The sequence below is a fragment of the Phalacrocorax aristotelis genome, chromosome 13 (genome assembly GCF_949628215.1).
Source record: "Phalacrocorax aristotelis chromosome 13, bGulAri2.1, whole genome shotgun sequence".
Classification (NCBI taxonomy): domain Eukaryota; kingdom Metazoa; phylum Chordata; class Aves; order Suliformes; family Phalacrocoracidae; genus Phalacrocorax; species Phalacrocorax aristotelis.
Genome location: NC_134288.1, coordinates 11,373,405 through 11,658,855, shown reverse-complemented (window position 1 = coordinate 11,658,855; position 285,451 = coordinate 11,373,405). Strand labels below are relative to the sequence as shown.

Genomic DNA, 285,451 nt, shown 5'->3' with positions numbered 1-285,451 from the left:
AAGGTTGATTTACCAACTCCTAACTCAGCATGAAAGCATCATTTGAGCCTGTAATTTATTGTTCAGCACCTTTTTGAGAAGCAACCTGTCCCAGATCAAATACTGAATAACATAACCTCATCAGTTTAAAAAGTGTTATTTTGCAGGATCTACAGCTGAGGAAACTGAGGCAAAGGGAGGTTGGGGCCATTTGTCCAGAAGTTGATAGCTGTTGAGTGCCAGAGCAAGGAGCAGAGCTGAGACACCCCAGCACATGCCTGTGCTGACTGGCCAGAGCCAGGAGCAGTAAAGAGAGACCAGCACCCTCACAGTACTGCTGGCAATGCCCAAGCACTGCTAATTGCTCCTGGGATGTGCTCAGTGCTGCCGAGCATCCCTGCACACACCAGGTTTGTTGGGGCCTCTCACTCTCCAGCAGCACTAGCTCGGTCTCCTCAGAAAACTGCTAAATTATGCAAAGGTCTAGTTTCCCAAGTACCAGGCTGCTGTGGTAGGTATTGAAGTTGAATCTTTGCAGCCCGTAAACAAATACCAACAATCAGCCTCAACACTCCAACTGAAGTAATTTTACTTCTCCAGCTGCAAACATTAATACTTTCATTCCATTTACTGCAAGATATTTGTTGCCTGATACTAATTTTGTCCAGGCAGCTTAAATTACAGGAAAAGTCCTGTATTAAAAACCATTAGGCTGAGACATATTGTGTACCTTCCTTTAGTGCTTTGACAATAAAACATTAGACTTAAATACACAGAGACAGGTAAGTACAGTATTATTTTCTGTGAATGAAGGTGTGCGCTCATTATAAGTATCCATTGTCTCTGTTTATGTGTGAATTAGTTTATGGATTGTTCTTGACAGAGCTACAGCGCCCTCCCTTAAGGGCACTGCTGATATATTACCTTTGAAAAAGAATCACAATTTATTCATTCAAACACAGAGCTAAAGATAGATGTGCACTGGAATATTTTGAAATATTGCATTATATATAAAATGAAATAGGGGGAAGCTAAATTACACAGCTATAATTACTTAGAGTTCAGGTGGCATCGTAAATAATCTATTCACAACTCACTCAGTGTTTATTATGTCACCAGAGCAATATAATTAACATGGTATAGATGGGAACTACGCAAGGCAGATACCTAATACACCCAGATCAAACACGCTACGACATAAGTTTAAAAACACACATACTATGTCATTCATGAAAATTCATATGAAAGTGGGGGGAAAAAAAAAGAGAAAAAAAAAGCAGCAGTTTGACAATTTGGCAGCCTAGAGCACAAGTCTTATGAGTGGCTGAGGGAGCTGGGGGGGTTTAGCCTGGAGAAAAGGAGGCTGAGGGGAGACCTTATCACTCTCTGCAACTGCCTGAAAGGAGGGTGTAGTGGGGTGGATGTCAGTCTCTTCTCCCAACTAACAAGAGATAGGACAAGAGGAAACAGCTTCAAGTTGTCCAGGGGAGGTTTAGATTGGATATTGGGAAAAGATTCTTCATGAAAAAGGGTTATCAAGCATTGGAACAGGCTGCCCAGGGAAGTGGTAGAGTCACCATCCCTGGGGGTATTTATAAGACACATAGATGTGGTGCTTAGGGACATGGTTTAGTGGTGGACTTGACAGTGCTGGCTTAACAGTTGGACTTGATGATCTTAAAGGTCTTTTCCAACCTAAACTATTCTATGATCCTATAATTTTGAGGCCCTAGCCCTGCTACCACCACCAGCACCTCTTTGGAATAGTCATAGTTAAATTTATGGGCATGCTTCAGTATTTGCATTGCAGGGGCATAATAGATGTTTTTGCATTGACTGTGTTCATGCTACCCATGAAATTCTTTCTGTGCTGTTCTGAAATTGCCTTCCCAGCTGTATGAAGTGAAATTGTTACAAGGGATAAGAAGTTGGCAAACAAAACCTGGAATCTGCAAGTCATCATCCAGTCCTGTACCACAAATGCATGGGTTCAGATACCCAAACTGAATTGCCTGGAAATTATAAATAATGTGTTAAGGAAAACAACAACAACAAAAAATTAAGATCAGAATATATTACAAAGGGAAAAGAGCCCCCAAACATCAAAAGTCTCAATACAGTAGTTAAATTTGTAAGAAAATATTTCCTATTTTACCTAGAAATCACCAAGTGTGTCCAGTCAAGTCCTGTTTCAAAAATCTCTACTCACACGGTAAAATGTATATATCCCTTAGCTCTGGACGAAAATTTTAGAAACAAGTGAAGGTGCCTTTCACAAGCTGAAAGTAGGAATGAGAGAAGCAGGTGGCAAACTTTCCATTAAAGAAACAGACGGGTTAGAGGAATAGGTTTTCATGAGAGTTTGTGTGGGGTATGACAGTGTGAGGGATTGGAAAATAACCTGCTTTTCTCCAAGTCCAAGGTGTCCTTAAGTTTCAGTTACTTGAATCACGACAATATTTTTAGGGTCTTTGAAAAACAATTGGATTGGTGTTACTCCATTTCTGACTCACTCCTTTCCTTCCCACAACATTTTGCTGGTTGCCATTTCCCTATATATTATTCTTTCCAATTTTGTTTCTGTAGCAGGGAAAGCAAACGGAAGAATGGTGGGAGTTTGCTCCCGACTCTTTCGCCCCAGATCGGAGGTGAGAGTCAGAAGTCAGATTTTTCCCTTTACACATTCTGCCTTTCACTGCTGTGATCCCTATCTGTGGACAGTTTATTACACATTTCTCCACTGAAAAGAGACCCCACACAATACAAGAGCAGAGGACCTCTGTACGTTTGCTCTTTTACTGCTTTCTTAGTCAAATCTGTTTACTTCAAAAGCAAGAGGACTTCTCCAAGCCACCAGGTCTCCACTACTATTAAAAACCCCTCTGCAGACCCAACAGCACCCTCCGAATAGAAAACGGAGCAAGCCCCAGAGGACGCATCCTTCGAAGCAGGGCCGCAACCCAGCCTCCCACAGCACCAACTTCATCCTGAGATTTGACTACATAATTTATCCTGAGGACTGGAAGATGCCCAAAGAGGGTGGGAAAGGGAAAAAAAAAAAAACAAAATCACCATTCCAGCCAGCTTCAATGAAATCACTTCCTTTTTGCTGCAGTCAAATTGCAGGTACAAACGATGTCCTTAAAGAGCTCTGGCCCAGCACCGAGCTAGTTCTTGTCCTGCCTCGCCGCCTCGCAGCAGAAGTGTGAGCGGGCTGGCTCTCTGCCGCCACCGGAGAGAAGATTCAGGAGGTTAGACACAGAGCAGAGGCAAGCGCTGTATCTTTTATTAAACAGCATCTGCCCTTCTTCTGGATATATTACTTTATGCCAAGTGGTGTGGATGATTTTTTTTTTTTAAGTAAAGAATATTTAACATCATATAAAAAGAAAAATGGTCCCTTAAATTATTTGTGGCATGTCCTCTGCGCTGTGGAGGAACAAAGCTCACCCTCCCAATGTGCCACACCAGAGTTCGGGAGCAGTGGTGACAGTCAGGAAAGAATTTATGGTCCCTGGGGAGAGATCTGCTAGGGTCCTGCAGAACCAGATAAAATATCTGAGGATTTTTTTCTTCTTCTTCTTCTTTTCCATGGGGATAGCAGAGATGAAAGATGCAAATCCATTTCCCAAGGACCAAACCCCCTCCAAAACACCTTCCCCGCCTGGAAGACAGATTTGGGTTTGCAAAGGGAAGTTAATAATGTGGGTTTGCTTCCATGATGCTTTGCTCTGTGTTCCCATGAAATCTTGCTGTGCAAACAGGAATTCTCGAAAGGTTAAAAACAAACTCTAGAAAAGGCAAAAGGAAGCCACAAGCTCGGTTCCCTTCCCCCTGGGCCCTCATGATTTTGGGTTTGTTTGGGTTTTTTTGAGCATGAGGACTTTGGGGGACACTTCATGATTAACGTGATTCATGAACACTTGCAGAGGGGCTCCATCCAGGTGTCTCCAGGGAAGCTGATCAGCCTCATGTATCTAAATGCCTTTCACTGGCTGCTCCCTTGGGGCCAGGCTGAGCTCAGGACTCAGCAGTCACAGCTGGACCACGATGGAGAGGGCTTGGGTTATTTCTCTAGAACCTGCTCTCAGGAACCAAACCCCAAGCTGTCATTCCCAAGCCCTGCACTGAAAATTGGTATAATTTTGTACCAAAACAGTACCTGTTAGCTTTCCAGTGCTGGGGCAGAACAACATCACACTTGCCAAACAGTTGCACCATCATTTTAGGTCTTCTATGCCCTATGAGACAACCTCTTCCAAACTGGCCCAATTTCTTCCTCCAAACAGAGAAGCATCATGGGGTAAAATCCTGCACCCTCAGACATCTATCCACAATGCACACCACTGAAGACAAAGGTCAGAGCCATTGAGGACTTGTGCTCGGCCCCATGCCAGGCTGGATGGGTGCCTGCTCTCCGCCAGCAGCTGTCTGGCCACCTTAGCATGGTGCTGGGCTGGAGCCAAAGAACCCTGCTGAGAGCTGCAGCAGAGGATGTATCAGATGAGCACATCAGCTTTAGCACCGAGCTGTACAAATGCAGCTGATGGTCCAGCACCAGCTTTGTCCAGGCATCTTAGAGCACCTGTAAAAGAAAAAATACCTAAACAGGTACTTGCTCAGGTGAGCACCTGCTTGTGCACGGGCCACCATCACTTCAACATCTTTAAACTGAAAAGCAGCATGCAATTGCAGCCACGTCATCTTAGAGACAGGAATCGGCCTGATCCAATGTCCCCCCAAAGGAACAGTAGCTTTTCCATAGGCTCGGCGATGCTTTGGATCTGGCTTGTAACTCCTGTGTCACCACAGCCTTTAGCATTGTCCTGTCATTTGCAAGTCTTTTCTCCCTTGTCAGCCAGAACTGCCCAGGGCAACTCAAACAGGCACATTTTTTAAAGTGCTGTTCTTGCCTCAAAATCTACTATGGCTTATCAGATGACTTCTGCCCAAGCACATGGGGCACTGCCTTTAGCTGTCAAAGACTCAAGAGTGACCACCCCAGGCACACAGTCTCTGGCTGATGCAAAGCACCAAAGGTTCATTTACTCCAGTAGTGCCCTAGTAATTAACACTAGATAAAAATCATCACCTTTTTAAACACATCCTATGAGCAGATGGATGCCTTCAATGTTAAGTTCATCTTGCATCACACTTAGCTTTAATACAGACCAAAGTAATAAACAGGGGGTTGACCACCATCACCAATGCTGCTCACACCTACCCACCGAGGCACTCTGCTTCTCGTAGGCTGCTGCAAATTGTATTCAGCACCACCTTGGGACCAGGGGCAAAAAACCCAAAGTCAATCCCCTGCATAGGCTGGAGGAAAAACACTTGTGTCTCCAGGTGAAAAGGTTAAAAGCTGCAGGCAGGTTTGCTGACCACCCAAAGCAAGCACAAGCAGCTACAGAGCACAGAATCATAGAATCATTAAGGTTGGAAAAGACCTCTAGGATCATCAAGTCCAATTGTCAACACCACCATGTCTCCTAAACCATGCCCTGAAGTGCTGTGTCTACACGTCTTAAATACCTTCAGGGATGGTGACTCTCTGTGCAGCCTGTTCCAGTGCCTGACCACTGTTTCAGTAAAGACATTTTTCCTAATATCCAATCTAAACCTCCCCTCATGCAGCTTGAAGCCGTTTCTTCTCGTTCTGTCGCTAGTGCCTTCAGAGAAGTGACCAACACCCCCCCTCACTACACCCTCCTTTCAGGCAATTGCAGAGAGCGAGAAGGTCTCCCCTCAGCCTCCTCTTCTCCAGGCTAAATGCCCCCAGCTCCCTGGTCTCAGCCTGATTCAACTCCAACAGCACTGGTTTTTTTTTTTTCCAAGCCCCCAAACAAAATCCCTCATCGAGGGACTGATTTCTCTGAAAATTAGCACATCAGCAAACTGCACATCCCACTTTCTGGTAAGAATATTTCAAAGGCAGCTGCAGTCCCCCCTTCCTGCTGCAGGGAAGTGGAACTAATTACACCACAGTTTTGAAGCACCACTGGGCCAGTTTTGCCCCCTGGGCTCCCACCGAGGCAGTCACAACACATCGGACAGTCTCTCTGCTACCAGAGCAGCAAGGCACTCTGGATGGAGCGACAATGGCAGTAATAGATTTGATCTTATTATATTCATTTAAAAAGATGTTTATGGCAGGCTGACATGAATTTCAATGCAAGCCTCGCTCTCTACCCATAGCATCTGCAGCTCCCAGAACCTGCAAGCGAAGGCAAACATACTGTTCTTTAAAAATTGAAGATGTAGGTCAAAATGAAAAATTTGTTAGTAGAGCCCTGCGTTATCTGAGCTCTTCACAGTTTCAGAGGCGTTCTCGTGTCTCAGATCTCTTAAAAATAAAGGCTAACAATAAAGCCTGGTATTTGTGCATGGCTCATGAAGCCTCTTACAATGCTATGGAGATAGAACAATCCATGCAAGTATCTAGGCATTTACCTCTCAAGACCAGTGAGCTCTAGTGCACGAATAGCTGCAAGATTATCTAGACTGAAACAGTGAGGAGTCTAACCAGAAACGTTCCCCATCACACAGCAAACCAAAAGCCTGATCCCCAAACACATCCCAGGGCTCCCAGGCCCCAGTCCTCCCCTACCACCCTTAGCTATAGCCACTTCCCATCGCGGCAGCAGTTCAGATCAAGGCTAACTGTATTTGAATCTACAGGGTACCAATTTTCCAGCGAAGGGGTTTTAATCTAACATGCAGATCTCTTGTCTACATTCACATCACCCCAGAGACCCATAACATAGGTCATTTGTGCATACACAATCTCGGTAATAGGATGCACAATTTTAAAATGGCTAAATCTGTAGAGAAGAAAAAAATGTTATTACAGGAGGAAAAAGAAAAGATTAGCTCACAGGCTGAGATCATGTTTGCCAAGTTTCCACCCAGAGAATTATTCCAGTACCGAATTCTATGCTACCAAAATAACGGGTTTATACAGCAGGCATTGTGCCAGCTTTTTGGCTATAATTATAGTGTTTTCCTCTCTCAAGTTCTTTATTGATATCTGGAATTTTTTTAAAAAAGGAGGAGGTGGAGAAGTGATTTTATACGTTCAACAAACTACAGCAACACTTGATGCAGTTAAAAACCAGGAAGTTTTAACAACCTGCCAGCCTCCAACTTCACAGGAAATGTCAGTGCCACTATCAGACTTTAGAGAAACCCCAGGGATCCATTACTGAGGTTTGAAGATGTCCCTGCACTTCCCTTTTAAGTAAACGCCGGAGCTGCTTGCTTCATTTGGTTGCCGCTGTGCTGCACAATATTCCTTTGAGGAGATGCTTTGCAGTGACAAAATAACTGCTGACAATGTGAATACTGACTTCATTTTAATTTTGTTTTACATTTTCTCTGGTATGTTTTGATCCTAAAAATCTTTAGAGTGCAATTTTTTTATGATAATAAAGCAACTATTTATACAGTACCACAGAGTCACTTCTTTGCTTCTCCCCCCACCCCTTTCCATTTTTCCCCCCCTCCAAAGGGAGCGGGTTGTGAAGGCATGACACATCCTCAGCGCGGTTTCAGTAAAGAAGTAGAAGGGAAGAGAAGCACCCTAGCAAGAATGTAAAGATCAGCAGTGACACAAAATAGGGCAACACTTCTCTCTTTTTGCAAGCTATAAAACCAAACATTGAAGAATGTGATGTCAACATGACTTTTAAGGAATCGAGCCCTTGCAAGTCATCTCTTGTACAAGATGCTGGTTTCCCATCCCATCTCCAACCCAAAAGGGCAGCTGACAGCAGTAAGCCCCAGTTCAGGACGCTCTCTTACGCAGGGATGTATTTGACTGAAGTCTTAATAAATTCAGTGAATCTGGGACATCATTATTCCTTTTAAAAATATTGGTTTTTCACCATCTTTTATAATTCTGAGAAATTTCTCCAGCTGTCACCACCACCACCAGAATTAAAATTCCATCAGCCCTGAACCCAGGAACAATTAGCCCAGCCGAGTGATTCCCGATAGTCTTTCACATATAATAACCAATATCCAATATACCTCAACAGTGTGAAGATCTCTGTAAATGAAGTGACATCTCTTCCTGGACAAAGCCTGGAAATGTTATCCTTCGGTGATAGGAATCCTAAGGGGACAACTATTCTCCCTCGTTCGAAAGCTTACTTAATTGTTCCAGTTGCTAGAAATTTTAAACAATTTCCCCAGTCACTATGCCAAGTTGTGTTAAGCTCTTTGTCTGGCTGATATGCCAACCAAAGGCACAGGGAGATAAGGAGAGCTGTGGGAATTACACAGACCGACTTACACAGCAAGAGTTCCCTCGCTCAAGCTCCTTCCTTCAGCTTTGCCACTACTTTTACTACTTATTATTATCATCACATAACTGAAGCTAGCAGCGCTTTCACCTCCAGTGCCTTGGCTACACTTACACTAGAAAGGACTCTTAAAACAGGACCCTGCATTTAACACCTTTTTTGTTCATCTCCCTTCTATATTTGCTTTATTTTCTAGTAAAACTATTTAAGTTTATCCTATTTATTTCAGTATTCAAACAGCAGAGTAGGCATGGCGAAGGAGACAGATTTATCTTCTGCATCTGCACTTATTTTCCCAGGTCAGATTTTCAGTGACGATAATGGTGGGAAGAACCTGATTTTCCAAGAGCAAGCCGAGCCATAACTGAAACCAGTCCTCTGGGTTTGAGCAGATGGAAATAGATTGAGCTCCTACAAATCCCAAACAGGTTCTTTGCAAGACCCTACCACTGGCTAGATAAACCAAAGGCCCCATGTCACTAACATTAAGAAAATATGTTACTTGATGGCATTTATTCCTAGAAATTGTACCTTCTTGCAAAGTACACTTTTACTGAGCAAAAAAACCCCGCCTCGCCCACCTCAACCATCTTTGCTGCCATCTGCCTAGACGAAAAGTTGATGAAACCCTTCTCTAAGGTATCCTCTCCCAGGATCACACAACAATGCAAAGGCCAGAGCATTTAGTAAAGGGTTGTATTTCTATAGCTCTCAGGTGAAAAGGTTGATCTATATTGGATTTCAGAAAGGCTAAATCTTCTCCAAGAAGCAGTCATAAGAATCGTTATATTTAGTCATCTGTTGGGGGTTTTGCACCTTTAAATGGACCTTTTCCATCAGATCAATGAGCAGGTCATTAGCAATGTAGTGCGGGGTCCTTGGAAGGGATTGATCTTGGATAAGAAATAGGGTTGCACAACTTACAAGCCTTCCTGGAGCTGGGAGAAGCCAGTGTCTCTTCTCAGATCTTTCCCTCCACTCACATACACAGTTACTTATAAGCATGGTCACACCACTTGCTTTCCACTGAAATGATAGAGAAGCTGGTCCTTGGCACATGAAGTCTCACCTCTACTTTTGACTATATGTAATTGCCAGAGTTTAACTTCAAGGACAAAACAAACCAACAACCCAGCTCTTCTCTCCTCGTTTGACCTCCTGACGGATTGCCTTTTCATACCATGTGGCTTTAGTTTCATCCCAAACCTTCACATGAACATTTATATTTGTTTCAACTTCACTAAAATAGAAGCATCCAGTGTCCTGGTACTTTTAAAACATCACTACTTTGTGTAAAGCCAGATTAATTCCACAGGAAGACAACTTCAGGACAGACCTTCAAAATGGCATGAACTTGGGCCACTTCAGCACTGACAATATTCCTAAAGGTTTGAAGAGCCAGTATAATTCAATATTATGTTCTAGCTATACACCGTGACAAGAATGTTTTCCTCTCTACATCTCTTTTCCCCCATTATAACAATACCAGGATACAGAAGCATGCAAACAGGAGGTGTCTTCTCTCTAAAGTCCCTTTTTCCTTCCTCCTCCAAGGAGAAAGCCAACAGGAGCCAGGAATGACCAGAAGAAATCACTCCGTTAATTCAAGCTTGTTACTAAGTTAAAAATCAGAATTGATGTCAAGACTGGTATCAGCCCACAGTGTTCCTCCTCCAGCAAAATTATTTCGTAGAACTTCCTGATTTCCTATAATCTTAAAATGTTTTCAAGACTGAAATTTTTTTTAAAAGTGTTTGGAGGCAACAGCTGAAACATTTCAGTTAAAAATAATTGAACTGTAGCTTGAAAAACCTCATAACAATTTCTGTAAAAGCTTTTTGTAGAAGTTTTTTTCTTTTCAAGAAAATATGAAGAACATTGTGTACAGGTACTCATTCCACTGAAGAAAAGACATTTTCATTTTAAAAATCCCTAAAATGCTGTCTTCAGGAATCAGTTTTAAAAACAAACTGGGTTTTTTTTTCCCCATTTTTTTTAGGGTGACATCAGCAGTGACTGAGCAGGGCTAGCAGGACCTACCCTGACAGCTGCCAGCTATACATGATGCAGGGCATGTATATTCTATTACAGATTCAGCAGAGACGACCACAATGTCCTTATCTCTATCCATTTCATCAAAGCTACAGTGCTCTATAGCTGCAAACTTAGAATCATAGTCCCTACTCCCAGATAGTCAAAGTTCCGATTTGTCCCCTCCTTACTAAGTGGCCTCCCAGAACGAAGAACCCCAGTGGTTTCACCGGGGCCATCCAGCCCAGAAACATCCAACGCATTAGCCTCCTCCGTGCCCTCTGCAAGGCTTTTCCTGCAAATCAGTAACGCTCATCTCTATACCTTAAACCGATTTCATGGTAGGATGGAGGCAACCCACAGTCTCTGACATTGGCCTCCAATACAGTGTCACAAGCTTTGCCACTTCAGCAAGATGGGCGCTTGCCAGCAGGAGCTGGCGGCTCAGGATGCAGTCTGTATTCTTCCTTGAAAAAAAAAATATATTAGTTTTAAATGCAAGTCGCAGCTTATAAATGCCAAGAAATTCCTCTTGCCACATGAATGTTTCCAGAATGCTGTGCTGAATGAAATGGATTCAGCTTGCTTTCAGATCCACACATACAAAGAGACAGCTTGATAGATAAATACGTTTAGGGGTGCAGACAGCTCTGGTCAGTGGGCAATTAGGGATGGGAAGACAACCACGCCTGGGTAGCTTCAGATCCAGAGCACAAATTATTCCTGCTAGAGAATTCTATTAGTAATATTTGCATCTTGCTAATAGAAATCCAATTACTCAGAATGACTCTGAGCACATTATCCATTTTTAGCAAAATTTGCCTTATTCTGCAAACAGATTTTTGCTTCATCGTCACTTTACTTTTGTTCCCGCGGTCCTCTGGGATGCAGCATCCTTCAAGGACATGTCAGAGGAGCATGCTATCCCGTCATCCTCTCGCTTTGAGGCCTAGCAGCTGAATCACCCCCAGCCCTATTTTCTTTTGCAGTGTTAGATTAGCGAGAGGGCTTATGACCTGCCATCTGTCACTGCAGTCTGCTGACTGTGAGTCTCTGCTCTCTCCACAACATTGCTGAGGAGGTGGAAGGCTTTGGGGGGGAGGAGGGCGGGGGAAAGAGCCTTTTCATCCTGCTGCTGCTCCTTGCTCCAAAGCCATCCCTTAAAGCCGTAGCGTGCAAGCCCAACGGAGGATGCACTGGTCTCACCAGGGAGGAGAGATACCCACCAAGGACTTTTTGTTTTAATGCAACGACATTTGCTGTCCAGGGGCTTTCGCAGCGTGACGACAAATCTAGCGGTACCTCAGAGGCAGCCTGCTCTGAACCTGCGGCTCCCGCATGCTGTTTGATCACACCTGCTGAAGCTTTCCCAGCCTTGCCAGGGAGAGCCAGGCAATGTGACCATGCATCTGGCTTCCTGGCAAGGAGAGGGCTGCCTCTGGCCCTGCGCCAGCCCAGTCCATCTCCTCCTGAAAATAGTGCACCATTTAAAAAAAGAAAAAAAAACCTGCACACACCCCCACTTGCACAGACCCAGGGGACAGCTTTGTCACCCACCACGGATGGGAGACCCACAGACGGTGCTACGGGACCAGGAACCAGCCTGCAGGGTTTGGGGAGAAAGTAATGCATCAACTGCTGAATTTTCCTGCTTGATTTAAAGTAATCTGGTTGCAAAGCTTCTGCCCTGAAGGAAGGAAGTAACTTTTCATTGCAGCAAGAGTCACAAGACAGTAACTCTCCTTGAAAGCTGAGGGAAGGAGTGTTCCCACCTCCTGTTGGTTTGCTTGAAAAAAAATATCTCTGCATAACTTCTCCAGTATTTTCCACTGAGTCTCAGTATAACTGTACCAGAACCTACCGGCTCCATCCCCACTAGAGCAGATGGGACTTTTTCAGATCAACTTATTTCTGTCTTAAAAATAAGACAATGTACAACAATGTGAGCAAACACTAAATCAGCTCAGTTGTGGTACCAGACTTATCCCCACAGCAGATCCTTCAACCTCCGGTTCTGGAGACGGTTTCTACTTAAACACCTGGTCTACTTCAATGCCCAGAATTGAGCTCCCAGTTCCTCTGCTGGGATGTGCTCTCAGGTCATCTCCCCCCAGCCTCTGGCAAGTGACCATTATTGCTGTAAAACCACAACACTTAAGGAAGAACCAGCAGCCTGAGCATAAAAGACCTGATCTGGGACCTTCTGTGTCATCAGCAAGACTGAACCTGCCCATGCATCAAGCCTTGGTGCCTGGGGAGGAGCAGCCCTCCAAACTGGCCTCCAGATAGATCCCCTGCCTTCAGGCACCATTCAGGTCTATCAGCATTGGGCTGCTCACACCCTCCTAAGCCATACAAGAAGTCTTTGGAGATGTGTTTCTCTGGCTGAGAAAGAAGAAAGGACTCATGAACCAAAGTAAAGGAACAAGATAAATTATTTCTCCAACCTGACATCCTCTGGGACTGTTTCAGCACAAGCTGATTCCACTTTCGAGGTCCAAGTAGTCTCAGCCAGGCCCCAAGTAACTGGCATCACGGAAATTAATGGGAAGCAAGGGTAAGCTGCCACCTCGCCAAAGCATTTCTTTATACAGGGGCCACAGGTAAGTATGAAAATAAGTTGTGCACGTCATGGTCAGATGCCATGTCCTCCCATCCCTTTCCAAGCAGTGATCCATCCAGCAGATGGTATTGTTGACAAGGAGCCTGTGGAACTGGCACTGCCAGTCCTGTGTTCCCCGCGGTGGTCCATGACCTCACCACAGAGCTGTGTTCGGATGTTGCTAGGCACATGTGGGGAGTCTGATGTTAACAAGCAGATATTTCTAGAAATAAGATTATATCACCTCCTAACTGATATCAGTAGCAAGTCCACCAAGCTATCTTACCCCTGGATGCTCCCATCCATGCCCTCTTTCAGCACATTATGTCTAGATGGAGTACGAAGAATTTGACCACGTGGGCACGCAGAAACCCCAGACAAGCGACCCCTGTGCACGCACAGGTCGTCTCGGTGCATTTGGGTTTGCTGCAAGTGGTCAAGCTATTTTTGCAGCATATGTGCAGCAGGCCTAACACAGCTTAAAAAAAATCACTGTACATGTTACACAGTGCATATGCATATATTTCTGTATAAGAAATCTCAATCAGGAGCATGACACCTTTTATCATAAGACAGCAGGACCCAAACATCCAACACCGCTCTGAAGCCACGCATACAATTTGTGTGAACAGACACAGCAACAGTGTGCACAGGCATAAAATTAACCGAGCTGCGTTATCCCCTCCAGCAGCTCTGCATTCAGGGATGCTGCAAAAATACAATAGTGAAAGAGGACAAAGGACAAGAATGCGGGCTGTGGAATTTGGCATCAAAGCAGAAGCTGTTCAGCTTCAGTTTTCTAAGGCAGTCTGGCCTCTTGCAACCCAAGGAGTGCACAAGAGGTACCATGCAGAGCTGCCACTGAACAACGCTGCTGCGAGTGATGCAGACTAGACCCTTGCACATGCTGTAGGACTCACTGAAGTACTTTGGACTTACCATTTCTGGACCCAGGCAGCTTATTTCAAACAACTCCTGGAACCACAAATGCACCCAGGTCTGTGATCAGGCAAAGCTGCAGACAGAAAACAAGTTTTCAGCAAAAGCCCAAGCTTCTTTGCTTGCCAAACACAAGGATCGTGCAACCTTTCTGCATAGAAACCAATTGGTGAGACTTGCTGGGGTGCAAGTCTGGAAGGGCAAAGACCATTCAGCCACTCTTCCTCTCCTTGAGGGCCCATTACAACCCATTAAGCCATACTGGGGCCTGTTTGCACCGAAAACATAGGAGAAAGCAGTGCCCCAGGCTTTCTTGTGGATGTTTTGCAGCATGAACTGCGCACATCAAATTCTTATGCATTAGACACGGAGAGAAGCTGAAAAGTCATTGGGAAATAAGGAAGTGTATAAGTTACTCTAGCTTGAGGACTCTAGTAATTTATGCACTGAGAATTTATACAGGTCATGTACCTATTTATTTTGCTGTGCTCTAAAAAAAATGCACAGTTACCTTAGCAACTTTAACATTGCAAGAGAGTACAGAGCTTTCTTAAAGAGACACTGTCAAGAACAGTCAGCCTGACCAGCCATTCCCCCGCTTTCCTGTGCTAGATCTGCATTCACATGCAGTTTTTTCCCCTTAGATCAAATGTATGTTTTGTTATTTTAACAATGAACAACCCATCTCAGAACTCATTGACATCATCTAGCAGTAAACAAAAATAAGCCTACCATGTGCAATGAGAAAGATAGCAAAAATAGACAGAATTTACTCATTTCACCATCATGACATGTTCTGAAAGCTTAAAATAATTCTTCAATTTGTGGAAATTGCCTAGACTCTATAAAAACATAAAACATGCTAGTTACACCTTGGGGGCTTTCAGATTTTAAAAAAACATTGTAGAAGAAATCTAATAATCTGACTAGGCAATAAACATCCAACTTCTCAAATTTGTCTTAGGTTATTCTCTTCTGTCTTCAGGACTTTTCTCTAGATTTGTTCATGGACAATTTCCCAAAGTCAAATTAAAAGATATTCTAAGAAAAGGCTCCCCAGCACCCAAAATGCAGAAGTAACTATTCAGAAGAGAAACACCTTCGCTGCCCATCACGAGAGATCTGATCTGATACCCAGCCAAGCCAGTGGGGTCCTACCGAGTCTGTTACCAACCTTCTATCAGTCCTGTGAAATACGTGAAAAATCTCACAAACTAAAGAAAAGCATCTGAAATATTCCCCAGGCTCACAGTCACAGAGAAGGATGGTGAAGTGCAGAGCCGGGACGTGGAGGAGAGCACGGCCACCCACCCGGGGAAACAGGCAGCCCTCGCCTTTTTGAGTTGAATGCCCGAAACAAGCACTGACCGATCCCAAGCACACCCGACACCGGCACAGTGTTCAGCTGGGCTACAAAACCGCACACTGTCCACTGCAGACAACTCAAGGTGCCAAAAATCCTCCCTCTTCTGCTGCAGCTGTTAAAAGCAGAGTAAAGCAATGACAGGAGGACACACTGCAAACCAGGGAGGGACCGGGCTACAGAAAACAACAATGATTTTGTTACAAAACCTTTAAAGGCCACAATCAGAAATGGCTCAGAAATGCTGCACCATGGCACCGCTGGAATTTTGGCCCTTCTCTTCCTTCCCACATCTGCAAGTCACTGCAAACTACAAAGAACACAATGAAATATCTTTTTCTTCATACCTATGTAACCACCATCCAGCTTTCAGCAAAAAAAAGATTTCTCTCCCAAACAACTCAGATTTTTCAAACCTTAGAAAGCACACAATAGATTTAAACAACAGCTTCTTTTTTTTTTTTGTAAGAGCTATAAACGATATATTTTCTGCACCATCCTGTGAATATAGGAGGTGCCTCTTTCCTGCACACAAAGGTTGTGCACATTGAGCTAGAGCAGAGAGAGTGCGGAGGAAAGCTATAAACCTCCTGTTTTCTGGGTAACCACTTTATTCCTACATTATCAAAAAAGAGTCAAATTTAGGGCTCTTTTCAATCACAGGGACAAAGAAAGACTTAGAGAAGCAAGATGTTGGCTCTCCCTGATGAATAGTACATGCCTCCAATCAAATTCTACAGCAGTAGGCCCAAGCTGTTATATTATAGATGGGTTGTGCTTGAGAATTAGGGGAAATATCTACCACAATATCAGCATTTCTGACTGTCCCTTTTCCCGATAAGCATAGCACAGCTTCAGAGCTTCATTTCAGGAAAAGATGTGGGAGTGGATCTCAGAAATCACCACTGTAAGCAGCATGAGCAGAATCCCTCCAAAGCAATAGGGCTGGGCTGGGAATTCATTACTCTTGCCTCTTGCCCTTACAGTTAAACACAACCAAACCTCAGTGATTTTCTTTTAATATTGCACCCAATTGTCCCATCCACATCCTATTGCCAAGACTGTTCTGAACAGTCTTGGGAACAGCCTCCAATGGTCTTGCAACGTGCTCTGCATCTGCAGACAGGGAGCCACGGCGGCAGCACGGCAAGGAGCAAATACCCTGTTACACATCACACTCCCATGGAAGCCAACAGAGAGGCTGCACAGAAGATGATGCAACTTTAAGCCATATCAGCTGCTGCAAAGGAAACCTCTCCTCTACATCCAACTTACAGACGTGCCGGCGGATCTGCACTGAGGATCGAGGTCCCCGGGTTTCAGAGCCTCCTACACAAACAGCACGACTACCATCTAATGCAGCATCCCGCCTGCCTTTCCTACCAAGGCACGAGCCTCATACCCTCCCTCCTCTACTGCCCTGGAGCAGGAGGAGTCTGGGAGAAGACAGGAGGATGTGGAGAGGGTGGTTTGCGCAGAGCCCCTCTGCTCCCCATCCTCCACCCCTTGTCCTTCCCTGCAAGCTTTTCTCCATAGAAGGAAGCAATCTGCCTCCTGTGCCCAGGTACCGCAGGCAGCGTGCCACTTTGCCAACGCACTGTCAGATCTGTGCCGCGTCAGAACGAGCCCTACCACATTAATTCAACTTGGTGGATAAAAAAAAAAATAAAAGAGGGAAGGCAGGACAAGGCATAGCAGATGGCTGAGGACAGATACCGCATCCCATTCTTTCTTGCTCTGCAAGAAAACAGCTTCACTCTCTGCTGTTTTTCATGCTGCTCCTAGCTTTTTTCTTTTTATGTAAAAAAAAATATGCAGAAATTGGTGTCTAAATACCTAAGGTTTCCATGCTTTTGTTACCTCCGCTTAAATTTTGCGGATTTCCATTCCTCTTGCAGTTCTTCAGGCCACATGGCACAATGAGGGTGCGATTGCTATGAGATAATCACACCCTTGGGGTGTTATTAAGCACAAGGCTATGCCTCATGCCTCTCGCTCTCCAGGGATGTGATTATATCATGATAACCAAACTCCCCAGAGACACCTTATTGCAATTATGACATTTCTTTCAGGTTTATGTATGAATACATTATTCAAGGAAATTACTTTGATCACCAGAAACTTCCACTTAGTGTTCAAATACTTAAACTGGATGGTTTACAAAGATGAAGTTCCTTCCTTACAGTGTTTGACAGGGAGAGAAACAGGGCTTTTAATCTGAGCAGAGCAGTGCTGGGCCTAATCACCAACATACAGATGCATTCTCTCTTATTTAGGGTGGCAGTTTTTCAAATAGCCAAACTAATCCAAACATTCAATCTTTATTTTGGCTACTCCAATGCCTGGAGAACTAGTCCAGCAAACCACTTCTAAAAAGAACAGTTTAAGATAAAAAGAATTAAATAAAGATGGAGCTACTACCTTCTTGCTTCATAAGCACAAGGACCTGGATGGTTCAAGGATGAGAAAGAAGTAACGCTTTTTCTTACTGAACTTATAAACTTGGCTGCATCCCTGAGCTTGAGTGGTCCCACCTGTGTAAGGCACTCAGCACCACAGCCAAGTGTTTCCAATGACCTCCCGTGCCTGTTTGCGATGACTGGCCCAAATGGTCCAGGAAAACTTGTTAGTTAAATGTGCCCACCTGCCTCCCTTGGTTATGGACACCTCTGTAGCAGCAGGAGCTACTCATACAGCTGGTTTTCTACCTCTTGTGGTGCAAGAAAAATCAGATCTACAATAGTGAAGGGTTAAATAGTTGAGGGGCCAGAACTGACTCTATAGATTAGTGGTGGGGCAAAATCAAGGTCACACAGAAGAGAGGTCACACAAAAGGCCAGCACAGTGCCGCAGATGGATAGTGTTAGCTGATAAAAGGTGTGGCCAGAAGGTCTGCAAATCCCATAAGGATTCTTCAGGGACCAACTGAATTAAAACAGAGAAGCAGAAATAACACCTGCACCCCAATAGCAATGAATATTCCCTTGAGACCTATGGACTTAGCAAGAGGGTACCGTGTATCTGTTCATGTGTTTGTTTTACTGACCTTGGCTAAGTGTTTATGAAATACATATTGGTTATTGATCACTCTCCCTGTTCCTCACCAGAGAGAACCCAACAGCTAATAGCATAGGTCTGGTGTCAGAGAAACACAGAAAATACGCACATAAAAGAGGGCACAGTCTAAGTGCTTAGGAGAAGAGCTCAGAAAATATATATCAAAAACTCAGTGACATCATCCATAGGCTCTTTTTCATAGCTTCTGTACAGCTGGGCTATGTTCCCCCTAGGGAGAGAGCACCCAGCTGGGGGAAAGCAAAGCTGCTTTTCCTAGCGCCCAGCAACACTTCTTGCTCCCTGCTCATAAGAGCCCTGCTATCATTGCTTCTCTGAAAGCCAGCAAAAGCCAAATGTCTGCGCCACCTTATACTGAAACAAACATCAGTCCAAGGGGAGCGAAGAGTACGTACGTAGAGTTTTACACTCCCTTTCAAGTTAAAAAAAAAAAATTGTGCCAGAAAAAAGAATTGCTAATTAAACAAAGTCTAGCAGTTTGGTCATATATTTTGTTTTTTAAAAATCTCTGAATGGGATGGGAAATATAACAGGAGTTCAGTAAGCACAGTACAGCTGAACAACCTACAATGAACGTTCCCTCTCTGGGTACTTACTTAGTACCTTAATAATGTTACTTCTCCACTTGTGACCAACAGTCAAAGAAGAAACCTCAGCATTACTCCATATTTGCTATGCCAAGCCCATCTTTCTTATGCAAAGTTTTAGTCCCTGATCACCTGTCTTCTAAACATAATTCCATCCAGTCATGAACTTTGACCTCTAAAACAGAGATCACCTCTAAAATTCCCAGTGCTTGGGAGCCTCTAGCTAGCTAACACCCACTGTAAGCAGAGCTTCCTTGCAGAATGGCTTAAAAAAGTAGGTGTTAGGCTGTGGAGGGCTGTCCAACATTTTATCTGGGACTTGCAATCAAGCTTTAGAAAACAGCATATCTATGAAGCTCCTGACACCCTTGTTCACATTGGTTTTGATTTCTATGCAGCTGCTTATGCTGATATCTCTTCAGACCCAGGTGGCTGCCAGAAAAAGGGTTCTGCAGGTGCCAGAGGCCACAGACCACGCACTCACGCTCTTAAGGCCATTTTGTGCTTTGGAAAGCCCTGTCCTGCTGGGGAATAATGCTGTTGTGCACCTAAAAAACAGATTTTGTGATACGGTCCCACCTGCAAATGGGGAACACAAATGATTCCAGTCTGTGTAAGACCTTCTGATAGCTACTGCGATTCTCCTGTGTCTTCCTCTGTCTTCCCACCACCTTCGGAGCCCATCGCGCTCACACCTCTTATTCTGAATTTGAGAAGCAAGTGGAAGCGTCAGAAAATCTGTTACACAGGTGATGCCTCACTTACAACAGCCATGAGAACATTTCTGCCATGGAAGCCAAATATATATATAAAGTGCTAAAGATAATGACAGAGTGAGCATTATCAGCCTCTCATCGCTGTATAGTTATTGGGGATAAATTTGAATCTGTGGTGAACTTCATGTATCTCACATCCATTGCTGACTATCAGTGAAGGTGACTCCAGGCAGGGGCAGCTTATCTCCAATAGTTTACCAAGTTAATTGAAATGAGCTTAAAACCAGCTCAAATGATCAAATTCCTATACACGCTACTTTGTTTCTATCTCTTCTGCAATGTGACAGGTGATCTGCAGAATTACAATGCGACAGAAAGCATAATTGCCAAAAGAGCTGGTCAAACACATTCGAGGAGGGAAAGAACGGTAAGCTTGGTTAAGAAGCATGCTTTACTGATAAAAAAAGCCTTCTATTTGAAAACACTGGATGATGATGGTGATTAATAAAAATACTAATGCAAAATAGAATCATTATTAACATTACTGTGAACTGGTATTCACAACACTTGCACTGTTGCTCACCCAGACTTTTTCAAACAGCGTTTTTCTCTACACTAGGGATTTGAGCAGAAACAAAAAGTTTATGTGTTACCAGGGAAATTGCCTCTTGCTTATCCTGTTATCACAGAACCTGCACGTGGGGAGTGATGCCATGAGGCTGAAGGGGCCAGTCCCATGGAAGACATGACAAATAGCAGCCACGGTGTTTCCATGCACCAGGGCTTGCTCACGGCAGCCACTGCGAATAACAAATAAACTCTTACCCGGCCCAGCCCAGCCCATTTCAGCTCTCTGTGTCTATCTTGGTACTAATTCAGTCACCAAATCTGCACCTTTATTTGGCCAAAACCTTCTCTTTTTATGCCAATATCTTTATCTGTGTCCCACACTAACCTAGATGTGGTAAGCAGGTTAAACCGAAGCTGAAGTAGGTGCAGAGAAGGGCTACCCTGACAATGTGGGGAAACAGCCCCTTCTCTTATAAAAGAGAGTGGGAGAGCCTGCCTCGTTTGGCTTTGCAAACCTGAGGCGATGGGTGATGCCATTGACTGCCTCCCCCTGTTTGGAAAGCCGTGAACACACACCACCACCCCAGAGAGCTGCTCAGACCTTTCCTCAAAGTGCCCGCTGCCCGTTAGTTAGAGACTCCTATGTTCATCACAAACGCAAATAATAAATACAATCTGTATACAACAAACGATCCTTTGGGCAATCAGCAAGAGAAACAATTATATTTTTAAAAAGCACCTTTGTGAATCAGATCCTCTGTTTGCAATGATTATATTGCTTAAGAGAAGATCTTACATCAACATCTTCCTCAAAGCTAGGCAACTCTCCTCATGGTAACAAACACACACACTTGTTATGGTGTACTTGGTTCTCATAAGGACAATTACACAAGGACAGCATCAGTGCTGCCAGAAAATGAAATCAAGAGAGAGAAGCCAGTGGTTGCCAAAGCTGAGCCTGTACCTTATGAAATCTGATTCTCCCCCAAAGACACAACTCCAGCTCGGCAATATTTGCAAAGGTGACACAACTCACAGCATGTTCCCTGTTGTAAACTTCACTGAGGGCAGGAGAAGCCAGAAAAAAAAACCAGCCACAAAACAAATCAAACATGCCAACATTTAAGGACCAGATTTTAAAATAAATGCACAATGAAAGGTTATGCTGTCATTAAAGTAATAGCCCACACTTTACAGCACGAGTTACCACAGTGCTGCAGCAGACACTTTGCATTTGCAGCTAATCTGCCAATGATTAAACGAGCTGTTATTGAGCATTTGCCCTGTTGAACTAGGTTTTTCTTATCCTTATTAATCATTCATCTTACACTACAGTAGCCTCCTGTCTTTAAGCAAAACATCTTTTTTTCTTTTTTTTTTTAGTAAGGCAAATTTAGCTTTTTAGATTTTTTTTTTCTCTGATGATGTCCTTTATGATCCCAAGAACAGATAGCTGAACAAAAGCATGCACAAAACCTGGGAGAGCTCTAAAGAGCGTGGGGAAGCAAATTCTTTTTGCACTAAAACTTAGGGAGTTAAAAGTAGAGGACATGGCTGGAGCCACTAAGCTCTGGTGTAAACACGGCCATTTAAGAGGATTTGCATACCATTTATTAACCTTCCGGAAGAACTACACAGACCCCAGTCAGGGAAAACAACTGTGTACACATGTTCATTTCATTCTTGTTATCGAAATATAGCTTCTGCCAGCCACCTCCGAGCATTTTCCGCAGGCAGATAAACACAGGGACCGGGAAGGGGGTGGATGGATCCAGCCTCTCTCCTGTCCCTTTTGGGTTTCGTGAAATCTGGAATTCATTTTTTAGCTACATTTTAGGAGGAAAGGTGTGAGCAGCCACCTGCTGGGCTGCGGGCATTTGTTAAGGTACAGAAACGAAGGTGATCCCATGAGCCAGGCAGCCCCATAGGGAAGGGCTGCGGATGCTGCGTGGAGACGTCTGTGGATGCTGGGCTCTGGCAATACCTCGACCAACTGCAGCGCCAGGGGCTGTAGCAGAGCCCGCAGCACCTCAACCCATCCTCAGGCTCCTCCACAAGGTCCCAGCCCTGCCCTCATCCTAGTTTAGGATTTCACCCTGCATCACCACAGTTTATGCCTCAGTTTCCTGAACAGCAAACAGGCACATCAATGCCTCTTCTCCTCTGTCGGGCACCCCAGGTCTCTGGTGGCCACACAAGCAATGTGTCTTGCTGACTTTTTGCTGTTAGCAGTCTGTATTTACTACATAAATTTCAAGGGGCTTAATAAAAAATTCTCAACAGTTAATTTCACAGTCATCCGGAAAGAAAATCCTCTCTATATGGGCATGGTACTGAGACTTTTTTTTTGAGAAACATGGAGTAAATGAAAGCAAAAGACTGTTCCCACAACAGTAAGTACCTTTGTGCACCTGCAGCGGGTCAGAGGAGACAGCAGGCACACACACAAGATGGGGTAGGGGGGATGTTGGATGGAGATCTTCCAAAGGAGCCAACTGCCCCACCTTCCACTGAGGTTCAGTTGCACCTTTGCAAAAACTTCCAGCCTGCTTTTTCTTGGGGTGACGATGCTTCACAGAGCGCTGCCAAATGGGATGGGATCATGCCATGGGTACAAAATACCCTGGGTCTGAGTTCATCCAAATTCCCATCCCCATCCTACCACGAATTTGCACAGCTCCAGAGTCCCTCTGATTATACCTGCACTGCTAGCGGAGGCTTGGCCAGAGCCTTGATGTTACAATCTATACATATTTGGTGACTTTCACCCTAGCAGTACCTTGAGCTCTGGGTCTCCCTGGTGTAACAAGGCTGCAGGAAGAAGGATGAAAGCCCCCTTAAGGTACCAGAAAGGCCCAGATTTCCACCCCCGAGAGCGCTCTGCACCGGCAGTGCTGTGCAGTGCAAACAGTGAAGACATCAGCTGAGCTCACACCTGGATGCGAATGGGGATGAAGACCAAACATCATTGTGGACACCGTCAGAGATGTCAGGGAGCCCTCCGGCCCTGGAGGAGTGCTCCTTCCCTGCCGTACACCACCACCCCAAGGTAGGGTGCGATCAGCTATCATCCTAGATAGGATACTATCAGCTTGAAAAACAAACAGAAAAGACACCTTGTTAGAAGAGCTTTTCCTCCCTTAATTTCCTCTTGGTTTGCTTCTTTTTTCTTCACTTTAAACACACGTTTCATTCACTTTCCATAAGGAAAATATGCTTCAGTTTAGAAGTTGGATTAACCAATATATTTTTTGCTTTCATATAACATGCTGTATGAAACGTTTACTTTGCAAGCACTGCATAGGAACAGTTCTAAAATAAAGCTCTATAATTGACTTTCCCCAGATTTTTGGTTAAACTACAGGATCTATGCCATTGCTATAGGGTTCTGTAAAACTCTATTTCTATGTTTGGTCTTTGGGTTGTCATTTATTTTAACAGAAACTTCTTTAAATTCTTAATGTAATAAAATCCTACTTCATAATAGCTACACTACCACTAAAAATCTGGCAACACCTTCCTAAAACCAAGGTGAACGTGCAACTGAGAAAGAAAACCTGACATCCAATATGTTAAAGATATATAGGAAAAGTGTAATTAATGTAAGACAGAAAGCGAAAAAGAAAGTAAGTTTTGAAATCTCTCCCAGTGATCACATACTTCACAGTGTAGTACAAATGCAGTTCCAGTGGTTATTTTTAGCCTGGCACACACGGGTATATTGTTACCCAGCCTGCTGCTAGAAGTAATTTTAAATATCTTTCTGAACAATCAAAGAAGATGCTATATTCAAGAAGAGGCACAGAAGTCGTCTTTATCTTGCATTCTCCATGAGAACATTTGACCTTCCTGATTTGGGTTCATTTGACAAGAATTTGCTGGCTGCTTAAAGATCTGCATCTCATGTAGAATGATTATAATAAAAGTTCATATCACAAACCCTACACAGAATAGCATTCTCTTTACCTACGAAAAGGTGACATTTTCCAAGCTGTTACCTAGAGAGCAAAGGACAAATGGAAAAGATCAGTCACATAAAAGCAGCATTATCATAACATCCCATGGCAATTTCAGAGTTCTTTGAAGGCCAGATGCTTCTGCTCCATATCTAAATTTCCTATAATAAGAGACTCAATGGAAGCACAAAACATACCTGTGTCGCCAAGTGAAAAATCATGGCTATCCTACAATTTCAAGTAATTTTCTATTTGGAGTTGGTCAATTTTTTCAGTGTGAAAGTGGTACGGTTTCCCTAGTGTGCCAGAGAGAGACAACAAAATACCACGAGTGAAGTTGAACAAAACACTATAGACAGATTGGAACCATTGAACTGGCTCAGCTGGACAGGAGCCATGGTTAAGGAGTTGCAGCTGAGTTTGAATTTCCTCAAAGCGCAGGAATTGTCTGGCCGGATCCCATCTCATCCCTAACAGCTACTTCACAGTAAATGCAAGAAACCCTAGGCTTGATAATCCAAACCAACCTGCCCGTAGGGAAAGCTTTTTGGTGGTCTCTTCCATGCCAAAGCAGACAACTTCCAACAGTTTTTGAAAATGCTTGGGTCTACAGCAATATATTGGGTATATCTGTCGGTGGAGTTCAGTGTCTAGACTTTTGTGAAGCCTCCAAAGTTTGAAAATCAAGGTTTAGAGTGAAAACCAAGAAAACCCAGTCCTTCGCAGGATTCTCAATCTGGTTTGGGCTCAGCGATGAGCAGCCGCTGGGTACACCCTCAGCAAGCTGACATATTCCAGACTCTGTGAGCTCGATTTCCTTGCACAGATGGCAACCTTGCATGGAAGGTCCACAGCGAACTCTAAAACTGTCATTTCAACCAAACACTCATGTCGGTCCTGCCTGTCTTAGACCAAAATCATGCCAGACTAACTGCAGGAGCTGGGAAAGAGACTGGCTTTGGAAGAGTGTAAACTGACTTCACTGAACTACTGCCAAGCCAGGCTGATGGAAGTAAGAGGAAAATCGCTGTCCTCCAGTTTTAATTCCCAAAGGAAGCAGAGCCTTTGCACAGCCCTGATTCCCACTTGCTTATCCAAAAGAAAAAACAAAAAGCAAATGAGGAAGGCAGTGGATGTCATTCACAGAGCCTAACCAATGCACATAACCACCTGGAATTGCTTTGCTAAATCATCTCAAAATACAAGCTGGTTTCCTGGTAGTCGTTATTTATTTATATATTTTGGGAAAAAAAAAAATCGATTCTTCTATGATTTACAGTGGGGTTAAGGCAAACGTGAAGCCCATGTTAAGGCTGTTCATCTAATGATAAGGCAGCAAAAAGGTCAACAAATTACTCTCTCCCTAATGGTTCATTTGAACTGATGAAAACAGGATATTTTATCCTCCCGGGCCAGGCCTGCTTAGAAATCCTACATCCCCTTCCCCCCTTCTCTTCTCAACCTCCCCCCATACCTCCTCCCTCTCTCCCACTCTCTTCCCCTTTCTTTTAAGTCTCTATCTCTGATCCTCCAAGGTGACCTTTTCTCCCACTCCTAATACCAAATTTTCTGGCTGAGTGACGCTGAGCGTTGCTGCCGCCCTGGCCGGGGGTCCCTCGGCTCCAGGGGCAGGACTCGAAGCCGCAGCCCCAGCCTGGGATGGGCTGTGCTACCCGCTGATGTGGCTGTGCTGAGCAGGAAAAGAAGCCAGAGCAAGAAAGATGGAGGGGGTAAAGCCCTACGGTTCCCATCCTGCTTGGGAGAGGTTTATTCAGCTATCCGAGCCTCATCAGTTATAAACTCGCAGGGGATGAGCTGGGGTTCTTCAGCTTCAGCCAGAGCTGGAGCGGCAAGCGCTAAATGCCGCCTATTAGGAATAGCTATCACATCTAATTGTTATCCTTGCTGCTGATTGAAGGGGGAAGTGGAGGGATGGGAAGTTCAGCCGGGTGACATGATGCAGTTTTAATGAGTCTCTCTTTTTCTTTTCCTTTTCTTCTTCCATTTCCTCCCCCAGCTCCCCTGGCCTGGCTGTTTTAATATGGAAATATAATAAATTCTAACAAAATAAGGCTGGCACTTAAAGCACAGACTGAAGGTAAACCTCCAGGAGTCTTTCAGCAGTTGCAGGGCAGCAAGAGCAACTAGTTCCTTAAGTTCTTTAATACAGGGCCTTTGGAGGGGGTGGGCACTAGATTAAGCCCTACTTCATTTGCATATTTATTCAGCTGTCAGAAAGCTGAAAGGGTTAAATGGTCTGTTGGAGAAGAAACTCCACAGAGCCAGCTCCTGGAGCGACCATCCCCAGCGAGCAGCCCTGGTGCAGGCAACGCTGGCTCCATTGCAGCACAGCCGGTCGCTGCAGTATGACCTCATGCATTAAATAGTTAAAAATGCACTTTCTTTTCCCCCAGCAGATGCAGAGTGCTGCGTGGTGGGGTGTGCAGCAGAACCTGACTCAGCAAAGGCGCCTGGTGTCAGAGCAGCCCCAGCGGTGCTGGAATTCACCCCGAGCAGAAGCGAGCAAAGCCCGGGGCAGTCTGCACAGAAAGCCAAAAACATGCTCTGCAGAATTAGCCCAAGTATAGAAAGAAAGGGTTTCGAAGCTGGGGACATATCTCAAACTGGAGAGGCTGGGAGGCAGCAATGGATTCTGTGTCTCTAAATAATAGAGAGATTAAGCTCCACATTTGGATATGGTTTGTGTTTCTTCCCTTGCTTGCTTTTCCTTCCTTGCAGCCACGCCTGCGTCCAAGTCGTGTATCTGTAAAGCACTGATGCTCCCCTATATATTCCACTTGTATTTTCAACATTTCATCAGAACAAGTTTTAAAAAGTTAACTCTCCCAGTGAAGTTGTTTTGCTTTGTGTGCCTCGACGCGCTCACTCTGCATCAATTGTCCCTGTACCAGGGAGGGTTTTAATTACAGAATCATGTTTGTGGTGCATGACCAGTTTATTCCTAATATAGGTCACTAATTTGGGTTCTCTTTTGGCTGAAGTATCCCTAGCGCTGTTTGCTGCAATGTCTGACAGCCTATATCCAACCCCAGAGCACTTGCTCTTTCTCTGCATTATTTGAGATATAAATCTGAGAGAATCTGGTTTCACAATCTAAGAAATGTCTTGTGTTTGTTTGGTTGTTGTTCCAGGATTTTTTTCTTGAAGAGTTAAAAACGTAGCGTATTCAAAGTGGATTTAGAGAAGCAGCTCACATACGATCACTCACTTAGACACAGAGAAGGAATGCCAGCGCATACAGAGTGTGATAGCTCAAAACACAGATAGCATGTAATGCAATTTTGTTACAGCATATCATTGAATTTTGTTAATATAATAACCTGAAATAAAGTATTAAGACAGATTGACATGCCTGGGTAGCACAGCTGAGGATTCAAATATTTAAATCTAACATGTTCTAGCTTGTTCCTATTGAAATCAGTGGAAGTTCTCCTTCACAGCTGATTGCAGTGGGGAAAAATGGATCCAGCTTATGCAGAATAAAGACAGGAGGGGGAATGGGCAAGTTCAGCTGATTTTTCAAATGTTGATTTCTTAGCTCTAAGTCCTGTTTGTTTTTGTGGGGGTGTTTGTTAGAGGAAAGAAAGGAAGATATTTTCTTTGACTTCCGTAAATAAAATAGAAATAATCTCAATGCAAGGAAGGAGAGATGAAGGAGAGCGAAAACCCTTTTTCTATGTGCATCCTCCTTTCAAGCCTTAACGATGTAAAACTTCCTTAGCCATTCTTTTCTATTTGCCACTTTATCTACCCAAAGGATACGACCATATCCTGCTGGAACCTGGGGATTCGCTGGCCCTGCTCACAATTGACACAAAAACTTCAAAACATTTTTGAGCTCCAAGTCTGGAAACATAAATATAGAACAAAATATTGTAGCCTGATGCTCAATTTACGTGTGGTCACATTTTCATACCACTCACCTACCTTTAGAGGATCATGAACAGGTCTTTGCTCTCTTAGCTGCCTGCTAACATAATTTCTAATATTTTTCTCCAGGACTGCACAGCTTCATGTTAGCGATTTGGGTCTGGGCATTCATCCTCCAAACTGACTTCAAAAGACTGTAACAAAAAGGCACTAGTTCATATTTCCACCGAGACAACAGCAATGCCCCAGTTAATCACAGGAGAAGGAGGCTCCAACCCAGATCTCAGAAAGCTGAAATCTTTCGAAAAAGGCTAAACCTGTTTCAAATTGTTTCTGCGGAGGGTATTTTCAATTACCCTTTCCTAAGACCATTTCCTTTGATTGACTTTAAACATCATGGAAGTTCTGGGAAATATAAAACTCCCACTATATTAAGAATCACGCAAGCACTTTTAAAGCTAATGCAAATCTCCATGCTAAAACCATGCCACTTCAAAATGCTTTCTCAGATTAAAAGCTGATTTTTCAAAACTAAAGCTGTGGCAGCTACAAAAGCAGACTAGAGAATTTTGCTAGAAATAAGCAGGAAACACCTCATTTTTCCTTCAAACAAAACTAAATCAAATGGATTAATGAAGGGCTACGAAAATCAATGGGAAGGGTCCTGACATTTCCAACAGGAGCTTTGAAGGGAAAGAAAATGGCAATCCCCTGACCTCCCAAAACAACCCAAAGAAATCCCTTCTGTGACAGGCGCCTGGGAAGAGGAAAAAGGCATAATCCAAAATATTGCAACAGCAACCAGGGATGGACAAGAGAAAACCATTCCACTATTTCCAGTCTCCTGACTGGAAATTTGACCTATCGCCCTCCCCGAATGATTTCAGTATTTTATCTGCAAGGTTCCTATGGCTTGTTTAGTTTATGTGGTTTCTTTGGTTGTTTTTTTTTTTTCCAATTGCACTTGACAAAAATCATAAACCTTTTAGCTGCTGAAAATTTCCTGCACTGTAGTGCTGCCTGCAGCCTTCTCGGGAAGGTTCATCTTTTGTGATAAACAAAGAGTTGGGGGAGGCAGATGGGAGCAGCCGCCCAGCCCTGCTCTCCCATCCCCTTCGGCATCCAGGGGAAGGGAAAAGTCTCTTGCAGGGTGTGACCCTAACGAGGGCGCTCCGTTTGCAGCTTCTCGGGAAGGCAAGGTTGCATCCCCTGCTCTGGACGGCTCCTTTGGTTTCTGCTTTTACATTCAAATCAGCTTTGCAGGGCAGTGGGGCTGGACGCTCACCACCGAGCCACGGGCGAAAGTGTAACTTTGTGTTCCTCAGCTGGAGGAAAACACTGGGAATACAAATGGGAGCCCAGTTCATTTCCTGGCATTATTTCACTGTAAATTTAAATGGTCCTGGCATTGTGAAGCTCTCTCATTTATTTTAAAAGCAGAAAAGATTTATTCTAGCCAGAAGTCATTCAGACCGGGATGGAGAACAACCAGGACTTGGTTTGCTGTTTTCCTAAAAACAACCAAAGTTGGGGCTGGTTTTTTGCTAAATTGCAGAGAGATTTAGGACACTTCTACTCCTCTTCCAAAATAATATCTGGATTTTTTTCTGTATTTCAAGAAGCTATCCTACCTATTTTCTTCAGACATAACTCCTGGTACTCTGATGGGCCATTTACCCCTTTAAAACCCACCTGGGCTTTAACTAACAGTTTTGAGAGCCATCCCTATATTTCTTGTACGTGCCTAGCATAAAGGTCCATTCATAGGAATTTGGGATATTTGGGCAAATGTGGGGTCAATCTCCTGGTCACATCAAGTGTCCCTGTTGAGGATTATTCTGAGACACAAATAAATACTTAGCATTAACCTCCCCCCTTCTAGAGAAGGAAAACCAGGCTGGGGAGGGAGAAATGACCCAAAGACAAAGAACAGACCTGCCGGGAAGCTGAGCTTATTGCTCATGTTCCTGGCTGGCAGCCTCATCTCCTTACCACTACTCAAGCTCTACATCTTTGCAGGGTATGCAACTGGCATATGGAATTTTTAAAAGCAATTTTGTAAAGATGGGCTTCTATTTCTGTTCATGCCATAGCTTTTAATCCTGAGGCAGAAACAACCAATGCCTGAGTTTTGCATGCATGCATATGCATTACCTGGAAAAGGCAGGCGAATGTCAGTTTTGGGTTTCTACCAAAATCTTTCCTTAGCTGAGTTTTTCTCAGGAACTGGAGAACAGACAGAAGCAGAACCCTTAAAATATGTTTGGGGGATTTAAAATGCAAACTGCAGCCTTCCTCCCTTCCCTGCATATACTCCGGGTGAAATTCAACGCTCTCGGTAACTCACAGATCACCCCTAGATGGAGCGCAAAGTGGCAAGATGGACATCGTACTGCAGAGGTGAATACTGATTCTGGGTACGAGCTCTTTGTAGGATAAAAAACCTGTGCAGAGGGAGGTTGAAGCAACATAAAGGACAGGACAAGAGATATTCTTGACTGGCCTGCTATCATTTGAATACATGGACTCAGCCTTATGCCGTGCAGAAAGGCTCCAGCCCCTAGGCCAGCACTGGATATTAACGACGCAGAAGAGATTTCAAGCTCTGCCTTCAGGGTTGGTGCTGGACTCTCTTTTGTCATATATTCGTGTCTCCTTTGTATGCAACCCATTAGCTTAGGCTGTGCATAGGGTGTCAGGGGTATGAATATAGCCACGCAGATATCGCATCCCCATGAGCATACGGCATCTCTGCATTTTCGTGGATGCTCAGCAATTAACCAGGGGTGCCTGTTGTTGGACTCTGTTACACATGGCTGAGAAACTCAGCCAGTACCACGACCATCTGATTCACTTGTTTGCTGCCCACTCCAACAGGAACCGGCCCTAAAATCTGCTAAAGCTGTAAACAGCTCTCATTCAATGAACTGAAAAGATGGATGTTTGTTCATATGTGTTCTTTTAGATGTTTATTGGCCTAACTGGCTTTTCATTAACTCAAGAGCTCTGCTATTTATTATAATATTCTGAGCATTTATGACCTTGTAGCTATATCACCTGATTCTCTCTCTATATATGTTCTAGGTCATCAACAGTTTGTTTTCATTTTCCTAATGCTGGCTTTTAAAACTATTTGACCAGGTCATACAAATTCCTACAGAGGAATTTTGACAAAGGCTTGATCTTTTCTGGGCACAGAGACTCCACTGAAATTAGGGTTTGCATATTCAAGTGTAGAAATTAGATGTGTTGAAATCACGCACAATAAAATAACGTTCTCCCCTTTTTTTAAACAAAGGGGTAGTTGGCAAAAAGTCACTGGCTCTGTTTGTGTTTTCAGAATTTCATGGTTCATTTCCATAGGGCTTTAGTCCAGTTTTGCTAAATTTCGGTGTGTGGACAAAGCTTGTCCTTCAGACACAGAGGGGAGAAAGAGAGTAAAGGGAAAAAAATAATCATTCACCTTTTTGTGAGTGAACTTCTCTTTTCCTTTACTTACTCCAATCAATCACTTATTTCTGAACCTTTTGGAGGTTTATATCATCAAGATAGAAAAAGGTATTGAAGGCATGGATAACCATCGCTTTTCCATTTGTGCCCTGTTTAGAAGGTTCCAGTCTTTGGATCAAACACCCCAGAGATATAGGTGTGGTCCGTGTGTCACCTTCAGTCCTTGCCTCGTGGCAGCCGGTCTAGCTCTGCAGCCGTCGCTGGGTATCTACATTCACTTATGTAAGTTTTTTAACCTTGTCCTCAGGTTTGCTATAACTACGATCTGAGCTAAGTGACAGCAAGATGAAAGGAAGAGATTAATATAATTTTCAGTGGTGACTGCACTGAGCCCCTCATTCTGAGAGTTCGTGAGCAATGGCCACGGTCAGCTTTGCACCGCTGAGGATTTTGCTCTGCCAATATACAGGTGAATTACCACACACACAGAGAACAACAGCATCTGATGGGAAGAAAAGGTCCAGGAATGAAATCAGGCCATAAAGTCATGAACTTCCTGCTAGACTAGAACTGTCATGTCATGGGAAAGGAGCAAATAGAAGAGGCTGAAAATTCAGCTCATCTCCCTCACTGGAACGGTGTTGGGGACATGCAGGGATGCAGAGCTCTGGCTATCCCAGCTAAACCTGACACGACACAGACCTTCGGGCATCATAAACACCCTTCAGACCTTTGACATTTTTGGTTTTCTTCTCATAATCTTCAGCCTCTCTCTTTTATTTGAGGGGGAGAAAAATCCACTTAGCATTTGCAGAAGGCTGTGATTCAGTGCAGAGAAGGGTCTCTACCAATGCCAGCCTCTCTGAGCCTTGGGAACTCCTTGTGCCATACTGAAACCACATCTGTTGCCAAGTGGGGAGTCAGTGAAGGATGGATGAGTGAGGAGATGCTTTCTCAGGCAGGCTGGGCTCTACTACTTCACAAGTTTAATATCCATGTGCTGCACCATCTGGGGTGCGCGTTGGTCCAGCCGTCTGCCCCAGACAGTGACTCTTGGGCAGGTGAAGGGGTGGATCGGGGCAGCATGAGGACCATTTTGCAGTGGATCAGCTGTTATGGAATAAGGGTGATCCTTCTTCAGCAGCCTCTCACAAAAACCAGTATCACAAATGGGTGCCCTGTTTCTAACGAGAGGATACGCCAGGCTTTGGAAAGCCCAGAGAAGTGGATGTAAAGGCAAACAATGAATCTCGTCACTGATTCTTGGTAACAAGAGGCTACAGAAGTAGCACTCTTAACAAATTTCTCCAAGCTCTTAGAGCATCTTAAGAGCAAATCACAGTATTGCTTGCTTTATGGGTCTATGGAGGATCCAACTGGGTAAGAAATGCACATATTTAAGTTTATGGAAAGCTAAACCTAACACTTAGTGCCCAGCTATGAATATGTTTAGTTCCTTGCATTATGAAGTATATTTCTGCCGTATGGGGCATTCTGGCTGACCAAACCGGAATGAGTTCCATTATTATTTAATTGTTATAGCAGGATGATACCTGTTATTAATGTTATGAATAATAAACAATATGTCTGAAACTATAAACCCCGAAGGGCAAGTCTGACAGATGCATGGGAAGAAAAAGAGGGATGTAAAAATGTATGTGTCTCTAGTAAAGATCGAACAGTGACACTGTATGAGTCAGGGAAGTGGAAATATTGGGGAAATAATAGAATGGTCCCTGCCTTGTGCTGAATCTACACAAACACACAACATATGAAATGGTCTCTGTCCTGAGGACTTAAAATTCATGGCTTAGGCTGAGTGAGAAAATGCCTTTACAATGCCTGTCTCTCTCTCTTGTGTCTCACTGAGGGATGATCTTTAGGGGTAGAAATAGCCAACCCAGTGGATTTTATCATCTCCAGCTGGATTTTCACCTCCATCCCCACTGAAAACAGCTTGCTGACAGAAAGGGTTTGCAGAGGGAGAGAGAGCAAGGACTCCCAGAGAGAAGTAAAGGGGGAGCAGAGACCAATGCAAGGGAAAGAGAGAGCAAGAAGAGAAAGAACCAGGACAAGGTCTCTGCTCATCTTTTTCTGAGGGAAAATGGAGAGGTGCTTTAGGGGACAGGCAGGCTATAAACGGGCAGGGTGACAGGGTGGGAGAAGGCCAGCAGCGTAAGAGGCAGAGCTGGAAGTGATAAAGAAAGGTTTCAGTGCCAGAGAGGGTGACATTCAACTAATCTTTTCCCACCGGCACTGTGCCGAGCCTGGACCCAACATCTCTGTGGGCAGATCCTACACAGGCTCCCTGCCCCGGCCACCTCCCCAGCTGCCCCTTCCTCTCACATGTGTGCAGAGCAAGAAGAGAGACATTTTCTGTGTTTTATTTTTATGTAACAAAAGAGTGACTTGGATAGAGACCACTCAAGGTCTCCTAAATCCCCCAACCCATCTCCTCTCCCAGAAAAATTATTTTGCCTTTGGTTTTTACCACCTCCACAAAACAAGGAGCAGAGGTCCTCTTGGTGCTGGAGAGCCTGGTGTGGATCCCCATCCCTCTCCCCACCACCCCCTGCCACCTCCAGCTCTGGAGGCAACAGGCCACATCTCTAGCAGCAATCCAGGGCAAGTGCTTTAAGCCTGTGGATTTTCCCTGAGTACCTTGGAAGAGGCTGGGAATTCTGGCAATGGGGAGGGGAAAAGAGGGGATAATAATACTACCGGCAATACCTCCCAAATACAGAACTCCACAAGAATGAAATGCTCTGAGGTCACCTGGTAGATGGCACAGAGACAGGTGGGACAGACTTCCTCCCTGCTCCCTGACCTCTAATGAGAGATGCAAGTTAATGTGCTGATTACATTTGCACCAAGTTCTTTTAAGTGCAAAACAAATGCAGAAACTCCAGAGATTTGCTGCACCGCTGAAAAAAATCTTTACTGAATAATTAGCATAAAGCATCCATTTCTGTAGGTAAGTTTTGCCCCATTTACAAATTCATAATAGTAACAGATCTTGTGCAGTAGGTTTGGGGCAGTGGGTTTACACCTCGGCCACAATTTCATCAAAATTGTCAAGCAAAATGCATATTTTTTTATTCTAGTGTGCCAGTGATGGCACAAGGAGAAAGAAGAAGTAAATCTCACCAGGACAGTGTGGACAGGGGTGCCTGTTTGTTCTGGAAAGAATTGGAAGAAGAAGAAAAGAAACGGATCGCTGCTGTACATTAATTGTACAAGACATGCAAAATGGCTGAAAATAGAGGAATGGTATTTATAAAGCTGTCTAGTTTTCAAAAGATCAAAGGCAGAGGTAGAGAAATAATCCGTTGGACGTGCCTAATTGCAAAGCATATATTGTTTAAAAAAAAAAATCCCTGGCTGTTTCACTCGCTTCCTGCCTTCTGCAGGGCGCTCGGTCCGCACGGGGCTGTGCAAGCAGTCGCCGGTGAGCGGCCACAGTCGATGCTGCGGCGTTCCCTGCAGCGCGCTGCCTGGTGTGCGAACGCGCGTGTCTCGGAGGACGGACAAACGTGGAGTGTCTTTGGAGGAGAGAGCTCGGAGCAGGTCACCGGGCCACTGGCTGTGACACCCAGGGCTGTCACTCTGGGGACACGCCAGCTAGTTGCCACTTGGTGCTCGCTCAGAGGAAAAAGCCTCTGGGATGCGAATGCCCAAGTGCTTTTTTATGGGTGATGGGGAGAGGCCGGATCCCCTTGAAACCCCAACATGCCAGTTCGCCTCCTCCTTCCCCCAAATGCTCGATGGCCAGGTGGGCTCTGCAGTTTATCTGTCCCAAACCGCACCCACTGTCCCTCCAAATCCACCTACTGCTGTCCCTGCAGCCCCGGGGGCCACAGCAGAGGCCACTAGCTGGAGCGGAGCTTTGCAGGCTGGTGAAGGGACAGGAACAGGCAGGCAGGGGCAGGGGAGGTGTAGGTTGGGACAGGCAGGGCAGGGACAGGCAGAGCAAGGACAGGGCAGAGGCAGGCAGGACAGGGCAGGGGCAGGCAGGACAAGGCAGGGACAGGCAGGGCAGGGCAGGGATGGGCAGTGCAGGGACAGGCAGGACAGGGCAGGAGCAGGCAGGCACGGCAGGGGCAGGCAGGCAGGGCAGGGCAGGAGCAGGCAGGAGCAGGCAGGAGCAGGCAGGCAGGGCAGGGGCAGGAAGGCAGGGCAGGAGCAGGCAGGACAGGGCAGGAGCAGGCAGGAGCAGGCAGGACAGGGCAGGGGCAGGCAGGGCAGGGCAGGGGCAGGCAGGAACGGGCAGGGACAGGCAGGAACGGGCAGGGGCAGGCGGACAGGGCAGGGGCAGGCAGGACAGGGCAGGGACAGGCAGGACAAGGCAGGGACAGGCAGGACAGGGCAGGGGCAGGCAGGAATAGGCAGGAGCAGGCAGGACAAGTATAGGCAGGGCAGAATTCTGCAACGCAAAGGCAGGGAAGGACAGGCAGTGAAGGGGCAAGCAGGGCAGGCAGGAATAGGCAGGGCAGGGACAGGCAGGATAGGGACAGGCAGGGGTGGCTCCCGGGGAGCTGGGGCTGGTGGGGGTGTGTGTCTCTGTCCCTGTATTTTGGGAGCCGGGCCGTGTCCCCGGCGGGCAGTGGGAGCGCGGCGGCGGCGGTCCCCCCTCTCCCCGGAGGCAGCCAGGAAGGCAGGCAGGGATGCCCGTAGCCCCGGGGGGGGGAGGGGAGGGAAGGGAGCCCTGGGCACGGAGGACCCCCGTTCCCCCCCCCAGCTCTGCTGTTTCCCAGCTGCAAAGGGGCGAGGAAGGGCCCTCCCCGCCCCAGGGGCCCCCCGGGCCCGGCGGGAGGCGGCGGGGGCTGCGCGGCGGGGCGCGGGCTGTGGGACCCCCGGGGGGGACCCCGGACCCCGCCTCCGAGCGGGCACCAAACTGAGGTTGGGGGCTCGGAAGAGCCATTTCACAATCGCGTATTAAAATGAGGCTGGGCGGAATTGCATTTCCCCGTCCCTTTAATCCAATAAGTCGGAACTTCTTAACTGATTAATTACAAAATTAATGAGTAAAATGGCAGGGTTTCAGTCAGGCGGGGTGGTAAGGGATTTTTTTCTTTTTTTAATGTTGTGCTCTTTAAAAAGACTGATGGAAATAAAGTTACCTCAAAGCATCAGGGTGCTTTGATGCCTATAATAGCAATTTAGTTATTACATTAATAGATTTGCTCTTTATTTTTAACTAGGCATTGTTAAATATATTCTTGTTTTGTCTGAATGAGGAATATTTGAGTTCGCATTTTTCATTATATGAATTCTCCCCGCGCAAAGAATTATTTTGCATTATTCCTCCGCCTTTAAATCTCAGCATTAAAGCGAGATTATCAGCACATTTCCCGGGGAGAGCAGGACTGACAAAACTCCATAACCGTACATCACCCGGCGTTACACCGCCCAGCCTCGCAGCGCCAGAGGTTGTGTTTACAAACACGCTCTTCCCTCTAGAAACTACTGCATCAAACTTAGCACAATCAGCCCCCGAGATTGAAACCTCTACCCAGAATCCCAGACAGACGGGACTGATGGTTTGAGATAGCACCAAAGCGTCAGTTCAATGCGCACTAAACATATGTATCTCCCCCCAAAAAAACTCTGCTGGAGAAAATACGGATCTGATGCTGCAGCAGCAAAGATACAGTAGTTTTCCCCTCTCATAATGAACTCGGAGGTGCCTTCATTTCAGCGGATTGTCATGCTTGTCACAGAGGAATCAAAGGCAGAGATGTCTGCCAGAGTGGTATTTGCAGGTATTTACACTTGATTTTTTTCCCCGCTAAAGCCGCAGCGCGGGGGCTCGCAGAGGATGCTGCAGCTCGGGGGCTGCCGCAGCGGCTCGGAGCAGTGCCTGGTATGGGCGCGGATGCTGCCGGGCAGCTTACGTGCTGCTGAAATTGTTTGGAAAGCTCTCTGTAATCAAGCAGGCTTCTGCCTCGATTAGAGACTAATATTTTTAGGGCAAATATTTAAGGAGACGTGAAACTTGAGGTGGGGGGAGACCTTCTTGAAGCACTTCTGATAAATAAAGGGAGAGGAAAAGGGGACGGCGGTGATGCCCAGTAAAACACAAATGTGTGCTTGTCCCTTCAGCAGTTGCTGGGTGAGTGGAGCACCCGGAGCAGGAAGGTGCCTTTCCCCTTCACTGGGACCTTCATTAGAGGTGGGCTGATTTTGTAAGGGAGGGTGGAAAACCCATGATGACAATATTTTTCCCCCCCCCTTTCCTTAGAGTAAAACAATCTCTCCAAAGCCCGCACGGCCAGGAGCGCGTTCCTAGGGATGGCTCGGGATAAATGTATTCCCTAAAACCAAAAAGAATTAAGATGTTCTGTGCAGTTTTTTCTAGGAAAAAGGGCTTCCCACAGCCTACCTGGTGGCACTACCTAATGTCACGCCGCTCTCCCAAACACAGAAGGGAGTATTGAAGTTACCTCCTGGCAGGGGCACGGGTTTGGAGGGGAGGGGGCGCAGGAGTGCCCCTGCCCGCGCCCAGCGAGCGCGGGGGCCACCGTGGAGCAGCATCCCGCGTGGGGCTCAGCCCTGGCTGTCCCCAGCTCAGTCAGCGCTCCAAAGTGGAGGAATGACTGTGCTAAAGCCGCTGCTCAGCTTCTGCGGGGGAAGCCAAGGGGTACAAATGCTGAAATTAGGCGTAAAACAGGGAAACGCGGACACCTCCGACGGGGCTGCTGAGGCAGAGACGCATCCTCGCCTGTACGGACAGACAGACAGCAGCGCAGACGTACCGGCTCAGTACCCACAGGAGCTATAGGAATTTAAAGACATATTCCACAAAATATCTCCATAAACTAGGTCTATATTACACACACTGAATAAGCTGTGCAAGTTGTACAAACGCAGCTAGAAAGATTTGGAGCACGCAGAGTGCTACAAGCACACACGGTATGTAAACACACACGCAGCCTGGCCGTATAAGCGTACGTGCCACCCCAATTATATATGCATTTTATATATATATATGTATAAGTGTAGATATATATAAACCCCAGTGTATTTGGTACAGCCACACAAACGGAGGTATGAAGATGTCCCCAACAAGTAGGCTATGTTGCATGCATGGGAGATGGGTGGCTGTGCCCACCAGTGCCGTGGGGGCATTTGCTCCTGTTTTATCCCCCCGCCTGAGGCAGATCTACACTTGGCCATGGGGCTGCCCCAAAGAGGCAGCGGGGAGCAGGGCCAGGGCACGGGGCTTGGGGGTTGGGGGTGGATCTGAGCACCCCCTCTCCTATACCCCCCTGGCCGGGATAAACATCTACGTCTTGGATGACTGGGGGGGCAATGTGGGGAAAGCAAAGCTGGAGGGATGGAGTGGGGGGGGCAGGGAATCATGGGGCCTCTTTGGGGGGCAGCCCCAGCTGGAGGTGTTCCCAGCGAGGGAGAGCCCTTGCACCCTCTGCCCGGTGTTCAGGGCCCGTCCGCAGGCAGACCCCGCTCCAGCGGCCCTCAGCGCAGGCAGAGCCTGCGCCCGGTTTTCCAGTGCCTTTTACCAATATTTTGCAGAAATACCATTTAAAAAGTGGTAAGCAGTATTTAAACGTAGCACTGTAATTATTAATTCCCCCCACATCTCCCCCCTCGAATGCGAGGGTTTAATTGGCTCCAAGACGAGGAAGCTACAAGCAGTGTTATAAAATGAACTGACCCCGCGAAATGATGCAACATCTGGAGGCAGGGCAGCCAGGGAGGCAAGAGCATCTCAGCAGAGCATCCCTACATGCAGCCTGCGCTGACGGGAAGGGCCCTACCGAGCCGCATCCCGGCTTCTGCCTCGGAAATCCCGGGCAGCCCTCGGAAGCCCCCGAGCGTGGTAAGAAAGAGAAGCCCCTTGGTGCTTACCTGCCCGCTGCAAGGCACGTCCCCTCACCACCTGCAGAAGAGGAGCCCTCTCCTTTCAAACAGCCCTAAAAAACTTCCCCTAAGTCCACCCGGGTGATTATTTTTTTAGAGCTAATCAAGGAAATAAAGTTAAAGAGGAGGAGAGTTCCTCTTGTTTGGGGTCTGATTTGGGGGAAGGAGGGGGTGGGGGGAGTTAAAGAGACCAGTTGCTGCCCACTGCTTTGACCAGTGAGGGATTCAACCCTTATTACCATTTTGTTTTTGTCCAGATTTGAAAGTAGGGCCCCCTGCATTCAAATCATCGCCCTCCATCGTTATTGTAAAGGACAGGCCTTAGTGGGCCCCCTTTGGATTGTCCTCCATTAACAATCCCTTCTTTTGTGGAGGTGTTTCTTTTTCTATTCACACACATCGCTGATGGTACTTCAGGCCCAGCTCTTAAAGAAACTGTTTGCAAAATTATACCTTTCCGCACGCTACTCCACAAGGAAGCGAGGAACTGTAGTTAGGAAAACATTATTGAGGCTTGTAATTTAATTAAAAATGCTAAAGCTGGCGAAGGGGAAGGGAGAAAGGGAAAAAGAGCATAGGAGTGCAAAAGCAGGAACCAGATTTATTTTATTTTTAACCTCGCAGCAGCACGTCCCAGGCGCTGCCCGGCACATCCAGGGTTTGGGTGTGCAGGGAAGCACTTGCACTCCTGCCTGTGCACGCACGGCGTGTGCGCCTGCCCGCAGCCTGCCCATGGCTGTATGTGCGCCCGCGCTCCTGAGCCAAGGCGCAGATGAGGCATCCAGATACCCTTAAGCAAATAATATTTTTAAAATGCGAATACAACCTTGGACGTGCGTGGACAGACCCCGAGGGGCACGGCCGTGCAGCGGGCGCCTGCGGCCGCCTGGTGCTCAGAGCGAAGCTCTTGCCTGGGGTAGGCGGGGGCGGGGGGTGCACATGTGTACCCCATTAGTCTCCTCCTAAAAACCCCTTGCTTTAAAGTTTTAGGCTGAAATAAAGGCGGAGGAGCTGCATCCCATTCAGCATCCTCACTATCAGAAAGGCTCAAAGCACGTCTGCAGTGAGGACGCCCTTCCCTTGGTTATTGTTGTTTTCCCCGTCGCCAACAGATCTGTAAATGTTCAAAGAGCAACTCGACTTTAAAAAAAAAAATAATAATTCAGCTGGCGAAGCAGGGCAGAGCCTGACCTCTGGCTCCATGGATGAGTGCTTCGCTGGGACCCCTGCTGAGCCAATGTGGACCTTCAACATCAACTCAGAAATTGGTGTGATTTGCCTGGGAAACCAGCAGTCATAGAGCAACTGGCCTTGACAAGATGAAGAGGAAATGTATAGAAGACGTTTAATGGGTCGCAAAAGGAGGAGGGGGGAGAAACCCAGCCCAGAGTGCTGCATTTTATGTTTGGAGGGGCCCTTCTGCAGGAAGGGAAGAAGCAGGGCTGGCGAGGGGAGACTTTCCCAAGCTGGGCTTCATTTCCCAGTCATTGGAAGTCATCTGGGAATGCTCTGCCTTGCAAAAGGTTATTTCCCTGTCCCCGGCTGGGACTCAGGCCCGGACTGGGCTTCCAATAAAAACAGTGATTTCTTTAATGTCAGTGAATAGCTGAAGGCAGGCCGGCTGGTGAGGCTTTGTACATAGACGCGCTGGGCTTGGATTATGCACGCCTAATCGCCTAATTTTCTTCGAGTGATCTGGATGCCGTACTCTTGGGCTGTGGAACATTTTATAAATAGCTGTGCTTGGAGTTAATATGATTTACTGGAGAGAGACCGGTTAAGCAATTCCCCACCTAAGTAGAGCAGTAATGAACAGGCTCTGGAGAAGATGCCTTCCCCACCGGCCTCAAGAGGGGGTGGGCAGGGAAGCAGGGATGCAGAGGGGTGATGTTTATTTGTGTGCGTGCACAGAGTGTCATTGATTTTTAATTGTATTAAAAGAATTGCAGTAGCCACAGGCTGCCTCTAGGACTGGACTTTTCCCTCAAATACGCACAGTGAAGCCGTGGCCTCCCCCTCCCTCTAATGTTGCTGCTACAAAAGCCCAGTGTGGGAGCAAGTGGGGACAGCAGAGCCCTGACCCCACTGCACACCCTTTTCCCTTCCTCTTCCCTTTTCCCTTCCTCATCCCTTTCCCCTTCCAGGAGGTACTTGCTCTGCCCTGGCCCCCATTCCTCCTGGCCGGGAGCCTCCATCTCTGGGCGCGTATCAGCAGAGCCAGGCTGACCCCGGAGGACCAGGAGCATCCCTGGGCCTGTCCCCCTCCACCAGGGAGGAGACAGTGGCTCCAGCCTTGGCCAGGAGAGTCAGCAGTGACCAGAGACCCAGGGGAGCTGCGGGTGCTGAGGGCAGGGTCCCCACACCACCACCACTGAAGCCCTTAGCTGAGCCCTTAACCAAAGACACCGTGATCTCAGCGAGAACAGCAGTGGGGTCTCATGCACAAGGACCTCTCTCCTCCCCATCTCCAGACAAAACCCACCTTGGGACAATGTCCTGGGGCCTGGGGGAGCGTTGCTGGCATCAGGGGTGCTGTCCGGGGAAGGAGGGGGTAAGCAGAGGGTTAGAGATGATGAAAGCATCCTTCTTCACTTAGAAAATGGAAAGAGGAGAAAATATATAAGCCTCAAAGCAAAAAGCAGCGGTGGTGGGAAATTTTGAAAAGCCTGTCCAAGGCTGGCCCTGGCTCTGCACAGCAGCTGGTAGAGGCTGGGGACGGGGATAAGGTGGTCTGGCCAGAGCCCCCCAATGTGGGCAGGCAGGGAAAGGGCAGCAACCCTCAGCAAGGGGCAGCGTTTTGAGGTGGGAGAGATGGTGGCTCATTGCTCACATCTCGCCTGAGAGGTAGGTGACACCTCACCCCACACAAGGATGGGGAGAGGGTCCCCCATCGCTGCTGAGATGCACCCCTCACCCCAGTTGTAGCACCTTGGCCAGGGAGGGGCTGTGTACCCCCCCTTACACCGAGGTGGGGGTGACCCCCAGGTGCAGGCAAGCCCCCCCCAGGGAAGCCCCCACTGTCCCCATGCCGGGGGCTGTCGGTCCCCACTCCCAGCCCCGCTCACACAAGCGCAGCATCCGTGCTGCGCCACAGGCACACAATAACTGGGAGCCCTCCCCCCCCAGCAGCTCCCAGTCCTCGGACGTGCCTTCGCGAGGTGACTGGGAAAAATCAGGCTGGAAACCATCCTGGTGATTGATACAACCAAATAAACATCTCTAGGGGAAGGGGGGAAGAAAAAATAAAAGCCTTTCTCCAGCACGGAGCAGAGAGGGGAAGCAGGTAATTAGCTATGTGATGGAGCAATCCTCTCCTGCAGAGGAAATTCTTGACACCAGAATTCTGCCCTGCAAAACCATGTGTGACCCAAGTGAGGATTCCCCCCCACCCCGTTTTTTAAAATTAAGATCATTATATGTTTTTTAAATGTCAAGCCTAGGAACAAGTGGAGGGGGTGGGGGTTGGGGAGCTGCGGGCATTCTTCACTTCAGAAGCTTGAATGTTTCAAAGTTGCTGCTGTGCTGTTAGCTGATGGCTATTGTGTGTGTTTAAGGCTGGGGGGGCATGAGGAGGGGGCTCGGACCCCCTGTTGGTGTGGATTTGCTGTCCAAAGACCGTTAGAAAGAAGCAAGAATGAATGAGATTGAATGGAATTGTAATGCACAAGGCCCTCCTCCTTTCTCAAGGAGCTGGGAGGCCAGGAAAGCGAGTCGTGGGGAGAGCAGGCAGCTTTCCTCCACATAGGAAGAGGCTTTGCAAATCAGCAAATTGTGTATTTCTAGGGGAAGAGGGGAGGGAGGGGGTTTATTTATTTTTTTTATTACAGATCTGAGAAAAAAAAAAAAAGCTCTGCAGCAGCCAAGAAGACCAAAAGGAGACAGAGGGAGAAAAAGAGGGAGAGGAGACTTGATAGAAAAATCTGGTTCCCAAACCTCTTGTAAGTGTAATTACTTTCTAAGAAAATGAATTGCTTTCTAAGAAAAAGAAAAATATGTAGAAGAATGCCTGAAATTATAGTCGGGACCAAACTCTGTTGATCTCTTTCCTACACAGCGAGATTTCCGGGGCAGAAACCAGAGGCCTAGAATCTGCAAAACCTTCCTCTGAAATTTGAAAGAGATCTGGGCTTCATTTTAAAGAGGTTTTGTTTTCTCCTCCAGGCTGCGGGTCAGCTCCGAGACGATGCTCAGGATGGCGACGGGGCACCGGCCATTGAGCACTGCTCCGGTACCTGGGCCGCATCCTGGTGGCAGACAAACAGACAAAGGCTGTTTTGTTATTGACTTATTCCGCAGAAATAAGGAGGGAGATGAATTTTTTGGTGTGTTTTGTGAGCGCTCCGCAGTATGTGTGTGTGTGTGCACACACGTGTGTGTGTGTGTATGTGTGTGTCACGCTGCCCGGGACAGGGCTGAGCGTAGGTTTTCTAGGGCTTGTTGTGCCGCAGTTGATTTCGGGTTCAATCTTGTGTATTTTTCTAATGTGGTCATCTGTGCATGGTGGAGTCGGGGTTAGGAAATGGAAGGAAAGTGGAGGCATGTTGCTTGTCTCTGGGATTTCTTTGTTTGGGGAACAGTAGGTGGTAGGTTTAAAAAGGCAGAGAGTGAAAGAGGGGGAGAAAAAGAAAGAAAAGAAAAAGAAAAAAAATGGCCCTTTGTAAATCATCTGACTATTTTCTTCCGGGATGTAGAAATGCTGCATTAGAGATTAAGGAAGGGCCGTGCTTAAGACAAAATGTCTCACTGGAAGTGTTAATAAAATAGGAGCCAGACCTCAGCCTACATTTAAAGCCTGCAACTCAGGAAGGGGCTGCAGGGCCGCGGGCGGGGGGGATGAGCGCGTGGGGGATTTAATGGTAAACTTTGGAGGGACCGAACTGTTGGTGGGGTTTGTTTTAAAGGAGAAATAAACCCCTGCCGCCGGCCCGCCGCACAGGAAGGCTCCCCCCGCCGCCATGCGACATCGCTAAGTCACTGGCGCGGGCCTTCACATGGACAGGAGGGCCAGAACACCCCGTCCCCGCTTCGCTCCGGGTGGGGGTGAGAAAATAAAACCCGCGGGTTCTCGGGGAGGAAAGAGGCAGGTGAAGGAGCACGCTCTGCCCACACGGCTGACAGACAGACAGACAGACCGACCTCCCCCCGCAGGGCCCTTCAAGCTGAGTTAAGACCTCTTTGGAAGAGGGGCACCAAGGAAAACACCTCCCCTGCTTTATGGGGAGAAGCAACAACATCCCCCACCCTCCCATTCACACACACCCCGCCGGGCTTGAAGCCCGCGCCCCCGCGCATCGCCGCCCCGGCCCCGCTCCTTCAATACCATGGACAGCGAAGCCGGGCCGGGCCGGGGGAGGCCGGGGCCGGGGGAGGCCGAGGGGAGGCTGGGTCTGGGGGAGGTCAGGGCCGGGGGAGGCCGGGGGGAGGCCCGGGGCCGGGGGAGGTCAGGGCCGGGGGAGGCCGGGGGAAGGCTCGGACCCGGAGCCGGGGTGAGGCCAGGGCCGGGGGGAGGTCGCCCCACCTCCCCGCACACCCTGGGCACCCCCGGAGCTTCGCCCCTGAGGAGAGTACCCCACCCCCGGTGGGCAGCATCCTCGGGGCCGGGTGCGGAGGCCGGGTCCGGGCCTCCCCCAGAGGTGGGCCCTGTGCAAACGGTAAACCCTCGGGGTAAGGAGAGCGGTTTCCTTCGTGTTAATTTGTTTAGGTTGTCTTCTTTTAAATCGATAAAAGATTGAGAGCCTTGGACTGTCGGAGTAAATAGGTCAATATGGAATAGGCTCTAAATAAGCAGATATTTTTTTTTTAAGTTTCAGAAGACAAAAAGCTAAGGGAAAATTCCCTTCACTGCGTAACATCAAATACTGATTTCCCCCGGTTCAGTGCCTATGTCCTGAACTGCAGCGTTATAAAAGAGGAAGAGAAAAATGCACGCAAATAGGGACAGAGGCTCACAGTGCTGTGGCTGCCTTTTAAATATGGGTCTTGAGCTCAGAAGGTGGTATTTCACCTTGCTGCAGGGTATTCCTGTCCGTTTGTCGGTAGCCGAACGTGGCCCACCAGCTACTCTTATTTACAAACTGCTATTTGGAGGCAGTTCCCCCCTCGGAGCCTGGTCTGGCGTGGCACGGTTCTCGGAAAGGGAGACGCCATCCTCAGAACAATTGTTTTGGTATCGTGGGGAAGGGACTAGACCCCCTCATCCAGCGGTTATCACCCAGCTGTCCTGGAAATGCTCACACTGCTGGGGCAGGGAGAGACTTCCAGAGCTGGAGCAAGATGCCTTCCATCAAAACAATCGTATCCTGCCTCCCCCCGCCTTCCTAAGAGGAAGGAAAATACCACAGTGCATGGAAATACACACAGGCAAATAAATCCTTGCCTGAAAGCTATTCTAGAGAATACGCATAGCACTGCTGGCCATAAAAGTTACTCTAGACAGGGAATAAGGATGTGTAGAAACCCACAGACCTGCACCTCCCATCACAAAAATCAGTGTGAGTGTGTGTGCATACACATGGTTTTTTGGGGGGTGGGTCTGGAGGGGGAGGATGGATAATTAGCAGTGAAGAAGTGGCTTGCTTACCGAAAAATTAAACACTCGCAAGGCTTCTAAGCAAGACCTCTCCTAGCTGGATATAGCCTGCTTGCTGTTAAACACATTTTCTCTCCCCAGAGATGAAATTTGGCGACCCTAGATAAATAAATAAATCCTAGTCCCCTTTTCCATTGTGACAGTCGCCCCGCGACGAGATCTGTAAGTCGAACCGACAAGAGCCACAGCAAACCCATGTCTGACTGCTTTCCAGCTCACAAAATGGATGTGGTGGAAGGATTTAGTGAGATACCAGCTAAACTGCAAGCACAGGATGCCCGAGAGGGACGGCGCAGTGGGGACAGCCACCTGGATGCCACGGCATAGGTTAGAGCAGGTTGAGGGCAGCAAATCTATAGGTGCTTTCAGCGGTTTCCAGGGTGGAAGTCTTAAAAAAAAAAAGTCTCTCTCAGTTTGTCAGTTGGAAGTCAAAGCCATTTCCTTTCAGGTCCTCACTCCTGTGAGTCTGTGCTCATGTAATATTAAGAAAAATGTAGCGTTAAACCCCAAAATATAAAATTCATATTGTATATTTAAAGGGAACCTCTTACTTTATATAACTCAGGACACATTGTCTCTTTTTGGAGAGAACGGGGGTGAAAGCCTACACATTTATTAAAAAAAAAAAAGAAAACACGTTTTAAAATTACATCCATGTCAGCTTTAAAGAAAATTATTGCTGATGTCTTTTTGAGCTTGGAAATATAACTGTAGGATGCAGCTTTCCCCTCCCCCTCTGCCCCTCCACCCCCTCCCTTCCCAACAAAAAAAAAAAAAAAAAAAAAAAAAAGGAAAAAAAAAAGAAAAAGCAACAGAATATATAAAGCTCCTCTGATTAACAGTTTAGGTGCAGAACCCTATTTATAGGGTATGCGATCTCCTATAACGCCTCAGTCCTCCAGCCCGTAGCGGCACATTATTGATGCAGCTGCAAGTGCTCAAAGCTTAAACAATATTTTTTCCAAAAGCCCCAGCAGCCCGCCCGGGAGGAAGGTAGGGACAGGCTGGCGATGGAGTCCTGAATGTTACTCCTCCAGTTTCAAGGACATCTTGCTGATGAGGATTTGGTTAATGGAGGAGAACTTATGTCCTAGCGGTGACGTCATTGGGTCCCAATGTAATCCTCTTGTGCTGAACCCAATCAGCAGATGTGCTGAGAGCCGGGATGCGGAGAAGAAGCTCTAATCCCTTAGACTGGATGAGATCAGCTGAAACAGCCAGGACTAGACCCCAAACCCCTCTGCTAGGAAGATCAAGAGAAAAGGGATAAATTGAGAGAGACGCCTCATAACCCCTTTAAAGAGCTTTGGAGAAGAGAAAGATGGGTGGTGCACCAAGTTCATCTTGCTTTTAAAGCCTAGCGGGAGCCTGGTTTTCACTCTGATGAGGTCCTTCTGCATTGTTCCAGGGCAGGAGGAGAGAGAGGAGAAAAAAAAAAGAGAAAAGAAAAAAAAAAAACCCAGAGAGGAAAAAAAGCCTCTGAAATTCAAAGATAATGAGAGACTAGGCGCCTTTCTTATTCATCTCCAGCTTGCCTACACAAAAACAAGCGTCCTGAGCCACGGGAGGGCGTTTGCACTGGATCTGAGCGAGGCAGCAGAGTTTGTGCCGCCGGAGCCGCCGGGCGCTGCTTCCACTGGAGTGGGTAAATCTGCTCAGAGCTCAGCCTTGCGAGCTGTAATTACGGGGTTTGGGCGACAATGGTGGGAGAGCGACCCAGCTCTATTGCTAACTTGGAAGAGCATCAGGATTTTTTTCTCCCCTTGTGCAAGCGACCTTAATGGGCTTGTGGGTTTTTTCTTTTTCTTTTTTCTGGTTTTTTTTTTTTTTTGGACAAAAAGGAAAGGGAGGAAGGGGAGGGGGTGAGGATTTTCAGACGCGGTATTTAGAGAGAGAAATCGTCCTAAATTCATAAGGCGCCTCAGTCCGACGGCGATTCAACGAAACCGGTTTAATTGCTTTATCCCTTTTCGATCCCTCGCTTTTTTTTTTTCTTTTTTGCATTATTATTTTATTTTTTTAAAAAAAGTGGAGGGATTATTGTGCCGAGCCGCGGCGGAGCGGAGCGAGACGGGCAACGCGTGTTTAACCTCCGCCGGTTTCCCTTCGAGAGGAGAGAAATCCTTTGCCTTGCGAGCAAAGAGAAACCCACCGAGGGGATTTTAATTTTGCTCCGAGGAGGGGACGGGGGGTCCCCCCCGTTGCCCGCAGCCACCCGTCGGCTGCCCGGGGCTCGGACGACGGCGGCCCGGCGGGGGGACCCGATCCCGAGCTCCGGGAGCGGGGGGGGGGGGGGCGGCAGCACCCCCCGGGGCTCCGCCGCCGCTCCTGCCCCCGCGCCGGGACGCGCCGCCCGGCACCGGCAGCCGGAGGGTTGTTGCGAGCTGCCCTCGGCGCTGTCGGCTTTTATTCTTATTATTAGAATTTATTATTGTTGTTACCAGCCGCATTTTTATCGCTCGTAGGGCCGGAGCTCGGCATGTGTCGTCTGTCCGTCCCTCTGCCCCGGGGCCGTTCGCGGTGCAGCGGGGCCCGGGGGGCGATGCTGACCCCAGCAGGGGCGAGGAGGGGCCGGGGGGGAGGGGGGTGGATGGCAGCGGCACCCGGCCGCAAGGCACCCCCCCGCCCCCGGCCCCCCGGCGCCCCCGGCCCCGCCGCCCCTCCGCGGCCGCCCCAGCGGAGGGGGGCCCCGGGCGGCGGGGGGGCGGCCGGCGGTCCCGGCGGGCGGACCCTGCACTGACAGCCTCTCTCTCTTTTTCTCTCTCCCCGCAAGCCCCGCTCGCCGCCTGCCCCGCTCCGAGCGGGGACAGCCCGAGCCCCTCTCTGCGTGTTCACAGCGGACCTTGATTTAATGTCCATACAATTAAGGCACGCGGTGAATGCCAAGAGAGGAGCCTCACAGCTTCATTTTCATGGAAATTGGGGACATAAACCCTCTAATTACACTTAACAACAGCCACGGAGCGATCTATGGAGCATCCTCGGCCTTTTGACAAATGGGAGTAACAATGCGGCCCGCGGCTGGCGGGGCAGCTGTCTGCCGGCGTTCCGGGGCGCGGGGGGCGGCGGGGAGGGAGGCCCCGCTCCGGCTCCGCCGGGGCTTGCGGGGGCTCCCGCCCTACAAAGGGCAGGAGGAGCGGCGGGACAATGCGGGCAGGGCCGGGGGGGCCGCGGGCAGGGGGCGTGGGCCGGGGGAGGGGGGCACAAGCGGCCCCTGGCTGCAGGGTGAGGGACCCCCCCAGAGCAAGGGACACCCCCCTCCGCTTTCCCAGCGCTATGAAAGGAGCGCTGCCCTCCGCAATGCCGTTCGGAAGCTCCCTGGAAAAAAAAACCACCCCATTGGAGGTTTTTTGGGAAGGGGGACGCTTTTTGCTTTATTTTTTTCACTTGCTTTTTTTTTTATTATTTTGTTTTCTTTTTGCCGTTGGCCCCCGCAGCCCTGCTCCCGCAGCCATGCACCACTCCTCCCTCGCGCTGCAAAGCGGCAACAAGGGTCCATGGTTCTGTCCTGCCTGTGTGATCGCCCTCATAGCCCCTTTGCAACTCAACTATCCGCAGAACTAAATTAGGAGCCTGCTTTTTTCCAAGAGCCGGAGAGGTCCGGCAAGGCGAGGGGCTGCAGCACCACAGCTGCCCCCAGTGCTGCCTCCAGCCCCGCCGGGCTCTGTCACCGCAGCCTGCAAGGTGGGACGCATCCCCTTTCACGGTCTCCAGCGAGACTGCAGTGGCCCACGTCGGTTCTTAGGTTAGGCTTTAGACCTCAATAAATCTCTGTTGTAAGACTCGTGTTTTCAGCTTCCTAAAGACACGCTGAGCCCCGAGTTTGAGCCTCCTGAGAGCTGTGCTTGGGCAAGGGAAGATTTAATTATTTGGCTGCAAAAAGCCATGTAGCTGGATTCAGCCGCATATACACAACTCTCTGCACCCCTCCCCTCTTCATCTCTGCTCCACTTTTATCAGCAATGCGTCTGTCCAAGGAACCGAGTCTATAGACATCTCTATCCTCCATCCCTGCAGTGTTTGACGTGGGATACACGACCTTGCCTGCAACGGAGATGTCAGTAGCAGAGCACTTTCCTTGTTTAGGAGAGAGGGAAAAGAAAAACCTTATTGTACTTTGTGGGATTGCTTGATTTCATGCTCGCCTGTGAAAAGCAGGCACTTTTAGGTAGGGCTCCTGGGGGAAGCAGGACAAGGAAGGGGAAGAAGCAGAGGACGCGGGCCTCGGAGGACAGCAGCGTGGTGTTGAGGAAGGTAGCTGCCCCCGGCTCTTGAGGCTGTTCTGCAGCAGAGGCGTCGCACAACCAAACAGTTGAGAACGGGTCATGCCTCCAACCCTGGAAAAAGGCAGGAGTGAGGAAGCATGCGATGCCCCTACGGCTACATCCAGCAGTGCAGCAACCCACTCCTCTCCTGCGGACCTGATCCTGAGCATTGCTCCAGCAAGGCCAGGTACCCTGTAACCGCAGAAGCTCACAGGGCAAGAGGCTGCAAGGTACAGACGGGCCCTGCTTCATCAGGAGGGCTCTAGAGGCACAGAGATCTTTAAGAGAAGCTGGATTTTTCCCCTCCCTCTTTCCCAGTAGATCAGCGCAAGTGCCAAGGTGTCGGAGACCTGCTTGCTCCCACGTCCATCAAGCGCTGCAAGGTCACAGGACACATTTTGACCTCGTTTGCCCCCACCATAAGTCAGGGGCTATGCGGTGACTGGATTCACTGCTGGGGGAAGGGACATCTGTACCACCCTGATCTTTTCCATCCAACCCTGCGAGGGCAGTTTTCCAGCCATGGGGCAGTTCTCCAGCCACAGGGCAGTTCTGCTCTTGAACAAGTCCTTGGTTCTTTGCAAAGCAGGTAGTGAGGGAAAAGAAGCCAAGCGCAGGGAGCCAGACCCCACTAAACCTAAAGCTGTCATTAAGAGACAGAAGGGAGCAAGACACTCCAAGGTAATCTGCAGTGCAGCAGGAAAGCTGCTGGCTCCCTCCAGGGGCCACCAAGAGGCCAAGGACAGCTCTGAAGGAACGCAGGTAACTGGGGGCTGCCTGGGGCCTGATGGGCCAGACTGGGCCTGGTCCCCAGATTGGGGCACGAAGGGAATTAAGAAACAAGACCGATCGTGCCAAGACAGTGCAAGGCAGATGCTCTTCCTGGACCAGATCCCTCTGCAGGTTTGCATAGGAAGGAGTCGCACAGGCTCCTCGGCAAACAGGACTGCCTCAATTCTCAAATGCTCTTTCCTCCCCCAGGCTTCCAATGTGCCCCCTTCTTCTTAGCCAAGAGGGGATTAGTGAGGTTAGATCACCTAGATGCAACCCCCTTCCCCCCACGCAAAGGCCCCTCCAATGCCACCACATGTATTGCTCCAGCGTGCCCAGTAATAGCAGCCCCCACCGCCAGGCTGCAGCTGGGGCTCTGCAGAACTGCCCCGAACGTGCTCCCCGCCGTGCGTGCACAAGCCAACGGCTGCAGCATGGCCCAGAGGGGCTGGTTCACACACACCCCACCGAGCACAGTCATGGGCCTCGGGGCTCTGGGGCCGCTGCACGGCAATGAGCCTTTCACGCCAGTCTGAAATCAAGGGAGAGAAGAGCACAAGCCAGCAAGAGTCAAATCAGCTACGGCTGGCAGATGGAAAAGCAAGAAAGGCTGGTGATGGAGCCGGCCATGGTTATACTCTGCATGTTTTCTGCTCATATACTGATCCCTATTTATTTAGGTAAGTCAAGGCTTATCTCCTGGGAGCAGAGGGTTATCGCACAGAGGCCTACGTATGTCCATAAAACTGCCCCCACCCTACCTTCCATCATATTTTCTGCTCAGTGGTGGGATCCCGTGTTCTCAGGGATATGGTTCCACTTCTGTGCCAAAGCCAGATCCTTGGCCTGCAGTGCCAGCAATCCTGCAGCAATTCCTAGCTGGCTCAGAGGCTCGCTCTGCTCAGGGCACAGCTTGGGGCACCTCCTTCAGGAGGTCACACATCCTGCAGGCTGGTTAGACGAAAAAAGCCCCCAGAGCAACACCATCAGTCACACAGCAAAGACAGCACCATCACCAAGCCACCTCCGGTCCCAGGCGCCACCTCCTTTTCATTCAGAAGGAGAATATATCCAAGATCAGATGTAGCCCTGTGCTGGTCACAGCTTTAGTGGAGTCAAGTCCAGTTTACTGATGGAAACACCTTGGGGAATACAACATGGTCTTTGCAACTGTGGGTCTGGATCAGGCCATTCCATGATGCAGTCACCACAGAGGACAAATTAGCATCTTATTTCCCCTGTATAGTTCCCCACACTCAGGAGAGCTGAACAGTTCCCCTGCCACAGGGAAAAGCACAGCTGGATCCAAGTTGGGGGTAAAAAGGAAGATTTACCTTCAGCCCTCTAAGCACCCTTTAGTTGTAAAGCCACATAAAGCACCAGGCTCCACTCATTTATATGACAACTGGTCAGGGAATGGCTTTAAGTATGACTGCCTCACTCTATAAAAGTCCTGACATCAGTTGTTAAGAACAGACTAAAAAATAAGTATCTTTGCTCTCAAATCACCACATGGCAGATGGAGCTGTCTTGTCATCCCACTGTGAGTGCCAGAGAGGCCTCAGGTTTGAGCTACGTCAAGAAATACAGGGACTGATTGCAAATAGGGTAAGGAGAAACAAATCTGGGCAGAGGCCTGATCTCAAGGGAAGGTTGGATGATATGGGTGGGTAAACCTAAGAAAGAAAGAGGTTAGGGGAAAGAGGATAACAGCCAAGTGCATAAAAGGCTGCTGTAAGGAAAGGGAACCACCCGATTTCCATAGCTGGGTAGGTAGTAATGGGCCCGACCTGCAGCAGGAATGATTCAGGTGTTACAAAAAGAGCTCTCTGGTGGAAAGGATAGAGAAGCACTTGAACAATCTTGGAAGGAAGAGAAATTCCTGCCTAGGGAAGATACTGGAGAAGCACCTCGCAGGAGTCCCAAGACAGCACTGGTCCCTCCAGCCTTATGCAGAAGGTGCCACAAGCAGAAGGTGGCATCACACTCTATTTCCCCCAGAAGAATGGAAAAGCTCCCAACCATCTTCATGTCTTTTCCTAAGCCAAAGGGTTCATCTGTGTCACCAGAGACCTGGAAAGGTACCACTGCTCGAGCGGCATTGACAGAGCGCAGGGCTATAAAAGCCCAGGTTTGTCATCCTCATATGAGAACAAGATTGAGGCATCCCACTAGAAGTGATCAAATTCAAGGTGTCATTTTTTCCAGAAAAATAGCAAAGGGATGTACCTTCATCAATCCTATGGAAGTAACCCTATTTGGGATTACTTCGTCGCACAGTTTGTCCCAAGCCAGCTCAAAACCAATTGACAGCATTACCAAGGTATAATACCCCCAAGTGACATCCCAGAGGAACTGCTATTTTCTTTCACCTCCTAATAGCTCCCTTTCGATGAACTGCACACCTTCCTGGGTATGTTTGCAGAAACAGAGGAAACAGCAATAATCTGATGTGTATAGGACTATATATATATTATACAGCTGTATCTGCAGCTTTCTTGGCCCCCTAAAAAGGACATGCCCAGGGGACTTGCAGAGCCAAGCAGGGGAGGATTCAAAGCACTCACCCAAGGATCCTGGACTCTGCTCTACTCTCCACGAGGGGAAGGGGAGATTTTTTTTTTTTAGGCTATCAGGACAATTCACCTCACCTGCAGCACAGATTTTTCAGCCTGGGCTGCCAGAGTTTTGAGACCAGAAGGTAAGGGACCCTCAGCAAGACAGCCTCCCTCACTGCAGAGCTTGCCTGTATTTCAGAGTAGCTTTCCCCGTGCTGTTTGCAGAGCGGCTATAGGACTCTTAGAGCACAGGGATCGTTTTCACAGGCTGCTCTTCTAACCCTCTGAGTAACCCCATTGTCCACTGCTGCCCAGCTTAAGCAGGCAATACCTGTTTTAACTTTTATCATCCTTATTACAAAGAGAGAACTAAGATAAAACCAGTTCCTGCAGAAGCAGAGAAAACAATAGCGGGACAAAGCCACTCTCCGTTGCAAGGGCCCGGGTGACCGCCGGATGGCACTCCTGCCGCTGCTCCTTGAGGGACATCAGCGCCTGTGCCAGGCACTGGAGTGAGAGGAGAGGGCTGCTGCAGGCAGCGCTCCTGCTGGTAACCCACCCAGCGTTTTGGCCTCCCAGGTGGTGTTCCTGTCGCTGGACGGCCGATGAATGATGCAGTGTCCTGCATGTACGCGGGCACTCAGCTACGATTTTGGTTTCAAGACTGTGGCTTGAATTAAATTTCATTCTGAATTGGGAAGGCAATTCTGCCTCCTTCCACTGGTCCGGTCCCGCTTTCTCCGTGGTGAGAGCCACCTCTGCTCTGGTGTTTACAGAAACAACCAAAAGGGACGTTCTACCAGATTCTTTCACCCTCAGCTTTTTCAGTCCATTCTTCCTGTCCCCCACTGGCTTCGCCACTCCGACTCAGCTCTGAAACCCTCTTGGCCTTACAGAGGCAAAGCGGCCAGGCATCCCGCAGCCAGCCTGCTACCCACCACTTCTGCCTCCTGGGGCCTTCCGTCCCCTCTGCAGAGAGCAAGAGGCTGCTGGGGAAGAGGCAGGCAGCTCTCGCACACCTTTTCTTCGGGTGGGAGGCATGGCTGCTGCTGTGCACAAGGTGGCACTAGCTGTCCGTCTTAGCGAGAGGCTGCCGGAACCTGCGGGGAAACGAGCTGCCGATGCAAGATGCAAAGCTGGCGTTGGGTTACTCCTCCGTGTCAAAAGATACGTGCTCCGGTTCCTCCCCTGCCTACCCGGGCCCCTCTCTGGATACTCAGAACACCAGCCGACCTGCTCATGCACAGGTCCTTTACCTTACACATAGCAAGACTGGGTGCCAGGGCCACCACTTCCATGGATGTGCTGGACGTTGGCCCACAGCTTGTGTCTCAAATGACAAGGTTGGAAGTGTGCAAGGAACATAGCCTTTCCTGCTGCTCTGCAAATTAATGCTGCAATAAAGCAGACCATGCAAAGCCCTTTCTCCCCGTAAGGGTGGAAGGTTAGTCTTCAGCCAGCTCACCCTTAGCTGAGTAACTAGTTCTCCCTTCTTTCACTCATTTCCACAGGCTTCCCAACTAAGAGCCTCTTGAACACATTCAATCCCTGTCCTCAGAGCTCCAGAAGCAGCCCAAGCTTCCCCTTCCCCAGCCTTGCCCCTCCTGGGATAACTGGTATCCAGCCTCCAGGGAGACTGGATGTTCTTTAACACTCCATTGCACAGTGGTAAGCTTCGATGTGCCCCACCCCACTTATTCCAGGGACGTTTGTAACCCTTTCCATATGGAAATGCCATCTGATTTCAATATGTTCACCTTTTGTGCAAAGCAGTGATCAAAGTCTTGCTTGTACCGCTGAGCTTGATTTTAGCTATTGCATGACACAGGAACCTTGCTCCTAGCTCACTTTTTTCCAAGAGCATCTTTAAACGAGTGTAATTTAAATGAGATCTACAGAAATCACCTAATGTGATATGTGAAGTCTCTTGCATCCAGATGGCAAAAAAAAAAAAAAAGGTGAAGGAGGGGAAAGGAGGGGGTATGTGCACATGAGATCATTTGTCAAAAGCTTGTACATCAGCTCACAGGAAAGAGGTCTTGCATTGCAAGGCTGTAAACGGGCAATGGGCAACATGCCTCGTAGAGGGGTTACTCCAGCTTGGTACCCTCATAGAAGTCATGCCATGGGGTCCTGCAGCAAGAGGGGTTGTGTGGTGTTGATGCCAAGGCACAAGGCTGCCAAATCTGGGGCCAACCAAGTTGCAGGCTTGGACCGTAAGGCATGAGAAGTTGACACCTAAGAGCCTGGAAATAAAATAAGGGGAGGGGAGTAACTGAGATGTAGCAAAGAAGCACTGGAAACTGGCCAGTGGAAGCAGAAGTACATGGGGGGCTCTTTTACCATGCTGCCTTGCAGCCTTCTACTGTTGACTCTGCTGGCAGCACAAGGGTTTGCACCTTACTGCATGCTTTGCTGGGGAGCTCTTGCAGCTCCTTGGCTCACAAACCCTTCACACGGAAGGCTCTCACCTTTCCTAGCGCAGCTAGTAGTTAATAGCTAGAATTCAGAAATTTACACTACCAAAATCCTGATGCACAGGATTACCTCCCAAAAGCCCGTCATTTTGCAGCTAAATTCACGTGCAGGCCCCAGAGATAGGAAAGCTTTTGGTGCCATTACAGGAAAAGATCTAGAAGTGCTGTAGGAAGTTACATTCCAATTAGCTTCACGTCAACGGTGGGGTAAGCCTTACAAAGCATTTAAAAGATCAAACGTAAAAGCACAGCTTGAGTAATAGGGACCAAGGTGGTTTCAGCTAGGAACAGTTGTGGTTAATCTGATGGAGCTCTTTGAGGCTGTAACTGCTACAGCAGTCAAAGTGGAGGAAACAGGCAGAGCACAATTAGGCTTGCAGCATGCAGTGGACAAAGCTTTGCAAAAGCAGCTAATGACTGAGATGGGGAGTCCCAGAATAAGTGGATGTGCTGTGGCTTAATGCTCTGGAAATCGCCCAGAAACAAAGACGCAAGCAGGAAGGTATTAATGGAACCCTTCTATGACAGAAGGAAATGATTCCTGGGATGGAGCAATACAGCCAGCTCATCTGGAGCAGAACAAAAGGCAGTAAGGTAAGACAGAGAGCTCCCTAGAGCAGGGAGCTGCATTTCAGTTCTGAACATCATGTTCCACGACCCTTCATGCCCCAAACAAACAATTATCTCCTTTTCTCAAGCAGAGCTGCTGGAATTCTGCTTTTTGTGTTCTCTCCTTAATTTTTTCTGCTCTAATGGTGGTGTTTGTTTTGTTTTGGGTTTTTTTGTTTTGTTGTTTGTTTTTTTTTAAAACAAAACCAGAAACTCCTTTCAGAACAAACAGTGCCAGCAGCACGCACAGGCCCCATCTACATGGGGATGGAACAGCTGCATGGCTGTGATCACATCACAGGAAGCCCGAGCATGAGCTATGCCAGACGGCGCTAACTGGGAGTTACACTCACCATACCCTTCCCTCCATACATTCTGCAAATCTGCAGGTGAATGGGAATGGTAGACGAGGGATACCTACTATCTTCTGTAAGAGTTTTGCAACTGATGCATATGGAAACAAATTCCAGGTGAATGGCAGCTAAAAAACATCTAACTTCACAGGGCTTGTAACCTCAGAGCAGGGACATAAGAGAAAACTCCAATCTTAGTCATCCTGGAGAAAACATGAGTTTTTTAGCTGCAGTCCTTGAATTCACTGCTTGGTTGTTACACTGATGAGACAGACCGATTCGCAGCTCTAGGTACATCAATTCAAAGACTTTGCCAGAGGGGTTCCCTGCCTTCTGGAAGTCATCTTACTGCGGCAGCTAAGACTCAAGCTCATAAAGCTGTAAGCTACTACTACCAAGCATGGTATAAGGACAACTTTAATAAAAATTAAAATATGCTTGACTGCTGGAGCATTCAGCACAAGGGAAAAAGAAACCTAGTCCAGCCCTAGAGCAGCAGAGGCTACTCTATTAGCCTCTGATGAATGCATATTAATAAGCATATTAATGAACTTATTTGCTAGAGAAGGATGAAAGGCACTGTGGGAGGTCACCAAAAGACTGTATGTGCTGTACTCATACAATTTACTACAAACCAGCTTATTTTCACATGAATTTTCTTCTCATTTCAACAGGTGTCAAGAACTCTTGGAACAATTTACCAGTGTCATCACGTCACCTCAGAGTGGTCCATATGTATCTATAAGTTTAAATTAATGTCACAAACATCTCTACAAAGGCATCCTAAATATGCAGTTGGACCTATGGAGAGTCAAAGCACTGACCAGCTCCCTTTGACTCATCTAACTGAGCTCTAGTGATGGCCACTGAAATGGCAGCGCTGTTACTGTATCAGCAACGACCAAATTAGCACCACTGAGACAATCAGGATCTCTGCAGCAGGATTCTTGGCATGCAGTTTGCTATCACGTTTTCTCCAGCTTTGCTAATTCTGCTCCTTTACACTGCACTAGCTGTGCTAACTGTGCAGCCTAGGGTGTAAATCCAACCACTGAAATAAAGTATTTTGGTTTTTACAGTTAGGGTTCAATTAAAAAGAAAAGTATGGGCAGGGCTGTAATGGGAACGGAAGCAGCCCTCAGTGACAGAGAGCTGAAGTGTCTTAAGCCAGCTTTACTACTAGAGAAAAGATAATACTGAATAAACCCTTCTTATCATATCAGTGCTTTTACATTGTGAAAGAATCACAGAGCTTCACAAACCCATTGCTTTTTTATTTATCTGCAGGTACTTGCTGGAAGGAAAACCCATCTTGCAGAACCCCCTTCTCACAGGTGGGCTGTAATCACCCACCATGGGATGTGCTTTTACAGCATGGGCAACTGGGCATCACACCAAACCACTTCTCTGACAAAGCTGTTTCTAAAAATGTGAAAAAGAGGTTGGTTTCTCTGCTCTGGATCTCTGGAAACAGTCTCTGATCTACACTGTGCCTTCCAGACCTCCTCCCTCCTCTGCTATTTTATTTCCTTTTCAATCATTCCACATTTCTCTTTGTTATCATCATTAATACCTTTAATGCAGTTCTCACAAGAAATAGGGTGAGATTGCCAGCTAGTGGAAATCAGCAGCATCTGGGGCCGTGCCAATTCACTCCAGCTCAGACACACAGCAACACAGTTACCACCTTTTAATTTCTATGAAGAACAAGCCAGCACTGTTTCTTACTGTACCTCTCTTCAAAGCATAAGTGTATGTGTATACATATCTGTACATAATATACACACTGATGTACATAGAAGCTACTATCTAGTGGAGAAATCCCAGTGTTTATTCCAGAGAGTGATTTCTTCGCAAAACTAAGGGCTTATTACGTGCAGAATGTTCTTATTCTACTGAGGATGAAAAGTGCCTTGTAGAAGGAAGACCGAGAAAGCTGCAAAACTAACTGCATTGGAAACAATGACATTAAATCACAAAGAAAATCCCTCTCAACCATCCAGGACTGTGGGCTCCCATTTGTAGAACATTTCCTGTGGCAGAGGCGTCAGAGAGGTACTGCCCATAAATCCCCCTTTCTCTGCAATGTGATGGCTCTTGTAGCTAATCTTTCAAACGGACTGAACACTTGCTGCAGTCACCAGGCTAGAGATGCTTTCTGCCTCCGGACAAACTTTACTAGGCTGACTAATGGCACATCTGGGTTCCTGGGAATAATTCAAACAGCTTCCTTATTGCTATATGAGCAACAACTGAGGCATGCTTTAATAGCCATGAGCCTCTCGGGGAAAGCCCATGTGGGCCTCTCGCTGCAGGTGTGTTGGTGAAGCTGACGACCCTACATACTGTGGATCACCTATTCTCCCTTGCCTCCTCCTATCTTTCCGTTTACCTCTGACATAAGCACATCCTCACACTTTAAAAACCAGCAAGAACAAAAATCACGGAATTACTTTCACATTTGCCACCTTTCCCTCCACTTTGCTCAGGTTTCGCTGCCCTGGCCCCCAGTGTGCCTTGCTGTTCACACTGCAGAACTGATGGGGAGGGTCTCGTGCTCCACCTGCAGAGCAAGCTTTTCTACCGGCTTTTGACTACTGATGACCTCAATGCCCAGAGTATTTCTGAAGGAAGATCTGCGTATGTTCAGTGACTGAAAAGCACAAAAGCACTGCTTCATAAATGCCTTGTATCTGTTTACTTACCCTCCTCACTACCTCTGTGGGCCACTTACCTTCTTGAGCATCGGTCTGTCAGGAGGAGGTGCTCAGACGGCAACGGGCTGCGGGATGTCTCAGGTCATATTCACCAGAGCAGAAGATAATTTTGTGTATGTTACTGAGGATAGTTAAGCCTCACAACCCATGCTCATTTCACCAGGAGGCTTTTGAAATTTAACAGGAGGAACCTCTGTGCAATTTGTGATCTGCAGGCTCACGTCCTTGGTTGTATTTATTATTATTACCCTAACAGATTAATAATAATAATTTCAAAAATCTGTCTAAAGATCACCCTCTCTGCCAGTCTTCTATGAATACTTTCCTTCTAGGATTTATCTTCCACTATCACATGCTTTGAAATGACTGAATTAGCAACATGCAGTGTTTTCCCATCCTCAGCAAGGTCACTAAGTTAAGGAAAAAGCTGAGATGATACCTGCCTCATAAAATCACTCTTCTTCCCCATCTAGTATTTTACTCACTGTCGGCAAATTACATTTCCCATAGGAGCTCGTTAGTGCTGCTCTTTGCTCAGCATCAGGAAATCTTTTGGAGCTGTCTTTACTCCCAGCTGGTAAAAATTGCTTTTTGTTTCTTCTCCTGACTTACTGCCCACCAGCCCCCAGTTCTGAAACGGCATTTTTAGAAAGACAGAGTTTTTGGACAAAAAACACCCACCATGCTTCTAACGCAACGGTCACGAATGAACTGTCAAGTCAGGTGAACCAAGTGTACAGCCAAGGGACAATGAAAGATACCCTTACCAGACTAACAGGTTAAAACTAGGAACTCTTGTTCCTTGTCAGAGCAAACAAGGAATTATTACAGTTTTCATGTTTAATTTCCATTTTACAGAGGTGAAATATGTAAAACTAGAGGACACAAAGCAGTCTCCCTTGCCTTCACTTTTAAAATGCTGCACACCTACTGGGGTGATGCAACATGCTGATACACCTCCTTAATGGTTTCTTTTGTTCCAAATTTCTATTGGCTGATCTAGTATTAATGAAAAAAGCATAAATCACTACAACACCCTGGCTCCAAAGACTTAACATTTTGAAACAAGCTAGCTTAGTTAAGCAGGCACTACTTATAAAACAAGGTGTAACGAAAAAGCACTGAATTTGGTGTGATCAAGCATGTGACTGTCCAGCTGCTGCACACAGTTCAGTTTAATGGACTACTACAATTTAGCATTTTGATTTAAAGGGAGATCTCAACAAAGTTATGCAGCCACTTGCATTGGGACTGAAAAGGGCAAAATACGAAAAAAACATCCCCACAACTTGCCAGTGGCTTAAACCAGAAAACCTGCTTTGGTGGCTCAGAATCTAATACTGTCCCAGAAAGGGAGTCCTTACTGGTAACTGCTTCCTTTGTAACATCCCCCCGACAGCAAGCGGCCTCCATCCTCAGCCACCGCCGACTGCCTCTTCAGGCTGTTGCCCCTAGTCACTGCTCTATCTTGGAGCACCCTGGGAAAGTACAAAATATTTCCGTTATGGACTAAATCATGCAATCTTAAAGCAGAACAGTTCAAAAGATCTGTGCAATGGCACGGTTTTGTTACCTGCCCTAACCCGCACCTGCCTTCCAGGCTTTGTCGTATCTCAAAGTGGAGCAGCAGAAACGGGAAGGATCACAGCTTTCGTGTATTCCAGAGCACTAGAAAGGATTTGCATGAGTAAAAACATCAGAACAGAGGTCTAGAAAGTTTACCAGATAGTTGCATTTAATGCATTTCTAATTTTTCATTCCAGACAGTAATAAATGCTGCTGACGCATTTATGAAAGAAGGTTATTACATGCCAAAACATCAAAATACTATGCCTTTCCACGGAACTGTTTCTGAGGGCTCCTGACAATCAGCTTTTTTAAAAGTGGCCAAAAACTTCTTCTGACAGTTTCTGAGGTTACAAAAGCACCGGTTTGTTACAGACCTCCAATGAGCTCTTTCCCCTGAAAATCAGACTATCTGCACTCACATAATTGTACTAGCAATATTTTACAGATTTATATGAAACAGATTTATATTAGCAAAGTTTTTCCATACACACCAATGGGGTAAGAAAACCAAATAGTCTCCATAAATCCCCACACCTTCCAAAATTCACACTTTTTCCTGAATGTGCTGATTATCCAGAAGTTTCACCCCAAAGAGGGTGAAAAGGAAGCCGCTCTGCCAGCAAGCCTAACTTCAGATGTGGGCCCACTACACAGCACATGCACAATCTTTAATTAGGAAGTGAATCTCTAGCCACGTGCAGACATTGATCTGCTTTGCTTCTTTGTTAGCCTAATGGCACCCACTCCCCGCACTGTTTCATCAGAAGCAGGCTAAATACTGTCTCAGTACATTCAGTTTCTCTGCCATGAGTGTTTTTGGCTAACCAAAATGCGCTGCTATAGGAGAGCCAACAGCAGCAAGAGCACTTCCTACGTAAGCGGTTTCTAACTTCTGAAGAGGGTTTACAGACCGCTAACTTTCAGGGAGATGCAGAGCGCTCTTAGAGAGCCAGATGTTATTGATAATCGACTTGCTGAAGTTACAATCTGTAGATCCACAAGAGCAGAGCAAGAAATCAAAACTGTGCGGCAGTTTACAATAATGCTGTAAATGGGAACATAGCAGTGTAGCAATGCTTTAGTGGAGGGACTACACAGAAGACACAAATGGTGAAAAAGCTCCCTAATAATATATAGATTGATGTACCATTTACTGATAACATTTATTTTCTTCCTATTCTCACCCCATGGAGTGGTGGTGGGAAATCAAGAAGGTTGCCTGCGATATGTATGGCTGCCCAGTGCGCTGCATTAATAATCTAAAAATACCTGGAGAACACCGATTTGGCAAAACAAGCATTTACACCTCTTTCACACTGTCTTCATTATTGAAACCACAGCAAAACACCAGATCCTACTGATTTAGCAGCAGTTGGACAACATTAGAAATGCATTTGGTGAAGACTTTACCAACTGTCTGTTGTCGTGGTAACATCCCAGGTAAAAATAATTTCTTGAATAACTTATAAACAGACAGATGGCATAAAACCTCCTACGCCCTCCAAATTAAAGGAGATTCAGTAAAAGACAGTGTAGATGCCAGTTCTATGAAGTCCTGCATGTTGAAGAAAGCACATCTCCAAGGTCTCCCTTGTGCTGTCAGTAACTCGCCTCGGGAACGGGAACAAAAGGGAGATCGGGGACATTACAGGAAGCAGAAAGATGGTACAGAAGTCAACTCAGCACTCTTTTTATGTAGGATTTCCCAAGGGATTACAAAGGTGCCCTGAAATTATGATCCTACATAAAATAAGGAAATTAATCCAGCATCATACTAGGGAACAAAAGCTGCCCTCGTAATTCCTAAAGCCCTGCCCTGCTTATACTCTTCCTAGGAAATGAAAAATATTAGACTGTCATCACATTGCATATGCAATGCATCACTGCGTATGCAATATGCAAGTCAATTCTAATGGATTTTTTCGTACAGATATTTTCTGAAGACAGGAAAGCTGTGAAATCAGTACCATTCATACACAAGACAATCCCACCCTAACATTAGGCCAAAGTGCCGATACATGTGAACTGGGAGTAGTACTGTGAGAACAATGTCAGCTGTGAAACAGTCCATCGGACGGAGCCACATTTCTCGTGAAATCCAGAACCTCCCTCTGCCAAGTCACACCCCAGCTAAGTCATTTCAACACTGACTCAACTCCCTTATTTCTAAAAATAGGCTGAACCAGAGCTGTCCTTTCTCAAAGGAATTGTGGGCAAGGCAGGCTATGGCTGAGGTGGTTATCGCAGAAAAAGCCACAGCTACACTCACACTATTGGGCAGTATCACAAATTCCAATTAAAAACCCGCACTTTCCCCCAAATAGCGAACAGCTTTCTCCTAAAATGAGCAGATGCTACGCACTGTTGTCAGAAAAAGCCAGAGCTTTTTCCAAGTGAAACAGATTGTTCAACATAAAGAATTCAAAGTAACCAAGAGACCAGGAAAAGCATTAGATCAAAACACACTTCCCCCCCACTTAGATATTATTTGTGCTTCATTTTTGAATTTATCTGCTACTTTAAGCTTCCTTTGTTCCCCTGAACTACTTTTCTCAACAGGTGCACAAGAAAAGGGCAGCAACATTACAACAGCTACTTTGCTTTTGATAGTTCTGTGGTATCTTTGCCTGTGAGTTCATTAATACCCACATTTAGGTGGGTATTAGGTGGAATTTCCGCCTTCCCTGCCCAAATAAAATCACTCATTATTAAAGAGGAAAAGCAAAGATGTTCTGTCACAATTTGTCCATGCTCTCTAGTGCATTGTGGTCAGTCCAATGCTAAAAAATACATACTACTCTTTTTCCCACTGAGATCTCACCGAGTACATTCTCCAAACAAAAATCAAGTATTTTGTGAAGAAACACATCTTTTAATATCAACAGTCCTTTAAAGGGTGGAAGAAAAAAACCCAGGATTTTAAGTTTTACATCCCCTCTTTCCATCTCCCAAGAAAGAGTAAGGTAAAAACCAAAGTCTGACCTTAATTTACGAGCATGCTGTTTTGGCAGAGCAGTAATCTTGAATGAGAACGTATTTTTGTCTGCCTGTTTCTGTCCTTGCATCTCAGCATAATTTAATTTGATCACTTCCTCTACAAGCTCAAGTCACTTAAAACCATCCTTCACAGCAACAAATATGATCTCCATAAAGATGAAGTATTCTGTGCTACTTTTGGTGTGACTACCTGCAAATGAATACTTTTTTTCCCTCCAATATCATAACGTCCACAGCTTCAGCGCAGTACAACGTGCCGCCGTCACCGACCGGCAACCAGACCAGAGCAATAACTTCACTTAACTCTGTAAGCAGGATTTGGTGCTACCAGCTACATTGGGCTTAGAAGTGGAAGGCAGCAGGGATACTGCCAAATACACACACAAATTCTAAAAACGTCAGTCAAAAGCAACTCATTTAAGGAGTGAATTTAAGCACAAATTCCAAAAGCACACAAGCAAGTTCTTTTAGGACTGTTACTTGGATCAAATAAAGAGTAAGGCCTACGACATGAAGTTGTTATACAACAGACACTGGCAGAATACTTCCCACACACACAGAGTGTAGTTTGAACACTGTGAAACAAAAAAGTGAGAAGTCTCTTTACATTGAAATGACAGTTGGTTGAAAATCAGAACTACCGGCAGTCTGCATTTCAGTTAACACTGAACTTGGTCATAATGAAAGTGATTATTTTACCCACTGTTAAATTTTCTCCCCACTTCAACTCAGACAACCCTGTACACCTCAGCCACAGCGCTGCAGTATCTGCAAGAAATCTCTGCATGCTGAAGCTGTTACGAATCTTTTCTGCTACCCACAAAGCCAGACAGCAGGTTGAGACACATTATAACTTTTCTAAACTATACAGCCAAACCGGTTTCAGCTGAAGGCTCTCAATTTGTCAGGGATTTTTGTTGGTTTTAGGTTGGGTTGTTTGAGTTTTTTGTTTTCTTTTTTTTTTTAAGAAAGTATTTACGTGAGGTCTATAGGTATAATCACAGCCAATGTACTTCCCTCCACCCCGATCTAAAGAAAGAAGGAGAAGTCATGCAACTAACTTGTCTCTTCAGGGTCGAGATGGAGTTGTATTTGTTTTGGCTCTGGAATAACCAGTTGTAAGTGCCCTGACATAACAACTGAATCAAACAGCAGGTGCTTTTATTAGACAGTAACATGTTTATAAAATGTGGTATTGCTTCAAAAGGTCAGTTAAAAACACGATATCAAGCCAAATTACTAAAGTTAGAGTTGGGAAATGCAGCCAACGGCTGTAAAAGAAACCATTCAGAGCTTTACTTCTATTTGGAAAGTTCTTTTCTCATGCCGGTGACCCATGCCTGCAATGCTGTCCTGAGGGCTACAGGACAACTTCCAACTCTTTCTTCAGCTTCACTACCACACAAGGAGAAAGGAAAGTACAAGTGACAGCCATGGTACATGCGTGTATTTTCGTTGAGGAACAGTAGCATTCAAAGTAGCTCAAATCTCCTCTGCAGAGTTCTGCGAAACCCTTCTGCAATTATCAAGTGTGCTGATAGCAAACATCAAAGTTATTCAATCAAAACATTTCTCAAATTAGACTTAATTCACGAGTTGGCATAAAGGGTGATTTAACATAGGAAGACAACTGAGAATAGGCAAAAAAAAAAAAGAAAGTGACATCAAACTTGCTAAATATGTATTGTTTATTAAGGCTTGTATTCTCCTAGAGGAAAAAGTTAAATCTGATGCTGTCCATTACTCCTTACAGGCAGTAACAGTCCAGAGACAAGAGTTATACGTTCTAAATACAAGTCTAAATGATACAGATTAAACTTTATTTAAATTGGAGGTCCTTTTGGAGTAAATAGTATTCAGAAGATACTTGCTTTCTAATATAATAAAAGATCCTCTACAATAAACACGTGCAGATTCAGTGTGCTAGAGCAGCGGACATGAGCACCATTTCCATGCTTAATTGGAACTCCAGTTGGTGACAGGTTCTCCGACGGTCCCCTCACTCCACAAAAACATGACAGCAAATTCAGTTTCTTAAAACAGGTTTTTTTACTCATCCAACAGAAAAAAATTAGACATACACACTGTCAATTTTAAACATCTGAGGCATAATCCATCATATTATCCGTACTATTAGTTCCTACGTTAAAGCTCAGCATTATTGGTATAAAAAACTTTAAATGGCATTAGGATTTGGGGGGTGGGAAGGAATAATGAAGGGAAGGATTAAAAATGATCTGCAATTAACTAATAACACCTGAAAGCTGAAACAGGTTTAAACACATTGTCCAAAACCCCTGCAATGTTGATAGCATCACATTATTATTTAATTAAGCTACAAAAACCGTAAAGCAGAATTATGGCTGAGAGAAAGCATCTTGCTCACTCTCGGCAGGATATGGTATAACAAATGCACACTGAAGCACTGGTTAACAGAACGTGAAAAGGAAATATTTTCCAGAAAAACAATTTCACTGACAATTTGATTTTCTACTAGACAGAAAAACCGACATGGCGCATTAGCAATTTTAGAAGTGTAATTGTACAGATAAGGAGGCATAGCAGCTGCACAAAGTAATCAGAAATTTAGGTTTTTTCGTTTCAGAATTCTGAAGTGCAGTATCTTAAAAAGTTTTTTAAATGACAAAAACCAATGCATGGTTACTTACTTCTGCCATGAAGAAAAAAAAAGGTTTGGGAGGAGGATAAAGGAAGAATTGTGATGTATTCTCCATAATCTCTATATCTGACTAGGAACGCAATTTGTGCCAAAATGAAGTCTTTGGGAAGCATTGACACTTTAGTATGCTCACGTATAGGTCCACATCAGGTTAATATAACTGTTTACCAACTTAAAAAAATAAAAAGACACGCCTTTATTAATGATTCTACAGAATTTTACATAGAAAAAAAAAGATACAAATTAATGCAGATCCACTTGGGCAAAAATAAACTACAACGTACTTAAAGATGCGACAACTTAATTTCCCCTGCACGAGAAGATATATCGGAGCTGAAAGCTTTAGTTTGTCCTGATGCCAGGATACAGCACCAGTATACTTAAATTTTATTTCTCAGTCGAATTTAGTATCAGTTCTAGTATATATATATATCAAACTGTATATGTTTATTCTTATTGTTTGTTTCGATTCTGACGTTCCTGCAAAGAGAAAAAAGTTAAAAAGTTAAGAAATATTTTAGTCAAACAAACAAGCAAACTGTTTTTCGTAACAGAACAGCACTACTGTGATCTCAATTATACACTTTGTTAAAACATTGCTGCTACATTTTAGAAATATATTGTATATACCTGACAAGCCCAAGGACTTGTTAACTTAATATTAATGCAGTTTGAAGAGGAACAGCTGCATTAATACCTGCACAGTCTATTCAAACCGACAGCAGATGAAGGTCATAATAAGACATGGAATATCAACATTCCTAAGTAGAAACAGGACCTGCAATATCCTGCTTTCTGGATTAGTTTAGCTACTGCAGTAGTAGCACAACTGATACAAGAGGAGAAAGGAGAGAGCAGGCAGTGAACTCCACAGAACTGGTATAATTTTGAAGCACTCAAATGACTTTGGAGGTTAGTCACATTCAATAAAAGTAAGATTTGAACTCTCAAAAATTCTGTTCCTAATTCTCCCTATCTGTTCAGCTATTCTGGGAGGCACTATGAAATACCTGACAAGTCAGGGCCAGGGGAGGAAACAACCCGGCCAACAACCATCATCAGGTGGAAGAAAAGTTATATGCTTTTGCATGGCCTGATAAAAACCAGCACAGCTAGGCTGAACAACCCAAGAATTTCTAAAAGCATGCTAGTACAGAAGCCAGTAGGCTCTTTGAAGTCTCTCTCAACAGTTTCTGCTAACCACAAATATTGAAAACAGATAAAGGTAGTCTAAGGGATGCCCGCAGGCATCCCTCAATTGCTCCAAGTCTTCGTCTAACCAACCTGCGCTGCCCCGGCAGTAAACAGCCATGCCTCTGCCCCGATTTAGAGCAGAGGCTCTGCACAGGGCTTACGCAGGCAAGTTGAGCAACGTGATAACAAAAAAGGGGGGACTTTTTCAATAAATGTTTCAGGTGCCCCATAAGCTACAGAACGTGCAGAAGGCAGCAAGACAAGTTGAATAAAATATGCTGCTGTATCTTGAGGCTGGTGCATTTTTGCATCTAAGACACCATGCAGACTGAATAGAAAGGGTTCACCTTACTGTTTTCCATTTCATCCTAATGGTGTTTAAAACCACCTGTGTACTGCAAATGGGCATGGAAAGACTCTACCCTGTGTACTGTACCTGAATGCATCAGTAGGGCACCAAATCCTATTTCAAGCAAGAAAATTGTGAAATAGCCTAAGCATAAACAACAGTCAACTTCTAAACTAACGCCTTCAGATTTTACTTGTTTTGTGGAGCCATTCTGTATAAAATTAATCTCAGAATTGTTTCTGTTGCAATGTAAAGCTTATTTGCAAATATACCAAGCATTATAAGTGTAACAGACTCTATTTGCTACTTTGACTGGTCACAGCATAAAATCTTTTTTTTTAAATGGAATATATCGATTTCTGCCCCCAGGCAGAATAATATTTCCATTTTGATAATAAAATTAAGTCAAAGTCTAGTATAAATTCTTAATCTATGATTTAAGACAGAAGATAGCAAAATGGTTTTACCAAATCAACAAAACAGACTGTATAAAGTGGTACGATTTTTTTAAAAAAACCTCTATATTCCCCCTATCTTTTAACTGCTGACTTATGGTGAACTGTCAATGAAAGCCATTTCTTAGTGGAAGAATATCAGAACATTTTAGGTGTTGTAAGTTCTTAATGAACTTACAGCTGTCTGACACTGCAAACAAAACATAGCTAGAAAGAATCTAAAACTGAATCATATCAACCCCATTTTAGGCTTCCAAAAAGTAATTGTTCCATCCTACTTCCATTCCTAAGGTGGCAAATCCCCATTACTCTGCTTCACTGCCCTACCACCCTCAGCAGCCCATTCTGTCCCACTGCCACCTTACATAATTTATTTTTAGTTTTCTGTGTAGTCATCCACCTACCCTCATAATCCCACTTTCTTTAAAAGTCAAAGCCTTCCATTCTCATGGACTAGTCCCACAAAAATAGAAGACAGGCTAGCACCTGAGACTTCTACCTGGTACCCAGAAAGTATGCTCATGGCATTCAGAGACTCAGCTCAGGCTTTATAATTCAGTAAAAGGTGCTATTTATTGAGCAAGTTATTAAGCAGTTCCTCCTACCTTGCTGCTTGCTTTCTCTCTCGGGGGCTAATCTGAGTCTTCCTTTTAAAAAGTGTCTGAAACCATATAAACTGATGGGGATGAAACTGATGCAACAATTCTTCGTGCTCTGGAGCATAGCTGCTTTCTAGAAGCTCTACCTCTCAAATTCTTTTCCTTACTGCTATTTAGCACTACTGCAAGCAAGAACAAGCAGTTTCATAAGCAACTAACAAGCAACTGTTCATTTTGGTTCTGAAGATCCATCCGGAGCCTTCATAGTTTCTCTTCTCCAGGGGAATTCTCTGATACCTCACAGGGGACCTCCTGTTGCATACTTCTTCATGACATTAACACGTACAGTCTTCAGACACAGCAAAAACAGGTTTTCCCCAAACCTGCAGAAGCTTCTATTTTGGAGACAAACATCCCTGTCAAACTTCTGTTCCCTTCACCTCAGTCTGAAGTAGCTGTCAACCTTCCTACTGAACTATACTTGTTAAGGTCAGCGGGATTAAGGCATCATCTTCTAACACAAATATAAATGTTTTCTTTATATCAGGAAACAGAATTAGTATTAATCTTAAAATAGAAATGTTTTTAACCATCCTTAAAAGTTCTGCATCAAAAAATGTGTTCACAGAAAGCATGCCGAAAGGAAACACAATGCTAGAAAATGAGTATTTCTAAGTGCCAACATGCACTAGCTAACACTTTGCAATACTTAATCACCCAAAAGGAGAAATTGTAAGCTTAGTGACTCAAGAGCTTTCTGAGATGAAACTACTCAGCTCTTTCACAACACCAAGGCATAGACCTTGCAATAGTCGAGTGCCTTGACACAGATCCCAGGTGACAGCACAGCAGCCCAGTACAGTAACTGTGACCATCGAGTTAAATACAGATCTATGAAGACAAGCTGCTGACAGTAGATCAACCCATCTGTCCTACCACATGAGATGCAAATAAAAATACCAAAATCTGCAACAAGTTTATTTTCTTTACAAGCTTTTTAACTTTGGAAGACAATTTTGTTATGACTATACAAGCATATTTCTATGGAATTATAATAATTAATGCTATATTATACTGTATTTTCTTTGTGAAGAAGTTCTCTCACACATACTGCCACTTTTTTACATTTTAAGAGCATGAGCTTTGCTCACAGAAGTCGCTATCTTTGTGGACTCTGTAGTGGCCCTGGAAACTGACTGAGAAAGGCAAGGAGCATCAGGAGAGGTTTCATGCCACCCTCTCACTATTTCATTCCAGACACCAATATCCTCCTATTATTCCTTTCCCAGGTTCTGGGTCACGAGACCAGGCTTAAATAGTTTATTACTGCAGCAAATCAAAAGCTGGACTTACACCCCAGCATGACCAAATCCCCCCTCAATTCTAGATGATGATACAGTCCTTGAGCAATGCTGGTAACACTGACGAATATTCTTCACTTTAGTGACTTTCATCCAGCATTATATATGGCTAATCCACATTTGCTGACCTGGTATTAACACAGAGGTTCCTAGATCAGTTAAACTCAGAGAGCACATGCTGGAGCTTCCTCTGCACACATCAGTCAAGGAACGACTGGCTAGCAACAAACTGTAACCATCTAAAGAAAAGAACTGAAATGCTAGTGGCTTGCCATTGTACAGATTACATGAAGTTTTTCTTCCCTACTACATATTTGTGTACAAATGAAATTAAAGCATTCAAGACCTCCATGGGGCGATTTTGTAAGAATTCTGACCCTTTGTAATCACAACAGTGGTGACATGGAAGCACAAAACTTCAACAAGTAATTTTACTGTTAAACAGTGTATAATGAAGGAAAAACACAGCAAGTTGAAAACCAGTTAAGATGGCACGTATACAAACAACCATCTGAAGATGTCAATTAGGTCATAAGATACCTTAACTGGCAATAAAATTCTTCAAAAATTATCATCATAGGAAGGTTAACTTTGCATAACAGGAAGGCTTCAACTTCAATACCACAAACTTCTAAATAATAAAAAATGTGTGTGCGTATCTTGCAAAGAAACTCTTCTAGTAATCTGCTGGACTCTAAATTTCATTTAGTCAATGAGTTGGAAAATACTAACTTTCCAGGCAATAGTTTTATAGAATGCAACCTGACAAGCAGTATCTTATTTTTCATTCCCTCGCTGTTGATCTGCTTTACCTCCCTAGCACTATTATCTTCCTCAGTGTACTTCAATTGTCTTCATATTGTCCTATTTTCTAAGCTATTCAGAGGAACCTAAGAAATGTTAAATTAGACTTTAGTGTTTGTTTTCTGAATGCTTCATACAAGCTAGAGCCTCAGTTTTAAATGAGGCAGAAAAAACGCGTTATTTTGATAAACTGATCCCATTATAAATCAGCAATCTTAGCAAGAACATTATAATCAGCACTTGAACTGAAAGTGGGAAACAGTTGTGTGTATTAAAACAACCCAAAGTGGGATCAGCCCAACAGCCCCCTGAGCTACTACAAAGCAAAGGAAGTTCAGTGTGCAGTACGCAGCCATCTGCATCTCCCTCAGGCCAGTAAGTTCCACTGATCAAGACAAGCTCTCCTATCCACTCGCTCCTCAAACACACACATTATTCTCCCCTCCTGACTTGGCAGCAAATCACAGGGAGACTCAGCATTAAAAAAAAAAAACAAAACAATCACCCACCCCCCACCATACACTGTAAATGCTGGATAAAGGAACCCAGGCTTTTTGACTTATTAAAGATTCTCTCCAGACAAGGGAACACCTCTCCAAGATACAGGTTGCATTAAATATCGAATTGCTAATTGTCTGCTGAAGAAATGAAGTGTTGAAGTAAAGGCTTTTAGGTTTTAGTTTGTGGAACGCCACAGGGAGTACACAAGAAAAACTTCAAACCTTCATCTCTCCTTCCCCGCTGCATTGAGCCATGCTATGCACATCATATCCGATGGCTAGGGAAAGTTGAACTAAAGATTCCTTAGGACACTGACCTCCTTTTCTCTCGTAATTTAAGGGCACATTCTATGAAGACAATTTAAAGCAATTTTATGAACACTTTTAAATGGCAATGGAACTTTTAAAATGGCAGCCTTTCAATTTTAGCTCCAGGGACATGCATTAAGTCTTTGCTTCAAAAAACATTTTGAAGCAAGCGTGAGCTGCACTAAACTAGCCTGTCAAATAAATGCTTTATTTGAGATGCTATACAAAAAAAGTCTATGAACCACTATCGGTATCAAGCAACTTGAAGTGTTACTTAGGTCGTAACTACACGTCCCAATGCTTATTATTTTGTCAGTCCATTACTTCTAGACTGCCTAATTAGAAAAAGGCATTCTTGAAACTGAGGTCCTGGGATGGACAGGGTCAGATGCCCCTTGCGGCAGACTTAGAGCCATGAAAGCATATGTAAGTTTTTAATACACTTTCCCAGTTACTGCCCAAATTTCTGTTACTACATCCTCACTCAAAACTTCAAGAAGTAGTAGACAGGTTAGACCTGGGAATTGAAAAATCTTTATTTACCCAAATAATACAGGTGACTTCAGCAGCAGAAACGCAATCTTTCTAGCACTATTCCAGGAATTTTATGAAACTCTCTCCTTTCCAGAGAGCAACTGAACAAACAAGATCAGGCTTCTTGCTCTTAAAGGTGATGTACAAATTCCAGATGCCAACATGGGTATCTCTCTTCATAGCCCAGTTCCAGTCAATCAGTGTTAAAGACCTCATATTTTTAAGGCAAAAAACTTAAGTGGCAATCATTGGCAGAATCCAATTCTGAAACAGAAACTATTTTCTAGTTCATTAATGATTTTAAGATAAAAAGTCAAATTCCAAAAAGCTGGACATAACGTCCTTTACCTGCAGTATTGCTTAGTGTTCTGCTTTGAAACATCTTAGCTATGAAATTGCCAAAGACAAATGAGCATCAGTTCCTTTTTTTTTGTTGCCAAACACATAAAACCATCGAGTTGAGATATATTAAAGACATTTTGATTTCCTACTTACATTTTTTCCACCATAGCAGCCTTCACATTTCATTTTCCCCATATCTGTGTATAAAATAAATTTTTTAATAAGTTTACCTTCCGCACCACCTCCTCCTCTTCTTGGCGCTTTTCATAATGAGAAAAGTCATCAAAGATGGAGGTCGTGTGCTTGTAAGTAGCAATAATTTTAAGCACTTGTTTTGCTTTTTCTAAGGGCACCTCCTGTGTATCACGGGAGTTTGTAACAGGTTTGTTGTCATTGTTTTCCAGCCTGATGTGTCGGAGCTGGTTGTTGGGCACATCCTTCACAAAGATCCACTTGACATCAAATTTCCCCTTCCATTTGTCCTGAGACCAGACACCTGCACTGGTGCCATAGTCCACAGGCGATTTCATCTCTGCTACTCCACAGAAGTGTCCACTGCCATTGACACTGAACAGCAAGTAGACTGGACCCTTGCTATTCATGGACCGAAAAGCACTGTCCAGGCGTTTGTTGCCATGTTCTGTACTACACCAAATAGAATACTTAATGGAACGATGAATATCATCCTCAGAATAGCTCTTTATTATGAACACACGTCCATTTTTAAGGTTCCACTCAAAATCTTTAGGGTTATAGCTGTGAGCAGCTTTCAGTTTTTCAAGAACAGGATGGGACTCACCACTTGGAACAGGGTTAGGCTGGGTGCTGCCAGCTGAGCTGCTGTCGTTACCAGTTCCTCCACTTTGGCCAAAAGCTGCATTTCTGTTGCGAGGAGCTACCCAGCGATTTTGGGGCGGCTGCTGAGGGGTCTGATACTGCGGCTGAGTCAATGGAGGAGGTTGAGTTGGAACAGGCTGAACAATTTGTTGCTGTGGCTGTGGGACAGACTGAGGAGAAGGTATCTGTTGGGGGGCAGGAACTTTTGCCACAGGACCCTTATTGTCCCAAGTACCTATGTCCATATTATGCTTTATAGGTGGAGGAGGCAATGCTCCTCCAATTACAGGTCCAGTTTTTGTTTTCATTTTAGGCTGTGGTTTTGCAGGCTTGCTAGCTATAGCAGCCCAAGAAGTTGGTTTAGATACTGGCAAGTTTACATTCGATCCACCATTACCAGAGAGGGCACCAGTCATCCCGGCACTGTTGACGACAGAACCTACTGTTTTCACTGCAGAAGTCGTAACATCTCCGCCAATCTTAAGTCCAACCATTCCCTGTTCAATACTGTTCATTCCGGGAGCTTTATTTAACGTATCATTATGAAATCCTGTTTGTCCATCCACAATGGTACCGCCCAGCGAACTAGGCGGGTAGCTGTAACTGCTCCCATATGCTGAACTTTGAGTCTGCTGTCCTTGGGATCCACTTGTTCCCCAAGCTGAGAAGGCAGGATTTTCAGGGAAAAAGTTAAACCGGTGTTGATAGATGTTATTTCCCAGACCCCCAGGCTGTCCAAAAACAGCATCATGCATAAAATGATGATCTCCATTACTGAGCTGTCCATAGGTGGTGAGATACGGGATAGGAGGATCTCCTCCTGTAGACCATGGTGCTTCACTGAGAGAATAGGGGAACCCAATAGATGGTGGATAATAACTGGACAGATAAGGATCAGTCATTGATGGATAACTATTGTTCTGTTAGAGAGGGAAAAAAAAAAGGTAACTTCAGATATAAAAGCCCCTTTCATTTATAAATAGCCACAACACTGTTCATCACCAAATAGAAAATAGCAATAGAGACGAGGTAATTTAATTTCTAATTACAGATCTTCAAACTCTGAGAAAGATTCAGGGCTAAAATGCAGTATCTGAGTATTTATAATACACCTCAGGACAACAAGATTAGTACTTGAGACTTTGAAACCATGTAAGCTTATTTACATTACTAAGGGTATTTTCTGGCTTCTTCTAGAATTATTTAATCTACCAATCTACCAATACCCCAAAATATTTCAAGGCACTTACATAACAATATATTTTGTGCCTCACAGAGCTAAGGATATTTAATATTTCTGGATCTATGCATGGGAGAAGTTTTAGGTGAAATTACTTTAATATGACAGCACATAGAACAGGAATATATTATTACAGTCCTCATTATAGAATTGTTTTGAGGGGCCAACAGTCCCTGACAATCAAAATGTACCTGAAGTGGTAAAACATACACAGGCTACTTCTGACATAGACAGGACCACAGTGAGATCACACACTAAGATGCATGCTAAGTTTGCTGCAAGCAGACCTAACAACCACAAACTGAAATTAAAGCTGGAGGAAGAAAGAGGAAGGGGGGGACATTTGGAGTGATGGCTTTTGTCTTCCCAAGTAACTGTTACGCGTGATGGAGCCCTGCTTTCCTGGAGCTGGCTGAACACCCCCCTGCCCACAGGAAGTAGTGAATGAATTCCTTGTTTTGCTTTGCTTCCTCACACAGCTTTTGCTTTACCTCAACTCATGAGTTGCCTCACTTTTACTCTTCTGATTCTCTCCCCCGTCCCACCACGGGGGGCGTGCGCGAGCAGCTGCATGATGCTTGGTTGCTGGCTGGGGCTAAATCACAACACTGGTATACTAGAAATATATGCAAACATGGCATATATTTGCCATTCAACCTGTTTCAGAAAGACCCTATCCAACTTTTTGCAAAAGTCTCTTCCTCTTCCTCAGTGGTAAAGTTACAAATGTGCAAGACTTTCTGACCATCCTTTCAAATGGGCCAGCTTTTCCACTCTACGAGATAACAGACTGACCAGTTATAAACCAGCAGACCCCCTTTGATATTCTAGCTTTTTCTCAACTGCTTCTTAGACCAAGCTGAGAAGCCTTTCCTTCCACTCTGAATCTTCTGCTGACACCTGATTTTGAAGCATTCCATGTGTTTCTCATATTTAATAATGCAAAAGAACAAATACAAAATATACTAAAATAGGTTTTATTCCTCTTTAAATAAAGTTGAAGCATATATACTGGAGACCTTCCAAACCGACACTCTAACTGTAATTACCAGTGAGGGGGAGGGAAGGTCAACATCTCCTGTTAATGAGTCAAACTAGCTAGCCTTTCCTGACTTGTGGGGAAAGATTATTTTAAGAAGAGGAACTAATATTTCTTTCAAACGGCAAGATTTCAAACTTGGGAAAAAAAAAGTAGCTGTAAAATCTACAAAACTGCACTGGAACTTCAGTCATTTTTCCAAAAATCAGATTATTTCTCAGCTCATTCAAACAATGAAGTAAAAAACCTCCTTGCTGAAGATACGCATAACCCCAACTGATACATAGAGTCATTTCTATTGCCCATTTTTCAATTACTCCCTTCCATGACACCCCAAAGCCAGAGTAACTCAATATCCTTACTTTCCATAGCCAGACTGATACTATAAAGTGCCTTCAAGATTTACATACACTACTGCAATCACTTCCGAGATTTAAATAGCCTAAATCCAGTGATATTGATTCAAAAGAAATAATCTCTGCAACTTTTCATGCTGCCTTTATTTACATGCAAATGCTGTCATTAACAAGAGGTACACAATCCACCTTCCTAGAAGATCCTCTAAAATGCATTAAAATTTTCTGAGACGCCCAAGCTAAAATAATCAATATTCAGCACATGAAAACATTTTTCTGAAAGACTTTGCTTTGAGATTGCTATGTTATATCTGAAAGTGTTAGCATTAAGAAAAACGTAAGAACAAATGCAGATGAAAGACAGGAGGCATAAATAGCTCTTCAGAGGCACTTATGTTCGTATATTCTACAGATTTAGAATTTATTAAGACCAAAAAGAATAAGGCTAGACAAAGCAGGTGTTTGTCCCAAAATATTTCTGCTAAAGGATTCTAGACAATTCCTGAGACTGTCACCTCCTGTCACACAGCCTGTAAAGTTTCCACAAGGATTCTAACAAGATTAAAGGAAAGTTTCAGCAGACATCCTTACAAAACATTCAATCTGTTTTGACTGGCTTTATGCCAGAGTGTGTAAAAGAAACCCTGACAGAAGTCCTTTACTGCAACAGCACTACATTTATTTCATCAAACTTATCTTTGACCTTTCTGTACCCTTCTGTATTTTTTTAATTAAAAAAACCCACACACCCAAACACAATCATTTCATCTTTGATGTCAATTATATTATTGTATCTGCTGGGGTTTTAATTTCTTAAAGCATTTTAAAATATCCAGTTGGTTTCAAATCCCTTTTTGTAAGTCACTTATATTTTACAGTAATTTTAAAGCACTGAATAAATCTGACTGAATAACTAGTAAGGCTTTGTTCAAAAACACGGTTATCTTCAGTACAAAATCTCACAGTCCTAATTAATGCTACTGTCACTTTTCACTTAAAATTGTAAGACGACCTACACAGTTGTTTCTTGCAGCACACCAATTTCTTAATGCAGCATAAATAAATCGGTCAATGGAGCTATACTTTCAAGTAAGAAAACTTTACTATGGAAATTCTAATAGTCATAGCAATTTTTCCATTTAAACCTAATAATTGAGCTTGTTGACAGCTAAGACAAATTTCCTAGAATTAAACTATAATAACCAGTTCTACATTTTTTCTATATGAAGCCTCATGTTCAGTACATTTCACATTAGGAAAACCTATCTTGGTTTTAAGTAATAAAAATTACATACAGATCTGATGAAGCAGAATTTAAGAAATTAGAGAAAGGTGAAAAGCTCAATTTCTTTCAAAACTAATTTTGCATTAACAAAATATTACTTTTTTTTTTTTTTGCACAAATTTCCTGCTTTTATCCCCGCTACAGTACATTAATTCCAGAGAAGAGGGAATGCTTCCAATTAGATCATTTTAACTTTGTATAAGGCTGGAGAACCTGTCTAAGCTGCAGAAGACTATGAAGCTTAGCTTGGGAGCCAGAACCTACACAGTGCTGAGCTCAGAAGACAGTTCATGCTGTGATGCATACACTAGTCCTGACTTCCACAGTGGTATGTCTCGATTGCTTCCAGGATGGAAACGAGCTCAAGCACTTCTATACTGTGCTAAAGCTTGCACCCTTCCCAAAAGCTGCTATGATCCAAATCAAACTCACACAGCTCCACCTCTGTGACTACCCTAACAAAAATGTTTAATACACCTTGAAGATAACCAGTGCACAGTACAAGAAGTGATACTGTTTGCTCTACTGTTCAAGACTAGGTCGCTGTTTCCACAAATGAAACTGAACAGCACATTATATGCTTTTTTTCAGGGTGTAGAATAATTTTCTTTCACAAGCAAGTTCAGTGATGTCACCAACACCAACAGTGGCATCTATCAGTTTCAGGCTGAATTATAAATTTCCCTTTTAAAACATAACACTTAGCCTTTCTGCCCAGAAATGATAATGTACCTCGGTAGGTCTCTCTCTGAAATGGTATTTTACATTTGTGAAAGAAAACTTTTTGCACCTCCAGTGTCTGTACACTTTGTTCACTTTAAAAATTTGAATGTGAACTCAAAAATTACTTCCATTAAATACCATTATAATTGAAAATATCTTTTAAGTCATGGATGTTGATTTAACATACATCATAACAAACTGGATTATACTGAGTTTACATTACAGTGCCTTACTCTTAAAAAAACACGTATTTAATTCTTAAGACGTTTCAGAGGACATGAAAAGACAACAGTATTTGCTGAAGTGTAAAAGTGGGACAGTCTACAAGCTATCTAGAAAGCATCAAAACCAAATTTCAACTATGCTAATTTCTAGGACTATACAAATTATACAAATCAGGAGAGCCCAAAAGCAGAACCTTCAGACTCCCACATGCAAGTCATCTATCAAAGAACTGTAAGATCAAATAGTCTGTCACAGTCCAACTGTACCAATGACCTGCAATTTGAGGAGCAATCAGCAGACACTAGTTCCAGCATTAACTTCATTTTCACTTGTGGCCATCTGGATGTGCAGCGTAATATTAGCTTTGCGAGCACAAGTGCTAGTAGTATTACCAAGTAACACAATATGCTAGTCATTTCTTTTTCCATTTCTATTTAAGGAATTTGCTTCCTCAACACAATCCTATGAATTGAATACCAACAGTATGCCTAAGAAAAAAAACTAAGTTAAAAATACACTAACCTGATTTGACTGCCCAGAAAGGTAAGGTTCAAAATCGTTGTCATGAACTGTATCCTTCTGATGTAACGAACCATTTTGTACTAGAAAAAAAAGGTTACAACGTATTATAATACCGCTTAGCAGCATTTCAGCAGAGTTCCACCCTATGTTATTTCATGAAAAGCTGTATTTCTTCTACACAGCATGAAGACTGATAAAAAGACTGAGGGATGACATTTTTCCCCAAAATGGTTTCTCTTTATATTATTGCTTATAAAACTAAATTTCAGTAAATTTAAAAGATTTTTTTAAAATCCCACAGTCAAAAGGGAATAGGCAACTTGTGAATAACCTCTGAATAAAAAATAATTATTGACATGAGTTTTGTGAAAAATATTGGGAAATAACATCTATTGTTCTGGTCCATAATTAGAACTCTCATAAACTAATTCACAGTTCTCACAGCATGTGTTATTCACTGCTTGCTTAAATTGAGATAAAATAAGATGAGGTGAGGTTACATTTAGTTATGAAATTATGACTGCTAAAGTGCCTTGATGTCCTGACATTTTCAAAAAGATTTAAGCCTCAACTTTCTCATGTGCAAGACAGAGATCTGCCATAATCAAAGGCCTACGAAGCATAAATTAATGTGTGAAAAGCATTCAAAACCCATGAGCGAACAATATACAAAACCAAAACTATTATTTGGTCACTTCCAATAATTTCACTTGTTTGCCTTAAATTTAAGAAAACAAAGTCAAACATGTGATGTGATAGCTGCTTTGTTTACCCATTTCACAGAACAGCTGAACTAAACTAAAAGTAACACTACACCAAACAGGATGTTTAGCAAACAAGTGTGGGAATTTACCAGCATATTTCTGCAAAGTTTCTCAGGGAGAGTAGAGGTAAAGGAGTATTTACAAAATAGGAAATAATGTCAAACCTTCTGTAACTAGAAGTAGCTGGATTTATAAGGCTGCTTAAGTTATATTAAAAAGCACTTATAAGCTGAATATTGTTAGTTTCTATGCCTAAACAAGGACACACTTATTAGCAATCACAGTAATAATCAAGGTATTTTCTTAGATTACTTGTTATTAAATTTAATTTCAAATGATGTATGGGAGTTATAAAAAGCTATTATCTCATCAGAAGTTAACTATTTTTTATTTAAAATTACTTAAAAAGATTTGTAGGCTTATATATGACAGCCTGAACATATATCAGTCAACAGCAAGCCAGTAACACAACCGTATTCATACAGCAGGAAGAGACTATGCAAAAGTATGTAAAATATATATTGAATAGGCATATCATTGTGACTTTATGTAGAAACCTGCCTTATTTTAAGGAAATTAAGAGCATTATCATGTTTAGTACTAACAGATAGTCCTACCCACCATAAACTCAGCAGCATTAAGTGGGGTGCCAGCAAGCTTGTACAAATAACAGTTCTTGTTATTTCTGAAACAAAGCACAACTTCCTTTGTTCCACATGTTATCCGTAGGGACCTCAGAGCAACACCTTTCTGCTCACCTACAGGTACCTGCATAATTCATCCCTTACAGTAACAATTTAAACAACCAGATCTCAGCACGATCCTCACCTTTATTATCCTGTCCTTTCGGTCTCTGGGAAGCCACGGCACACGATGGGGTAAAGGAAAAGAAAAACAAACCAAAAAGACAGGGGAAATAAAAAAGTTAATTTTAGAAAAACGTTTATATGGTCACTGCAAAACACACAGCTTTTCAAGACGGTTAAGAGGCTCCTAAAAGCGGCTAAAGACTTATCAGGGCTCGTTTAGACCGGGGCTGAGGAGTAGCTTCATGTATCATTCAGCACTAGCCTTCCTCAGAAATGGCCACGGCTCTCGACACGCAGCGGGAGCGCGCCGTGCCCACGGGGGGAGTTAACGAGAAAGATTAAGCTCCGAATAAGCCGGGAGGGAGAAGAAAAGCCTCTCCCGGGCCAGGCGCAGGCACCACCCCGCGAGGGAAACCCCCCGCCTCCGGGGGAACAGGCAGGCCCCGCGCCTTGCTCCGCCGCTTACCTGAGGGTCAACGCTTGTGGCAGACATAATTCATGTACCGGGCCGCCGTGGTTCAGCAAAGAGGCCGGGGGAGCAGGCAGGGCCGCTCGGCGCGGCGGGGCCTGGCGGGGGGCGGCGCGGCCTCTCCCCTCAGGCGGCGGCCGGGCGGGGAAGGGGCCGGGGCCGAGGGGGAGGGAAAGGCGCCGCTGGCGCGCTCGCCGCCGTTCGGCGTCTCCTCAGGGCGCCCCGGGGACGGTCGGCCGGCGCCGGTCCCGCGCCTCGGCTCACCCTGCGGTCCCCGCCCGCTCACATGCCCCGGGCCGTGCCGCGCCGCGCCGCCCGGGCCTGCCCGCCGCCGTCGGGCCGCAGCGAGGGACAGGAACGGTGCCTCCAACGCCAATGGCGGCGGGCGCCGGCCTGCGGTGACGTCAGCGGCGAGAGCGAGCGGGGCACGCCGGGAAGGCAGGGCCGAGCGCAGGCGGGGAGGGGGCGGGAGGCGCGCGGAGCGCGGTCGTACCTGCTGCGCATGCGCGGGAGGACGGTGGGCCGCCCCTCCCCTCCCTTTCCTTCCCTGCCCCGCCCCATCCCGCTCCGCTCGTCTCGCCTCCTCCCGCCGCCGGGACGAGGCCCTGGCCCGGCCCCTCGCCCCCGGGCTCGGCCTTGCGGGTCCACTGGTGGCCTGAGGCCCCGCGGGACGCCGGTCTTCCCTTACACCAGCCCGCGGGCGGCGCGGAGCCAGCCCTTGGGCCTGCGGTACTGCGGCTGGGATCCTCTGGTGGAGCGTCCCGGCCGGCCTGGCTGCTGGCGGCGGCTGCTCGCACCGCAGTTCGTTATGAGGTTAATTCGGTTTATTTTCGTCTAGCTGCTGCCTTGCAGATCCTGGGTGAAATCTTGGCCCCTTTAGCATAGCTTGTGTTGATTTCAGGAGGGCCAAGAAGTAGACGGTGGTTTTCAGGCAGGCTTGTCACTTACCTATACACCCTTCCAAGGAAAGGTGAGGAAATTAAGCAATATTGTATAAGCCACCAGAGTTGTAACTGTTCAGTGCTGCTTTATGCCAAAGTTGACTCTCATTTATAGGGAGGGTTGGCTTAAGGAGAAACCAGATTAAATGAAACCAATTGTCCTGGTTTCAGCCGGGATAGAGTTAATTTTCTTCATAGTAGCTAGTATGGGGCTATGGTTTAGATTTGTGCTGGAAACAGTGGTGATAATGCGGAGGGAGTGAGCGAGCGGCTGCATGGTGCTTGGTTGCTGACTGGGGCTGAACCATGACACTTACCCAAAGATCAACTGCGCTTCTGCTTCCTCTCTCTTCCTGCCTCTCCCTCTCCTTGGCTCTGATGATTTACTTGTATCAGGAACAGTGTGCTTGTGTCAGCACTGGTGTGGCCAGCAGGAGCCGGGCAGGGATGGGGCCCCTGTGCTCGGCCCTGGTGAGGCCCCACCTCGAATCCTGTGTTCAGTTTTGGGCCCCTCAGGACAAGAGGGACATTGAGGTGCTGGAGCGTGTCCAGAGAAGGGCAACGGAGCTGGGGCAGGGTCTGGAGAACAAGTCTGATGAGGAGCGGCTGAGGGAGCTGGCGGGGGGTTTAGTCTGGAGAAGAGGAGGCTGAGGGGAGCCCTTCTCGCTCTCTGCAACTGCCTGAAAGGAGGTTATAGTGAGGTGGCTGTTGGTCTCTTCTTTGAAGTTACTAGAGATAGAACAAGAGGAAACAGCTTCAAGCTGCATCAGGGGAGGTTTAGATTGGATATTAGGAAAAATTTCTTTAACGAAAGAGTGGTCAGGCACTGGAACAGGCTGCCCAGAGTGGTGGTAGAGTCGCCATCCCTGGAAGTATTTAAAAGATTTGTAGATGCAGGGCTCCAGGGCATGGTTTAGGAGGCCATGGGGGTGTTGGGTTGACAGTTGGCCTTGATGATCCTAGAGGTCTTTTCCAACCTTAATGATTCTATGATTCCTGGTTCCTTCTGATTCTGACATGGAGGAGCCTCACAGTTGTGCTCTATTCCCCCTACCTACTCAAAGCCTGGCAGAAGGTACACGAATAGATGATGTGTAGCCTCCCATAAACTGGGTGACATTGCTGCTCCAAATTGTTCACAACTAAAACTAACCACTCTTCAGAAGAGATTGCTAGAAGCTTGTGACTAATGTACGTTCCACTATTTAGCCATTAATTATCTTTAAAGAAGGATTTGTTAGGCATTGTTATGACTCTAATGGAGCTCATCCCACTTTTTAATTGGTGGAAAATTAGCCATCAAGGAACAGGGAACATTTGATTTTCCAATTAAATCCTTCTGCAGTTTGGAACATGTTTTTGTTGTAGAGAGATGTGCCTAGCTGTCTGAATATTGCTTGGGCAACAGGCAGAAAGAGCTATTCTTGAGCTAGTCACACTAGCACTTATCTGTTTTCCTCCATACAAATTGACTCTGAATAGGTTTATTTTGTCCCTGTATCAATAATCAATAGCAAGATAAAACAATGAGGAAGAAAGACAACAGACCAAGCTGAAGGATACTGCAAAAAGCTGAATTGAAAAATGGGGGCCATATTCTAACAAGTAAGCAAAGACAGACTGACCTTACAATTTAATGTGGAAACTACATGATAGGAGCAAGAAAGAGTTGCCAATGATGAAGATCAAGAGGGAGACATGGGAGAGTCCTTGTGATCAGCCATTGCTCACTTGAGCTCCTTGCTACAGCTTTTCAAGGAAGTCGTCTTGCAAAGTACAGCATGTGTGCTGAAGATGTCAGATCATATCTGCTCACAGGCCACACTCCTCGCATATGATTTCCCTTCTCATGCTTTCACAATGTGGCAGTGACATGAAAAACAGGAGAGAAGAACAGATACTATTTCTCTGTGAGTCTACTTTTAGTTTCACCCTAAAATGTTGGAAATTAATGTTGGATCCTTGCTTTGGTTACATTCCACAGGGGCGGAGGGTGCAGGAGGGAGATGATTCCAGCATGGCAATGTTCAATTTTATCCCCCTGCTCATAGTAGAGAGGGCTGCATAAAATCCCTGTAAAAGTCTAAATTAAAAAGAAAACAAAAAAAGTATTCTGTAATTTACACATGAACTCCTCTGAGATTTCAGAAAGTGTCCATAACTACTACTTATACTAGAAGAACATACCACCATACTTCTCTCAATAAAGCCAAAACCAAACAAAAACCTGTGTCACCCCCTACGTTATAATGTTACACTCTAAAAGCAGGCTAAATTGATGTAATTCTGAATATTACCTCATCTATACGCTTCAACTGAGACTTCTCATCTTACTGGTTTTGTTGCTAAAAGGTTGTGTACTTCTCAATGGACAGAGAAGATAATTTTTACAGTTACCAGGAAGATACAATAATACAAAAAAAAATAATATTCTGACAAACATGGGCTTAGGGATATACATGTATATTTGCATGCCTGACATGCTCTCTCCTTGGATCTAAAATAACAGGTATAGCCTACTAGCTTTAGTCCCCTGTACCTTAGGATGCTGAAGCAAATACAGTTCTAGCATTCTGCCTACATACACTCATGGCTAGGATGATTCATAGTCACATAGTTTCTATATTGAGACTAGTGAACATACACAATCACATGGACTTCAGAGCAGTGCCCATCACCCAAGTATCCAGGACAAGCCTTTCCCTTTTCCTTCTAGACAGATGTTCCACTCTCTAGCCAGGCTGCTCACTTTTTTCTCACATTTGTTTTGATGTGCTCTTTAGATAGCCTTTCCAGCTCATCCAGGGACTCCCAAGAGCACACTTACTGACCCTGTCCATAGCTATACTGCATGGTAAACAGAATTAAGGTAAAACATGCCAATTTTCACTTGCTACCTAAACCCAACACAGAACCCAAAGCACCTCCAGAACTGATCAGAAAAAGGACAAAAGAAAGTGGACTATTCATTTCAGATGTTTTAGTAGAATAATAAATACAAACACAAACTAACAATTTCCAACCATGTGAACAGAGGTAAGACACTGGTTTTAACTCTGTCTAAAGGAAAGGATGATTGCATGGTTTGGTATCTTTCCTAAGGACTAGAATTTGCCACTTTTACCCCCAAAATTAGTCATGGAGATGTTACAAGGAAGAATTTGTAACTTCTGGAACTACTGTCGGTTTCAGCAGAGCCTTAATGACTTTGCTCAGAGCTCTAGCTACTTGTGAATGTAGTAATGAGAGAGGATACAAGCATCACACCAGTTTGGACCTCAAGTTATTACCTCAGGCAATAACACAATATATTAAACCTATGTTGAAGGCGTGATTTTGATTCACCTTTCCCTCAAATACGTTCTTATATTGCTGATACCTAGAAACTGTAAATGGTACATCTTTGTGTCAGGAAACCTACACAAGAGGTATGTTCAAAGCCAAAAGTGACTTACCAAACTCAATCTCTGCAAGTATTTTGATATCTTCAAGAAAAAAATCAGGCTACTGGCCAATTTAAGGACAGACCCTTATGTAATGTGTTAAAAGATAATCTCAGTGACATATTGTTAATCAGTGAAAATTCTTTGTTACAAATCCTTTTGCTGCACCTGTGTCTGAAGAAGTCAAAAGAAATTATATTCTGTAAGCTTCATTTAGTTGATATCATCTGGTACCAGCGCTGTTTAGAAGCACTGCAATGATATTTTCTTTTGTTGTGGCATGAGAGGCTCCCAGTTCACCATGTTCTAATAGGGCACTGAGTGAGGATCATTTATCTGCTTGGAAGTCAGCAGGACAGTGAGGCCTCTGGGTGTTACCATAATATAAGTAATGACAAAGCAAAACCGTGTTGATTTCTGTTTCATCACAAAATATTTGTGATTTGGTCAGGAGAACTCAAACAGATTTGAGGCACATTGTTAGACAAGTTTCTGTATTTTAATCAGTATACATATAATAAACTGCAGGGCCTTGGGGAGGGCAGGAGCTGCCTTTTTGTTCTGTGCAGCTCCTACAAACTGCATCTTGGCCAAAGGATCCTCAGCAGGACCTAAAAACTGTTAAGTAGCAACAGTTCTGGTCATTAGGTATTCCATCCACTTAGAAAAAGCAAACAAACAAACAACACAACCCACTATGTACAAGAAGCAGAAATAGAACCATTAATGAGGTAGGACTCAAATACTAGAAATAAAAGGCACGGTGCGTTTGAGATGCAGATGGCTGAGATGCTGGTCTGTACAGGTGGGGAGTAGGGCATATCCTCTTCAAGCTGCTAAACCTTCCAGGACAGTTCTTCCACAGCTGAGGAAGAGATATTTGCTTGGTAATCCCAGAGTTTATCAATCACGTCTACCACCATTGGTGCCTCGTCATCTTTCCTGAACATCACTGCCAGTGAGCTTGCATATGAGGATGGTGCGCTCTGTACAAGCTTCTACCACAAGGGTCATGTGCACTGGGCTTCATCTGGATCTTTGGATGACTGTTGATCGTCCAGGTCACTGTCAATCCCTCAGGTACTGGATACCTTTCTCCATGGTGGGCCATTTTCCTGGGCGATATATAACATCTTCCTTGAAGGGATACGTTTCTCTCACACCACAGAGGAGTTACCTCCAGAGGCTGAGACCTTGTGTCCCTTTTCCAATCGCTCTGTCAATGCCCCCTTCCCCAGAAAGCGATCCCAGTTGTTTGGCTTCCTTACCCTCTAGTTCCAGGCTACTGGCCCCATTATACCAACATCGGAGCAGCCAGGTGATAACGTGCTCACCTGAACAACGGCCAAAATCTTTTTGCGTATCTCGCAGCTCACTCAAGGATAGGGATTGGGTAGTTTCCACCTCTTGTACAAGTTCTTCCTCTACCTCCTCCTCTCCTTGTGCTGGCCCTGTGCTTCCATCATGTCTTTCTGAGTTGACTTTCTCTTCCAAGATTTGTTCTTGTGCATAGGGGTGACTGATCCTGGCATGGGTTGATCCTCTGGTTCAGCTGCAGTGCCTGTCGTGGGGGTTTGAGTGGCCACAAAGCCTGTCACAGGGGTTGGATTAGCCATAGTACGTGCCACTGGAGTTGGAGTGGCCGCACTACGTGTCGCTGGAGTTGGAACAGTCTCAGTGTCTGTTGTTTTCCTTTTCTTTGTCTTCTTAGGTTCAGAGGCCTTCTCTTCCCCTTGGGAGCAGTGAATAATGTTGAGCAGGGCTTGGTACGCATGGGCCAGACCCCAGCACGTTGCAGTTATCCGTGTCTCTGTGGAGTTCCCAGGGTGACAACATACTTCCTCCAAATACTCTACTAGTTTTTCAGGATTCTGCATTTGTTCAGGGGTGAAGTTCCAGCACACTGGAGGTGCCCACCATGCTAGGTATTTGCCCATACTATCCCACATTCCCTGCTACTCATAACTATCGAGCCTTGGAGCAGGTCTCTGGATGATATTCTTAAATTGCTTATTAACCTTAGACAAAATCAAAACAATCTGCCAAAGAAATACCAACAGATGTATCTTAACTACCCAAGGATGTTCAAGATACTGAAAAGTTGTTGTAATGAGGGAGGAGGCACTATAGAAGATGGTAGCTAAGGTGCCGTTCTGTATTTCCTCCATAAAAAAAACTCTCAGAGGAGAAGGTATGATTGCTAATTGTCTCCATGAGGTAGTACCCAATGTACAGTAACAGCCTCAATATAAACTTCAAATACCAAAAAAACCTCAAGGCCAGTGTTTTAAAAACAACTCTTCCAGGCAAAACATGACTAATCACTGCAGAGCACAGCAGACCACAAAAACCGACACCAATCTTTAACAGGCATAGCGAATACAAGAGCATGGTGCAGATTGGATAAACTATTATAAAGAGAGTCTATGCTGTGACCAGCAACTGTTATTATCTCAAACCCTTCGTGCCCCACATTGGGCACCAAAAAGGTCTGTCGTGGTTTAGCCCCAGTCTGCAACCAAGCACCACGCAGCCGCTCGCTCACGCCCCCCTGGTGGGACGGGGGAGAGAATCGGAAGAGTAAAAGTGAGGCAATTCATGGGTTGAGATAAAGACAGTTTAATAGGTAAAGCAAAAGCTGGGCGTGGAAGCAAAGCAAAACAAGGAATTCATTCACCACTTCCCATGGGCAGGCAGGTGTTCGGCCAGCTCAAGGGAAGCAGGGCTCCATCACGCGTAATGGTTACTTGGGAAGACAAAAGCCACCACTCCCAACGTGTATCCCCTTCCTTCTTCTTCCCCCACTTTATATACTGGGCATGATGTCGTATGGTATGGAATATCCCTGGGGTCAGCTGGGGTCAGCTGTCCTGGCTGTGCCCCCTCCCAGCTTCTTGTGCACCCAGCAGAGCACGGAGAGCTGAATAAGTCCTTGACCAGTGTAGGCGCTACTTAGCAACAACTAAAACGTCTCCACATTATCACCACTGTTTCCAGCACAAATCCAAATCATAGCCCCATACTAGCTACTACAAAGAAATTTAACTCTATCCCAGCTGAAACCAGGGCAGGAAACCAGCCAGATCCTACTCAGAAGAGGACAAAGAAAGGGAATATCATTCACATTTTCTGTGCTTGCTGTGGGAATTGTACTTAGCCATCCAATTCTCTCCTGAAAGCCTAATTTGTATTCCTGATCCCTGTGCTGCGGCTCAGCCCTCCAAACACTCTGCTTGCTCTTTGCATGTCACATTGATCTGTTGAAAACTGAGAATAGTTCGTTCAATTTGGGCAGCACTGAATCTTCACAGATTTTTTTAAGTATTCAGAAAGTTGTGGGAAACAAAAAAAAAAAGGGTGGGGTTTACTTTTGTCCTTTCTTTTTTTCCCCATGATGTTTTGTGTTCACTGGTGAAGGTAAGAAGGGGTAGAAAACCAAACAAAGAGAAAAAAAGACCCTTGAAAAATAAACTCATTTTCAGCTCCGAGAGCTATTTAGAAAAATAAAAAAGAAACTGTTTTCTATAACCAGTTACCTTTCAAAAAAGCACTGAACAGTTTTTAACCCACTCTATCTTCTCTAGCAGAAATACTTTTTCTGATAGGATGGACACTGAAATCATGAAGTTATGAAACAATATAAAACATTGTAATGGCTTGTGGCAGAAACATTTTAATGTTCCTCGTTCCAAGGAACTAGCATGTAGGTTTGCTTTTCTTTCAAATCACAGTAGGATTTTAAGGTCAATTCCTGTATTGATTTTTTGAATATCTGCTATGCTTTGCAGATTTTTCTTTTGCTGTGGACTGTGTTCTCTTCCTGTGGGCTGGTATATTAATAGTACTTGATTTTAGGGACTTTCATGAATCATGTTGCAGGCTACATTTAGCTATTCCTAACTATTATGATACATAAAGTTCTGAGGCAATCAAATGCTATGGTAGTGGAGGCCAGAAGAAAGAATTAGGGGAGAAGATTCAAAGGTTTGAATCCTTAGGAAATCACAAAACATGTATCTGTTACTCACCTGTGCGTTAGTTCTGGCAGTATAAATTTACAGTATGCGTATTTACTTTATAGCAACATTTTTCAGGCTTCTTGAATTAATGATTGTTAATGTATGGAGGAATAAATCATATATTGTGTTAAATTTGTTCTTTGTTATTATTGAAAAATCCAGTGAGAAAAGTGCAGCAAGGGAAACGTTGATAGGCAGAGAAGAGCCCTTTAGGTGTATAGCACTACCCGTTATGATGAAAGAAAGAACCCTGAGCTGGATGAAAAAGCAAAGTGAGACTTCTAAACTTTGCCCGAAGGGACCACGCTTTGTGTTTGTCTCTGGTGTGACCAGTCACTTTTCAGTGTGTGTTGTCATCGTGCACTGGGTTGGATCGTGCTGCCTGTCCACAGCAGGTTTTTTTTATGGATGCCCTGGAGATTTTACTGTTGCTCCAGGAAACAGAGTGCCAGCATGTCTTAGGAGAGCAGCAAAGTGCAGGTGTTTTGATGCAGGGTGGTACCAGCTAGTCATTCAGGACAAAGGAAGATGAAGGGCAACGGACAAGGAAGAGGCAACCAGAAGAGGAAAAGCAAGGCCCTAAATGGAGAAACAGAAGCAATCACCTACTTCTATGGCTACAAATGTAATGATTTTGTCTACTCTGCTTCAGGCTGGAAAGCAGTTATATCGCCAGGTCTGATGGTTTTCTTCTGAAAAATGGATCCTTGTCTTCACAGAGCGATTAACAGTGGTTCTGAGCAAGTGGGAACAGGAATTATGCCATAAGTCTCCTGATATCCAATCCCCTTACACATCAGTTGCAGTGGCAAGCTATGGCATCTCTATACATGTTCCCAACCTCTTTGCTTCTTCAGTCATGCCAACCACACAGATCAGCTTCATCCCCTTACAGCTGTGTAGAACATCGAGGTTAGAGAAGCTGAACTCCACCGGAGTTTTTCCAGGGGCTCCACTCACTTCAGCCCTTCTGAGCTCTTTATCACGCTGTCTCCAGCTATACTCTAGCCCTAGTATTTGTTGATTGCTTTCCTTCCAAATCAGGCTGATATTAGTGAACATATTTTTTATTCATTATGTTAACATTCCATTCTTCATAGAGTGCTTCTAGTACTTCTAGTATTGGTTTCAAGTTATGCTTGGACTGAGATCAGCAATGTAGAAGTAACTACATTTCTCATACTATTGATCGTTATCGCTGATCTGTCCTGGACTCCTGGTTGGTGCTTACTGATGCACACATCTGTGTGTTGTTACCTCATCACACTCTTCATTTTAAGAAGCATTCAGAAGTTCAGTAGGACATCTCAAATCTCTGAAAAGGAGCTAAAAATGTATAGGAATTGCTAAAAAAAGATCAGTATTAGTTGCATATAACACATTTTTGAACTTGCGTTTGAAATTTTAGTGTGCTAAAATAAAACTACATCATTTATCAATGGTGGCTTATTTTTAATTGCTCTCAGCACCAGACTTGGTGTCCTTCATCTTCTCCCACCACAGTCATCTCACTAGTCCTTCTGAGCATTCCTTTGCTGGCAAAACACTCCCCCCAAAACCATGAGTGTCTCCCCACAGAAAACCAACCTTAAACCTGTTTTGAAGCTTGCACGATGAAATAGTTATGCAAACAAGGACACCCTAATAATCACTGCCAGAGTCAGTAAAATTTTGTAAATTAACTCATGAGCTGCCCTTCAGCTCCTCTGAGCTTCTGTACAGCTTTTCCCTCCCCTAGAGCAAGTGGAGTTGTACGGGCCTGGGAATTCAGTACGCCCTCACCATAGCACTGCGGTGCATCAGTGCCACCCTGTGCCACTGGCAGATTTTTTTAAGCATTTTATCCCTGAGAGCTGCCTGCAGACTGCTGGCGAGGCCAAGGCGCGGCTGCGAGGAAAGCAAATCAAGAAGCCTACCATGTTTCCAGCACCTCCTGGGATCACATTTGAGAAGCAAGATGGTTATAAGCAGTACAAGATGAGGTCAATGCTTATAAAATGCTTCACAAGATCCAAACTATTGATCACTCTTATCTATTAACAGGTGATTCACTACAAGCTGTCAGCAGAGTCCCCAAACAGCCTCTGTAAGAGGCATTTGGTTAACATTGTTTCTTATATTTTTAGGATACATTCTTCAAAAATCAATATAGACTTACAAAGAACAGGATCTGTGGAGCAGAAGATACTGGGCAATTACATATACATTCATTACAGACCAAAAAAAAAAACCACCACATTCACTTGTTACAAGATTCTGTAACTTTCCTATATAAGCACTGCCCTCTACTGCACAGGGATTTTCATTAATGCACATTTAATTAAAAACCCAAATAGTCTCAGCACTGTTCTTTTCAATTAAAATGTTTGTATAGGCTTGCCTGTAAGAAAGGGGATCTGGATCTTTTTTCTTGAAAGAAAAACCCTGGTTTATAATTTTTTACAAACATAAACCACCTGTGTTCTTACGTTAACACAGAAAAATTACGTTTTGTCCAGCACATAGTTCAGAATAAGCTGCACGCATCTTCTCAGGCAGAAAAGTGGTAGAGGAAAGCACATTTTCAAGTAACTGCACCTTTCAAAACTAGCCTTAAAATCCTTTGTTCTGAACTGTGACACAGGAAGGCAAAGGAATAGAAAGATTTCAGATTGTGATGATGCGATGGTAGCAAAAGAGTCAGTGTTTATTCCCAAAGAAAAGGCGGTGCAATCTATTCAAGCTGTCTTGAGTAAACTCTTGTTGCTATTTACCTGTTAATTACATTTTCCTGAAAGCTGTAAGGTACAAAACATGTGGGAGCAAGTTGAAAAAGGCTGAGGACTATCATCACCCTCCTTATAGAGAACTGCTGGCATGCCCCTGTATGACATACTGCGGCATATTTGACGTATGTCATAACTTACATCGGCACAGCCTTCTTTTAGAATATGATTATGTTCATTTCTGCTATTATCTCTATAGAAATTAAAGAAAAAATCATGGGTGCAGTAGCAAAGGTACTGTAGCAGAATAGGAGGATTGCAGGCGTTAAGTCATGACTGGGACTATGCTGGGTCTTAACGAGATCACAAGGCTTAGGTGTTATTTTAAACTTTTTTTTTTAGGGGCCTAAACAGTTATTTGCTGGAGGAAGTTTGAGCTTAACTTTGTATCTTTCCCAGGTGATTCCCACTTACAAAGATGAAATTTGGAATGTTGAGCTAATAGCAAATTTCAGCACAAACCCAACCAATGGGGAAAACCGAAGCATTAGAAATGGCCTGTGTGTCAGGTGGCATCACTTACACCTTGGATGGGTTTCTGCTTCTTAAAAGAAAGGCCTCTGCATTGCTGAGACTAGGGCAGTTTGAAGACTGTGGTGCTGGGAGAGTCTTAGTTACTGAGAGTTGTTTAGGCTTTAATTTTTTTTTAAGCATTTTGCAGGTAATTTTTAAAAAAGTTTTTATTGTGCTAATCATAAGGACTTGTTGATATTAGCTGTAATGTTGCTTTGGGATTGTATTTCTATTTGGTGTAAGTAGTGGATTGTGGGAGAATACTGGTTTCTAGTGGTGTTGTAGTTACTTAAAATATTCATTTGGTTTGGATAGCCTTCTAAGTCAGGTTAATGGATCTGCTGCAGAACATACAAATGTGTTTAATGTAGGTAAACCATAATGGGCTTCTTAGTAAACAAAAGATAAATATACTTGTTTTCCTTTGCTGTATCTCTTATTTTAAAAGAAAAGCTTGATTCAGCTGTTAAGCTTTTTTGGGGGGGAAAAAACCTCATTTTCTTTGTCTTTAGCTAGAAGCTTGCTCTGATGTGTACTTCTTCAGTGGAAGGATGCTAGGGTAACTTGGCCACCTAGGTGGAAAGCAGTGTTTGTCATAGTTTAAGAGTAACAGCATTTGCTTTGTTAGGGCCCACGGTAAGAGCAACACTGATGTTGTGGAGCTGTGCCTGATGATCAAGTCTCTCTGTTGCTTTTCTGTGTTCTGAGGGCAAAATCTGCCCTGCGGGCTAAAAAATTGCATACTCAAAAGTTTGCTTAGCTTGCAAAGTCTGCTGTGTATCAGTGACTAGCAGGGTTTTTTCCTTCTGTATGGATTTTTCTTTAACTCAGCAACATAGTTCTTGAGTAATTACTTTGCTCTATTAAATAGAGCAGTTGCTAAAACAAACTTTTAGGGCCTTTTTTTCCTAAACCTCTGGTTTCTGTGATTATTATAGAAGAAAATTGTGGTTGCTAATGGACTTCTTCCTTGCTACCTCTTTCTAAAAGGCATGCAGTTGAGCAAGCTTGCTTTTGCTTTTAATATATCACTAAATGTGTAGTATCTATAAAGGATGGATTTATTCATGCTGGCTATGGGTCTTGCAACTAAAATGCCCTGTAAATTTTTTCCCCTAAATGTACTGCAGCACTTAACTAAGAGGAATAGTGCTTAAGAGGCACTCAGGCCACTCACATCTCTGAACAGTCTCTCTGACTGTGTTTACTGCAGAGTAGCTGCTATGCAGGTGGTCTCCACCGGATTGGTTTTTTTACAGTGTGCCTATGTGAAACAGTGCACTACAGCAGTTATCTACTATTTTAATAACGTGCTGTCCCGCCTCTGAAACACCTTTTTTTGGGGGGGGGGGGGGGCGAGGGGGAAAGCGTGTGCATATATATAGTTTCTTCAGTATTTGCCTGCATGATGCTTTGGGTCTGTGTGCTTATAACGCTTAGCTCTGATAAACAGTAGATTGTTGGCACTTCCTTGGGATGAACTGGCCTGCTGAGTTAGGTGGTGAGAGGGTTTTCAGGGCATTTAATTTAAAGAATTGATTTGATTGTACCTACCACTTAGTCACACATGTAGTGACTTCACTCTAACGGAATTCCTTTAGAGTGATTGGTTAAATTGATCTGATCCTCAGTTATGTAGCTGTGTGACCTTTTGCATGTGTATTTGCCAGCTGTATAGAAAGTATTAGAAGCAGTAGCTGAGTTGCAATTTAGCTTACTTGCCTAGAAAAGGGCTATTACCTGAAGTAGGATGAGGGCTTGGATAATTGGGCACTCAATAACTTCTTCAATTTCACTCTTCCTCATGTACAGAACTACCACAGGCAGAAAATGTCTTACCTTTGATCTAAGGGCATCTTCCTATAGAAACTGGACCTAATTATTTTAGACCATGTCCTGGAGAAGTGATCTTTTTAGAGATATTTCTATATATTCTATAAGTTTAATAAGTATAACAAGGTTATGAAAAACCTGCTGATAGTCTGTGTAGTGTTTGGCTGTAAACTGAACACTGTGAGACACTGTTTGGGTGTGGCTGTTCTCTGCTTTGTTATGGCATGCCTTCTTAAATCTGTTTTGGGAGGGGGCAGCAGGGTCTTTTTAACATTAAATTAAAGGCTGAGCAAAGTGACTGCGGATTTATCACCCAGATCAGATGCCAAAAGCTGGATTGGCTCAGCAAGGGAGGCAGCACAGGTTTTGCACTCCCCCTCCACTATCTGTTCCCACAAGCATCTTTCCCCTAAATGTGCAGAGGGGCTCAGAAAGTGCTAGTCTCTTCCTTTCAGACACTAGTGAGGACTCAGCAAAAGTTCACAGCAAAGTACAGAAACACCAGGTCTCTGATTGGGCTGCAATTCTGAAACGAGCTCAGCTTTGTCAAGACCCAGAGCTTTCCAGAATATGCATGGGGATGAGGAACAAATAACGCAGGGTGAGTGCTGCCTGATGCCAGGAATCCAGCTGACTGCTCTGGGTTATCTCATCCTCTCTTTCAGAACGAGAACATGGGGGACATGACACCAGTGGAGGAGACTGAGCTCAGTGCTGCTTTCTGCCAGTTGTTTGACTCCAGCATGAGGAACGAAGAAAGAAGACTGAGGACTTTTTGGCAATGGCCAGACACCTCGTCTGTGTCTGCCCAAGATTTGGTCAAGGCTGGTTTTTTCTTTGTGGGTCCAAGCGATGAAGTACAGTGTTTCTGCTGTGGTGGTGTCCTGAAGGACTGGGAACCGGGTGACAGCCCATTAGCAGAGCACCAGAAGTTCTTCCCTTCCTGTGGATTCATTTGTGGTGAGGACGTTGGGAACGAAGAGATGCTTCCTCTTCAGGAAACATTTGATGATGTGGATGGGCAGTTCCTCAGTCTTTTGCAGGGAATAGACACTGAGGAGGCAGCCCCGCCCAATGAACCAGTATACCCAGACATGGTAACAGAGGAGATGAGACTATCTACGTTTCAGACCTGGCCGCAGTATACTGACATGCGTCCTCTGCAACTGGCTAGAGCAGGATTCTTTTACACAGGTAGGTACCCCGGGGGAATACTTTTTTACTCTTATTCAAGTTAACTTGTGGAGGTGTTTACTGTTTTATTGCTTGCACAAACACTTGAAAGTATGTGTAGAGTAGTTAGAAACCACATCCTTCCCTCAGCCTGTGCTGTTTCAGTTGCTGCTTGTGCAGAATTCACTTCTATGTAACTCCTGTTTGGGTACCGAGGGCTCCACTGGTAAGTCAATTCCCTTACCAGCAGGAGTGGAAAAAGTGACCTGTTTGAAACAATGTTGTACTGGCAGAAAAGTGTGTGCTTTAAGATCCATTGAGTTTACTTACTACTTATTCCTCAAAAGGGACATGAGGCACTTACTTGACATGTCACGTTTTGTATAAGCTCTGTCATGCACTGAAGCCTTCTCAAAAAAATAAATGTGAGTGAAACCTGTAGGTAGGCAGCATGTTTGAATGTCACTGGGGCTTGTTCCTGAAAGGACCCTGGGCTTATAATACAGAAGTTTAAAAAAAATACTTTTTGAGGAAAATAAGCAATATTTGTTGTTATAAGCTTGTGAGTATCTATATAACATCATTGTTTCCCCTTGAGAAGGCTTTGCTGGTTAGACAAGAGGTTTGAATAAGTACTCTTCCCTGGATGGACCAGACAGAGGAAATATTTACTCTAATATTAATAAAAATGTTAATGCTTGACTGTAATGAAATCTTGAGGGGATAATTCTTTTTTGAAAGCTAATAATATAGTGTTACAAATATGAATTCTTCCATATGAAGGAATGTCTTCATTTTGTATTTGTATGTCAAATGGAGACATGGAAGGAAGTGACAGGCAGGGTCCACGAACTAAAGCCCCTCAGCAGAAATGAACCTGTGCAACCTGAATGTCTCATTGTTGAAGTAAAATTGAATTGCTCCTTTTTTCCACTTAAGTACTATTTGTTGCTAAAGATGGGAATGGGAAAAAAACACCCTTAAATGTTGTGATAGCTGGAAAAATCTGAGATGTGACATGGTGAATGACATGCACATAAGAAAGCCTGTCTAAATAACTGACTTGTTCTTTTAGCTTGAGTTAGAGGAAGTAACTGGTTAGTTTACTAGAATATCTTGCTAATTCTGCAAGATTTTCACTCACACTGCATAACCTGCATCTTGCTATAAATCCAGTTAATACTAAGAATCTGTACCTGTCTACTTGGCACACAATAGCAGGGGTTAAAGAGCATGCATGCCTAAATGGAAGAGCATCATAAGCTCATATGCCTATCTGCTGCTTTTGTCTCTGTGTTAGTTTCAAGGCATGCAAGACCAGCATGGCCAGAAACACAGAATAAACTATAAAGTAGTGTCTTTAGCTAAAAAACCTGTGTTCTGTGTTGGACTTCGTTTATTACTTGCAGAGCAGCTGTTTAAGAGCCCAGCCCAGAGGCTTACTTTGGGGACTCATTAGGCAGCAGCAGTTAGACGTGTCACTCCCCTGCAGTCACTTGAGTAGGAGAACTCTGGAACTGAGCCCTTGAGTTAAGCCAAACAGTAGTTCAACATGAGAGAGTTTGGAAGATGGTGTCTGTCACCCAAACTCACTGGTGGCCTTTACTGGCATTGTCATTGCCCCTAGGGCAGCGTGTTTGTAGGCAGTTCTTCTTTACAGTGTTTGGCTTTAATTTTTTTCCCCGTGATGTCTGTGGAGAAAAGCACAGCAGCAGGATGGGTAGCCTGGGACCATGTTGTGGCAAATGCTTATACCTATGAGACAGAAGCTGTGTACATCTGACAGTGCTTGCTGCTGGTTGTGGTGTATTGTGGTGAGGAAACAAAGTGTGTTTATAGGTATAATTAATTACAGCTTTACTCTAAATGCAGACAAGATGGCATTGGATAGGTATGTGCATATACAGGAGCTACGGTGCTCGCATGCATGCGGCCTGTTAGCTTGTGACCTGGTTCTGGAATCATCTCAACCAGCCGCAGCTCTTGGAGTTCCAACTCTCATTAGATTTCCTGCCCCTGTACAACTTGCAGAGCATTGGTAAACTGTCAAGTGCTCATCTGTTCTGTCTGGTAGCCTGTGTTTTGTGCTGAATCATTCCCCAGGTTCTCATCCAGGGCTGGTAAAGCATACAATGTCTTGGAGGTCAAATAATCTCTTGATGTCTCTTTCAGGACGAGATGATATAGTGAGGTGTTTTTACTGTGATGGAGGTATGAGGAACTGGTCATTTGGAGATGATCCTTGGAGGGAGCATGCCAGATGGTATCCGGGGTAAGTCAGTCTGGTTGACAAATGTCCCTCATAGCAAGACAAATACATGCTGTGCATTCCACACTGATCTCTCTTGTAAGATAGAAGTACCCCCAGTTGAGAGGCAAATGAGTTGCTGGGGTACTGGTAATAAGGACTGCTTCCAGGCTCTGTTATTGCTTAATTCTAGATTTTTCTACCTAGCTAGAGTAGGTGAAAATGTAGTCAGATATGTGCAATCATGTTTAACTACATAAACTGTTGCAATAGTCTGTAACCTTCTGGAAATCCCTGAAATCTCAAGAGAAACGTTTTGAATCCTCAAGGCCAAAGTTGCACAGCAAGGGACTGTCTTCTGATCCTAATAGTGGGTCAAGATAGAAAATGTGTTTCTAGGTCGGCCACTTAGTCTGTACTGTCTTCTAAAAGTGCCTTTCTCCTTCTGTCCCCTCACATGTGGAAAAACCCAAGATTGGCCTGAGAACCTAATTACTGTATCTTTAACTCCTCTCGTTTCTCCTTTTCCACCCTCCCCAAAAAGTAGTTGCTATCTCTGGTGTCTCTCTGCATGTTATCCCATACAATAGTTTGCTGACTCCAGGACAGTCGGCTTCAGTTCCTTTAGGCTTTTTCTCTGGCATTGCCACATCTTGTATTCTAAAGGCTGATTTGTCCCTGGAGTGTTCTGTGTTAATGGTGAAATAGTGTGGATGATGGTTGTCTAAGCTGTAATTAGCTTTTTTAGAAAGAACTGTACGAATAGAAGTGACAAAGTCTAAGTATTTAGAACCTTTCACTTCAAAAGCAAAATCAAATGTTCAAGCTTAGATAGAATGGCACAGTTCAGACCTGAGATTTTCTAATTTGACCTAGAGTTCACCATCTAAAAGGTCAATTAAAATCACTTTCTCTGTCAAAGAACAGCTTTGGTTTCTACTACTCTGAGGTACAAAATGAAAGATATTGTAAACCTTGTTTTTCTGTAGCAGTTCTTGTGGGTTTTGGTTGTTGGTTTTTTCTGTGAACCGGTCTATTATCATATTTTCTGTAATCTGTTCTGAAGGATTGCAACTGGGCTCCTCTTGGGCCAAACATGAAGACTGAATTAAGGCAGGGGGATCATGAACCTCTTACTGTTGCTCTTCATGCAAGGAGGGGGGTAAAAAAAGACCATGATATTCCCTTTTCTTTAATGAATAGAGCAGTTTGCTCATAATCTGATAGCACCTTTTGCTTCTAAAATTCAGACGACTACTACTGCTACTTTCACTTGAGATATCCTGTACTAATGTATTTAAATCTTTCTGCTTATAGGTGTGAATTTCTGTTGCAGTCAAGGGGGAGAGAATTTGTTAGCAGTGTTCAGGATTCCTTTTCTAGCACCCTGGTATCTCCAGTAAGTCATTAATATTTTGTGTATAGTGGGTGGGGGAGTTTTGAATACATGCTTCTGCTCTGTGACTCTTCTGATATTTTCAGACAGATTCCTGGGATCAGATCGAAACAGATTCCCAGGATCAGATCGAACCAGATTCCCCTCCTTCCCAAGGTCAGTGCTATAATTAAACAGTGTCTTTTCTGTTGAAAGCGGTATAGCCTTACTTCTACCCACCTCAGCTACCGTGTGCTCTGTAGACACGGCGTTTGAGAGATGCTTTGGTATTCTAGAAGCTGTTTCACTATTCTTGGGAAATAGTCTCTAGCACAAGAAGCAAAATTTTCTTGCAAGAACAAGCCTCTTAGTCTAAGGCTGGTAACACTTAGCTAGCTGGGATAATAATGTGACTCTTGGGTGCTTGCCTAACTTTCCTTTGACTTGCCCATGTTTTTGACGTTGTTGTCTGTCTGTAGAGTCTTTCAGACTGGCATTTTAAAACTACGGCATTTTAAACATACCTGACAGGGGACCAGAGAACAGCTAGAGGGTACAGTTGTTCATGAAAGTGTTGATTCTGGGGATCTTTTCCCATTCATTGGTTGCTTCTGGAAATTTAAGTAGCTGAAATTTGGCTGCCATAACTGGAAAACTGATATTTTTCTCATTCTATTGAAAAGCCTATCCAATAGGATGAGCTTAAGAAAGACTTAAGTCTTTGAAGGGTCTGCCAGCTGAATTTCCCACTTCTGTCTTTAGTGATGAATGGTTGAGCTAGATTATGAGGTAGGAGAGACTTCAATTGGGATGTTCCACTTCATCTTCATGAAAGCAGTTTTGAGACTTCTGGGATGTGAAAATAAAGATAAGGATTCTGGGCTGGGGCCAAACATGGGAGACTTGGTTCACTGATACAGTAGAATAAACAATCCAAAATTAGTCTCTTGGCTTTTATGAAATTGCTTTTGATGACTTTCTTGTGAATTTTGATTGGAAGTAAAAACTGTAAATCTGGATGTTGGTCTAGCTGTATAGATAGCTTGAGGAATAAACAGCCTCAGGGAGTGACATACTTTTGGCCCAAAGTTCTGTCTTTTTGGTTAAGTATCTGCTTGCTGCTTTACAGATGATCCTCTGAGGAATTGGGAATTGCAGGCTTTTCCTTCTCTGGATCAGTATACCATAGTGCAGAATGTCCTGCAGATGGGCTTTGATGCCACCTGGGTGGCTAACCTGGTAGAGAATAAATACATGCTGACTGGGAGTTTCTACCTTTCTGAGTCTGAACTGATTTCTGATCTGCTTCAGCCAGACTGGGCAGAGAGCAGCAGTGCAGAGGAAACCAGAGGTATGCCTGACTTGCACACCCATGTTCTTGGTGGATGCTTAACCTCTTATTCACTTAATCTTGAGCACTGTTGTGTCTTGAGGGTCTGCCTTCTCTCTTCCTAGGCTGGAATTAAGAGTAGTAATGTATGCAAGCCTGCCTTTCTTTGAGAGGCTGAAGAAGGTTTTGCTTTAAAGAAACCTAAAAAAGCTGTGATTATTAGGATAGAGTAACTGTATCTGCCTCCAATAGCCTATGGTGCAGATATCCTCGATATTTTCTGCTGCTGTTAGGCCTGCGGTAGCAGACAGCCACAGGATGTGGAGGCTTGTGCACAAACTCACATCTGATGCAGGCAGAGGCAGTTGTCTGAAGCAAGGCTTCTAGGATGAAGAAGTACTCCAAGGCTATTTAAAATAGAACCAATGGCTTGATCAGAAATAGCCATACTGCTTGTTTGTTTGGATAATATATATTCTCAACTTATCTATATCTGTCTTGTGTTATCTGTTTTTTGTGGAGTCTGTTTACCAAGCGAGGTTTATTTGAAGATGCAGTTCCACACAGGCTTTCTCTGGTAGCAAGCCTGCTTTCCAAAGCTCCTGTCTCCATATCAGTCTGCTATCTCTTTACCTAAGGAAAAAGACTTCTACAAAATTGAAAGTGTGATTAAATAGTAGCACAGGAGCAGGAATGAGCAGCTGATGGCTCCTGCTGTCTGACTGTCTCCTCAGCAAAGCTGAGTTGTCTGTGATGTGTACATGTCTTGGTAGGGAGGTTAACACACAGAGTGACTGAAGCACCACAGAGAACACCAGCTTCACTAGGCTGTGTGTGAAGTTAACAGTGGAGTAAAGAGCTGTTTAAGGCTACTGAAATCCAGGATATTACATCTGTTTAAACAGCACTGTCTGAAGAAGGAGGAAAGGGCTAGCATTTAATGGCATCTTCTTTCCTGGTTATGCAGATGCTGCTCAGGGAGAAACTGAAACATCAAGTTCAAGAGAAGAAATGCAATCTGTGCAACAAAAGGAATCAGGTGCTCTGGGCTAACAGTGGTGAAGTTGAGCTTAGGCATAACTGGGATGATTTTTATAGTAATGGTATCAGTGGTAACCGTATTCACTCACTTTTTTAATCCTGAAGGGGAATGTGTGTTCTTTGAATAGTAACTGAACATAGTGACCCTTATTCAGGACTTAGAGTTCCACTGTGAAGCAGACTGTTAAAAAAAACCTCAATTTATTGGGATACTTTACATATTACAGTAAAAAAATGTTGATATCTGTCCCTGCTCAGTCGTCATATGAAGATATGCTGAATCTTGTGTAGATCAGCCAGAGTGTATAATAGCTGTAGTTTTTCAGTTTAAATGAAATTTGCTTGAGAGGTGCTTTTGCCATCTTCACAGTCAGTCTCTGAACAAAATGATGAGCAAGTTGCAGTGTGACTTCCTAAGATGACAGCATTATAAGAGCTCTGGAGTGCCAGCCCTAACAGTTTGGGTTTTTCTTTTCTTTTTTTGGTAAAGATGGGTCTCAGATGAATGCAGAAGAACAGCTCCGACGCCTGCAAGAGGAAAGGATGTGCAAAGTGTGCATGGACAGAGATGTATCTGTTGTGTTTGTTCCTTGTGGTCACCTGGTAGCTTGTAGACAATGTGCCCGCAACTTGAGATTGTGTCCTATCTGCAGAGCGGTCATCCGGGGAAGTGTGAGGACTTTCATGTCCTGAGCCATGATGTGCCTAAGGGGAAAGATAAGTCTATACAACTTGCTCATAACACAGCAGAGGAAGAAAATAAGTAAATAGTTTGATGCTGGAGCAATCTTACTTGCAGGGTAGCTTGGCATACGTGTAAACTTACTAAATGTGCCTCCTATGCACAGTATTTCTAGTAAGAGTTGCTGGTTTGCTGAACTCTTGCTGATCTTGTTGTAGGACTGCTCCAGAAAAACTCTGCTGGCTTCTCTTGTCCTCCAGAAAGAGGCTTTTGTTGACACAGATTCTCCTCCAAATTATTGCATTCTCAAAAGAATCCCTGCTCTATTGAAATCAAGGGATATCTTCAGTAGGTTCTCTGGTTCTCTTTCTCTCATTTAGCAGTTTAGAGATTATTCTGCTAGGGTTGATGACTTCTTTCAATAAGTCTGAGTCAAAATGGGAGTATTTTTCATACAAAATGCATTCTGTTGAGACTAAGTACTCGGCATCAATATATTGTCGGGGAGGGACAATCTAGCTTTTTCTTATGAGCTCTTTGCTGTCTTCCCCCTCTCCCCCACTGCCCTACCTTGTTGAATTGTCAGCAATTGACAGAATGTTTCAGTAATACTCAAATCCACATAACTACGTGAAAAGCCTAGCCTGTTGTAGACTCCCCAACCTCTTTTCTCTTAGCTGATCTCCCTAGACAGAAAGTGGAAGGCTCTTTGATGGTCAGGGTCACTAGATGATCTCATGGAAGCTTCTTACAGAGCCTCTTCCCTGGCTGTTGGGTACTGCCCTACTAGAAGATAACTACAGAAACTTATGTTTTAGGACTTGTTTGCAGGCTAAACTGATGATTATTCTTTTAAATGGAACATTCTATCATGTAGCCAAAAAGAGAAAGTTTTGTCAATACTATAGCTTGTTAACTGCAGGGGAAAGAAAATGTTTTTTAAATCAAATGTTGTTTTTCACTGAATAAAATGTTGTTTGCTTACTCAGACCTCTGTAAGATATCTGATTCCAGTGTAATGCCTTACTGGAGCAGGGGGTGTTGTGGTGTCCTAAGATGATAGAGCAGCGTCAGGTTGTAGATCACTTAACTTTTGTCCTTCAGTACTACATGGGCATGAGTGAGAGAAGCAACTGTTCTTACCATCCATTAGCTTCCTTTAGAATTCACAAGACAGCATGTGGCTCCTCCAGACTCCCTTAACTTCAGAAGAACATGTAAGGATGTAGGAGCATAAGGACCTGATATATGAAGCTGTGTAGGTAGGGAATAATTCTGCGTCTGAACTTGATGCAGAGTTTTAGTACGTGGCTCTTGAACACATCTGTAGAGAGTGGAGCACCAGGTCTGGAGTTGCTTCTGTTTGGTTCCAGCCCTGGATACTGAACAGGATTATAGGCTTGTCTCTGAGTAACTTTAAGGGGTCAGTTTTCCCTGGGCCATGTGGGAGGGCAGATCTCTTCATCCTTGCCTTCAAAGAAAGTAATATTACTCTCTTAGCAAAGGAGAGAAATTACTAGTTAAGCAGTTAAATTCTCCAACTCCTGGAGGAACTGGTGAGTCTTTGCCAGACAGCAGCTTTTATAGGCAACAGAATTGTACCACCATGCCAAATTAGATGTTGTGTCTGGGTTCAAGCTATCATTGGCTTTATTTTGCCTCTGTAAATAACAGCAGAAGCTTACCATTTCAGTAGATGTGCTAATCTGAGGAGGGGAAACAAAATCAGCTCAGATTTGGAATAGAGTTATTTCCTCCTAAACTTTAGCTCAGTGTCACTGAAACCTTGCCTGAGCAACAGGACTACAAGGCTGTAAATATACCAGCTATTTCTTTAGCCGCTTTTATTTAACATGTGGAAAATTGACTTTTCCACATCTGGAAGGGTGCAGCCATTTTTTCTGTGGGAAAATGTCCCTTCAGAAAAAGTACGCATCGTTTTTTGATTAGCAGTCTCTCAAGTGATGCCTATCCCCAATAGAGGGCACTCCTAATCTGGCGATAAGGGAACCCACTGGAGCAAAACCTTCCCCTGCTCCTTAGTCTTATGGCATGTTGGAGAAGCAAAAAAACCTGGGAGCCCCTACCCTAACAGAACAGGGTCATTGCATGGCCTTGCAGTATTTAAGAGCAGGTCTAGCACAAGCAGACCAGGAGGAAGGGTTGTCAGAGTACAAAGGATGAATGGCTCTGCTAATGAAATCTAGAGGTAATTAAGTGTGGAATATGATGCTTAATAGCTTATCTTTATTTTCTTCTCAGACTCATTTCCTTATTTATGGAAGTCATTGATACTAAATATTATAGGCTTACCTGAACCTTTATTTTACTTCTAGTAAAAGATAATTACTTGTGTTCATAATAACATAGGGTGGTAGTTATGAAGCTACTCGGTCATCCCACTTGTATTTATTTAATCAATATTTACCAGTGAGTATTACAGTCAGGAGGCATGCCATTAAGTGCATAGCTTGATGCTTAGTCTCTTTAGAGTATTTAGCAAGTGTTTTTGTTCAATTTTATTAGTAAATGTGGTGTTAAGGCTTGGTCAGTTTGAGAGGTATAGTGTTAAAAACATGCAGACCTCAGTAATTCAAAGAGTTTCCTTCTGACTTCATACTACTATCTCTAAGAATTCCCTTCTGAAACCACTAGTAAAATGTTGCAGCTGTTCAGAGCTGAAACTGTGCTTTTTTCCACCATCTGTGCTGAAGTTTGGTTGCACTCAAACAAGGCCAATAATAAAGCTGGTGTCTGAATAACACTTCTTTCTGAGGAAAAGAAATCATATTGAACCAAAAAGTGTAAAGTCAGTGTTTTCTGATGAGGGAAGAGAAGATTAATTTCAAAGGCCCCAAATAAATGAAGTCTCTCATGGAACAACCTCATTGACTACAGGATATGTATTCTTCCATTCCTTTTTCTGCCCCTCCAGGGAACATCAGGTGGGTGAGTAGGAATGAGTATAATACTGAAATGAATTGAATCAAAGAAGAGGTGGAGAAAGTGCGAAGAGGCTGTGCATGGACAGTGCTGTGCAGACAGTCTAAATGGTGTGGTAGCTTGTGTTCCACTGATGTATATTTTTTAACCTGGTAGTGACAAAATATTGACTAATATGGGAGGTAGTTATGTTTTGTCAGGCAGAGCTGTTTTAAAGGGTGTTGAGCTTTTTCTTCCTCAAATGATGAAACCTAGTATCAAACCAGCAACTGTCAGCTGTCTCTTCTGCTGGGTCAGCAGCTGTGGCTTCTGTCTAAAAGAAGCCTATAGAATACCTATAGAAAACAACCTTTTTACTTGCAGCTGTACCTGATCAGAACTCAGGATGTTAGGTTGCAGTGGGTGTCTGGAATGGAAGTTGCACAGAAGCAAAAAACCCAATTCTCTTAGTGCTTATAATTTGGGGTTTATAGAAGAGGATTTTGCTTCCAGGGCCCTTTGGAATGGGACAAAGAAAGGTGCATCATTCTATCTTTGACTTAGCACTTAATGTTTTTATTTCTTTTAATTCTTCCCTCACACATCCCCTCCCTAGCATGGCTTCTAGCTTGACTCTTCTGAAAAGCATTACTCCAAAATGCCAAGTAATCTCCAACAGATTAGGCAAGACAAAGAATGACAACAGCACGTGGGATGTACCAGCCAAAGAATGCCACGGATGGCTGATAAGCGCTCTTTCTCTGCTTGACATGTAACATGCTGGGAGATGTAGCTAACAAAACTGACATTGTTTCTTGTTTGCTTGTTTTAATTAACTGCTGCAGCTTGTCAATGCAGCTTAATCACACTTATATTCCTCCTTTCCTTCAGCCTGTTCCCTCCCCTCAAAATTATCCTGTCACAAAACAACCCTTCATCAGGGTGTTGCCAGGCTTGTGCCTGGAATAAGCATGGCTGCTCAGTGAGAAGGGAGGTTCAAAAGCATCTGTGATCCTTGAAGAACTAGGCATTTTCCAGTATCCTGCAGTAGGTTTTGGCTGTGTATATAGTTACACCAGTGTTAATTTAATGTAGATGGGCAAAGCCAGGGTAAGCTACAGCTGCTCTGAGAATGGCTTGGGATCTTGAAATGGGGCTAAGCTCCATGCTGAGTAAAAATTTGGTGCTTGTACTGGTTTTTAGCTGTTCAGCATTATAGGAGTTATGTCACAGAACACTGAAATCCAGGACAAATGCCTACTGCTAAGGTGCTGACCATGTCTAAAGAATAGAGAATGAGGAAGGGAGTCCTGGATGGGGGGTGAGAGAGTTCTCATCTATAACTTAATTAAAAAAAAGCCTAAACATAAATGTAAATAGCCCCCACCTAGTTCTATACAGGCAGGGAGCAGATGAAGTTGTGTTAGGGGATTTAGGCTCTCTTCAGAACAAGGGAAAGGAGAAGGGGGAAGAAGCTAACTACAAAACATGAAATGTCCCAGGGTGTTATACAGTGCTTCCTTCTTTATGGATCCATGGTGCAAGGAAACAGCTCCAACTTCAGCTGTGTCTCCTGAGAGAGTTTCTCAGTGAACTTGTTCTGCCTGAGGTCTTCAGGGCTGTGCATTTGTTGGCTGGTACCATGAGACCACTGTAGGAATGGTTCGTCAGGGCACTTGGAGTATTAAAAACCAATCACATGGCCATTCTTCAATGTACATTCATTGCGTTTGAAAAGACGATGACAAAAAATGGAATGGAATTCACCATCCTGCATTTCCTCTGCCAAAGATCCAGGCCCCAGGGGATTGTTTCCTGCAGCACCTTTGATGGTGGAGTGCAAGGTTTATCCATCCTCTGGCTTCTCTTTATTTACGCAGGCCTGTAGGGGGCAAAAAAAAAAGTGAAGGCAGGGCATCAATGTGGAGCAAGTATGAAGCTGGTAACAGAAATAGCGTGGAAATAATGAGGAAAAACATTTTTTTTTTTCTCTGATCTGGGTTTTTAAACATGATTGACTACAGATGAGGAATAGGATTGAGAGCTCAGAGGTAATGTGGTTAAGTAGTCTTCAAGTCTGGAATGAATGTTGTACATACACCAGACCCGAATACACTGCAGTTAGACTAAGGAATGGGTATGAGCCAAAGTGTTAGATCCTCAGCATTTGGAGCTGCATAAAATTTGGTTAGGAATTTTAAAAGCTAGGGGTCATCTCTAGAATAAAAGTAGCTTCTCGAAATTGCAGTGATGTGCTTTTTGTGTAGATGAGGCAGTATAAGCGCATCTACTTTTGTAGCCAGCAATAAAGATGAGTGAATGTCTTCAGCTGGAACATCACCTCTTACACATGCAGCTTCAGGTTGATCAAAACAGTTTGCAAATTCCTGTTGATATTCAGCAAATTGTTTGGGAAAAAAGTCTACCTAGAAAGAAAAGCAGAAGCATTTTGTTTTGTGTTTTGGGGGTTTTTTTGCTCTCCTCAAAACAAGCAGGAAAAAAAAATCCCACTTTAAGTAAAAGTTTCCTTTGTAAAGTCTTCTGGTCATCAAACAAAGTTTGGAGGTAGTGGGGGAGTGAAAAACAATCTTACAGTTTCTTCCCTCCTTCTCCAGTGTTTCAGTCTAGATATATTTTTTTTTTAATTAAAGAATGTTATTTGTGTACTTGAACCTGTCAGCTGAGCTACTGAAGAACCTACTTTCAACCTATAAGTGGATGAGTCTTAGCTGGGGTCTAGTCCTTTAATGCTGCATGCTCACAGCTGCTTCATGCCTATGGCTAGCAGACATGCTGCACCACAAAAGAATTGATTAGGGAGCATCGGTGTGAGCAATCACCAACTGGAGCCTTAGATCATTCAATTAACTGATACCCCCTGTTGCTGCCCTGTCAATACTAAAGTCTACATCTGATAAAAGTCACACCCTATGTTATCCTATGGTCCTTTCCACTGGCAGATCTGAGGAAAGCAGTCAGTGGAATCTGGCAACACAGCAACTATCAAAGCTTTTAAGTCATAAATGTAATGTAGTACTTGGGGTGCCAGATCACAGTGAGTGTTAGGGACAGGAGCCTCTCAAGTCTACAATTCACTGCTTAGCCTTATAAATACAGTCTAAAAAGGCAGGGAGAACTATTGCCCCTCTCTCTATCTTTTATATAAATAGAGGCTACCTCTTGTCATCTGGTAGGTTCTTGATTTAGCACTAAACCATGTACAATATCATGCTTTGAGACTATTTTGTTTTATAACTGGGATTGCACAGTGCTTTCTGAAACAAATTCAGAAAATGATGTCAAAACACTGGATGGATGCAGCAGGCAGGAAGTGCTGACAAATGATCACAATGATCTGGGCCTCCTGCTGTCTTGGCAGGTATCTAAGGGTACTTGGAGATAACAGCTTTAGTCACAAACCTCAAAGCTGTCTGGGTTAACCCTTCCACAGTTACCAGTGCAAGAATGCTTCCTTGCCTCAAATAGTGAGACTTCTGTTACTACAAGCGAAGAAGAAGAAAAGCAACCTGGAGCTCATGTCCTGCCCTGTGCAACCTAAGAGGAGACAGTGGTACAAGCAGGCATAGCCTGAATTTAAGCTTTAGCTAAGGTGGGGTAAGACCTCTGGACTGGAAATATTCCCTTTTGGCCTCAGAAGAATAACTTGGGTTTTCAGTAAGTGATTTATTATCCTTTGGCTAAGTACTTTGACACAGAACCTCATGCACTGAAGACTTTAGCATATCTTTTATCAAGATTACTAACGAATTATTATTAAATAATTAGTGCAGTGCCTTGATTAGTAAGCCGCACTGAGATTAAGGATAATTCTATTACACAGTAAAACTTCCAGAACAATTTTTTTCATGATAATTTGAGTCTCTCTTACTTAAGCTTGTCACTTGAAATAGGAACTATCACAACCAAAGCCCCCTGGAGTCAGTGAAATGTAGAACAGAAGCAGTTGTGGAATCTGAAATAGAAATAACTATATTTATAGAATTTCATTGTTGCTGTGTGAGTGCTGGAGGTGCTAATTAAGATGAAGCAGACTTAAATCATGTCTTTGTAAGCAACAGTACAAAACTGTTGGTGGTAGTGGTGGTTGTTATTGGCTTTTTTTAAAAAAAAGGAAAATAACACCTGGCAGTTGATAATTTGTGAGGTTTTCCATTAACTGGAGACTTGCAACTGAAGTCAAGGAGGTCAGTGGATTACCAGGATAAAGCTGTGAGATAACTGGATTGAGGTCTGGAAGTGCTTATTATCAGTAATAGTCTGGGGAGATGTTTTTTCCTCCTAGTAGGAGGCAAAGGTATCTAAGAACTCTTTTCAGTGCAGTGGATGGAAGCTGAAGGCCAGAAATGGGACGTACATTTTGAATACTGAATTTAGCAGCTGATGACCACTTCAGTAGGCTGCCAAGGAACACAGCAGTGTCCCTTTAATATCTCTGAACTGTGACAGCATATTTTAAAGTTACCTAACTCATAGGCTGTGTGCTTGATACAGAGGTTATAGGGTTTGGTCTTGGACTTAAGCTAGGTCAGTGTCGTTGTTCTGTGGTGCCTTCAGATCGATAAAAATTCATAAATTTGGAGAGATGAAGAAGAGAGACTAGTAAAAAATGCTAAGCCAGGACAAGGGAAAGGGCACATTGGGAGGAGAGGAAAAAGTGTGATCTCATCAGAAAAGGCTATAGATAAAGCTGGGGTCAATAAGATAATTCCATTAGGGAATGAAGGAAAGTGGTCCTGTTAGAGAGTTGTGGCAACAGGGCAAGAACACTATCGGGAGAGCAGCTGACTACTGAAAATGGGGTGATGCCATCCTAAAATGGAAGTTCATGGCTGCAGTTAGCTCCAAGTCATTAGCTGTAGAATAGATTTGGTTTCACTCAGCATTTCCTTCAACAAAAAGGAGTTAAAACCAGAAAGTCCATGTTTTGTAAATTTAAACTTGAAAGAAGTTGGATGTATTTGTTGTTTTGCATCATCTTGAACAAGATATTAAAAAATAAAATGCCTTCAGTCGTCATGAAATTATTTTCACAGCAGGAAAAAGGCATCTGGAACTCAGTGCCTCAGACTGCAAAACTCCATGGCATCATTAGCTGAGAATCAGGTATCCGTTCCTCCTCTCACTCCTATTCATACATGTGGAAGAAAGGCAATAGCTAAGCTGAAATAAGCAAACAAAAATTGCTATTTGGTGGCTGCTGTGAAATTTATAGAGAGTCACCTTATCTACTGCTCAGCAGCTGTTTTCATCTCCTGTTAGCCAGAAAGAAATATTATATTGTGCTGGCAGAAGCTATCAATAGGTAAGTGATGGTCTGAAGAATGGGCCTGAAGAACAATATTATCTGTCTATTTCATTAGTAGCTTACCATCATACTGAGACCCTTGTAAGGAAGTTTTATGTTGCTAGCTTCTGTTCATATTACAATCTCCCCACACAGAAAGCTTCATTTATAAGTACTAGCTTCTTTCACAAACAGAATTTGTCATTTTAAGAAAAAAGCAGCCCAAGCCCCATACTGTAAAAATGTGATGCTGCTTCAGCACACTGCTGTATCAAACTAGTAAATCAGGGAGCTGCTTAAAGCTCCACAGCTTCTGCAGGCTATGGAAAATTCCATCCCACTGTGACAAAATGAGAGGGAAATCAGTATTTATCCTCCTGTAGCATCCCTTCTAATAATGCTATTGCACCCCCAAAGTTACAGGGAATTTAACTGCTTTGCAAAAATTATTTGTTCTCCTGCTCCTGTGCTGTGTGCTACCCACAGAGTGGGTGGAAAGTCCAGGCTACATTAGTGGGGTACATGTACAAATCTATTTGGGGGCAGTTTTTCTTCCCTTAGCCTCACTTTTCTCCCCCATCCTTGCATCCTTCTTTTTGGCAGGATTCTCTGGTAACATTATTCCCAAAATCAACCTCCCTTAGCAGCTGCTTTAAAAAAATTTCTGCATGTTGAGCTGCCTTCTTGCAGCTCAATTTAAGAAATATCAAAAATTCAGATCTTATTGCTGATTTATACAGATAATACTGGCCTTAATGTCTGAGAATCTCATTAAGAACCAGCTTTTAAGTGGGCTGTGAGAAAGTGTGATCTTGTCCTTTCAGCAGTGGAAGGGATTATCACAGGGCAGGAGCTGGAACTGAACAATGGATCTCTATTAGTGGTATGAGAGGAGCTGCTGTGGACAGCTCTCCTTTCTGCTCCCTGCTTTCAGCTGAACACTTGGGATGCCCCACACATAGAAGCCTCTGTTCTTGCAAGCAACCGAATTTACAAAAATGAAATCTTAAGAGCAAACCTGTGCCATCCTGCATACAAACCATCTAATGCTTGGTTTAATTTAATTCACTGGTGCTTTAGCTTTGTACGCTACAGCTTCCCTGGAAGTACAAGAAGATACAGGGAGACCCTGTATCCGAGGCAGAGTCAAATTTTGTGGTGCTACCATACAAAGATTTTTGGAGGATGACAAAGACATGGCCTGTGATTAAAGTTGCATGGATATAGGTCAGAGTTCAGTTATGACTGTCTGTCCACAGAGCTAAAATACAACTTAAACAATTAGATGTTGCACAAATCCTATGCCAGCAGAGATCTGTCATTGAGGCTCTGCCTGACAGGCCACAATTCTACCCTGAGACTGAGAATCATATTCTGCTGTCACTATGGCTCACTCTCAGCATCCACTGAGGCTGACTCTTCCTCCCTCACAGCTCCTACCTTTACCAGCTTGGGCACCATTCACTGCCGAAAAGCCTCACTCTGCTTTCTTCAAGGAAAAGGCATCCAGTAGTTTGTTTACTATAACGTCCTACAGCTGGCCCCACTGCTTCCTATCAAACAGCACTGCCATAAACCAAGTGTGGCAACACCAGCTTCTCCTTAGCAACCTGGGGCTGAGCAGAGACAGCTTCACCCCTTCTGGTGTCCACTTGCTCATTCCTTCCATGCCTGAAAAACCTGCTGGAGAAGTCAACCTGAAAGGAGGAAAAAACCCAAACCTGTGGCACCCTTGAGCCATAAAACAAAGAGGCATGCATAGCCTCTTAGCGCAGGAGATGATACTTACAGGTATGTCTGCTTGAACAAAAGGTTGGTGGGTTTTTCATTGACATGGTAGAGAGGAAATGGATCAAATCCACCAATGAAATCAACTGAAAAAAAATCAAAACTCAAATAAACAAACAAACATGGCCAGAAAGTTGGAAGGAAATTAAAAAGAAAGTTGATGCATGGCATGGCATAACACAAAAATAAGTGAGAGAACAGAAAAATGATTTTTCAGGTATGGATTGCCTGGTGGAAATCTCTGCCTGTACAGACCACTTTTCCAGGATCTCCTGGGATGGGCAAGTGTGCCAAGGAGGAGATTCAGCTGACACAAGACTTAAAGCACAGAGCTAACAAAAGATGCTAGAAAAACAAGAGGGCCTGCCTCGGCCTCCTTGGATATTGCCACCGTGCTGTGAGTTCACGTGAGAACTGAGCCGACAAAGCCTCAGCCATCCAGCGATGTGCTGAAAGAAGGAAGCTGGGGAACGGCTCATGAGTGAATGCCAGCGGGGAAGGTGGCAGCACAGTAATCCCCATGAAGGTTATATAGTCAAGTGGGAATCTTCTTGCCCCACTTGTCTTTCCTGCAAGGCAAATAGCAGCAGCTTTGGAAAACTGCAAATATCTCATTACCTTCAGCTCTGATATTTTTCACATCCCCTCTGCCAACTCAATTTCTTTTAATTGTATACAAATAGGAACAATGCCTCCCTTCTCCAGTATTTGCATAAGGGCAATGTAACTAAACAAGGAAAGTTTTAAGTGACAATTCCCTTAGTAACCACAGAAGAATTTTCCAGGGCTCTCTTAGTTCCCCTGAAATCAGGCCAAGTCTATATGACTGAGCTGGCCAACATAGCCAGCTCAGTAGGGGTATGACGTGGTGTGATTTGTGACTGACCTAGTAGGCCTTGCAAAAACCTTTAAAATAGATCCAGCTTAGACCACTTTTTGGTGCCAAGTTAGCGCATTTCTTTTGGAAATGTGAAAGCTATCCCGTCCAAATGCCATTTAAAAATGACTGGAGAGTCTTATTAACTATATAAATGCCTGTTTATTTTCCTTTCCTGAAGGTGGCACTATTATTTTAAATTTTAGCTAAAGAGTTTGTTCACTAAAAAATACCCAATAGAAAAAATATTTACTAAATATATTGGAAGTGGAAAAAAATCCCCTCTCAACATATATTTAGAAACGCAAGGACAGTATATATGTTTGTGCCGATACTGTGATTTTGGAACAACTGTCAGTTAATGGGTGAAATCTGTAGAGATTCTGAGTTAACTGGGTGGATGATTCCCAGTAGGTCCAGTGAGACTTGACCTTTTCTCAGCCACTTTTGAAAATGTTTGAGTATTTTAAAATCAAGACAGGCTGCAGTTTTAAAAAACAGATTCTAAGTATACTACCTCAGTTGTGGAATGTCTAAATTAGGAAACCTTAAAGAATTGCAACTTTCAGTAACTGTTTAGTACCTTGAACAAACAGAAGTCCTATCATCTGAGCACCCAACCATGGCAGCACTCAAAATCCAAGTCACTTTAAAAAAATCTTAACTGTGGTTCATTGTTGCAATATATTACAGTGCATTAGCACATCTAAAATATTCTTGCCCATAATTCAGCATTAGTAGATCCCTACTGCTGTGTTTTCTCATGAAAATCACGTTAGCATGAGCTTCCTGATTAATGTGCCTCAGCACTTATAATTACTTCATGCTGCATATCAAAGCAACATTTAAAGGAAACCACAAATGGAAGAGAAAATTAAAACGCAGCTCAAATTTGTTCAGGTCACTGGAAGGATCTACCACTGTGAGTGTGAAATATTGATAGTTTGTCATTGTTAATTATTCAAGCTGGCATTTTAACTCCAAGCTGGGAAACTGGGAGGGAAAATGAATTTGTTAGTGGGAAAAAAATATGTATCCTGAAATTAACAGCTCTGCGTTTCTAGTTAATGGTTCATTCCATGTGGTTGCCTCTCCTAACAGAGCCCTACTATAAAAATGAGCTCAGTCAAATTATTACTTTACAATATTAAAAAGGGTCTCAGAACTCAAGCTATTTAGCTAATAGAAGAGCTATAGGGTAGTTTTTAAAATATTACTTATAATGTAGCACTTCTGCTAAGTGCACTGCCGCGCTTTAAACAAATGATGAATAAAGTCAGCAGAATGAATGCAGCCACATAGGAGGCAACCGAAAAGCAGGAGGACAAGCCACATAAGCAAATGCATCTCATCTCACTCTTATGAAATCAACATTCTTCACATACTTTCAAATATTCAGTTCAAAGCTGTTGTTTTTCAGCTAAAATCCATGCCAGCTGCTGTTTAAAACAACGAAGCTACTTGAACAAACCTATTGAATGTCTTAAAGACGTGATACTTGGATATAAAGCCTTTGGAACAGATGCTTACCTGGAGTAAACTGGCCTAGATGCATTGATTTCAGTAAGAGTTTACTGAGTCAAACATGCTGAGAATTCAAACACAGAAAGGTGACTCTTTGCCAAAGAAATCAGACTTCACACTTATTTGAACCCTATGCGTCCGTTCTTTTGTTTGCAAAATGACTGCTCTCAAAGGGCGTTTTAGAAGGGCAAAGTAATCCAGGACCAGGTTATAGATATCTAGATAGAGCTCACAGACCCAATCACCCATGTGATTCCTCTGAGTCTTCACTCTTCTCTGACACATGTCATGACGCTTAAGATTTTGTATACCAAACATGAGAGTCAGCGATTTCCTCCTTATAGGTCACACAGAGTACTTCCTCTGCTTTTAAACTAAGTGGTCAGGTTGGTTCTTGGCAAGAAACCTCATGATCTGCTTCATCCTTGGCTTGTGGCATACGATACTCAGCAGGTGGCCTACCTGAGTACTGGGCTGTATTCTTTGTTGTAGGTACTCCTAATTACAGTGGTAGTATTTCAGTGGCATTAAGCTATTGAAGCTTGAGAACTGAAGAAGCTGCCCAGTTTCTCTAAAGCCTATCCTGAGTGAGCAGCCAACACCAAGCTATTTTGGGCTGAAAGAGTAGCAGAATTACAGCATCTAATGCATGGTGACATGGGGAAAAATACCTCACAGTAGAAACAGGTGGTCCTTGAAAGGTAGGTAATGCCATATCACAGAGGTGGAGAGGTGAAAAGAAGTCTGATGGCAACTCAGTCCTGACAGACAAACATCTGAGAGGAATAAAATGTAATAAAAACTTTGCCAAGGGATCTGTTGATAAATACTTACAGCTGTCTTCTTCTTCTGTAAAAACACTAACAACGTAACAGGCGTAGACAAAGCCCACCAGCTGGAAAATAGAGAGAATAAATCATTTTAGCATCAATCTTGTGAGACTGGTCATAACCTACTTGACATGCCTTCAACAGCCAACATTCACTGTCAACTTGGCAGCACTACTGTAATGGTGGAGCCAAGTTTGCTGGAAGGTAGGGGGTGCAAGTGTAGGCTTAAGGGAAGACACTGCTGGGAGCATACTCAAAGGTCCAAACTAAAAGCTTGCAAGGAGACCCATCCTTCCCTTCAGAGTAGCTGTCTGCTGTTGCTAGAATGATTGGCAAGAACATGGGCCCACTTTGTTGACATTGAAATTACCGTGCTAAGTTTATTCTCAGTAAGAAATGGTGAGGACACAGGAGAGTGCCTTATTTAACATTTTAGACAGACAGCTACATACAGGACAGGCACACAGTGGTAGGTTTTATTAACTCATCAGCTCTGTATTGCTGTCATAATGGGTATGCAAAGGAAGAGAAATTACTTTGGTATAGGAGCTACCAACAAGATGTGAGTATTTTTTATGCAGACGAGATAGAAATTTAGTTAACCATAAAAATGGTGATATACTAGCAGCAACGTTTGGAGACACTGATATCTGTAGTAACTTAGGCCCGGAGATCAAAAATTCATCAGAAAGAAATCCCAGTCTTACTCTAGCTCTACAATTTCTCAGGTTCTTTCTATCTTTGGAGAATAAACACTTCTGCATGGACTAATTAAGCATTGGGCCTGCAAAGTAAATGCACCAGAGCATGGTGCAAGACGATGGCAATGGTCTTAATTCACAAATTGCGTAGATTAGCAGTGAATTGCCACCTCCTGGGAAGCAGACAGAAGCAGAGAAGGAGCAGTAAAACAATAGAGTTCCTCTCAATAACAGCCATCCTGGCATGGTGTGGCCCTCATGTCAACCGATTGCTCAGAGCAGTCTTTAGAGCAGAAGACTAGAGTGAACATTTAAAAAACAATTTAAAGTAGCGTCATGGGTCTGTCCTTACTTGGTAGTTTGTAGAATCTCTAAAGCATCAGAAGTGCCTCATTCCGTTTCAGTAGCAACTTGAATAGAGAAACAAACTTCTGGTACTATGAGAGTTAAGCATGCTAGATCCAGCAGGATTTTATTTTGCTTTGCCTTCTTCCTGTTAATCAAATATCCTCTCCATCCTTCATTTTACATCTTTACATAACAGCCCACTTAGCGAGATCTCAGTTGACAATAACTCTATTAGTAAAGTTATTGTGAGGCATAATTGTTTTCCACTGTGAACTCAATTCTTTTGAACAAGAGTTAGAATGTAACATCCAGTGACTCACTCTAAGGGAAGACAGAATGATGCATGGTAGGGCTTGAAAAGTACAGTCCGTTCATTTTTAATGCGACAGAAGAATACATCACACCAGAAAACAAAAGGCAAGATGATGAGATTTCTTCTGGGGAGTTATAAGGCATTCGTGATTTCTCTCTCCCTGACAAAACACACCTTGTTGGAAGAAAATTGAATGTTTTTGTAGCATCACTAAAGCTTGTATTTCCTTTACAAATTTCTGTAATCATCTGGAAGACAAGCCAGCCTCTCCTTTCCTCCTGGGTGAGCCTTGTGGAAGCATGTCCCAGTACCTCAGTGGGGGGGAGATGTAGCTCTATGCACTCACTCATTCCCTTGATAGGCATTTTTGAAACTAGGGCTGCTTCGTACCAAGTTTCTATGAGCTACAGATGACTTCATAGAGAAAAGGGAAAAAAAAAATCCTTCTGGGCACGATGGTAACCGCAAAGCCACATGCTATTTTACCTGCTGACTTTTCATATTGCCTCTGAGTAGAACCACTGCTTTTTAACAGTAGACAAAAAGAAACAAATAAAACCGCTCAAAAATCAGAATAATCAGAGATTTTTCTTCTCTTCTGAAGTTTGTACTGTGTTAACAGAAAACTCGGGGAAATTTTCTTTCTTTCTGCAGTTTGTGGCGGTTTTGGGGCGGATTTGGTGGCGGGAACTGGCCGTGGTGCTGACGCAGCCCGCGAGGCCGCTCCCCGTTGCCTTGCGTCATGAGTAGGTTTGGCTGCGAAATCAGCAACTTCCGCTCATCGGCTGGGCTGTGGTAGCTACCGACGTGCGCACTTATAGATGCTCTTGGAAAAACACAGTGCTTCAGCTTAAGGCCGTCCCAGCATTCAGCGCGAAGTCTAACCACCCATCCGCACGCTCTTGTCTCCGATATAAGTGCGTTTGCTCTCGCCCTAGGATCAAATCAGGAGCGTGGCTACACACATTCTTTGTACCTGCTCTAGCATTTTTATAGTTTGAAGATCCAGACTTTTACACTGTAGAGAATATAAGGTCAAATCACATACAGTTTATCATTATTTTTTGTTACATATATCAATGATGATGTAAATACAGCAATTTACATACACACAAATATCCAAGCAGGAATGATGCATCTTGAATGTGTGCCCTGATTCCAAGAGAACTCTAGGAAGGTTTTCTCTTCCCCCAGATTTTCCATCATGCCTCAGAGTAGGAACTTTGGGTAAACAGCTGTGTAAAGTGGCAGCCTTAAATCCATTCACTGTTATTATGCTCTATAACATGTACATACAAACCGTATGTGATATCTGTGTCAGGGAACTCCTGATAATATTAACAATGGCAATGACTTCCCTGCCCAGATTACGGGCAGAATGCATGAACAATTATCAGCTATACTGTCATGGGGAACCTGTTAAACCTCTGAAAATTGTTCACAGTTCAGAAGCACGAAGCAAGCACTAAGACTGACTTGAGAAGTTTGTTTTGCACAGAAATTAATGCCTGATAACCCTCAACCATCATACCTCTCACCCCATATGACTTTTCCCTTTTATGACTAAGGTGACCTTTTGCATTCAGAAAAACCTACCAACAGCTAGTGAATTAAGTGAACTTCACTAAGTCTCTTATTCCAGCTCTCTTGGAGTGAAGGGCATTCTTTTTTATTTCTTCTGTCCCCTGGCTTTGTTTCAAAATTACCTGCTTAGTGTTTAAAATATGCTTTTAACTGACTTTATTATCCATTCCTTCTTTACATGAGTTTCCTCAATAAATGAATATGTTTATTTAACAGCACTTTTTTTTTTTCCCCAAAGAAGTTTTGCTAGTCCTGTGACCTGGCCAGAACAGGAGAGTTTCAGTGGCAAGGAAGGAAGAGACGTACAACATAAACATGAATTGCATTTTTATAAGCTGACCTAAACTATAATTAAACATACTACCTCAGGGATTAAATGAACTCCTGGGAGACCCCATGTCTCACCTTCTACATGAATTATAAGTGAAATATAGCTACAGAGGAGAAATGCCACCCCTACTGTCCAACCCTTTTCACTGGAAGAGTCTGTTAGAATGTGGAATGAGCAGACTCTAAGAGACACCCTTCTGACTGCATCCTTGATGAAGATGTGTCAAGCCCCCAAACATCACCAAGTTTAGCAGTAATTAATATAGAACAGAAAGCTTCACAAAGGCCAAGAATTTGGAAGTAATTTCACTCTTGCTCTAAGTGCCATCTTGGTTGCTGATTGCAATACGAAAGAGGGTTTTAAGCTCTACTATCCCAGGGTAATAGAAATAATTCTTAGATCTTTGCAAATTATGTAGGCAAGGTGGAAGAGGAGGGAAAATGTCAGTGATGTAAAATGACACTAAGCTATTGCTCTAATTCCCCAGCGAATGTTCTTGGGCTTTAGCCTCTGCTGCTGTTTCTCCACTTGTTCTGCATGTTCAGTACCAGCTTCCTCCAGGCTGCAGAAGTATCCGATTAAGCTTTTTATTAGCAACACATGTTGTAGGCAGGTGTGTTCAGTCAGCCTGTCAGAAAGCCTGGGAATGCACATGCTGCCGAGCAAAAGAGGATGGAGCTGGATGTCCCAAGCATTCTGCAGGCAAATGAACAGAGCAGGAAAGACAGGAAGAGCCAAGTGTGCCCACAGAAAACAAGGAAAATGTAAGTCTGTACATCCTTCTGCCCCTCAGACGTCTGAAGCTACCTTCTTAATAGTGAGTTGAAAAGTGTTCACAAAATAGAAGCATCGAACTAAAGTGCTGGAGCCAGAAAGACTGAATTACAGCAAGATCTACAGACAGGGACCAGCTGGCTGCCAACATACAAAATACTGGAAGGACGGGAAGGCAAGTTTTAGGAGGTGTAAGTGTTGCTTGTGTAAAAACTTAGCTTTAGTCTACAGCTGTCCTCGTGAAGATTTTGGGTTCTTCAATTCTTCTCTTAATAGAACACCTTGCCATTGGTTTTTCCACCACAGACAATATGTGCAGAGACTCATCCTTCAGGGCAGATGTATTCTAGGCTTCACTTCTAATCAGAGCTAATTAAGTGTGTACACTCTTATCAGTGTGAGAGGGGGGAAATAGAGAGATCTCTGCTACAAGAAAGCAAAAAGCCAGTTTGTGAAAGAGCTATTTTGATCAGAAAGCCCAAAAGAGGCAATAAAAATCCTTCGATTCCTTGACCTTCTTTATTCTTTGGATGCAATGACAACCACTGAAAATCTAGCTTCTGCCAACAGCAAAGCATCTCTTGCATGCTGCTTTTCACATAACATCTGCTGTCAAGGCTTACATTGCCGCCTTCCGGGGAACCTTCCAACCTGTCAATCTGAGTGAAAACAGCAGACAGGCAGGCAATGAGTTCTCTCGGTTGGGAAGACATTTCCAATTTCCATCCCATTCAATGGAGCCTCAGGAAAAGCCTAACCCTCCCCACTCCCAGAACTACCATATGGACAGCCCAGAGCAATGCCAGGTATTTCAAAACCAGAAATCACTCCTCTCCCTGCTGGCTGGCAAATGGGGGAGATGCAAGATGAATTCTTGCTAAGATAAAAACAAAGCATATTTCTTTCCTTGACAAACTAGTTGCTGTTGCATTTTCTAATTGGGTTGGTAGGATTAGTTTTACAGTCACATTTCTATAACAGTACACACTTTAAGATGTTGTTACAATAAGCTTTTTCCTCCAACGTGTTCGGTGCTAAAACATTGAGAAAGATTTTCATACTGGGCCCTACAGCTACTTGTATCACGCATGGAGACTGATATGCTCAAGTTTGACTGAATTCCAGATTAAAGGAGTTTCTTTTGCCTTCAAGGAGTACAGACAACCTCTGAGCAAAAGCAGACTGAGACCTTATGTATCTTCAAATGTATGCCCAGGAGCAGGATAATATAGTCAGCAGGAGTCAAGATGACAGCCAACACTGTGCTCACCATATGGGTTCAGATTTGCTTTCCCTCTCCTTTGGCATGCAAGACTGAATTCAGTGAGCCTTACCCCAAGTACACAATACAGTGCACTACAGTTCTTCAGTCTCAAGGAACTGGTATTTCCAGAACACAGCCAAAACGACCCCAGCTGAGTACTGGGTAGTTAAAGAACAAGGATTTCACACTACCATATCTGGAATAATAATAATAATTTAAAAAACTGAAACAAAACAACTCCCCCCAAACACCTCACCCCACAACTTCTAAAAACCATTAGGCAAAACAAAAAACTACATACAGAAAGGACAATTTTGTCTGTCCCTTGCCCTTCTTAAGAGGGAACTGACTATTCCAGTCTCAAATGTGTGGCAGACAAGGAGGGAACTAGGTTATGTCCCTTGCTGCGTCTCCTGAGCATTCAAGTTCCTAGTCATGTTTTCGTACTATTGATCTGGTCTCCCTGCCTGTCTGCAGCACAGTACCTGCCAGGCGCTCTGGGAAGGACAGCAGCCTGTAATAAAATCTGCCTTAAAATGAGATAAAGAGAACAGAAAAAGATACTGGCAGAGATCAAAGAGTCTGACCCTCAGACACTAAAAAGGGGAGAGAACTGGCTGACTGTTTTCAGGCAAGGTCTGAGTGAGAAAGTGAAAAGGCTTGCTTTCTGCTTTACCTCAGCAAAGCAGAGAGGAAAAGCTCTATTTTTCCCACTCCATGACAAAATTATATAAGCGTTTCAGAGCCGGCAGGAGTTACAGGCCTGGGGCTTCAATATTCTACTTTTATTACAAGACATGTAGAAATCTAGTTCACTCTGCGTAGCTCAGCCCATACGGCTTCCTTGTACACAAGTATTTTAGACTCATTTCCAGGGTTTAGGATTCAAAAATCCATTGCAGCTTAAATCTCAGGGAGAAGGAGAAATAAAAACATTTACCTAAATCCTATTTTATCTTATAGTTCCTTCCTCTGTCTCCCCATCTGGCCCTTTGTGGTGTTCTGCAGATGCACAGAGAATAGTCTTGTGCCTTTGGGAAGAAGCAAAGGGGAAAACACTCCCAGAGACACCAACTCCTATGTGTCAGCGTGATCACTTAGCCCAGGGCCGTGTGCCTAAGTTAGCAAGCTGCCGTAAAACAAAGGTCTATTCCAGACAGACTCAGGACCATTTGTTGGCTGAACCTCTAGCCTGGGGCTAGTGCCAGCTCAGGCGTTTAGGAAGGATGCTAACAGTGACATACTTCTGCACTTTAAAAGTCTGAGATGTTGACTTCAAAGTCTGTCAGTTGTTTCACCAAACTCAGGAGCAGCACCATCTGAGCAGCATCAATCCGATTCCAGCCAACGGCCCTTTATAAAAGGCAACAGGCTCTATTCTTCTGGATACATAGGTTTGCCTTCCTCATACACATGCATCAAAGCAACTCTCAGACAGTTTAAGGCAGATCATTTTCCCTGAAGAGCTAACCAATTATTAACAGCCAGCACACACGCCAGGGAGTCCGTCCAACTCAGGAAACAGGAGCTTCCCTGACTGCCTCTTTTCTGTGATATGGCAAGAAAGGGGTCTGAGGCTTCCCCCCACCCTGCAGTTCCCTGGGTCACACAGATCATCCCAGCTAATAGGAAATGCAGGATCAGGACAGTGGAAATTTGTACCAAAAACGTGCAGAGAAGTACTTGGCACTCCAGAAGCTTGGAATTTCTGTATTCGTTATCCTTGAACATTTAATCAGGGCAAGTCACCCTTCTTTTTTAACCCAAAACTGAAAGCTGAAATGTGAACATTTCACCAGTCCATGTCCGTTTGTACTTAAAGCTGTTAACCACAAAGTAACAAACCAAAGCAGATTAGAAAGATGGGGGCTGCTAACTCTAATGCAGCTACAAAATGCTAGAGTACCAGCAAAGTAAGGGGAACAACGCACATTGTTTCAGTTAATTTCACAGACAAGTGAGTAACAATTAACAGTGAACATTAAGGACATTGAATTACTGCAGGGTACTTTAAAAAGTCTGTGGAAGACTCCAATGAGGAAAGAGTTGATGAAAACATTTAGTACATATATCTTAGGTGTCAGCAGAAAGAAAATACGCTGCCTTCTGCTTCCTTAAAGTTTCTTTCGTTTTCTGGAGATAAGAATCTTCTCCCTTTTATTTCTTCACAACAGATGTGCACATATGTTCTCCATCACCTATCACTAAGTCATGTGGAATAAGAGAAATCCTTCTTCAGAAGGGTCTCTGTCCTTGCCAAAACATGAATTTCCACGCCCCAACAGGGATACAGAGTGATTTGTTATTGTTTGGTTGCACGTGATGCTTTACTTCAGGTATCAGGTTGCTGGTATCCACTCCCAATTCTTTCAAGCAATATTGTTCTCTTGTTCTTTCTTATGAACAAACAAACAAGAAAACATTTACAGAGGCTTTTGCAATCAGATAATACAAAATGGGGTGAAAGATATGGGCCAGCCTCTGTGCCTGGAAAAAAATAAAACCAAAGAGCATCTCCCCAACAATTGCTACCCCACAGTGTTCTCAGCTACGTACTCACCGCGATCAGGATCTGGAAGGAGCTGTGCATGACCTCGATGTACCGATACTCCAGCGCACAGCCTATCACAGAGATGTAGGAATGGCTGTCCAGCCCTTTGATGCCAGACATTGAAGCCTCCTTCCTTACACAGCCAGGACCATTTTCACTCCACCATGACTGGTGCCGGGAGATGTTGAATGTCAAGAGTTCACTGTCCTAAAAAGAAAAGTTGTCAAGAGATCTCCATTTACTGTAAGAGTGTCTGATATGCTGTCAGATGAAAGGCACATTAAAATCAATGGAAAACTTGAAGTTTCCAAGATCCCCACCCTCAAGAAATGATAACACAGATCCAAATACATTGGCTTTATGTTCCTTGTAAGTATTTCACAGGCAGGATTCTGTGGTGGGAACCATTTTAGAGGCAGTCCTGCAGCACTGCAACAAAGCTATTTCACCACCACATAGCACACTTCAGAAGCAGGACTCTGCAGCTTCTATATCAGAAAGACAGTTTCTAGGCTGCAGACTCACAACCACTTCGCTGGTGGTTCCTGCACCCAGAAAAGAAGCCTCAAGTTTTGGGTTTGGAAGATTAACCTTGCAAGTCTAGAAGAAAAAGGTAAATGAGGCAGGACTAAGAATCCTGTCAGAACCATGTGTTATGGGTATGCTCTTCCCAGCATGGGAACCAACACAGATATCTGAGAAATATGAACTTCATAACCCTAAGTGAGTTTCATAACCCAAAGATCTTCTTCTGTTCCTAGCTTTTAACACACCTAAGAAGTTCCCTTGTCATTTCAGTCTGATTTCCTTCTACACTCTTCACATCTGTTGTTTCTACATCTTCTGTTGATCTGACACACTGTCAGTCTCGGGCCAGATTACCCCACTGAGCTGACCTCAAGGTGATGACTGCAGCTTCTTGCAGACAATTCCCCAGCAACTTCTTATCACCTCTACCCTAAGAGAGGCTTTTTGGTTTGCTCTTCTCATCTTTGCTAGTTCAATAACTTAAACTATGCCACTCTGGGGGTTGCATAGCGAAATGCCACACGAGTAGTGCAGGAGTTTGGTATGCAGCCAGGTGCTCATTTTAAAAATGATATTTTCCTCACACTTGAGAAAAGAGTGGTACTCACTGGAGTACCCAGGAGAGCTTTAGGATTTTGAGCTTACAGGACATGGCAAATCCCTCCCTGCAGACAGTAAAAGATAAACTCAGAACTAGCTGAGCAGATCAGCTGCAACACTTCACAGATGGGTGCTAAGTGCCCCAACAGCCCTCTCAGGTCACTTTGATGTGGAATCAACAACACCTTTTGACCACAAAACAAGGCAAGGGGTTGGAAGTTTTATTCTGGAGGACAGATTATGAAATTCTCAGGCAGAGAATCTGTGTGTGTCCCTATTTCCTACACAGCCCCTGTAGGAAAGAAGTGGCTCCCAGAACAGCAGCAGTCAGAGCTTGGGGCATTCACGCTTCCTAACACGGGAAGCCTCACATGGCAGCTCCTTTGCTGCAGCTCCCTGTAGAGTCAAGAGGGAAACACAGATTCAGAGCAGCTAATCCAGGCACCTGCTCTGAATTACCCTCTGAAGAAAGGACTTGTCTCTACTCCCAATACAGGGACCCTAGCCAGGTAGTCCTGCAGATACACTTTCCTGTGTCCATGTTTGTATCCAGGGGCAAACTTGAGTTACAAGAGCAGAAAATTTGACTGCCAGCCAGAAAACTTGTGAACAGAAAAAAAATGCCCCACTATACACGTTGTGTAGGTACCCTCCGCTCCACCAGATACTCATAAACAGTTTGCAGAGCTGTTATTAAAATATGCTGCAGGAAGCACATGTTAAGAAATGTGGACAATTAAGTGAGAAGACAGCTGCCAAACTCCTGACATAATCACCACAACAGATGGTATGTGTTTTACAGTAGATGAAGGAGGGCACAGAGATGAACTATGGCACCAATGCAAAAGCAGCCTGAATAGCAAAGACAATAGGGATAACTCTATTAACAGTTGGGAGTTTAAAGGGAGCTGTCTGCATTTTAAAGGCTGTGGGGAATAATTATTAGATTGGCAGCTCCAGGATAATGCACACAGTGCAAAGTGCTGTGCTATCTACATTTCTAGAGACAGTTTTCCAGCTTCAGATAATTTTGGCAGAATAATCTTTGGCTTGCTCCCTCTGCTGGGCGTTGCTCTTCAGCAGCCTGCGGATCTCTCACATATATCCACCAAAACGCATCTTTTCTGCAAAGCTTGTTCTTTCTCTCCCAAGTTTGCATGTTCTGAGACACATGGATCTTCCCCAGCAAAAGCTTTTCCTCCTGGAACAGCTGGCTCGCCAAGCTGCTGAGCTCTTCTCCCTCTCATAAGCCACTTGCCACTTTGGTTAGGGAAGGAAAGAATCATCTTTCTCAATTCCTGGGTGTTTTTTGCCTGGGGCCTCCCCCAGTTAGCACAGAAACAAAGCTGTTCCACAGGGCACCACAGGATCTACTCTTAACCTCAGTCCCCAGGGCTTCCCTCTCCCAGCTCACAGGCGGTGCCTTCCCAAACCTTCTGCCTCACTGATGCAAAGACCCTCTTCAGTGCCTTCTCTAGGCCTCACAGAGGCATCTGTGTGTATCCAGCAAAGAAAGAAACAGGCTGCTTTCCTTCTTCAATCTCCCTTTTGTCAATCTTTGTAGAATTGGCTCTGGCTTAACTTTGCTGCAGAAACTGCACTTGCTTGTGAATTAAGCCTGGAAAAGCAGAACAGGTGCTGGGCAGGAGGTAGGCAGGTGGAGGAACAGTAGGTCCTAAACAGCGCTCACTGCTTTTTGCCTACAATCACACTCCAGCTCTGTGCAAAAAAAATTATTCTTCAGTTAACAGATTGGAAAAACTGAGCACATTTGGATTCTAAAAGCACCACAGTGACTCACACAGGAGCCATCCATCTCACAGATGTAAAATGAATACTGAGTGCACACCGGGGTTGTGGATGCCCCCACGTTCACAGAGACACCTTTCTGAACAAGTGTCTTTCTAGAGCACTGCAGGGCACAAGGACAGCATGAATGAAAGGGTCTCAACATCCAAAGCAATGCTGTTCCTTTGCTTGTGTCCCTGGCTGGATGTCCTCAGAGGATACCTGCAATGATAGGGCACAATAAAAGAGCATTCAAGAAAAAAAATCACTTAATTGACCTTGAGCTGCTCAGTGCTTGCTGGGAGACTGGAGGGAAAAAAAAAAAAAAATCCCAGTGTGTCTTCTGCAGTTTGCCAGCTTCATTTGCTAGGAGGGGGTTGAATAGAAGTGAGACCGCAAAGTAGGAACAGCAAACTAAAATCAGGAGAACAGAAGCAGTTGCAAGAAAGCCTAGGAAACAGGTGTTTCCCAAAACTTTTCTGCAACACATTTGAAGTCTACACATACTGAAATACTCCCAAAAGTGGTATGCAGACTGGAAGATGTTAATGAGTCCCAGAAGTGAGCAAGCCCTGCTGTAGGGAGAGTGATCTCTGTGTAACTGTGCTCCCCCTTGTTTCTTGACAGGCTGCTATTTGAAGGGCTATCGCTTCCTCTTTAACCTTCAGCCTGAAGAGAAATATGAGCAGAGAGTGATACAAGCTCCTTCTCGGGAACATGTTGAAGGCCAGCCAAAAATATCACATATCACTCTCAACTGCTATAGCACCTGGTTGCCATCCATTTGCCAGTAGCATGAGAATGAAGACAACAGCACTAAAACTCTGGTACCTACATTTTACAGAGTCTATTTTCTGCTCCCAACCTCACCCGCTGTGTCCTGCGGGGAAACTCACACCTACCTCTGACACCCACGGAGCCAGCTGTGTTCGTTTTCTAAAACAGTTTTCTGAAGTCTCTTCTGAAATTATCTTCTAAGGGACACCATCAGAGATGGGCTTATTTCTTTTTGTTAACAACCTTCTGAACCACCTCCCCCCAAATTTCCTTAATTATCACACAAGCCAGCATGATAATGGCTCTGGAAACAAATTGAACCCTGCATGGGAGCCCCTAGAGCTTAAGAGCAAAATCGTTTTAAATCTTTTCAGTTGGAAGCATTTCTTATCAAAGTAGGAAATATAATGTTTATCTTTTAGTCATGTGCCAAGTAGCTGTATCATCCTGAGACAACAGAGAAGCATTTTCATTGTCCCTCAGCAGGCTTCTTGACAATGCCACAGCATTTAAAGGCCAAAGCCCAGGCTTCCAGTTTCTAAATTTAGATGGAGTTGAGGACAATTGTAATTATGCATGCATTTATCCATCCTCCTCACAGTATTTTCTCCAGGTACAAAGTAATCCCAAGATGCCGTCCAGATTCTCTGGAATACAAATAACCCCCCATTTGACTAATAAGGGCAGCTTCCATTTCAAGAGGAGATTTAGACCACCACAGCAGCTCTGGATTCAGATCAAAGCACTGGATAGACAAGAGAATATAAAGGAAGGGTAAAAAAAATTCACTGTTCCAAGATGAATAATTCCAGAGGGAAAAGACAAAGGAATATATTGAAATACACAACACCGATTCCTCAAACCTCTCTGAATGTTTCTTAAGTACATGATGAAGAGTCAATCAGCATGGCAGCTGGACAGCCAGATGCTCATATGTCCTAACAGCAGGATTTTAATAATTGACTCAGACTAGGGGGTTGCAGGAGGGACTGTGTTTCACACTCACGTAGACAGGGAGAAGCTTACCATGTTATTTCAAGCAGTCTAGAAACTTCAGAGATAGCTCTCAACAATTCACCTAACCAAATGGCCAGATGGAGAAAGAGGAAAGAGGGAGATCGAACAGGAACAGACCAGACAAGGAAGAAGAGCCGAATCAGGCAATTCGGCTGTGAGCCCCACCACAGAGCAGCGGTACGGCACTTCGAGAGGCGGCATTTCCCCAAGATGCTGCAAGTATGCTCAGAACTGTGAGCAGAACAAGTCAGCAAGGCAACGCTGCCAAAAGCTGCTCGGAGGCACATCATCTCACTGCCAGTGCTGAGAAGCACCCCTTCAAATCCAGATTGCTCTATCTCTTGCCTGCTCATTGGCAAAGCACTTACAGGAAAGCTGGCATAGGCTACCACTTAGGGAGGCCCTTGCGGCAACAGGGGAAGTGCTTTCTTAGACACTTATGCTGATCCATTTGTGTCTGGCCACCTAATGAATTTCTGCTGTGCCATATTTCACATTCTTATTCCTACTAAGAAAAGATTGAAGGATTGAAAAAAAATGACAGGATAGAATTATAGAAATCAGGCCAGTTTAGCTCTTGCAAGAAGTAGAGAACACATTCACAGAGCAGGAAAGAGCATTTTCCTTTTAGGGGAAAAAAAAATCAGGGTAGTTATAACTAGTGGCTAGGAGGTAGATGGTTAGTAAGTAGTTATAACAGCCCTGAGCAGGACTGGCCAGAACAGCCATTCTCAGGGTTTCCATGGCCAGGAGAGAGCAGGCACTGCTGGAAGAAGATTGCTTTAGGAAATGATGTGAAAGACAGGAGGAAAGAGAGGGTGAGAAGCCGTAGGCAGACAACCCAACAGAGGAAAGTCAGTAGAGAAGTGATTGCTTGCTAAAGGAAAGAGAATAGCCAGGCCTCGAATTGCAGTTCAACAACATGCACCTACCAGCCCATATTCTGATGACAGAGTTTATGACTAAGGGACAGTCTCTTAACCCCTTTGCTGAATTGCTTATGGGCTGACATGTTACCTCGTGGACCCCACAGCCACGGTGTCCCTGGTTTCTGTTCTTTAGATCATCCAGGCACCCAAAGCAAGGAGGGGCACAAGAACAAGGGCTCGTGCTCATCTCAGCCCTGTACTGCACAGCACAAAGAATTATTTGCAAGAAGTGCACATAACCATTTCCTCATTTTTTCAGTTCAGGCTTTTTCTAAACTTGCTACAGCAGAAACACTTGGATCCTTTTCCCCCTTGCTCACCTCAACCGAGTTATCACCTGTCTCAGTTGCACTGGGCTGTCATTACCAGCCACCAAGTTAAACTCCATTCTTTCTAGCTCACTGCCCTTTCTGAATTTTGTCATTATAAATCAGCTAGCTGCTGGCAGAGCTCTCCCTGGCAGGCTGCCTTTGTCAGGAATACAGAGGTGTGAGCATGGCTCTGGCAGGAATGCCACTCTCCAACTCTTCTAGCTCTCTCCCACAGGGTCACCAGGAATCACAGAGGAAACAGCACCTGAAGACCTTCCTCAGACCTATCAGCCTCTTAAGGGACTTGCACAGGAACATGGTCCTGTCTAAAACACTCCCCAGCATATTCATGCTTAGTCTAGTAGTTAATGAGTTAGTGTTTACCTGACCAGCTCCATCAGCCTCACTCCACCAAAGCCGTTCTTCTACTACTTGCGATCTACCTGCTTATGCCAGGCTAATTACAAGCTTTGACTTTGACTTCTTACTAGGAACTAGAGGACAGCTTCCTCCCAAGGCCCCTGAGGGCACACAGAGGTACCTGCTCCCCCGCATCACTGCTGCCATAAACCCCTGGCTGGTACTGTTCTGCCCTCGCCCCCTCCAAAAGCCTATTCAACACATGTTCATCCAAGCCCAGGTATCCTTCTGGGGTCTGATCCCAAGACTACAGAGGTCAACAAGACTCTGCAGATGTCAGGTGGCTTTGGGTCAGGTTTCTAGAGATGCAGCGGGAAAGCAACACTATGCTCAAGTCCAGCCCACAAAGCACCACTCTGTCCTACAGAAGCCTTACTTCCTGCTTCAAGGGTACCTTTTGTTCTCAGGTTGAAGTGAAGGTTTTGTTTTGCCGTTACAGAGACCCAAATAACTTCAGTTAAAGGGAAGAAGCAGGAAACATTAATGAGTTTTTCTTACAAGACAGCCTTTTCAAATGAAAATAACTTACTAAGAACAGAGGCAAGGCTGTAAAGGAGTTTACCACCAAATAAGCACAAATACTCTCTTGTTTTTTCCAGTTTTTGCCACAAAATTAACAGCATGAATTTGTCATTGGAGCTCTAAAGGGAAGTACACTAAGTCAGGAACAATTTATGCTGCAACCCAATTCTATAAAAAAAAGTCCCCAATCATAAGAATCATCCTGTAGGCTAAATAAAGGTTCTCTGCATGCTGGCTTTGCTAAAATGAGCCACAGCACAGAGCAAGGTTACGAGATGAAGCTCCTCTGTAGTTGAGAAAGTGTAGTTTGCCATGCTGTTTGAACTGCAGAACAGAAGCCGACGTGTTGCAGGGCAGGCTGGGATTAGTAAACACAAGTAATCAGCTGGCTAGAAGCAAACACTGCCTGTCAGAGAAGCTCCCAGAGCAGTTTATCAAGCCAATATTTCCTCCACAGAAGGGAGCATTTAAGTAGCTACATAAAATTACTTTTTAGTTGGTCACAGCCAAGACCGAGATCATCTCAGGCTGAGCTTTCAGACCATGAGTAATCACTGTTTTGGGCAAAAACTCTCTCAAAGTTTCTGTGGATAATTGAGAGGGGAAATGGAGATTAACTGAGGAATTAGGAAGCTACATTTTCTTATCTGCAAAGGATTTATGCTGTCACTCATGACTTTTTGAAGGCCTGATAAAAAACCACAGTGCAGTTCCAATTATGACTGCAACTTAGATGTATGACCCGGGAATTTAGGCCAGATGTAGAGTGCTCTGAAATGAGCCTGTATCCTGTAATCGCTCAGAGCCTGCTAAGCTACGGGAACACTTAGCAATTCATCGCTTACAGCTCACGCTTAATTTAGGGCCTGCCTCCCATTTTTGTTATTTCTGACCCACCCCTCATTAAGCAGACAGCAATACTTTGCTTATCTAGCCTTCAAAGAGCTTCGCATATTAACTCACAACACCCCTGGCCAAGAGCCATGAATAGCTACCACTGTATTTAAGAAGTAATGATTAAGACAGGGAAGCCACATCACTTCTGAGGCTGCATCCAGAGGAGATACACCAGCCTCCCCCGCATCGCTCTGGTTAGTTAGAGAAGAGCCTCTCCCAAAAAGATGCAACAAAAAATATTTTGCCTGGTACAGCAACAACCAGGTACCCACCCCTGCTGCTGAATGCACTGGGTCTTCAGCAGGACTGGGAAGCAAAAATATACCAAGAACTGGTCAGGTATGGAGTTACAGCAAAGTCCTTGGTCCAAGTCACCCCAGCCAGACTGAGTCCCTGCTGCAGCTCTTCTCTGCAACAGGCTGGCAGAGAGAGCACACACACTGCTGCAGGAGGGCCTTCCCCTCCAAGTCACACACCTTTCTTCCCAAGGTGTTATCAGATCACAAGAGGATCAGCAGTAATCTAGTTAGCTCCTAGCCTTCCTCAGCCACCTCTGCATTATGGCTAGGAATTAGCCATCAAACCCCATCTCCCCTCAGGATGGATCTGCTACCAGGCTTGCTCTCACCTTTAAAAAGCAAATACACTTTACCTCCTAAGAGGGCAGGGCTTATCCCAGCCACCACCTGCACCCACCAGCAAAGGACTCCAGAAATCAGTACTAGCTCCCCACTTTTACCACCCAATAAGCAGTATTCCTCCACCCCCTGGCAAGGCAGCCCTCCCCACAGGCAAGGCCTGCCCCCAGACAATCCCCTACCACTACCCTCAACCACCCCCTCCCTTATCTCACAGCTAAGCCCCACCCCACTTAATGCAAAGCCTGGGCACTCACCCATAAAGCTCCTACTCACCTTTGAGAGCCCTCCCACTTCTAAGTAAAAGCAGATGATGAAGATGTTCCAGGTGACCCAAACTGCAGTCCAGATGGCATACTAGAGAGGAATAGGGGGAGAGAAAAAAACAATGAACATTAGGAAATCACAGGTATTAGTTTATATATATGTGATGCAGCTAGAGGCAGTTAAATGCCCTGAGTCAGCACTGCCATTCTTTTCTCTTTCTCTGTTTGTTTCCCATATGCAGATGGTCCCTTGCCTGATTAGAGACACAGGGGCAGAAGTTTGGAGGGAGCAGAAGAGCTGCTGCCATTCCTTTGTCCAGCATCTAGTTCTCCCTGTCTGTTGTGCAGTATCTCAGTGTTACTTTGGTACCAGTAATAATTCTCTGATATCTTCCAAGTCTGGAGTAAGTACAGTAAAATTGCAGCACACTGAACAACGTGTTCTTAAGCACAGCACCTCCTGTGAAAATTGTTTACAATGCTCATGCCTGATTTCCCAAGGGCTTTACTCAGTTCCTCATCCCTTGCCATATCCCACCAGAGCAGAGGCTGTGAAAGGCTTTGAATGGCTCTGAACAAAATGCACATTACTTACCACCACTATGTAGCGAGGTCTATATTGAATAGTGCCAAACAGGCCAAGGATGACGATGATGATGTGGAGGAAGTTGGCTAGGATAGGGGCCCACTGGTATCCCAGGAAATCGAACACTTGCCTCTCTAACGCAGCAAGCTGGAAAGGAGAAGGAAAAGGAGAGTTACAGCTTCTGGGCTTGTGATGTTTATTCTCAAGATTTTGACGTGCTCCCTGAGCAAATCACTGCAGCAGTTGAAGATGTTACTCCATTCCCAAAGCAATTACTGCCTATGAACCAGGTCAGTAGGACGGAACGTGTGTCTACATGCCCCCTTCTTCCACTTTATACTCATCCCTTCTCCTCCGATGGCGAAGCTAATGCAGACCAGTGGGCTCCGGTGCCTGTGTGGGAGCACGTCCTCTGTTCTGTGCACGTTGCGACAGGCAGGTGGCCCTGGCAGAGGGCAGAGGTGAGCAGCGGGACGGTAGCATCTTAAACGGCCGCGGGAGGACTTTCAAGAGCTCATTTGTCAGAGCCTTCAGCATCACTCCATCATTCCTGACACCTCTCATGTTTCTGTTCTCCAGCACACATCCATCAAAGTGAGAAAGGAGGAAACTCTTTCCTCCACCTTCACCCCATAGAAAATGCCACCAGCCAGCAAAGGAATTCTGCAAACACATCGGTTTTCCAGGAGGACAGGCTGCGTTCCTCTCCCACACTAATAACACGGTTCAAGGCTAGTACTATGTTCTAGAAATAAAACTCCATTACTGCTGAAGTGCTGGGCCTGATTTTCAAATCATACTTGCATAAAGATGTGCTTTTCATCTGTAGCCACCATCTGTGTATCAGCAACAACTGGTCACCTGGGTCTGCACTGCTGTGTTACGCATACAGCTGAAAGAGCACAGTAAACATGCGATCGCATGCTAGCCTTTACATCCCCACAGCCTTTAAATATTATGTCTATAGGAAAAACAGTCAGTGGAGGGGGCAAAATGGTCCCTGCAGGTTTTTCCCCGGTGCCCGGCCTTATGCAGAGAGACCTTCTCTTTGCTTGTCTTCCCTAACACAGTGCAACCAACCTCCCCGCTTTGACTAGTGACTTTGCTAGTGCTAAGGCACAGCAGGAGGTTTCCCTGTCAGGGTAAGATTTCAAAGTCTGCTTAATTATCATAGCAGTATGCTGGGATTGCATTATTGCATCCCATATTTATTTTCACTTATATAAATATTTACAATTTACCATTGGTAGTTAATTTAACTACTGATTAGACACTAACCATGCATGATCCCAGTCCCCTGTGTGTAATCAGCTATGTGACATCTTTTCCTGGCTTGGCTTTTATATGGCAGCTGGGGACCAAGCACTGGAGCATCTGTAATGGCTTAAAGCATTTAAGGATGTGAGTGGTTGCAGGTCCCAGTCAAGCCACACAGTGAGGGAAGCCACATCCATTAAATAACCATTTTTCCTCCTTCTTCCTGCATCAGTGGGGAAATGAGCTTCACACCTCTCTTGGACTAGGAAAGTATCACAATTCTCAATGCTACCTTGGAAGTTCAACAAAAATCTGTATTTCAAAGAAATCTATAGCAGCCCTGGCTAAGGGAGATAAATCAGTGTGGAGATAAGCAGGTTTCCTTCTCTGACATCTCTCTTCACTGGCAAAGGGGTGCAGAGAGGGTGGGGAGGGAATGAAGGCAGTCTCCAAAACTGTCCCTTCTGCAAAATAATTAGTTTTCCCTTTGAAGCAACGCACACAGCCCTGTTCCGATTAATGTGAATCGCCCAGAAGATGCTGTGAGATGTGCTGCATGGCCACGCGCGGGGCTCCGGGGCTGAGCAGGGCAAATGCTGCTCATTTCGATGCTCTGCCTGCTCTCCCCCCAAGCACAGCAGATTTTCTGTATCTCATCAGGAACAGCAGTAATAGGTTAAATGTTTAATCTTTTAGGAGGGGATTAATGCACGTACCTTAATGATATTTGGAAGTTTTGAATCCTGACTGGTTGGCAGTGGGTCACTTGACTGTGACCGCTTCATCCAATCAGGCATTTAATTGGCTTTGTGCGTTACATTATCGCGGGAGAACCTGCCGCGCAGAGCATCAATTAGCCGAGGGGACACCATGGGGGTGTGTTCTGCCGAGATAACACCCTGCTTAGCCTTCAGGCCCTGAAAAGGGGATAAGACAGATCCTTCCCACCCATGCCTTCTGCCATGAGTTTTCCCACTCCAGAATCAGGGCATCCCTCTCTGGAAAAGCGTTTTCTTCTCACAAAAGACCATTTGCCATTGGGGCTGTATGAAAGGGGAGACCTTGTCCTTCCACAGCTTTGTGATGTTCTCTGGCTTGTTTGGACCAGGGAAAACGTTGGTCTGTGAAGTGAGAGGTACCCAAGAGTCCTGGAGACAGACCTGCCAACCTACACTGACTTCAGACTGGGGCATAGCTCCTAGAGAGGTCTCTGGCCACTCTGGATTTTTCCCCATGATCCTAGAAGTTAGCTTCATGTCATACTTCCCTCTTCCTTACTGTGATTTACATTCCTTTGCCACTTCCTCCACATTTTTTTATGTTTTCGTGTCCCTGGGAGCTGTGGGCGTGACTCATCTGGTACAGGGATCGGCTGTGCCTGCCTGCTGGTTTAGCTAAGGGGAGCAGGAGCTGGGTCAGTACGCTTCTGTGTGATGTGCGAGCTCAGGCAAGCTGTCTCCTCATATATAAAGTAAAAGCAATTTTCTGTAAGATGTGTGTTGATGACAAGCGCAAACGCTGCTGCTGAAGCTCTGTATTACTGACATGCAGGTGGTGAGTCTGTGCTGCAATCCAGCCGTCTGAAATGCAGCCTGAAGTTACCCTGGACTTGTCCCTGTTCCCCCAGGAACCCAGCATAATTAAGAAAGTATTTGCTAAAAAACAAATAGATGAACGGCCATTTCACTTATTACACTACAGGCCTGTATGCAAAGCTTACCCGTTAAATGCTGCTGAGACTTGCAGGTAAACAGGGCTGGTGTTTGTGCTAAGCTGGCCTTGATCTAGGGTTGGGATGTAAAGAATGCCGTGGTGCCCTTCAGTCCTGGTTCCTTCTGTCTGGCTCAGAAACGGCAGGGTCAGGGTTCGCCCCTGCCCATGGGTACCAATACATCTGCACCCTCGTACTGAACCTCTCTTGGATCCCTCTGGTTGAGCAGGGGAAATGCCATCTTTCTCTGCTCCTGCCAGGTTTCCGCAGAGTAATATCCTTGCTGTAGCATTCTTTACGATGATTCACACTATTCTATTGAGAAAGCCTATTACATTCTAGAGATATTGGTTGTAAAGAAAAATTTCACAGATTGTGGCACAGGTTTCAACCCATTCAAAGCTGACAGGGCCTTTTCATCAGGGAGGACAAATTTTTCTTCTTTATGACTATTCTTATTAAAACCAGGATTTCTTCTGCTCCTTTTGCTTCTCCAGCCCATAGAACATTTTTACCTTTCATTCTTTAAATTAAATGATTTGTTGCAGTACTAAAATCAGAATAGTTGTGCCAGACTTTTCTCTCCTGAAATAAACCATTTTTGCTGATCTGAGTGAAAGTGGAATAGCAAATAACCGTGTGAAGCAATTGTTAGCCAGGCAAACAAAACAAGCCAGAGCTCTCTGTTGGGCTATCGTTCATTTATATGGCCAGGAAAGATAAGAAAGGCAGAGAAGATGTTCTGCAGTCTACAGAGAGTCCTATCACATAGCTGACACACGGTGCGCAAAGAAAGGCTTTGTGAGCCAGCACGATGGGACATGCTCAAGGTCTTTACACCATTAAAGCTTCACCAGAGAGGGAAGCTGTACCTGAGCTGGAGAGGAGTGTTACCTCATGGACCACACTGCAGAAAACGGCTATGGTCTTAGAAAACATCTCAAAATGTAAAACAGTTTCTTGTTGGGGGGTTCAAGCCATTCCAGTTGTGCTTTCGCTGGTTCTGGCAGGACAGTATCCCTGGCAGATGTCAATGCCAGCAGGACGCTCCGAGCTGATTCAACATGGGCTTGGGGGGGACTTGTTTAAATTCTGGTCCCTCAAATCTTTTTTATCCCCCCATCTTTGCCTTCTGTTGCTCCTGTCATGCTGACAAACCAGAGGGTTCAACCTGTTCCCCTTGTGCTTCCATACTGCTGAGGAAGCAGGGATGCTGATGAACAAGTCAGTTGCCTGTAATTCTTTAACTCCCTGCCCTTCATAGCCTACTATCAAGGAAGGCCATGTTATCATCTAGATTTGCTCTGCTAAGTTTATTAAGCTTTTAAAGCCTTTAATCTTATTTGGTTTGGACCTCTGTCTTTCACTGCATTTCTGAAATCGGTTGGGACACAAAACAACAAATATCACTTTCAAGACGTTGACATGACTTGAACAGATGCAGTAAAGATGCTCAGAAAGCCCAATGACAGGTACAGATATGCAAAGAGGGTGTCCTGCCTACACACACACACGTCCATATGTATCCATTCCTGCAAGCAAACCTGCTTTTATGCTTTCCAAGTTCAGCCTTAGTAAGAGATTTCTTTTTAAAATGAAATGTTAGAAATAAATTTACAAGCATGCAATAAATGGAGGAAATGGGAAAGGCTGCTCCTACTGCTATGGGCCAGCCAGGACTTAAGGGAGATACTCCCGCAAAAAAGATGAAAAAATCCATTTTCCCCAGAAACCTAGACAATTTTCCACTTGGTCTATTGAAAAGCAACTTGAAAACTCTTTTGCTACTCCTTGTCTTTCACCGCTATAAGGACACATGGCCTCACAGACTGCTCCAGCTCCTGCACTGCCCTTTTTCAGTGGTGTACACAGCCACCTTGGACCTCTGCGTGTGTATCTACAGCTTCAATGCTGACAAAATTTGCAACGTAAAGCTGTATATTTACTTTCTCTCTAGCCTGAACTGAGAAGGAGCCTCAGCTGCAGTCCTCGGTCACCACTGAGCTCCTGAGATGTTCAGGGCTGCCTGGCTGATTCCCGATGCGTTGATTCAGCATTTGATTTCCTGCCAACTGGCTTTGCTTTTTAAGAAGATGCTCTTTGTTTGTCTACTGTGCAAACAGCATCGGAGCAGCCAAGACTTTCACTGAAAAAGGTCACTCGTCTTTTCTCGAGGAAAAACTTGCATTGATTTCCTGAGGTATTTTGGCTATGCAGTGGTTGATGGCCTGAGTTCAGAGCAAAGTCACAGTGATCCTGTCCTTATGAAACATCACCTAAGGATGAAAATTTAAGTCCAGCTAGCTGAAAGAGCAGGAAGAAATTAAAAAGTCTCAAATGTATAATTTAAAAATATATCTGTTTAGGTTTTGAACACAAATATCTTTAATTTCCATTTTTTCAAATAGTTTAAGTTTGGCAATACTAAACACCTGTCTGCTCTGTTTATTATTATTATTGTACTGGTATTATTATCATATATTATTATACATAGTCTTTCTATACAATTGATTTGTGTTTGTAAATGGTGAAACAATGCTAGATCTAAAGAATCTTAAACCCAAGCTGCAGTGTGGTGAAACTACCAGCAGTGAGCAGAAAAATCTCTTCCGTGTGTCAGTGCTTATTGAAGGGGGAGAAGATTTTGTGGGCAGAAAAATTATTAAATAATGAGTCTGCTTTTAGCACAGTGGCTGCATTTCTAAATGAATATTAATGGTTGTAATAGCTGTTTAATTAAGTTTATCTAAAAAAGCAGTTCACTGAGCCGCTACTTCACATCCCCTAACCGAGGGGCTCGTTCTGCTTGGTGCCGCGTCCTTGTCTCTTCTAAAGTCAGCCTCTCACATGCTAATACACGCTGCATTCATGAAATCTCATTTTTCTTCAGTAAGTGTTGTCAAGGAAACCTTCCTCAGGGCCTTGTGATCCACAGCTCCGTTCCCAGCATCCCTCGCTGAACCACAGAGGTCAAGAGACTAATTGCACAGGAGGTCTCTGTTTGTCACTTTGTCTCTCAGGCATCTTTGGTCACTCTGGCCACTGGATACAATAAGCCCCATTCTCTGCTCGGTTTGGTCTGTTTTCTCCCTAGAAGCTGCTGAAACCCCCTCTATTCACACAGATGTTAGAGAGGCCTCCAACAGCAGACCATATATCTTTAAATCATTTCTGTTTCAGAAGTAAACTCTGGACACTGCGATGGCCTGGAAGACCAATGCCTGCCAAAGATCCTTGCAAGGCAGCTGGAGAAGTCCTCATCGCTGGTATGAGCCCCACACCAGGCCACTGTCCTGCAGCAGGGGCTGGCTGCTCCTGGGGCGTTATGCTCCAGCAAACACAGCTTTCAGACTGCCATAGCTGAGGATCAGGACTTCTCCCACCCCAGTACCATCCTGTGCAGACCCTGGGCAGACTCAACCCCTCTGTGTGGTTCAGCACAACTTCCCCGCTGAAGCCCAGAGCATCCTGCTGTTAAACAGCTTAGTGCTGAGTCCTCACCACCTCCTCCCTCGCCCTGGCCTGGCACCTTTGTGCTCTGGATTGTCTCCTCCCAGCATCATTTTGTGTGTTGGCATCGATGCTCTCGGGAGTGCCGCTGCTTTGACCTATGCTTTCTGCTGCCAGTGCCTTTCAGAAACATCCTAGCTGCAAAGATAAGCCATTATTCAGTCCCACACGCCTGAATGCTGCTTAGCATTCGAGGAAAGGCACAATCCTTGCTAAACGTAAGGGATGAGACTGGCACTGAAGCAGTGCAGAAGCCTGTTTGTGTCTGGAGTTGAGACTCCAGCTTCAGAAGGACTGAGGTTTCCTAGCACATTACATGTAGCCGCCAGTCTTGCTTGGGTGAAGACATGGGCTATGCCCAGCATTCATGAACACAAACCTCTTAAACTGTTTTTCTCCTGGTGTTTGGTTGGGCCACATAGTGGGCAAAACAGCAGGGGTATGTGAAGGGAGAGAGACGGCACGGGGGTGGAAGGCAGTAGCTGGCAGTACGTTTTCTATCAAGACTCTATAGCCCATGGCCCCTGCCAAATGGCACATCCCCAGGTGCAGCACCAGTGCGGCAGCCCCTCCCCTGCTCCACAACCCTCTGAGCGGGGTGATCAGCAGCACAGTTAATTAGCCGGCCCTTGCACATAACACTGCAGAGGAAAGAAGGGGTTGCCCAGCGCTGACTCTCTGAATGGTGCTCAGAATACAGCTCCCAGGAAAAAGACTGCTTTCTAGAGGGAACGTTTCAGTAAAATTATTGCCCTTTATTGCCTAAACTTCTCCCAAACGGGGGTCAGTTACGTGTCTGGTGAGGCTTGTGCTCTGTACACCCCGCACAGCCTCTGGCCTGTTTGGTTTTCCTGGATCACATCTCGCCTCCGGGCTCAGACCTCAGGGGTGCAGAGAGGTGTCTGTGCAGCAGCATCAGATACCCGAGCTGCTCTGTTCCCTTCGCTCCCGCGTGTGTCTCCTGATAGCATCTAAGTACTGCATGCTCCTGTGATTGCTGATTGCCGAGATTAGCAATCAGGCTAAACTAATAAGCAGGTGCCTTTGTGATCCAGGCAAAAAAGCGCTCTGAGAAGAATAACAAACTTGTTTTATTTGTAACCTACGTCAACACTCAAACCTAAGTTTCCCAAACATAATTAAATTAATCTGTTGTGCCCGCAACACTCCCCCCGCCCAGCTTTGTTTCCTCCCTCAGTGTCATAGCTCAGCTTTGTCTCTCCAGCTTTGCGGCAGAGAGGGGGGCACTGGAACGAAGGGAACGTGACAGTATTTGCAACAGAGATAAAAAATAATTAGTTTCTTCAACAAGTGCTTGACATTTTTGTCAGCCAGATGCTCTGTAAAGCACAGCTTTATCCCAGGCTCAGACTCCACGCTTGTGGCAGTCCTGTCTTTCCCTTGCCTGTTGGATGACTTGCACGCTATCTTAGCCCACCTTGTACTGATGAACCTGGTCAAACATCCTTGCTGCTCCCCCCAAACAGCCCCCTGGCTTGGCAGACAGCTTTAGCACTGGGGGGCCACCTTCTCCCACCAGTAGCACAGATTTCCCTTTTGAGTGAAGTATATTAAAGATGTGCCATTAACTCACCAACCATTTCCCTCGGGAGATCTGCTACCGTTTATGAAGCCATCTAAACACTATAACGGCTGTGAGGCAGAGCAGTGTTGGAGATCAGCAGGAATTTAATTTTCTAATAGAGAGATTTATTTCCTACCAACAGGGCATTATATTCTGTGATCCCTGTCTCTGCTCAGCCAGGAAGGCTATGTGAATTTTGGGCTTGTTCACATCACAGGGATGCAGGAAAAAAGTGAAAATACTTAAAAATTAGCCAAAGGGTTGTTTGGTATAGGGAATATACCCTATATTCTCTGGACCTGCTATCCTAAGCATTGTCTCCTCAGCTGAAAGCAACAGCTCTGCTGCTGGAGGGAGAGTGCAAACACATCAACAGGACTTGCATAGAAGGTACAAGGCTGTACTAATGCACTCTTTGGGCCAGGACTGCCTGGCTGTCTTCTAATGATGCAGCTCTCTGGAGTCTCCTGGATGTAGGAGCAGCACGTTGGGAGCAGCCCAGAGATCCCCATGAGCTCTCAAGAGCACTAGAAAGACTTAACATCGTTTGGGAGTTGGACCAAAACTCCCAGGGTCTATAAAGCCCATGAGACACCAGCTGGACTCACCCAGTTTAGACAAAATTATGGCTATCTTCACTATTTGATAGGCGCTTATTGCAAACTGCACTTTTATTTTGCCTCTGGTTACCCCAAAATTGAATTATGACCTTAAATGTACTACTGGCAGTTTCCCAAAGGAGGAAGAAACTCTTGCTTCAGGCTCAAAAAGCCAAGCTCAGTTTTTCCTCTGTCCTGTCCACACACAGCCCAAGAAAGACTCACTGTGTCCAAGGGACACTGAGAACATCCCCTGCCTTTAGCTTTATGAGCAAAAGTGTCCCCTGCAAGTCTATTTCATGGCTGGCACCTGCAGCACTTTCTCCTCACAAAGGGTCAGCTGTAGCCCGACTTACAAAAATGCCTCTCTGAAGGCAGAACACCTGCAGAAAGCCACCTGAAGCTGTTTTTCCTGTCCAGGGGAATATGAGGATGAGAGTTTCTTGGTATCTGTGGGCCAGCAGAGACCCACCTTCTGCATAGCTCCGTGTGTCAGAGCACTCCCAAACTCAGCAGGATGCTCCCCAGCACGTGTGGACAAATGGTCTCTGAGTGACTGGTTTTTTGTGGAAACCCACCAGGGCCTTGCTAGATAAATCTCCCCTCTCTCCTCTTTGCTTGACAGTCCCTCTCCCCTGCTCTGCACTTTCCACCCGCTGTCCTGTTCCGGCCGGCTCAGCGGCCGCTCTCCCCCCACGTCCTTGCTGCCCATTGCACCGGGAGCTCTAGCAGCTGATCCCCTTAATTAGGTCACGAACAGATCACGCGTAAAACACTTGCACCAGCCAGATCCTCTGAAGGAAAAACATGCAAGCTCTGCAACTGGGGTAAGAGCTTGAGAGAGGAAGGATGCCAAAGCTGAAATAACTCTTCAAAACTTTGTCCGTAGGAGCCCTGTTTCAGCTTCTGCTCAACAGCTGGGTCCCCGCTCCCTGACACTGTAGCTAAGTGGTAGTATTGCTTTAATTTCCTCTTACTCCTGCTGCAATGCCAGATTGCTTGGATATTCGTAAACAGAAGGAGTTTAATGAAAATTATAATTAGAGCCCTGCGGTGCTCTTGCAGGTCGCCTTTACACTGGGCTGCCTATTTACATTACAAATCAGGCTGGTGTCACTGCGGAGTCTACAGCAAGAGAAGAGAATTCATTAAAAGGAAAGCACAGGGTGGGTGAGAAATAGGGGAGAAAGAAAATGATATTGTTATTATTAATAATCTAGGAAATTGGGATCTGCCATGATCTTGCTGCAACTTTGTTCCTAAAAGGAAAGCCCCTTTGTAATCATCCTGCAGCAGGAGGGGAGAGCACAGCCACCCAGAAATTTCCACTGGTAATTACTGTACAAACGGACCCTTCTTCATCGGGCAAGACTTTATCTCCCCCACCAGGACACAGAGAAATGCTCTTAGCACTTCCTTCCTAATACCTAGCTGTGAAGTTGGGGCGGGGGGGCAGGGAGAGACAGCATGTGAAGCCTAAGGGATGCATTTCCCATGATTTTACAGCTTTCCCTTTCCATCTGCCAGCAGCTTTTTGCCCCACTGTAATGCCATGAGCAGCAGCTCCTTGAGGAAGACAGAAGCCCTCATTCAGTGAAGCGCTGGAGCATCTGCTGACTTGAGGCACAGCATACGCCCAGCTGCAGTCATGGGCTGAAGGGCTCTGTAATATCTGGGCCTGAAGGGGCAGGAGAGGAGATTCCATGGGAACAACACAGAGGGATCCGGGCATCGATGCACTCGCGCCCAGCCTGGCTCGCGCACAGGGCAGCACAAATCAGTGTTACCCCAAATACGGATCAGTCTCCTGGGTTTGATTCTGCTCTTGCTGCTTCCACCAAAGCCCTCCAGCGCAGTTGTTAACTGTCTGTTTTCCCATCTATGTAGCGCAATTAGAAATAACACCCTCATTTTACACAGACAAGAGCTGGAGACTGAGGTTGTATTTGTAAAAAGCTTCTTTGATATTTTATACTAGTCACCCTGTGTCAGCAGAAACTGCCTCATCACTGCAATAGTGTTTTTATCGATGCCCACCTGCCCATAAAAAGAGGTAGCATTTTAGGTTGGGGACCTCCCTGTGATGATCACAGCACCAGCCCCCTCACCTTTCCCATCACTGTCACGTTCTCAAAACAGAGAGGTAAACTCACCCCGCTCCTGCGCCTGCATCCCCCCAAATTCAGCCCTGTTGATGCTCCAACCAAATCCCAGCAATGCCCAGCAAAGGATGCCGAGTCAGTCCTCCTGCCAGACTCCCCACTGCTGCTCATCTCAGCTATTAATCTTACCTCACCCTCCGCGGCCAGAGGACATAACTTTAGTCTAATAAACAGCTTGGAAGTCAGGACAGAGCAGATGAGCTAATACTGCAGAAGTGATTGGGTTTATATATCAAAACCAACTCAGGAGACTTTCCCTTCTGCATGTCATGGCAATATGCAGAAAGTTTTCAGGCAAATTAGAAGCTGGAGGATTTCGGCTGCAAATGGGCCAGGTGGTTCACTTGCATTTCATGCACGCTCTCGTCAGTACAAAATGACCTATACTGCAACAGCTGAGTTTTAATCATCACTGGAAATGCTGTTAGTGCTTCACCAACAAAACAACCTAACATAAAAATGTGCTTATTTCAGTTACAAAAAGGGCAAAAGAAAAATTCCTCTTGAAAAACTATAGTTGAAAAAACATGCAGCCAATTTTTCAGCTGAAAAATAAATATCCGTGAAGAAATACTGACCAACTCTCCCCTAATGAATGTACTAGGAAACTTCCAGGCTTGTCATCAGAGCATGAAATGAAAAGAACTGGGAAGAAAAGAGTATTTTGGACATGAAAAACATTTAGCAGTCCAGCTTCTGGTTCCAGTAAAATGCTTTTGACAGGAAGGGTTTTAAATTGGAACAAACAGGAAAACAACTATTTTGTTACAAATAGGGACTGTCAGAGGCTTTCGGGGTATTGCAGGAATTTTCCAATAACCACAATCCCCACAAACAACTTCCCTTCTACAAAGTGGCTAGAAAATGAATCAATCACTATTGACTTCCATCATCTGATTGCTTCACTGAAAGGAAATCAGTTGTATTTAAATAATTGATTATTTACTTTAGTAATTACAGGTAACAAATCTATCTTCCCTTAAGACATGTAAACTAGGGGTATTTCAGTTTTCCAGCCACTTTAGGAGGCGAAGCCAATTTTGTGCCACCCAGGATGACTTCTGAGCTGCTACTCACACCTCAGGGGTCACCAGTACCCTCACCACGGCCCCAGCAGGACGGTCCCCGCTCTCTTGGGGGCAAGGAAGGCTGACCACCTCTTGGGTCCCTTCCTTGGCTGTAACCTCCCCATAAGCGTTACAGGCTGGGAAGCAGACATCCAGCTCTCTTTTTCTTAGGTCAATAAAAGCAAGAAAACAGGGACGTGTGAACTGCTCAAACAGATTAAACACGTGAATACCTAAGGATGGAGATGACGAAGAGTTTAGACACACATTTGAGGCTGAAGTTCAGCCTCTCTTTCACAGGTTGGTGAAGCAGCTTGGGAAGCAGTCTGCTCCGGGTAGTCATTAAAGGGTAAGAGCACATCTCTGCTACAAACCAGACTGAGTGCTGGGAGTAAGTGCTTTGGGGCGGAGAGTCTCGGGTTCAAAGCATGAGAGTGAGCCACGGTGGAAGTCACTAAGCCCGTGTTTTTCTCCTGCTCACCATTCCCTGCACCACTGTGTCTTCCTGCTATACTTGAGAGGAGTTCAGTGAAACAAAAGATTCTCATCAGGGATTTATTAGCAACGCAGTATCATGCTTTAAAAAAAAAAAAGCTAAGGTTTAAGAGGTTCTCCCGCTTGTATTAATGGCATTGACCGTATCACTTTTTGTGTGCATCCCCTTTGTTTTTGCTCTTCAGTCCAAGTAGATGATGAAATGAGACCCATGATCTTCACTTTGATGGAGGCGAGCTGCTGGCTTTCCAACAGTGTAAATAAGGATTCAGTGCCTTTTAAAAAGCATTACTTCTAAAGGAAAGCCCTTTTGAGTGAGGGCTAGAATGGGGTTATTTTCCACATGACCAAACGTCAAAAGGGAAGCGGCAGCCCAGTCCGTGCTCTTATCACCCTCCCCGAGTCACCCACTGGATAGATTTGTCACAAGGTGAAATAAGAGCAAGTCCTCAATTTATTATCATTTTCTACTTGTCCTCCTTAATGCAGCTCCTGCCAGGATGAGTTTGCTGTGGGAAAGTGGAATGAAACCAGGCCTTTCGGTTTGCTGCTAAATGGGACTGGGGAGAGGCTTTCAGGAAGGAGGGAAAATCTTCCTCATTATAAAGGGAAAATGTGCAACGCAGAGTTTTCATCGGATGCTGCCCAGCCTCCCAATTAGGATGGCTGAGACAAACAGTGGCGTTATTATATGTAACTGTTTATCCAGTGTCACTCAGCCATTGTTTATTTTATGAGGATAATTTATCTCTTCTGTTGTGCTTCCCAATTTGTTTGCATTTTAAGTCCAGTCGAGTGTCTGTCTTTTACTTTATGCATCTTTTGGCCTCCCACCAACCGACTCTCCAATTAAGTTTCCAAGAGCAGCGCACAATGGCCAGGCTCCTCCTGTGCTTCATTTTTCGCATGACGTTTTCGTCCCCTTCATTTCTGCACTGCCCCTACCCCTCCCCTGCTGACTTGCAGCTCCTCAATGGCTCATGGTTTATTCAAGAGCAAAGCTGAATTTCTCTTTCCCCTCTCTCCCCTCTTTGAAAATAGAGGCTGGTCAATAGATGCCACTTTGGCAGCTCTGGAGAAGAAAGTTCATTTGCAGCAAATCTTGAGCAGTTGTGTCTCTGCAGTACAAGAGTTGGGTGACCTTGCAGAGGCTGAACCCCGTACCCTGGGGCAGCTCAGATGAGGGGCACTCATGAACTCCTGTGTCTCCTTCAGCCATGAAAGGGGACAAAGACTTGCCCTCTATTAGCATGTGTTACCAAAGCTTCATCTGCACATGGTGCCCTGCCTCCCTGCTGCTGGTATCGCTCCCGTTGGAGGTCCGAGATGATTCTCATCCTTGGAACTACAGCATCTTTGGCTTGTCCCAACTCCAGACTTCCCAACCAGTTTTTTCAAGTCTTTTGATCTTCTTGCTTGCATGTCTGTCTGCACGGACTAGCTAAAATAGAGAAGTGCTTATCCACATTATGGAAATTCAAATCCTTGCCACTACATTAAATAATTTCAAGGAAGTTTAATCTTGCTAGATTCTGAGGTGAACTCCAGAACAGTGATAACAATATCTGTGCATCACCTCTTGAACTAGTGTGACAACACTGCAGCGTTGTCCTCCTTATCACAGCAGGCTGTAAATTATCACTATTTCTGATGGGGTCTAGCAAAATCCCATTGAGCTCTCAGCCCCGGGTTACAGTAGAACAAGGGGTTTACTGCTGCATTCCCACTGAGTCTGCCAGGAGTGGGTTTCCAGGATTTCTGCTAGAAAATCTATGCAGTGTCTCACCACCAAACACTGAAGCTCCATCTGAAACGCCCTTTGTTTGCAGGTTAGCGTCCAAAACTGGGAGTGAAAAACTTGGCAGCCGCGAAACCTGGGTTACACCTCACGCAAGGAAAGCATCCTTTGGCTAAGCGATCTGCAAAGGAGTTTACTGCCCCTCCACCTCCTGTCACTATGAGCTGCTTCGGAAATTCATCGTACTTTAAATGATTCACTCAAGTATCCATTCAGTCCCAGTTCATAGATTGCAGAGCCTTTATTACACAGCCATATATTTAGCACTGGAATAGTTCTCAGCAGTTGTAACAGCTCTGTCATCTAAGGAATAAAACAAAGAGCCATTATTCATCAGAAGGGAGACACAGTCTTTATTGTCTGAAGCCATGACAGAGTTTTTATATCACCCTATCTATTCTTTCAGGCTGTCACACAACTCAGTTTTAAGCTGCTTCAGTGGCAGCCCTGGAAGCCTGAACGCTTCTGTGGCTTCTCATAGCTAACTTCCCAGCTAATGTTGTTTTAAACTGACAGCAGGTCTGATCCTGAGCACACTGAATATGGCCAGCCAGTGACTTAACAGCAGGAGGGTTAACCTCTTCAGAAAAGCTTGAGGTAGACATTAGTCTCTGCCTAGGTCAGGAATAAAGCCGTGCAGGGTTATTTAAAGACATGAGGAAGCATGGCTACAAGGAGCAATGGATGAACATGCATTTTGAGCACTGATTATATCCAGAAGATCTGGGCTTTGGCTCTGGTCTGACAGTAGAGTTTGCGTAGACTGCAGGACCCAAGAACACACCAAGGCATGCCAGCTGTCCCGACCTCACACCGGTGTGGCTCCTGCAGCCCTCCTGTATGGTGTCATGGTTTCCTGGTGGGTGTATGTCCAGCATGGAGCTGGAGGAACCAGCCTGCTTCTCTGGATCTAGGCACCTGGGGATTAGTACCTTGAGATGTAATCAGCACGAACCTCCACTCTGCCTAGCATGTGCCTGACTTCCCCTGCCTCTCTGGGAAAAGCAGGCCAGCCTTTGGGCCAGAAGGCCTCTTCTAACATGCATTTCTGTGGTGCAAACGAGCCCATTAAATGCAAATGAAGCAGCACCGTTCACAGAACCAGCTACCATCATGGTCTCCGCAGGCTTCTGAGAGCATTCGAGAATCTGCCTGTGTCAGCACAAAGGCAGGATAAAGAGCACGCAGAACAGATGCCTCTGAGAAGGTGTCGTGCGGGGGCTCTCGCCAGCTGTTTGTACAGCAAGGCAGTCCCATCCTTCCCTTGAATGTCTCCTCTCAGAATAATGAGATGGGAAACTCGAAGACCCAGAATCCTAAGAAGTGGCAGACATTTGAAAAAGAATTGCCCTTTCCCAGCTTTGTAATTTGTTTTAAGGCTGGCAATCGCATCTCCAAACCCCCATGCTCGCTTTTCACCACATGCTCGGAAAGCAAAGGGCACGTAACAGACTGTGAACTCCCGTTACACTTCTCCCAACACCCGCTCTCCTCCCTGCCGAACAGCCAGCGATCTCCCAGGCTAATTAGCCAAACTGTATTCTGCACATATTTAGCATTTCTGAGTAATTAGGATAATCAGATTTCTCCCCTAATTCTGTACATATACAATATAAGCAGGTGTATTGCCTTTCCCACAATGATACCACAAAAAGTGTGTTGTCTGCCGGAGCTAGGGATGCCAGCCGCCTGTCAGAGCCCATTCTCATCTCACACATGGAAATCTGCTGCTAACAGATTACCAGCAGCCACGGGAAATTAGGAACTGGGTTTGATTTAGCTAAGTAGCCACTAGTTCAGATATTCATGCAAGCTATCTAAATGCAGAGTCTTCAGATCTGGCCAGAGATTTGGATGTTCCCTTCACCACCCTCTAGGGAAGAGTTGCAGTTGAACAGGAGGTGTTTGGCCCAGAACCTCAGAGGTGTTTTGGGTTCTGGGGAAGAGCAACAGTCCAGCCCAGTCTGAGGACTCAGGTCTTGGTCATCCTTCACAAGGATATCAGCCTATGGACCTAGACCTTGTCTCTGTGGACCTGCTCGCTGGTAAACACGTACGTGTGGTCTCTGCTACTTTCAAGGCCTCTAAATGAGGTCAAAGCCAGTCAGGCCAGGCCAGCTCTGTCTTATTCTGCTGAGGGAAGGTCTTTGGTTCAGGACGAGTTTTTGCCCAGTCAGCTTCACTCAGTAGTTCCTTGTCAGGGAAGCAGAAAAGCTTTTTTAAGTGCCCATGACTGCATCCTTGTTCTTGGAGCAGTTGGATGTGGTGCTTCCACTACACTGGGACTATCTCCCTCTTAGTAGAGTATCAAGGATCCAGCATCTCTGAAAGGAGGAGAAGATGCTCCCAAGCCCCATAGCATGGAGTTTGGCACTCCTGAGTATCTGGACCATAGCAGTAATATTAAGGAAAGATCCTGCCACATACCCTCCACAAAAAAGACCATATATCTGCTGAGGTTCATGTAGGGGAAAAGTTTGCTTGTAGACCCTGGAGTATGACCCAATATATTCCCAACACAAAGAAGCCATTTCTAATGTGCAGGGCAATGCTCTTATTGTAGTACTTTAGAAATAATGTCCAAACCTCCTAAATATGAAAAAATTCGAGCAAGGCCAGGATTTAGATTCCTCCTGATCTCCAGGTAGGTTAACTGTCCTGGTACTGAGATTGAGCTCTGGTTACTACAGCAGTAATTTTGAGGTAGAGCTGAAGAAAGACAGTGACAAACTGTTAATTGTGGTGAGGCTGTTTATCTGTGATGGATGAACACACCATACAGAGCGCTCCATGCAAGGTTACACTCAATATTTTATAAGTTCTGTGTGGGTAATAAAATGCTCCATCCCCTTCTATAGTGTCCTCTATCTCACCTTCCCTGTTCAGATGAAACGGTGCTTACAGATGAACTATCTCCAGAGAACAGCACTTGGGAAATATAATTCAGCACCAGACGCTTTAATGGGTCCAAGGCTGTTGTCAGAGTCGCCAGAGACACAGGACAGGTTCTGTTTCCCGGAGAAGTGTCACAGGAGGTTTCTTCCCAGGCTTTGTATATTCACTGTAACTGTGTGTTCATCTGAGCACCTGGGTTCATTTTTTATTAAGTGTACTTAGCTCTCAAGGCGAAGTATAACCCAACTATCCTCAGTAATATTCAGTTCTTGTTCTTTCATATCTTTGACCACGTGACTGTTTGCCCAAGTGCTCAGTAACGAAGGAGAGGCTCTCTCCTGTATCATTCAGACCTACCTCCCTTAGGACAGTGCTGTCCCACGTCACTCGGGGATGGCCCGATGTCAGGGAAAGAGACTTGGAGACGGTGCTGAGAAAAGAGATGCTGTTGCAGAGCTATGCCCTCCTAGACCTGAGAACCGAGCTTGCGGGCAGCTCTGCAGGGTGTGGGATGGGGCAAGCTGGGCTGAGGAGCCTGGCCCAGCCCTCTCAGGCATCCCATCCCCAGAGATCTCATCAGGGGATCCTCAGCTGCTTTCCTTTCTCCTCTGAGAGCGGTGCAATGGGGAGGAAGTCTGTGTGGTGAGGGGCTGCCCCAAAGTGCAGAAAGGGGGTGAAGGCTGGATCCCACACGCACACTGAGCCCTCCCGCCCCGTCGCTGTGCAGCAGGACTGCCTGCTGCCGTAATGGGGTGGCAACTTGTGCTCCCACACTTCTGAAAACCAGGACCTGGGCAGACATCTGTGGGTTAGCTCCACTGGTGCAGAGGAAAATATGATGATGGTCCTGGTTTTCTAGAGTTTTGAGCACTGGGTATAAAAAATGGGGGTGGGGGGGTGGGGTGGAAGAGGGAAGAAAGCAGATATTTTGCTGGCCTGCGAGAGTCTGGGGAGCAGGTGGGAAGCTGCCTGCAGGGCTGGCCAGTACTGAAAGGTGGCAAAGGAAGCTGGCACAGCGACTCCTGATGTCTGCCTTCTCCAAGCAGGTGATGAAGACAAGCTGCTGCCTTGATTCCCACAGTATATTTTCATTAAGCCGTGGCAGATGGCAGCAGCGGTCACTGCTTCCACCCATCACCTTTTCAGCCGAAAGGTGTCAGGGAATCTGACGCCTCAATTACTAAACCTGGATTCACCCAAGCAACATCCAGGATGAAGGGGCAAGGGGGATCAGAAAAGCTGCTCTCCTAATTTCCATGAATCCTCACCTTTGAGAGAAAATCTGGGATGTGAGCTTCCCTGATAAACAACATATTTGTGTCTAACGTCCTGCCACAGAAGCAGCTGTGCTGAGAACAAGCCACAGACACCAGGAAAATGGCAATTAAGTCCTTGTGGAAATGAGACCAAAAAGCATCCCTTGGAAAAGACAGCTGATGTTAATGAGCTACACTGAAGTCAAGGGAGGATCTATTGATCTTGCCCCAGCAGAAAACTGCTGCTCCCTCCTCTCTAGTCTGCGAAACCTTGGAACATAAAGCAAAATAAAACTTCTGTTCTTCATTTCATAAGGACCTTCAGATGTGGGCCCAGCGCTCAGCTAACCCAGGGAGAAGCCAGAGCAACATCATTGAATTTTCTGAGTTCAACGGGAAACACAAATCCGATATGCTGGTAAGAAGCAGCACCTTTGTTGGAGCCCCTTCTCAAAGATTTCTGCCAGATATTTCAATCATTTCAGTTTTTCCCATCCCTACTATTAATACCTACTTTCCTGTTATTACTTAACTACTGATTCCCTACATTTAGTACTATTAATCCTTGCTTTTGTAATCCCTACTATTATCCCTGGCAAGAAGATGAAATAAGATCCTGAACCTTATTAGATCTCAATAAACAAGTGAAGCAGACTTCATTTATTCTTATTCCGAAATCCTGTGAGCTTTAATGTAATATTGTGATTCTGGAATAATTATGAAATATCTCAGATTGGCAGTTCTGCAGGGCGTTTACTCATTGAGTTTCCTTCTACAACAAAAATACCAAAATACATTGGGCTATGAGTAGATAATGAGTCAACTCAGCAAGCCGCTACCCCACGGGAACGCCCAAGCCTGTGCTTTCTCTTTGAGGACTTCTCCCCTTAAGCCCCAACACAAGTTGGGGGATACATGATGACATCAGAAACATTTGGAAGATGAAAACTTCCAGAGTGCACAAGTCCAGAGAAAAAAAAAAGAAACAAACAAAAAAAAAAAATCAAAAAACCAACATAACACCAAACCAACTTCTTTTTTACAGAAGCTTGAAAACACTTCTGAAAAGTTCAAAATATTTGGGGTTTGGCACAATAAACCCTCCCCATCATTTACAGCAAACATTGCTAAATACCAGAGTATTTTCTTTTTTTTTTTCAACCCAGAAATGTCCTTTTTTTGCCTTCTTGTGTTCTGGAGATGGGGAACAGGAGAAGAGTGCATTACTTCTGAGTCAAAAGTTTCCACTTTGTTGAAAACTCTCTTTCTACCAAACTTCAACACAGACACCCCATGCCATTAGGTGTGCTCCTCACATCTACTGCAGCACAGGAGGAGAGGGGACAAAAGGAACCCCACCAGCATAAGGACATTAAATCACAAATTATGTCTCTTCTTTTTTTTTTTAATAAGAAAGAAAGGTTTAGTTCTACTGACCTCAAACCCAATGTTTTGTTAATGCGGAAAGGGAACGCTACAGCTGGGGCACTTACTGCTCACTAGATCATATGCATTTTCTTAAGTGCTCAAAAAGCTATGGACTATTCCAGGGTTTTCCTGGAGGAAAAGCAATCACAATCTGGCCTTTGTTATCCAGTTTATCCTCCAAGAGTTCCTACTTGAGGGCCCCTGGAGTAGATTCTTGGAAAAGCTCCATTTTGCACCCCAGCCAAAATGATCTGAGTTTCCGTATATTATTAGCACACAATGGAGCAACGTCAGCTCGGGGTTGGCAGGCGCAGCACTCCCTTAACCCCACACCGGCTAGGGGGAGAGGTTCCCCATCAGGAGAAAACTGTCTCCTTCTCTTCTCACATGGCCCTGGTGCTTGGAGAGAAGAAAAAAAGGGAAGGCAGAGGAGCAGAGAGTGGCCAGGAAGAATCAGAGAGCGGTCAGGCAAAGACACTGCGTCAGCCAAAATAAAGCCCTCCTTCTCCAAGAAGAAGAGGTGACTTCAATACCACCCTGCCCTCGGCTGCTCTTTGGCTTGGCCTTTGCCAAATTTCATTCCTGGTCTGAAAGTGGTAGGTGGGTTTGGTTAAAGGACACAAAGAAACATGGTTCCTGTGAGTCATTTGCAATCTCCGCCACCGCTATGGGAAATGCGGATGTGGGCTGCCAGGCAAGGTGCAATCTGCGATGGGGCACGTCTGAAACACACATACCCCAAGCCCCTCTCCCCTGGTGCTGTGCAGAAGCTTTTGGGCTTAGACCACTGTGTTAGAGCGGTACTGACTCCAGCTGCTCAGGAAAAAAAAAAAAAATCTCCTCATGCAAAAATTCAACTTTTTGTAAGAAAAGCTCCACAACTCCAAAATTAAAAATGTTTGCCAGCACAGCAAACATTCGCCAGCACATTTTTGATTTTTCGCCAAAATATTCTGGCCAAAACTTGGGAGAAAAGCTCAGAATTGTCTATGGAAAGCAGATACTTCTCATGAAAATATTCATTTAGTCAAATCCCCAGGTTTCTGCTGAAAGTCAGCTTCAGTGGAAAATGCTGACGAGCTCTATTATTGGCACAGCTTTAATTTTCCTTTGTCTGGAACAGACACGGAGAAGACAGCATCTGTCAAATGTAGTCTTTAGACTTATGTTATTATTTAGCCTGGAGTATTGTTCAAGGACTTTAGGAAAGGCTCAAGCCATCACGGTGCTAGGTGCTGTGCATATACACGATAGTCCCTTCCCTAGAGGGATTGTAATTTAAGCACAAAACATGGAGGAGATACACAGCTGGGGAGAGCACAAGGTAACGTTGGAGTGGTCCTGAGCAGCGTGATGAGCAAAGGGACCCTGTGCTTCCCCTCGCACCTGCTCTTGCCTTGAATGCTTTGTGCTCAGCTGTGTGAGCTCAGACCTCTCTCAGGAGATGCATCAAACTGCCCCAGCTCCGGAGGCAGCTGCAGAGGAGGGGAGATGGGTCCTGCTCTCCCCACCCTGTCTCCAGTTCAAAATGGCCCTGGAATGGAGAGGAGAAAGCCAAGAACACCGTCTCCACAACTCCCAAAGTGCAGATGCTGCAATCTGCTCGCTCCTTACCTTGGACAGGAAGATGCTATTGCAGCCCACGTGTGCCGATCCGATCAAGCCCACCTGTTTTAACTCATGCTTTTGGTTTTTTTGCCCAGACCCTGCCTTGCCTGACTTGCCGTGCAATCCCACCTGCCTGCCTGCCAGACTCCCCTTCTGCCCCCACGCACTGCGAGCTCTTCATCTCTTTATGCCTCGATCAGACTGACACGACCGCTTTAGTTACAAGAGAGTAGTTAGAGAAGGATCTGTGCTGGTTTCAAATAGTTTCCAGAACTGGTCACCCCCTTCTGTAAGAGATTAAAAAGGCATTGCTGAGAAGGGAGTGAGGGAGAAAGAGAACACGAGAAAATAAATAAATAAAGGTATATAGTTACTTTTGGTTAGTTTCAATATGCAGTCCCGTCCCAGGGTGCCTTGTTCTGTGCTCATTTGAAGTATTAGTCACTTTTTCCATTAGAAGCTCTTATTCTAGGGGGATTTATAATGTATCTGTAAAATTGTCTCCAGGCTTTGCTTGGCATCAGAGCTCTCAATCCACAGACAGAATGTAAAGAAACTACAGTTGTTTGATTTATTGGGACAGGGCACGGGGAGGGAGGGAATTTTTCCATGCCTTGTAGAAATAAATTCACATAGTGCCTTCAGTGCACAATCACTTACTGCTCCAGAAAATACACCGTTTGCGTGCAGTCTCACACTGGCAGAGAGGAAAGAAGCAAACTGAAGTTTTTTTTAATGTATCCGTGCCTGAGACCAGCCCTCATTTATGGTTTCTCACCACGACCCACCCAGTCCACAGTCCTGTTGGGTGCAACAGCCTCTGTCATACCACTCGGGTTCAGAAATCCTGCCCCTGACAGCCTTTTTCAACCCTAATTTCTACAAGGGACATTTCTTAACCCTCTGCAGAGGCTCTCTGCCCGAGTCCTGACTTTTTCCTGGGGAGGCCTGTGCCTCATTTAAATTTTGCTCATGTTTCTCAATATGCAGCTGCCCAATGGCTGGGAGGGATGAGCAAGGGCTGGCAAGCTGCTGCAGGTAACATCAGTACCTGAACGGCAGAGGCGTTCGGGCAAAGCAAGAACTGGGAGGTGACAACACCCTTGGGATGCACAAACTCTGGGCTACAAACACCCCATCGCCTTGCTGACAGTCCTCCTCTGTGCCATGGCTGAGAATAAGCTCACCTGCAGGGCGGCCCTGACCTCGGCCAGCATCACCCAATCTTCCGCTGAAGGCAGGAGTGGGTCAGGAAGAAGGGAAGGCTTAGGGACAGTGACACACACCGGGATCAGGGGGAGGGAGAGCCAGAACCTTCTTGCAGCCCCCCTGCAGCACCAATCAGCAAAGCAAGAGCCTAACGTGGACGTTTCAAGGAAACAATAACCTAAAATTGGAACATGGCAAATTATTTATTCAAACTACAGCCTTCCCTCCCCCCTTGATTAGCAAACCACTGGGGAGTCAGCCCTGATTTTCTTCAGACAGACGCATACGGCTCTCCTCTATCCGCACCACGAGCGCTCAGCCCGTGGGGGGCTGAAGATCTAGTTGGTATTCGCGCTGTGTAGTGGCTCCTTGAATTCACATGTTGTTCTGCTCTCCGACTGGATCACAAACTTTTTCTTTGGGAGCATAAACTGCAATGATGAATATGTTTGTCTTCTGCCTTTTTTTTTTTTTTCCAGGGAAACATTTAGGCTGCAGCATGCAAACACTTCCCCACACACTCACTCAACTGCTTCCACCTAATAATAAAACAATCTCTATGAAGCATTGCAACTCAAATTCCTAATTTGATCTGGGGGGGAGGAGGACTTGTTTCGTGTTTCCGTTCATCGTTTATAAAAAGCCCCAGCGAAGCCTTGAGGGACAGACATGAGAACATGTGAAGAAACATAGGGGTGTGCTGCAAAAGTGAAGTGGGAAATCCCAGTGCCGAAATCCTCTCCCCACCTAAGTCAGAGGCAAAGCATTGCTGACCATAGAGGGGCCAGGATTTCACCCCTGAGACTTTGGTAGTGGGAGACACGGTGCTTGGAAATGTACAGGGAAGACTGTGAAGGGTTTGAAGTATCCAATGAAGCTGGGCAGAGACATGAAAGGAACAAAGGAAGTTCATGTCATTATAATTTATGATGATCTTGGTCTGATCGCTTCAGTGTTTTGTCTTAGCAGAGCCCACCCTGAGCAGCAGCGAGTCCTGCAGGTCACTTGGCTGTACTGACGTGGAAGTGATGTGACAGTTTACAGAAAAAGTTTGCTTAAAAAAATAATAATGAAAAAGCACCAGGCTGGATCTCACCCTCACCCAAGCACTTGCTGGGAACTGGTCAGGATCTCCTGGCCTCACCCCCATCGGAGTACGGCTCCAGGAATTCACTCACCATAGTTCACATTTTTCCAGCTCCACCAATTCACCCAGCAAGTGCCATGGGAAATCGCTAGGGCCAAGGCATCCGAACTTGCTTAAGAATGAGCCAAACTGATTCTTTTCTTCAAGGAGGAGGGTCTTAAGGAAAATAAAATGCTGGGGGTTCTTTGTCCCTGTGTCTTGGATACGAGAAAACTCCCACGCTTGTCAGAAATAAGAACAGCACCAGCAGCTCATGGCTTTTTCTCTTTCTTATTCTTTTTTTTTCCTCCAGTGTGTGTGAGTGTGTGCTTTAAAGCAGGATGACATAGTGATGGGTTTAAGAGACAGCGAGTGTTGAGGTGCCAATTTCTAATGTAATACAGGGTACAGATTCTTTCTTCTGTGATCACGGGTGAAAAATCAAAAGAAATAATCCAGGAGACTAAATACACTCCCCAGCCATTCAACTCGCTCATAAATATGCCCAGCGAGATGCTTTGTGCAAGAAAACCCCACCACTGCTATTCTGTATTTTGTTTAACTACGAGTGATTTTGTGATTCTGTGAGTCAAACCTTCCATCCGCGTCTTCCGATTGTGCTAGTCAGCAGTAACGGGGCTGCATCTTCACCCTCCTCCCCTTCAGTTTTAGGCTGATGGTTTACATTTAAAAACTAGCAGGTTTCTTCTAAGGAGAGGTTCTCTCCCACCTCCGGCGAAGCGCCCGCTCACCGGCCCTTGGCAGAAAACGCGCTGCTGTCAGAGCAAGCAACTCCAAAACAAAGAGTTTTAACTAGCCTCATCCCTTGGCACCAGCTTCCTATTCAACAGAACTTCGCAGGGAGCCTGCCCTTCCCCGCACGCTGCTAACGCTCCAAAATAAAGCAAATTTGAAAGAACTAAATGAAATTAAAAAACATAGATGCTGTCATTTCCTTTTTAAGGCTCGAGGAGCCCTGGAGCCCATTAGCTAGTGACAAGAGGGGACCCTCCGGATCCAGGCTGGACGCACAGACACCCGGGGAACAACCAGACCTTTGTTTGTCACCGCTCGCCCTGCCGTGCGCGCAGATGTCCCGAGGAGGGGAGCCCGCGCCCGCCGGGACCGCGCTTTCTGCGCACCGCGGCGTTTACGCCCCAATAAATCCGTGTATATTTATAAGGGCACTCTGCCTAGGCACCTCATCCCGAGGAGGTCTGAAATAATTCCTTCCAAGGCAGCACAAACCCCTCCCGGGCGGGCGAGCAGGGGGGATCCCGGGGAGCCGGGGGAGATCCCGGGAGGGGATCCCGGGGACCCTGGGGGCGGGGGGAGATCCTGGGGAGCCGATCCTTGCAGCCGGCCGTACAAGAGGCTGAAGGTACCGCGGGGGTTCGGCACGTCTGAAGTTTGGTTTGGTCTGCAACATCGCCACCGAGCCCGCCGGGACTCCCCGGACGGGCTGATTTTTTTATTTTAGTTGTATCTTATCAGCACAAACTTATGAATTAAGAACTTTTTTTTTTTTTTTTAATAAACGCTTCTCCGAGTTTTAGGCATCAGTAAGTTCCCCCGCGGAGCACAGCCTGACATCCCTCCACCTTCCTCCTCCTCAGGAGCCTTTAGCAGCCCCGGGGCAGGGGGCACCGAGGCTCTGGGGGGGGGCTTTGCTTCCCGTCCCGGGGAGCCGAACCCCCCGTTCTCCGCCGCCCCCCGCCCCCCCTCCGGAGCGCCTCCACTTACCAGCTGCAAAGTGCAGAGGAAAATGAGGGTGCAGCGCCCGGTGCAGCATCCCATGGTCCCCGAGCAGCGGGGCAGGGGCAGCCCGGCTCCCCGCCGCCGCCCTGGGGCTCTCCGCGCCCCGGCCCGCAGCTGCCGCTCGCCGGGAGCGGGGACGGACGGAGGGAAGGAAAGAGGGAAGGAGGGAGGGAGGGAAGGAGGGAGGTCGCGGCGGCTGCCGGAGCCCCTCCGGGAGCCGGGGAGGAGGTGGTGGGGCCACAGCTTAAAAGGGCAATGCCCGGGCGGCGGCTGCCGTCCCAAAGGCGGGCAGGGCTTGCGGGGCGGGGGCTGGCGGCCGCCGCCGCCGGGGTGCGCCCCCCGCAGCCCCCGCAGGCACGGTGGGATGCTCCGGCCCCTGCCAGAGCCCTCCCCCGGGGGCTGAGCCCGCCAGCGCAGCCGGGGAAGCTCCTTTCCCCTGGCGAGGGCTGCTGGGGCAGCCCATGGTTTTTTCCCCCGGCTCTGCCGCTGGCCGGGGGTGCCCGGCGTGTGGGGGGTGCAGGGGTGCACTGGGCAGGCAAGCTGGGTGTATAGGACACAGGGCCTATGGGGCATGCTAACCTTCCACATATGCCTGTCACCTTCCTCCCCATGCAGGTGCTGGAGTGCTCACCTTAAAAATCATGAAGCCCAAAATTAACCTAAAATACAACGGTTCTTCCTACAAAATTTGTCAGAGTGCACATGGAAGACAAACTCAGAAAGGGGGATAAGACAAGGAATCTTTAAAATGCACGTTTTGGGGTATTTTAAAGTATATACCCAGGCTTGTGTATGAATCACATCTGACTAGTAGCAGAGGGATGTAGGGGAGCATCTCTCTTTCAAGAGGAGCTTCCACCCGAGCACCATCTACGAACCACTCACCATACCCTGCTATCTGTAGAAAACCAAGTCAGCCTACTTCATTTGTGAATGGTAGAGCAAATCTACGAGCGCACAACCACCTCCTTTATGTGGCCCAGTCCCTCACATCGCCTGCTTTCCAGAAGGAGAAGCCGGGTCCGGAAGACGTGGGATCAGTCAGCCCTCCCTGCCGCACGTGTTCCTGGTCCGACCGAGGAGCAGGTCACACCACACGCGGTGACTGGGACAGACTTGTTGCTAAGCTCAACACAACAGGATAAGAAGCTTTGGGAGAGACTCATCCGATGACGATGCCGTCTCTTTGCAACCTCCAGTGACTCCAGTGGCTACACAGCAGTTCACTCTATAAACCCTCAGGCTGTTCCTTCCTCCTCTGAAGCAAGTCAGGGTTTTGCTTCTGCCTCCAAAGCAGGGTGTGACTGTACCGTGAGTGACCAGTTCTGCTTTCCTGTTAAATAAGCATGCCGCACTGCATATTGCAGTGGTGTGAGGAGGAGGTGGTCCCTGAAATGATAGAGGCTCTATCACTACTCGAGGAAAGCATTGCCTGGCTATACCCCAAGGCAGCAAGATTAGTCCTAAAGTGCTGTGAATGTTAAAAACCTTTTATTAACAACATGATTGTTATTCAAATCAGCCCCAGGGAGAAACAGAACAAACAAACAAGCAAACTCTAAATACCTGAAATTAGGAGACAGACTCTGAATTGATCACAAATTCTACTGGTTTTTAAATGGTAAAGTATATTGATTATCTGACCTGTGTACTCATGTAACCAGGGCATCAATTAATGCAGTCAGATACAATAAACCACATTTTATTATAGGTGAAAGGAACACACCCAGAGAAGAAACCAATTTACTTCACCCAGAAAAACGTGGACTGAAGAAGCTTTGGCAGTATTTGTACTCCCAGGAAGATGGTTTTGGATGGTGGAGGCAATAGGAACAAAGACCAGCTTATTTTTTAATGAATGCAGATGAAACATTCCTTACAAACTGCATAGGGCGGTCTCACTCTGCACTAGAGGGCCAGGCAACCTGACAGCAGAATTAAAACAGGAGCTTGGCTGCCGAGAGCAGGCTGGGGTTAGGCTGGTTTGTGTTACATGCTCTGGGAACTGCTGGGAACAGCACAGGAAAGGCTGGGTTGCAGCCATGCAGGTTAGTAGCTGGCCTTTGTGCCATTTCTTAAGGTTTCCTGCATCTCTTCTCCTGCCTCCTGCTTTTGAAAACCCGCCATAAGCATAGCTGTTTTCCAACTCAGTTGTACGAGAAAGGAGACATCATGTGAAACAGCAAAAGGTACTGCTGCTGAAATACTAAGTTTGACACAAACAGGATTTTTTCTGCCTGCACTTTTGTCTTCATAAGCTGAGTAAAAGGCAACCACGTGTTGGCTGTGACTCCACGTGCATCTGAAAGAACACACACTCACTCCCCTTAGTTTATTAAGAGTGAAACCACAGGGATAATGTAACCTGTATTCCAAAGAGAGAGACTTAAAACTCCCCGACCCTGATCCTGTAATCTTCATTTGTATGATTTCTTACCTGCACTGGCATAGCAGGAGCCTGGACACAGAAGGGATCTGCCTTTAACATCCAAGCGGCCTTGCTGGTTTTAGTGGGGCTACTCACATGTTCAAAGTTGGACACTTAACTTCAGTACTGTGGTCTCCAACCTCTTTTGATTACGGCCACCAGTGGAGGTGCAATGAGTTTGAATCTCCTGACAACAGCTTTGGGTTTTCGGTTACTCTTTGCAGGCCAATTAAAAAGTCTCCTGCAGACCTCCAGAAAATCCTTTATTTCCGTGAGATGAAATATAACTTAGTTGAATTGGGACCTAAGTGAATAAAACATGTAGAACTTAGATCCTAATCAGGTTTATTTAATTAGCAGGTGGATTAACAAGGCACAATTAGATGAGGCAGTGCAGAGGCTGCCAAAACACAGTGCCATCACTGACATGCAGGATACCACCAGTGCTCCCCCCATGTGCCACTATACAGTTGTGCTTGGCTTGGCACGGTCACAGCAGCTGCCAGAGTCTCCTAAAAATCGTGCAAAGTCCTGACCATCTGAATCTCTGCATGAGTGCTGCAGGGCCACACATCTACCCTGAGAGTTTAACTCAAAAAACCAACTACAACTCTGAATTAGCACAAAACAAAACCAAAATTGCTCAGTATCCTGAATTTTTTACTTCCTGGAGTATAAACTCATCCTCAGCTTTTGACAGGCGAAATGCTGCTTCGAGAGTCCAGTCTGGATGTCAAGAAGGATTTCTCCTGATTAAGGAATTTTGGATGGGTTCTGAGGGATTCTCAGCAGGGATATTGATCCCTGATGTGTGTACACAGAGCAAGGCAATCGCAGGCAGCTCCATCGCTCTCCATCAGACAGCCATTAGAAGACCAACAGAAGAGAATTGGTCAGGCAGTCATTATTGCAGTCCTCTCCAAATGCTGTGCCACAGGTACATTTGAGAGACCCTAGTTGTTTCTTTTTTCCTCCTTTAATTCCTGAGGATGCCCCTTCACTTTAAGATCCTGATGCATGTGCTGGTAACATCCTGACTTTGTGGGGGCAATGAAATCCTGTTGGGAATCATCCTCAGGTTCAAATGATGCTCCAGAGACTGAATGTCCCTCTTCTCAGCCAGTGCTTGAATCAGGAACCTCTTCCCATCCAAATTTATTGTGCTGAGGGGGTTGCATGGATCCAGCTGCACTGCTAGGGGAGATTCCCCTGCAACGATGGGACCTTGTTATCACTTCTTCCTGGCTGCATCCAAATTAATTCAAGAAGTCACAGGTTTACTTCAGAACTCAAGAAACAAAGTTAGAAAGCTTGAAACAAAGCAGCTGTATCTCACCGCTTACAGCTTGTTATCTCTCATATCTGCAGCCTCCTTGCTCTGACATATCAAGATGAGCAATAGAGGCTAAAAGTATTAGCTGGGGACACGTCTCTTCGCAGCCCAAAACCTGTAATTGTTACAGCTGCTGAAAGCTATAGATGGTCTCACATCCCACGATACACGTGGGGTGCATTATTCCGCTCAGTTCATTTACATTCTCCTTCTCTCCATTTTAATAACCTCATCTGGGTCGCAGTGCCTTTACAGATGTCTGATCAAAGCAGTGATGTCAGAGTACTCCAACCTTATCAATGCCAATTCCAAAAGGCAAAACATGCCTGTCACAGTGTTTTATGGCCGTACGAGCTAATCAGCCAGCCTGCTCCCCTCCTTGAGGGCAGACAGCAGCCTTCCCAAGGTGGCATGTCACATCATATTTCTCTATCACAAATTAGAAGTAAAACCCACTGCCAGTCGTCTGACTGATGGCAGGTTTCCACTCTGCACAACATTTCGCAGGGGACACATTCAAAACAATCAATCGGGAAGTCTTCAGGTAAGAGCTGGGTGAGCTGTGAAGCTTCCTGCCACAAGACACCGTGGGTGCTTAAAATGTATATGGGTACAAGCGGATTAGGATAAATCATCTCCCTGGGTGGGACGAGGAAAGGGTACTAGCCTCTGCCAGTGTCCTCAAAAGACTACTGATGGATGCAGTGACAGGACCTAACTGGTGGTGACCAGAGGTTGCCACCGCTCACCTTGGGCAGCCAGGTCTGGTTATAAGAACTGGACTCCGTGATATTCCCATGTGTCTTACCAGAGACTTTTTACACAGAAGAGGATTACTGAGCCAGCTAGAAAGAGAGATCATGGAAAAAGGGCAAGGACCTTTGACCTTCTAATTTTAAACTTACACTTTTTCAAGCCTCCCATTACCCTGGGGTAATAACTGGGGAGTTGTTACAGAGCTCAGCTGCCCTGGGACTGAAGCCAACACTATTAAAGTAGAAGACCTGAGAGAGGTGGCAATAGCAGAGACAAGTCCTCCTTCTCTCCAGAGGAATCAGAGGGGCAGAGAAGCCCAAACTGAGCAGCACCATAGTGGTACACCCTCAGCAAGCGATGCCCAAAGGAACCACACTCTGCTCTTCCCCTCCTTTTGCAGCCTGGTGAGTACATCGCAGAGGAAAACAGCCCTGTGAGAGCAAAGCACAATGTTTTAAAAATTGTTCTCATCACTGCACAAGAAAGGAAACAATCTCAGTAACTTTCCTGTGTTGGTTCCCCAGCAGCCCAGGGCAATCTGTAACATTTATCAGAACCGGTGTGTGGAATCTCGTTTTCTCTCTGATCCCTCTGAAGTCTTGGATGTTGGGGGGTGAGGAGGCAGCTCCTAACCAGGCTTTTTGGCATTTCTACCCCACCATCATCTACGTTCTGCATTTGTAATTCCCTAATATCAACTTGCTGAGCTGCACGATAAATTCTCATCACTCTTTGATGAGCAGGCGGAGGATGGCAGAGGTGGAAGGCAGATTCACTGAGCTCTCCGGTATGCCAGAATAATAGCAAGGCGAACAATTTTCCCACATCTAGCTGATACAGCTACCTTGTTTGTATGATCAAGGGCTTGTACAAAGGAAATGTGACTGGTGTCGTTCCTCCCCTGGATCAAACACATAGGCACCCATTTACCACTACAGCGGAGTCAGGGTTCAAATTCACAATTTTACAGCTTTAAAAAGATGCCTTGACAATTCTGCCATAACATCCCACAAGCAGCCTTTCAAATAACTCTTACTCTTCTCCTCCGTGACTGTAAAGGAAAAACATAGAGACAGAAACACCCCAGAACCCACCTGCATTTTTGTAAGTCTGAGCAGGGTGCCTTGTGCCACTGACCATCACCTCGCCTGAGCAGCAGCACTGAAGAGCCTCCCTCGTTCACTGAAATTCCCAGTCTGTCTTATTTACAACCTAGAGATCGAGAACATAAAACAACCACTGAACTACAATTCTATGAACTTTGGGAAGAGCTGCTCAAAGTAGGGTCATAGCAGCTCTGGGGACTGCATGTCAGCGTTCCTGGGTAAACGGCACAGGTGCTTTCACAGGCAGGGCCTTGAGTGGAGAGGAGGGAGTGCCCGAAGGGTTAATTCACGCAGGAGAAGCGGGCTGTCACAGCTGACATCCCAGCATCTCAGCCCATGCAATCTGAGTAGCTGGCATGACTGCAGCCACATTTCCAGCTGCAACTTCACTAGGCAGTGTGACTAAGAAGTAATTCAATGCAGCTGCCAAGGTCCCTGAGTATTGATACCAAGTGATTATTCAAGGTTTCCATCAACAGTTGTATTTCTTAAACGATATGACAAAAAAAAGAGCCTAAAGCATGAGAGCAGCCTCCAGTTTTGGGCAGCGGCTTAGGGCGCTCTCATTTAGACAAGCTGCTTCCCCATTTGCTTAGGAATCGTTTTTTCCTCTCAAATGATTACAGACCTCCCCAAGCCAATTTAACAAGTCTCGTGATACAATGGAGATGAAATCAATAACAAGTTTCTTTTAGAGTGTCTTTGGAAGGACATCTACGGCAGCGCATGCACGAGCGTACAGTGTCGGGAGCTGGCGTATTTGAGTACTGCCCCAAGGTAGGTATGAAACGTGTGGTCAGAAGCTATTCAAGCACATGCATACACAAAGCAGAGCTACTTTGCTGCCATATTTTCAGTGATATTCTTTCCAATCCCAGCCAGTGAGAGCTAATATGTATTAAGAAGTCAGCAGTGTCAGGTGCCACCAGGCCGAAAGAGCTTTTTTCACACACATTTACTTTAGAAAGAATTAATTGCCTTGGAAATAAGCCACTTAAATCTGCCTCCCAGAGTTCATTCTGAATACCCACAGAGTAGATACTGGCCGCTAGCAGCGCTTCCAGGCTTTTTCATCCTGCCTGGACCATGCTAGATGGGCATTTCAGTAGCTCTGATTGACAGCGATACAAACTGTGATGTGGCACACATGTACATGGCATTAACACAAAACTAAAGCTGTGTGTATTAATAGCTGCTTGTTTTAACAAAACTTCTGCGTTTCTGTTTGCTGTTTTAATATCCGAGGTAAGGCTTCCTGCTGCGTCATATGAAGACTTTCCAAATGTTGTCTTGTCCCTGAAATGCAAAAATATGCACAGGCAGAAGGTCTGATGGGGGTCTCTAAATACAAGTAGTTGCTTAAGGTTTTCTTCAGCTCTAGCTACGAAATGGAGAAACATAATGAAAGAATGTCTTAGAAACCTGATTGATGGTAGAAATGCACGCATTGAAACGCACTCCCAGCTGCATGGAGGAGTGGGCACGGTGAGCTCAAATCAGAAGTTAATTTCCTATAAATATGCAGCGGAAGGATGGGGGTTGATTGCCCTCCCGATTTGGTCCGTGCTTTGAAGAGCTAGGCATGAAATTCAGCGCCAGAGGCTGCGGCGTGTGATCCATAGTGTAGGCAGGGCTCCTCGGTTTAGCTGTAGGTCTAAACTCCTGTGTAAACTCTAGCTTCTCTTGCCTGACGACCAGTAGGGCAGTACTGGTAAAAAGATGTAGCTACAGATTTTGCCAGTGTCAAGTTAACCGAGGAAATGTATCAGAAAAGCCCTTAAACAGAGGTTTCTCAGCTGAAAGGGAAGGACAGAGTAATGTTCCCTTGTACAATGAGAGGGAAGTGATTGTTTTATGAAGTGCATGCGGCATTTCCATAACCCAATGACAATATTCACTGTGAGGTTGCTATGCTGCAGCTGCCAAATGCAATGAATAGCCATAGCCTTGAATGCTATAGTTAATAATAAATCTTATTTATTCAGCATAATAAATAATAATAATTTAAAAAACATTTAATAACAACTAGGTTGATGTTTCATCCCACGGCAGAACATACTTCACACATTACTCTTCTAATATTTTTTTGTTAGGTGCCCTGATGTTATTTGGAATGATCTTCTGTCGAGATTTACAAAAATAAGACGCCCCTTGAAGTCACTCTGAGTGCTCAAGCCTATGGAGTTAAAAATGAGATGGAGCCTTTGGTGGCCCTGGTGACAACCTGCTCACCATTCACAGGGCGCTGTCAGAGCACGTACCCAAAGAAGTACCAAAAAACCCTCCAAGAAAAGGGTTTATCGCATTCCCATCAATTAAGAAGACTACTCATGGAGCTAAAGGGGCTGAGTTCGGGGTTTTATTATTCACCCAGTTAGATAAGTCATAAGTAATGACAACGCAGAACTTGAATGGTGACATTTATCATGCAAACAGGTCTATTCCTCGCTCCCCGCTCTTCAGATTTATTAAATAGATTTATCTAACAAGGGTATCTACGTTTCTTCTTGTTCCCCCTCAATTTAAGCATTGTGACATCCTGCACATTACTCTGATATAGTGGCTAATCTCAGGTGTGTTGGGGAGGGAAAAAGGCAATAAAAAATCTATGGCTCCTCAGTCCACAAGTGCTGCTAGTACTGAGTATTGCGTTCAACCCAGAGAGGTATTAATAAACAAGTCAAAATAGGGTTTTGTTGTTTCTCTTATTTGTTTAATATTTGAAGCTCATGCTGCCAGCTATTCTAGAAGAGAATTTTTCAGGTATTTTTGTGCAATTTAAACTGAGTGGTAATGCCACTTCATTTATGTCAGACACTGCAATATTTAATAACCAAAATCAAGTCTTATTAATAGCTTAGAAGGGGTTTGGGAATCTGTAAAAGAGGAAAGAGTGAAAATAAATGCTCTTTTTCTTAAATCCTGTTCCAGAGACTTTTATTTTTTACCTAACAAGTTTCAAAGCCATAATTCAAAATCATTAATTACAAGCAAAATTGCACACTAGGGTAGGTTATTTTAATAAGCTTTCACTTACTATTAGTCTTCTTCGCTGCAATTATGACGCATATATTCATGAAATCTTTGCAGAACTGGGCTCTGGTTGTTTTCTGTGCTCTCAAATCGGACTACCCTTTACGTGTTTGAGTATTATGCTTTTGTAGCCAAGTAAAATTATTTCTATCTGAAAAATCTCAACATGAGAAACAGCTCAGAGATCCTGTGCCTGACATATTTTATTATTTTATCCTGTAATTTGTTCCTTATCGTCACATTTCATATGTGCTTGACAGTGGGCATAACAATTACAACAATGGCAATTGTGCTAAAAATAATTGTAATTTAGTTTCCAGCAAGAATCCATTCACAGCTAGAGAAAAGGAAGAAGTAGGAAATACAATGCAGGATGCCTTTGTAAATGTTTCGTGTTGGCATTATCTATTTTCTTAGAATAGATATTTGTCACACATTGCAGAGATGGGAAGAGAGCTATGCACCCATCCCAAATTCCGGGAACAGAGCAAACTGGACGTGCCAGGGAATGGCGTGCATTTATTTGCTTGCTAAGGAAGGCAAATGTCTGTGGCTTCCCTGCATTCTTACTGAAAACCAGATAGTCCCATTCTGTAGCCTGCACTCACGTAGGTAAGTCTGTGCTGCTCACGGGTTACAGATGAGTCCTGGCTCAGGGCAAACTGCAATATTATTACTACAGTGAAAACAAAAGCACTACTTTGTGCTTCTTTGGTGATAGCAATCCCAATCCCAGAAAGACAAAGCTGCCACTGCAAGAGTTTGCTGCCCAGAGCCTGAACATGCATGTTTGGTAAATGAAGACCGCGGGAGGCATCAGCCTCCTGGCCCTGCAGCACAACGGATGAAAAATGTTGCCCAACACTGCTCCCCTGAGGCTGTGAGCGCCAGTATCGAATGTGCAACGCGCGCCCTTCCAGACTCACTGCACATCGACCGCCAACACCAGTCCCGGGACTATCTACCAATTATATGGAAAAACTAAGATTAATATTCTCATTAGACCCTATAATACAGCATCTGTATAATGGGAACCTCATTGCCCATTAGTTCATGTTTACCAGAAAATAATGGCGCTTATCAGAAGAGAACACATTCTCCTTAACTGGAAGAGCAAATTATTTTAGCTGACTTTCCTTTGTATTTCGTACCCCTCCCTCTGTCCTTCATACGCACGCACATTTAAGGGCCCATTATCTTCTCGTGGATGCAAGGGGGTTATGTATGTACCTACCATTAATGGTAATGAAAATGGCTCTTGTTAATCTCCTGTGCACTGATAGTAAGATAATAGCCTACTTATTAAGTACGAAGGCCAGGCTAGGAGTTGTACTGAAAATGAGCAGCATATTGCCTCTGTGGGATTCATATGTAAATGTTAAAGCATTGCTCTGGAGTGTCCGCAGTTATTATTAAAAAGAAATTAGCGATGGCACAAATGCGCTCTCCTGGCACATGCCCCCAGCCGCTGCGGAGCAGCTCCACGTGCCCTTTCTGTCCCGCACACCCTCACCTTTGGGGTGTCTCTGGAGGGCGACGGACGGAGGCGTCCTCCCGCACACCCTCACCTTTGGGGTGTCTCTGGAGGGCGACGGACGGAGGCGTCCTCCCGCACACCCTCACCTTTGGGGTGTCTCTGGAGGGCGACGGACGGAGGCGTCCTCCCGCACACCCTCACCTTTGGGGTGTCTCTGGAGGGCGACGGACGGAGGCGTCCTCCCGCACACCCTCACCTTTGGGGTGTCTCTGGAGGGCGACGGACGGAGGCGTCCTCCCGCACACCCTCACCTTTGGGGTGTCTCTGGAGGGCGACGGACGGAGGCGTCCTCCCGCACACCCTCACCTTTGGGGTGTTTCTGGAGGGCGACGGACGGAGGCGTCCTCCCGCACACCCTCACCTTTGGGGTGTCTCTGGAGGGCGACGGACGGAGGCGTCCTCCCGCACACCCTCACCTTTGGGGTGTCTCTGGAGGGCGACGGACGGAGGCGTCCTCCCGCACACCCTCACCTTTGGGGTGTCTCTGGAGGGCGATGGATGGAGGCGTCCTCCTGCACTGCACCAGGTCTCGGCTGCAGTTTCACCCCAGCCCCTCAGCCTGCTCTCCCAGCCCAGGAGAAACGTGCGGCTTTAGTGCCAAACCCCGCCTCAACTGACTGAAAAACACCCCGTAATTTGACATAACCCAGCTTGATGGACAACCTTCCCTCATGCTAAGCCACGCAGTGTTGGTTTTTTGGTGTGGAACTGAAGTGAGCAGAGCACAAGCAGACGTTCACTGTTAAGCTTTATTTCGGTTTTACTTGGTTGAAACAAATCCATTTCTTCTCCCTTGAGTATATAAAGTCTGATAATTCAGTATCCTATGTGGCCTCCGCACTCCCGCGCCGGGCGGCAGCGGGTTAAGGCGCGTACCCACAATGCCTCACGGCCCTGCAACGTCGCCGGCCGCGGCGGGGGCGGGGACTGCGCCGTGAGGCGCCGGGCGGGATCGGGAGCGGGAGCGGGACCGGCACCGGGAGTGGTCCTGCCGCGTCAGGGCGGCCGGTGCGTTACCGGGCTGCCTTCGTCACCTTCCCCGGGCGGGCTGCGCCCCGCTCTCTCGGCGCGGCTCGGCCCCGACAGCCCCCGCTCGGCGGGGCGGGCAGGCCGGCCTCGTTGGCGGCGCCTCAGCGCCGGCTCCGCTTGGGCCCGGCTCCCCCCGGCCCGGGCTGTCGCAGCGGGCGGTCCCTGAGGGCGGCAGGAGGTGCTGGTGCCCGGCTGGCGTGGCGGGGGGGGAGGCCTGCGCTTCTCCTCACGGCGGCCTCACCCCCTCCTTTTTCTGGTTTTTTTCCCTATAAAGGAGAGGCCGGTGTGCTCGCCGGGAGTCCGGCCATGTTCTGAGGGAGGCCTCCTGGACTCGGATCCACCCATCGCAGGTGTGCGTGAAGAAATCGCCTTCCTGGCATCCCCTGCGAAGCCCTTGGTAAGGTGGCTGCGCTTCCGAGTGTGCAAAGCTGCACGACTTCAATAGTGTGCAGCGGCCTCTGATATATGTATTTGAACGTGAACCTTGCGTGCTGCCTAGAGATGGCTGGCACGTTTGGTTCAGAGCGTTCCTTCAGCTGACGAGGCCCCCGTGGCCTTTTTGCCCTAGTGAGACTCAGAGGGAGCCTTCAGGACCGTGAAGTCATGCAGACCACGTCACTGCTTGATCTCTGCATACTGAATTGCAAAGGTCTTTAAAGGTTGGCTCTGTGAATTTGCTCCTACATCAGAGGAGCAAAGTCCTATTACAGCTCATTTCCACTTAAAAGTAGCTACTGCTGCTTCTGCCTTTTCTTGCTTTTAGCAAGCTAAAGATTCCTAGCATGGAAACTCATATGGTGCATGTCTAGATTTTGCTCTGGAAGCAGATTGTTTGGGAAATAAGAGCGTGAGATTGGTCTGTCTGAAGCTGTCTCTTTCTGCCGTGGAACCCTTAGTCCAAGATATTTATGTTCCTCAACAAAAATTTATTCCTAAGTTAACTGTTTTCTTTACTGCTTGTGTCCATTTACGTAAGATCAAAACAATGCATACTTAAGGTGCCTGCACAGTTGTTGCTTCAGTGCTTACTCCTGAAACTTAAACAGCACAGCGGCCACGTGCCCAGTCAGCTAGTAGGGCTCAGCTTTTGGGTGGTGAACAATGATAACTTGATCATGTACAACTTTGTGGGTAAATGTGGTTGGAAATAAACTAGGCACATTTAAAGATGTTACCTGTTAGAATGCTTAGAGTGTGACTCTTTTCCCTTGTCCCCTTTTCCTGTGTTTCCAAATGATTTGGTGGAGGAGGGAAAGGCGAGAAGCTGGTGGCCTTAGTTACCTCCTACTTTTCTTGGTTGACGTGGTGTGGATGAAGTTCTGCCATCCCACCAGACGGGTGTGGTGGTTTGGTCAGGGAACTTGATGTTTCTGGAATAGGCGTATGTTCAGACTGCAGTTGTCCAAAGTCTTTCTTTTAAAAACTGCTTTTTTTGATAAAAACTTATGGCAGACCCAAAGGCAATTGCTTCCTCTATCAGCTTGGAGTCAGAGATCTGAAACTTGTCTTGCATGTGACCACTGAAATGGTGTGGATGTTGGCTGCTGTAGAGCGTCTGTCTCTGCTCTGTGGAAAATGCCTGGCACGTGCCGAATTGGATTGGGAAGAGGCTTTCCTGTTCAGCTCCAGCAATGATCATTTGCCACTGGCGCTGGAAGGCCTTTGCATGTAGTTTGCCTCTCTTTGGTATTCTGAATGAAAACCTGCTTCAAAAACCTGGGAAAAGGAGGGAAAAATGGTAAAGGAAGGATAGCAACAAGGGGAATGAGTGGCCAGCCAAAGAGAGGGACCTGATAAATTGTCAGTAACGTACAAGAAGCTGCTGGGGAAATACAGCCTTAAGGAAGGGGAGTAGGTGTGCAGAGAGAATATAACAGAAATGGCAAAGATACCCAAAGTATGCACAATTGTCTGTCTGGCTATTACTGCTAAGTTAAGTAAATAACTTCTGTACTGCAGAGGAGGATTTTCCCTCATCTTGCCAGTGACAAACACTAGAATTGAGGACATGGACTTCAGTTTGTATAAATGTGTTTATGGTCTCTGTTCAGGATATGGGGAAACACCTTCTATGTGTAGTGCTATCTCCCTCCTTGCATGCACATAAATAAGTTATATAAAAAGAAATGTTGTTATTGGAATACTTTTGGAGAAAGTGTTTCATTATACGAGGGGTTGTTTGCCATACTTTGCCCTTTTCTGAAAGTTAGTTACACAATTTCTGTTTCATTACTGATAAAAATAATTCTGTTCAGTTTTCCAGTCATCCTGCATCAAATTAAGATTTTACACACCATTAATTACAGTAATCTTTTCAGTTTAAACCAGTTTTTTCCCCACAACTTATCTGTTTTTGTCTAAAACAAATTAATTGCAATTGAAAGACAGCATATTGTAAATGTCAGTGAAAACACTGCCCCTTAAATTAAGTGCTTGTCAACAAGATGTTTACAAAGGAGTAAGTGCTTTACATGAAAGGCAGTGAGTTCTGCCACAGATAATTTCTGCTTTTAACAGTGATAATACATAGGTACAATGTTTAGCTTATTTCTTTATGAATCACAGAATCGTTAAGGTTGGAAAAAACCTCTAAGATCACAAGTCCAACCACCAACCCAACACCACCATGTGGCAGGGACTAGAAACTTGTCTCAACTTTGTTGGCAGGCAAGTTTCACTACTAGAGCCTGATCACCACGGCAGCTGAGCAGAACAGTTTAATCACCAAGGTCGACCCGGCAGGAATGTGTGCCCTGTAATCTCAGAGTACGTGCCCACTGTGCATACGCCTGGGCCCCAGGCTGACTGGCACATATGGGGGGGCTTGTACCCTGTAGAACTTTCAAGCACCTTCTAGCAACAGTACTGGGCATGTGCCCCACCGTGGAGTGGGAGGCAGGCATATGCAGAACAGTTACTGACTATGCAGGAGAGCACCCTTATAAAAGGGGAAACAAGTAGAGATGATAGGGGGTGTGTTCCGGAACATCGCCCCCCTCTGCTGGCTTCAAAGATGCATCGGACACCTGGACTCCCCACATGGACCAGACAGACTGCCGCAGATCCGTGGTGATAGCTATCGCAACAGTCCCACTCTTTCCCTCCCTCTCTCCCTCTCGTTCCATTTTCACCTTCCTTCTCTCTTTCTTTGCTTTTCTCTCCTGTACCTCTTTCTGGCCAAATAAAGTGACTTGGCACTTTACTCTGGTTTGAGTCTTAATTCTGTTTCCGAGAATGTAAAAGGAACCTAGTCACGATAACACATTGGAGTTAATCAGAAGTTAAGCCCAGCTGCCCCCAACCTCCCAGAATTATCTGAGGTCGGTTGGAAAGCAGGGGGGTTTAACCTCTGCCAAACTGGTCAACCCAACAGTGGATCGTGACACCATGCCTCCTAACCCATGTCCCAAAGTGCCACTTCTACATGTTTTTTTAACACCTCCAGGGATGGTGACTCCAGCACCTCTGGGCAGCCTGTTCCAATGCCTGACCACTCTTCCAGTAAAGAAATTTTTCCTTATATCCAATCTAAACCTTGCCTGATGCAGTTTGAGGCCATTTCCTCTTGTCCTCTCATGTTGTCTTAGCTGGCGGTGCATATAACTGTATTTATTGTATGGCTGTGGTTGCAGTTCACGGGAAGGCTGTTCTGCTTTAGCGATGTCTAAGAAACTGACATTGTCACATTCATATAAATTTAATGTTTTCTTACCTGTAGTATTTTTCTTTTTAAAATAACCTTCCTTTTCTAATTAAAGGTATGGTCTCCCTCTATCGCCTACTGGGTTGCGGCAGTTGTATGTAACACTTAGTCATTTACCTTCTCAGATTATTGTGAGATTGCTAATCCTATCGATAATTTAAGGAGTGATGACTCTTTAGTCAAATAGCACAGTGAACGTGTGTCAAAGACTTGCATAAAGGCGTTTCTGCTGCTCAGACCAGTATCTGATGAAAATATTGGTCTGCTATTTTTTGCTTCATATCTTGACTGACCAGTAAACTTGCAATTCAGTAGTTGGTGCTGTTTCTAGTCAGCTTGGTGACTTCTCTGTCTTCTGTTATGTCTTAGAAGTTTTCTGGAGTAGAAACGAAAAGATGGCCCGGAAGTAATAAGGAAGAAGAGATGTTATTTATTTAAAGTTAATCTAAATATTGTACTACCAAATTAGTTGGAAATGTGAATTCATTTTTTATCTAAACTGTAGTCTTATGCTGCACACTACACTGTGTTTCTTTTAATCTTGAGTGTTTTGTGTACTTTCAGTGTTTCCAGGCTGTGTGCTGTGTGTGAGTCACTTTTTTTTTCTTAACATGAATTTTATCTGTGGTTTGGCACTGCTCCTGCTGCTGTGTTTCATGCTTCATAAAAATTAGAGTAAGATGATGTGGTCTGCAAGCAAGATGTGACTGTCAGAATTAGAGTTCTATTTTGTATAAAAGGTCCCAATAATGACCTTAGTTTATTAGAATTCAATTGATAACAAACTCAATATGTCTGCAAAATCAGAGGTTTTTGTGTCTTCTAGTTAAGTGCTTTTTCAGCAATGTGTTCACTCTTAAGTGTAAGTTTCTGCTGTTTAGCTGTATGCATGTGACCCTGTGTAAGCATACGTGATTATAAAGTGGTTTCAGAAAGGGTCGTGGATGGGTCTGGGAGCAGCATCAAATTAGAGTGTGTTTTGATAAAACATATGCCATAGAAGAGTCTCCGTGTCCATCATCCCCTGCCCCCTCTTCAGCTATGGCTGAATTACTCCTTTCCAATTAATGATTTAAGATGACTGTATCCTCCCAAATGTACGAAGTAAATGGAGAAGTAAGGCTGTGAGGGTTTGGGGGTTTTGTTTGGGTTGTGTTTTCCCCTGCAGCTGGTTGTGATGCAGTGGTTTAGATGGTAAGCACTTTTTCATAGAGATGTGCTTTTAAGGTACTCAACATCTTACCAATATCAAATCCTTGAGTATGACTTGGGGTTTTTTTTGTTTTGTTTTGTTTTTCTCCCTCTGTAGAATCATGGCAAGTCCAAGAACACGGAAAGTTCTCAAGGAAGTCAGAGCACAAGATGAGAACAATGTGAGAAAATTATAATCTTCTTTATATTTGTTTTGTAGAATTGAATTTTCATCGTACCTACTCCATATTTGTGTCGCAGTTAAATACCGCAGTTATTTATACTATGCAGTTATAAACACTAAAGCTATCATCTTCGTAGCACTAGTGTGGCTAACTAATAGTAACATATAAACTTGGATATCTCATGTTTGTGTTAGTTCCAGTAACTTTTATTCATGTGTGTATTACTATACATTGCTGCGTGTTTGGCACGAGTCTTCCAGAAGTTCATCACGCTGAAACCCCTGGAGGCTGTTGAGAAAGTGATGTCTTGGGCTCAGCTTAATTAAAATGGTCTATTTCAAGTAGCTTGATTATATGCTACCTTAAATGTGATAACCCATGGACAGGTTCAGTTTTACTTATACCAATGCATTAAACCTTGAATGGTGATTCCAATAAGAACTTTAGTTGTTGCACTAGCTATTTTTCAGAAAAAGCTCCATTTAGATCTGCTATCATTTACTGCCAAACTGTAGTATGACTGAATAAATATTCCAATCTTTACATGTTGCATCTTTATTTTGCCAAGGAAACCTCAAGAACTCAGTTTGGTTACTTTCTTCTCCTTCAAGACAACATGGAAACGAAATCAAGTTGAATTCTTTGCTCCTTAATTTCTATTTGCTCACCTGTATTTCCTCACTGGTTTCTGGTAGTCAGTACACTAATTTTTATAATCCAAGTCAGGCAACTTAATGAAGATTTATTTCCATGCAGCATAAATAAATATTTGAAGGAAGCTTATGCTGTCAGGGAAGGTGTTTCCAAACAACTCTCCCTTCTGAAATTATTTTCCGCGTGTAACATTTTCATGATCTGACTTTCTGAACTGTGCTGTGACAACTTCACGTGGAGAAGTAATGGCTAAGTGTCAGAGTTAATTGTTTTTCTCTCACAGGTCTGTTTTGAGTGTGGTGCATTTAACCCCCAGTGGGTGAGTGTGACCTATGGAATTTGGATCTGTCTTGAGTGCTCAGGAAAACACCGAGGCTTGGGAGTTCACCTCAGGTCAGCCTTTCAAGCACATGATGGACTGAGTTGGGTTACCTCGGGGTACATTATGGCTGTGAAAAGAACACATTTCAGAAGGGTGTAAAATGTCTCAGTTCCAACATTTCACTGGCAATTTTGCTTCATGCTCCTCTGCAAAGTGAACTTTATTCTCTGTGCCTTGTTTATAATTAGTTGGGGTGTGTGCTGCACCACTGCAGCTATGTCATGCCCAGTTCTAGACACCAATGTCTCTAGCTACATCTGAGGTGGTGCGGTGGTGTTGGTAATACTGCGCTAGTCCTTGTACTCTATTCTTTAAATCTTCTATAATCTTTATCAATTATAACTGAAGTAGTGCTAGAGCAGCTTGAGAGTTGAGCAAAAAAAGTCACAGTACGCTTACAGAACGTTTTTGATATGTATACAGATGTATACATCGGTTTTATTCTGTTCAGGAGATTTGGTTTTTTGGTGATGTAAGCGATAGTTCTTGTTTTTTCCAAGAAACATACTCAGCTGAGGTGGGATCTGTGGAACAAGAACTGTTACGTGTTCCAGAGATTCACAGTGTGTGTATATACAACAGGGGCAGAGCATGGGATAGTTACTCAAATGAGAAAGGGAGAGAAAGTCCAGGAAGGAAATCACCAAAACAAGGAAGCCGTTCAGAAGTACATGCTTTGATTTTCAAGGGGTGATTTGAAGCTCATTAATGAGTAGAAATTGCGTATGAAATGTGAGAGTTTGGAACTATTCCATATGTTACATGAAAGAAAAAATGAAACTGCTGAGGACATGATGAAGGGTATTTCTTTAGGGACAAAAAGAAATTGGTCAAGATACAAGTTTTAAAGAGCCTTCATGAGGATGATGTCTCACTTTCTTTCCCCCCTGTGACCTTGTATTTAATAACAGGACACTGGGATTTTTTGTTCTGTTTTTTAATATAGTTTAATGAGCAGTAGCAAGAATTTATGGCTCAAAGCAGAGCTGAGATGCTAACTGCTGTCGTAGATGCCCTGGGATGAGGTCAGGCTATATGGTAGGCTATTTTAAACATCTGAGCTCTCAATACTTGATGGCCGTATGAGCAGAAGCATGGGGAGGGACAGAGGGTGTCCTTGCAGGTCGCTTAAGTGTAACTGAAATAGACAGGAAAAGAAAATTGCTGAGTGAAGAAGTATGGGAAAAGTTTCTTTTATAGTTAGATTAATTTCTGGACTGAAGAAAGCTGCTTTTTCTGTCACTTGTCTTCTGTTGACTGTCCCCTTTAAGTGCCAATAAATGGCATGATTTTTAGCTTATTTTAGTGAGGATCTGACCACCTTCTTACAATGATCTATCTTTCTATACTCTGAGAGTGTTCTCTAACATATTTATACTCCCAGCATTTGAGATAGGTTGTAATAAACCTTTTTTCTTTTGTCCCTGCTGTTATAGCAGGAAACTATAACAAGTTGTGATTTTAATTTTAAAGAAAAAAAATCTGCTTTTTAGTTTTGTGCGTTCTGTAACCATGGACAAATGGAAGGATATTGAGCTGGAGAAAATGAAGGCTGGAGGCAATAGCAAATTTCGAGAGTTCTTGGAGTCCCAAGATGACTATGATCCCTGCTGGTCCATGCAAGAGAAGTACAACAGCAAAGCTGCAGCTCTGTTTAGAGATCAGGTAAAGTCAATTGTGTGTTTGTCCTCATCCCCTACTATCTGAAAATATCAAAGTTCTTTGTAAGCACTTATTTTTGAAGTAGGGGGAGGGAAAGTAGCAACCTTTTGAACCTCTGCAGTGGTTCCAGAAAGGGATAAGTCTTAGAGTGCTTCTTCCCAACTCTTGTACGAATTTTCTTTTGAAACTTTCTGTTCTACATTTAGCTGAGTTGGCTCAGATTTTCACTGTCGCAAGTTTTCACTTCGCAGCTAGTCAGCGGAGCTGTCCCAGTCCACAGTAGAGTTTACTACTTCAGCAGTACGGTTTTATCCAAAGTGATTGTTGATAAATCTTTTGCATATGTAGTAATAAAATGGTAAATCAATTCTCCAAACACTGGCAGGCCTGTAAACAAATAAATTGGTGGTTGTAATGGCATTATCGTTTCGTGGAGGTTTGGCATTTCCAAAAATGAAATGGCAAAAACTTGAACTTGTGAGCTTAGAGACTTACAAAGATACTGTATTTTTCTGCTGATCCTGCCATGGAAGAGGTAAGAAGGTACATTCTGTGCTCACTGGGATATCCGTGCAGTTCAAAGTTTGTTGTGTGTGTTGTCTCTTTGCATTTTTAGAAGTTGCTAGGAATAGGGGATGGAGTATCTTGAAAGCACAGAATTCGTAAGTTCTGTGCTGTAGGCCTTTTAGTATGTGAAATGGAACTATAAGGTTTCTGTGGCAAGGCCTTCAGAAATTTTATATTAACTTGCTGAAGTTATGACTTGGATCAGAGGAGTGGTTTGGGGTGAAGGGATGAAGTTCAGGTCCTTTGAAGGAAGCAGAGAGGACATTTAAATTCTGTGTATGTGTTTCAGCTGCCCTACACTGGAGTATAAATTCACCTCTCTCTATTCCTCCATTCTGTGATTGGTGCTTACATCTCTTTATTAATCTTGTCTTTCCTCTTCAAACCTAATTTGCCTGTTTGAAGAAGTTGTCTAAAATCAGTTGCCTGAAATAAAATCAGTGTTCAATGCAACCTTACTAGCCTGAGATTCAGAAAAAAAATGTGTTTCTTGTGGAAACAAGCTAATTGATCTATGCAGCTGGTAGCAAATTGGAAAAATTACTTGTCCTCATTTTACAGGACCAGTGTATAACTTGTATGAAAATTTTGGCCTAGCATTCTTGATTCTTACCGCTTCTAGGTGGCTACAGTAGCTGAAGGCAAGGAGTGGTCCATTGAAACCTCTCCTGCCAGGAACTGGACCCCACCTCAACCTAAAATGTCTCTGTCTTCAACTCATCGGTATGTATTCCTGTTATCTAATGTTATTACAGCTACAGCAGGACCTGATGTCTGAATGTCTGCTGGTTTTATTCTGTCAGTGGTGCGGTCTGAACAGCATTTCTTTTGCTGGAGTTAAGGAGTATGAGGTGGCAGGGCTTTAACTTCTGTAACAATTCCCACATCCTCCGCTTGAACCTTAAACCATGGTAGAGACAAGTGAGTGAGAGCAGAGGACAATCCATGCTGTTTTCATCTTGATTTGTAATGCACCTGAGACTAGTCGCTGTCACTCACGTGTCGTGTGTTGCAGCCCTACCTTAACTGCAGTGCTGTTCCAGTTTGTGATTGAATGCCAGGGAAGAAGAACCAGACTTTTTCCTTATGGTGCTAATATTGATGGGAGCATCAAAGCTGGACCACAGCAGTTTTATTTTTCTGCTTTTTCGTGTAGTGTTTGCTATTCTTTGCACTGAAGAATCAAGTTAACTGAAATAGCAGTTGTAAATCAAGCAAACAAGCACTTCATGCCTGGCCATCATCCAGCAAGTTCAGGGGCTAGCTGTAGTCTGAGTAGCGTTGTCTGTGTCTGGGTCTACTGTTGCGTTATTCATTCAATACTCCAGTGGCTTTTAGTGGTTGCATTAGAGTTCACTACTTGATAGACGAAAGAAATAATCAATTTTTCACCTGTGTTATGATGATATATGTCAAGCTGCGCTGCTGAGCTAGTGGTTTTTGCTTTCACAGTTTGATTCCTAAATCTTTCATTTCAGTAGTTCTGCTGGACAATCTCAGACTGCAACTGCCTCTTCCGACAAGGCTTTTGAAGACTGGTTGAATGATGATGTCAACTCCTACCAAGGGTAATGCGATATTTATTAACTTTTTGAGTGCCTGGCCCTCTAGCATAACAAGGAGTCGGATGTTATACTAAAGCTGCACAATGGTGATCCTGATTCACTGGTTAATAGTTACATCTGGTTTACTACTGAAAATATGTTGGTAATGTGATAGATGGTAAGAGGAAGGAAAATGCCTCTTAATGCGTTTGTATAACAAAAATGTTTGTATGGCATTGAACAAAGAGCTTGTAACTCCAAATATTACTGTGGATGGCTCCAAACTAGGGAATTTTTAGTGTGTATAGTATCTTACAGTGATTTGAGTTAAATATGAGTATTTATAAAGCTAACACTGTTTTCTTCTTTCTTTCCATTTCTCATTTTCATGTATCCCCTTGTTAGGATTGACTCAGTCTTCTGATACCAGTGATCTGTTAAACCTGGAGAGTCATTAAGACCACATTAGCTTGCATAGGGGTCACTTTAATTTGCAAGGATTCACCAGTGGCTCCTTGTTGATGTTATGTCTTTATGAAGTGAGTGGCTTTGTATTTTGGTTGCTAGGTGCTTTAGGACTTTTTTTCAGATGTATTTTAAAGTGTGTTAAACAATCGTCATTCTTTCTTGCTTTTCAGGTTTTTTTTAATGGTTTTAGTGAATGCATACTAATGCAGATACTCTTTATTCATTTTCTTATGATAGCAGCCAAGAGAATCGCTATGTGGGGTTTGGAAATACAGTAAACCCTCCCAAAAAAGAGGATGACTTCCTGAATAATGCTATGTCTTCATTGTACTCGGTAAGGAAATGCTTGAAGCTTTCTGCAACCTGAGTTACTATTTTCTTCTATTTTATACCCTGTTATGGGATAATATAAATGGAGAAGAGAAACTAAAGACTGCAAATAGATACAGAGAGATGCAGAGTGTTGGTTGTATTCTCAAAGAGTGAAGAAAATACAGGTGGACTTTAAAAGGCAAAACAAAGGGAGAAACTTGAGCAAAGCTTAGGAATTTTGTCTGGTATCAGTTCATAGAAATAAGGAAATGAGGACAGAGCAATGGATTAAGAAGCAATACTCAACAGGGGTTGGAGAATGAAAAATAAGTGATTACCTGTTGGGAATAGCAGTTAGGCTGGTAACGTTCTAAATAGATTAACCACATTAGGTACGTTCAGTGGAAAACAACTAAAATGTGTGTGTACATGGCTGCCAGAAGCCCTGAGCAGCGATGAAAACATTTGAAACACTTGTGACAGGGTGTGAAGAGATAACAGCATATGGCTGAACAGTTGTCATGATTAAAGTAGAGAAAGATGCATTGTTGAAGGAAAATGGGAATAAAGTCAGAGGCAGTCAAGGACATATTGGTGCTTTGATAGGCTGCAAACTAACAGTGCTGAACAATAACTGGGATTCAGAGTCACATTGAAATATACAGTAAGGTTTTCTACCAGGGTTAGTGGCCAGTAGTCTTCTGTAGAGCCTAATCATATCAGTTGAAATGTCCACACCAAGTTCTGTTGGTTTTGGTTGCTGTTTTTTTGGGGGTTTCTTGTTTGGCTTTTTTTAAGATACAGTAATATCACTAGAACATAATAGAAAAAGGTAGTGCCTGAGCCTTTGAACGGTACTCCAGGTGATCCCACAGGGTGCTTAGTGTAGGTCTGCTGAGTGTTTTCTAGGTACGTCATAGATTGTAGGCCAGAGAGTTGAGATTAGAAACCACATCTATAATGTGTTGCAGATGTGCTAAGATAGGAAAGGAGAGATGACATTGTGTTGTCCAAGTTACTGTTATTTGAATACATGGTCTCGTTGAAACTTATGATTAAAATGCCCTCTTGTGATCACAGTTACACACTACAGTGCAATTTGAAGTCATTTATTATAGTGAGACTGAGTATTTGCGTGCATATTCACCCTAGTGAGGAAACCAATTTTCCTTCCTCTGTGTCTGATTGACTGTTTTACACACACACACACACACACACACACACACACACACACTGCTTAGGTATACACGTTATTTTCTGCTGTTATGTATTGGAAGGAGCATTTTCTGTAGAATTCACGCTGACTACGCTATTGGACTCATTCTGTAAAGAACAGAGATAATTGCAGTTTAGGTTTGTCTTGAGTCCCTTGAGACACCGCTTAACATAAAAACTATGAGACACATCACTTTGCGTTTTGTGCATTTGGTGACGTGATTATCTTTCAGTGTGTCAGCATAGGACAATAAGGACAATTAATGAAGAGACTTCAAAAGGATAGGCAAACGTATTTTTGCTGCTTTTTTTAAAAAGTCATTCCCTCAACCTAAATATGTGGTGTAGTCAAATTAAATAGAAGGGGTAATGAGGAAAAGATTCTACTATTTAGGCCCTTTATATGGAAATAACCCAAACAGTAGTATGTTACCAAATCATCTGCACTTTGATGGAAATCAAATTGATAGAAGGCAGTGGTAGACATGGATATTAACCATGCATTTGTAGCACCATGTTTAAAAGATTCTGTAACATGGCTTAAAATTAGGTGATGATCAGCAAAGAAAAAAAAACCCTTATATCTGTTTCTTCATTCATTTATTATGTACAAGGAGAACCACAGACATGTTAAAGTTCGTTTCTGTGTTTTATCCATTCAAGCATGAATGGATTTTTCCACTTGTTTTACTGGGTAGATTCTGGATGAATGAGTAACTAAATAGAACTGAAATCTAAACAGTTGAGAAGTAATTTGTAATGATATTCTAACAATTTTTTTTTTTAAGATAAGCTCTCCCCCTCAGCTTTCTTTTAGTTGGTTTCTTAATCAGTATCTGATAAGAGTAGTTAGAAGAAACCTTTTCCTATTCATTACAGAAAAGCGTCTTAAGAAATGGCAAATGGTTTTCAGATCTTCCAAGAATCAATGAGGCAAAATAAGGCTTTGTTTCTTTTGTTTTTAAGCATAAAATTTGCAGGAAACGAGCAGTTTGAAGCTTTATTATGAGTGGGCATTTTATGAATTGCTGCCTCGTGTTCTTGAGCACTGACTCTTGTTTTCTCTTCAGCTTTTTGCTAGACATACATTTTAGCTGCTCCTTTTTTTTTTTACTTTTATTTTCATCCAGTGCTTGTTGAAGAACTAATCTCTGTTTACAAAGGTTTTAATGTCTTTTTTTGGTTCTTTCACTTTTCTTGGGGGGAAGAATTTTTTTCTTCCTGTAGCCATTTTTAGACAATAACATCAGAAGCACTCAGGTTTATTGAAGTTGCAGCTGTTTTGACAGAAATAATGGAATTTCATTGCTATATTACAGTTAAGCGAGAGACTACAATTTTTGCTCTTACTAGCAAGTAATTCTTATGACTACAGGACAAGCTGTACTGGAGAACATTTAGACTCAATTTAACATGTAATAGAGAACAGTTGGTTATTTGCTAATATTATTCACACCTAGCTTATGATATTCTCACTTTCTTTAAAGGGATGGAGCAGTTTTACGACTGGAGCAAGCAAAATTGCCTCAGCTGCTAAAGAGGGTGTAAGTAAACAAAACGTATTTCAGTGTAATTCTTGTAAACTCAGAAATTCTGTTCATGTTCTAATAGGGGTGTATCTTTAAAAGCATTACTGAGACAAACTAAACTCTGCTTTTTGTGTATCTTTGCCGAAGGCATATAAAATTGATGCATATTGAATGCAGATCTCTGTCTTAACTCTTTCTCACGTTCCTGGATGGATGTTTTTGTAAATTTGTCCATGGGGTGTAAGCATCAAGAAAGAACTCAACTGCTGTTTTTCTACTCCCTTGATAAACACATTTTTTATAAATTTATAAAGCAGAAATTTCAGTCTAGGCTGAGTAAGGCCAAATTCAGGTTTTTAGCAGGAATTTAATGCCACATTACAAGTTCCTGGTGGTAGGGGTGGTTTGGTTTTTTTTCCTTCCTTTGGCTTCTCTCTAGCTACAACATTTTGTCAGTGTAAATAGAAAGCTTGCTGGGCAAGGGTTGTGCCCAGAGGGATGCTCTGCCTGTTCTGCAGATTTGCACATTTAGGTAACAATCACTCAACTAATTGTAGACTGAAGCCAGAGGAATTAAAAATTTACGTTTTAAGTACAATTATGTTGGAAAGAGATTAAATGTGGGGTTTTTTTGTGAAGATAGTCCATTACAACTTTTTTCACTTTTGCTTAGTATTCTTCCAAAGTTTTATGAACATAAATTCTCTTAATGTTACTCAAAGTATTTTTATTGAGAGGCAAAAATACTGATACTCATCCTCATTGGCCCACTCAGGTCTAGCCTATATTGAAGACCCTTTCTTCCCCCTGTTGTAAGCTGAGAAAGACAGATGCTTTCCCAGAGCAATCTGGGATACCAGAGGTGGTGATATGGATATTCTCTATTCACTCTGAAATTCTGGCAAAGGTCCATTCCTCTTGGAGAGGATCATAGAATCATAGAATGGTTCGGGTTGGAAGGGACCTTTAGAGGCCATCTGGTCCAACCCCCCTGCAGTGAGCACGGACATCTTCAACTAGATCATGCAAGATTTCTAAATGTGTGTGTTTGCTAGGAATAAAGCCTTTAATTTTTAAACTTGAGCTTATTTGCTTCTTTTCACAGGCTACCAGGTTTGGATCTCAAGCAAGTCAAAAGGTGATTATAGATTTAGTTCTGTCTTATTGGCTGTAATTTGCTTTAAATGTTATGTATTTGTGTACAACAATTGGTTTAGACTGGATCATCAACAGAGCAGTGTGTTTATCCTTCATAGTGCACAGTAATTTTTAGTTTCTAGCTTTTATTTCTGTGGGGATTGCAATCAACTGCAGTGATCAAATTAAGCAAGAAATAAACAATGATACTCTGCTGTGTATAACTATCGGGTATATTGGAGAGGCAGTAGAATGAAATGCTTTAATTCATACTTGCAGACTTAAAATAGCCTTATTTTATTTTCATGAACCTTAAATGTGGTATGTCTTGAAGTAGTTTTCTTGGTGATATAATTCAAGCCATCTTTCTGTTGCTAAAATCTAGTAAGATATTACAAATGTAAACTGCTTAATATTGTTATTAGATTAACTTGCTTGTATATATTTTAAAAAGTAGCAATTACAAAAGCATTTCTCCTTTCAAACTAGTGTTAAAACAGACAGTCAGACCTGAATTACACAGAGCTCTGACATAAGCAAGATCTGTTTGCATGGAAGTTTTAAATTCAAATGTAAAAATGTGTAAAAGAATAAGATTCTTAATGTGCCAAAGTCTGGAGTGAGAGAATGTACATATATTGGTGGATGATATAGGGAGTTTTACTTTGAACTATAACTCCTGTGGTATGTATAGCACTAGCCTGGCATGCTTTCTGATATGCATAGGATGCTGTTGCTCAAAACAAATGTGAAACTGCAAGTGTTCGTGTTCAAACAGATGTATGCAGTAAGATATTAATATTGCAGATAGCAAGCCAAACTTGTGCTTGTTTTGCAACAAAAGTGTCTTGTTAAAGCACCCAAACTTGATACTTAGAAGCTTTAAAGTATTTGCTGCTTGGCTTATGTAAGAAATACTAAATGTTCTTACAAGCCTTCTTCTTTCACACCTTCCAGCAGCTTCCCTTTTAGAAAACTAGAAAACTGTTCTTCCTTCAGTCTTACCAGCAAATGTAAATATAATATTAAGTGTGAAAGCTTATCACATCTACTGACACAGACCACAGCAATGGGATGCTCTAGAGTCTAAGCTGTCTTACTGAAACTTAAATTTTGTTCCTGAAACATCTGATCTTTTGCTCTGTAGACCTGTTCAACATCTTTTTTACGTAATATGTTTAAAAATATGTTTAGTGTCCAGTGACCAAACATAATCACTGTTTGCCTCGTCAGTAGATGTTGAAGTTGGAAAAGGTTCATGCTACTTAACTTGCCTGAAAAAATGCTGCCGATTTCTTGCTAAAAGCTGCTTCTACCTTCCTTGCTCTCTCTTTTGCTGTCTGGGTAAAGTTTTGGGGCTACAAGCAGCAGCCAGAGCCGGTAACACCCTCACATATATTCTTGTGCATGGACTCCCTGTCGCTGTTCGTGCTGAATATGTGCATTTGCTCTTGAGCTGTCTTCTTTTTTTGCCTTAAGTCAAATCTGTTTAGAATAATGTTGTGTGTTTCATATGGTAATGTTTCTTCAAACCTATTTAAAATAGGTTAAATTGGATAGAGTTATCCAAGCTCTGTACTCTCAGAAAACATGCTGTACTTTTGTCCATGCTCTTCATAAACACAGATGACTTCAGGATTTCCATTTGCATGTCTGATCCCGGAATGCAGTATACCAAGAACTACCCTGGGTGTTGTTTGAGGCAGGATCTCTAATAAATGCCCATTATATAGCATTTGTAATGGTGGTTGGGATGCTATCCTAAATTCAACACTAGTAAAGATGAAGTGATTCAGATGGAAACACAATTGTACCCAAATCTTCCCTTTCTGTATTTACAGAATTGTGTGATTGAGTAAATGGGATAACATAAGAATCCTTCCTGATTCTAGCAATGACTTAATGTAACATACCAAACTGTTAGTGTATTACACTTATTACATAACATAGACAGTTTGCCAGCTTTAATAGACTCTGGAGGATTTTTCAAAGATGAAAAATTCCCTTTCTTGTTTTCCTTAAGCACCTTCTAGCCTCGCTTCCAATGGAAACAAGCTTTTTGTGACTTGCATTCACATTTCTTACTGGGTGGAAATGGGGGTACGTTTTGTCTGTGTCTTCTCGAATAACTTTTGAACTGGTAAGGAGTAGAAGTATTGGAGAGAATGGTGGTTGGGTAGAGGAGTGATCCTAGAAGTGCTGTGGTTAAGGGAAAGGCTTTTTAGGCACCTGGGAATCTGTGGAGGAAAGGTGCGCAAGGTGCTCTATCCCCAGGAAGAATATGGATGAAGGCTCACCCCATAGCCAGTGTTAGCGGTAAGATACAAACCCTTAGGAAATGAAACTTCATTACACTCTACTAATGTTTAGGAATAATGTTTGTCTCACAAGCAAATTGGCTCTTTTGGATTAATTGGGCTAATTCAGAAGGTAATCAGTATAATACAGCAATTCTGAAGAAAAGTTTAAATCAATCAAAGGCTTATTATGGTAGCAGGGAAAGGAATGATTTCAAATGAAGCATGTGCAAACCCTGCTGTCTGTGTCAATATCGTCTTACGAAAATAATTTTGTGACTTACGCTGTGGGCTTACATTTTTGTAAAATGCCTCTGAAGTACGATGTCATTGTACTTGTTCTGGATTGCAGTAGATTTCTGAAGTTCATTGTTTTCTTTCCTTGCAAACCTGAATATGTAAAAAAGATTACAAAAGTCTTCTGTCACAGCTTGTGTATTGCTTGAACAATTGGGCTGTTATTGGTAGATGACAATTACAGCTCTACAAGACAGAAGAATTGGTGAAAATTGGCCCAAAAGATCTAATTCTACAAGTAATCCCATTAATAAGGGAAAAATAAGAGTGGATGAGGTCGGTTCTTCCAAATATTCAGCTGCAGGGATTAGCAAGGGACCCATCTTCTAGGCTATTGCTAGTTGAACCATTGCTTCTGCTTCCAGTGCAAGGTCAGACTTTGCTTGGGCTCTGGGCATCTCCAACAACCTATTGCCATGTGCCTCTGGTTTTAATTTATTTTCTTTCCATGTTTTCCGCAGCACTGTACTGTGTGTGCTTTCCAGCTCATTCTGCTTGTACAAATCAAAGCTTAAGGCTTCACATGTTTTTGGAGATACTGCTGAGAAATCAGCCTGCAGATGGTGTTGGCTGTGGGGTTTTTTTTGTTTGTTTGTTTAAAAGGAAAATATAACTGACTTTGTTTTTGTTTTGCTTTTAAATAGGCATCAGAGTTAGGTCAGACATTAAATGAAAATGTTCTCAAACCTGCACAGGAAAAGGTAACTTTGGAACTAGTGAATTACTTGCAGAACATGGTAATGCTAACTTAGGGAGTGATTGTTTCCTCCTGCCACAACTGCCCAGTTTGTCAGTGCGTCGTTCTGTTTTTTCATATAATAGCACAGTAGCAAAGGGGAAACATCAAATAATTCAAAGCTAGTATGTTAGCAAAGAAAGGTTAATGAGGGTAAAATCCCTCCACCAATCTTTTGCGTGTCCACAAGTGTCTGTTACGTTCTTCCCCATTAGATATTATTTTATGGATTTCATGCTTTCAGTAATGGAAGATGGGACAAGATGAAAATGCACGCTAAATGGATATAAAAATCAGTTGTTCAAAACCCCAAACTATTAGTAGTATCTTGAGTGTTAAGCGTGTTTTACACATCTGCCTACCAGCATTGTTTTAATTCAGCTAAGCATCTTTGAGCTGTTGTAGTTCATCTGCTGCGTCTTCAGGGGCAGTAGAATTTGGGGCAAAGTTATGTGTGTGTTCATATGTATGTATATATAATATATGGATACTTACATATGTTTAAGATGAACGGGGAGAATTTATTAAAAGAAGTAACATGTTCGTGCAACCTTTATTTGGTATTTGTTCAGAGTATTCTGGTAGTCAGGTAAAACCAAGTTTTGCATGCATTCACGTGCAAAGTGTGGTCTAAAGTAACATTCTGATTAGCAGTTCTAGTTACTGTGTTGTTTCTAGGAAACTAGTTTGAAGCAGATTTTTATCTTCGCTTTACTCCTTAGTGACCAAAAAGATGTGGCTAATGGCACTTCCATCAGCAGGTGGAAGAAAGCACACATGCTGACCTGAGTAAATAGATAGTCACTAATGGGCATGTAAAAAAAGCAAGGCAGTCCTCGTAAGTGACTAGTGATCACTAATGCTACAGATTCTAGTCAAGATTCTCTGTGGTGCGAAATGTTGCCTTCCTGTTTCATGTGTTTAAAACAATGTACTTTTACATCTTTCCCATTTGGCATGCATTCGTTCTGTGCTTCTAGAATTTTGGATCAGTGCCAAAATTTAGATGACGTCTTCTCTGAGAATGTGGTACTCTACTTACCTATGTACCTTTTCCCAGAATGTACTGGTTTTGATAAAGGAGGCTAATTTTGCTCTCGTAAGAGAAGCAGTGCCACCACTTTGGGATATGGATTAATTATAAGTTTAAAAGAATGGTTTAATCACATTACAAAATTATTTCTCTTGCATTACCTTTATTAATTTGGCACTCTTTACATAGTATTTCAAATCACAGGAGAAGACTCTAATTGGTTTCCTAGTCCCTAGAATTATCCACAACTTATTTCAGAATGCTTAGATGCATTATTTTCAGGGTTATTTTTAGGGTGCATTTCCTTGAAATGATTTTTATTTTGTAGGACAATTTAATGAGGAAAGTTGCATTATATAATTAAAAAAAAAAAGTTCTATTTCCCTTAGGAAGATGTGCTGTTAGTTCTAACTAAGTATTACTTTCTGAAGTAAGTATTTAGTGATCACTGCTCGGCACATATATGGTTATATAAAGTCACTTGTTTTGGAACAGCTGCCGTTTATTAACTGGTGAAAGGCACCAATTGTATTCTGGTTGACCAAAGTTCAGAGCTCTTTTAATATTTAAATAAGTATGTATAAAAGAGAATAAAATGGATCTGATAGTTCTTTTTTATCTTTCCAAATCAAATCTTTTTATATGGTAAAATATAGTTAAATTGTTGCATTTGCAGATTTTTTTTGTACTGGTGTTTCAATGCTCAGCATTAGTACAATGACACCTTCCTCAAACTGTGTATATCAGTAGAAAATTCCCACAAACTTCAAAGGACAGAAGTTCTTTCCATTGTAGATCAGTGGACTTTGTATGTCATTTTCCTACCTTCGTTAGTTTTGACTTAAGTATATTTTGATTCACTTTCAGTTTGTTGGTTTTTTTTTCAACACTTATTGGTTTTAGCTGTTAATCCCAAATAGCCGTGTCTTAAGATTTCAGTAATACTTTGTCTTATGACTAATTACCAATACTTTGATTCACGTAGGTGAAAGAGGGGAAAATATTTGAGGAAGTCACCGTGGGGGTATCACAGTTGGCCAGCAAGGTATGAAGTGGCCTACCTGCCTTTAAGGAGGCCAAACAGTAAGCCAGTCTCCATATTCTTATGAAAAGTTTGTAGTGAAACAAAACCACGATGCAGCTCCAGTCTCTGCTTATGTCGAATACACAAATTTTGAAAGTGCAATTTTCAGTATTCACTACTTCTGTTGGGGTGTTAAAAAGCTATACAGATATAATGGGGTCCTTGTAATACCCTTCACTGAGGGCATGATGTAGAATTATACGACAGTCAGCGACCCAAACACAAAAAGAAAATGCCTGCTAGAGAATATGGAGACAGCTTGCGTTACATTTGTACAGTTGAGCTGACTAATGTTCTGTACCTTTTTTCTTTGTTGTCTTTTGCTATCATTGGTTGGTGATGTGGTAAGTGCACTCTCAACTGCTAAGTACAGAAGTTCTGCACGATCTAATACCTATTTTGATAACTTGTACAGTGTTACCTAGGCGGGTCGGTCTCTCTAGCGCTGTGGAAGTCAGCACAGGAAGCTCTGTCATGTACCAGTCTAGTGCCTAAAATGTTGGGAATATTTGAATAACATAAGTGATGTTACCTGTTTTGTTTAGAGCCTGGCAACTTTAAGTCTGAATTCTGGGATTCATCCTCTGTGTCTGTGACTTAGAATAGTGACTTCAGAATTTGTGTTTCTAATCCAACGCCAGTCCATTATAATAACCCCTAAGCAGTCGTGTTAATTCTCAGAAGTCGACTGCTGACTGCTTTTTTTGGCAGTGAAATAATACTACTGAAATGGGGTGAAAGTAGTTTTGTAGAACAGTAAAAAACTTTAATATTAGTTACGTGAATTGTAACATCAAAACATCAGTGCTGTCATTAATTTTATGTAAGGAGTAATTCCAGCATTTTTGTCAAGGAAGCCTAGGAGGGACTTCGAAAGCTGTCATGGACAATGATGGGTGAAAAAGCTAAACTTGACCTACTTTTCATATCTTCTCGCAGCACGATGCTGCCAAATGTATGTTCTTTACATCAACCATGTAACTGTCCGTCAAAAATACTAATAAGGTGTGAGTGACATTTTCTGATGAAATGTTCTCCTTGTCTGACCAAGTGGAGGAATGTGTTGTAGCTTTTGCTGTTGGATTGGAAGAGGTGCTGGTTCAGTAGAAATGAATGGAGTGTCTTTTTTTCTCTAGGTTCAGGGAGTTGGAAGTAAGGGATGGCGAGATGTCACCACTTTTTTTTCTGGCAAACCGGATGACAAATCTGAAAGGTATTTTTTGTTATTATTTTCTGTGTCTCTTTAAACACATAATTTTATCTCCCATATGTTCTCGGCAGTATAGTACTAGCAGGTAATTTTTAAATATGAAGAAATTACTCTGCTAGCAGTCCTCCTGTATGTAATTTGGGAGGAGTACAATCTATTATTTGTTTATGACAATGTTAAACTGAGAACAAAATAGTGCATGGCACCTTGGTTTTAAAGTTATTCCAAATGCATATGCCCTCACTCTGGGCCTATTAGTACCTAAGGCTGTTAACAAAAATCTGTGAATTAGAATATAAGCTTATGCCATTCAGAGCAATATATTCAGTTCTTATGCCTTTATCCTCAGTTTTTGTTTAAGGAAAAGGCAGCAGTGTAATAGTTTTCTTTGTGATCGTTTATTTTTATTGTTATGCTTGTCATAACTAATTAATTTCTACCTTCTTTTTTTTCTTCCCCTACCCCCACCCCACCCCATAAAAGACCAGCTGAGGGAGACAGCTACCAGAACAGTGGAGGAGAGGGCTACCAGAACAATGCTGTAGATCAAAGCTTCTGGGAGACCTTTGGCAACTCAGATCCACCAAAAGCTCATAAATCTCCAAGCAGTGAGAGCTGGACCTATGTGGACAATTCCACAGAGAAGAAGAGCTCTGATAGCTGGGACGTGTGGGGCTCAGGAACAGCCTCCAACAACAAGAACAGTAACAGCGACAGTTGGGAAAATTGGGAGACCAACTGGGAAAACACAGGAGGGGAGAGCAAGACCAAAAAACCTCCTAAGGCAACAAAAAAGGCATCTTCAGCTGATGATGGGTGGGATAACCAGAACTGGTAGAACTCTGTTAACCTGGTTTTGCACAGCTAGGAAAGGGAGGCTATGCTGGCTGATTGAGGGGAGAAAGTTTTACACACAACTGGAGTATCTTGGTTGACCTTACTGATCTGTTACTTTTGTGCTTCCCATTCATTCTCCTTTCTTCTATCTTGGTTTAGGAAAAAAAGAGTAGCATCCGAGTCTTTTATTACATAAATGTGTCTCTCCCTTTTTTTAAGGATAGCGATAACTTTATTCTCCTTGCACTATTTAAGCAGGGTACAGTGATTTTCTTAACACAAATTTTCAAAGGAAGAAAATCAGTGCAAGCACACTTTCATGGCACAACCTTGCATGTGTAGGTCAAAAGGTATTCATCCAGTCCTCACATAATTTGAGATGATCTGAGGCGTTTAATGCAAACAAAGAACAGGGTATGTCTTGAAGAGATAGCCATTAAGTAAGCAAACTGCGGTTGACTGCCTTATGGATTGCTTTGGCCATTTTAAGTCTGGCAATTCAAGATGGTCTTTAAGATACTTTTTATTGGAGCATTGTTTTTAAACTTCATGAGGGTTTGGGGATTTTTTGTTTGGGGTTCTTTTTTAAGTCTTTTAAATCTGATTTTCTTCCCTTAGAATTAATAAGGAATCTAGAGCTAGGTGATTATTTGTGTAAACTCATAGTTTTGACCTAAGCTATCAAGGGATGTCCAGAGTGGCTCTACTTGCCCTTCTTGCTCAGTGGGTTAAGAGTTTGCGCAGTGCAGCTCTCCTACACAGATAAAAAGCAAAGCAGTGACGTTCTTGTTCCCGGCATATGCCCTTCCCCCGTTTTGAGTATTTTATATAGTCTGTTTTTTCTCTGTCTTCGTTCTACCAATCTATTTTATCTATTCTGATAAAAATGAAATCTTTCTGCTGCTTATGGTCTTTTGGACATCTGTTTGGCAACTTGGCAGTGAAACAAATGTATAAAAAAGATTCCAGTAAGAAAAAATGGGTGGAAAATATGAGAACATTAAGGAGAAAGGCTGGCAGCAAGCCCCTTTCAAGATGAGTAGATGTCTGGATTTAATAGTAACATTTAAATTAAGCAGATGTTTTCCAAATTTATCTTTAATATGTCAAACAGTATCTCTGTTTCTATCATGTATTTCTCTACATTTTCTTGCTGGACCTTGTTAAAGAAACACTATTTCAGAAACTTTAGAAACTCCTTGTCAGCATTAAGGAATGGAATAGAAGATTCAATTATGTCTCAGTTTTGACCCAACAAATTGCTTTGCATGACACAAACCATAACTCCTATGGAAGAATTGTGAGTTTAACAACAAAGGTGTCCTATGTATCCCATTTTGTTTTTGAGGGTAGGCTGTAAATGTACAGCCTGAAAACAATCAGCTCACTGGAAAACTTCAAATCATGTTGCCATTGCATAGCCTGCTTTACTACAAGCATGGATTTCTTTACCATGGATCCTGTAATCTTAATGCGTACCTACAAAGCCTTTTTCTTTTTAAAATAAGTTAATTTGTTCAAGCAAATAACCGATCTAAGTTGTCAAAGTTACCTTAAATAACGCTTTGTTTCTTTTTCTCTTCACTAAGGTTTTTGATCTTACAGTAATATCAAGAGGTTAAAAAGGAAAGAAAATCACGCATCACCTCAAAAGTAGCAGATTTTAAAGGCTTAAGTCTAAGTAGAAGTAGCTCTATTTATAGCCTGATTCTGTATTTCTGTTAGTAGGATCTTTCAGATAGTGAACAAAATATTTTTCTAGTCTCGAGTAGCCCTGTCCTGCAAGAGCTGCGATTTCTTTTTTATCCCCTTGCTTCTACTGATAGCGTGGTTTCTGAAGCTCGTGCGGCAGGACCCAGTGCTGCTCACGACCCAAGCACTGCTCTGGGCTGAGCCGTGCAAGGCGCCCCAGGCGCTCTTGCTGACACACTGACCCTTTGGAAGTGCCGAGGGCATGAGAGATCTCGGTTTACAGTGCCGCTTATGGTACCATTGGCAGAAGTTTACAGCCTAACTGTAAAGCAAGGATTTTGTTCCGCTTTTTCGCCAGTTCCAAACAACCCTTGTCATAGTTTAATTGCATGTCAAACATAACTTTGTATTTTTATGCGTACACCTCTGTTGCCTACTTGTCACTTGTCCGCTGCCCAGTATGAAACTGTAATGCATGTACTCCGAAGGCGGTGCTGTGTGATGTACGTGCAGTGGCGCTGCCCAGTCCTCGACTAACGGTTAGTCTTTGTCAAGTGTTGCAGTAGCGGTGATGGCAAAACGCATCCGATGGGTTGCACTGTCTGACTGCTGGTGTCTGTCTGGAGTGATGTGAAGCTGATTCAGCTTCCTGTGTACAAATTTATTACAGTTTCTCTTTCATAAACCTCCTGAAATAGCTCGTAGCAGGATAAGCTTTATTTCAGTCCATTCAATCAACGGTATTGTGATGTGTATGTGTACGTTCTCCTCAGCTGTGTGGTTTGCCTAGGAGAAAACTGGTTTGTTTATGTATCACTTGCAGCTACGATTGGCATGAGCCATTTGCTTGTTCTTTTGGTTTTATTTTTGTATCTCTTGAAACTTCATGTTCTAAATTAAACGGCCAGAGCCCTACTCAGGCAGAAGCTTTGGGTAATGATTTTTCTTCCAGTTGAGGAGACAGTGACAGAGCAGTTGCTGTCTCTTGTTGCCTCCCTACAGCACTGCAAAAAAAAAAAAAAGCTACAACTCCCAGAAAGGTGTTAATGGAAGATACTAAAAACCAATAGAAAGGCAGAAAGTGTAACTGCAGCCACAAAACTAGTATGCCAGCTGGTCTCGGTTTGCCAGGCGAATCGGTACTTTTTTTGACTTGTCGGAATCTGAGCATTTTACCGTGTCTTCCAGCGGAGAAGATGAAACGAGGGGATTTTCTTTTGCAAAGCCTCAGTTTTATTGGATCTTACTTTTTTAGTGGAAATGGCCGGGAAGTTTCTGCAGTTTGGTGGAATGCATGCAATCAAGGTGCATGTGTGGAGCGAGTGTTTATGAATTAGACCTTTTTTTTTTTTTAATCCCCTCTTCTCTCCCCAAATCTTTTTTTGGCCTGATCGTGAATGCTGTAAACAGGCATTGAGTGCAGCCTGCTGGAGCTGAGGCCACCTGTCTAAGCGAAGATATGGCTGTTGAATCTGAGTGAGCATGTGGATTGGCAGGGTTTTAGGGTCACTCACTGTGTGCTTCACCTCTTTGGTGGATGAAGAGGGCTCTGCTTTCCTTTCAATCCTACACTGTGTTTTAACAAATTTAAGTCATACAAGCAAATTGCCAGGAGAGATTGCAGAAGGTGAAACGGCTACTGCAACAGTTGGACATTGCAGCGCTTGGTTTAAATTTCCTAGTGTTTCCAGCCGGTTTATTCCTTTGTATGGCTTCAACTTTGGAAAATACAGAGCAGCGGGATTCCTACAGGTAGTGTGAAATAAGAAAAACTTCAAGACATTCAAACTAAGTGCCACTTGCCAAAGAGTGAAAGTCTTAGAGAATGTTCCTCAATCAGGAGCCTAATCCTAGGAGTTAGGGATTGTTTTTAAATGTTTCATTTGTGTCTTGAAACCTGTTAATAATTATAACATTTCAGGAAGCACTTGGCCTGCTCTCCCTCATAGTTGAGACCTCAAGGATAATGTTGCTGCTTTTATTTTCCAGGCCAGACTGTGTAACATTCCATGGGTTCATAATGTATTTATCAGTGTAATGATCTGTGCAATAATTTAACAAGTGTAGGTAAAAACTTTGTTTAACCCAGGATACATTTAAAGATACAGTGGTCCTCTTGGAGAATAGCAGTCTGTCAAGGTATTTCAGTTCTTGCCTTACTGCGGGGATACTAAATTTCAGTAACCCTGTTAAGAAAGGATTGAGCAATCGGTGACTTAAACAGAAATCAAGAAACATTTTGATGTCCATTATTAGAGTTTGATTGTAATGGCTTAGTGACCTCTAGGTATAGAGCCCTCTTTCATTTTCATGCCAGCAGAAACTTGGTCAGTATGGAGTACTGTATCTTTAATTTTCCTGATGTGTTTTATGTGATGTTCACAGGAATGGCAATTTCGGTGAACACTATTCATTGTTCTGTGGAGTGGTACCGGACTTGAACTGCAGTGTCATCTTTTAAAGAGCATTGTAATAAAGCAAAGAGATACGGAGCAGAATGGTGTTCAGCCCTTTTTCAGGAGAGTTCGGTTAATTTTAAACACTGGGAAATATCCCCCGTGTGCATTAGTATATCTTACGTGGCCTTCTGAATGAAGCAGGCCAGTTCCCAGTATGGTTAGCATCACGGAGTAAGCTCAAAATGGGATGCTTCGTAATTTAGGAAGTAGGAAAGTATTGCTACAATGCGAGTATGAAGTTGTCTTGCTGGAGGAGAGTAACCGACATCAACAGCATGACCGTATGTCCTGATGCGCTGCTGTCGTGCGTATTCTTCACTGCCAGTAATGAGGGAGAAAGGAAGCTGCCAGTGTTGATGACAGAGCCAAAATCAGGTGTTTCATCCTCATATTTCAGTGGAGTTTCCTAGTCTAAATGCTAATTTAAGATCTATTTGAATTAGGAACAGTTTTAAGATAACATTGGTTACCTCCTTTATTTAAAAAGAACCATAAAATAGAAATTAAAGTGATTGAAAATAGATTATGTCCTTTGAGATTTTTATCAGCTTGTCTACAAAGGCACTCATCACAGGAGAAGAGGTAACTTTTTAAGCAGTTTTTCTTTCCAAGAAGCAAGACTCCTCTGACACGAATCCTTCAGCTGGTGGCGATGCTTCACACTCAGGTTCCGGTTTCCTTCACTAGCCAGCTAGCCACGTGAGTACTCCAGATGATTCATGACTGCACTGAGCTTTATGTAAATTTAAAATATCTTTTATGTTCTTGGGCAGCAGGACCAAACCCTGCTTGCCTTGCACAAGCCAATATATTGATTTTTACACAAAAAAGTAAACATTTGGGTTGGGTAATGGCACTGGTGTTATTCCACTGATATGCTGTGTCCATTCTTGCCGCGACATCCTGTGTGAAGGGCTGCTCTGTGTGTTGGATGCAAAGTTTTCAGCTGGGATTACTTCGAGTAAACAGGATAAACTAGTTCTGGAGGGAGGTTTTTGGCTCTCCGTTCCGACAGCAGAAGGAGGTCAATGACCTAGAAACATAAAAAATACCATGGAAAGCAATAGTGTGTGTCTTGAATTTCAAGCTGAGCACAATCAGCAAGAGCTGAGAGAAAAAGTAGAACAGCAAATACAATAGTTGTTGACTCGAGGGAGGCCAGATCACTACTACAGTTACGACGTCCAGCTCACTTCTGCTGGGTAAATGTTGCTTTGTCCTTTTACAGCTGTCTTCTGTGTGCTCTGATCCCAGTAACGTGAGCAAGTTCAGTTTAAGCTGCTTTATAGGGTTGTTATGTATGCTTTCATGGCAGAGGCAGGCTCAGAAGATGACTACCTGGGTTTCACAGATCACTGATTTTAAGGAACCAAACATTTGTGCCCTCTGAGGTGTCCAAGAGCAGGCTGCGGGGTTGTGTCCTGGTTTCCCTTCTTGCTCATGGTACCTATTCCAGCAGGTTCATCAACAGGCGCTCTTCCTTTTGCGGCACGCTTTTGGCTCCCTCGACAGGCTGGCTCACCACCGCTACTTACCCCCACTCCACAGGCTTAGACCAGTACACAGGTATCCCAGTACAAAACAGGCATCAGATCAGGGTAAAGGCTGTTCACCCCTCCACTGCTTTGACAAAGGTTTGCAGGATGTGGCCATTGGGTGAAAACTGAAAGTCCTGGAAGGAAAGTGAAGTGGAGCTGGGTTGTCCTGTTGGGAAGCTGTAAAACCCAAAGCTCTGACGTACGTGCAGTGCAATCATTCATCATCTGTTAAGTCACTAGTTTGTGAGGAGGCCAAGACACGTTGCCTGTCTCTTGGCTCGAGTCGTTGGCGCTCTGTTGGCGAGAAGCTGCATCTCGTCAGTAACACAGGAAAAGAAAGGTTAGCCTCCTCTCCCCTGAGCGAGTCGCTGATGCTTTTCGTGAGGTGAAACTTCACCGTGTTTTTCTATCCTCAAATGATGCTTTGCCAAGCTCTGAATTTCACCAACACTGCCACAATGGCAATGTTTAAACTGGCTAAAAATGGAAGAGATAAATACCGAAAAGACCACCTAGGAGAAGCCTACTTGTACTTGCAGTCGCTGAGGGAAAGTGGGAGAGACCGGGTATCTGGCAGGGCTGGTTACAGGGACTGCCAAGAATACAGTTGTGTTGTACCTCACCGAGACGTGATCGCTGCTCAAGCAGGAAAATCCAGTGCTATCAGCTCTTCACAGCTTGTAAACTGGTTTTTGTCTTTCCCTTTAAGCTCTGCCAAAGTGTGCTCCCTCTGAGAGGCTGTTCAGCTTTGCTGAGGCTGTTGAATTTTACAATAGATAGATCAGCTTGTGCCAGGGAACACAGGCTGGAGTGTGTCTTTAGGGAGAAAATTTTCCCCACTTCTGATTGAAGTGATACTGCTTAACATCAGCAGTTCTTCACTGGATTGCTCAAGTTGCCTTAAATGTAACACTGTTTGACTACCCTAGGGCAAAACCCACTTGTATATACATTTTTTTCCCCTACTCTGCTGACATGGATAGTTAATATACATAAATTGATGTGCCAGACCATACAAAGGCTGTTGCGATCAAGGTCAAACTAGGAATTTTCTTCTTTACAGAAACCTTTCGGTGTGGTTTTATTGCATAGAGGCTTGTTCCAGTTCAGGAGTGAATTGCTATTTTAACTCTGTTCACTAATTTCGTATTGACTCCAGCCACCAGCTGTCACTTTTGGGGCGTATCTCAAAGCAATACAATGGACTTTAATCGCAAATCTAATCTACCTAGACAGGGCTTAACCGTTGGGCTCCCTGGGGCTACTGCAATACAGGCAAAGATAGAGAGTCTGAATCTAAACCCACTTGTGAGTCTCTTCTTGCCCACACCAAGGTGTGTGTCTCAGCTGGTTGTAGAACTTGGTATGGAGTACAAAGCGTATCAAAGTAGTGGAATAAATACTTCTTGTGTAGCCTACTTGTAGCCTAGGCTGCTAGTGATGTCCAAGGTAGTTAAATTAAACCTCTGCAGAATGGACTTACCTGTGTCCACGCCTGTTAAGTGCCTGTCCTTTCTGTGATGGTTGTTATGAAGGGCATTTTTCCATGTGCAAAAGGCCATGCGCACCCCGGGCTCTGCCGGTGGTGCAGTTCAGAGGCTCACCTCCCTTGCTCTGTTCATGACCCATCTCCTTCCAGAGCTCGCGAGGCATCCGAGGTGAAATGCCTCAGCTGTACTTGGCCACTGCTGCCAGTGGAACAGGTGTGACAAGAAATCTGAAGCTGATGTGTTCAGATGAATCATGGCTGCATATCAGTGCCAGTGGGAAATGCTCGTGCTGTGAGTAGGTGCCACGTGGCTCAGGACCAGTAAATCTTCCTTGGGCTGTTGTCCGTTCACTTGTGTAGTCTTAACACAAGCCAGGCTCTGCAAGGTAGGGTGCATTCCCTGGGCTGAAACTCCTCTGGATCAGTCCCAGCACAAACCCTCTCTTGCACTGGTTGTGATGAGGGACTGGCGCGAGGTACCAGCTCACACAGAAGATGCTACTTTCAGAGCTTGTGGTCAGAGGGACGCTGCTGGTGAAGAGCCTCGCTTCTCCTTCCTACCTCTAGAGGGGATTGTGTTACTGTGCATGGCTGCTGAAGGAGCCTGGCTTAAAGGATGTTTGAATAGCTGGATGCAGGGTTAGAAATGTGTTCCTGCTTGTGTATCTGCGTATCCACAGCCCCATCCTGTCCTCTGCCTTTGACTTTCATGCTGCATTAAGCCTACGCAACGCGAATTCCTCTCCCCCAAGCACACACACATACTCCCTTGGTTTTACTTGCTACCTTAGGGTTTTGGCTCTCCCTTCTTTCTGGCTGAGTGCACCAGGCTGGACGGAGGCTGTTTAAAACTCAGGCTGTAACAAAGACCAGGTCCCAGGCTGTTAAATTAACCCCTGTTATCCTGGCCCTTTGCTTTTAAACCAGTGTAACAGCCCTTTCTTTATGATGAGGAAGCAGCAGACTCGTGGTACGGAGCTGGGACAGGGCTGTCCTCTCCATCGCTCCTCATACAGGTGTGGCACAGCAAGAGCCAACAGTTTTCTTTTATGGATTGTGACAGGATTACACTTACCCTGCCAGGGGCCGCTCCTTTGGCTCATTCAGCACAGGCTAATTGTAACATAATTAGCACATTCCCATTACAGCATGAGACTGGAGACTTTCCCACCTCTGAAGCTTGAAAGTTTCTTCTCTGGGAGAAATGTGGGTCCAGAATCAGCCACTGCAGGTACTGTGCAACATCTGACACAGCCCTGACCCGGGTTGGGGTTTCCAGACCGTGCTGGAGAGCTGGGAGTGCAGCTCTGCCACCTGCTCCTCCCTGGGAAGGTTTTGTGGTGCTGGAGCCGCAGAGGCGCATCTCGCCAGGCTCCACGTCCCCGGCAGAGTGGTCTGCAATTCCTGAGTTCGATCGTAAAAACCGTGTTGAAGAGCCTTACCCTTAGGGTAAATAGAGGGAATTCAACTCATCCGGCCTGCTTCAAAGCCTCATACCTGAGCACTGGAATGGGAGGCTGAAAGTTAAGGACTATTGAAAGTTTTTAATGTTTCTTCTCATAGCTGTTGAGGAACAGGGAAATGAAGATGTTGCAGGTTCCAGGTCTCGTTGCATAAGAGTGTTTCTGTTGCTATTGTTCTTTGGTTTTTTCCAATGAAAAATTTTATTAGTTCATGATGAAGGTAAGTATTTGGTGGTGCTTTCATTAAAGCTGTAGGTCCTCAAGCAATGCAACTGTGGGAGAACTTAATTTTTTCATGTTTTTTGTGGTTGGATTCCCCTCCCCCCCCCCCCCAGGCTAAAGTTCTATTCTTTGCAGTTTTGGAGAACCATAACTGAGCTGTAATTGTTTAAAATTTTAAGGAAAACAATAAGATCCCTGTATTTGTTGTTTTGAAGCCAGCCAGATTATTTTGACTTACATTTGATTGCTGGGGTTAGCAGTCCCTCTTTTCTGTGGAAAGAAGCAATATAAATTGCTCTAACATCCAGATTTATTTTCTGAATCAAAACGAAGGTCACTCAATGACACGAGAGCTCCAGCTTAGATTTATAACTGGCTAATGAGAAATTGCTGAATAATGTGCTCATTTTCTGCCAGTAGAAGGTAATAAATATTCCCAAACTTCCCCAGCTCTAACGCTGCTGTCCAGTCCCATTTTCAGCTTCCAACACAGAAACGAAAGAGTCTCCGTGATGCAGCACACTTCCCTGGTGCACAACAATCTCAAGACTGGTTTTAATAGCTATGAGACAATTCCCCTGGGTGCTATTGGGTGAGAGATCTCCATGCAGGATGCTCCCAGTATTGCTGATCTGCTATTTTAACTGGTCTTTTATTGAGGTGTTCGCTGTGAAATGGCCTCCAGAATTTGCTGTGGCACTGACATCAATGAGTTAAGAAGCAAATAGCCCCAGGGTTGGATTGTGAGCTTTACAGCCAAAAATAAACTTCTTGTCTGAATACAACAGGGAGAGCCTGGCTCCCAAACAAAGCTGTGCTCTCTGCTGCCCTGCCCAGCCCAGCTGGCGGGGCTCCAGCCCAGGTGAGCACACCTTGCTGGGGACAAGGAGAGTTACCCCCGGGGAAAATGGTCTCTGGCAAGAACAGCTCGCTATCAGCTGGTGTGGGGCAGTCTTTCTCACTCAGAGGAAACACAGGCCCTTGCAAAGTCAGGGATTTTGTTGTGTTGATGTTGGCTGTGAACTCCTTTCTTTTTTTTTTCGGAGCTGAATCAAAATCAGTGTGTGGGGTGAGAAGCAGTGGCTGAGGGCCAGCTGCAGACTGCTGGCATTGTATGTGCCAGCTCAGAGCAGGAAAAATCTGAATCTCAGTCTGCTGCCAGGCTCTCCTGCCCTGCACGGGAGATTTTGTAGCTCTCTCCTTGCCTGCTTGAAACACAGGGCCCCAGCTGCCATGGGGAGGGCAAAATTTAGGCGAAGGACTAAGGCAAATGTTGCAGTAGTTGACAAGGATGACTGTGACAGCTCGTAGTGTCGCCTGTGCTCACTCCTGACTTGCTGCTGCAGAAAATGAATGATTTACCAATACTTTTTCATCTTTTGACAACTTGTGCATTTATAATTTTAAAACAAACTCATCTAATTCCCTCCTGTCTCTTCCTCAGCCCTGCTTGGGGAAAAATAAGATTTAAAAAAACCCAAACACTTGGATGCTAAGCCTTCTACTTGATGTTTTAACAATGTTGGGAGCAGAAAACCAAAAGACCTGGCTCTACCTAGAGTTGCCTCCATCTTTTCTGAACACTTAATGAGTCAAACAACTCACTAATCTGTTGCACTGTCGCATCTGGATTTTTCTGTTTCCTCTGGAGGGGAAACCTAGATGAAATGACCTGCAGTGCTGTATGCATGTTCATTGTAGCCTCGGACTCCAAAGCCATACTCTGAATAGCAATTTTCAGCTGTAGATCTAGCTGATAACTAATTAAAAATCTAATTAATCCCTGCATGTACAGGAAGCAGGGAAGACTCATCTAGGGCTATGTCAGCCCTGAAACACTGTCACCTCCAGGATGGAGTTCACAGCAGCTTGCCGGGTGTATATTCCCTTCAGCGGTGCAAAATGCTTTGAGGGAAAGTTGTCAAAACTGCAAAGTACACTCCTGAGGTTAAATAAGAACTTGGTGCTGTGAGCACAGGCCCCTGGTTTCGGTTTAACGTCCTTTTCTCCTGAATTGATGAGATAGTTTTCCCCCTAAATGCCAGCGTAAAAACCCAAGGTCATCACATGCAGAATGCTGGGCCAAGGAGAGCAGAAGTTCCTCCAGGCCTGGATCCTTGCTTTGTTGTGAACCAGTAGCAGATGCCAGGGAAAGAGGATGCGAAACGGTGACTAACCTCGCCACTGACATATTCACGCATCTTCCAGCAATGAAGACAGAAGTAAGCATCTGGATTACCATGTTCAATACCAAGACCTGTCCTGCATGAATTTACCTAATCCATTTTTATAATCCATTTAGATTTGAGGCTTAATATCCAGTAGTGATAAATTGCACAATTTAATTTTATGCTGGTGAAGGGGACAAAAATCCTCTCATTCATCTCAAGCCTACTGACTCATTTTATGAGCTTGGCCCTGGTCCTTGTTGGGAGAACTAGTCCACAGTCACCTCCTTCTCTACAACAGGTGTGATTTTACAGCAGCCCTCTGTGCTCTTCCGAGAAGTTTTAGTCCATCTGGCTGCCCATCATCCCCACAGGCGGCTTCCTGAGCACGGCTCCACCATCCTCAGAAGACCTGCACATCACCGGCTGCCATGCCCTCCCTCTGAGAGCACTCAGTCAAGTGAGCAGGGCTTGAGAAGGGGGATAATATATTTTAGTAGCTTCTCTTGTTTTTGTTGTTTAAGTAGAAACATTAATGTCTAATTTAAAGGGTACATTTTACAAGGTTATTTATGGAAGCTATAAGTTGTTTTCTTCCAGTGTTTTCATGAAAGAAGCTGGCAGGAGCTGAAATCTTTTACCTTGTTACTACAATAGCAAAATATTCACTCTCAGGCTTGGAACTTCACTTTAAATAGTCTGTCTCTCTTTAAGGAAGACATTTAATATCCAATGAATAAAACAGCAGTTGAAGAATACCAAACCCAGGAAGAAAGTGAAAGGGGAACCCCTAGTCCCTTGTGAACCTCCACAGTGAGAGGACACGGTCATGAGACCGGCCAGAGCAGTAGGTGAATCCTCCCAACCCATTACGCCGGTAATGAGGTGGCATTAACCTTAAACCATTCTCCTTTTTGCTGTGTGCTATTGTTTGTACCGCGGAAAGCAGGCCTGCCCATGCAGTGTGTGCAGGAAAGTAGCTGTCTGCAGGTGCTGCTGTTTGGCAAACTCCAAAGTAGCCACGGGCTAGGGGAAAGGACAGGGTCTGTGATGGCTCTGCAGGTCGGATGGCCTGGGGAGTGATGGAGGAGAGCCGGACTTCAGCTTTGAGGAGGAACACGGTGCCCTGCTGTGTGTGGGCAGGGTTTGGGAGTCGGCTGCCTGGGTAGCGATGGGGGGAATGGTGGGATGGGCAGGTTTGGGGAGCTCTCCCCATGGCACGCATTCACGTATGGGTGAAGGATGCTGCAGCCCTGCCTGCCCTGGGAGCGCCTTAAAGCCCCTTTTGCTGAGGCTGGAGCAGGCACACCAGCATCAGCGACGTCGGAGCAGACTGAGAGCTGCCGGCTGAGCCTGCCTGTGCGCACAAGGGGAGCCTGTTTTCCTGCATTTATGGCATGGTGTGACCAGCAGGACATGGGAGAGAGTATGAATATGCTCCAGGAGAGCCTGGATAGAAGAAGCATTGTTGGTGCAGCCCATCGCTGGGCTGCAGCGGCTGTTTCGCTTGGACAGGAGCACTGAGACTGAGATTAGTTCAGCCCCACTAGCTACATCTCTGCTGCTCCTTCATCAGCAGAGATGCTGGCCAGAGGAACATGAGCATATCTCCAGCTGCAGGGGTGCCTTTACCCTGTGTCACCTGTTCCTTTTTGTTCTGCCCCCAACTCTGCATGTGCAGAAACACCTTTTCCCAACTTCTTCCCCTCTGCTTAGACTATGCTTTGTACTTGACTATCTGGGGATGGGCAATGCACACCCCGAGTGCTTGCACAGGACTACTGATGTCTCTCATGGCCTCAGGTGCTTGTCCCATCCAGGTGGGCAATGGTACCCTCTCTGAGAAGGTCTGTGCTTGCATCCTGATCAACAGAAAGGATACAGACATGGTGGAACAACTCGTGCAAATCGGTGAAAGCCTAATGTAGGGCTCTGTTATGGTGCAGAAAACCTAGAGGGGACCAGATGAAGCCAACCAAGTTCACAGCTGTCCAAGGAGGGAGAAGATGGCTGCCAGATGAGAGATCAACAGCACCTGCAGCCCTCGGCAAAGTGATTCTGCAAACTGCACCCTGAGGAACGAGCTGCAGGACATGCACTCAGCCCTGGTAAAGATGCACCTTGGAACCCACAGAACAGCAGGCACAAGAGCTGGGTCCCTCCTGGGATGGTATGAAAACCCCCTCCTGACTTGGCAATAATTAGCAGTATTTGTCAGTGACTGTACCAGCAGCTGGGTGTTACTGGGCTCTGCACCCCAGCCTGGACTCTGAGGAGCTTGCAAGGCATCTGTTTTTCCCCCTGAAATGTTTCAGCATCCACCCCTTAGGAATCTAGGAGCCCAGCTATCGCTGTCTAAAATCTCACTTCTTAGGACTTTGAACAAAAGTCTTCCAATGATTTGCTTTTGGGAGAGAGGTGCAAAAGGTAAGGAAGACACCGGAGGCACAGACAGCCCAGGGCCAGCTTAGCCAGTGCGGCATGCAGTCTGTAAAAGCTGGTCCTCCTCCGTTCGCCTGCCATCCTATGACCACAGGCAGGGAGTGGTGTTTTAGGACACCGAGCTCATTTGGGAGGGCCAAGGCTGCATGGTCCCACGTGCCAGCTCGCTACCGCCCCGGCGCAGGAGGCACACAGGTCTCCCTTCGATTTTGGACCTTGGCCCTGGCTGCTGCATGCTGCACTTCTTGAAACGCTAACCTGAGCTTGTTTCATTTAGTGCTATTATGACACAGGGGGAATGTAAGCCTGGAAGGGTCTCCCTGTGCTGTTGGGGATATTGGCTAACTAGCTGCTGGCTGGTGCATTGCTGCTAAAGGTGATCTAACTAAAGAGAGCATTTCGTTTACTGCTGCTTTAGTAGGCTTCAAATTGGAGCAGAATCTCCTTAGCTGATACTGTTTCCTTCCCTTCCCCCATCCCCATCTTCTCAACATTCTCTTTTGGTAGGTTTCCTCCCCCTTTTGTGTTTCTGAGGTTTGGCCCTTTATGCCAGACGGTATTTTTCACTCTTTAACTAATGGAAATATAATTGCACAGCATCTGACGGTAACGATGGATGTAATTAACCATCTCCACATCCCACTTCCTCTGCCTGTTGCTTTGCTGAACACTTGCTTTCAGGTCAGCTCTGGCCTGCAGAAAATATCTCAAATAATGGCAGTTATTGGTAGTAGCTGAGGTAGGTATCAGTGCCCGGAGGTAGATTTTAAAGGCTGTAGCTAGTAGCACCATACAGGCAAACAGCTTGGCACCAGTCGAGTCCCAGGCTCATCAGTGCCAGCTCCTGCTGATTACTTCTGTGCTTCTCCATCCAACCTCTGTGCTGGCTGCTACGATGAGGAAGGGCTGCTCTGAGCTCACTTTCTAGCAAGTGTTGGTCATGGCGTTGGATGCAGCCCTCTCTGGAGAGAGGTGGAAAGCCCCGAGGGGAGAGGCATGGAGCAAGCCACGTGGCTTGCATCAGGGAATAGCACATCTTGAACCCTTAACAGGAAAAGTTACAGCATAAGGAAGGAAGTGCATTGTCCATCTTACTGCTAATCAAACCACTCATCCTACAGCCTGCGTATGCCCGGAGCCTGCTGGAGTCACCTACACAGAGCAAGCAGAAAGGACACTGTCCCCAGCCTGCTGCCAAGCAGAGCTGCCACCTTCCCAGCTCTCAGCTGAAGCTTGGCTGGAGACAAGCGGGTGAGAAACCAGCAAAGCCAGGATCAGATTGCAGCAGGCTCCTCCTCCAGAAGACTACAGAGAGGGAAGGAGAGGCGGGGAGCTGGAGCCAGCAACTTCAGGCTGCCTACCTGCACCTCGCCAGCCGGGCTGGGGACCGCGCTGGGGGCCAGCATCTTCGCCACCCGCGCCCCATGGGGTGTGCGGGCCCCCCGGCGCTCCCTGCTACCCCGGGCGCGTCTGCCCGCTGCCGCCCGCATCCAGCCCGGCATGGAGACCCTGAGCAACAGCCTGAAGAAGAAAGCCACAGAGCAGCACTACAGGGCAGAGGTGATGATTGCTGGAGAGCAACTGAGGTAGGAGGTGATGGGGCCCTTCTCCAGGCTGGGGCAGGGCTGTGCCCAGGGTTAGCCCTGGGGCTCCGGACTCTACCCCATTAGCCGGAGGCTCAAACCTTTATCCTTGAGGAAGCGCTTTCCCCACAGGCTCTAGTAACTTCCCCTCCCCAGTATCTGCTCATCCTTCCTTCACCCACCGAACCAGTGGTGAACCAGGTCCTTTCCCATGTACCCTTGTCCTGCTGCTCCTCTCTGGGCATCTCCTGTCCTTCACCCCCAGGTGCCAGGGGACTGTCAGGTGGTTTTAGATGGTAGCAGGCTTTTTTAATCCCTTTGCATCCTCCCCTAAACCCAGAGCCTGATGTGGTGACACTGAGCAACCTCACCAAGGTTCCTAGTCCCTGGGTGGATAGAGACAGCACCATCTCCGGGGGCGTTCAGACCCTCGGGGGTGATCTGGGAGGTCGTCCCATGGGGGCCGCGCACCTGAATTGTTTTGCACAGCAACATGTAGGGTCTTCTCTATCTTGAAAGTAATTTCTGGGAATTTCTGCTGGCTTGGGTTCCCAGTTCTTGAGCAACATCCGAGTTTTTTTTTCTTATGAAGACAGAAACATATTTTCCTGTGCAAGAAAACCTGTGTGGCTGAGGAAACATGTTCCTTGTGTATCTGGGGTCAGAGCCATCGTTGTCCTCCCCCTTCTAAGTGTGCAGCTGTAGGCTTTTGTAGCCCTTGAGCAGAGATTGCTTGTTTGTATCTGGAGCCATTCTGCTTTGTTTTGAAATGTGGGTAGAAAATAGGAAGTATATCCTTGAATAATGTAAAGAGCCCAGAGCCCAAGTCTGCTAGCATCAAATCCCTAAAATTAGCTTTGTGTCACCATCTTGTCCATTCTCAGTGAGTCATGTTAGCCTTAGCTTTATTATTTGTACTGTATCAAGCACTGACAATTTCCAACTAAAGATTAGGGCCCTACCTTGAAAACACAGCCAATGTCCGAAGTGTCTGGATTTAAAATATGTAGTGATGGTTAGCCACATTCCCAGTCTATTGTCTTTCAGAAAGATTACTGTCCCAGCTCCAGAAAACAAATCTTTTCATTAGGTAGCGACTAGGAGAGCTACTGCTGGGGGTAGAGGCTGCATCAACCTTCCTGCCTTTGCAGGGTTTGCAGCCTGTGTTGTAAGCAAGGCTTTGAAAACAAGCTTAACTTTTTTATAGGGAGAAGCAGCAGCTGATCTAAGAGTGACTTGCCTTATTTCAATAACACAGTGCAAGAGATGTAAAGTCCTGACTTTTTCCATCTTGTGGGCAGGGCAGGCTTATTTGTATTTATATTTCCAGTATTTTACTCCTCTGGAGTGACTGAGGTTTAAAATGGGTCCTATAGCCTTGGCCAAAGGAGGGGGCCAGGAATTCAGAGAGACACTAAAATAATCAAGGCACGTTAAAACTGATCGGTGCGTGTGCAAGGGGAGTGGTGTGGCTTCCTCACGCCTTTTGCAGGACAGGAGCACGTCAGATCCTGGAACACCTGGCGCTTGTGACTGTAAGGAGGAGAAATGGATACAATAAATCTGTGTGTGAACAGAGCTCTTCTAGTATAATGCACCCTATGCTAGTTCTTATATGCAAGGTAAAGGCATAGCACGAATGTTACACTCCTCTGAAAACCAATAATACCAACTCATTATTTCCTCCTAGCATTTGTCGGGAAACTTAACTCCTTTCTGCCAGCATGAATGTACCCTGAGCCTTTAAAAAGGATGCTAAAAGCCTGAAGGTTTGCGCAGGGAGGGGAATACCTTTCCATTAGTGTGGCTGGGATAACACTGAATAGAAAACCCAAAATATATGTACTTTTTGGGGCACCTTCATGGCCTCCCCCCCGCCCCCGCCCCATAGCTGGAGTACCTTGGAGTTTCCTGGTTAGGGAGCTCCCAGAATCTGAGAGTTTTCAGACCAAGCCCATTGCAGTAGTTTGCCATCTTGAACTGCTTGCTCCTGTTTGGTTTGCTACGCCAGAGTGAACCTGATGCAGGCTATCTCTGCTGGAAGGGGTGATGGGAGGGGTAGGAAGCACGTGCGAGTGGAGACAAGAGGGGAGAGCTCTCACCTTGGAGGCTGGCATATGCTAAAACCATGATGCTGGGGGATGGGCTGTTTTGCAAACACCTGATCTACCTTTGGGCGGCCTTGACTGCTTCGCGTCCCTGACCTGCTCTTGAAAGGCTCGAGCTCTTTGCTGCATGGAGAAAAGTGGGTGGATTTCATCCAGCAGGACTGCTCTCTTCTTCAGCTGCGTTTGAGTAACGGCTCTAAATGCCAAGGAAGGACCCGACTACCCAGCACTCACAGTGATGGAGAGGTGGGTCCTTTTGCGGCTGGCTTGGTGTGCAGCAGTCACGTCCTTCGCTTTGCTCTGGGCAGGAGCCTGTTCCCAGTGCAGAAAGACTGGAAGGAACTGCTGGTCAGCACGGGGTGTAAAACCCAGGGAGGAGGGTGAAGGGGGTGGACAGCAACCTGCAGCTGGGCTACTTCCTCCCTTGCAGCTCATCTGGCTGAAAGGAAAATTGAGTGATGCAGAGCAGAGCAAGCTGAGTGCTCGAGTCTGTCTCGTATTTTGGGTATTTTACAGCCTGGCAGGTAAGGAGTTAGCGATATGAATCTTCCTGGGGCCTGGATGCCCAATAGGCAGCAATGAGGAAACTGAGGCAGAGAGGCTGGATGATGCCTCAGGCAACGGCAGATGGGGCAGGGCTAAATGTTTGCATTTTGCTCCCCTGATTTTTCCCCAGGTAAGGAATAAAAAAGCATATTAAGGAGCCTTGTGATCTGCCCTGACTCTGTAAACCTCCACCCACAAATAACCATAGAATCATAGAATGATTTGGGTTGGAAGGGACATTAAAAATCATCTAGTTTGAACCCCCCTGCCATGTGCAGGACACCTTCTGCTAGACCAGGCTGCTGAAAGCCCCGTCCAGCCTGGCCTTGAACATTGCCAGGGATGGGGCATCCACAGCTTCTCTGGGCACCAGATATAACACTGTTGTATCTACATAAAATCTCAAACATTTGTTTTTCCCTGTTCTCCGCTTCCTGCCCTGCCTCCCTGCTATTGTATTTAACCAAACAAACCTTTGCTCCATCTTTGCAGTTCTTTGGCTTCCCAGCAAGTTTGCAAATCCCTCTGAATTTAGTTTGGCCAGAGGGATGAGTCTGTTCAGTGTCAGGATGCGTTTCCCAGCCAGAAATAGCTACACAAGTGAGGGGTGAGGGAACGCTTTGTGGGGATGGCTGGGACCAAAACAGATCCTAAAGGAACTGAGGCAAAGGTGGATGCTGTGCTTCGGGCTGTCTGTCTGCCAGGGTCCTTTTTGTCTCACGGGGATGCTGCTTTCTAGTCCATGAAGGGGAAAGAGAAGTTTTGGGTCTTGAGTCTCTCCCCATCAAAAAGATGAAGCTAATAATTTCTCCTGATATCTTGGTTTTGGGCTTGACAGGACTGCTGTCTCAGGTTCATTCCTCACATCTCCTGCTGTCAGTCTTTTTGTTTCAGACATAAAAATTTGCATGAAAATCATACTAGTTTCACTGGCCATTGTGTGTTCCTGGGTGGTATTGTCTAAGAGAGGCCCAATTAGTCATTGCTAATTGCAACAAAAGGCTTATCTGCACAAAGATATTCTGGAACAGCTACAGTGCTTTGAATTCACACCCTCCTGTAATCTGAGTTTCTCAAGTATAGACAAGTCCTTGTGCACTCTCTTCTGGGTATTCCTCATGGTCAAGTGAACTGGCTGCTCTCTAACAACTCTGTTAAGCTCTGTTACTCACTCTTAAAAGTAAAATGTTCTCGGTGATTTTAAGTCTTAGACAAAAATAAAAGTTAGAGGAGGAGGACGGTTTTCTCCTATGAAGAACAAAACTGTGATTTCAGCCACTGCACAAAATTTTCAAAGGTGCCGAGTGTTTTATTTGCATACTCATGCTGGGATGCTGTTAAATAAAGTGCTCAGGCTTTGATGCTCTGGAAATTGGACTCACTTCAAGGTGTGTAGCTGAACATGCCGAAGTTTGTATTCCTGGCCAAACTCTTGGGCCTGCAGGAGGTTTGTTGGCTCTTTGTTGAACTCAGATCTTTTGAAGTAGGGATGTCTTCCTGGAGGGCTCATGGACATTGCTTGATGTGGTGCTCACCAGGTGAGCATCTCTGGGTTGTGTTATTCAAAGGACCAGATTTAATGATCAGAGTGGCCTTAAAAAGCCTATCATTAAATTTGCAGCACTGGTGAAAGTGAGGACTGGGAAGTAGGCTTGTGCTTGCCAGGATTTCTAAGTCCCTTTTTCCTGTATGTACATTTAAATACAAGCAGAAAATAAAGCATTTCCGTAGTACTTTAGGCTGCCACAGGCGTGCACAGCTCTCTGCTCTCCTCCAGAATGTACTGGTGCTTCTGCAGACTGGGAGTGCAGCAAACTGGGTTTTGCTGAGCATGTTTGCAGTGGTCGTCTTGCCTTGGCCATCGTGCCTCTCCGGCAGCTATTTTGAGATATGCTGTTGTGGCTGTTACTGCCTTTTACTGAGCACTTAGTTGTTAGTCTAACTGCTTTTTTCGTGGGTGGGTTGTTTGTTGTTTATTTTTGGTTTGGTTTGTTTTTTTTTTGTGTAAAGATAGGAACAGAAAAGATCCTTTGGGTGACGCATCTTTCCAGGGCCATTCACTTGTTAATCACTGTGGGAATGCAAACCAGAGTTAATATCCTTGAAAGATCTCCTTGGCATTTGAGATGCTCAAGGTCTGTTTACATGGGTGGGAGGTGATGGAGAGCACCCCAGGGAGACATCCCCACTCCATGCAGGCACGTGTGAGTTCTTGGTGCAGAGTATCTGCTGCTTTAGGGATCGCTCTGGCTGTACAACTACGCCACAGTAAAACCAGCACCTCTTCCAATACAAGAAAGCCCTTTGCTTCAGTGTAAGCCCCTGATTTAGACACTCGATTCTGAAATTGTGCAAAACGTGAACGCACAGAAGTAATCAAGAGAGGAGCCCCTCGGGCTGCTCTCTAGCAGTGGGTGTCCGCAACGCTGCTGGGAAAGTGCTGGCCTGCCAGAGGAGCAGGGAAGTTGTAACAGCTGAAGTGCTTAAACTCTTGATTCCCTAGAGGTTTGCAGTGGTTTGTGTTTTGGTTTTTTTTTTCTCTCTTCTGTTTACACTGCTGCAGATCTCCCTTTCCACAAGGTTACACAGGATGAATAATGATGTCTTTGTAGTGACCTTGACAAGGAAACAATTTGGTTACCCAGCGCAGCCTACCCAAAGCACACGCACGTGAAAGCAGCGCAGCGACTGCCAAGCCAGGAGCGTTTCGCAAGAGCTGGCTCTCATGTTCCAGCAAGCATTTTATCCTTGCATTATTCTGCTTGCTTTTTTTTTTCCTCTTCCTTCTGAAGAAGGAATATGCATGTGGGGTAGGTTTTGGCATCTAGAAAACTCATAATATTGCATTACGCATCCTTCCTTAAATTTTTTTTGTCTGGAAGTGCGATTATAACCCACTTAGATTCACTGGCTTTGTTTTTGCAACATCGTACATGGGCTGGTTTATTGAGGGTGTCAGCTGAGCTGTCCGAAGACGCAGTTGGTGTTACGTCCTGTGTCTGAAGGACAGAATTTGTCTCCTCATAGTTGATGGGAAACAGTAAACGGGGAAAGTGGAAAGACCGCAAGGACACTCGAGCTGTGCATTTTCCACTGCCCTGGGTCTGCGGGCAAGAGGGCAGACTTGTCACAAGCTTAAAGCAGGTCCAAGACACTGCTGCTCCAGGGGCACTTAAATACTACCTAATTCCCATCCTGGCAGTACTTCCCAATAGAATAGTTTCAGAATAGGTGTATTTTTTAAAAAAAATCCTAGGTTTTAGGAGTATTGTTTGCTGAAAAACTTTTTTCCTTTCTTTTTCTTCCCCACAAGACCTGTGCATTTGCTGCAGTGTTCTGAAATGTGATTTAAAAAGACCTACAGGAGAAATAATATTCTCCCAATCAGTTTCTCATCAGGCCTTGCATGATTATGGTCTATGTGTTATTGTGGGTGAAGACGTGTGCATGTATGTGTGTGTATATGTACACACGTATGTGAGTACATATAGTCTTTATAGATTCCTGCAGACTCTTGATAGCAATAGAGTACTGTTGGTTAAACATTCCTTATCTCTACCAAACATGCCTCTAAAGTGGCATCCCCCTTGCTGACCGCTAAGGAAAGCAAGCATATAAAGAATGGCTGTTTGTCGTCTCCCCTAGCAGAGGGATGTCGGGGCGGGGAGCCTCTCTGTGTGCAGTTGCTGCTGCCTGGGTCTGGTTGCATTTTGGCAGCGGCCCGTGAAGTAAAGAGAAAAGCTAAAATCTCTCAAAATAGCAGCAGCTGTCTGTTGTAGGGTGGACTGTTCTGCTCAGGTAAAATCCATTTGTGGGATGACTGCTGATCACTTGTGGGAATGAATCTTCCAGGTAGAGAGAGGAAAATACTGAATATAGACTTCTGTATTTGAGGGAGGCCAAAGGCAAGACCAGGAGCTAGTTTTCATGAATCTTTGGGTTAGTTTTTTAGTTACCTGGAAGGTCTGAAAATATATAGAGTTATTTTGACTCATAGTAACATGACGGTTAATTACATCAATCAATTACTAAATCTTCATTCAACAAAAGTTTTTATCTTAAGACTTTTGAGATCCTAGTATTTGTAAATCCTACAATGTAGGATAATCCATTATTATCTGATAGATTTTTAGGATATCTAAAACTTCTCATATGGTGTCTGAAACTGTTGTCCAACATGGTGTAATATACCCGTACCTTCTTCAAAAAGAACAAAAGGATGCGAGGCATTAAATAAAAAACGGCTGCAATGATTAATACCTATGTAAAAATATACTGGCCTGGGGCAAAACTGTGAATTGAAATGAATAATTTGAAACCAGCAACATCCTGGAGTTACAGAAGAGAGATTAATTAAACATCTCCCCTCTGAGTCTGCTATGTGCACTGGGCATTTTCCAGGGTTAGTATTTTGGGAACAGTCATGACTACAGGGCAAAAGCCTGGCTCCTGGACAGATCTCCTGCCAAGCGGGGCTGGCTTTGGCTTGAACACATAAGATCTCTGTGACTTGTGGCTTGCTCAGTTGTTAAGGTCCTTTTAAAAGTCAAAGCCATACTCACCTGAATAACCTTCACCCGTATATATCTTTCCACTGGAGTCACAGACTAGCCATAACGCCAGGGTTTTCAGGACAGCACGCTGCTTGTTCTGGTAAAATCTGTCCGAGTCGCTGCCAGTTTGAAGCAGATAATGTCAGGACTGTTGTCCACTGTGGCTGTGGATTAGTGGGCGTGTGGATTAGTAGGTGGTGCATGGGATCCACCTGGCACTTGTCCCAGGTGGAAACGCAGAAGAAACGAGTGCTCCCATTACTGCTCCCACCCTGAGCTATGACTAAGACTTTGTCCTGGGGGCAGCTACGTTCCTGCTTTCACGGTCATGGGGAAGGAGAACTAGACACAGAATTGTCCCAAGGTGACAAATGTAAGTACTATTATTTTTTGCTGTGTTTTGACCCTTCTTCACAAGCTCCACGTAGCTGCTGTGTATTTTTTAGAGGCTTGTTTAGAACAAAAAGACGTGTGTGGTTCAGGCCAAGTCTGGTGCAGGCAATTGCATAACCTGCACAGTGATAGTAGGAGAGAAGGGGACGATGAATGGAGGCTCCTTAGGATTAACTGACGCAGTCTTGCAAAGCAAAGAGGTTTGGTTGAATTTATGATTCAGTGGGTACTTGCCAGAAGTCCCAAATCATCGGTGGTTTCTCCAGGCTGGGCAGATGCTGGGCTATTGGACACAAATTCCCCTGTAACACCAGCTATGCTCAACGGCCGTCTTTCTCTCTAGGCTTCGCCTCCACGATGGGAAGATCATTAAGGACAGACGTTACCACCTCCGAACATACCCAAACTGTTTTGTGGCAAAGGAGCTCACAGACTGGCTGATCGACCACAAAGAAGCACCGGATCGGGAGACGGGCATCCGCCTCATGCAGAAGCTAATGGACCATTACATCATCCATCACGGTGCGTGGGTTTCTCTGCTACCTGCTGAGCGACCCCAGGGAGGTGGCTGTGTATCTGATTCCGATGTGTGTCCATCAGCCCAGGATATGGAAGCATGGTCAGGTTCCTGCATGACCCTTCTATGGGTCCTGGAGAAGCTGGGAGAGGCAGGCACGAGGCTGTATGGGGCTGGATCTGTGTGAAGCTGCATTGGCTTGGGGGATGTGCCGGTTCCCTACCCCGCAGAAAAGGGACTTGGGCTGTGCACTGGTGAAACAGCATCTGAAGTGGTTTTTATCTGAAAGCAAGTTCAGTCATGCCTGACCTATATTGCCCTACGGCAATTCCATCGGCAGCCAGTGGTGGATGTTTTCACAGAAGCTGGCCTAGCTTGTGTTTGCGTCGTGCAGAAGTGGAAGCTGAATGATAACACTTGCTTCACATCTGCAGGAAAGTTCATTTTTTACTGTAAAAGCCCAGCGTTCCTCAGTTTCCCCATCCGTGCTGGGGTGGGACAAGCAGCACGGCTCAAAACAAAGTCATCTGGTACCTGCAAACCTGGGGTTGGGAGCAATCCCGTAGGAATGCCTCCCTTGGGAATAGTGTGTGATGCCGTTTCAAAGGCTTGTTCGTGGAACCTGTTAAAGAAAAAAAACAAAAAGTGGGGGTGGGGAAAGCAACTTGGTGCTCGAGTCCAGCTCTCAGTATCCAGGCTTTGTTCTTTTCAAAAATTATTTGGAACTTTCAGCAGTTTTGGATTAACTCGGGTCATGTACTGTGGTCTGTGCCTGCCCCTGAGCTGCAGAGCAATCCCCAGGGTCCAGCCCTTGGTCCCGATATAACAACAGGAAACAAGTGCTTCACATTAGCAAAAAGCTGTCTCTCTCCATGTGATTTTCAGGCCCAACCAGGAATGGAAGTCCTGGATTTTCAAACAGGCCTGGGAGACCACTGCCCTCAGTGGGAAGGGTTGTGGCTGAGCTGCTGACTCCTGGCTGAGCTCTCTTGCTTCCAAGCCTTTGGGATATGAGCTGTGGTAACCTGGAGTTGGACACAAGAGGATGAAGCTGAGGGGAGAGAAGCTGGTGACAACCGTGCCAAATTCAGCCCTCTCTTCCCCTCCCTTTCTCTAGGGTCCAGAAATAGCTGCCATGGACCACTGCAATGCAAACGCTCTCTGTTGCCATCTGCTACTTGCTGAGGTTGATGCCCATTACATTAAGCTGCCTTGAATAAAAATAAACTGCTGCTGTGCTTTATCACAAAAGCATAAAGCTGAAGCAGTGAGTTCTCAGTAACCATTAACACTTAAAACTGATTATTTTTCCATCTCTCCAGCCGGTGGTTTCAAATAAATCCATTAGTTAATTAAACCTGTGCAGCACTGGGTACAAGTGCTGTTTTGATTGCTTATCGCAGATGCGTTCCTCCTGCTTCTGTGATAAACCCTGGCAGGACACAGAAGTTGACTCTCCAACTTGCCTTATGACCATTAATTTTCATTAGTCCTATGGAAATGGGGCTGCCGGCTAACCGCAGCACTGTGCTAAGTGCTTTGCAACTGGCTGTCTAAACTGTTTGCCCTGTTCTCCGCTGGGATCCAGAAGACGATAATTATCTCATGAAGATCGTTGTCTGTGCTGCCTCTTAATGTTCTGATGTGGTTTGAGCTGTTATTCTATTACATGCTGGAAACACATTGAAATTGGTCTTCAAACAGCAAAAATGCTTTGGTTTTCCATGGGCACAGTCCTGTAAGGTTTTATGTTTAATTCCCGAGTACAGCGATATCTGAATTGTTGCTCCTTGGAATTGTTAAGATGCAAACTTTCACCTCCTAAAACAACCTTCTTATCCTGCCTTCTTGCTTTATGAGTCATGGGCTTTGGCGTCCTGATTTCACACCAAGGCTCGGGAGGAGTGATGAACTCCAGATGATCTGACAGTTTTTAGCGCTGAGCCGCTCACCAGAAGGGGAATGAAGTTTTGCCAGTCTGCTCGGAATGAAGAAGTGTTAAAATTTTCACGAGAAATATCTTATGTCTTTTGAATTTCACTCTAGTGGATTATGTTACTTTAGTGAGGAAGCCTTGGTGGGGATTTTTCCCTGTTTGACTGATTTTCTTTGTTTTCCAGGCATATTCTTTACTCTGTGGGGTTCTTTTTACTGCTGAAGTTCCTCCTTGCTTCAGACAGTGGACCTGAAGAAAGGCAGGCTGACTGATTTAAGACCTGGACTATGATTCTGGGGCTGGGTTTTTTTTGTTGTTGTTGTTTGTTTGTTTTAATTTATTTTGGTTTGGTTTTTTTGACCTGTAGTCTAGGAATCTGTTGCAGGCAAGTTTATCTCAAAGCTATATCCCAAATATTGACCTGCTAAATGTTGCATGCACTTAACAGCCATGCACTTACAGATTGTGTGCTCATCCCCAAGATGAAGCTTTTTATATAGATTCAATTATTCCAGTTGTATGCACCTAGGCTTGAAGAAAAATTTCTCTCTTGACATCAGTTTGCCGTGCAAATGAATTGGGCAGGGCTGGCACAAAATAGTGTAGAAAAGTTGGTGTCGTACATTTTATCTTACAAGTATTTTTGACAGGGAGAGAAGTGATCTTATGGGGTTTTTGGATGCAGCGTGGGGTTTTTCCCTCCTGTCCTCTGATTCTACTTACATGTGGCAGTAGCTTTCTAAAAAAGGCTGATAGAGACAATTCTGTTTGTTTTCTTTTAGTCTAAACCAAAACATCAAGATTTAAATTTTTTTAAAAACACAAACCAAAACTGAACAAACCCCAAAAATCTTCCCCATTTTTTCTAATAAGCACTTTAGTGTCTGGATCAAAACATAGATTCAAACTCAAGCTTTCCCAAGGTCTGTTCGGTGGGACTGACCTCTCCCACCAGCACGGGCTGCAGGCATTTGTAAGCACCTGAGTTGGGGACTGGAGGCTCAGGTGCTGGTTGCTGCATGGTATGAGGGGCATGGAGACGGACGTCACATGCAGCCACCATAGCTTTTAACCTGGAGATGACACCCTGCTGAGTCTGTGCTCTGCGTGGCTCTGTCCCTTACGGACAGACAGATGCCTGCACCACTGACGTCCCTGCTCTGAACTCCTTTCAGTCTGCGACGAGCACTCGGACTACAAGGATGCCAAGCTGCTGTACCGCTTCCGCAAGGATGATGGGACCTTCCCCCTCAGTAAGGATGTGAAGGTGTTCATGAGAGGGCAGAGTCTTTATGAGAAGTACGTGAGTCCTTCCCCTGCAAAATAACTCTCAGCAAGGGGCGTTGGGAGTGCGGTCTGCTCGCTGTGCTTGCTGGTGATGCTCTGCAGCTGGGAGCCACAGCTACAGCTGGATTTTCTCTTTCTTCTGTGTGCCCTGTGCTGTAACATCGGGAAATGCTGTTTCCTGAGCCCTGTCGCAGTCGCAGGACAAGTGGCCCCTTTGGGTTGGGACAGGAGCTGTACTCTGAACTCATGGATGCTTTCAAGGGCTCCAACCCAAGTGCAGGTCTGGGATCCGGTTCAGGGAAGCCCTAGGGTCCAGTCTGCGGCTTGAGTGCTCCCAGGATGGGCACATCCCGTGGCCGTTCCCAGCACTCCCCCAGCCCCTCTGAGTGAGCTGCTTCCACCAGCACTATTAGGACTTAGGTGCCACCAGAATCAGCAGGGTATAGGATCTTTGGGACCCTCGTAGGCCTAAATCCCTGCACCTCTTTTCGCCTACTTGCAAAATTTGTAATGGAAAAACTAATTATCGGACAGCAAAGAAAACCCCTTCCATCTCCAAGTGTTTAGTTTTCTTTGTGTTGATTGCTTCTGATTCTAAATCCAAGCCATCTTCACAGGCATCTCACAAGTCCTTTTGTTAGACTGGTTCAACCACAGACCACACTCTGGACCCGTTTCCTTTAAAGGCCTTTTTGCATCTTCCCCATCCTCAAACCCTGGCTATCAGATTCACAAACTGGCACTGAGGGAAAAGTCCTCCAGCCAGGTGGACGGTGATTTCAGCTGCCTCCGTGACCCTCTGGCCGACGTGCAACCCTTGTACTCTGTGCTTTTGCTCTGCGGTGGTGGCCATGGGGCCGGGGAGAGCATCCAGCACATCTCATGGCTGAGCCCGCTGCACCCTCTCGTGGAGGCACAGGGTTTAGCTCTCACATATGTTCCGAACTAGACATGTGTTAACTGAAACGCGCCTTCTCCATCAGTTTGGACTATCTGCCAGTTGTTGCATGTATTTGTTCGCTTGCTTGACTTTCCCTGGGGACTTTAGCTGAGGTTGCAGCTCAGCTGGTTTTGCTGAAGCTGCTTCCTCCCCTGTGATGAAGATTTACAAAGCTGCCTGACGGCAGCGCTGCGTTTCTCCCTTCTCTCTGCTCCCAGGCAGCAATGTTTTGGCTGTAACGCTTTGCTCGCTTCTCTTGGCCTTGCTTCAGCTGGCTGCAGCTCCCGCATGGGACAGCACGGGCTGCACAGCATCACGGGACCCTTGTCCCACCTCTGTGCCAGGCTGGTGAGCATGGACGAGTCAATTCTGAAGGTGAGAGAGGAGAACTCGGTGAAGTACCAGAGGACTTTCCTGGGCTGTGAGATGATTGACTGGCTCGTTCAGGAGGGAGAAGCGGAGAACCGAAAGGAAGCGGTGGAGCTGGGACGGGCACTGCTCGAGCATGGGATCATTCAGCACGGTGAGTGAGGGTCCGCCTGGAGCTGGGATGGAAAGCAAGAGATAAGTGTAGTTGTCCAGGCTGTGCTAGGAACAAATGCCCATTCTTGTCATGCAACAAGTGCTGGTCAAGTGCCCACTTGGAGATGGTAACAGGGTCTTTTAGTTCTATGTTTGGAGCTGGTGACCTTTGATATCGGAGCAGCCTTTCACCACCCACAAAGGCTTTGAATTGAAATCTGAGATATTGCTCTTCAGTTCTTCAAAGCCTCCAGCTGCAGGACTGGGACCCACCCTGGGGTTTGGAGGACTGGGTTGTGAGGATGTAATGTTCAGCTCCACTTGGCTGGGGATCACAACCATCTGCAGGAGTTAAACTTCCAGTTCACGAGGCAGGGAGTCCCCTGAGTGTCTTGGGACAGGTGGAGGACTGTGACTTGGCGGTATACCCCTGGGAGACAGCATCTCCTGGGGAAGTGGCCCTGCTGTTCCTCCTTCCCTGGAGGTAGCATTCTTAAACAGTCAGAAAAACTGCAGCAGAACACAGAGGCATTAAAAGCACTTAATCTGCATACCTCAGTATATTTGCTATATATTTTTCACACCCCTTCACCCTCTCCCTCCTCCCCTGTTCTCTCCTAGTCCTCAACAGGCATCACTTCTTTGACAGTGACATCCTCTACCAATTCTGGATCAATTTTCGACGTAGGTGTCGTCTCACAGAGTTACTCAACGAGAACTCTTCTCGCACCCTCTCCGAGAGCCCAGACAGCCCCTTTTGTCTTCGCAAGCTCAACCCAGACCCAGGCAACACCAGCTTTCTCTCTGGTAACTGTGGGTGTGTTTGTGGAGGGGTCTGAAAACACGGACTACATCACCAGAGTATGCTAGAGCTGAGGGTGTTGCTCCAGCAGAGTGTAGGATGTTCTTCCAGGCATCCCGTGAAGTGACCGCCCATCCCACTGGTTTGTGGTGGGTGTCATGATGCAGTGGCAGTCTCTATCACAGCTCCCAGGAAAATAATTCAACTCACCATCAACTCAGCTCTTGATCTTTCTTTGAAGCTAGTTTTATACTTTCTAAGCTCAAATGCTATCTTCAGTGCATGCTTACCTTTCAGATGTGGATCAGGCTGGTGGGGGAAGTTTGTTATTTTAAACTAATCTGTTCCTTCCTTGGGTAATTGTTATTTCTGCCTCTTTCAGTTCAGAAGGAGATCAAAATCGTCTCAGCGGTTCGAAGGAGCAGCATCACTTCCCTTGCTGGAAACTCCAACCCCTACTTCAGCACTACTCCTACGCTGGTATTCCCTCCTGTGGCTGAGTGCAACCCCAAATCAGGTCTGCGCTTCTGCACTGCCCTGTCATTGCACAGGAGACATCTGTTCCTGCAGGGCACGGGCTAGCTCAAGCCTCAGGTCCAAACCCATCCACTGTCAGCTTGGTGACTTACAAGAGGAGAGGGTCAGCCTCACCTCTGAGTCTTGATTTGAAAAGTTGTGCAAGTGTTTTGAAAACCATTGAGATGAATGCAAAGGTTTCTGTGTGCAGGAGCTGTGGCTGGTTCTAACATCTGCTCTGCAGCCCATGGTAATCCCCAGGCTGCCTTGTTATGCACTTCACTGTATGAAACCCTAGATTCTGATCTGTCACCTTCTGCTCTAGTGTTAAAGAGACCTGTCACCAATGAAGAGCTCCTGTCCCCTGGGGCCCCCTACATCAAGAAAACACTAACTGTAAGTGACCATGGTGAATGGTATTGCTAACCCAACAGTGTTGAGCTCTCTGACTGCCCTTTGATGGCTTTGTCTGCTGCCCTGACCTCTGTACGTTGAAACTTTGATTGCATGTCACATCATCATGGCTTTTTCTTGGTGAGTCTCAGCGGGTCAGTGTCTGCAGGTATTCTTGTGGGTGAAAATGTGTGCAGCCTCTGCTTTAGTGTAATGTATATTAAAGGGGTAGATCAGGAAAGAGAATTCTGGACAAAAAACTCCTTTTATGTTTCATCCAGCTCCATACAAACTCTAGAATCAGTCAAGTCTTGTGACAGTTGAGACTTTGACACTCATCCTCTGTCACACAGGTATCACCTTTATGCATGGCTTTATGCATCTTTCAGGTTCCTGCTGCAGACCTGGTATGTTGATATGCTCCATCGGCGTCTGATGGAGCAGCGCTGAACGGGGAGCATCCGAGGGCCGCTCTTGCCTTTCTTACCATGGGCTTGTTTTCATGGGCAAAATAAACACACTGCAAAATGTGTTCAGACAACCTGAGTTTTGGGCTTTTGCTTTTCTAATTATTTCTAAAGGTGTAGGACTGGTCAAGGCAGGACTGGTGGGTGGCTGGGTGAGAATGTTGCAGGAGAGTTCCTGTCCTGCAGATCCTATTGTGTGTGTTTATTTTTGTGTAAAGCTTCTCAGCCCCTTCCTGCCCACATCTGAAAGGGGGAATCTCACAGTGTCCAGTTTAGGAAGCATGAGGGCTGTCTTGCCATACTGCTTTGACACAAGTGGGGTTAGAGAGGAGCTTTGGATCAAGTTTCAAAATTAACTGCGCTGTAGAAATTGGCAGGAAGGAGCAAGAAAAATAAAACTGGTGATTAGTATGGCATGTATGCAGACTGACTGTTCATTCTCCTCCTGAATGCTCTTGCCCTGCCCTTCAACTCTGCCAGCCTGGGCCTTTCATGGCTCATTTCCTTCTGCTTAGCTGTACAGTTGCTGTTATTTAGTTATATGGATAATGTGCAAAGTCCTGTGGGAATTCCTTTTCTCTTTTAGTCACATCAGATGGCCACAGTATTACAGCAAACTGCTCTGACAGACTGAGATCAGAGTGGGAAAAAATTAAGAGTGGCTACTTCCACGCTGGAAATGCCCTCCTGTGCCAAGGAAAAGGCACAATGTACGTGCTCTGGAAATGTTCTCAACACGCTCTTGGTGCATGCCTTGCACTTCAAATTCATGCTGCCTGTGCTTCACCCTTCTGCACTTGCTGGCAGGGAATATTAATCAGAAAGCAGCTTTGCAGACAGCAATTAATCTGTGGTTCTGTGTCTCACTTGGTGCACAGCCCTTTCTCTCCCACCCGTGACAGATTAGGATCATGAGCACAGCTCTCCGTCTCACTAGGAGCTGTTGCATCTCCTCTATCCAACCTATTCCTTGGTTTTTTAAAACACTTGTTCTGCTTGTAGATTGTGGGGGATGCAGTGGGCTGGGGGTTTGTGGTTCGAGGAGGAAGACCTTGCCACATCCAGGCAGTGGATCCAGGAGGACCGGCGGCTGCTGCAGGGATGAAGGTACTTCTTACTCATGGTGACTAAATAGGAGGCAGGTCATTGTCCTGTTTGCGTTTTTGTGGCTGAACACATCCTCCGTGATAATCCCACCTCCGGCAGTGGAGATCAGTCCGAGTTGGCATGTGGAGCTCTGGCAGTGCTGTTGGAGACGGAGGGAAGGATGCTCTCTGCAGGCAAAGTGCACTGCGTGTCACTGCGCGGCGGTGGATTTGCCTTCTGCCAGGGCAGCACAGGGGCTCTGGGCAGCTAAAACTGAAAAAACTGTTAAAAGTAAGCAGTCCCTGTGGCAGGCTTTGTAGCTGTTGAAAATGTTTGAGCTGCTAAAAACAAAGCAGAGAATTCCCAGTTCATCTCCACATAACACCAGTGAAGCAGGGAAGGAGCAGAGCTTTATCCTGAATCACCTGCTCTCACGGCTCCTGAGATGTAACGCGTTTTGTGTTTCTCTGCTATTAGCAATGTAGTTCTGTGTGCAACCTTTTTCTGTATTCATAAAAGCTTAATAACCTTAGACCTATGTCCTGATTTGATTTATCCATAACTTCCAGTATTTCCAGCTCGGGTGAAAGGAACGGAGGTCTTGAAACTCATTTTAGACCGAGGCATGTATGGGTTCTGGTGTATAGCTTTAGGCATGAATGAAAGAAATGTTGAGTGTCACCGTTCCCTACAGAAACCTCAGCAGCGAGGGAGTAATTTTTACAAGCTGCTAAAGTCTAAAGACACATGGATATTTGAAATAATGGGATTCTTCAGAGGCAGAGTGTGACTCCTTGTTTGCTTCAGGCAGGATTGGAGGGGGATGGATGAATTTGTTTCATTTACTCAAGAGCCCAGTTAATTTCTCCTTACCTAATCTCATTTGCTACCAAATAGCTAGATGTTAATATTGTGCCTCATTTCCATCTGTGAAACGAACCACTGCTCATAAATGAGTTTGGTTTTTTTTTTTTCCCTCTCTCCGTTAGCTCACTGTCTAAATCCCTTTGGTCCCTTTTTTATGATATAGTGATCGTAGCACAATGATTATTAGTGTAGCTTACGGAGTGGGTAATGCTTTAGGGTTTGCAGGATCTTGTAGCAAGTTATTTGCATTGCAGCCTCTGGCTATAGTCAGTCAAGAGCAGAAGTTGCCACGAAGACCCTGGCTGAAAGTAACCTGCCCTTCCTCCCCTTGCAGGTGTGCCAGTTTGTTTTCTCAGTGAATGGTATGTACGTTTTGCACCTGGACTATCAGACCATCAGCAGCCTCATCATGACGGGACCACGAACTCTGGTGATGGAAGTCATGGAAGCCATTGAATGAGCAAAGGAGTCTCATCCCACCGCTATTTGGAAAGGCAGGACACTCCGCTAAGCAAGGATGGACTGTGGGGAGGGACCAAGCTTGACCATTCACTGTGAAATGTTAGCCAGGCATTTTAGTATATCTCCAAATAAATGCATTCTAATAGACAAGTCTCAGATTTGTATGTTGCTGAAATATTTGACTCTGCGTGATCTTTAGAGGGTCTAAGCTCTTGCAGCTCCTTTTTAATGCCAGTGGGAGAGTTCAACCAAGCCTTAGAACAAGCCATTCACCCAGCCAAGCTGCAAGGCAGGTGGTACAAGCTGGTAAGCAGCAAGAAGTTTGATACCAAGTGAGTACGTCTGACCTCCCCTGAATGGTCTGAGCAGTCTACCGAGAACACAATGTGCTTTCCAGATGGCCCACTAAGCCGTGCCATTGACTCTGTCAAGAAAATAAGGAAATGAATTCAATGATGTATGCTTCCTTGTAACAAAAGTCTAAGGCTTCTGCTACTCTCTTGGCTGAGCCACGCTTACAACTAGGACTAGTTGCTCTTCCCAGCTGTTTCTTGAAGAGGTGAGACTTCTACGATTGTGCTTTTTCTGTCCCCACCCCCTAATAGTGCTTAAATTCATTAACCAGCCTCACCTCGGCATGGAGCCAGGCAGAGGTCCCAAACGTTGGACTGGTACCAACCTAGTGACGGGAGGCAGTGGGGAAGAGACCCTAAACAGTGTCTGCCCAAAAGGAAATGTGTCATAGTCTGCTCTGGGAGGGAACAGAAATGAGTGAAAGCCACCAAAATCCAGCCTCCCTGGTCCCTGCTGCTGCCAGGGTGATGGTATTTGCAGGCAATGCAGAATATTCATATGCAGGCTACCCTGAAAGTGAACTAAATGTAGAATAACAAGTAATAACAAGAAACTGGGGATGTTTCTTGCTCTCCAGTTCACAGAGCATCCTGCTTGTGATCAGCCTGCAATGTTGTGCATACAGCAGGATGATTTCCAGCACTCCTGCTTACGGCAGGTCCCTCAGTGCAGCTATTCTGGCCACCAACCAAGTCTTTAAAAAAAATAAACCAAAAACCCAAAGAAAAAAAAAATTAACTTTGATTTGTGTTAAAGTGGGAGCTGACTCTCTTGGAAAATCTGGTGTCAGCTGTATATTAGGTATTGTGTTACTGCTGGCTGCCTTTTTTTTTTTCCCTTGGTGTAAAGGGATATGTGCTCGCCCAGCGCTGGTGCAGAGGTAATAGGAATAGGACTACTTGGACCACAGTGTTCCTGGAACGTAGTCCAAGCAAGATGTTTGCACTGATAATCCACTGGGGTCCTTCCAGCCCTTAAGTGAAACCAGACAATCTTTTAAGCCATTTGTCAATATACTCACGGTTGTTATTTCTAACCATTCGGTGCCCAGGCAAAGCAGCATCCACCTGCCTTTTTGCTTTTTAAATTCTGGTTTGTGTTGCTGTTTAGGGAAGGCTTGTGTGTCTGTGGTGGCCCCAAGTTTTAATCCACAGCGTTGGGCCTCAACTAAAGTCAAAGCCAGGAGACCACAGTGTTTTGTGGGCACCTTGGGGAAGGCAGGCCAGAAAGCAACAACCTGAACATAAGCACTGGAAGCAGTCCAGATTTTTTTCTGATGTAAACAGAGCATGAATTTTAGCTCTGGATCTGAATTCATGGAAAGTGAAGCGCAGGAGATCTGTGCTCTTTCCTTTCTCACTTCCTCCCAGTTTGAAAGTAAACTGCAGCAAAATTGAGCAACTACTGAAATCCAGCAGGAATCACAGAAGAGGTAATTTGTGGTATTTACAAGTAGGGCAGTGACAGCTCTGTCTCCACAGGCTACCAAATGCTCCATGTTTTGTCTTAAGATTTAAGTGATTCCTTTTAGTGTTATCCTTTGGCCTGTGTTTTGTGATGCTTCTAAATACTTACTGGATTATAAAGTGGCGATGAACTACTAAATGTTTCTCTAGTGTGCACAAATATTTAGGAAAAAAATAATGGTTTTTAACTGAGTTGACACTTTCAAAGCTGTCTCCTGTAGAACGGCAATTGCGAGTTTCTTGCAGCTTGCTCTGTTGCAATGGGACACTGATGCTGACGGTCCCCAGAGGTGCAGCTGAAAATCTGGCCTCCATTTGTAATGAGAAGTGCCACTGTCAGTTGTTCCATTCCTGGCAATGAAGACAAAATCTTTCCAAAAAAGTTTTGGTGAGGAGCTGGGCAGCTCTCCCGGGCACTGCCGGGGCTGGGGATGACATGCTGGTGGAGGTCAGGCCTGCATCCCACAGCTGGGAAGTCTGTAACACCACTGAGCTCCAGTTCATGATTCAGCCTCTGGCCTTGCAAAACTTACAGATGTGCTTAATTTCCTTAAACAAATACAATGTAATTTGCCTTCAGTGCAAACACTGGGCTCTCAAAAATATTTAATGGGATGTGAATGGGATGTGAATGACTTCATCCCTGGGAGTCTGACAGTGGGCGGGAGCCACAACTTGTTGCTGCGCTCTAGGAAATCAGCGTGCAGCTTCCTAGATGTATATCTAGTGTTTAGTTAGCAAAAACACTAAAAGCTGTTTACTGTTTTTCATAGAAGCAGCCTCTTGCTTTTTGTGCATGCTTGATTTAGCTGCACATAGGGGATAAGCAGTGCTCTCCACTGCGTGGTGAGAGGGAGGTGGGGGAACTGCTGTCCCTCTCCCCCTGCTCTCCCTCCCCTTCCTTATTCCTCCTGACGTCTGGGAATTGAAATCTCTGATCACGCCGAGGAGCAGACAAGGCGCCAGGGCTGCTTCTCCCACAATTTAAGAATGTAGCTGGGTTCATCGCACCTTCCGGCTGACTCCAGGGAAAGCCGTGCCGCTGCACAGAGGTCTGTGGCTCATTCCCCTTTGGGGCTTGGTTCGCAGGGGTGCTGAGGAGGGGCTGTGTCGTTTTGGGGCATGCGTGGGTATCGGCCGAGCAGGGAACTTCTGCGGGGTTTTGGTCTCTGGGAAACTTGGAGCTGGTGCAGCTCAGCTTGGGGCAGCGCTGCCGATGCTGCACGGGGCTGCCAGGTCTCATCTTCTTACGGTGAAGCAGCGTCAGGACTCGTGTTCGCTGCAGGTCTGATCTAAATATTGCCAGGACTGCTTTAGCAGTTCTTTTGGAGTGATGGCTGTGAGAAATGCACTTTGGTTGGTTTTTTTTTTTCCCCTTCTATTTTGTGGTTAATAGTATAAAATGTGAAGGAAATGGCTGCCAGAGAGGAAAGTACTTGGAAAAGTTTGTTAGCAATAGCAGTTGTCTGGGTTTTTCCCTCCTGGAGGTGTGGTGTGGGTCTGCTGATGTTACTAAGCCTGCCTTGGCCGTGGGGAGCTGCAAAAGCTCAGCCTAGAAGTGAAACTTGTGCCTTACACTTTTGAGATTGGTGCTGGGATAATTGAGAGTTTTTGTTCAGTGGTGGAACTGAAATACAGGAGATTTCCAGGAGAGAACAGAAAGGGTTTGATGAATGTAGTTTTGTTTTAAGCTCTTTAACTAGCAAAGAGCGCTCAGGGAGTGCGGGACAGATATACTCCCTGCATCTGGCTACCCCTGGCAGCTTGCTGGTGCCTTCTGCAGGGCTGTCTCTGGCACTGCTCATGTGTGCGGCAGCGAGTGGGTGACATTGCTTCTGCGCAGAGACAGTGATGCCCTCTGGGATGAGGAAATATCCCCAAACAGTGGATGTGGGGGGTGGAAATAATTCACAGTGCCCCTAAATCCCAACTTTTAATTGTGCCAATTTAAACATTGGGCAGGGATTTTTTGCATGGATTTTTTTTTTTCTTTAATTAAAGCGACTACATTTAAAACTTCATTTTCAAATAAGGGGATCTCCGACTGCCTTAACCTCCAGATCCCCTCTGAGCACACAGCTGGGGCAAGCGGGAAGTGGTGTGTCCTCCCCACACCCATTTTCCAGGCCCTGGAAATGCCACATGCTCCACGTGTCGCTGTCTCCAAATTCCTTCCCTGGGCGAGTAACGGGAGATAGGCTTTGGCGTGCCGGAGGCTGCCTGCCCGCCAGCAGGCTGTCACTGCGGTCCCCTCGCTCCCAGGGTCCACAGCTCAGCCCAGCTGGCTGGTGGCACTGGAGAGGGCAGAAATGGATGGGAAGGGACCATGGAGACCTGGGGGGGGCTTGGGGAGGTAACCTGCAGAGAGGGAGCTCTGCAGGGTGGTATCTCTTCCACCTGTATCTCTTCCACCATTTCAAACAGGTGCATTTGTTATTCCTGCTTTACAGGTAGGAAAATTAAAGTTGGCAAAGAGGGAAAATAGCGATGGGTTTGCCTCTGAGTTAGGAAGAAGAGATGAAGCCCCTGTTCCTTGCTGTAGTCACAGTGAAGATCCACACCCTGGGGACTTACTGGATCCCACCTAGGTTAACATGAACTCACCTGTACTGACGCATGAGGGTGGAACATTCTGGCTGAATCGGACCCTGCAGTAAGCCCAGTTCAGTGTAGGCTGGAGAAGCCCATGAGTTTATTTCTCTGGGCTTTGGACCCTGTATAACCTTTGTTAACATGAAAAGTTGATACATGACCCAGTGCTTTTGCCAGAGTTTGGCATCCCGTTTGCCATCCCATTTGCCAGCAGAGCCACAGGGAAGTTGCAAGGAAATCAAGAGCAGTTTGGTGACATTGCAAAATGGCACAAATGAACTTTTGACTCAGGGAATTTTTCAGAAATGCAGGCTTCTTGCTGTTGTTTGACACAGGTACCTCTGCAGCCAGCGCAGGCTTTGCTTTTCTGAGGTGACAGTCAGATTTCTGAAACCCACCTTTAAAATGTCTGCTGTTTTTTATAAGCAATGACTTCATTTTATTAGCTGGGAAAAAAAAAATAAAGCAAGTGTTTCCCATGGATAAGGGCTTCAGTTACACTGCAGTTGTTCTGTAGAACCTGATCTTCAATCAAAAAAAAAAAATCACTGACTGAGTAGGGTGGTTAATATCTCCCTGTTATAACTTGCATATTTTTCCATTCATTCTTACAGCAATTTAGAACAGATTTAAACCCCAGGAGATCATGGCTGGGCCACTCGCGAATATTTATTTTTCCTTAAAATCTCTAAAATGCTGACATATTTAAGGGAAATAGGCATTTGCCAGGAGCCTTTAAATACCTGTCCATCAGAATGAACAGAAGTGAAATGTCACTGCAGACGACGGTGGAGGAAACTTGTGCATGGGCTGGTTCTGCCAAAAGCAATAAGGTTGAAATGTGTAACACAAAAATGACAGATGCCAGCGGTGCGTTGCAAAAGGCCAACAGCATATATTTTAAACCTGGTGTGTTGAGACTGAGACAAGGGGGGGACACTGTTTCCATCAGGGTGGTTTTACGCTGACCTGACATTTCTGACCCAAACTGAATAAAACTGAAATCCAGAGCCACAAACTAACTGCAGGTGCTCGAGGTCTGTGGGCTGGAGGCGGGCTGTCCTTAGCCAGCCAGCTTCGTCAGTGCTGCAGAGGTGACGTGTAAGTCAAACTGATCCTCTGCCATGATTAAGTTTGTGACTGCATCTGCATTTCAGTCTTGTTCAGGTGAACAAGTTAAAACAAGACTGTCTCAACAAGTCCTGAATGTAACATCTTGGGAACTCCAGTGTGAAATAAGAAATAAAACCCTTGCTTCTAAACTGTTGACATAAATTCAGCTAGGCCTGCGGTATCCCTCCTGCTGCAGAAAGCACTGTGATTGCTTTATCACAGTGACTGCAGGGTCATTAAATCTGTGGTGCAAGGAGCTCGTCTGCCTAAGAGTGCTCCTCTAAATGCTTTTCACCTTACCATCAGTGCATGCAGTGCAGAGACATGAGAAAGATGCTGTGTGTTCGTATGCCTATATTGATTTTGGTCATGATAATTGGAAATAATTACTTCTGTATTATTTAAAACAGAAGGTGTTCTGGAATCTATGTCTGTTCAGTGACTTGGCCAATGTTGCTTATTTCTGTGATCAGAGCAGAACCCAGCACATGTTGTACCAGTGTTGAGACTGTCTTACCAAGCGGGCAGTGCCCATCTCCAGGACAAAGCCGGCTGAGAGGAGTACTGGGTCAAAGCCTACTCCCCACCAGGTGTATAAACTCCATTTAGTACTGGTCCAGTGCAGTGAACAGATGTACTAGAGAGACCAAGAATGTAAAATAATATATAGGAACTGCAGGAAAATTCTGTATGTTCTTCTCCATCTACTCTTTCAGTGCCATCAGTGATGTATAGAGCTGTAGATCTCAGCTTGCGGTCCCTTAACTAAAGACTGCAAAAAATCTGGTTATTGTTTCAGACAGCCGGCTGGGCATGAGCCAGCAGTGCCCAGGTGGCCAAGGAGGCCACCAGCCCCCGGGCTTGTGTCAGCACTGGTGTGGCCAGCAGGAGCCGGGCAGGGATGGGGCCCCTGTGCTCGGCCCTGGGGAGGCCCCACCTCGAATGCTGGGCTCAGGTTTGGGCCCCTCGGGACAAGAAGGCCCTGGAGGGGCTGGAGCGTGTCCAGAGAAGGGCAGCGGGGCTGGGGCAGGGTCTGGGGCACAAGTGTGCTGGGGGGCGGCTGAGGGGGCTGGGGGGGTTTAGCCTGGAGAAGAGGGGGCTGAGGGGAGCCCTTCTCGCTCTCTGCAACCACCTGAAAGGAGGCTGTAGCGAGGCGGGGGTCGGTCTCTTCTCCCTGGTAACAAGCGATAGGACGAGAGGAAACAGCCTCAAGCTGCGCCAGGGGAAGTTTAGGTTGGACATTAGAAAAAACTTCTTCACAGAAAGGTCTGTCAGGCCCTGGCACAGGCTGCCCAGAGAGGTGGGGGAGTCACCATCCCTGGAGGTATTTAAAAGAAGGGCAGACGTGGTGCTTGAGGGTATGGTTTAGTGGTGGCCTTGGCAGTGATAGGTTAGCGGTTGGACTCGATGATCTTAAGGGTATTTTCCAACCTTAACAATTCAATGATTCTATGATTCTATTGTCATGGTGAAATGTAACTTTTAATTCTGCCACCTTCTCGTAGGTCCTGGTCACCATGCTGATTCACGCTTGTTTCTTTTTTGCCTGCCTGCCTGTGGTGAGCCATGTCTGGGGACGAGTGGGCCAAGGTAAGGAGCCCTCCTGCCCTTGCTCTGGGCAATTCCCTCTGGTTTGGGTTTCACCTGGGTTAACTTGCCCAGCCCGAGCCCTTCTTGTTGGCAGTGGCTCTGCATGTGAGGGATGTCTCCAGTCACACGTATGATTTCAGGGGACTACTGTGCTCTGATGTCTGTTGGTGAAGCTCCAAACAGCCCATTCCCACACATGAAGAGCACCAGGAGATCAGGGGCCCATCTGGGGAGAGTATCTCGATCCCTCCCCACCCTGCAAAGCCTGTCCTCACCACTGGCAGCAGTTCAGCGTGCTGCTCCCTAGCACCAGGAATGCATTTCACCCTGTATAAGCAATGAAAAGTGTTTGTGATCTGCAAATGGAGCTTGAGAAATAGGAAGAAAAAGCAGTTTTGCTTCTGTTAGTGACTGCATCTGTCCTGCACTCTGAAACTATTGCTGTGCATGTATATGGTGATACGTGGTGCAACATCTGGATAAGAAAGCACATGAGGTGCATTCCTCCTGTAATGTATAGGGCTCCCATAGTACCACAAATGATCAGAAAATATCTATAGCACTGCACCATAGCCTTTCTGATGTTGAAGATCCACCTTTATATTATGTTTGAACCTTCTGTAGAAGTGGTCAACACGAAGGTTTCTAGAGAGGTGATGGCACTTCAGAGTTATCTTCCAGATCAGCCTCTGAAGTTGTTTGGACTTAACTCCCTCTCAGCCAGAAATAAAGGTTACAGCATCAAATAGCACACATCCAACACAGGGAAGGGAAACAGTGGAGCTTTCATGGTACTGGGGTTCATTTGCATCCAGCATATAATGGTGCTTTAGAGGATGCTGTCCTTTCTGATCTGTCTGGGGACATTCTTGCCTTTTTAGCTTCCCGGCTCCTAGAGTGATGGCTGAAGAGCTGGACCACACTTGGCCAAAAGAAGACAGCTCCATGTTTAATCTAACTATGAATTCCCCTCATTGTTCCATGATCTTTTACCATTTCTCTTAGGCATGATTCTGGGATTTTATTTTGCCCCTCACCCTTCTTACCCATGTTTTCTTTCTTCCCCTTCAGATTTGCCTGGGGTGAGATGTGAATCTGAGCTTTGTTTCCCCAAAATAGTTATCTGCTTGTTGGGCAGCCTGCAGGAAGTCATTGTGTGGAAAGGTTAAGGGACAGATGTTGGGCTGAGACAAGCAAGTCCTCAGTGCCAGCTTTCACTGCTTCCCTGAGCTGTGACTTCATGGCAAAGATGTCAGGAGATGTCTGGACATGCTACAAGACCAGATTAGGGACCTGAGGAGTCTGTTCAACAGTTTGTCAACACTGAGCAGGACACTCCAGGTCACCCTAAGCTTTTTTTAATGAGTAATGGTAAAGGGAAAGAGATTGGAGAGACTGCAAATAGGGGAGGGCATTTGAGTGCAGATGCTTATGGTGCGCAGGCAAAGGATGCGCTCACTCATTGCAAATTAGGGCAGCCTCCTGGAAAGGCAGCTGTAGGTAGTGTCAGGAAGGAGAGGAGATAAATCTGCTGAGTTGCTGTCCTATATCCAGCCAAGTGAAAAAGTTTCATGCGGTGACATTTGTATGACTGTACAGCTGTGTTTTACCAAGGAATCATTGTTTCAAAGAGTGACACGTGAGCTCAGACATCTAGCTGGGGTTTAAAAGATATCCATGAAATTTGGAGATGATAAGGGAATGTGCTGGTTTTATTTTTACCTTCTTGTCTGATATTTTCTTCTTTAGGATTTGTCATTTAGTTTGCTGCTTCCTGCAGCAAACAGATACAAGCTGGTGCCCGTGAGTTATGGTCCTGCCAGGAGCTGTAACTTACACTTTACCAGGTTTTCTTTCTTTTCTCTTCTTCCCCCCTCCCCCTCACACCTTTCTTTTAAACATAGCTGGTCCTTGAAGCTGCTTCTGAAATTATCTTTCTGCAGAAATATGGATCCATCACCTGGGGAATTTCTGTATTTCTCAGCAGCCCAAGCCTATCCAGGAGCCTCATTGAGCCCTTTTATGCTTCCTGCCCTCCCATTTCAGATGTTTGCACTAAATACACTTGCTGAAACAAAACATCCTGAATGAAAGCTCCCAGGAGAGCCCTCCAAGATGTGAGGGGTGCAGAGAAAGCCCTCACTTCTGTAGGAGTCTGTTTTACATGTTTGCAGCAGTATATATTAAGGTCTCGTTCAAGTGCATGAGAAACTCCTCTTTGCATAAGGTGGAGGCTGCAGGTTTGCAGTGACTCATAGTAGGTTTCCTGGCAGAGGTGCAGGAGCTGCTGTGTAGCGTCAGGGGATGCTAAGGGCTTACATGGGATGGTGGAGGTTTCCTTTGCTCTGCAACTGTTCCTGTGTCCATAAGGGAAATGGCATTTGTATTGTTTTGTGTGTGCCTGTGCAGAGGGAGGAACTGCATCCGTAACAGCATGGACACATCTCCTCTGCAGGGTCAGGCAGGCTGAAACTCACTGTTCTTTCGGAAGACAGGCTCCAAATGAAATGGAAAGAGACTGAAGGGAACATCAATGGCTACAAAGTTCGGGTAAAGCCCATGGCAGGTATGTGCTAATGCACCGGACATCAGACCCAGCAGAGACCTGAGTATGAGTAAGGGACCAAGCTTCACTTTTTGACTGGTGGACAACAGGACTTAAGTAAGAGCATTATTTAGACCTTAAGGTGAGAGAGGTGAGGTAGAGGGAATTATCTGCTGGTTGTTCTAGTTTCAAGTGTTGATTACCTAGATCAAATCGTTCCACTGGGCTGTTCACACAGTATGGACAAGAAGCTTTTCTGGCTGCCATGAGAGCAGTCCATAGTGCCATGGCAGTGCAGGCACAGTCCCTCTATCTCTCATTCACAAGAAAGAGATGAAATTCAGCTCTCTTCATCCTAGGGGAAAGGCTTAGTCAGAAAGTTTTTCTCTTTGGGACCGTGTAAGGAAAAAAAAAGTTGAGGAAAGGTTCATTGCCTGATTCTTCTGTGGAAGCTCCCAGATCTCCCCCCACCTGCCGGGTCACAGGATGGGAAGTCTTTGACCTGTGTGTGTGGGGCTCAGCCCCTTTGATACCTACCCCAGCCAAGCTCCATCTCTCCTTGACTTCGGACACTGATCCTGGTGGTGTTGGAAGGACACGATGTCCTTTGGCAGGGAGCAATGGTTGGAGGCAACCTTAATCTTGGCTGGCATTTGGTTTTCAGTCACTGCTGGTCTCCCAGCGAGGCAGAGAGGGGAACTGCCAGGCAGGAGTGCGTGCGGCAGAGCTCTTGTGATCATCCACCCGCTTTTAGCTCATCCCCCACCTGTTTCCCAAAGCAGGAGGTTTCTCATTCCTTCCCTGCCCTGCTCTTCCTTGTGCCTCAGCTCAGCAGAGAGCGATGAGCATCCCGGGAATGCAGGAATCCCCACTGGCATTCCTGGCACATGCCTGAGGCTTTCCCTCTGCCTAAGCTGGGGAGCTCCATCTCTGGCCCTAGGCATGAGCACAGGAATGGCTGGGTGAGAAACACAACCATCTCCATAGTTTAAAGCTTGTAGACCTTTCTTACTCAAAGGATTTTACGGACATAGTTTGCCTCTCTCTTGTGTAGCACAGAGACCGTGGTGCAGCAATTTGCAGAGCTGTCCCCCTCCATCTGCTCACTTCTGCTCCAACACATGGATTTTAAAAAACTAAACGTTTTCAACTCTGGATTGGGAAAAAGAGTAAAAATCAGAGATCCACAAAATTAAAGAAAGAAATAGGAGTTGACTGAGATCCCTAGGCAGACATTCCCTGCATTTCAGCAGTGCTTATGCTACTGTCAGCTTAAGTTTAAGCTCTAACAGGCTTCATCCCACCTCAGGGGACTCGGAACAAGAAGTCATGCTGAAAACCAAGACTCCGAAAGCCACAGTGGGGGGGCTGAGCCCTACCAAGGCATACACGCTGCAGGTCTATGTACTCAATGGCTCCCAGGAAGCCCTGTTTGCCAAGAGGAAATTTGTGAGTAAGTAGTGTGCTACATTCTACCATTCAGAGAGCTCCTGAGGCTCTTGGAGATGTGGCTCCTCAGAGCTCAGCCTTTGGCATATGTCCTGTAGACTGTGCTGCAATCAGAGATCCTGTTACTACTTTGGTTGCAAGGTTAGAAAGAGGGAAAGGTGAAGACCCAGGGGACAGACCGTGACTCACAGACCTGTCTAGGCTGACTCTCTTTCTCTGTTTTTGGTCTTTCTACAGTAGAGGAACTCAAAAATGCATCCCAGACTAGAAATAACCGAAGAAACTCAGGAGCTGCATCAGGAAAGAATCTCACCTCTTTGGGAAACTCAGCAGTCGAGCACAGTGGGGTGGCAGAGGCTACCCCACCACCCCTGAACACTGTATTGACACAGCCAGGTGGGTGCACTGACCATGCGGATCCTCAAAGAGGATCTCAAAGCAGATCCTTTGATAGCAAGCTGTTCCCTAAGTACTGGGGCTAATGGTGCTTGATTTCCTGAGCTCTGTGTCCCAAGGTTGGCTGCAGATGGTCTACAAGAAGGTGTGAACCTTCCTCTATGGCTGAGGACTGTATATAACTATAAATTCTCATGTGTCTGGCAACAAGGTTTGCACGAGTTCAAAAGGCAATGTGTTGATGGAAGAAAGATCTATCAGGGCCATTATACAAAAAGACTTGCACTGGCTCAGAATGTTTCTGAGTCACGGATTGCTGAGATCTGGAGAGTACAGAGGGTATTGGGTGCCATGGTATGTTTTCCCTGATTCATATTTTATAAACATTCATTATTTTCCATCATCAAAGATAATGGGAAGAACAAACTTTTGATGCAATCCACTAATAACACTATTATTAACTCATGAGTCCATTTACAGCCCTCTCAGAAAGGCATGAATGGAGACGGTGTCCTTCATCTAGCTACTTATTTGCATAAAGCTTGTAGGGCTTTTATTCTCTCCGAGTCCCTACACCTCTGTCAAATGTGGTAAATCAGCCGATGAGTGGAGCAGGTTGCATGGGGATAACACAGCTAGGGATAATGTTTTTTTTCTCTTTGAGGCACAGCAAAGGACAGAGCTGAAAAGAAAAGGCAGAAAGGGACTCAGCCAAAAGGCTCAGGAGAAACAATAAGAAACCAGCCCAGCGTGGAGGCTGGCGTGACAGAAGCAACACCAACAACCACAAAATCATCCCAGCGCACTCCTGGGAACCCCGAGCGAGAGACTCTAGGAAAAGAAAACCCCACAAAGGATTCATTGAGGCGAGGTGAGAGGGGTTTCAAACATGTCTTGTTCCTTCCTCCCTACTGTTTTCCCTAACACTCATTGAATACAAGCTTTCCATCCCACTCCCTGTCACCAAGATTTTCAGGAGTACAGTGCTGCTGATAGTGCTTTCAATTACGAGGTCATGCTTTGGGGAACTGTCGGCATCACTGGAGAAATTTGGAGTTCTGTAGAGCCTCACAGATTTTAAGGCAAACTGGAGCTAGGCCAAAAATTCTTTCCAGATGATTTAATTTCTTGATTTGCCACTATTCTCTCTCTTCATGTTGCCACCTCCCCCTGCTTCTGACAGATCCATGTAAGAATTTGTATTCTTCAACAGACCCCCCTCCAGCCACGGACCTGTCCAAACCTTCAGAAGGGGAGGAGCGTCAGTGATGTTTGTTAACCAGCCTGCTCCATCTCCTGGACTTGTTCTTCATGTCTCACAGATAACTGATCCATGATGATCCTTCAGGTTCATCTGTTGAGGCTATGGCAGGGCAGATGGCTCGCAGCACTGCTGAAGCGGTGGGAATGGGATTGACCAGAGCATCCTCATTTGATCCCTTGAGACTAGTAGGAATCCATGGCTGTGAAAAGAGAGAGGAGAGTAACCTCTTTGCAGCCCACTGGTTCTTGATGGGATCATCTACTTCCCTCCACCAAAGGTGGAAAAAAACCCATTTGAAAAATATTTGGGGAAGATGCATTTGATCAACAACATGCCCTATCTTATCCTCAGTTAAGCTGCAGGCCTGGGGTGGGGAGAAAAGCAGGGCCTGAGTATCTGTGACGCTAGCAGGTTTTTACAGAGAGATTGGATGTAATATAAAGCCACAAAATAATTATAGCCCACAGGGGATCTTGTGATGGAATGGAATTAAGCAATCACCTGCAATTCTTGGAGACTTAGGCTAGATAAAAGGGAAACACTGGGCTCAGGTTGAGACTTAATGGAGCTGACAGCTTGCAGAGAGGCGTGCTTGGGTGAGGCACGCACTTCCTGACAGCTTTAACCCATTCTTTGCAGAAATGCAGCTGTGTATCGCTCGATTTCTTGGTGATGAGATGGGTTACCTTTAGCCACGTGGTTTTCCCAAGATTCTGGGATGTGTCAGGCTGGCAGATGGTCCAGTCCACCATCCAGACAAGGCCTTACACTGCAGATTTACTTTTTATCTTAAAACTGAAGCAGTTTTTCCTCCTTTGCAATTGCTTCTCACAGTATCAAACCTTATACCCCCTCCCAGGTTCCCAGTTTCAGTGTGACACACCTGCAATGACAGATATCGTCCTGCTTGTGGATGGATCCTGGAGCATTGGACGCAACAATTTCAAGCTCATTAAGGAGTTTCTGAGCAATTTGATTTCTCCATTCAGTATTGCACAAGACAAGATAAGAGTAGGTAGGATACTCTTCTGTTTTCTGACCTTGGGAAGTCTGTATTTGAAGGGGCCTTGGTCTCTGTCCCTGTGGTTATTTGCTCCTCTGAGTGGGGTCCTGCTGCTGCTCTTGACAGCTTTTCCCATCTGGTAGCAAGCTCTGGCCTCTAGTGGTTGTAAGAAATAGCTACGCAGTGAACAGAAGCAATGTCTTCTGGGCAGCACCAGGTCCGGCACTGATGCTGAGACACATCTGGGATTTGCTGCCTACCTCTGATGAGGCGCTCGGCCTCTGCAGTGCTGTACAGACACTGTGGCAGTGCTGCTTGGCGCTGCTTTGATTTCAGCTAAGAACGGTGCTGCTTCTGGTTCTGAGTGATTCTGACTCCAGCAGGTGACACTGGCCAGGTTGTGCATGAAGGAGGACAGTGTAAATCCTTCCTACCCCTGGAAGTCTGACTCTGGTTAACACTGAGACCTTATCAAATGTTTTGCCCTCACACTGCAGGGGTGTCACTGTACCCAGCGGGGTCTGAGGTATCATCTTGCTGCCTGCATGACAAGGACTGTGCGGAGAAGAGGCTGTAGAAACCAAATCTGCTCACCCACAGTCCCATTCAATATTTTGAGTCATCATCCCATGGCAAGCCTGATGCTGCCTCCCCAGAACGAATCTCCTCTTGCAGCTTACCTTGGCTTGTGTGATGCCAATAGCTCTTGCCTTCCCAGGGCTGTCCCAGTACAGCAGCGATCCCCGCACAGAATGGGATCTGAGCGCTTACTCTACAAGGGACCAGGTGCTGGAGGCCTTGAGGAATTTGCGGTATAAGGGTGGCAACACCTTTACAGGTAACTCCAGCTCTCAGGTCTCTGCTAAATGATCTGTGTGGCTGCAGTGGGGAAAGCTGTTCCCATGGGATGACCTCCATGGGATCCAAAGCCACTGGCAGCAGAGAAAAGAGTAAAAGCAGGGGGGTTGTCTGCAAGGCTGTAGCACACCATCCATCTCTGCTCCTCCCCAGGTCTAGCACTGACCCACGTCCTGGAGCAGAATCTGAAACCAGATGCTGGTGCCCGGCTGGAAGCTGAGAAACTGGTAATACTCCTGACTGATGGAAAATCCCAGGATGACGCCAACCTGGCTGCTCGGACGTTGAAAAACCTGGGCATAGAGATATTTGCCATTGGTAAGATCACAGCCATTGATAAGCTGTCGGACTAAATCAACGTACTTTTGACCTTCTTCAATTTGAAGGTTGTGTTCCCTCAACTTTGATAGGAGCATCCCAATGCTTTAAAACTAAGGTGATGGGTAAGACCTCATTACACTGCGCTAAGATGAAAATTAACTCATTTATTCAGCACAGGCAGTGTCTTCAAAAGGGATTTTGTTTATTTAGAAAAAACACTCATTCACGTGAGATATTTCACACCTCCCATCCATGAAGACCTTTGCAGTCCTCAGAGACCTGTGCCATGAGAACAATATTCTCAGCTGTGGAATTAGGCAAGACAACATTGTATTGGGGAGGGCAGGAGACCTTCTTTATAATTACTGCTGCTCACAACTTTCCATTTCTCTGTGTAATAACATTATCTTCTTTTTGCTACCCAGCAGCAATAATGAGGCATAAAGTGGCCTTGAGCAGCCCTGTCCGTGATGACTAAACAAGTCTGCTAGACTAATATATGGGCAATAAAATTACACAGAAAACTCACCTAAAATTGCAATCTCCAAAACTTTAAGTGCTAATTTATGTTGGGAAAACACAGGCAAGGTTTTATTGCATAGGGTTGTGTAGCTAAGTGGCTGGCACTGTGATTTCTCTCATGGACTGTGTGAAGCTGCTGAGCCTCAGCTCTATGTTGTACAGCACAACAGACTAACAGACTAACAACTATGTACCTGAAATTACTTGGAGTTTTGCACTTGGAGATTTGTTCCTGGCTGGGGTCTTTGCCTTTCCTCTCTGGTCAGAAAAGATAACATTGTTTGGTCCTTCAACATCAGGACCTGAGTATTAATCTCAATAATGCCTTGGTTCTCACTGCAAGAGCAAGGGGAAAGGAAGCTAGCAAACTATTAAGGTAATGGGCTTGGACTTGAGGAACCAGGTGGGATCCCTGTCTAGCATTGATACTGCTTGGACAATGCTAGGGTGACCTTCAGCCTAGCACTGGGAAGCAAAATAAGTTGTATGCTGTGGGGCTTGGTCTGCAGAGGGTTAATGAGGACGCAGAGCAAAAGGATAGGGGTGGAGGATGCTCTGTGATAGTCAAGTTCTGCTAAAAAAATGGCCTGCTTATTGCTCATCCCTGACACTCTTGAAATGTAATGTGAAGTTCTGATGAACAACAGACTCTCTGTGGGGAGTGCTGGCACCTCATAAATATAAAATTGTTTTTTATTCACTCACTCATTCCCCAATTTATGCCAACTGCCTCTTAGGGTGAAAAATATCTGCCTTACTGGTAGTGAAGCCTGCAAGTGATGTGGAGGCAGGAAAACAGAAGAAGGATTCACTAGACTGTCTCCAGGCTACAAAAGACCTTCTGAGCCTGCAGAGCTGAAAGCCCTTCCCACGATGGCCTGAGGCTGTTGCTGTAGGAAAGCCCAAGGCCATTCTCAGATACTACCACCCCACTGGAATGGCTGGGAGGATCTGCTTGGAGAGCAGGGTGACGGTGGACCCATCCTGCCCGTGAACAAACAACACAGAAGCAGGAGGCAGAAGCTGCTGCTCTCTGGGGAGTTTTCTCAGTCTCATTCTCTGCTCTGGTTGCAGGGGTGAAGAATGCGGATGAAGCAGAGCTGAAGCAAGTGGCCTCGGAGCCGCTGGAGCTCACGGTGTACAACGTGTTGGATTTCCCACTGCTGAGCTCTCTGGTTGGCAGGCTCACGCAGGTCCTGTGCACCAGGATCAAAGAGAAGAGCAATAAGGAAAACACAGGTGAAGTGAAACTTCCTCAGTGAGGGCTGAACTTCCTTCTGCTCACCATTCACCTTCATTACCATCAGGACTGACCCTTTCTCATACCTTTCTCTCCATGTGCTCCACCACCCTGTCAGCACCACCTAACTCTTCTCCTCCACTGCTGATCTCCCTGTGCAGCCCTCTTGCTGCCTGACAATGGTCCTTGACACGTCAGTGTGTTGGCCAGTTTCTCCTGTGATCATTGTCTTCTACAAGACCCTCTGGATGCAGTTCTTCTACTCTCACTCCACTGAAGACTCCCTGCTGACTCTAACAAGTCACAGAGAGACGTTACCTGTAGATGTTTCCGTTCTGATGCTCTTGGTTCAATTATCTGGTTTTGGCCTGTGAGCCATTCATGGCCTCCAGCCATTCCTACCAGGGGTTTGGATAACTCTTGGTGGATATAATCACCTAATGACAATAACTATCACTGTAGGGAAGAGGGGTCGTCTTTTCCCTGTTCCATTAACATATGGTGTGATAAATGTGTTCTAACCATCTCATTTTCTGAGTTTCTTCCAACTAAGAGGAGGCAGAGAAAGCAGAAAAGCTGATTTGAGAATATAGTAGGGAGAGTGTACAGAGGAAATGTGGAGGTAGAAAGAGGAGATGATAAAACATCTAAAACCATTTTTTTCCTCCACACTTTACTTTAAAAGGTGGATCTCCAAGGCATTTTCAAGTTAAAACCAAACAGCCTATTTCTTTCCTTTGCTAAAGCAGCTTGTAGGATGAACAAGAGAGTGAAGAACCACTCCAGATGGTAGCTTAGATCTTCAGGAGAAGTATCATGTACATATTTCCATCTCTCTCTGCTCTAAGATTGGCCTAAGGAAAATGGGAAAGTCTAACTTTCAAGCATATTTTTTTAAATGCTCTGGAGATTCATGTAAATAAATTGATCAATCCTCATTAATTTGTACTTATTTGATATAATTAGACATTTTTCAAAGGAACAGATTAGGCTAAAGAAAGATGTGTTGCTCAGAAAAAGAAAGCAAAATACCTTCTTCTTGTTCATTTTGACAAATTTTCATGCCTGAGGAAAGCTGGGTCATCTTTTGGATATGCACAAAAATGCAGATTTCTGTTGAAAAAATATTCCCAGCAAAATACACAGCCTGTTCTCCATGGAGTATTTATGTTCTCTGTATGCCCAGTTTTAAAATATTTATTTCAAAGCAGTTCAGAACAATTTCTGTACTCTGTAGGGAAGAAAATTGTAACTTGATTTGAAAAATGTCACTCATATTTATGAGCTGGAAAGTACATTTGGCATGACAAGTCTGAAGTGAGAGAGTAACTCTGCTTTTAATTCCTAGGCAGCACTGTGAAAGATATCCCTGTGAACACGGGTCCCCAGCTGAGCCCAACTGACCTTAAAATATCAGCTGTGACCTCTAAGAGCATGCACTTGACCTGGAGTCCTCCTCTGAGACCACCAAAGAAATATCGGATTGAGTATTATCCATCTAAGGGTGGTATCACCAAAGAGGTGAGAGACCTTTCTCTGGACATCTGAGACTGCAGTATCTTCCAGATGGTGGCTGGGAATTTAAGTAGGCTTGAGTAGACAAAGAGATGAAGGTAGAGATGCAGTTCTTGTGGGACTTAAGCTAAAGCCAGAGATGAAATTAAACGCACGTTGAGTGTAAATGTGATCAGCTGATAGGATGACAAGATAGAAGAGGACATCAGATAAATATAATCTTGCTAGAAATACTGCAAGCCATGCCAAAGCCAATTTTTGTCTCATGCAGTGTTATCCCCTCCCTAAAGCACCTGTTTTGACTCAGAGGACACAGGTACACAGAGCTGTCCAAGGATGCTCATCTGTGATGGATATGACTTAGAAAAGCAAATTCAAATTGTTGATGGGTTTCCACTGATTTCAGTGAGAGCATGATTAGAGTCTTGTGCTTGGTGTTTGCACAGATCCCAGCCTTAGAAGACAGGAATGCTTAGTGCCTCTTACCTCTGTATTCTGGGAAGATGCTAGCTGGCACAAAATTCAGAGGGCAACTGGACTTCATGTTTCTGGGCACTGATCTGCCGCAAAGAAGCCATGCTTGCTAGCGAAGGCCAGTTCAGCCATTCCTTTGCTAAAGAGTGGCTAGCACCTTCCTGCCTTGACAGCCCTCCTTTGTGCTTTCAGGTGGTTTTAGATGGAGCAGTCTCCTCTTTGCGGCTTTCCAATTTGACCTCGCACACAGAGTATCTGGTGTCGGTGTTTCCTATTTATGACACAGTTGTTGGGGATGGGCTGAGAGGCGTCACCTCCACATGTAGGTCGTGAGTAGAGAGAATTATGCTGATGCATGGTTACGATAGGTGAACAAAACTCTTTCTTTGTGACCATCTCAGACTGGAGCCTGACATTGTATTTTTCCCCTCTTCCTCAAGTTCTGTCCATCTTACAGCTATCTCCATCTGTGGAGATGTTCAGAACTTGACCAGGCAAGACCCTGAGGAACCTGCCCTTTGAGTGGCAGGTAGGACCAGAGACCTTCAGGGGTCCCTATCCACCTACATCATTCTGCAAAGGAAACCACTGATGTGGAACTAACACACCACAGTAGAAATATCTTGCAACCCCTTGCTGCTTTTTTATCCTTGGACTCCAAGTGAATGAAACTATCCTCTGTAAAGTGGCTTCTCCCCTGTGTTAGATGTGGGGTAGCTGTCCACCAGCTTGCAGTAGCTCTTGCAAAGCCAGGTCTCCTCTGGCGTTTGAGCTGTTGCAGACCTCATACACTGAAGATATTTTTCTGCATTGTTTTTCCCTTCAGTGCCTTTGTCTTCCCCTCGCTCCCTGCGTGTCTCTGAGCTAAGCCACAACAGTATCAGGCTGAGCTGGAAGGCAGCCCAGGGAGCCACTCAGTACCTGGTGCTCTGCTCCGCAGCCCCCGATGGAGCAGAGGACTATACAATGGAGGTAGAGTTCATGAAAATAATGATAATATTTTTTTTTTCTCTCTCTGGGCTGAGTTTACTTATAGCTCTAACCTTTGTGAATTGGTATCATGTTTTAAAAAAACAAAGTGTCACCATTATTGCCAGCAACTTCTTTCATAGATTCTTTTTTTAGTGGTGTATCTCAAAGCAATTTATAACTGTGAGGCTTTCACATGGGAAAGTAAGGCATAGGGAGAGAACTGACTGCCTCATGGTTCCCTGGAAACCCAGGCACTGAATTAATCTTTGCAGCCCCAAGTCTACTTGCTGTATCCTTGAGGTTGTACATCAATGTCTTTATTGTGTTTATCTTAAAATGTCAGGTGAAAATTTGATAGGGTAGTTTTCACTGACCTCTAAAATCAGACCTATGAGACTGCATAAGAATAAACCAATGCTTGATGAATGAAAAATCCTTAAAAACATCTAAGAACCCTTTGTCACATGTGCATTTAAATGAGTTATCTGGAGTACCTGCAGGCTGAGGGTATGAATTTAAAAATTAAAAAAAAGTCTGGGGGTGACATGTATTGCCTCTTTGACTCAGATTCCCCTCCTCCCCGAAACGCACAGCAGTAGAAGCAATTGCAGGATAGTTTTCAAAACAGAGAAATTAATGCTTGTACTCTGCTTTCAGTGCATAATTGTGGGTTGGTTGTTTTTTTTCAAGATTCAGATCATTTAATGAGAGACCAATATTTAAAATTGCATTTTAGCATATTAGAACATTTCTGCAGTTGCCTGACCTACTCACTGTAAGAGTGCAATTCTCTAAGGCTACGGGATGTCTGCAAAATCAGCATTAAAATGTTCCCAGCCTTTTATAAAACTGTATTCCGTGTGTGCAGGCTCCTAAAAGTCTCTGGGCGCATTTCTGCAGCGAGCAGACGTAGGACGAGAGCTGTGGCCATGCTGTGCTAGCGGCAGGTGGCAGCCACCCGGCTGCTGTGCGTCTGCTTGCAGCAGGCAGCTTTTCTGCAAAAGCTATACATGTGTCTGAGAAGTGGAATCACATCTCTCACACGTCCCCTGATGCAACCCAGAATAACAACCGCATCATCTCTGTGTAAGGGACTTACACCTCTGCAGACTGGGGCAGAATGAGGTGGTGTGTACCTACAACGTGCTTGGTGTCCCTTGGGAAAAGAGGTAGAGCACCCCCACAAGAGGTGAAGTCCCAAAGTGGAAAAGTCCCCTTTGTGTAACCAAAGGGACCTTGACCTGTGTCTCTGTAAGGTCTTGCTCTGTTGAGGGCATTGGTGGGTTCCCCAGAACTGAAGGGTACCCCAAAGCATCTCTTTGCTGACAGGTGAAGGTGACCCAGCCTGAGGTCCTGCTGGATGGGCTGTCCCCCAGCACAGAGTACTCTGTCGCGGTGTACGCGATGTATGGGGAAGATGCAAGTGATCCAGCCAGCATCCAGGAAACCACCTGTAAGTGCTGCTGCTACTTACTGAGTTGTTATTAAACACTTAAGGCAGGAGAGACATGTTAAATGAGGTGCTTCCCATATTGTGCATGTGCCATGTAAACATGCTGCCTCTTCCCTGCCTGTTCTTAAGCAAATATTGGTCCCCAAGGGGATCTCTAATTACATGGTGAGCTGTGAAAAAGGAGTGATGTTCCCTGGTTAAAAAGGATTCCTGAAAGAGCTCTTCCCTGAGGTCTTTGTTGTCTGGGGAGAAAAAGGGAATTACTTGGCTGTTTCTTCACCTAAAACTCATGTAGCTTTTCAGGACATCCCAGAGGCATGTATGGTAATGACATAAAGAGAATATTTTTCCATGTGATGAATGAGTCTCACTTCAAGGTGGGGTCATCTAAGAGCAACAGGAAGCAACTGGTGGCATTGCCATTGTGCAGCCTGTGAAACCTCGGAGTGCTGTCACTAATTATTGTTGCAGTGGCCTTGAGTCCTCCCAAATACCTGAGCTTCTCAGAGCTCAGCCACGCATCCGTTCGGGTCAGCTGGGAAGCTGCATCCCCAGCTGTGAAGGCTCACCGCGTCACCTATGCTTCTAGCAAAGGGAGCAACACTGGGGAGGTGAGTCCTCAAGAGTCTGGTAGAAGGAAAAGAAATTTGGGAGGTCAGATACTGCCCTGGTCTCCTTCAGCTGCATGGTTCAGGGAGGGCTTATCTGCTGACAGTGGTTTAACCTGGAAATGGGTACTTTGGGTGCAGTTGCACCCACGTGCTAACCCCTCTGCAGCTGTCCCCACGCTTCTCTCCTAATACTCGTACAACTCCTCCACTGCAGGTAGAGGTTCCTGGCACTGCAACATCCACTGTCCTGAGACCTTTGTCCTCCCTCACCCAATACTTCATCAGTGTCCGATCTACATATGATGAAGGGGACTCCTTTCCAATTACCGGCAACGTTACCACCTGTAAGTAGGGAATCAAAATGTTTTTGGTCCCAGTAACAGGTGACAAAATTGGCTTGTGTGTGTCTGGACCAGGTTGTTTTGAAGATCAGTCCCAGCAACTTGTGGCCAAAACCCTTGCACAAAACCCAGATGACTGCTGTTCTTTGTGTGTGAGTATGTCCTACTGTGCTATGGTTAAAATGAGGTGGAAGGAATAAAGAAAGGAAGCAAATGAAGAAAAAGCATGATGTATCACTAACCTCTGTGTCCTTGAGAGCCCTCCTAGCCTTCTCCCCTTTACAATACCAGCATGGTATGTGTCCTTTCCACAAATGAGATAATAGTCCTTAATTAGGGTTTTAAAAATAATTTACCCCTTTCTATCCTGATGGATGTTGTCATATGGGTCTGAAGAAGTGAAAGACAGGCTGATCTCAGACATCTGCCTCGTCGATGTTTTGCTCCCCAACCATCTGCTTCCCACCTTGGCTCTGACAAAGTGCTGTCAGTGCCTGCATTTTACCTGGTTTTCCTTCTGCATCCTCAGTAAAGGTCCCCCCACCACGTGCACTGAAGGTTACTGAGCTCTCTGGGAACAGTCTCCGGCTACAGTGGGAAGCTGTTGCTGCCTCCGATGTGGTGGTCTATCAGATCAAATGGAGCACAGTTGGTGGAGAGAAGCCTCAGGAGGTATGGACCCATGCACAGCTCTAGGGAGGCTGGGTCGGCTTTGTGCCTGCTTGACGGCTCTGAGCTCGCTTGCAAGAGTGGCATAGGGAAGTGCAAAACTATTCAGGTTAATGCACTCAAGAAATTAAACAGTTCAGCACCCAGGCAAAAGACCCTATGGAATAAGACAGGGTGTGTCCTTGGTCTGGCTCTGTTCAATGGAGTTATCACCTTGAGTGCTGGAAGCAGGAGGGACTGTGGGACAGCAGGGTCAGAGTCCTACAGGCTCTGGGAAGATTGCAGAAGTGTTCTGGAAAATCTCAAGGATGAAATTCAATAGGGACAAGCAGAAAGTATTAAGCTTAGGCAGGAATAATTAACTACAGGTATACAGGATGTAAAACAAATAGCTAAGAAGCAAATCAGTAGAAAAAGATCTGGGGTTGCAGAGAACCATGAACACACAAAGTCAAGTTGCTGTGGAAAAGACAAAGGTAATAAGTATTTATAGCTAGAGGTATCGCCTTTAAGACAGGTGAAGCAACTTTTGCTTTCCTCAGTGCTAGTAAGCACCAACAACTTTTTGGGCTACTGCTCTTCAAGAAGGATGAGGTCCAGCTGAGGAACACACAGAGGAGAATGACCAGAGGAAGAGCTCGTGCAGCTCAGAAAGACCTCTTCCATCTCAAGCTCCTGCTTTCAGTATAAGCGCAAACAGCAGTTGAAGTGGGATAAACACACAAGTCTCTCATGCAGTGCTTCACATCTAGGCTGTAATAAGGGTGTGTTGGGGTGTCTGTTCCCAGCACATCTAAACGGTGGAAACTGAGCAAAGGGATTTCATGCTCAGGGCAGGTTGACTGTCTTATGTCAGAGCACTGCACTGTGATACTGCTATCGCAGTAGCTGCTAAATATAACGGGGCAGCAATACGTGGGCATCTACAATGCATTAGTCAAGGCTGGAATTTTGCCTTTGCTTAGATGTGTGCAACCCACAACAGTAAACTTTGTCCCCAAAGCCCAGTGCTAACTCCTGCCTATGGGCAATCTGTGAGACACTCAGATGGCATGAACTAGCTTGGGGAAGCCTGGGTATTTGACTGACTCGTTTCTTCCTCTGCTGCAGCTCTCCATTGCTGGAAACGTGGCAACTGCTGTCCTGCCAGGCTTACAGAAGAACACTGACTATAAAATATCCATCTGGGCCTATTACAAAGATGGTGCTCGAAGTGACACTGTTTCTGTTCAGCACAGGACCAGTAAGTGATCAGTGCTCGGTATTCACAGCCTAGGGGTAATAAACAGGGCACGAGATGCCTCAGAACCCATCATAGACCAGAAGCTCAGATCTTGTCATCTCCAGCTCTGAAAACCCAAACCTGAATATTTGAAAGTGGCTAGAGGTATTTAGCCTTCTGTTTTAAAGTGTTCTGAATTTGTCCTGAGAAAAATAGGCCGGGCAAACACAAACAGGCTGGTGCATCTTATAGGCATCTGATACCCTTGCAATGTGGTTCATGTAGAACACATTGCTTTCCCCCCCTGCTTCTGTAGAGTGTACTGATGCAAATGAATTGGCTTTCTGCAGGGTGTTTGGCTGCACGTGTCACTGTGCTGCCTAATGGATGTTTTCTGAGAGTAAAATATTGTCTGTTAAGGAGGGTGAGGATTTTTTCAGCTGCATCGTTGCTGAGCTGTGTTTCATCTGAGGGCACTTACAAAAATGAGAGAATCCTGCAGGCAGACTCTGCCTGGAAGCATTATCTAAATCTTGCTTTGTACAGGCAGGATATGAGGTTAAAAAGTGGCGCTCCCAGAGGTCCTCTTAATTAATATTGCTTGTATAATGGCTTTGTTGGCAGTGAATGGAATACAATTCATTCAACTGCAGCAGTCCTCTCTTCCCTCTCTCAGCTTTCAACTTTCTTTGCAGAATGGACACATTTACGCTGGTGTTGAGCTGATGAAGCTCAGAGTAAATGGCAGTCTTGGAATAGGAGGTCAGGTTTTGTTAATAATGAGGAATAATAAAAACATTTTTATATAAAGCTACCCCAAGCAAGCACCTAGGAGCTGCATACTGACAAGGAAAAACAAAATAAATTAAAGCATCCTACACGTATATAACGATAAAGCAACAATTAAAGCTGTTTGGAAAATGCATGGCTACATTTTAAGCCATGAATCACAAAATGTCAGAGGAGGTCCCTCAGCCCACCACAAATGGCATGCAATGGTGCCCTTCTAGGCGTATTTGAACAACGCAGTCCTTGCTATTGTTGGCACCCTGGTGGGACATGGAAGGCAATTTGACTTCCACTTGTCAGCTGCAGTCCTTGTTCAGGAAGAAGGATGCCTTAGGGATGTCAGACTTTGACTTGCTGCATGAAGAAAGCAAAGCACTCAAAGAAATCAGGTGTGCAGCTGGACAGCCAAACCAGGGTCTCAGTGCCTGGGGGCTGCTGGTCAGTTTGCATGGAGTCAGGACAGTGCCACACACTTCTCAGGGCTAATATTTACGAGTGCAATCAATGTCTTTGATGGCAATTTTGTCCTTTTAATGTTCAAAGTAAGAACTGCCCACAGGGAAGAAGTGGCACAGGACAAGGGATGGATGATGATTTCCAGGAGGCAGTGCTGATCTTGGGCAGTTCCGAGGAAACTTGTGGATGACAGCAAATTGAGTAAGGCTTGTGCAAGGGTTATATGGGAAGATGTGGCATTAAACAGGACTCTGGGAAATTCTGGGATGTGGGTATACTTCAAACCTTTACTGTTTCAAGCAAAAGCTACCATCTTTTATTGTGCAATTAAGAGTGGTTAGGATGTCTGACAGGGTCAATCTACATATCAGAGCTGGTGAATGGTAACTCACTCAGCCAGAGCATGGCAATCCCTTGTGGAAAATCCCAAACCCTTGGTTTGATTTTTATGAGTCCTTTGCACCCTAATTTTCATCATAAAATGAAATTCTGGGGGATGAAACGCCAGTAAAAGCTACCTAGACCTCCTCAGGATGGCAGACTTTGGGTTGCAACCTGGAGAATAGCAATAACCAGGCTATGCTGAACAAAACCAAAAGTACTCATTAGAGGAGGCTGAGAAACCACTCTTCCTTTCATTGTTGCTTTGCTCTTTTCCTGTCTCGGCAACGTGCCCTTATATAGGAATAGGCCAAGTAATTAACTTTCTCTTAACAATGTCTTGGTAGAATTTGCAAGAAACACTGAAGTTTAAGGGCAGTGGCTGAAGTGAAACTCAGCAGGAAGCACTGGTAACACAAGCTTCTCTCCCTGTCCTTCATCCTCCCCAGAATAGTTTCTTCTTTGAAGGTCAAGGGAAAAAATGCCAGGTCAGTGTAATGCTCGTTGCATGCTGGTTTTGTGAAATGGAACCACTGTCCTGGGGGTGAGGTGAGAACACCAAGTTCATTTTATTCAGGAGCACTAATCCCTCTCGCCCCACTTGAAACGCATTTCAAGGCCAAGCGACCCTGCAGCCACCAGTCCCTCACAGACAATAGGTCATCAGAAACATCACCCTATCTTATGAAAACCAAAACCATTCATTACTGTGATGTGTCATTTGGTAGGCTTGGGATGAGGTTTCTCTTCTTCCTATCAGGCACAAAATTTGTTTCAAAGTTATGGCTTGATATTTATCCTCAAAATGTTTATGAATTCACCTTGAAGTGGCTGAATAGCTTTAGTTGGAAAAGGAACAAAAGTTGGAGACAATTATATGGTGCAGGTCCCTTCTTATCTAACTCAGTACATAGCGTTTAAGATGTACTGGTGTAATTATATATTCAGAGAGAGCAAGAGGGAGTAAAAATTACTTTTGGAGTTAAGATGTGTAGCTGGAAAAACTCAGATCCTCAGTCTTTTAAAAAAACCTATTATTATTTATTTGAATATTTAAATATTTACATGGAGTGAGATCATTGCAACATAAACAACGGAAATACCTTAATTTCCTTCCCACCACCAGTGCCAGGTGGTCTGGGTGTCCTTCTAGGAGGAAGACACCCCCCTGCCCCTGTGGCTGCACTAGCAAGGGAGGGCTGACAACCACCTCTCTCAGTCTCTGATTCCAGTCCCTCTCTGCAATTGCCTTACTTCTATATGAGCCTGAAACCCAAGCGAAAACCTGATGCCAAAGGGAGTTCTTTAGTTGTTGCAAAATGCATGGAGCAAGTGGAATTTTTTCAATACTTAATGTTGACTAGGGGAAAAAAGTAAAAGTTAAGGATTATTTTTCAGTAACTCGATTAAGCAAACCTTTCTCTGCAGGCTTACCAAGATGCAGAGCAGGAACAAAAGCACACTGGTGTATTTCCCACGGATAACAAAACTGTTACAGCATGCTTATCCACAGTTCTGATGTTTCTTCTTGTCCCTCTGTTATATTTAGACTGAAGTCTTATTTGAGTTAAGAGCTCTTCTTTCAGTACATTACTATAAATTGTCAAGTGTAACGAGGTCCTTATCCTTGACCAAAGACTCTACATAGTGACCATTTATCATATTAATAAACACCTTAGTGGTACATCAAACATATATAAGCCTTCCACGCAAGCTAGTGGGAGTGCAGAAGGTGCCTTTTGGGAGAGGAATCTGTTGGGACATGGAGATGTTGCTGAGTGGTGATCCTTGGAAGATGCTGGAAGGAGGGGTGGCTTTTGATCCTGCTGAGAAGCCAAGGGGGATCTCTTTTCTACTGAGAGGAGGTCCTCTCATCCAGGCTGAGGAAAAGGAGCTTGAACAAAATAAAAAAGTCACCTGTTTGTTCTGAAGAACAAGGATATTGGGGTCTCTCTCTGCCACAGAGTTTCAGGATTGAGGTGCCGAGGCAGTGGTGATATGAATGAGCATCAGAGGACATGTTAGTGGTCATGGTGACACAGGGACTTTTCCCACACCAAAAGGACTGTGACTTGACTCAGGAACCTGAGCACTTTAATGTCTACTGTATATGTAACTGAATTTCAGCAGTATAATGAGTTATTCAACCTGTCAGTTGAATTATCCTGTCACTATCCTTGCCCAGCTTAGCTCAAATCCTACCCAGAAGTCTAAAGTGAAGTTGCACTGTGTCCCAGTGTAGTGGGGCCAAGAAAGAAGTCCCTCAGCTTGGCAAGGTGAGACAAAAATTAGTAAATAAGGACTCAGGAAGATCTTCATAAATTTGACATCCTCCCCATCTGCTCTTAAAGTGTGTCTTGGAAGTTTCTGCCACCACGGCAGAGCATACAAGCATGCCTCATCCTCTTCCCTGTAAAGAACGAGAGAGCAGCTTGGCTGGGAACTGCTGCTGAAGCTGGGGCTGAGCCACCCTGGCTGATCTTGCACTGAAGTGGATTGCAAAGTGCTTATGTGCCCCATTTTTCTAGTGAAGCTGTGACAGAAACATCTCCAGACTGGGGCTGATAAATGTCCTCAAGTTCTTTATCCAGCTCCTCAATAAGCTCTTCCTACCAGAGCATACATTGCAAATAATGGGTTGAAATATGGAGAAGAAGCTTCAACCCATGGCAGCAAGGGAAAAACATGGTCTATATAATCATCGCAGATAAGTATTTTGATGGAGCAGATTCCAGGGTTTGAAAATGTGCCTGTGATGCTGGTTAAACCCAAGAGCAAGCAGCCTGGGACAACTCTGGTGGAGGAGCAGAGGTTCAAGAGGTAATCGAAGGCACAGATGGTGTCCTCTGTGTCAGAGACGCTTCTTTCCTCCTAGGCAGCTTCAGGAGGTGACCTTTGCCCTGGCTGTCAGATCTATGCCATCAAACTCTGCTGGCCTGGGGGCTCTCCAAGAATAAACCCAACTCAGAAGATTTTTCCCTAACTTTCCCTTTGTTCACTTACAGAGTCTCCACTTACCTCAGCTGAAGGAAATAGCCAATGCAGCCAGCAAAGACGCAGACGTATTGCACTGCACTAATAATAGTGCTGTTGAAGTGACTTTACCTCCCACACTTGTTTTCTTCTCCACTTTACCTTGTGGTGATGCACAGCAACAGCCTCCAGCCTCATTCAGCTGCCAGCAAAGTTGGTTCAGCTTCAGTAAAATAAGCTCATTTTATACAGAAAAGGAAAGGAGGATCAATGAAGATGCAAACGATCTTCATTCAACCTGTGCTCTAAGGTTACCCTAGACTTTGCTGGGTGGGCAGAAGAGCCTTACAGGTAAAACTGCAGAAAAGAAACCTCATAGCCTGGGTGTGTGTCCTTGACCGTCTTTAGGGCACACCCGTAATATTTAGTCTCTTCCTTTTCTCTGTCCAAGACTTCTGTGTCTTCACACCAGCTTGGGTTCAAGGCCAGACATGTGCATTTATGCAGAGCAAGACTCTGGTTGGAAATGAGCTTCAGGAGCAGATGACCCCACGCTCTGAAGCCCCTTGTTTGAACAGTGGATGAATTTATCCCCCCTCTGCCTTTCTCTTACGAACCCTCAGTCCCTGCTCAGAGAAAGCATTTCAGCATAACAGCCTCTGTCACCCGGTCCAGTCTGTTACGTGTCATGACCCCAGGGACAGAAATGCATTTACACAATTAAAAATTGCTCAGCTTTTGTCTCTGGCTATTTCTGGCTGACCACGGCTCAGCCCATCACCTATTTGGGAACATCCGTACATTGCAGTGCAGGGTCAGAAAAGGGAGGGTAGCTCATGCACCATTCGTTATCCCCTCCTCGAGGCTGTGGGCATCGGTCTGAGAAGCGTGAGGCAAAACTGTTGTGTGCTGGCTGCTCTGGGATTTTTAAGAATACTTTTAAAAGAGAAAGAAAAAGCTGGAAAATATTAGAAATTGTGATGGATTAACTTTGAAGTGTGATCCAGGTTTAACCAGCAATCAGTCCAGTGCATCTCCAGATCTTTGAAGTTCAACTGCAGTTCAGCTCTTTATGAAGGATATCCTTCAGTGTTTGTGATGTGTACAAAGGATCTCTTCCCCTTGTGTTTCCAGGGCTCTTCCCTTCTTCCAAGATTTTTTTCCAGGTCCTAGGATTTGAACTGTTGAACGCTTGAGTTGTACTGTGTTGTACTCGGGCAGCCCTCACCCCGCCAGGATCTGTTTTCTCTCTTGCCTAGTCCCCAAAGTGACTGCTTTTCCTCTGAGCATAGGTTAACAGCACAGCAGAGCCTGAAGTGTTCAGAAACAGGCTTGAAAGCAAGTGCTGCTGGCCCAGTTTATAGACATTACTCCCTTGCTTTTATGTCATTCACCTTTAATCCCTGCCACAGATTCCCGGAGCCCGCCCACCAACCTCTTCATCGACTCTGAAACCCCCACCAGCCTCCAGGTCCACTGGACCCCCCCTGACGGACGCGTACAGCACTACAAAATCACCTACAACCCTATTTCTGATGCCGGTGCTCAGCAAACAGTAAGTCTCCAGCTCCTTTGTACATGACAGGTACTGGACCAGAGGGATGTGGGGACAATTTCATACCCACGGGAACTCTGATCCCTCCGTAAGGACTTACCATGGTTCACAGGAGTACAAAAACAAACCTCTTCCTCTGACTGGCTGATGTGTTGCTTTGTGAAGAGGACCTCCAGGCTTCATTGTCATTAAGATATTTGTGTCCATCAAAGCTGCTAATAATGCAGCTTTCTTCCCTCCCTGAATTGGGGTGGGGAATTCTTGGAGGCAGAGGGGTTCAGGATAAACCTACTGCCCCTCTGACTTAGGGAAGTTAAACATTAACCTTTTAAACCCCAGATTTTCTACTCAAACCCAGAGTGGTTACCATACTGTAAGGCACTTCTGAGCCATTTGCATGGGGAATATCGGGCTCTTTACATAGTGAAATACTCTTCCCTTGCACATGGTCTGATGGCGATGCCTAACCAGGCTTCCTTGGCTTTCACCATTGCCTGAACTAAGCAGGGATGCTGCCCTGAGTCCTGCTGTCCCAGGATTCACCACTAGAACGCCTCCATGTAACTCCAGGGTGCGAGTATGAGCTATAACGGGGAAACCTGCACAAACGTTGGGCTCTTTTTCCACCCTGCTGTAGATCATGGCTTCTGGCAAAAGTAGCAGCGTGACCCTGCAGTCGCTCCTGCCTGATCGAGCCTACAAGGTGATCCTTTCTGCCATCCACTACACAGGAGAGAGCGAGAGCACGTCCACAACGGGACGGACGGGTAAGTGTATCAGTCAGCACGTGCACGTTTCATAACCTTCCGCCCATCAGCCCTGAGGCAATCTCTAGTGGGGCAGCGATGCCCTGGCTTGCACTGGGCTGTGACCAAGGCCAGGGTTTTGCTCAGCAGGGTAGGCTACTAGCCTTGACAAGGGAAAATCCTGCCTCAATTTCTGCACTCCTCCTGTGCAGTTTTTGCGATTCCAGGATGACTGGGAAGGGCCGGCGACCACCCGGCTCTTGAGCCAGGCATTGCTGTCCTGAATAACAGAGCTCATGTGTGTATTGCTTTTTCTTTCAGCTCCTGTGCTGTCTAAATTCCCTTCAATACGAGGATTCGTTCCATCCAAAACAGAGGGTAAATCACCTCCTATAAAATCTTGCTTTGGGTTTGGGGCTGTTTTGGGTTTTGGGGTTTTGTGGTTTTTTGTGGTGGTTTTTTTTTGTGGTTTTTTTTTTTTTTTTTCAGTAACAAATCGCAGTGTGGGCTCTGCAGGGCAGGCAGGAGTGGGTATGTCATTTCTTTACACATGCCTCTGGGGACTGCCCGAGGACAGCCAGAAACTACATACCTTCTTAAAATCAGACTCACTTTGTAAAGAAACTGACAGTATTTTTAGAGGATTTCTGCACAACTTGACCAAAATGGAGCAAAGGGGATGATGACAAGTTCCAATTTAAAGTTCCCTGTAAAGTCTCTTAATAAATTTAATGAGCATATGTTCTCATATGCTGATATAAAGCAAACTATTAAATGGATTAGCGAGAAATGCTGAATTAACAGCGTTATAAAAAGTTATTAAGAAGCAAATGTTAGAATACAGATATTGGGGTAGTAATGCCTTTTCCTGTCTATTAGAAATGATTCTGAACAAAACTTCAGTTTTAAAACATATCGAGGGAAGCCACGAAGGAAGACTGAAGCAGATTAGATGAGAAAATTTTAGTTTCTACCCAACAAAGAACGTACCATACTAGGTTTTCAAGTGGCTTATTGAGGAAATCTACAGATGCTCAGACCATGATGGAAAAGTCCTGTGAAGTCTGTAGTAAAAACAATCCTCCCATAAGGCTGATGAGTCACCTTGTTGAATTTAATATGGCTGATGGGCTATGATAGCTGAAAAGGCAATAGGAGAAATATTAAATTCTGTATGTTTTATAAAGTAACTTTTTAAGAAGTGAAGATTATATGTAATAATACTGGGAAAACAGTTCGATGTGCAGTAGAAGACTAAAATATTGATATCTAACAAAATTATTGAGAGAAATGTTCTCACGTTGCAAGAGTGAACTTTTATTGTACAGTGAATAACTGCATTTGGCTGGGACTTGGGGAGAAAAACAAAGAACAAAGATAACAAGAGAGCAGAAATCCTAGGCTGGAAAGCCTAGGAAAAATCTTCAAAGCAGAAGTGCATACCTCCAGTGTCAGGGATCCTTACCCTGACTGATATGCTTTGTTTAAGCTGAGCATTGCCCCATCAAAGAGCTGTGAGCAATCCAAGTGCTTTCAGCCTGGGAAGGAAGTGAGGATTGCCAGGGATGTCAGCAAGAGGGACCCTGGGCTCTGGGCAAGGCTCAGAAAGAGCTCCCTGACTCCCAAGAAAGAAAGTCAGATACCTGGTAAATGGGCAAGTTTATAGCCTGCTTATATGACTTTGGGGGAAATTTATCCCTTTTCTTTTTCTTTCTCTTTCATTGTACCTCGGTTCTGAGCAATGCTTTGCCTTTGGAGAGCTGGTTGGTTTCTGGAAGCAGAAGGGAAAGAGCACTGTATAGTTTGTAGCCATAAGTCAGATCACCCTGGATGCAGGACATTGCTCCACAACCAGGGGCTGGTCAAGCTCAAAGAGATGATTTTGTAGCTCAAGTTTCAGTAACTGATATCTTAACTGGTTTCCATAGATTCCTTCAATAGTTTTGTACTGAATTCTACAGGAGTTATGGTATGTGTGTATATAACTACGGATCAGGTTGAATAACAGAGGTCATGGGAACTTGTGTCTTTGTGGTTTAACTCTTGGCTTCAGCAGTCCCATGACCATCAAAGTGAGAGGTTTGGGTGCCCTCTCTTCGATGTATGTCTTGATCATGAAAAATGGCATTGGACTCCTATAGACTTAGGAATCTCAGGTGCCTTGGAGAGGGTGAGTCACCCCCTTTAAATTTTTTACACATTTTACAGGAGTTAGGTATGGAAAATTGGAAGCCCTGCTTTCCTGATGAGGTATGAAATGGCATTGATGCAAGACTAGCAATAGCAAGGCTATAACGAAGCCTCTGTATAATGACCTGCTAGATTCTATTATACTGATGACCTAGAAAACCATTTATGAGATAGCCCACCTTGTCAAGTGTCCTTGATCTTCAGGGACGTTTCTCATTTTGCAGCAAGCATTCCCTTTGTCCCAGCTCCATCTGGCATCCATGGCTGGGGATTTACACAGCAGCACATAACTGAAAGTAGCATTTGTGCGCTGTTTTCTAAAACGCCCCCTTACCTGTGCCTTTTAAATGGAGAGTGCTCACAACTGTGGTGCCTCATATCCAGCTTCACGTCCCAGTCTCTTCTCCTCTGGTTTTGCTTTCTGTCCTGTGGCATCTTAGAGGATTCATCAAGGGAATTTCTGAAAGGCAAACTGCAAAACTTTGCCAAAACTGTGTTTCCCTAAAGCGTTTGAAAGCCAAAATCTCAGGTTGATATATATATTTTTGCTGTGTCTATTTTGAGTTTCAGGTACAATATTTGGAACTGCAGATATCTATCTTTATTTTACAATACCTGTAAGGTGCCTGTTGCAGTAAAAGCGCTGTTTAAAAAAATAACTTAGTGTTTTGATGTCTGTTTTTAAAGAGAAACTTGCAGAACATGATGCTCCCTTGTATTTCATATTGTAAGGTGCCAGATGAGTTAGTCAAAAGAAAGCAGTCATGAAGGTGCTTGACGATGAAAGACATTTTTATTTTTGTGATGGGCAAGCCAAGGAACAACCTTTATGTTTGCATAAACATAAATTCTCTCTTTCTATATATATATATATATATAAAAAAAAGAAGGTTAAAGGCCAGGCTTTGAATTAAGCTGTAGAATATTCTGGGTTTGGTGTGGTTTTCCACTGCTCTGCCTAGAGGAATTGTTTTAATTTTGCTTCCATAATCTCCTATTGTCTTCTTTTCCCTAATAGTTTTTCCCTTTTATTTTCATCTCACAGCCTGCCCTACCATCAGCTCTACTGAAGGCTCCGTACGAGGTACAGTAGCATATCAAGCCCCACTGGTGCTGGGCTGTGAATATGAAAACACTACTTGCTCTTCTCTTTCAAGAAATATGCAGGAGCTGAGCAGGGAGGAAATGGTTTCCCTGTCCTGAGGGAAGGGGGAGAAGTTTGAGAACTGAAATAGGAAAATATTCTCTATCAGGTAGAAGACTATTCTGCACTAACTGAATTGGTATGCCCCTGCTGTTCCACCAGCTTGTGCTCTCAGCAGTTAGTGGTCAATGCTGGGATTTTCACTGGCTTTAAGGAAGCTAGGCTTCAAACTGCTGTCGAATTTCAAGGGGATTTCAATTCCTAAGCCATATAGGCTCCTTAAGAAAAACTCAGTCTGTCACTGAGATCACCTTTGCATCCTCTGGAGGAGGTATGGGATACCTGAAGAGCTCTCTGTAGTCAGGCTGTACGGACTTTGCTAAGGTAGCGAGTTCCTGTTTTTCCCGTCTATGCCATAACCCCTGTTCATGCTGTTGGGGTTGCTGTGTGTGTTTGTTACCTAGCAAGCAATTAGTTCTGCTTATAAAGTGATATCACCTCCTTCTCAGAGAGCTTTGTGACATGGATGAGACTGGGAAACCGGCCTCAGTTCTCAGCGCTGCTGTTACTCCATGGCTGAGACACTTCATCTTTGCTCTGCTTCCACCCTTGACCCTCGCAGCTCACGGGGATGTGCATCCCTGCCCGGGAGGCTCTCGGCGCTGTTGCCCTGTCTATGGATGCAGAAGCCAAAGCAATCAAATCATAAAGCCACGACAAATGCTGACCTCTCCTCCTCCTCCTTGTCGAAGGTGGCAGGAGTAGCCCGTTTCCTTGGCAGGTCACTGAAACCATTACATAGCAGATTCACAATATGAGAATAATACGATTATATTACAATATGTTTCTAATTGTGACTCAAGCCTTGTTTTCAGTTTTTACACCACAATAATTCCTACATGTTTTAAAGGAAGTTCCAGTGCCAGAAGTTCCATATCAGAAATAAATGTCTCTCAAGTAGGTAATCTTTTTGGGAAACTTCCTAGTCCTGTTGGAAAATGAAGGAAAAAAAAAAAGCATCCTGAACCAACCCCCAAGGTGAAATAAAAACTCAGTCCCAGAAGCTGCAGAAGATTGTAAACTGTGAAGGGGTGAGGGAATCCAGACTGAAAGCACCGCATTGTAATGAAGTTGTAGCCTTTCCATTTGCTAAAGAATGAGCTATCTCCTTCATCCCAGCCTGCTGCAAACTCAGATAAACTAAAAAAAAGAAAGAATCCCTATTGCAAGATCTTGTCTTACTGAACAGAAAACTGAAATGAGAAAATGGCTCAGAGCTTTGATGGTGAGCTGGGAGAGTTAGATGAAGCTGCACGAGCCAGGGAGGTGATGTCAGAAATGTCAGGGGAGAATCTCTGTAGACCACATAAGGCAGGTCACCCCTGGGTGTCTCATGAAAATAGAAGGAAATGGAAATGCTCATATTTTTAAGTTCTTTCCTAATTTTTCTGACTTTTACATATAAGGCAATTCAGAGCAGAAATAATTCTTTCCCCCTGCTAGCAATTAATGGACTGATTCCATGTCTTTTGAAGATAATATTTTTGCATCTAGTTGAAAAGGAGAAATTGTTGGAGTAGCTTCTTTCTCATCTGTTTTTCATTCTGGAGTTCTGAAGCCACAAGTGTGAAAATCTCCATCTTTAGTCTGCTCTTCTTCAAGAGGAGAAGATTACAGCAAATGTGTGCAGGGAGTACAGACACAAACCATTTTCCTTGGCTGCCACTTGTGAAGTACACTCCAGGTTTCTAGTGAGTTTGCACAGCCTTGCTGGTGTCCGTGTTGCTATGGTGTCTTCTCCTATTGCCTTCTCCATGCTAGCTGGAGGCTAATTCTACCCACTCCGCATCCACACTTCCTTTGTACTCTTTTCTAACCACTTCTTTGTCTGTTTTTGTTTGTCTCTTCCAGGGTTTGATATGATGGAAGCTTTTGGCTTAGTAGAGAAGGAATACGCCTCCATTAAAGGCGTAGCTATGGAGCCATTTGTATTCAGCGGTTCCCGTACCTTCACCCTGTTCAGAGACACTCAGCTCACCCAGAGGACCAGGTGGGAGCGGAGCTGTGACCGGCGTCACCCTCATCGTCAGTCTCATGCATACACATTAGCTATGCTCACATCAGGGAAGATCACTGATTTCTGGACGAATGATGTGGCCCCACTGGCAACTTCAAAATGAAGTTATAAGGATGATGAGCTAAATGAAAGCATGAGTAGACTGAAAAGAACGCCAGAGTATTTTTCCTTAATATATTAAGGAATTAACCTCTGACTTTCTTCAAGATGAGTATGGAATATGTCATGCAGAAGTTAAGGGCACACTATAGGGGTATTCATTATATCTTTTTGTGCAGCAAAGCACTTCACAGTGAGCTTTTTTTTCCGTTTTACAAAATCACTTTTTCCAGCAGGGTTAGTTGCTGTGATGAACATAACGATCGTGTCATGTATGGACACCACACAATCCTTTAGGCATTCTATCCACAACCACATACACTTCGATGAGGGCAGTTTGAGGCCACATTTTCATTTTCAATCCCTTCTCCCAACATCTCTGGTTTGGAGACAGATCTCTGCTTTAGAAAATATTAGCCTCATAGCTGCTCTCTGCAGCTTGGTCCTTACTGATGAGAGGGAATAACCACTGACTCTGGGTTGTGACTTGACCCTGTTTCATTGTATATGAGGGTTCTCCACAGGGTCCCAAGTGGGCCAGGCAGCTCCCATGACCTCACTCATTTTTTATGACTATGCATCAGGAATTATCTAACTGCTGACATTCAGTGCTACTTTGTTTAAAGCCTAATCACTGAGGCACTGGCTCAGTTTTAATCTTAGTTAAAGAAGCAAAGCTTCTTAGAGTAAACAGAGTGGGGGAGGTTCAGAGAATTCTTTGGTAAAATACTTAGAAAGTTATGGGCAAGTCCTTTTGTTCAGCTGGTACATATGCATTTCAAGGACATTGCTCCTTCAGAAACAGAAAGAAATAAGAACCTGACATTACTTATGAATCAGCCCTGAAAAGATGCTTGATGAGTTGTGTATATGCCCATGCAAATATGTCCTGTTTCAGATTACAGATGTATTTCAGGCATAACCAATTTGACCTTCCTCGTTGCCTTGTATCCTCTTGCTGCTGCTCCTGCCCAGTGTGCTCTGACGGGTTCGGCAGCGGCTGCAGAGGGAGCTGGGTTCCTGCCAGCAGCTGCTGATGGGCATCACTGCATGTCATGGGTTCCAGCTCTCGGGCCAAATTTTGCAGCCGGGACATGGGGACCCAAAGGGGCGTTTCTGTGGTTCTGTGCTTATCCCTGAAGGACATTAAAATGGATTTCTGCCAAAGCTTAAAGATTTACCCTGTGCTATACAATGACCATTCCTCCTTGAAAAGGAGACTTGGGGAAGTGTTTTGGAGCCTGGCAGGAATGTTTCATAAGCTACCACTGGACTCTAGTTTGAAAAGCCTTAAGGCTGCACTCACTGTGTCTTGGCATTCATAGAATCACAGAATGGTTTGGGTTGGAAGGGACCTTTAGAGGCCATCTAGTCCAACCCCTGCAGTGAGCAGGGACGTCTTCAACTAGATCAGGGTGCTCAGAGCCCTGTCCAGCCTGACCTTGAACATTTCCAGGGATGGGGTATCAATCACCTCCCTGGGCAATCTGTGCCAGTGTTTCACCACCCTCATTGTAAAAAAACAAAAAAAGTTGTCTTTATATCTAGTCTAAATCTACTGTCTTTTAGTTTAAACCCATTACTCCTTGTCCTATTGCAACAGGCCCTGCTAAAAAGCTTGTCCCCATCTTTCTTATGGTCCCCCTTCAAGTACCAAAAAGCTGCAGTAAGGTATCCCTGGAGCCTTCTCTTCTCCAGGCTGAGCAACCCCAACTCTCTTAGCTTTCCTTCACGGGAGAGGTGTTCCATCCCTCTGAGCGTTCCCTGAGGCAGCTCTGGTATTGATGGATTGACACCAACAGCTCCACCTGGGCCTCCCCCACAGCACGAGGGGAAAGCCCTCGAGGGCTCATCACTCAGCACAGGCTTCAACAGCCTGAGATGCACAAAACGTAGGGACCAGGGTCTCTCCTGGCACATCACACTCAGCTCCCGGGGGTGAAGCTTTTCCAGGCGACCCTGCCCAAGAAACACGATGGTGAGCCCTGTCTGTAGGATGTTGCCTGATGGCTCTCGCTGCTTTAAGCCACTGACGCTTGCTTGGCTTGTCTTATTCCAGCGATGTCCACCTTTTTGCAATCCCACCCGAGCACACCATCAGCATCCTCCTGCGCCTCCTGCCCGAGACCCCCAAGGAGCCCTTCGCTGTGTGGCAAATAACAGACGAGGACTTCCAGCCTCTCCTTGGTGTTAACCTTGACCGTAAGATTTCTTGTTGAATACATTAAATTCAAGTATTTGCATACATTTCTGCGAGCAGCAGAACTCATTTTGGTATTCACTTGGAAAGTTTTAATTTTTTTTTTCTTATATAGCAGCAGTTTTGGGGAAGCTTTGTTGTTGCTGACAACATTGCATTTTAAATACTGCTGAATGCAATTAAAAGACATATTTTCATTTTTATTCTACTTGTATTCTTTATTCTTATATATTATTTTTCTTTTGCATTGTTTAGAAGTATTTGATTATAACATATGGAGTCTTTCACCATGTATAAGCCTATTTATTTACTGTTGTTCAGTATGTAGGTGAAATTTATTTATCTTTTAATTCTAAGCTGTTATTTGTCTTATTTTCCCTGTAGCCAGTAAGAAATCCTTGACCTATTTCAATCATGACTACAAGGCTGATTTGCAGGAAGTTTCCTTTGACCAGCAGGAAGTGAAGAAGATATTCTATGGGAGCTTTCATAAGGTCCTTATCAAGCGAGGGAGAAATGTGTCTCACAATCTCACGCCAGTCTGAGAGTATTATGCCATCAGTGTGTATTGTTCAAAGCGAGGAGTGATTATACAAATGTTTTGCATCCAGATTGCTAGGGAACTGGCAAACCTATTTGATATGCTGAAGTTTATGGTTGGAAAGAGTTAAGGTTCATCACATGTTCAAAATATGATTTCCACAAATTGATATCTTTCCTTTTCCCCAGAAAATCCAGAGCCGAGAGGTTTTAGGTCTTAATAATTAGGAAAAATTGAAAAATCAATTTTCTTTTTCTTTTTTTAATTTGATGTTTTGATGACCATTTAGTGCTGGAAGGAAGGGAAGAAAAAACCCACAAACCAATGCAGCCTTGTAAGAAAGCCATGTTATAACTCATAAGAGGGGTTTTTTTTGTCATCTATGTCCTCAGAGCAAAGGTATTCCACCCAAATGAGCAACGAGTGCTTTCTATCAGTAGCTGTAGGTAGTTTTATTATTCAGCTGGTTCTGAAAATGGAATTATTTAATACTACAACTCTAGAAAGGCGTTCACAAGGGGAGGTGAGGGGAACGTCAGGGGAAAGTGTTTCACACTACTGTTTCACAACAGACACAGCATATACTGAAACTTATTCCTGAGCCCCCTTGATCCATTTGGTCAGTAAAAGCACACCACTGGTAACAGCAGCGGTCTTGGAACTGGGCAGAAGGCGTTACTGTCTTTAAAAGACTCCCCCATCTCATCATGGAGCTCCAACCTGCCTCTTTCCACCTGCTGCCCAGGTGCATGTAGCCGTGAGCCACTTCAAGATCAAACTCTATGTGGACTGTAAGAAAATAGGAGAGAAACCTATCAACACCGTTGGCAGCATCTCCACTGCTGGCTTCATCATGCTGGGAAAAGTGACAAGGACCAGAGGACCCAGGAGTGGGTCTGCATCGGTGAGTCCCCGGTGGTGCTGTTGGAGAGTAGGGAGGCTTAAAGTTGGAGCTGGATGAGGTGAGCAGGTGGAGGGGAGTGCCATCTTGCATCATGCTCCCTCTGAATACCTCCAAACACTGCTGTGATTCACGACCATGTCCTGATCCCGCTGATCTCTGTGATTTTAATGAGCTTTCCTAGTGCGGTGTTTCTCCCCCTCGCCTCCTACCTCTGTTTGAGGTCTGTGATCAGAGGCAGCAGCGTGAGCGCTTCCCGGAGGTGCTTTCAGCTGGCTGCATTATCTGGGGACCGCAAAGGCACAGATCCTGCTCTAAAAGATGCTGAACCCGACAGTGGGGTTTGGGAATTTCTTCTGCAAGGGAAGGTTGTGCACATCAGCTCCCGGCGAGTGACACTGGGAAATGCCAGTGACTGAAGGCAACAGGACTGGATGTGCCTCAGTCTCCAGTGTGTGTGGGCTTGCCCATCTGCATACAAATGATAGGACAATAATCTTCAGTACAGGGGCTCTTTGTCAGCTGCTACTTGGAAAAAAAACAACCCAAACACTCAGTGCCAGCCTGCGGGTATGTCCTTATCGCGTCGCACAGCGCTGCAGAGAGCCCGCTCACTGCAAGAGAAAAGAAAAAGGGAAAGTGTGGACCTGGTGTCAAGCCCCTGTGAGAGCCCAGTGCATGGTCCTAAGGGCAAAAACACCCATGTATGCCATCGCCTGGCAGTCTGTTGGCATACTTACGCCACAAAAGTGGAGTGTTAAATATTTGCAGAATAAGGGGCAGGTTCATCACTCACAATGTGCTAGTGGGACTATAGAAAATCATTCACGACTTATGTGAAGCTTTTACTCCTCAGCTCAGCTTTTAGATCTCAGAGTCCAGGGGAAAACAGTGCATCAGTTGATTTACAACTTCCCGTGCCTCAAAGCAGTGCAGTAAAATCAGTTTGTCCCATATGCCTCCCTAAGAGCAAAGAGAGGAGCAGAGGTCAGGGATATACCAGTGGACATTGGAATTGCCTGTAAGGTACAGGGTCAGCTGTATAACAAACCAGGGGACAGTGGCATTCAAGCTGTATTTACTTATTTCCTAAATAAATTCTGTGGCAATTTAATCCAACAAGGCAGGAATCCTTGCTCTCCTTGTCTCTTCCAGATTCTCCCTAGTAGCCGCTTAGCTAGACAGATCCAGCTCAGTAATGAACAGCTTCGTGCTGTCCCTACACCCATTGTCTTTCAAGCCCAGCAAAGCTTCAAGTCTTCCATAGCTCTGCTGCCCTTGAGAAGACTGAGTGTCTCACTACTGGTTATCGTGGACCCTTATTTAATTTAAGATATCTTTAAATGCCGCTTGATCTATGGGGCTCATTTATATCCGTATGCTGCATGCCACACTCCCTGGGCTGTACAGCCTGCTCATTGTTAAATGCATGGAATGGAAGAAAAAAAGATGAGAAATGGCGTCAAGGAAAGAAAAAAACCCTCTGCCTCTTTATTTGGGTTTAGCTTTGTGCAGTGTGTGCTCTTTTGATAAACAGAAGGGGAAGGTGGGTCTGTTGTGAAGGTTGTGGTTGGGGTTTCTTGGGAGGGCATCACATCTGTCCTGGGAAATGCTGCTTGCCACACTTACTCTTATCTCCATGCCCCTAAGGGAAGCAAAGCAGTTTGCTTTCACATTTTGGTGATGCTGAAGCCCAATTACTTGAGAAGCTGCCTGTTGTTGCAGGACTGTGAGTAAATTAGACACTTGGCTTCTGCGGTGAGAAGCTGCTTGTTGACTTGCTTAGTAGGACACAGAGACCAGAGGGCTTGTTAAACACTCAGTGGCCGGGGGTACTTTTCATGTGGCTTTTTGGGGCTCAATTATATATGGACCATATGGAGGAGTCCTGTTATTTTTAGCACTTGAATGTCATGACAGTTGGTGATGGACTGTGTGTGCCAATGCCGCTTTTTTGTCAAACTCTCTTTTTTCTGCAGTTCCAGCTGCAGTCTTTGCAGATCGTGTGCAGCAGCGTAAGGGCAGAGGAAGACAGATGTTGTGATCTCCCAGCACTGGTAAGACAAGAAGGACCACTCTGCTAATTGACATGAAGCCGGGGATGATGAAACAAGTCCATGGCACTGAAGTGACACTGCAAATTGTTTTGGTAGACCCAAAAAGGAAACAATTTATTTTTCCTCTTCTCTTTGGAATAACATGTGTGTTTCTTGAAGTGAACAAAACTGTGTTTGGTACAAAAGGAAAGGAAACTCAAAATCCTGGTGTAGTGTATATCCCTCCTGTATGAGCTCATCTGTGACAGCAGCCCTGACAGTCCTACAGCTTTGCTGCCATCTCAGCCCTGAGTCACAGCATCCCCCTGCTCTTCCTTTAAAGTTTTTCTTCCAACACAGAGAGTTGCTTTGTAGGGTGTATAAATACTTAACAAGGAGAAAAACACATCTTCCAGTATGTGTTATGCAAATTTCAGGCAGGGCTAGTTCATAATTTTTTGTCTAAACTTGTTATTTGATGGGAAAAAAACCCACAAGTTTGCAAAAAATCTCTTGGCAGAGTAAACTTCTGCTTTTCTCCAACTGAATTTTGGAAAAAAGAAAGCGTTACCTGTGATCCATCCTGCTCTTGCTATGCAGCTGGTCATGCCACTTTGGCTTGCTCTCATTTCAGAGGGATGAGGAGACCTGCCCTACGTTAGCTCCTGCCTGCTCTTGTACTTCTGGCCGCCCGGGCTTGCCAGGACCTCCAGGTCCCCCGGTAAGTTCACTTTTCTACATGTTCCTTGCACTGGTGTTGCTTTGTGTTGTTCAGGCATGCCAGATGTGAGGATAACACTTCTGGGGCTTCACGAGGTTTGAGAATCATAGATTCATTTAGGTTGGAAAAGACTTAAGATCTTCAAGTCCACCTGTTAACACTGCCAAGTCTACCACTAAGCCATGTTCCTAAATGCCAGGTCTACACTTCTAAATACCTCCAGGGAAGGTGACGCTGCCAGTTCCCTGGGCAGCCTGTTCCAATGCTTGACAACCCTTCCAGTGAAGAAATTGTTCATAATGTCCAACCAAAACCTCCCCTGGTGCAACCTGAAGCTGTTTCTGCTCGTCCTATCTCAGGGGGCTTTGAAGTCCATCTTGTGCCAGGGCAAGGCTGAGTCATTAAGTATGTAACATGGTCAGGGATAAAGGGCAAATGCAATATTTTGCCCTATCCATTATGGATGCAGGAGAGTCACCATGGGCTTAAATTGCAGGAGGAAACATTCCAGTTAACACTAGGAAGCAGCTATCAGAAAGTTTTCATTTTGGAAGCTTTGGGAAAAACATTTTCTTTGCACTAGGCAGCTGAAATCTTTCATCCTGTCCAGGCACCCCATTTCAACCACTCCAGGTGCTTTGCTCCTGGAAAATAACTGTTAAAAAACAACTGGCCTCCTTGCTTAAGTGAAAAGGTTTCAGATCACCCCTTGCATTACTGTGGTTTAACTGAATTCAGTTCCATGCTTTGCAAAGAACAGCGCCTCTTTGCAGAGCAATTATGTGCTCATTCTGGTGGAAGTTTAATTACACGGCACACTCCACTATCACAGTTTGCTTCAGTATCCTAAGTGCATAATTACCAGCTTGCATTGCCCTGTGGTTTAAACATCTCTGCAGTACCACCCTCTAAAGAGCAAGACTCTTTCAAGCATTAGAGAAAATACATATTTGACACACGACCTTATCCTCGCACCACTAAACCCTTGGTAATTTGCTGCAGTTACAAGAGCACTCGTTGCTATTTTTAAAACTCTAGTTAGCAAGAATGTGTCCCGCTTTGTATTTGTCACTGTCCTTAATGAGTATTTTTGACCAGGTCCAGCTGACTTCTGAAATGAGCTTCTGAAAGCACCTTTCCCAAAGCTACCTGCCTGTACTTCTTAATCCATATCCATTGGGTTTTTTAAGAGTCAAGAATAGAAACTTTATATTTTTTAGATAAAGATGTCAAAAGTTCATGTGATATTGGTTCATGCCAGAAGAGTGGTTTCTGTTCTTCATCCAGCAGCCGTGCAGATGCAGAGCTAAGCCATGTCTCCCCAGAGCTGGTTGCTCTCCCTGATCTCAGCATGTGTCTTTTCTCTCAGGATACTATAAAAACCAATAGAGTCCCAAAGGGTTGTAGACAGGAGCACCTCTTCTTTTTCTTCTCCAGTGTGTTCCCATGTTCATGTGTCACCACTTCTCCATTCATTGTCTCAGCACGGATTTGTGAGGGGAGCTGAAGGGAGGAGGTTGAACAGGTTGAAAGTTCATCTCTTCCTGCTGGTGGTGAGCACGTTGTACCCACTGCCTGTCACAGAGGGGCTGTGCTGTCCTCTCTTCTCCCCTTTTTTCTATTTGCAGGATTACTTGATTAATTTTCTATCTGCCTCCATTTGCTGCAAGCTCTCTGGGGCAGGAAACATCTTTTGCTGTGCACAGCAAAGTGCATCAACTTCTGTCCTCTAGGCTCCTGGTTACACTGCAGTAAAGATTATGATATTGATAACAGCAGCTTTGTGTCCTACTGGCAGGGCAGCCCTGGGAGAAGAGGACCACAAGGGGAGCAGGGAGAGCCAGGGCCCAAGGTGAGTCCTAATACTCATCTCTACTGCTGGCCATGTCTGCTTCAGGCTGTGTCGGAGGCAGGATGCAAGAGTGCGGACTCCTCAGTACAGCTGGACATGTTCATCCCTGGTCTGAGCTGGACTTGTTAGACTGGGGACTGTCTCACTGCACCAAGCAGAGCCCAAATAAAGCCTTAAAGACTAACTCATCGAGGAGGATGGGATCACTTATAACTAATTAATGTTTAATTGGGCTTTGGAAATTGAGATGATGAGCCTGATTGCACCGAATTAGTGCAGTGTACGTGGTCAGCAGTGTTCTCTGAAAGCAGCCATGCTGGAAAATGGTTAGTCTCTGTGCTGTGCTGCTTCTGGCTGCCAGGCTTCCAAACCAGACAGATTGGTACTGCTCTGGGGCAGAGCAGCGTGAGGAGCAAGGCAGAGCAAGAGCCACACAAAGCCTTCGGGAGCAGCCCTGAGGTGAGCATAAGGAATGGCTGGGTCTGAATCCTCAGACCCTGGGGACTGGAGCAAGCCCTGGTGCAAGTGTTCACTGCTCCACTGACCAACACAGGGCAGAGCCAGGCCAGCCCATTGGTCCCCTTCTTTGGGATAACATCTGGGAAAACAGCATGGTTACAGGGGAAAGATTTTGGAAAATGAATGAGAACGGATGCAGATATTGGCCACAGGTTAAGGAACATTTCCCTTTGCTCTCTGGTCACCTTGAATAACAAGAATGACCCACTGCTTGAGAAGGCGAATCATGCTTTGCAAAGCACCATCTGCAGCTTTGCTGTCTTCTCCCATGAAAGATGCACCAAAACCCTGGACCTGAAAGGCAAAGGCAGCTGAGGTTACTAGAGATCCCCTCACTGTGCTGACTCCATCCTGAACCCTGTAGACAGTTCATGCTGACGCAGGTCATGCAGTACAGTCCATGTGGAGAGCAGGCTTTAATTGTTTTCTTTCCATATGTTTGATTTCATGTCTTTGGCTTTAGGGTGAACCAGGCCCACCTGGACAAGTAGGGCCAGAGGGTCCCAGTGGCCAACAAGGCTCTCCAGGTTCCCAAGGAATCACGGTTCAGGGGCCTGTGGTATGTCATCTCTTCCACTGCCTTTTTTTTGTCACTTGCTCTTTGCAATTAGAACATGCCTCAGAAATGAAGCCCCCCAAAACGTGATCTATGTATTTACATCATCCTTACTGACATCTGGACAGCTGCACTAGAGAGAGATGATGATAATTTTTTTTCATGCTGACAAGGCCCTGCACTTAGTCATTCTGGCAAAAGACTGCTTTTGTCCAGACTCTCCCTAACATGCCTTTAAAAAAAACAGCCCAGTGGAGTATTGAGGCATTTTTCTTTGCTATGATCATAATTTCTTGGCAAGGAGTAGAGGTGGAGGCTGCTGCCTGCGTGTCTGGAATGGCAGAATCCCCGTGCACATGCTGTGACCACATGCACATGTGATGCACGTGCTGTAGCACCACAGAGAGCAGGAGCAACCTGGGACGTGCATGCAGCACAGCAGGGTGCTGTTTGCCTGAAAGGATGCTGTAGCGTGCCTAACTACGTGCTTCTGTTTTAATCCAAGGGACCACCAGGAATTAAAGGAGAGAAAGGAGACACTGGAAGTCCTGGCATGCAGGTAATGGTAGACACCATTCCTTCTAATTGTCTCAAAGTTTTGCCCCTTTTTCTCACTAATTACTTTAAGCAAGATTGAAAAATCATAGAGTTGTTGCTATGGCCTGCTCAGAAACTGTCTTTCATTTTGAAGTGACATCACTTCTCAAGGGAAACTGAGTCAGTTGGTGCAAGAAAGATAGACCTATCTGGAAGCTAGACATAATGGAATTAAAGGTGTGATAACAGTGACTGCTCTGTTTAATGAATAACTCTGTTTCTTCTTCCATCTTTTTCTTATGACCCGTTACGAGATGAATTAGGGCAATGATAATCAGATGCCAACTTTACCCAGCAATTCTGATTTACAGGGCATTCCTGGTGTGCAGGGAGCTCCAGGCAGGGATGGTCTTCAAGGTGCAAAGGTAAAATACCTTACCTCTGAGTTTTCATGCATGGTTGCCTAAAATTCTGCTGTGAGGGTACCAGCAGAGACCTGAAACATCCAGCTCTCCTAATGGTCTCAGTGCATAAGTCTTTTCACAAAGCCAGAGGGACTGGGAAAAAAAAAAGTCTCAGGTTTGGCCAAGTTTGACCAGGTGCCACCCTTCTTGCCTGCTTGGCAGATGCCTTTTTTTTTTTTTACCAATTCCTAGCAAGCTCCCGTTAAAAGCAGCACATGGAAACAACACCTCACTGCTTACTAGGTTTCTTTGAATCCTCTCATTAATAAATGACTGTATTTGGCTTTGCAGGGAGTGAGGGGACTAGAAGGCACAGCTGGGCCTCCAGGACCTCCTGGACCAAGGGTGAGTACTCAGAGTGAGTGATGCATATCGAAATCTCTTCCTCAGCAAGGGCTTGTGGTTTCTGCTGACTAGCTGTCACCCAGAGGTGTCAGGGCAAAGCCCCTTCTTGGGGTATCACAGGCAATACCTGGCTCATTATGCAGATGTCTACTTTCCCTGCCACTGTCAGTATAAGAAGAAAAACTTTGGCTGCTTCTGCCAAGTGATGGGGAAATTTTGACCCAGCAAGGAAATGCTTGTTTTGCTATTTTTGCTTTCCTGGTGCTACTGGCTTTCAACTGTTGGCTGAGTTTGAGGTATATGGGCTTACTAGACTGAAATCAGCAGGAGCTGGAGGACACAGGCAGGTGTGAAAGGTTTTTCCCACACCATTCCTCATATCTGCTGCTAGGGCCACATGTAGATAGGCGCATTTACACTCTGTCGTGCCCAGGATAGCATCCATCCAGGATTTACATCCAGGATTTACATCCAACTGCTCATTTGAAGGCACCACAGCCCTTCCAAGTTCTGTGAAACAGATACACTTCACTTTACATGGGAAACTGAACAAAATTTGGTTTTAGATGATGGGTGGTGGACTTGATAGTTACCGATTCTCGCTGCTGAATTATAAGGAAGTTGGCAGTCCTGAGTAATGTAAGGTGGAGATTGCTCACTGCTGTCTTTGCATTAGACCCCAAAGTAGTTGTGGTGAAGTCAGGTATTTGGGGGAGTTAAGGTTGGATTCAGCTCATAACTTTGACTTGCTGGTTCTGAGAAGATGTGGAGCCGGCAGGGTTGAACCTCAGCTTTCTAGATACAAGGAAATTGCTGTAGCCCTCAGAACACACTCTGAAAGCTGTTCTGGTGCTGCCTTGAAGACTTCTTTAATTTTCACTGATCAGAAGAGTTGCTACTCTCTATTGAGCTTAAATGTAATAGCTGGAAAATTATAAAAGAAAGTATTTCTACTGGTTGGTTTTGGCTTGTATTTTTTCTTCTCTTTATGGCTCCAAAGGGCACAGAAACTTCACAAAGAGAAGAAGACACCTCACACTTTCTAAGTTGCTGTTACTATTGTAAAGTATTAGAGGCAAAGACAGGTCTTAAAGGAAAAAGAAAAAAACAGCATGGTATTACGAGGCTAAAGAAAAGGGTTATGCTCTAAGCTATGTCTAAATCTGAATATATGATGAAGGGTCTAAAGCCTGTAGGGTAAAAAACACGTTGCAGTTTGTTGGCAAAACTCATCTTTGCTGGCTTGTCCATAATTGAGACAGTAATAGGAAATGACGTGGACGTGACTCATACATGATATACTCTTAACATTGGACTTGTGGCTGGACAAGGTACTGACATAAACCTTAGGGCTACAGTGCCCTTGCTGGACTCCTCTAAACTCAGACTGCTGGTGCCTTGAACAGAAAAAGAAGAAAGTTAGGAAGTAACTGGACTTTTATCTGTGTCTTGCAATTAATGTCTGCAGGGTTTCCAAGGAGTGACAGGCTCCCGAGGCAGCAGTGGAGAGAAGGGACCTCCGGGTGATGTTGGCCCAACAGTAAGTTTCTGCTTTTGGGTCTCAAAGAAGGCCAAGGCATGAAATAATTGAGTGGAAACAAGCTGTTCCCACAGCAGCTGTCCCTTAGAATCTAAAGAATAGGTTTAATTCACACTTATCCTTCTTAAGGAGATGCCTGGATATGCAAAGCCCAGGCTACTTAAATGTTGATAAAGCATTTAACAAATCCCACCTCCCTTTGCTCTCTGTAGATATACAAGCTACACAAAATCTAACATCCAAACAAATTCCTGGTGTAAGATTCTAGAATAAAGCAGGAGAGTCAGTCCTGAGCCGGAGTAGCCAGTGTTGGGCTTGTAGGGGTAACTGCAGCTCTAGGCCTCACAGTTATTTCTTCTCAGATGTTAAAATTCACCTGCTATGTTGGGAAATCTGTTCTAAGATTGTATCTGAGGAATTTCTGCATCCCTGTTGATGGTGCTCTATGCCACTGCTTCAGCTGCTGCTTTATTCTTTTTCTTTAAAAAGAAACAAAAATATTCCTATGAGCCTGAAGCTCTTCTAGTCACTGTCATGAGGTCAAGAAACAAAGAAACAAGGAAAGTGTGGGAAACAAACCTTGTGGTCCATGTAACCCACCTCCCCACTGATTTTTTGTTTTCTTTTGCTCTTTCTTTCCCTAGACTTTTATTCTTCTTTCCTTTCCTTCTAGGGTCTGCCGGGTCCAAAAGGAGAAAGAGGAGAGAAAGTGAGTTTTTGTGGTGCTAGGCAGCAACACTGTCACTGTATCCTACACTCAAAAGAGTGGATGTGGTAATGTGCTTACACATATAAACCTTCCTAGTGTTGAATAACTTAATGTACCTATAGCTTATTGCCTTTCCATTCACCTGCACTGGCTAAGCTGGTGGGATATAAATAACCCTGCAGCGGTCAGGAGCTCCCTAGTATCAACTGCAGTAATGAAGAAGAAATGCCAACCGAAAACCCATTCTTTGCTAAGAAGGAAAAAATAAAACCACTTGACTTGACTGAGTTGCTCTTTTGTAATGTATTGCATCAAAGGGGACTCTGCAATAATCCTCTGGCATGCCCCAGCACAGAGCATTTGATGTTAGGAGATCTACACTGCCTTTGAAGGTTATTTTATTGAGAGGAAGTTTTTTTTCATCCTGACTTTTGGTTAAAAAGAAACCCTGTGTCTCTCTAGGAGTGTCTCATTGCCGAGATTGACTTACGTAAATGAGGCTTCAGACAGGAGTGACTGGCTTTTGAAGGGTTGCTTTTGTCTTAAGTTAATGCTTCAGTATTAAAATTTTTAACACCATTCTCCTTCCATTTCCACCAGCTTTTCCTTTTCTACACATTTTTTTTTGCAGTGGAACTTTCCTTTTTCCCTCCCTTGGATGTTGTGCCAAGCTTTTGTTTAAGTCTGGGTAATCTGCACAGTGATTCAGCCAGAGATGTATATTTTATAAATGTTTTTAGAAATATGCAGTGTGTTACATATGAATTTTCACAGATAGAGACAGTGTTTATTTTTAAGCAGCTTTTTGCATTTTTATCACTTTTCCCTACTTTGCTGAAACTTTCTAAAGAACGCCTCAGATAAGATTTATTCAGACTACAGTAAGAATCAATATTCATAACAGATTTAGACAAAGATAGGACATTGTAATATCTGATCATATTAGATGTTTTACATATCACAGAACATTGAGTTATAGACTTAGCGTCTTTTTTTACAAAATTTCAGAGTGAAATTTAGTCTCCCTTTTTTGGTAGCTTCGGTAATTATTGAGCTTCAGTCTGGGCTTTTTGATGTGCAGCAGAAAAGCAATTATTGATGTTTCCCAATTTCAGTTTTACAGCTTCAGAGCTTTCTGATAGAAAATAAATAAAGCTCCATTTCACAGTAATTAATATCTCTGAAACTTAAGCTGACAAAAGAAAAATGGGCAGAATGCTATCATGCATTATGATATCGATTATTTTTTAAAGATATTAATACTTAATTTCTTTCTTTCTTTTTTTAAATAAAAATAATGTTTCACTTTAGGGGGAACCACAGTCTTTGGCCACAATTTACCAACTCGTTAGCCAGGCTTGTGAGCGGATGATTCAGAGTGAGTATAACCAGCCCAGCTCCCGAGTGTGTTCATGCCTCTCCAGCAGTGGTGAACAAAACCACAGGGGAGACAGCATGAAGCTGTAGTGGCCCAGGGAGCTCCTCCACCCTGTGCCATGCTGAGCACCACGCGTAGCAAGCGCCCATCACAGGCTCTCAGTGCTACATTGGTTGTATTGGGTGGCATTAGCACAGAGACCTGTGAAATATTTCTTCGGAAAATCCTTTGGCACTTTGCAAAGACGCCTTTATTTCTCAAATGGAAACGCGTGAAACTAATTTGAAATAAATTATTCTTTTGGTGATTTGTGCCGATTCCTCTTGACATGAGGCATTTTTGTAAAAGCTCCTGTGCTGCGATGCACAAAGAGAAGCAGAGGTTTGCCCAGGGTCAGGCAGCAAAGTGATGTCTCAGCTGTCCATTTTCCTCTTCAGCTTCTGGCTTTCTCAGTTCAGACTGACAGCCTTTTAGCACTATCTGATAGTTTTAAGTACCTTTTTAGACAACATCCTCTGATTTTGTCTCTTCTCTGAATTTCCCAGCCAAGGAAACATTAATTTTCTGTCTTCCCTTCTTAGCTCACGTGTTGAAATTTGATTCATTCATTCATGAACATGCAAGGAAGCCAGTTCCTTTCTGGGAAGAAAGGTTAAAACCAGGAGAACCAGGACCACCAGGTCCTCCAGGTCCCCCTGGGAGCAACGGAGAAAGAGGAGAAAATGGCAACCCTGGCCCGCCAGGCAAGGATGGATATCCTGGAGAAAGAGGTATGGACAGAAGCGTTTGTAAGCATTTTTCACTATATCTTTGATACTTTAACTAAACATTTTAGTGCCTCAGGCAGTACTGTAAAGACAACCCATGATATTATCTCATCTGATTACTATATTCCTTTTGGACTTCTCTCTTCTGGGAAAAGTAACCCAAGTTAGATATCTCGAAGAGCAGGGAGAAGACAGATGCAGCCCACTCCTTTTGCAAGCTTTGCTCTGAGAGGAAGGCCAGGTTGTATATTTTGAAGGATGGACAGTTTGATTTTAGAAAGCAGGAGGCTTTTCCTACAGAAAGGCAAAAGAAACAGCCATTTGGATGAACACATGGTGGAATGGATCACCTCTGGGCAGAAATGACAAGACTTGGAACACACTGAAGGAAGGCGTGAGGCAACTGCAGTAATACTGAAAGTGGAAGTAGGTTTCTGGAGCAGTGGTTCCAAAACCAAGACCATCACACATGAATAAAGTGGTAGATCAATGTAATCTCAGAAAGTGCCATCAGTTAGTGCACGTGAATGAGTGAATGGTGGGAATATATTTGGCTTGGATTTGCAGATGTTTGTCATTGGCTCAAGTAACTGTCTGTCAAAATAAAATGAAATACATTGGTTTCAGCAGTGTCCTAACACCTCTAAGTAACTAGAGACCTTCTGTTTAACTCCTTGCCCTGGCAGTGTTCACTCTTAGCTGATATCTGCAGAGCTTATCAAAATGTCATTTAAGAGAAAAGAGAGACGGGAGAAGACAGACCTCACTGAAAAACAGTCTTAAGGACACAGCTGATCAAAATATTTTCATCTTAAAACTATGAAAAATGGTATTTTGTCAAAATGCACCTGTTTCACTGAGATGTACTGGTTTGGCAAGCAGTTTCATGAAAAAACAGCAAGCCTGAAGTACCAGCACCTGGTCGAAGAGAGAGTTCAGCTTTGTGATTTCTCTGATCCATGTGAAGAGCATGGGAGTGACCTGAACCTCAGGCCAGTGCACTAACACCAGCACTATTAATTTCTCTGTGAAAAATCTCCCTTTTCACACATATCAGGCTGAAAATCAGTGCAGGACGGAGCCCTGTTGGTCATGCACAACTGGCCACTTTGGAAAAGAGAGTAGGTGCCCAGGCAGAATTAAAGAAAATCAATATTTCTCTGTGTTGTCAAGGGCTGTGACTCTACTTCCCTTCAACATCTAAGAAGAGCCTGGTGGGAGCATTAATTCAGGGTGAAATTCAAAATGAAGTGAAGTGACACTTGTCTGTTACTTGTGATTAGGTGCCCCAGGGCCCAAGGGAGAAAAAGGGATGCCCGGAGCCAGTGAGGACGGGATCCAAGGACCCAGAGGAAGAACAGGTAGAGTGAATACAATCTCTTTGTGTTGACCCAGTGGGGCCATTCAGAGCTCATCAGCTGCAGATTCAAAGCATCATTCAGCCTTAGGACCACCTGTGGTCCTTAGGACACCCCACTGTGGTGGGGCAGACTGACGTTCTTACCACAGCATTGTTGGCAGCATCCTGGATTGTTCCCATCTGCTAAGATGTAAGAGATTTCTCCAAGCAGCCTCCTCCCTCTGGTACCCATTCCCAGGCAATGATGTGTTTTAAGGACCCAAGACACATCTAGGGAGTTTTAGTTTTGCTGCCTTTTTGCATGCAAGACCAGATGCTCAAGGGATAGAAACTCTGAAAATTCCACTCATGAAACACAAGGCGGTTTGAGTAACCTGTTAGGATTTGGTGTACTCCTTCATCCTGATTACTTGGAATCAGTGGGAGGTTTGCCCCTGACAAAACAAGCCAGGCACTATCAAGAGAGTGTGGTCATATTCTTCTGTATTTAAATTTTTATGGTTGAGATGTAAAAACACAGAAACAAGGACCTAGGATGGGTCCTGGGATTAAGATGATTTTCTGCATTGACAGGTAGGTAGACTTTGGATTCTCATAACCAGGGTCCATTTTCAGCCAAGATGGGCACCCTTACGGTCAAGAATTAGCCCTCTAGTTACTGGGATTCAGAAGAGTTTTCCAACTGGCAGGTCCTATTTTTCCACTGAAATGAAGAAACAATACTCAGAAAATTAACTGCCATGTAGGATGGAGAAAATATAGAAGAGGTATTACACTAAAGCAGCTGAAGTAGATGTACTATGGCTTACAGTGCTGCTCCTTTTCAGGCCCACCAGGAGAAGTTGTGCTGGGAAAACCAGGTCCGAAGGGTTACCCTGGAAATGCTGGTCCTCAAGGTTTTCCTGGTGTCAGGGGGCAGCCTGGGCAGTCTGGATATCCAGGGGGTTGTGATATCTCTGGATGTTATGGGGCAGATAGAAGAGGTAAGTCCTGCCTATCCCAGTGCAAAAGTTATGATTTTAGAACCAGTGTCTCTGGGTTACTTCCCTTAAGCTAGGCAGAGACCTCTGTTCTTCCTTTAGGCACTGTCAGTGTTGCAAAAGCCTCCTTTGCAAAGCAATCGTGATGATTCACGTGTAATTCATATGGATAAAAGCCAGTTCAGTTGTCGGCTCCTCAGCCGTCCTTCATAGACTGACACAGAACTGCAGCAGTAGTCAAGCAGGTGGCGTGATCATGGGGGAACCTTCAGTTCTTTATGTCCCTGGAAATGTTTTCATGGTGGATAGAGAGGAACAAGATCCCAGTTCCTACATATATACGTTTCATGGAGGCTTAATAGTACAAAGCCCTGGGAAATGAAGAAAATCACTGGCACCAAACAAAAGATTTACAAGGGAAAGAATTAATTTTACACCATTCCTTCTCAGTACTTGACACTGATTTATTCATCTGCTCAGTGGCCTCCTCTCCTTTCCACACACAGATTTCATCCCCTGAGGGCTGGTGCGGAGGCAGCTGAAGACATTTCTTTGCCCTAGAGATCTCTGGGTGAAAGCTCTGCGCTCCAAGAGAAGCAATAATCTGAACATCAAATGTGAGGGGTTTTTTTTCTTTTTTTTTTAAATATCCCATCATTTCTATATGAACAAGTCAATCAAACACTAAAGCCACCAAACCAGCCTGCGTTCAGATGAGTCATCCGCCTGTTTTTCAGCACTGGACAACTGCAGTGTTCAAACTCACATCACATGTCCCACAGCAAGACAAAGACACAGTCAGAGGTGCAAGCTGGCAGACTTGTAAGAAAAAGAAATAATGTATTGAAATGCTCAGAAATAACAGATAATTTTTGCCCATTTGTCTGCTTGTCTTTTATTTTTGTCACTTGTTATTCTGGGTCCCTGGCACAGAGAAAAACAGAACCTCGTGCCCAAGGATGCAAATCCTCTGGAGTAAAACTGCATTTTCTGTTCGTTGACAAGGTAACAAAGTCTAGCACCATTTTGACTGTTTCTGCTTTTGGCAAAATGCTGATGGCTTCCTTGCAGGGGTGTTATGTACACAAGCACTGCAGACAGTGTGATAACCTTCCCATGATGTGACAAACCCTTCTCTGGGGTTTGGTAACTAAGCAAAGCCTTAGATCAGACAGAGCACAGCCATGTACTGAGGGGAGCTGGAGATTAACCTGCTGGCCTTTTCCATCGCTGCGCCCTGCACTCTCAGTAGCTACTTTACATTTTGTAAGGTAGAATATGGAATGGCTCCGAGTCTGACTTTTATCAATATAACATGAAAATAATTGTCATGTTACACCCCTCTCCTTGCATGAGCTTAATATGTACCTACAACAAACCATACAGATACTGATAAAAATGTACCTCCTCCTTTGCAATTGCTACTTTAGGCTGTGCTTGGTTAAGCTCCTTGTAAACTGCCCTTGCTTCAGAAACAATCGTGCCTGAACTGTGATTTAAACCTGGAGCAACAAAATATTTATTTTTTTTTTCCAAAAGTGGAATGAAGCAAAAAGTATGAGCTCAGATTTTTTTCAAAGATGCTAAGAGGCAAAAAAAAAAGGAGCATCATGCGTATTCCTGTGCGCTTAGTTTGGATGTGCAGTTTCTGCAGCTACATGCAGACTGGTAGCTGGGTATTCATATGGCTACAGCCAACCTTTGAAAACTTAGCAGCAAATACATCCACATTTAGAAACTAGATTGCCACATAAATACCAAAGAGAAAGAGGTCTACCTTAAGAAAATTAGGTGGTTTAAACATGGAATCCAAATATTATTTCCTCTTGTCATTATGGAAAAATCCTATAGAATTAAAAATTTTTGCTAAATGAACATTGGAGCATTTCAGACTTGTATGGGAGTCATCCTGCAACAAAAGTCACATTAAAATATGATTACTGCATCCTGTAAATATTTAAAGTAGTCCTCAGCTTAATGTACATTAATTCTCTAGAAACTCCCAAGAATTAATGTTTTCAGTATGACATACATTCCCTTTGGAAAATGTACGAAAATGCATTGAAATACCACACTGATAGAAATAACATTTCTGTTCACTTTGGAGCTTTCCAGAGTTGCCTTGACACATAAAATAGAAAGCTTTCTAGCTTAGATGAAGCGTTGACGCAGACAAATCTCCAGCCAGAAGAGAAAGGAGAGGTCAGAGGAGCTGAAGTATACAGCACGCTGGGAACACAGTGTTTGGAAGAGATGCATTCATTGGGATAGACACCCTGCGTCTGTGTTGTGGAGTTGTAGAGGTTTCTATTTATACAGGTCAAGGAGCTTTTGATCTGTTTTTTCCTTATTCTCTGAAAAATGAAGGCATTCTGAAAATAAACCTACCCAACCTGCATTAGGTTGCATGCAGAATGGTTCTGCATTTAGCACCGGATATAAAACCCAGTAGCTGCAATGACTGGCAGATGCAGAGCAGTGGGCAGGGAAGGTAAGGAAGTAAAAGGGGTGCCCTACACAGTAGAGCTTAAAATTGTTCCTGTGAAACACTCAGACTGGGAAAGGTAAGCAGTTCAAGTGGAACATCTGCATTTTGCAGGTAATTCTGCTTCCTTTCTGATTTAAATGAGTGCAGCCAAATTCCCAGGTCTGAACTTGCTGTTCTGCCTGTTCAAACCTAGCAACTGCAGGTGATTTGAGACGGAGCTCCTTTATTTTTATAAACTGTTTTTGAAAGTTACTAACACCATCTTGCTGCCTGCCTTGGGCTTTAATCTATTTGGTAGAATCTCAAGTGGCATTTGCTTTTGTCTGATTATTTCAGATACAGGATGAAGGGTCAGACTTTAACAGAATTGGGTCCCAGAAGGCTATTGATTAGGAGACAGGCAACTTGCACGAACTATTTGTCCATTTTTATTCCTAAACTTTGTCCCATGAGTGGTTTTATTTACTTGAAATCATGGATATTTAGTCTTCCTAGTATCACAGAGCATAAGTGCAAGTGCTTTGTGACCCAGTTCCTGGAAGCCAAGGAGCATTTCTGCCGAGAGATTTTAGGCACTGAGAGTGTCCTAATGCAGCAACGAACATTGCATGCTCTTGAACAGCAAAAAGATTTCGGTGGCTGAAGAAACACAGCAGCCCTTAAGGTGGAGGTGCAGGGAGGCGCGGGAAACCCTGCCCAGCCCAAGTTGCAGTTCCCTCCTCTGTCAGTGAGTACAGAAACCAGCCATTTGTGAAAATTAATATCCCACGCTCTTTGCTGAACACAACCTGTTGTTTTCCCTCTTGTGCTGCTCTTTAGCACACTTTGTGCTTTTCTGGCCTGATTTATCACTTTTAATGCAAACTGTAGTTAAGAACAGTGTCATTCATTAGCATTGCGGTTTAAAAAATCCTCTTGCAGATCTTTCCTTAGTAGAGACTTTGTTCTCAAAGCTTTAATTGTTACAAATAAAAGTTTGGGTATTAGTTTTCCTGGATTTAAACCTGTTTTCTGGATAAACCTGAATTAATCTCAGTGTACAAATTTAACATGTCCTTGTGAAATCCCACAAGTTCCTACCATTTCTTCACCTTTGCAGACTAATGCCTGTTTACCTCCCCTTCTATTCAGTCCTTATTAAAATCCTTTGCCCTGATTTGCACATTCTTATTACTACCCTTAAGTAATCTGTGTCATAGAGACTTTCTTTTCCACAGTGTGTGTCGTGTGACATCACACCTCCAGTTTCATTAAACCTCCTATCCTCCAGTCCTTAAACTGCAATCAACTTGGATTTTTATCCCTGCTGCAGAGTTTGACCCACCTGGTGCAGCTGGATTCTGGCAGAGGCTGAGGACCTTTCAGACACAGACTTTCATTACAAGCATCATTTTAAGGTATTAAACTGGTCGCAGGAGTAAGATGCAATAAGCACAGAGGACTAACCAGCAACACTGCTAAGAGACAGCTCTGAAAAGGCTTTCTCCAGGGCTCAACAGCTCGGCTTGGCCAGATTTAAAGGGCTGGAAGCAAAGAAGACATCCTGGGTGGAGGTGAGACCCCGCAGGGGCTATCAAGGCAGGTGGGGCTGTTATAGGGGGATTTTCCTTAGTACTGTATGTGAATCTTATATCTCACACATGCATCTTTCTGCCTGTCTGCCTCTAAACAAGTGGACTTCCTTGAGTCCAGTTTCCTGATAAATGTCTAGAGAGAAACTTATCCAAAAAGGAGGTGATAAAAGGTATGTGCATTAGCTCACCAGAGAATGAGATGATACGGTGGAAAACAGTCCTGAAAATGCTGGGAAATGGGGATTATATAGATCATACTACCAGCCAGCTGCAGATAAAATACCCTGCGTGCCCTATGGCTGGGAAGATGACCCAGAGCATTAGGGAACCAGAAGAAAGAGGATGTATGGAAAAAACAGAAAAATGGTGGTAACTGAGGTTATTACAGGCAGGTTTCTATGCCTTTGGTCGTCTTCCATTCATAGCCAGTGGAGCTGTACTGGCAGGAAAGCATGAAGCACTATGGAGGGGATACGATCTGTCCTCTGCAAGTAAAATGGAAAATATCAGCACTTATGGATGATTTCTGTGATGCCTTTGGGGTTTCTGAGCTTAGTTTTGCACTCCTGGATCCAGGAAACCAGTTACTTTGCTCTGGGTCTCTTCCAAGGCAGTTTTAGAGCTCCTGCTGTGTCCCAGTCTTGCTTCCTCGTTCTTCTGATGTCAGCTTGTTCAGTCAAGTCCTGGGAATCAGTTCTGAGCTGGAAACATTGCAAATGTTAACAGCCAGGCTGCATACATTTTCCTGGTGTCTTTCATATGCTAAAAAACTCTCTTTGTGTTTCATGGGTTTGGAATTGCAGAATTATTCATTATTCTGTGGTTATAGTCTGGTTCATGTCGCAGCTTTATTCCAGTTTCTGATCACTGAATCCTATGTAGGGATTGCATCCTCCTTAACAACTTCCAAATTGGAATAACCTGTCTAAGAAAGAGCAGTAAGTGTTGATTCCTGATTCCTCCCCTTAGATTTTACAGGGAGGCACATCAGAAGCAGAATAAAGCAAGACTTTATTTGAACTTTAAACTGGGGAGCTGTTAATGCTATGTGAGAAGAAATGGAGTTACCACTATATGAAAAATGTTACGATGTTAGCAAACCAGAGGATGCCAGTGAACCTGCATTATCTGAGCTTCTCCCCAAATACAGTCACACCTTTGTACCTGGTTTCAGCTGTCACTTCTCATCTTGTCCTGCCAAACCCTGTGGTCCCAGAGTGGCACTGACTCTCCAGGGACACAACCACATCCTTAGCACTCCTAATCACACCTGATATTTTTGATGTGCTAATGGAGCACATGCATGTGGCTCTTTCCTCCTCCTCCAGCATGGCAGGGCTGTTCTGCCAGGAGCTGCACTGCAGTTTCACGTCCTTGCCAGGCGGTCCTGCTCTGTTGCTGTGACGGTGCAGTGCTCCCCTTGAGACACTGCCATTCACACTGCGTGACCCGCCAATAACTGCTTTTGCAGAAAAGGGGAAGATTTGAGATGGGCCTCTGCTGTCAACAAAGTACAGCCTAGGCCTGCCCCTGTTGAATTTCTCAATATGCCACCTTAAACATTTGGTTCTTAAATCTGTACTTAAACCTCTCTTCTGTGAGTCCCAGCCCTGGTCTGCTTTGGCCATATCTCCTCTGCTCTCCGAGCCCACGTTCACTGCGAGGTGTGAGGAGAGCTTCAAGCGGCTGCTGACACCCCAGCTTAGCTTGCGAAGTGCATGTGGTTTTATTGCTAAAAATGCACATGCAGAGGCAAGCCTCCCACCTGCTCTGCAGCTACCAGTGCTCACGGGCTCGGGGGGAGGAGGAGGTTGCAGTGGGAGCTCTGAACAGCCATCGTGGGCACAGCTGTAGTCTGGCGATATGATGTCCCTGACCCAGCAATGTCCAGGGTCAGAAATCATCCCACCTTTGCGATTACTTTATCAGTGCACTCAGAATGCAAAAAGGCACTGGAGAGCGTTCGGGCCGCCTCCGTGAGCCCAGCCTCTCTGCAAAGCAAACCATAGCCCGTCCCCCTCTGTGGCATGCAGCCACCGTGATGCAGACTGCAGCTGCGGTGGTACATTTATGCACTAGACCTTGAAGATGTTTGACTGTGTGTTTTCCATTCCTTGCCATAAGCAAACTCACTGACTGTGAAAAGGGATAAATTAGCATCTCTAAAGACTGAGCCTCTCTCTATTCTGAAAACAAGCAAAGAGGCAGCAGCAGCTCAGGCTCCCTCTTCCTCCCGCCCTGTGCCATGCCAGCACAGCTCTTTGTGTTACTTGCCCAGGCCACAGCTACGCTATGCTTTTGTGGGCCATACAGATTTTAAGCACTTGGCTAAGTCTGTGAACATGGAAGTCAGTTGTAGCTTCTTAGATGAGGCCAAGCAGGCTGAGCACTGCATTGATTTTTAGCCTGTACTGCTTGGACTGAGTGCAGTAACCTGTATTTCAAAGAAGTGTCTTTAAACCACACTGTTTCAGTTCCAGCATAACTGTCACAAGCCGATGCAGCGCTCTGCTGCTCAGTGAGCCACGTGGCATGAGCAAGCCTCACATGCCAGGCTACTGCATGGGGGTGCTGCATATCTCACCCGGGAACTCACCTCCCCAGGCTCTGGCTTCTGCTGGGACCTTCTGTGCTGGCCTCCAGGCAGCTGCCTGCTCTCCCGGTGTGCATTCCCCAAAGCTCTGGGCTAGCCAGAGCTGCCTAGCAGTAAGCTTCACAGTGGCCAGACAGTCTCATGCATGCTGATCCCAGCTGCGGGTGCAGAGGAGATGCTGGGTGAAGCCCAGAGCCCCTCAGCTGTCAGCCTGGGCTTTGAGTCATGCAGTCACGGCAGGTCTCGGGGGAAGCCTGAATTTTTAGACTATGTCTGCCTTTCCTTGCACACTGTGGTAAACTGTTTATAAGCCTTCTGCCTATGAGACCTCTGAAGTAAGCAGGGAGACACTGGGCTGGGTGTTGCTGTGCTGATCCCACCTGGCACCCAGCAACCAGCAAGGATGGGAACAGTGGGTTTGTAGGTACC

General features: G+C 44.8%; 6 protein-coding genes and 1 long non-coding RNA gene across 17 annotated transcripts; 4 read left to right on the top strand and 3 right to left on the bottom strand.

Annotated features, from left to right (window-relative positions):
- Positions 1–60,830: 60,830 nt before the first annotated feature.
- LOC142063925 (uncharacterized) lies at positions 60,831–61,353 on the bottom strand. The gene is made up of 2 exons (XR_012662929.1): positions 61,275–61,353; positions 60,831–61,163 (listed from the first exon to the last, which is right to left on the bottom strand). It is a non-coding gene; the product is annotated as an uncharacterized LOC142063925 (long non-coding RNA).
- Positions 61,354–65,921: 4,568 nt separating this feature from the next.
- On the bottom strand, positions 65,922–81,840 carry YTHDF1 (YTH N6-methyladenosine RNA binding protein F1). 2 transcript variants are annotated; one of them, XM_075108339.1, is made up of 5 exons: positions 81,645–81,840; positions 81,198–81,222; positions 79,606–79,685; positions 73,609–75,135; positions 65,922–67,411 (listed from the first exon to the last, which is right to left on the bottom strand). In XM_075108339.1, the coding sequence occupies exons 1-5, from the start codon at positions 81,669–81,671 to the stop codon at positions 67,385–67,387; spliced, it is 1,686 nt and encodes a 561-aa protein (XP_074964440.1). In that variant the 5' UTR covers positions 81,672–81,840; the 3' UTR covers positions 65,922–67,384. The 2 variants fall into 2 exon arrangements, with proteins under 2 accessions (XP_074964440.1, XP_074964439.1); XM_075108338.1 differs by lacking the exon at positions 65,922–67,411 and having other exon boundaries at positions 73,451–75,135; positions 81,645–81,807.
- A 538-nt stretch (positions 81,841–82,378) lies between these two features.
- On the top strand, positions 82,379–104,060 carry BIRC7 (baculoviral IAP repeat containing 7). 2 transcript variants are annotated; one of them, XM_075108551.1, is made up of 7 exons: positions 82,379–82,460; positions 95,827–96,355; positions 98,507–98,606; positions 99,900–99,981; positions 100,065–100,134; positions 102,255–102,326; positions 102,819–104,060. In XM_075108551.1, exons 2-7 carry the CDS (start codon positions 95,836–95,838, stop codon positions 103,019–103,021), a joined length of 1,047 nt encoding a protein of 348 aa, XP_074964652.1. In that variant the 5' UTR covers positions 82,379–82,460; positions 95,827–95,835; the 3' UTR covers positions 103,022–104,060. The 2 variants fall into 2 exon arrangements, with proteins under 2 accessions (XP_074964652.1, XP_074964651.1); XM_075108550.1 differs by having other exon boundaries at positions 82,383–84,498.
- A 1,328-nt stretch (positions 104,061–105,388) lies between these two features.
- On the bottom strand, positions 105,389–159,207 carry NKAIN4 (sodium/potassium transporting ATPase interacting 4). 2 transcript variants are annotated; one of them, XM_075108553.1, is made up of 7 exons: positions 158,851–159,207; positions 133,411–133,548; positions 132,826–132,906; positions 124,132–124,329; positions 116,261–116,321; positions 113,027–113,111; positions 105,389–107,814 (listed from the first exon to the last, which is right to left on the bottom strand). In XM_075108553.1, exons 1-7 carry the CDS (start codon positions 158,902–158,904, stop codon positions 107,805–107,807), a joined length of 627 nt encoding a protein of 208 aa, XP_074964654.1. In that variant the 5' UTR covers positions 158,905–159,207; the 3' UTR covers positions 105,389–107,804. The 2 variants fall into 2 exon arrangements, with proteins under 2 accessions (XP_074964654.1, XP_074964655.1); XM_075108554.1 differs by lacking the exon at positions 113,027–113,111 and having other exon boundaries at positions 158,851–159,123.
- A 10,762-nt stretch (positions 159,208–169,969) lies between these two features.
- ARFGAP1 (ARF GTPase activating protein 1) lies at positions 169,970–194,741 on the top strand. Of its 3 annotated transcripts, none has more exons than XM_075109226.1 (14): positions 169,970–170,066; positions 170,362–170,484; positions 175,100–175,163; positions 176,104–176,213; positions 177,696–177,867; positions 179,054–179,154; positions 179,910–179,999; positions 180,681–180,777; positions 183,458–183,514; positions 184,605–184,637; positions 187,875–187,931; positions 189,985–190,044; positions 191,220–191,296; positions 191,777–194,741. In XM_075109226.1, exons 3-14 carry the CDS (start codon positions 175,104–175,106, stop codon positions 192,129–192,131), a joined length of 1,269 nt encoding a protein of 422 aa, XP_074965327.1. In that variant the 5' UTR covers positions 169,970–170,066; positions 170,362–170,484; positions 175,100–175,103; the 3' UTR covers positions 192,132–194,741. The 3 variants fall into 3 exon arrangements, with proteins under 3 accessions (XP_074965327.1, XP_074965329.1, XP_074965328.1); XM_075109227.1 differs by having other exon boundaries at positions 169,995–170,066; positions 179,913–179,999; XM_075109228.1 differs by lacking the exon at positions 187,875–187,931.
- Positions 194,742–206,663: 11,922 nt separating this feature from the next.
- On the top strand, positions 206,664–224,731 carry LOC142064101 (DEP domain-containing mTOR-interacting protein-like). Of its 4 annotated transcripts, none has more exons than XM_075108667.1 (9): positions 206,664–207,189; positions 215,130–215,308; positions 218,415–218,538; positions 219,811–219,989; positions 220,610–220,795; positions 221,173–221,307; positions 221,632–221,702; positions 223,169–223,273; positions 224,454–224,731. In XM_075108667.1, exons 1-9 carry the CDS (start codon positions 207,104–207,106, stop codon positions 224,577–224,579), a joined length of 1,191 nt encoding a protein of 396 aa, XP_074964768.1. In that variant the 5' UTR covers positions 206,664–207,103; the 3' UTR covers positions 224,580–224,731. The 4 variants fall into 4 exon arrangements, with proteins under 4 accessions (XP_074964768.1, XP_074964771.1, XP_074964769.1 ...); XM_075108668.1 differs by lacking the exon at positions 206,664–207,189 and adding an exon at positions 209,256–209,540; XM_075108669.1 differs by lacking the exon at positions 206,664–207,189 and adding an exon at positions 214,747–214,766.
- A 2,350-nt stretch (positions 224,732–227,081) lies between these two features.
- COL20A1 (collagen type XX alpha 1 chain) lies at positions 227,082–279,248 on the top strand. 3 transcript variants are annotated; one of them, XM_075109190.1, is made up of 40 exons: positions 227,082–227,453; positions 231,612–231,696; positions 234,152–234,262; positions 235,551–235,694; positions 235,928–236,086; positions 236,751–236,957; positions 238,210–238,365; positions 239,072–239,191; positions 239,365–239,529; positions 241,129–241,293; positions 242,643–242,815; positions 243,476–243,605; positions 244,110–244,255; positions 245,585–245,708; positions 246,180–246,319; positions 246,534–246,663; positions 247,190–247,332; positions 248,440–248,572; positions 254,563–254,705; positions 255,343–255,472; positions 255,773–255,829; positions 258,687–258,725; positions 260,697–260,835; positions 263,021–263,163; positions 263,546–263,655; positions 264,448–264,606; positions 266,583–266,660; positions 267,274–267,360; positions 269,159–269,212; positions 270,195–270,290; positions 270,793–270,846; positions 271,196–271,249; positions 271,580–271,633; positions 273,102–273,173; positions 273,847–273,882; positions 275,194–275,260; positions 275,842–276,030; positions 277,311–277,388; positions 278,215–278,370; positions 278,874–279,248. In XM_075109190.1, exons 2-40 carry the CDS (start codon positions 231,624–231,626, stop codon positions 278,885–278,887), a joined length of 4,428 nt encoding a protein of 1,475 aa, XP_074965291.1. In that variant the 5' UTR covers positions 227,082–227,453; positions 231,612–231,623; the 3' UTR covers positions 278,888–279,248. The 3 variants fall into 3 exon arrangements, with proteins under 3 accessions (XP_074965291.1, XP_074965293.1, XP_074965292.1); XM_075109191.1 differs by having other exon boundaries at positions 227,365–227,453; positions 236,757–236,957; XM_075109192.1 differs by lacking the exons at positions 243,476–243,605; positions 244,110–244,255.
- Positions 279,249–285,451: the final 6,203 nt, after the last annotated feature.

Excerpts from the sequence above, each read along its gene's own strand:
- YTHDF1 (XM_075108338.1), bottom strand. The coding sequence starts at position 81,671 with ATGTCTGCCACAAGCGTTGACCCTCAG. Across the intron at positions 81,223-81,644 it reads CCACAAGCGTTGACCCTCAG|AGACCGAAAGGACAGGATAA; the intron begins GTAAGCGGCGGA and ends GTGGCTTCCCAG. Across the intron at positions 79,686-81,197 it reads GAAAGGACAGGATAATAAAG|TACAAAATGGTTCGTTACAT; the intron begins GTGAGGATCGTG and ends TTTTTTTTCTAG.
- BIRC7 (XM_075108551.1), top strand. The coding sequence starts at position 95,836 with ATGGGGGACATGACACCAGTGGAGGAGACTGAGCTCAGTGCTGCTTTC. Across the intron at positions 98,607-99,899 it reads CATGCCAGATGGTATCCGGG|GTGTGAATTTCTGTTGCAGT; the intron begins GTAAGTCAGTCT and ends TTCTGCTTATAG. Across the intron at positions 102,327-102,818 it reads TGTGCAACAAAAGGAATCAG|ATGGGTCTCAGATGAATGCA; the intron begins GTGCTCTGGGCT and ends TTTTTGGTAAAG.
- NKAIN4 (XM_075108553.1), bottom strand. The coding sequence starts at position 158,904 with ATGGGATGCTGCACCGGGCGCTGCACCCTCATTTTCCTCTGCACTTTG. Across the intron at positions 124,330-132,825 it reads AAGTGGGAGGGCTCTCAAAG|GACAGTGAACTCTTGACATT; the intron begins GTGAGTAGGAGC and ends TTTTCTTTTTAG. Across the intron at positions 113,112-116,260 it reads TACAGAAGAAGAAGACAGCT|TTGATTTCATTGGTGGATTT; the intron begins GTAAGTATTTAT and ends ATTTTTTTTCAG.
- ARFGAP1 (XM_075109226.1), top strand. The coding sequence starts at position 175,104 with ATGGCAAGTCCAAGAACACGGAAAGTTCTCAAGGAAGTCAGAGCACAA. Across the intron at positions 177,868-179,053 it reads CAGCTCTGTTTAGAGATCAG|GTGGCTACAGTAGCTGAAGG; the intron begins GTAAAGTCAATT and ends TACCGCTTCTAG. Across the intron at positions 179,155-179,909 it reads TCTCTGTCTTCAACTCATCG|TAGTTCTGCTGGACAATCTC; the intron begins GTATGTATTCCT and ends CTTTCATTTCAG.
- LOC142064101 (XM_075108667.1), top strand. The coding sequence starts at position 207,104 with ATGGAGACCCTGAGCAACAGCCTGAAGAAGAAAGCCACAGAGCAGCAC. Across the intron at positions 207,190-215,129 it reads ATTGCTGGAGAGCAACTGAG|GCTTCGCCTCCACGATGGGA; the intron begins GTAGGAGGTGAT and ends CTTTCTCTCTAG. Across the intron at positions 221,703-223,168 it reads ACATCAAGAAAACACTAACT|ATTGTGGGGGATGCAGTGGG; the intron begins GTAAGTGACCAT and ends TTCTGCTTGTAG.
- COL20A1 (XM_075109190.1), top strand. The coding sequence starts at position 231,624 with ATGCTGATTCACGCTTGTTTCTTTTTTGCCTGCCTGCCTGTGGTGAGC. Across the intron at positions 242,816-243,475 it reads AGGGTGGTATCACCAAAGAG|GTGGTTTTAGATGGAGCAGT; the intron begins GTGAGAGACCTT and ends TTGTGCTTTCAG. Across the intron at positions 277,389-278,214 it reads AGGACCCAGAGGAAGAACAG|GCCCACCAGGAGAAGTTGTG; the intron begins GTAGAGTGAATA and ends GCTCCTTTTCAG.